Source organism: Lissotriton helveticus, chromosome 6, assembly GCF_964261635.1.
Source record: "Lissotriton helveticus chromosome 6, aLisHel1.1, whole genome shotgun sequence".
NCBI lineage: Eukaryota > Metazoa > Chordata > Amphibia > Caudata > Salamandridae > Lissotriton > Lissotriton helveticus.
The window spans coordinates 172,649,909-172,938,266 of record NC_136067.1 but is presented as its reverse complement, the minus strand read 5'-3'; the positions used below and the strand labels follow the sequence as shown (position 1 = coordinate 172,938,266).

Below are 288,358 nucleotides of genomic sequence, written 5' to 3'. Positions count from 1 at the left end.
TGTTTAGAGTTCTTCCACCTATATTGCTATGAAGTGTTTCCACTGTTTATTATCTTCATTATAATTCACTTACCTTAAGGTGTGAAGTTGTTCCACATGACATTGTATTTTTTTATATTTCCTTCATTTGTTTGTAATTTCTTGTATGTTTGGTATGGCCTGGGCATCTAACCTGTTTTGCCATCGGTTCTATTTTAATGTATAAAAAGGGAAGATGTGTCATGCTGGCATCCTCCCCGTCGTGCGAGGTTGCTAGTGAGGGCATGGGGGAGAATACCTAGGCTTGAACGACGTTGGAACCGTTGGAGCATTGACAGTTGCTCCAGTCATGCCTCTGCCGCTCTGCCTCAGGAAGAAATAAACCTTATTTTAATCACACCTGAAGTGTTGGAGTCGTACTTATCACACTCATACCTGACACCATGGACCAGAGCTTACAGCGATTGACAGTATCAAAAGCGATAGTCGGGTCCAATATTGCCAGATAGATGAGCATGCCTTTACCATTAGTGTAGTTAGCAGTTAAAAGATACAAATCTAGGAACTTTTCTACCGACCCTAAACCTCAACGGAACCATATTGCCCATCATTCAGGATAGCATTATGTTCAGCCCATGATTCAAGCCTAGCCAAAATGACCCTACCTAAGATCTTAATGGTAAAGTCCAACAAAGAAATTGGGCAATAATGGGATTGTTTCTATCTCCCTTCTAAAATATGGCCATTCAGAAGCAATGGCCGCTTAGGTTACCGGGACCCGGCAATATCGGCCCCCTACAACAAAATCAGCCGAAACCGGCCCTTGCAAACAGCTCGGGAACACCCCCAGGGGGACATCCGAGCAGTTTTCCAGGGCCAGTTACCGTTCCCAGTCCGCCCCTGGCTCCGTGATGTCACCTCCATTGTCTTGTGGGGGATGACATCTCCTCACAGTTTCTCCACAATCTGTGGTCATTGTAAGAGGAGCAGCTAACAAAAACTCCTTGTCGAGACTGGAAGGGTTCACTGTTCAGCCCCATTGCAACTTGACCACTCTGGAGAGATCAGAACCATGATGTTGTAGTCTTTTGATTCTGGATCCCAGTTGGTTAGAAGGTAATTCATGAGATGACATAGATGCAGACAAACCCAGGGAATTGGGGACAGAGGCTGCCAGGTTACCCTGAACTCCCAGCCAGTGTCATGCTAGATTCTCCTTGTGGCTGGGCAGCAGTATAAATTGATTCATCTGTTTCTTTTGTCTCACTGGAGGAAGAAATCCCCTTCCGACATCTGTCATGAAGAGGCTCCAATAAACTGCAATTTCTGAACCGGAAGAAGCTGAAATTGTCCTTGTTCAATAGTAAGCCATGGAATGACATAATCTTGCAAACCATTTGGACGGCCTCTAGAACCTTTGTGAAAGAAAAAGCAGAAATGAGTCAGTCAACACGGTTGTGAAAAACGAACAGACCCAAAACATGAAGATTAGCGATAAATGGAGCTGGAGTCTCCGGGCCCATTTCACAAAAGTAATCGGAGACAAAATCCTACCTTTACGACTTTCGGTATTCACAAAAGGCATTTAGGAGTAGTAAAGTTAGGATTCCTACGTGTTTAAATGGGAGTATTTACCATAAAAATAGAGGGCGGACTGTAGGATGTAACCGTGTCATACCCGTTGTAGCCTAAGTGTACATTTGTATGTTTTCTTAGCCCTGAAGAAGTCGTGGTATATTATCCTGAGATTTGCGACAAAACACGTGTTGGCTTAGGCTGTAAACAGTCCTATTGAAAAAATTATGGACTAAGCACAAAAAAGAAAAGAAGAAAAGCATTAAATCGAAGAGAAAGGTCAAGCAGTGGATTGTAGTTATTTCTTGTCATAATTCTGATTTTACACTGCAGGGGATTGTTGTGCAAATAATAATGGGTTTTAATCTTTTTATGTATACAGAAAACAATGTTTATGATCTGAATAGGGAAAAAAATTATGTTTATCACTCCTGTTTTAGACACACTTCCATAGTTCACTTTATTTATTTGTTTCCGCAATCGCTTGTGGTACATTTGCAGAATGTGGAACATTTGAGAAGAGCATATCGACGGACATGTTTTTGTAGCACAGGTTTTGCAAGTACAAGTATGTGTAAGTTCTGTGGGTAGAGACTTTAGACATTTTGTAGGTTTTAGCACCCCATCAATATCTTCCCAACCAAATTCATGCATCATATGCATGTTCCAAAACATTTACACATCCTCTGATCAAGTAGAAAGTTATTTTAATGTATCCACGAACAGAATAGGACGTTGGTGGAAGGTAACTTAATGGGACTAATCTCTTGAATGTACTGTACTGAAGATCGTCAAATGTGTGACAGTCAGAACTCGTTTTCGACACGCACACAAAGTACTTTTCTATGCCTTTAAGATGATGAGCGTGAGTACGCTTTAACCGTATCTCCACAGAATGGGGAATGAAAACAGTTAAAGGGAGACCCATCACAATTATTTCAGAACGCTCAATGCTGACACATAGCAACTACGGCCTTAAGGCATTCAGGCAGTGCTACAGCTACGGGATCAGGGTAGTAGAGAAATAGGTAATGGGTCTTCGACTACTGCCATATAACTGTGTAGGTACTGAGGAAGTGCAGTGCTCTGTCTCACTGCAAAAGAGCGAAAACGCTTTGTTTGTAATCAGGAATTTCCAGCGCCGGGGCACAATAGAGATTATCTCTCTGCTCTAAGAAGGCATGCAAACAGTAGTCATCTCAAGGTACCGGATGAGACATATATTTGAATGTAAGCCTCTGTAGAAGCTTGGCTACTTGGGAAAAGTTGGGGATCATGGACAACAGTAGCCCACCATTCCTAAAAGTATCCAGATTTCTTTCTGAATAGTTGGTGGATTTATTTTCATGATTTCCCTAATTCTTGCTTGTGACACCTTCCTTGCTCCCTCCTCAATGTGATGTTCATTATACAGGACATCTTCCTGACAATACTGCAACTTGTTTGGGGATACTTTATGCCCCTTATCAGCCAAATGGTTCAACAGTGCATCAGTGTCCTGTTTGCACGCTTCCTGTGTATCTGCCACAACTAACAGGTTGTCAATGTACTGGACTAGAACTGAATTACAGGGCATAACTAGGGATTCTCAATTCTTTTTAAAGATCTTGTTGAAGATTGAAGGACTCTCCGTGTACCCATGTGGGACTCGGCACTATGGTAAAACACGGTCCTGCAGCCAAAATGCAAATAGGGTCCGACAACCCTCCTGCAAAGGTATGGAGAAGAAAGCCTGTCACAAAATGGCAACGTTGAACAACTCAGCCTCACATGGAATTTGGAATAAAATCACAGCTGGTTTGGGTAACACTGAACAACAGGGAAAGACTATGCAGTTAGTCCTTCGCAGGTCTTGCACTATGCCATACTTGCTGCTAGGCTTCTGCAAGCCTACAATGGGTGAGTAACATGTCCTTCCCATTATCTCCTTCAAAATGCCTTGTTGCATCATGGTTTCAATCACTGGTGTAATTCCGGCAATAGTTTCAGTGGTCAAATTAAATTGCAGAGTTCTTGGGTACTCAGCATTTGGCTTTACATTAATGGAGACAGGTTCAACTCCTTTAATGAGTCCTATGTCCTTTCCTGAGAAGTCCCAGACTTCTGGTTTCATAGTATCTGTAAGGTCTGGGGCTAAATCATAATTTTTCACCATGGGGAACAATCCAATGTGTGGACCATGCTTTGCCAATTTAAAGGCAACATCCTCATCATGATTCTGGAACTCTGTACATTTTAGTGTGTAATTTATGGTACAATTCCATTTGCACAACAGGTCTCGTCCTAGCAGAGTTACGAGACACAAATCACACTCCACAAACTGGTGGTTTTCATCAAAGGACCCCATTTACCAGGTACCTCTTCTGTCACTGGGCTAGTCATTGTGTCATACTGGTGACAATTGCTATACTTTTGGAGAGTGCCGAGGTACACTGATTTTGTCAAGTATTGCACAGGAGCTCTTAGGAACCTCTGTGTGGTGACACCTGTGGTAGTGGGGTGTCTTTGTATTGTTACCTTGAGGGGCACCATTATTAGTAGTTCTATACAGATATTTAGAGACAATCTACTGTCTGAAATTGATGTGCAATCTTGAAAAACCATCACTACCTCTCATTTATATGTCTGGTCATTTGTTTGTTCACAACTCCTGCAGCTTAGACTCTTTTAGATCTGGAGCTTCTGCTGTTCTAACTGTGAAACAGGGAGCACCAGTATCAATCAGGAATGATATGAGGTGACCATTTACTTCACTTTCTATGAATGGACCACTTTGGTCTACCTTGAAGACTGCGCCAAGCACATAATCGTCCACCCCGCTCAGGCACCGTCACTGCGACAAGTCAGAGCCATAATCATCAGACATTTCTATTATACCAAACAGACAAATAATAATATAGTACAGCATGATCTATTATACCTGACATATATCGTGGAGAACAATATTTGCATGCACAGATGGGTAGAAGAGAGATAAGAAGACATAGTCTAACATAATTCCCAGTTTGAGCGTAGTCCAAAGGTTGAGGAACGTAGTGTAAATGAAGGAGTGCCATAGGAGAGTGAACACTGCAAGACTCAGGAGCCGTGAGGGGAAGCCGATCAAAAAGAGGGGGGTAATTCCTAAGTGGGTTGTGAATTTGTTGGATAATAGAATTTTTACTTCATTCTTGAAGAGGGATGTGCAAGTGTTGCATCTGATCTCCAGAGGGAGAGCTTTCCATATTTTGGTAGCAGTTCCAGCGAAGGACGATTTTTATGGGGGGGTTTTCTGTAATTTTTTCAGCTTAGGTACTAGGGAGTCTGACCTTCTGGAAGATCTGTTTTTCATCAGAGATGGTCAGTTTCTGGGCCAGGTAGGAAGGGAAATCGTGGTGCAACGCTTTATGAGTTATACACTCAATTTTGAATTGGATCCCAGCTTCATAGGGTAGCCAGTTCAGAGACTGAAAATCCGGGGTGATGTTATCTCTTTATTTTTTAATCCAGTGATGAGCCTAGCTGCTGCATTCAGTGTGCAAAATGATGTTTTCGGGAGGCCTGCAAGGGTAGAGTTACTGTAGTCTAGTTTCGGTAGTACAAAAGCTGGAATGCCCCGTTTTGAGGTCTGGCAGGTGGAGGAAAGGTTTTAGTTTCCTAAGAAGATGCAACGGATGGTTAGCCCCTCTGGTGGCGGCCCTGATGTGTTTTTGCATGGAGAGGGCTACATTATTAGCATCTTACCACATTTCCTAAGACCAATGGTGGTGAATAATTTATTAATTTAGAAACATTGGTGTTTTCTTCCATCTCGCCGTACCTGGGCGCTCCAATGACCTTGAGCACCTTATTTGTTGCAGCCTCAACATGTTAGCTTCTCCACACTTCTGCCAATTGGGACTGACTGCACCTACAGAGGAAAGAACCGGCAATGAAGCAGCAAAAGACATTTTGAAATTCAGGCCTACTATGGTCAAGTTAAACTAATCATCAAAGTGCACTTTGGTACATTGCTACAGGTGCACATACTACTTCAGAAACGACAGCGTTATAAATGAAACTTGAGCAAATGATGCAACGCGCTTTCAAATACATGCAACATAACTTGAATCATACGTGTAAATATGTTTGGAAACTTCATTTCTTCATGATTAGGCTACACATGCACACATTTGTGATTCTATAGTTTTTACAATGAATGGAGTTAAGCAATACATTTTAGTGCACCACTTTACCATAATAATGTTAGAACATACAGAGCATATGGTGCTAAGAGCACGTCTATATTGCATAGTTGTGATGTGTAAGGGTGAAGCTACACCTACGCTGCTCCAGTAGAGTCCTGGTTGTGTGGGTGAGAAATGTTTGAGCTTCATATTTTTAGGGTTAAACCTTTTATGATGGCTCTTGCTACTTTTATGGATGGAGAGCCTACAAGCACCTTGTGTTTTTCAAATTTTTTTTTTCCAAACAGATTTTATTTGTCAAAGTTGCACGTATAATGCAGACATCTGAATCCCAGAGACAACTGCCGCATAAAAGACACAAAAAAACAATGACTTTGACCGTTTTGCATAATGAAAAATAGGAGAATATGAAAGGCAATACAAATAAAATAAACTCCTTTAACAAACTAACCTCCCACCTCCCTCCCCACCCTCCAGTGCACCATCTCCATAGTCCGAAACAACATATATCTGACCCACGCTGCTATCACTCCACACAAGAGCTCCACAGTCACAATACCATTATCAATTGATGAATCGTGAGCCACACATAGGGAAATGCAAGGAACAGGAGAGGTCGACTGGCTACTCCGGGTCACGACCCCGGTCCCCCCTCGGCGGTTCCAGCTCCAAACCTCGATAATCCGCGCAGCGCCTCCAGATCTTATAGTGCTTCCTATGGCACCCTCTAGCCTCAAAGATAGGGAGCTCGAGGCCCATACTAAAGTCTAGGCCATTTTTCCAGGTCGAGACCGATGGGGCAACCACCGCCTTCCAGGCCCTAGCTATATCTCTCTTTGCTAATGTGAAGCCAAGGAGCAGGAGATGTCGCTTATAGATGTTGCCTCCGATCCCTTCCATCACATGGAGGCTTACTAGTTTCGGTGAGTGTGGAAGCTCCCACCCCAGAACCTCCGAGAGACAAGCTAGCACCCCCCTCCAGAGTATATTTTGTTTTTTAATGAACTATTTATTTACCTGTTCAGTAAATCCCTTATTTGATCTAAATAAAGGACTCACTGTACATTAATACGATTCAGAGATATTTACTCTCATACTAAATCTGAGTTTCCAAAACCTTTAACTTCTGCTCGTTTTCACTACCCTGTGAGAGCCAAGTGTCAAAACTACCCACTCTCCAGCTGGAATGTAACAGTGTTGAGTTCCTGGAACACCAGTCGTAAACAACAGTACCCTTTCAGAATACTGCCCTATGACTACTAACTGCTTCAAGATTACAGTAAAAGGCCTCACATGGTATGATTAGTCTACCAAACAGATGTATATATTGTAATACATTATGTGGCTTTGTATTCTATAGTTGTAACTGCATAAATTCACTTGAAATAATACAGAAATTATTTTCTCTATCTTCCTGCACTGCATGTTACAAGAATTGGGGCCTGATTTAGAGTTTGACAGACAGGTACTCCGTCACAACGGGATCTATAACTGGTTCACATGATTACAAGTGCCAAAGGATCTTTTGCACTTGTAATAAGGCAGATGGGATATCTGCCTTGTTTGTGACCAACCAACCTGTCATCCAAACTCTAAATTGGGCCCTTGTGTTTTTCCTCAGATAGATATGGAATCTGGACTTTTGGTGAATCTCTGTGATCAACTCACTTTTTAATTCTGGCTTAGCAGCACAGCTATTGTTGCCTCTTTTTTAAATATACACGGAGTGGCAATTGGCACCACCCAAAGGAGTATTATTCTCCCACTTCATGCCATTGACTACCTGGTTATCATTCCACACCATCGGAAGTGCTTGCATTGCAAAGCATGGTGGACTCATTAAATCTCAAAACTACACTGATCTATCACGCTTTAGATCATGTATTATACACAGAAAGAAACTGTTTTTGTTTTTCAGGGCAGCAGGCTTTTCTTTAATGTTTTAGTCAGGACACAAAAAGCTAGCCAGCATTTGACAAAATGACCCACCACCCCCTCCTGTATAGGGCCAGGTGTGATCCACTTTGAGCCAAGGTGGATGCTGGAGGGAAAGGTAACATCAGACACATCCATTCTGCTGGAAAATGGTACCTGTTCTGTGGGGGTGCTCTTGAGATGGACATAGGAGACAGCATCTTCCGAACTAGGGGCCATATTATCACGCTTGAACCTGGGCTTCTATGGGAATTCACAAGGGCATATTATCAAGCCCATTATCGCGGCTTTAGCGGCAGTTTCCTGCCGCCTAAGCGGCGATAATTTTAACGCCGTTCTTGATAATATGCCCCATGTTTTGAATAAGTCACAAAAACATGGATTGAATTTTGAATATTGCAATGTTTTATCAGCTGCCTTGTTATATTTTACATTGGTGGGTGTTATATATGGTGTAAAATGATTTGCATAAACTGTAACAATACATTATGGTATTGAATATACTGCTGTAGTAGGTATTCGGTTTAAAAGTATGGCTTGCGTTGCATACACTGGGGTGCAGACGGTATTCTCAAATTGTAATTATGGGTACTGGGATATTCAATGTCACACAGTTGCTCAATAAGGGGCCTCAGCAAACACTGGTCTTGCTTTTGCACTGAGGTGAGTATCTGCCATGTCTTTAAAACGCCACTTTCCTTTACAGCAGAACTGTTTCTTTGCACAGGTTTACATCCACAGATTGCCTGCTGCCATGGAAATCCTACCTCCTATATTCCTTAAAATCCAGCATGACCTTAAACTACTTGCCCCTTGCTTTATTTTAAATGTACCTCTTCTTACGGTATATGCCTCTTCTATATATTAACTATTCTTAACTCCCAAGCTTTAAACTTGTATTAATCAATTGCTCCTCACATAGCCCCCTATAATGATCACTCCCAATGTACCAGAAAAGAAACTTATGCATGGAATGGTTTCCTTTAGCGTGCAAAACTAATTCCAATAACCCATGAACAGACTAATAACTAATAACTTTGGGCTCCCGGGTTAGGTGCAACTCGCCCTGAAGCGCTTCAACGCCTCGTCGGGAGTAGTAAGCGTTATATAAATGCAATTTAAATTCAATTTCAAATACAAACGGAGGAGATGCCTTATAAAACTCGAAACTACTAATTCTAGAATTCATTTGGGCCCCCTGCAGCAAATCACACTGATGATTCTTCTTAAAAGTCAATAGTGTATTGTGGATAAATGGTACATAAACGAGGAAAGGGAAATTAAATTAATAGGTTCTCCAGGGTGTACATACTCCTGTCAATAAGGGAGCTATATTTCGATCTTATATTCAAAGTAAGATATTAACCGTCAGCATCAGTTTTTTTGGTTTCTTAAAATGAAGCTTATTTGTGCATTAAGGTCAATAATAGTAAAAGAATAGTGACAATGTACACATTTCAGAGGATGTGATATTATGAATGGTCTGTCATGTAAAAATGTATATAGGCAAGTAATATCAAAGTGTCAAATAAAAAGAAGAAGGAACAGAAGAAAATTATAGAGTGAGAAGGCCGAAATAGGGAGAGATGGAGTGAGGGAGGGGATGGGAATCCACTACTGTCCAACAATCGTACCCTCAAATTCGTAGGACAATGACTCAATGCAGGAACTTGGGACAAACTCACAGTGCTGACTCCAGTGTATGAATAGAAAGCATTCTCCCAGGAACTCTCCACCGTAATAAATCACCAGAGCCTAGACACATTTGTATCGCACTTGGGGGCATATTACCAAGCAATAGCAATAATTATCGCTTTTGCTTGGTTAGAGACAAAAATTTACCGCTGAGCTGCGGCGATTTTTATAGCAAATAAACCTTGGTATTACCAAGGTTTGTCGCAAATGCGATAAAAATCGGCCGCAATGCATGAATATCGCTGAAAAGTCACCGATATTCATGCATTACCGAACTAATGCTCTTAGCCATGTAATCCACCTCCCATTGGATAGCATGGCTAAGAACTGCTCAGGGCAGGTGTTAGCTTTTGGAGATATTCGCGCTTAGCGCGAATATCTCCATAAGTTGGTAATAGGAGATAGCGATGTTAGCGACTGTTTCCAGTCGCTAACATCTTGGCACGCCCACTTTGCATGTCATTAGTGATAAATATCACTGACATGCAAAGTGGGGCCCAAGATGGTCGCTATCTCCTACTAGCTGTCGCTAACTGGTGTTAGCGACAGCTAGGTAATAGGGAGATAGTTTTATCTCCGCTTTCTTGGCTTTTAAAGCCAAAAAAGCAGAGATAAACCCCCTTGATAATATGCCCCCTAGTTTTTATGGTTTGGCTTGACAGTGCAGCTGTCACCAGACAATTATGTGAGCATCATTAGAGAGGGGCTTTCGTTTCAGCCACATGTTGGAAACCAGAAGTTTGTTTTGATAGGCAGAAGTTGTGAGCTTCCACACAAAAAAGTGCTTGACTTCCATACACAGCAGTGATCATTTTGTTTATTTATCTAGCTGCCGTAGTTTAAACTTTCAGGGGCACACATGATATTGTAATACTATTTAAGGGGCATATTAACAAGGGCTTTGCCTCCGCTTTTTTGGCTTTAAAAGCCAAAGAAGCGGGGATAAAAATATCGCCCTATCAACAACAGGGTGCTAACATGCAAAATCGGATGTTAGCACCCTTTTTCACTACGCTTCCCTTTGCATCTCTAATGAGATGCAAAGTGGGCATTCCAAGAGCAAACTAATAGGAGAAATGTCGATTCTCAAGCTTCACGCTAACCCTGTTAGAGACAAAAAAAGCAGCGCTAACCATGCTTAACGCCGCTTTTTTACGTCTGCTAATTTTCAGACTTAGCCATGTAATCCAATGGTAGGTGGATTACATGGCTAAGTCCACCATGGGCTATCAACAAGGATATCCATATCCTTGTAGTTTTATCGCTGCATTACCAGCGATAACCTCCCAAAATGCCGCTATCGCTGGATTTTTTACCGCCTAGGCGGTTAGTGTTGTTAATAACGCGTCGGCAGAATGGGGAAAGCTGACACCAAACAGGAAAAAAACTGGTCTTAGAGCAGTGCAGGCCTGCCCGGGGCCCCCCTGCTGTGGAGGATGGCCAGCCGGACTCAGACCAAGGCGGTGCAGCCTCTACTGAACTGGATATCCAAGAAATGTTCCGCGACCTCAAACAATCTCTCACCACCATCGACAAAAAAATCGATTTACTTGTGGACAGATTTGACCATCTCAAAGAAAAAGTCACGAACCACGAAAAACGCCTTGAACAAGTTGAACAATGCACCTCGGCGCAGGAGGACGAGAGTGGGGCCACTCGGAAAAAACTTCTCAACATGGAAAAGGTATTAGAGGTGATAAGGAACAAAAACAAAGATTTGGAGGCCAGATCCCGCCGCAACAATTGGCGAATTTCAGGAGTGCTGGAGTCCACCGCAAAGACGCGAGTGGAGGACTATGTGGAGGAAATGCTGCAAGCTCTCTTTGGTGAACCACTGTCACCGGTATGTCTTGTGGAATGAACGCACTGATCGTTGGGCCCCCGACCCCCTCCAGGCGCACCAGCCAGGCCAATGATAGCGCACCTCTTGAATTACCAGGACAGGGACACTGTGCCACGGCTGGCAAGAATCCAACAGAACGTAGTGTACCAGGGCTTCCAGTGTCCTTCTACCCGGACTTCACCTTAGCAGTACTGGCGGCCAGAAGAGAATTTCAGCCAGTGAAACGCTCCCTGCAACAACTGGATGTTAGATATTCCTTGTTGTACGCTACATAACTGCGAGTGTTTCACGCCAGAAAAACTTCATTTCTTACTGATCCGAAAGGTGGAGACAGATTTGTGAAGGATCTTCGGATCACCAAAAAGACACCACGCTGGGGGGCATTGGGCAACTGCAGAGGGAAATGGAGCGCGAATAGCTCGGCTCCTTTGCACCACTCCCGTAATATCCGTAATTTGATATTTTGACCCAAGTGAAAAGCGCTGCAAAGGGGGCCAGTAGATCCTCATGAGGTGGTGTGCTACTGCACCAATCGCAGTCCCACTTCGACCACTGCCGGAGGTGATATTCATCCAGATCTGGGCCGCAGTCACTAAAGACATGAGGCGTACCCTGCGGGCCTCCTACTGCCTGGACACACTGTGCCGCGGCCGCAGCATGAACCCCTGATTACCATCTCTTTGTTGGGTCGCACACCACTGGCTGCCAAGCAGCATCACTCCGGGTGGTCCTCAACCCTTGAGACCCCTGAAGTACAACGATCGGGTGGGGAGTGCGCCCCACGGACCGCCGCTTGCCTGCCCAAGTACAACAGTAGTGCTGACAGAGACGGACCTACGAGCGCCAACCGAGGAAGCTGCACAGCATTGCCCTCATCTGTCCCAGTGGGATTTCGACTCCACAACCCCTGAGATCCACCCTCCACTGACTCCACGCGTCCGGCTGGTCATCAGCCACTTAAAACGACGACACCGCAGCTGTGGAATATTGAGCAGGCTGGTACTTTCTGAAGCGGCCGCACCTGGAACACAGTGAGTCCCGATTGCCCCTGAGAGTTTGTGACACCCACTGAAGCTGAGCTACGGAATACCCCCTGGGCCTCCCTGATAACATTCAGTGCAGCCAGCGTCTGTTACATGCTCTGGGCTCTCTTGCATAGGCGGAGTGCCCCGGGGAGGCCGACACGCGCTGTGGAGTGGCAGCAGCCCTTAGTGTGCCAGGAGACTTTTTTGGTGAGCGCCGACTGCGAGTACCCACTTGTGGCCCTGATCTTGTTGCAGTTCTGAAGTGGGAGAAAGCTTGAGATTAGTCCTGATGGTTCGCTGAGGGGCACCTGTACTGGGCAAAAGAAACACAGCCTGCTTGTTGTTGGAGGGCTGCACCATTCCAAAGTCCTTGAACTTTACCATTGCCATTATAGTGATCGCGCCTCATTGATAAGGGACGTCCACAGTGGTCAGCAGAGAAAGTTGCACTACGCCTTCGCCTCCTGTCCCCCTCCCGTCCCTCTGTCCCCCCCATTTTGCGGATCAGACGAGGCCTGGTGTGCGTTTACCTTGATACAGGCTTGGCTGGTAAAACCCGACAGGCCGGATTGGGCTCTGTCCCTCGCGCAGGCGGCAAGTAGCCAGTGGGGCCCAGCCTCTCTTCTGCTGCATCTAGCATACTGACATCATGCCGAGCGGCCGTAGCGGTCATAGTGCGCTCCAGGCGAAGCTGGATAAATATGATTGGCAAAAAGGGCAGGAGGAGCACAGGCCAACCCAAAATCGACGGGGGACCAGCCAGACCCCACATTGCAGGACATTTTAGCGGCCATAATGAAAGTACGCACTTCCCTGGAGGGCGGGATTGACACTGTTGCCTCCGAGGTCTCCCTGATTAGGGGGCACATGCGGAAAATGGCCGAGCGCATCACAGAGGTGGAATCCACCGCTAAAGGTTTGACAACGGATACTGATCTCCTTAAGCGCCAAGTCGCGGATCTTCACGTCAACCAGGACATGTTGGAATGCCAACTTGATGACTATGAAGGCTGAATACGCCACAATAATGTCCGTATTTTAGGAGTGCCGGAACGCACAGAGGGGCAAGCGGTGGACTTGTTCATGGAAAACTTAGTGTTGCAGCATCTCCAGCCCAAGGGTCTGTCCAAGTACTTCTCCACTGAAAGGGCACACAGGGTGCCAGGCGGAAGATCCAAACCTGGAGCACCACCTCGGCCTATCCTGGCAAGTGTGTTCAGTTTTTGGGACAGACACATAATACTTCACACAGCAAGAGCGGCCCCACAAGTCACCATTGGCAATAGTAAAATCACCTTCTTCCCAGATTTCACGTTGAGAGTGCAGAGGCAACACCATAGCTTCCTGGAGGTGAAACGCGCCCTACGTGACCAAGAGTTAAAATAAGCCATGCTGTTTCCGGCGAAATTGCATGTTGAATCCGAAGGGAAAACTTGTTTTTTCTCCAGTCCCGAAGACGATTGTGACTGGCTTGGCGGCTGGCGCATGGTTGGTAAATGAAACAACAATGCAAAACGTGGGAGTGGGAACAAAGCTCGGCTGGACTGCCAACATGGGTCCCCACCGGATGGCGATGCTGCAACGAATAGTGCTGCAGAGCAATAACAGGCGAACTAAAGTAGCAAATCAACATGGTCAACATTTTGGAGTCTCCGCAGACACAGAACTGCTTATCATGGAATTACTCCGTAGCAGAACTCTGTGGTTACCTGCCATCATGGTCGTTAGATCGAAGGACGTAACTGCCACCTGTTTTGTGGTATTGTTGCTCTTTTGTGAATGTAATTTGTCCTGGCCCAGTTTAACGCTTGAGGTACCATGTTCAGGCTATGCCTTAGTACGAATCGATGCTCCAGGGAGTGGGGTTGGATCACGTTCCCAACTATTTTAACGGTGAGCAATACGCACTCTGCAAGTTTGGGGTGGCGGGAGGTTCAGTGCCCGTCATGCATAGAGGCAGGGAGGGGGAGGCATTTTGGGGGTGGGGGGACCCGTTTATTTAGTTTTTCCTGTTGTTTATTTGTGAAAGCAGTGGGACAGAAATGCGATCCATGCACTTACACTCTGGGTTGGAGGAGTTCCTGTGTCTGTATTTGCTCTATACACTTGGGACATGGGACATTTTACATAGATATACCATGTCAGACCGTGATATGAAGAGATCATTCTGCATTATCACATTGAACGTCAAGGGGCTAGGGGACAAATTGAAGCGAGGGGTTGTACTCCAATATCTCAAGAGACATGCCCCTGACATTGCTCTGATGCAGGAGACACATCTAATTGGCAATACCTGCAAGGCACTCCATTGGTGGGGCTTCAAACTGGTGGTACACGCGGGCTTTACATCCAGTTCAAGAGGTACCGGCATTCTTATCCGCAAACAATGCCCATTCATGATACACAACACATGGATTGACAGCCAGGGCAGATTTACCGCAATTACATGGACATGGGAGGGTAAACACCTGAACATGCTCTTGATTTATGTGCCCCCGGTGCTAGAAAGCACCACGCTGGCTGACCTGGGCAAACTTCTCATTGACCTTCCAGATGGTAACCTGACTGTAGATGGCCGGGTTGACCGGTGTACCCCTTGGCAGGATTCACCTGACACCTCACCCCTGATGGACTTTCTCTTGGCCTTTGGCCTTGTTGACCTTTGGCGCCATTTTCATCCCCTGATGCAGAATTTGACCTTCCACTCTGGCGCCCATTGGTAGCAAGTCCCTGATCGATTACTTGTTCACACACGCTGATGATCTCTCGAATTTTACTGACGCTAAATCCCTAGCACGTGGTATTTCTGATCACGCTCCTGTCCTGGCTCAGTTAACTCGACCCCAGGATTCTGGCCGTGTCACTCTGTCCATAACTGAAAATTCCACATGTCCGAAAGGCCCTCCTGAAAGAAGTGGATCACTACTTCGCTGAAAACACAAACACGGTCCATTTCAATCGGGTTTTGTGGAGGGCCTTTTGGGCGGTCATCAAAGGTCAGGCCCTAGCACTGATGGCAGGGCATAAGAAGGAGTTGAGGGCACGTCTGGAGTCTCTGGAATGAGAGATTCGCAATCTAGAGGACGAGGTTGCGACCAGCGATGATGAACAGCTTACCCACACTTTGAGTGTCAAAAGACAGGACTACCAACAGTTAGCGATGGAGAAAGCTAAGTTAAAACAGAAAGCTAGTAGACATACAGTTTATGAGTTGGGGGACAATACGGGAAATTACTTACGTGGTTGGAGAGGCGAGAAACCACACAGAGATGTGTGCCCATTCTCGAGATGTATACAGGAACATTAGTGAATGATCCACAGCAAATTGCAGAGGCCTTTGCCTCCCATTTCGCTTCCATTTACTCCACCATCTGTACTACCCTACAGGACTCCTGAGACCTTTTGGCCACTATTCTGGTATTCACTCTTGCTCCGGAAGACCGCGAAGCCCTAGAGGGCGACCTAACCAAAGAGGAAATAGCGACTGCCATACGTGGTATTAAGTCTGGTAAAGCCATGGGCCCAAACGGGCTCCCAATTGAACTGTTTAAATCAGTGACCTCTAAGATAACACCCACTCTACGTGCCCTATATTTAGAGAGCTAACAAACCGGGGTCCTACCCCAAGATTTGATGTTGGCCTCAGTGGCCGTCATCCATAAACATCACAAACCAGTGACGAGTTGTGACTCGTATCGTCCAATTTTTCTCTTAACCGTCAAATGGTCGTTAACCAACGTACCTCCTGGCAATCCCGTCTAGACAGGGGGACCAGACAGGGTTGCTCCCCGTCGCCGCTCCTATTGGAGCCTCTGGCGACCTGGGTTAGGGAGGACCCCATGATCAGGGGGCTAAAATGGACGGATCAGCATGAAGATAGAATCTCCTTCTATGCTGATGATATCCTACTATATTTAGCAGCTCCATTAACATCGATTCACAGAATCCTCCACATTTTTGCTATATTCAGCGCCTACTCGGGATACACAATCATGACATGACCCGGCCCTATTTTATGACATCAACCTTAAGGCCCCATTGACTAAGACTTCGTAATGACTTGCTCCACTGGCGGTCACTACCCCTTACTCTGCTCGGTAGGGCGGCATTGTTTAAAATGCTGGTGCTGCCTCGATTCTTATATGTGCTGCAAAATACCCCCTACAAGGTCCCAGATGCCTATTTCGTTAGCGTGGAAAACGAGGTCAGAACTCTTCTATGGGACGAGAAGAATCCATGCATTGCAACACACAAATTGACATGGGAATGGTATGTCGACAGAATTGCATTGCACGATTTAAAATAATACTATTGGGCCTCCCAACTTGCGGTGGTCAATCAGTGGGTCTTTGCCCCTCCGTCTAAGCCGGCATACCGCACAGACAAGTGGATAACGTCTCAGGGGGGTATGTTTCGACGTGCCCTGTAATCCAATTCAAAACGCCAATGCCTTACTGGTCCCACGACCCAGACAGTGGCACTCTGGCATGGGGCGACAAAAAAGCTGGGGTGGCACAAGAAACTGACACTACTTACTCCTTTGTGGGAATCTGAACAACTCAGCATTTTGAGCAGATGTCCAGGTTTTGATAAATGGGACTTGATCGGCATATCTTCTGTTGGCGACATATGGAAGCGTAACAAGATGGTCCCATTCTGTGAGCTACAAGCAGAATACCAACTGGCAGGGTCAGAAATGTTCTGTTACTTACAAATCCGCCATGCACTGACCTCCGTTGTGGCTAGTGGAGAGGCTCTGCCCGAGGCATCCCCACTCGAGGACCGACTCCTAACAGACCCCCTGACATGCAAGGCGATATCACTTACATACTGCAAATTAATAAATAACAACCCCGACAGCTGTGGGAATCAGACCATGGGTATTTAGAAGACTACGATTGGCAGGAAGCCATTTCCTCCCCCAAAGAATTTGCAATTCCAATGCGACTCTGGCGGATTAAACTCAAGATCCTAGACAGAGTCTATTTAAAAGCACAAATACTGGTTAAGATGGGACGTTGGACGGATCCTGGGTGCCTTAGAGGGTGCACAATTGAGGGTAACTTTTTCTACACGGATTGGAAGTGTCCACTCCTTCAACCATACTGGGTGAAAATCGTCACCACACTTGCAAGGGTAAGCGGGAAGAATATTACTCACTCCACGTGACTTTGTTTATTGAATATGTGGGAGGCTACTGACTTGACACACACTGAGCGCACATGGGCTTCATTGGGATTTGTGTTAGCTAAGAGGAACATTGCTCAGGTGTGGGGGACCAGGGACCTGCCTAAATACCAAAAATGGGCTAACGATTTGACAATGCGATGATCGCAGAGAAGGATGTATTTAAACATAGGGGCTGTCTCTCAAAATGGGATCACAAATGGGCTAAATTGAATGTATCACATGGTGACATATGTGTGTCTCCATCAGTTGGACTGTGCAGGGCAGAATTGGACATTGATCTCCTTCCCCTCAATGCAATATATCGCAGCTGTTTATTTGAAGCATGGTTCTATGCCTTTTTGTCATTGGCATTGATTATTATGTGGCCCCGTGGCCATCCACTGTACTATCACAACTGTTTAGTAAAAAGAGAATAAAAAAAAAAAAAGACACCCCGCTTAGGAAAAGATGTGAAGGAAGGAGGCCGCGTCAGTGACAATGACTAACTAGGCCCAGGCTGCAGATCCATAACTGTCTGTATCTACACAATGAATGCCACGCGGCGGCTGGAGCAGCCCTAAAGAACAGTGACTTTTTCCCTCAAGATCCTTCTAGCAGTACAGTTGCTACTGGTGCTGGCAAGGGCTGCCCGGTATGGCTAGGACGGGACGCCCCACTTTGAAAACTTGCCATATCACCCAGCTGCTCTCAGCTGGATCCCCGGGCTCCTAGACAGCTCTCCCCTGGGGATGATTCCCAAGTCAAGTGAACCCAAGATCTATGTTGGGAGGTTGGGAGAGGGGATTAATGCTCAGTTTGTTTGGAGGGCTGGAGTGTGTGTGAGGTGGGTTGTTTGGTGGGTGTTGTCTTATGTTAACTGCTCAGCTTGTCATCTTCCCCCCTTTCCTTCCTTTTTCTTTCCCGGACCAGTCTGCGCTATACTTTCCGCACAGTTGGGTCACCCACGGGCACAGTGTTTGGGAAGGCATCATGACTAGAGTTAAGTGTATTACCTGGAATGTTCGAAGCCTGAATGACATGCGCAAGGCGAGAATGGTGGCGGCACAGTTGGATCACCATGGTGCGCACAATTGCTTTTTGCAAGAGCTGCACTTGCGAGCGACTGCGAGCAGGGTGGGTGGGCGAAAAACATGTTGCATGCTATTCCATCTATGCTCGGGGTGGCCATTTTAACACGAAAGGGCCTGCATTTGTGACAAATCAGGTAGATACATTGATGATGGCAGGGACATTGGGGGGCACGCAGTTAGAGTAATCTCAATATTCGGTCCTAATACAGACGACCCCGTTTTTAGGCTTCGCCTCGCGATCCGCTGCGCAGCAGCGTTCGCGCAGGTGAAATCTAATGTTAGAACAGTACTGGCTTTGGTCCCGCCTTCTCTTCCATTGGCTAGCTCCATAAATGGAGGCTAGCCATTGGAAGAGCGATCTGTCCGTCATTGCCGGAGCAGATTCGTGGGCGTTCCCGTGATTTTTACTCATCCCGCCCCTTTGCGATCGTCAGGCGGCGGTGGGCGGTTGTTTGTTTATTTTTTTTTTCTTGGCAATGCGGCCGCCATTTTTTCGTGGAGCTGGGGCGGGCGGGTCGATCTCCATGGAAGTTGACGCTCCAGGCAGCCTCTCTCTCCACATAAGCACGCTGCATGCGGCCTCTCTCTCTCCACATAAGCACACTCCAGGCAGTCCCCTCTCCTCGGTATTTGATAACATTTACTTTTCAGCAGCCTCTCTCTCTCCACATAAGCACGCTGTATGCGGCCTCTCTCTCTCCACATAAGCACACTCCAGGCAGTCCCCTCTCCTCGGTATTTGATAAAATTGAGTGCAGAGTGTGAGTGCGGAGTGCAAAGTGAGTGTTCAGAGTAGTGAGTGCAGAGTGAGTGAGCTGAGTAGTGAGCGAGCTGAGTAGAGAGTGCAGAGTAGAAAGTGCAGAGTAGAGAGTGCAGAGTAGAGAGTGCAGAGTAGAGAGTGCAGAGTGCAGCAGAGTGCAAGGGAGTGCAGAGTGCTAGGGAGTGCAGAGTGCTAGGGAGTGCAGAGTGCTAGGGAGTGCAGAGTGCTAGGGAGTGCAGAGTGCTAGGGAGTGCTAGGGAGTGCAGAGTGCTAGGGAGTGCAGAGTGCTAGGGAGTGCAGAGTGCTAGGGAGTGCAGAGTGCTAGGGAGTGCAGAGTGCTAGGGAGTGCAGAGTGCTAGGGAGTGATAGGGAGTGCAGAGTGCTAGGGAGTGCAGAGTGCTAGGGAGTGCAGAGTGCTAGGGAGTGCTAGGGGGTACGAGTGCAGAGTGCTAGGGAGTGCAGAGTGCTAGGGAGTGCTATGGAGTGCAGAGTGCTAGGGAGTGCAGAGTGCAAGGGAGTGCAGAGTGCTAGGGAGTGCAGAGTGCTAGGGAGTGCAGAGTGCTAGGGAGTGCTAGGGAGTGCAGAGTGCTAGGGAGTGCAAGGGAGTGCAGAGTGCTAGGGAGTGCAGAGTGCTGGGGAGTGCAGAGTGACTGCAGAGTGCTAGGGAGTGCAGAGTGCAGAGTGACTGCAGAGTGCTAGGGAGTGCAGAGTGCTAGGGAGTGCTAGGGAGTGTAGAGTGCTAGGGAGTGCAGAGTGCTAGGGAGTGCAGAGTGCTAGGGAGTGCAGAGTGCTAGGGAGTGCAGAGTGCTAGGGAGTGCTAGGGAGTGCAGAGTGCTAGGGAGTGCAGAGTGCTAGGGAGTGCAGAGTGCTAGGGGAGTGCAGAGTGCTAGGGAGTGCTAGGGAGTGCAGAGTGCTAGGGAGTGCAGAATGCTAGGGAGTGCAGAGTGCTAGGGAGTGCAGAGTGCTAGGGAGTGCTAGGGAGTGCAGAGTGCTAGGGAGTGCAGAGTGCTAGGGAGTGCAGCGTGCTAGGGAGTGCAGAGTGCTAGGGAGTGCAAGGGAGTACAGAGTGCTAGGGAGTGCAGAGTGCTAGGGAGTGCAGAGTGCTAGGGAGTGCTAGGGAGTGCAGAGTGCTAGGGAGTGCAGAGTGTTAGGGAGTGCAGAGTGTTAAGGAGTGCAGAGTGCTAGGGAGTGCAGAGTGCTAGGGAGTGCAGAGTGCTAGGGAGTGCAGAGTGCTAGGGAGTGCTAGGGAGTGCAGAGTGCTAGGGAGTGCTAGGGAGTGCAGAGTGCTAGGGAGTGCAGAGTGCTAGGGAGTGCAGAGTGCTAGGGAGTGCAGAGTGCTAGGGAGTGCTAGGGAGTGCTAGGGAGTGCAGGGTGCTAGGGAGTGCAGAGTGGTAGGGAGTGCAGAGTGCTAGGGAGTGCAGAGTGCTAGGGAGTGCAGAGTGCTAGGGAGTGCTAGGGAGTGCAGAGTGCTAGGGAGTGCAGAGTGCTAGGGAGTGCTAGGGAGTGCAGCGTGCTAGGGAGTGCCAGGGAGTGCAGAGTGCTAGGGAGTGCTAGGGAGTGCAGAGTGCTAGGGAGTGCAGAGTGCTAGGGAGTGAAGAGTGCTAGGCAGTGCAGTGTGCTAGGGAGTGCTAGGGAGTGCAGAGTGCTAGGGAGTGCAGAGTGCTAGGGTGTGCACAGTGCTCGGGAGTGCACAGTGCTAGGGAGTGCTAGGGAGTGCAGAGTGCTAGGGAGTGCTAGGGAGTGCAGAGTGCTAGGGAGTGCAGAGTGCTAGGGAGTGCATAGTGCTAGGGAGTGCTAGGGAGTGCAGAGTGCTAGGGAGTGCAGAGTGCTAGGGTGTGCTAGGGAGTGCAGAGTGCTAGGGAGTGCAGAGTTCTAGGGAGTGCTAGGGAGTGCAGAGTGCTAGGGAGTGCAGAGTGCTAGGGAGTGCTAGGGAGTGCAAAGTGCTAGGGAGTGCAGAGTGCTAGGGAGTGCTAGGGAGTGCAGAGTGCTAGGGAGTGCAGATTGCTAGGGAGTGCAGAGCGCTAGGGAGTGCAGAGTGCTAGGGAGTGCAGAGTGCTAGGGAGTGCAGAGTGCTAGGGAGTGCAGAGTGCTAGGGAGTGCAGAGTGCTAGGGAGTGCAGAGTGCTAGGGAGTGCTAGGGAGTGCAGAGTGTTAGGGAGTGCTAGGGAGTGCAGAGTGCTAGGGAGTGCAGAGTGCTAGGGAGTGCAGAGTGCTAGGGAGTGCTAGGGAGTGCAGAGTGCTAGGGAGTGCAGAGTGCTAGGAAGTGCTAGGGAGTGCAGAGTGCTAGGGAGTGCAGAGTGCTAGAGAGTGCAGAGTGCTAGGGAGTGTAGAGTGACTGCAGAGTGCTAGGGAGTGCAGAGTGACTGCAGAGTGCTAGGGAGTGCTAGGGAGGGCAAGGGAGTGCAGAGTGACTGCAGAGTGACTGCAGAGTGCTAGGGAGTGCAGAGTGACTAGGGAGTACTAGGGATTGCTAGGGAGTGCAGATTGACCGCAGAGTGACTGCAGAGTGCTAGGGAGTGCAGAGTGACTGCAGAGTGCTAGGGAGTGAAGAGTGACTAGGGAGTACTAGGGAGTGCTAGGGAGTGCAGAGTGCTAGGGACTGCAGAGTGCTAGGGAGTACAGAGTGCAAGGAGTGCAGAGTGACTAGGGAGTGCAGAGTGACTAGGGAGTGCTATGGAGTGCTAGGGACTGCAGAGTGACTGCAGAGATTAAGCTAATGGCAATGTAAATGACAATGCCATTTATTTATCTGTTTTCAAAACCAACACATAAATACAAATTTTGTCATTTACAATGCCAATAGGTCTAACTTTTCCAAAGGCGAAACCATTGTATTGTAAATGTTTGTTTTCTCAGAGATCTGGAGGCTAGTTGAATCTCTTGGGCTGGGCCAAATAATATGGGGTCGGGACTGTCATGTTGCATTGGAAGCTTGTCAAGACAGATCGGGTGACTCTCGCTTCCCCGACCCTAAAGCGGCAACACCATTGCAGACCATGATAACCGAAGGTGATCTGGTAGACGTATGTCGGCGTAGGTATCCTAGCAGAACGTAAGGCATATGTGTGTCAACTGCAGGGCCCTCCTGGTCAGGGATTGACTATTAGTTAGTGGTTAGTGTCCCTTGATGTAGTAGCTTGAGCTGCGGATGTGGTACTACTGCCCCACACCCTCTTGGACCACTCCCCAGTGATGCTCACGCTGGACATCCTGGAGTACCCTATTCAAGCGTTTAGTTGGAGGCTTCCTCCTGGGGCGCTATGGGATCATGTGTTTGGAGAAACCATTACACAGGCCATATCCGAATGCTTTGCACACAACGTGGGATCAGTTCTTCCTCAACTCTTTGGGAGTTTAAACTGTCATGAGGGGAGAATGCATTGCTAAACAAGGGGGGGTACTCCGATCGTTACGAGGGGACCTTAATCCTTTGGGAAAAGAGATACAAGCCCTAGAACAAGAGTTTTATGTCAGTAAAAACAGGTCGCTGTTGAGCCAGATTAGGGTTAAATTAGACGATTTTCAGGAAGCCGCCATGCGTGAATCTCAATTCCTCAGTAAGGAGATAAGAGCTCATTGATATGGGGAGGGTGATGGCGCTGGAAGGACACTGGAGGACTCCTCAGGAAACCGTGGGCCGGTGACTACATTCTGATAAACTGGCAGTCTGCCAATCAGCTGTACAGTCTGAAATGGTTTCCTTTTACTCATTCTACTCTACTATTGAGCGCAGCAGAAACAAGCTCCTCTTGAGCTGGTGGAGTTCTTTGACACTTTGCGACTGCTGTGGTTGGGGGAGGGACACGGAGCCTACTGAGATGAACCGTTCATCGAGGAAAAGGTACTATACGTTCATTACCCGGGTAAGACCCCGGTATTGATGGCCTAACTACAGCTTTTTACCAAGAATATGCTACATTGCTTGCCCCACATCTCATTGATATCTATGAAGACTCCCTGGATTGTGGCAGGCCTCTCCCATCATTATGGGAAGCCCTTATAATAACAATTCTTAAACCTCATAAAGACCCCCTAAAATGTGATTCACAACAAGATACTCGCTAAACTCATAGCAGTGCGACTCCTACCTCTGCTGTCTTTGGTGCTGCGACCGAACCAATGTGAATTTGTTCCGTGTAGAGCCACGGCCCATAACCTGCGAACACTATTTGCCACAATGGAGGAAGTGAACCCGCAGCTGCGATTTTCCGGGATGCCACAGAGGCATTCAATTTACTTGAGTGGCCTTACCTGTTCGCCCCCTTGTCCGTATTGGGCTCAGCCCTGAGTTTAAGCTCATTGCTCTCTTATACTCCCTCCATAATGTGCAGAGCAGGGTTAACGGCACACGCCAAGGGTGCCACCCTAACTTTTTGCAGTGGCCATGGAGCCACTTACGGCTTGATAAAGGCAATGGGTAATTCTTGTCTCACTGTATGCGGATGATGTCACGCTATATGTGAAAAATCCTGAGAACAACCTTGACCTCTGAGTCAGAGAGTTTCTTAGGTTTGGTGGGCTCTCTGGGATATTGATCTGGGCAAAATCAACGATTTTTCCACTGCCGGAGGCCACAAACCAAACCCGCTACAATGGTCCAGAATCCTGGGGATCTGGATCAGCCGCAACCCTGAGGAGCTGTGGCGATCCAATTATAGCCGCCCTATGGACTGGCTTGAGCAGCACATAAAGAGTTGGACTACCCTGACTCTATCCATCGCAAAATGTGTGGTTCTGCCCAAATTACTTTATCTCTTCACAATCCTCCCGCTCCCTCTCATAACTCACTTCAGGAGAAGACTGCGCTCCAATATGATCACTCTGGCATGCGCTGGCAAGCAGCCCAGAATCTCCTGGGGAAACTCTGGGGCATATTACCAAGGGTGGCGATATGCAATTATCGCCGGTTTAGCAGCCGTTTTCGGCCGCTAAGCGGCGATAATTTTATCGCTCTATTAGCAAGCTGTCGTTAGCTGATGTTAGCGACAGCTTTTAGGCGATAGCGAGCAGTTTGGGGCCCGCTTTGCATGTCAGCGATATTTATCGCTAATGACATGCAAAGTGGGCGTACCCAACCAGTTAGCGACTGAAAGCAGTCGCTAACGTCGCTATCGCCTATTAGCAAGGCAGGCGTAGCGATGGAAATATTCCCGCTATCGCCAAAAACCAACGCCTGCTCAGACCAGTTCTTAGCCATGTTATCCAATGGGAGGTGGATAACATGGCTAAGAGCATTTCGTCGCTAATGCGTGAATATCGCTGTATTCTCAGCGATATTCACGCATTTCGCCGCTATCGCTGGATATTTTAGCACAATGGAGAAAAACGTTGCTAATAGCATGTTTTCTACGCTAACATATCCAGCGATAGGCAGCGTTAAAAAAATCGTCGCTAAGCCTATTTAGAGATAAATATCGCTACTTGTTGGTAGTATGCCCCTCTCACTCTGCCTTTCAAACAGGGTGGACTTGGTGCACCTGACTTCAATTTATATTACTGTTGTGCCCAAGTGCAGTTCACCTTTCATTGGGTATACCCCACGCAATTCACGGCACACACTGCACCCAAAAACTATCAAGCGGCCCGCTCCCTCTGCATCTAGCTATGTACATGTAACATGACTCAGACTTGCCCTCGCATTGGTGCAGACACTGTGGGATGCACAGTGTGGGCGTGGCACAAGCTGCGTCACAGAGCGCGGCTGGAAGTAATGTATGCTCCCCTCTGTACACCTGGTTAGACTGCGCTGCGCTGTCACTCCCGGCAGATAAGGGCCCCTGCGCTCGTTTAAGAAAGTTCCAGCTCACCAAAATGGGAGATGCATTCCCAGAGGGTAACTTTATTGAGCTGCGACAAGTGCGAGAGGGGGATATTTTGATTATACTGGAATAGATTACTTACTACCAGCTGCAAGCTTCCATGTCTCCTTCCCATCCGTGCACTCACATTCCAGACTCTCGAGCGCTTCTTGGGAAACCCTTCACCGGGCAAGCTGATCATGAGTCTAAACACAGATATGCAGCGCACAGCACCTATATGCACCCCGCGAGCCAGACAGGAGTGGGAAGCCTCACTAGGCCTCACAATCACGCGAGAACAATTGACCTTCTGCTGCGCGCAGGCCCGGGCTCACTCCCCGAACTATTGGCTTTGTCTCATTCACTTCAAATTTCTCAATAGATTATATAGAACACCGATATGGTTCCACAAAGCGAGATTTATTGATGAGGTGAAGTGGTGAACTGCCAGCGATGCTGTTCCCCCACGGCCACCTTTCCAAATTTAGCCTGGGAATGCCTCATAATCCAGAACTTGTGGATGGATACTTTTGACGCAATAGAGCAGATGCTTGACACGGAATTTTAGAGAATCCCCCTTGATGGTACTGCTCGGCTACGTGAAAGACCTAAGAAACAACAAATAACTGTGGGTCTAATGATACGTTCAAGACATGCTATATGTAGCCGGCTATGTGTCTGCTGCTACTGTTCATGTAGAGGACAGACTGGACAATCAACCACTGTGAAAAATGTCCATCAGTTACTCATTTTCGGGCTCCCAGTACATCATTTGGTCTACTCCACAGTAGTATGACCACCACTCTATCCTCTATCAAGCTTGTATAGCCCTTACTAATGAAGGTGTTATTATTGTTTATATTTCATTACATGTTGACTTGCTGGCTTTATTTCAACCGGACTTTCATAGGAGGAAAATGGAAGTGTACAGGTGACACTTTTTTCTGTTCACAAATGTCCTGTTGTTGTTTTTTCACACATTATCACGTTATGCAGTAGCAATTAAGTTTATGGGTCCTGAGGAAGCGGTTGGTATAATATATGACCATTACCCGCAGAAACATGTCGACCAGATAGCCCAGTCAGAAGTTATTTGTTTGAACCACCTGACTTTTTTGCACTATTGTTGTTTTTAATATTGGAGGTGCATGACCTTAGAATAAATTAATGTTTGTATGCACTATCCAATCTTATACTTATACTTTTCCCTTTGCACTTATTTTTTTATGCACTGCTTTCCGTTACTCACTGAAAATTAAAAAAAACTTACCAGACATTCATCCACCACTATATTTCTCCGATATATATCTATGGGGATAGAGTGGTGGTCATACTACTGTGGAGTAGACCAAATGATGTACTGGGAGCCCGAAAATGAGTAACTGATGGACATTTTTCACAGTGGTTGATTGTCCAGTCTGTCCTCTACATGAACAGTAGCAGCAGACACATAGCCGGCTACATATAGCATGTCTTGAACGTATCATTAGACCCACAGTTATTTGTTGTTTCTTAGTACTTGTGTGGGGGGTCATAACTGTGCCCGGGTCTCTAAATACTTCCCTTGAACCCTTAAATAATTGTTTGTTGATTGTAGTACGTGAAAGACCTGCCAACGAAAGGCAAAACAACTTGCAGCCATGCTTCTCTTGCTTTCATAGCGGCGCATTGCGATGAATTGGGGGAGGGGGCAAACTCCACAGAGAGAGGAGTTGCTCCGGGATGCAGCGTTCTGTCAGGAGCAACTGGCAGCATATTGGGACCTCCTTACCCCCCCCCCCCCACCCCCACCCCAACCAGACCCAGAGACATAGGGGGCCCGCTGCAGCTCTACATGGGGTCCAGCGCAAAGACCGAGAAGCCTCCCCAATCCTCTACCCTGAGCGCTGGCGAACAGCACAGGAAACATTAATAGAATGAACCCATGAGACCCGTCTTCATTTGAATACCAAGAGATAATGGCCAATCACTCCTCCTCCCTGTATGTCTGTGCTTTTTAGGTCTCGCCTGTCGATGCGCATGCGCATCGAGCTTGCGAGCCTATTGCGGCCTAACCACGCTTTAACTAACAAGCAAGGAATCGTGGCGATTCCTTGCAGTGCCCGTGACTTTTAAGCTCAATGCGCATGTGCATTGAGCTTAAAAGCGCGTGCACAGCCGCCCGCATTCCTCCGACACCTTTGAAGTGAAGCTTAGCTTCACTTCAAAGGCCCGGCTTCTTCACGCCCGGCTTCTTCACACCCACATGCCGCTCTCGCTCTCCCCGCTCCGCCCCCTCCCCTGCCCACCGTGTGACCTCGGCTTACACTCACCCCTCCTTTCTCCCCTTTAGGCTGCTTTCGGATGCTTTGTTCGCAGCTTGTTCCTGCATTCTGCCCATGTTTTCCTCTCATCCTCTTCAGTCCCCTTCTGCCCTCTATCAAGCCGACTCCCGCATTCACTCCTCTCCGTTGACCCATGCTCCTCCTCTCTCGCCCTCAACTTACCCAGTATTCTCACCCCCTCCACTCCATGCTCCCCTCGGCCCACCTCACGCCTCTTCCTGGTGACTGCTCTCTGCTGCTTGCCCTCAGCTTCCAGAATCTCCCTCCTCTCTCGTGGTTCCTGGAAACGCTTCATAGACTGGACTGGCATCCCGGCAAATCCCGACAGCCAGATCACTTAGCCTCGGGCCTCCATGGCACACTTGTATATGTGTGCATCAGTAATGCAGGCGATGCTCTTGCAGAGGCTTCCCTGACAAATAGCCCCAGGCAAGGCAATTTTTTTTAACAAGGATGAAACCTGAAAGCCGCCGCTTGGCTTGCGCGTGCTACCAGCTCCCACCATCAGGCAGAAATGTATAGCAATTTAGAACGGAAGTATGAATGTATAATAGCTACAATATTAACAGTCATAACATTGACGTTCTTGCTATTGCGTCTACAGCTCATGTCAAGTTAATGATATGGAAAGCAACTCATGTTCGTCTATCTTTTTTCTCTCTCCGTCGATTGGCCTCTGCCCGCCTGCGCCCCTGTGCCTTTCAGCCTCGTGGGGGTTATCTAAGCAGCTGTCAGTTTCCACTGCTTCCACTTCGCTGCAGCTATCGGTGTGTATTTGTCAGGCACTCGGTTCCTGTTGCTTTCTGTTTGTGGTCCACCGCTGACTGACGGTCACTCTCTGCCCCTGTGCTGATATGCCTGCCAGTATCTTCTCGTGGTTCCTGGAAACGCTTCATAGACTGGACTGGCATCCCGGCAAATCCCGACAGCCAGATCACTTAGCCTCGGGCCTCCATGGCACACTTGTATATGTGTGCATCAGTAATGCAGGCGATGCTCTTGCAGAGGCTTCCCTGACAAATAGCCCCAGGCAAGGCATTTTTTTTTAACAAGGATGAAACCTGAAAGCCGCCGCTTGGCTTGCGCGTGCTACCAGCTCCCACCATCAGGCAGAAATGTATAGCAATTTAGAACGGAAGTATGAATGTATAATAGCTACAATATTAACAGTCATAACATTGACGTTCTTGCTATTGCGTCTACAGCTCATGTCAAGTTAATGATATGGAAAGCAACTCATGTCGGATGTGGGTGTGCATGTTTGTCGTGCTTACAGAACTCAGTGATACCATCCCTTTCAAACTTCATTGCTCTCACTCTCCATCTGACACACGCACTAACCAGGCAGCCCACCCCCTCCCTCTACCACATCAAAGGCAGCCCAGCCTCCTTTCCCCAGCGTGCGCTCTGCCTCAGGCCAGCATCTCTCCTCCCATAATTATTCACTGCAGGGCCTGCGTCTCATCACCCTTCCTCCCAGTCCCCACAAGCGGGCTTCTCCAGGGGCTGCATGCAAATCTGAGCCCCAACCTCTCTGACATCGCATCTCTCTTTCCATTTGTCTTCCCCAGCCTCTATCTTTCTTTCTGACTATTTTTTTTCCTTTCTAGTACCAGCTCTGCCTTTCTCCTTCTCTCTCTGACGTATTAGGTTCGCACCTATCCGCAAACCTTTACTGCTTGTTTTTTTTTTTCGTCTATCTTTTTTCTCTCTCCGTCGATTGGCCTCTGCCCGCCTGCGCCCCTGTGCCTTTCAGCCTCGTGGGGGTTATCTAAGCAGCTGTCAGTTTCCACTGCTTCCACTTCGCTGCAGCTATCGGTGTGTATTTGTCAGGCACTCGGTTCCTGTTGCTTTCTGTTTGTGGTCCACCGCTGACTGACGGTCACTCTCTGCCCCTGTGCTGATATGCCTGCCAGTATCTTCCTCAGTTTATTGGCGTCGGTCTTTACTCTACTCATCCACGCTACGCCACTCACACGCGCTACGCCACTCACACGCGCTACGCCACTCACACGCGCAACGCCACTCACACGCGCAACGCCACTCACACGCGCAACGCCACTCACACGCGCAACGCCACTCACACGCGCAACGCCACTCACACGCGCAACGCCACTCACACGCGCAACGCCACTCACACGCGCAACGCCACTCACACACGCAACGCCACTCACACACGCAACGCCACTCACACACGCAACGCCACTCACACACACAACGCCACTCACACACGCCACTCACACATGCCACTCATCCACGCAACGCCACTCATCCACGCAACGCCACTCATCCACGCAACACCACTCTTCCATTTGCAAAACGAAAAATTTCTAACTATTCTATTGCGAGACCTATTGCATTTTCAATGCTTGTTCCTTCTCTTTCCACCCATAGTCTGTTTTGACATGTAATTGGTTGGTTGTTTCTCATAATGTTACATTGCACCTTGCTATGCTGCTCTGCATTTGTCAATGGCAACGTTCGCCCTCTGAAAACCACACAAGTTGTAGTATAAAAATAAGTATTTTTATATAGACTTAACACAAGACTAAAAAAACAACAAAAATCCACAATACTGCACTTTAAAAGGGTAGACTTAGCTTAGTTCTCTTTAGATGGTAAATGTGACACTTTAAGTTCAATGTACCTTTGGATGCGTAACGCTATACAGCGAAAGTGTTGCAGGGAAGGTGATGCGTCGGTTCCTTACAAGCAAGAAGTGTGATGCGTCGGTTCCCTACTGCTGCGTAGGGGACAGTGATGCGTCTGTTCTTCTCTGCATAGGAAGGTGATGCATCGGTTTCTTACTGCGATCCGTGGCGATGCGGCCCGCAACGCCTTGATGCGATGAAGATCCAGTGCAATGAAACAAAATGGCGGCTTCTTCTTGATGCGACAAGGCGTGTACGCCTGACGGCCGTGCGGCAACTCAACGTATCTTCTGAGCTGCGACACTCTTCTCCAGTGATGCGACGGCGTTTGGTGAGATGGCGACACTCTTCTCCGGTGATGCGAGGCACTTTGGTGATGTGATGCGACAGCAGCGGTGGCGACACGCTTCTCCGGTGATGCGACGGCGTCTGCTGTGATGGCGACACTCTTCTCCGGCAAGGCGCTTCTGCAAGGCGATGCAACAGCGGCAGTACCCTTCTTCAGACTGCGGCGGCATTGCCCTTCTTCTTTTTGAATCACGCTTCCAGCTCCTTGCGACACGCAGTCCCTCAGAAGGCCCAGCACAACAGCAGGCACTTAAAGAACTCAGGGGAGCTGGTTGGTGAAGTCTGTTATCCTTGAGACTTCAGCAGGAGGCATGCTTTACAAGTTGATGAAAGTAGCACAAAGTTCCTTTCTTTGGCAGTCACCTCTAGGGGTCACAAGGGGTGCTGCATGGATCAAGAAACACCTAGAACACCTCTAGGGGCCACAAGGGGTGCTGCAAGGAACACCTTTAGGGGCCACAAGGGGTGCTGCAAGGATCAGGAAACACCTAGAACACTTCTAGGGGCCACAAGGGGTGCTGCATGGATCAAGAAACACCTAGAACACCTCTAGGGGCCACAAGGGATGCTACAATAATCAAGAAACACCCCGTATAGTTCTGTTAGCCACACATGGTGCCGCACACTGCCCAGGAGGGCGTTATTGAAATATTACTAGACAACAACAGACGCAGTAAGAATCAGAAGTGCACATCCACAAAGCCCTTATACAAGAGGCCCGCTGAGCCATTGTCCATTCGGCCTCTACAGTCACATGAAGGGTAAGCTGACAGCTAAAGGCCTCGAGAGATTGAGCAGGTCATATATTTTGCAGTTAAACTAGGACATAAATCTCTATTAAAGAGTTATTTTAAGTGCGAGAAACTCAATGGTGCTACAATCCCTCTGAAGTTTGCATGTGCAGGATTACGACTTGCACGGATGAAGATTTCCAATTGTTTGGGATTCTCAAATCTTTCCATGTTATGAGCTTTCCAGGCATAATCTTAGAAACGTTTGGTGAAATTAGGTTTTCTAACAAAAATAGGCACACATCTTTGCATTCAAAACCAAAAATTAGGGGGGGCGTGTCTAGGATGGCGGCGTGATCGGACGCAGGTCTCCGGAGCTCCCTGCCCGATCCCGCCACTTCGCCTAAAATAGCCACAATTCTCCGTTCATCGGCACCCGGAGGTCAGAGGAATCAACCGCCGGTGCATGACCAACCGAGAGACGGACGCCCATTGCGCCTGCTGCGAGGGAGCCGCCGGGGACCCGGACTTGGCGCCATCGTGCAACGGCTGCGCCGCCGGACCGGAGGGGGTCCCTTTGGCGGCCACCAGCGGCCCGCTGCCCCCCTGTGAGGTGGGGGCACTCCTGGACGCCCGGCGAGGCTTCGCTGAGCCCCGCTGCCGCCCGCTCGGGCCCTGGGGGCTTGCCGCTGCACCAACACTTCTGCCCGGGCCGCCCTGATCCGGCGGCGGAACACGCAAGACCCCGGCTTCTGGCCTACTCGCGTACCGCGAGAGGGCCTGTGCATCGGGCCGGCGGCGGTTCCCGCCCCTTCTGCAGCGGACCTCCTAGACTGCATTCCGGGCTGCCACGCATGTCACCTGAGGCGGAGGCTGCCGCCCAAGCAACCCGGCGAGCGGCCCGGCGGCCGTGCAAATCGAGGCCTCGGCTTCGGGCCTAGCTCCCTCCCCCACCTACCTCGGATTCCTGCCGAGAGCCGACCTGAGCCCCGACAGGCCCCGCAACCGGAGGGGCCCTGGACACTGCCCCCTGGATTTCCAGTTGGCCCCCAGCAACCCGTGGCAACACAGCTGACCTGGCCTGGCGAACGGAGTCCCTGAGCACACCGACCTACCACAGGTGAGGAGAGTGGAGAAGGGAGTGGGAGAGCTCGGGGGGCGCAACCGAGTCCCCGGCGTACGGACATCCCTGTGGGCCCCCACTGCAGAATCCTAACTGATACCTTTGGAGCACCTCTCCGGGGGGGTAAGCCGCACTCCACTCATTGCGGTCTCTCGCCGGTCGGGCGGAGGCTACCACCTTGCCCCCTCCCCCCCCCCTGGGCTTGCGGTCATCTGAAGACATCGGTCCCTGCCCGTGCGCAGACGTCTACAGCCGCCTGGACACTGCCATACCCCCCACTCCCCGTCTGCCTCCTCACTGGTCCCTCTTAGAACACGCGCTCCACTGTCCAACTGCCTGTCGGGGCCCTATCCCCTCACACGCCATGGCGGGACAAAGAGGCAAGAAGGGATCGCAAACTCTCCCTGAACTGTTGGCTAAATCGCAGCCCAAGCTTGGCAAAGACCCGCCGTCCCCTGGGACCGGGAAGGCCTCACCGGCGACCACGGATGACCAAGTGCCCATCACCAAAGCCTTTCTGGAGACGCTCTTCAACTCACTACGGGAAGATTTCAAATCCCTGCAACAGGAGGTGGCGGGGGAAGTGAAGGAACTCCGGCGGGATGTGGAGGACCTCGGCGAACGGGTGGTCGCAGTCGAGGAGGCTGATCAAGCCAGGAGCTCCGAGATCGAACTGCTCCAGCAAGAAGTCCTGCGACTCACGGACCAGCACCTTGACCTCCAGGCCCATACGGAGGACCTGGAAAACCGTTCCAGACGGAACAACATACGGGTCCGGGGGGTCCCTCAGAAAGACGAGGGGGCTGATGTCACCGCGTACCTGCAGACCCTCTTCAGGAGCATTCTGGGAGAGACAGACGACTTCCACATCCGCATTGACAGGGCACATCGCGTAGGACTGCCTCGCAGAGCCCCAGCCCCACCGCCGGACATATTGGCCTTCCTTCCGGACTTCCCGCTTAAAGAACGGATCCTCCGGGAAGCCCGGAGAGCTCAGCCCATCCAGTTTCAAGGCCATCCCATTGCCCTATACCAAGATCTTTCCGCCACGACTCTCCGGAAAAGGAAGGAATTCAAGCCGGTCACGGACTTCCTGCGGGGAAAAGAAATCTCATATTCTTGGGGGCATCCCTTTCGAATCATATTCAAATGGAACGGACGGCTACAGCAGCTACGATCTCTTAAAGACGCTTGTGATCTCCTGGGTCTTGACCAAGTGGATGCTGAACCGGTTTTCAGGAGCTCGCAGGGCTCCTCCAGAGGGGGTTGGCAGACTGTACACCGCAAACGATCCCCTCCTCAGCGCTTCAAGCCCGATGCCTCTGTCATTTCCCGGGAGCGTGAGACTGCAGTGGCAGAGGTGATCAAAGAGACCTCTTCCCCAGAGTGATACTAACTCTTGCTAAGGAGATTGTGTATCGCACCTGCTCAGCCCTGACGACTGGCGGTTCGGGCGGGGGGCCCGGAGGAGCCGCCATCGGAAATGACCCCTTCATTGTTCTTAACCACGATCCTGTGTGCCTTGACAGGATTGGGACTACAGGTTTCCATTTTGTTGGGTTTGGGTTGGGGGGAACTGGGTTTGGGGTTTTGTTATTACGCTGCGGCCTACTACTGTCCTTATTTGCATGTACTACGTTGCATACTTTGGTGGCTGCGGGCTGTTTCTGGGAGGGATGTTGGGTTAGGGAGGGATCCAGGGTGGGGACCAGTGTACCACGCTACTTTAGCTCTCGCGCGAAGAGACCCCTCACCAAGATGCATATGCCGACTTGGAGTATTCACTCACACAAATGGCTCACACCCAGACACAAATAGAGACCATACCATACACTATTCACCGAGAACCGCCACGTGCTCCCTTGACGTGCCTATGGCCCAACCAGCGCTGCATCACACACCCCTTGCGCGATGACAGACAACACCCTTAAGATTATAACGCTTAATGTGAAGGGGCTCAACAACCCGATCAAGAGGAGAGCTGTTCTCTCTTACTTGGAAAACTCTGAAGCCGCTATTTGCCTGCTACAGGAGACGCATCTCCTCCAGAAGGACTGGCACAGAATGCGCTCGCGAGCCTTCCCACAACAATTCTTTTCCTCCCTTCCGACAAAGAATGCCGGGGTTGCGATCCTAATCTCTAGCTCCTTTAGAGGGAGGGTGGGTAGCAAGGTGGGGGAAATCAAAGGCCGCCTCCTGGCATACACTCTCACCGTGGGTGACACAACGCTCACAATCGGCACCCTGTACGCTCCAAACACAGGTCAGGAGGCCTTCTTAAAAGGCGCCATTTCCGAAGCCCTCCAGACCCCACACACACCCCTACTCCTGGGCGGGGACTTTAACATTGTTATGGATACACATGCCGATCGGTCTGGCCACCGCTACGGAGACGCTGGGGCCTTGTCATCTGCCGGACATGATTGGCTATCCGAAAGGGGCTTGGTAGACCTCTGGAGGGCCCGTCATCCGACTGCCTCACAATTCACGTTTTACTCGCATGTGCACCACACCTACGCCAGGCTTGACCACTTCCTGGGTTCTTCAGACCTCCTTACAACCCTTGAGGACATTACCATCACACCCGCAGCCCTCACTGACCATGACGCGGTGGAACTCTCCCTCGCTCTCCGCGCACCCCGCCGCCCCCGAGGCCCATGGCGCCTCCGCGAACCCTTGCTACAGCGCCCTGATGTCACTAAACGTATTGGGGACTGCATAGACACTTACCTATCTACCAACGATACACCGGGCATCTCAGCGACGGCTCTTTGGGGGGCTCTGAAATCGGTCGTGCGGGGCGAACTCATAGCTATTTCGGCTGCGGAAGCTAAAGACCGCAAAAGCAAGAGAGAGGAACTTACGGCGCAGGTGGCGGAGCTGGAACGGGTACACAGTCGCACGTGTGCCCCTCGAGTGTGGAAACAGCTAAAAGCTGCTCGGGCCCAACTCGCCAGTCTGGATACAGACAGGGCGGAATTTGCAGCTCTCCGCCTACGGCATACTTACTATGTCGGAGGGAACAAAACGGGGCGTCTACTGGCCAGTGCTCTAAGGGCCAAGACCCAACGGGCCAAAATCACCACTTTAGTTGGCACCAACGGTGAAGTGCTCACAGACGATGCCCAAGTGGCCGAGGCGTTTCGTTCATACTACGCTTCCCTGTACGGGGGGGAGGAAGTCCCATCCGGGGATATTGAGGCATACCTAAATACTGTGGCTATCACCGCGATCCCTGAATCTACCGCAGAAGCTCTCGATGCCCCCATAAGCCAGGAAGAAGTCTTAGCTGCCATCTCTCGACTGCGCCCACTTAAATCCCCAGGACCAGACGGCTTCTCAGCGGGCTTCTATAAGCTCTTCAATCGGCGTTTGGCCCCGGTGCTTGCTCGCCTCTTCAACTCTTTCGAGGGGGCGGCAGCCATACCTCCGGACATGCTAGCCGCTGAAGTGGTGGTGCTTCCTAAACCCGGGAAAAAACCCACGCACTGCTCTGCGTTCCGCCCAATCTCGTTACTGAACCTAGACCTGAAGCTTTTTACAGGTATCCTTGCTGCCCGCCTTGGCCCGTGCCTTCCTGGTCTTTTGGAACCAGACCAATCTGGCTTTGTTCCAGGCCGCCAGTGTGCAGACAATACTAAACGGGTGCTCCACCTTATTGACAAGACACATTCTCGAGCTTCGGACTCTGCGCTTCTTGCCATCGACGCGGAGAAAGCGTTCGATCGCGTGAACTGGGATTATTTACAACACGTACTCCGCCGGTTCGGTCTCAGTGAACGTTTTTGCTCGCGCATAGCGGGCTGCTATCATCACCCACAGGCCACGGTTCGCCTGGGGAGCCTGCGCTCGCCCCCGTTTGAGATCCAACGAGGTACCAGGCAGGGGTGCCCCCTCTCCCCCCTCCTATTCGCGATGTATATCGAGCCTCTAGCACAGAGAGTCCGCGACAACCCGAGGATAGAGGGCATCGACTTCGGGCGCGAACCCCATCCTATCAGTTTATACGCGGACGATGTCATAGCCACTCTACACAGCCCTGATACTTCTATACCTGCCTTCATGGAGGAACTTGACTCGTTTGGGGCTGTTTCAGGCTTCCGCATTAATATCGCAAAATCCCTCATCTTACCTCTAGGCAAAAATGCGCGCCCGCAGGCCCCGGCAATGTGTCACCACAGCGGCCTACAGGTGGCCGACCGGATACCATACCTAGGTATCACCCTGACTCCCTCAACCGACCTCACGGTCTCCACTAATTACGCAACTCTCATCACCCGGATACGCTCAGACCTGGCGAGATGGTCCAAACAACCTCTTTCTCTGCTGGGGAGGGTGGCGGCTATAAAAATGTCAGTCCTGCCGCGGATTTTATATTTGTTTCAAACAATTCCCATTGTGCCCCCTGCGGGCACGTTGAAAACCTTACAAGACTTACTGTCTGGCTTTATTTGGGAGGGGAAGAGAGCCCGACTTCACAAACTGCTTGCATACAGGAGCATGGATGAGGGCGGTCTCGGAATCCCGGACTTGGCGCGGTACTTCCAGGCATCCCAACTCCGGTACCTGGTGGAGTGGTACAGACCCAAATCGGAGAAGAGATGGCTCTTCCAAGATAGAGCTATGGCTCAGACGCCGCTGTGGCGGGTTCCATTCCTGGCCAAACACCACAGGCCCAAATATATGTCACGGTCCCCAATCACTCGCACGACCCTACAGGTGTGGAATCGGGTGGCGCTCAAACGCGGACTGACTACTTTCCCTTCCCCTTTCACTCCCCTTCTGGACAACCCTGACTTCCCCCCAGGTGAGGGCCCAGGTGCATTTTCTCAATGGCGGGGCTCGGCGTGCCGAGCTGCGGGTCATCTTTTTGACCTGAACGGATTTCTTTCCTTCGACGACATTAAACAAGGATATGGGATAGAACACCCCCACTTCTTCCAATACCTCCAGCTCCGACACTGGCTCACTGACCCGAATGTCATTACCCTAGTGGGCCGCCCCATGACGGACTTCGAGAAGTGGCTGCTTACTAAGACCACAGACAAGCGCCTCATCTCCGAACTCTATAAAATGCTTGCCCCTTCACCCTCCCAGGCTAAATCACCCGGTCAACGGCGCTGGGAGGCTGAACTTGGGAGGACCTTGTCATCCAAAGAATGGGGATACATCTACCATAGAGCCTCACACACTACACGAAACACCAAAGCGAGAGAAACTGCAGTCAAACTCGCCATATATTGGCACCTTACCCCAGCCCGATTACACCAAGGAAACCCGAAGCGCAGCGACCTTTGCTGGAGAGGGTGCGGGGAACGTGGTACCTTGACTCACATCCTCTGGGAGTGCCCCGAGCTGGGAGACTTTTGGAAACAGGTCCTGGATGACATAGACTCCACTTTCGAAACTGAAGTCCCGAGATTCCCTGCGTACACCGTGTTGGGCCTGCCCAATGCCTTAATGTTTCCCCTCAAATCACTACGAGGCCGACAGATGGGCATCGCTATGCAGGCAGCCACACAACACATCTTGTCACTATGGGGCACTACGACTAAACCTACACACACGGGATGGCTCCACAAACTGTGGTTCACCCTTGGGATGGAGCATATCCATGCCACTCTCACCGGCTCCACAGACGCCTTTCGCAAGACATGGCTCCCCTTGCTGACCCTCTTATCCAAGGAGTTCAATGAAATCACCTGCCCCAAGTATCTTAGGGTTTTGCGTCTCGCTAGCGCCACCGATGACTCCCGGTGACTCTACTACTCATGGCCTCGTCACACTCCCGCGACACAATGCAGGTGTCACTGACCTTCCTGGGCACACTGGTCGGGGTGGAGGGAGGGGGGATTTTGTGGGGGAGGGGTGGGGGTTTTTGGTTCGTGTTGTTTTCCTTATGTCAATCTTTTGCCCTTCCAAGCATGACGTCGCATCGCTCATTGGGCATACCTTCATTGCTTCTTCTGCTGCACAAGGGAAGACATGCTTGTCTGTCCCGCCCGCAATGTATGCTCTGAGTTTACTTTTCTCACAGAGATGTCTTACTATATGCCTGTTAAGAACTTCAATAAAAAACACTTTTGAAACTAAAACCAAAAATTAGTGTAAATGCTCCTGCTATTTGTTTTCAGTCGGGGGTACCCCTTGTCTCCAATACCCCCACCAGTTTGGGGGTTGCCGTTCCAATTCCTCCCTGAAAAATAATTTATTCCTCCCCTAGTCAGGAGTAAAGCTGATAGTTTGCAAAGTGAGCCGGACTCGAACAGGAGTATGTGAATAACAGTTAATGTGTAGGTTTATAGGTGGAAACAACATTCTAAGGCATTCTCGCACTGGAATGCCCACTCCCCCCTATTGGGAGAAAAATGTCTCACATGGAAATCTGTGAGAGTAAAGAATATGTTACTTACCCCGTAAGCATATGTTCATGGTATGTAGTGATGTAGATTCACATGCTCCGCATACTTCAGCCATCTATTGTTGGGTCCGGATGCATGCAAGTTGTTTTTCGTTGAAGTCTTTTAGTCACAAGACAAAGTGACTCCTCCTCTTGGTAATAATGCGCATGGGCATCAACTCCATTGTTTTCCAACAGGCGGGTGAGAATGGAGTGAAAGTTTGAATCAGTAAAGGGATGTCCATGCAAATGAAATAGTGTAAAGGAACTGCAATGGCCACAGGTGTCCTGGGAGGATGGTGGGCGCATGTAAATGTACAGCACACATGCCATGAACAGATGCTTAAAGGATAAGCAAGATATTCCATTCAAGGCATGTGTGGCTGTAGATACACATGTTCTGCATAGACTGTACAGTAGTCCCTCTCTAAAACCAGTGGCTAGCCTGTGGGTGTTGCAGTAGTTTGAAATACAGTACACAGCACTGCCTGCTCAACATTGGCTTGTTGGTGTGTGTTGGACAGGCCCCATGAAGGGCTCGCTCCCTCCCCGCATGACAGGGCCCTGGTACCGGCCTTCCAGGCACTACCCGCAGAAGCAACCCCCAACCCGTCCCCCATGGGACGTCTACTCCTGGGAATCCCTGTGTCCCTGGCCTGGGCCACCGTCAGCACCCTTGCCCGGGCCAGCCGCCATCTTGGACACTGCGCCACGAGGCCGCGTGGCCTCAGCTCGACCCCAACCCCGGGCCTGGCCAGGTCCCGACATCCCGGCACCACCATCCACCCAGGAGGTGAACGGACCACTTGGCAGGTCAATGGGAGTAGGAGGGTCGATGGCTCTCTCCCGCCAGGTGCCGATCACCCCCAGCCTCCCCGGGCGCTGGCTCCACCCCCCTGCTGGGTGTCTGGACTCCCTCATCCCGGACCTCCCGACCTCCAAGAGCGAGGGTCCGGACATCAAAGAGCGCCAGACCTATAACTAAGGCAGCCCCAGAACAGGAAGGCAGTTGTATCCTGGAGTCGAGAGACACCGCGACGAACTCATCCTTGACGGACTGCTGGCGCTGCCGCAGCCCTGCCTTGTGAACTATTGTCCTGCCTGCTGGCGCTGCCGCGGCCTTCTGCAACCTTCATCTTCGTGGGACCTGCTGGCGCTGCCGCGGCCCGTTGTAACTTCCATCTTCGTGGGACCTGCTGGCGCTGCCGCGGCCCGTTGTAACTTCCATCTTCGTGGGACCTGCTGGCGCTGCCGCGGCCCGTTGTAACTTCCATCTTCGTGGGACCTGCTGGCGCTGCCGCGGCCCGTTGTAACATTCATCCTCGTTGGGACCTGCTGGCGCTGCCGCGGCCCGTTGCCACCTACGACCTCTTCGGGACCTGCTGGCGCTGCCGCGGTCCGACCCGTCCGAACACCGAGCTCGAGGATTGTGAGCTATCACCGTTCCACCGCCGTACCTACGGGTACCAAGACTGTCCCGCTACCCCCTTTTTCCTACTAGAGACTAGAGCTGAGAGGACCACCGTGTCCTGATCTCCTTGTATCATACTGCCTCATTTCAAGAACTGCCTATAAAAGGTATTAATCTGATCTTCGTGTGGTGTCCATCTGTGGGGGGGAAGTTACCTGTCTGTGCGATCGCTGGAGACGGTCCTCACTGGAGGCCTCTCCCCTTGTGCTTGGCCGACCCTCCAGGTCCCCGTCTAACATTGGTGGCCAGCGGCGCGATCCGAACCAACGCGTACCGTACAGACAGTAACTCACCCTACGACTAAAACCACAATGACGACCAAAGAGAACGGATCGGCAGAGAAGTTCCAGATGGAAAAGCTGGAAGAATACAACCACCGAGAGCTCAAACAATTTTGCATGGACTTAGGCATTGCTACCACCGGGCTAAGCACGAAAGAAGACTTCAAAAACGCCCTAGAGGCCTGGACAGAGACGAATACCGCCACCCCCCGGGACCCCAAAGCCCCGGAAGTCAACACCACCCTGACGGAAGAACGGAGAACAGGCCCCTCCCGAGAAGAGATCCAGGAGCGAAAAAAAAATAGACTACACGAGTTAGACTTGGCACGGCTCAAATTAGACGGAGAATTGAAGCTGGCGGAACAAAAAATAAACTTAGAACACTTACGGCTCAGAGAAGAGCGAGAGGAAAAACAGAGACAGAGGGATCTCGAAGAAAAAAGACTGGCGTACGAACACGAGTGCAAACTAGCAGAGATAGAAATACGCAAACTGAACAAAAACCTAGGGGTGCCCGAGTCACCGCGCTCCCCGGGTACTACCGAGCAGAAGGTCCACATCCCCAAGGATGTGGTCCGAGAATACCACCGAAATGACGACATACAGCAGTGGTTCAAGGCCTATGAGATCGCCATGACTGCCCACCGGGTCGCTCGAAGTGACTGGGGAGCCGGGTTATGGGGGAGATTCGTCAATGAGGGCCGTGATGCCCTGCTGCAGCTTCCGGACCATCAAATGACGTCCTATGACCACATGAAGGCCGCCCTCCTCAGTCGATATGGGCTTACGCCCGAAATGTACCGCCAGAGGTTCCGCAACTGCACCCGGATCCCAGGCACAACTTGGTTGGAATACGTGAACTATTTCAGCCGGGCCTTCGAGGGATGGATCAAGGGTAACAACGTAACCACTTACGAACAACTCTTCAATCTCATTGTGTGGGAGCACCTCTCCAACAACTGTTTCGTCGAGCTCAGGCAGCACCTCCTCGACAGTAAATTGACTGAACCACGGCAGCTCGCCACCGAGGCGGATCGGTGGGAGAGCACCCGAGTGGCCCGGAGTGGGCCGAACGAGCAGAACAGAACCAACCAAGGTCATCACCGTCCCCGGGGAGGAGGAGGAGGACAGGGCCGGGGCAGAGACGCTGTCCCAGTCGCTCCCGCTAACACCACCCCGCCCCCAGCAGGCCGGGGAAACCCCCCGATGTGCCCGGGGTTCCGAGCCAACGTTACGTGTCATCGATGCCAGCGAGTCGGCCACTATGCCAGTGACCCGACCTGCCCGAAGAACCAGGTTCCCGGGCCCCGCCAGGTGGCGGCCGCCGCCCTAGGAGAAGAACAGGTCTCCGAAGACTCTGAAGCATACGAGTCGGAGCAGTTCGAGTGGGAACCCGCCGCCATGACCCTGGCCTGCCTAGGAGGAAGAGACATGGTCCCGCGGACTCCCCTGCCCGCCAACACTCGGAAGTACAGCCAATGGGTGAGCATAAATGGGCGCAAGGCCGAGGCACTGCGTGACACCGGGGCCAGTGTGACGGCCGTCCGTTGTCACCTGGTGACCCCAGAACAAATCCTGCCAAACGTGCTTTGCCCCGTCCGATCGGCAGACAACTCGGAGAGCCTGTGTCGGATGGCCTGCGTCCCCTTCGAATGGGGAGGAGTGTCCGGCATGCTGAAAGTAACTGTCCGCGACGATGCCCCCGTGGACTGCCTCCTGGGGAACGATCTCGAGAGCTCCCCGTGGGCAGCTGTTGAAAGAAGAGAGCATCTGGGGATGTTGGGTCTCCCGGACTGGGCGTGCGTGACCACCCTGTCCATGGCCACCCGCACCATCCCGAGACCAGAAGAACCGGAATGGTCAGCACCTCCGCCCTCGATCGCTCCAGAAGAAGACTTCATCCATACCGACCACCCGGAACCCACCACAGAGGGGTCCGCACAGCCCCCCGAACTTCCCGAATTGGCTCAGTGGCGTCAAGAAGGGGGGCCCACCCAAGAACAATTCCGGCAGGAGCAAAAGACCTGTCCCTCCCTCGAGGGACTGCGACAGCAAGCGCTCGCCCAGGGCCAAGGCGACACCACCGGGGCCCACTGGGTTTATTGGGACAATGACCTCTTGTACAGCGAGCAGAGAATCGCAGAGCTGGGGGCCGGTCGAGTGCTGGTGGTGCCCCTCCACTTCAGAGACTTCCTGTTGAACTTGGCCCATGATGTCCCCCTGGCTGGGCACCTGGGGCAAGACAAGACCTACCACCGCCTGGTGACTCACTTTTTTTGGCCCAAAATGAGAAATGACGTCTCCAACCACTGCCGGTCCTGCCCGACCTGCCAGGCCAGCGGGAAGAGCGGCCGCAAACTCAAGGCACCCCTACAACCATTCCCCGTGGTGACCACCCCGTTCGAGAGGGTGGGAATAGACATTGTGGGGCCCCTGGACCCCCGAACAGCACAAGGGCATCGCTTCATCCTGGTCCTGGTGGACCACGTCACCCGCTATCCTGAGGCGGTCCCCCTGCGTACTATAACAGCCCCAGTAGTGGGTCGAGCCTTAATGGGGATCTTCTCTCGAGTGGGCTTCCCCCGGGAAGTCGTCAGCGACAGGGGTACGAACTTTATTTCAAAGTATATGAAATCCCTCTGGCAGCAGTGCGGGGTCACTTACCGATTCACAACGCCCTATCACCCCCAGGGAAACGGACTGGTCGAGCGGTTCAACCGCACTCTCAAGGGGATGATCTTGGGGCTAGAAGAACCCCTACGCCGCCAGTGGGACGTGCTACTACCGTGCCTCCTCTTCGCCTACCGAGAAGTCCCCCAGAAGTCCCTCGGCTTCAGCCCCTTCGAACTCCTGTACGGACACCCCGTTCGCGGGCCTCTCAGCCTAGTGAAGGAGGAATGGGAAATGGGCCCCCTAAAAACCCCTCCAGACGTCTACAAGTACCTCCTGACCCTCCGCAATCAGACCCGGAAATTCAGGGAGATCGCCAAAGCCAATCTCGAGGCCAGCCAAGAGGACATGAAGAAGTGGTACGATCAACATGCCTCCTCCATCGAGTTCGAACCGGGTCAGCAGGTATGGGTGATGTCCCCCATCGAACCGTGTGCCTTGCAGGACAAATGGACAGGGCCCTTCAAGGTGATCGAGCGCAAGAGTCCCGTCACCTATCTCATCGACCTGGAGTCCCCCCGGAACCCCCTCCGGGTTCTCCACGCCAACAGACTCAAACCCCACTTCGTGCGCTCAGAGCTCAGCCTGCTGATGGCTACCGACAGTGGCGCAGAAGGAGACTCCGAGCCCCTCCCTGACCTACTGAGGACCCGTGAAAGAGATGGTTCGGTGGACGGGGTCCGACTCTCCGAGGCCCTGACCCCAGAGCAGCGTCAAGATTGTCGGGCCCTCCTGCTGCCATTCGCAGACCTGTTCTCCCTCGCACCCGGAGTCACCTCCTGGTGCCTGCACGACGTGGACACTGGGGACAGTCCTCCTGTCCGACACCGGGCGTACCGAGTACCGGATCGGGTACATACATGCATCCAAGAAGAAGTCTCCAAGATGCTCGCCCTCGGGGTCATCGAACCTTCGGACAGTCCCTGGGCCAGCCCGGTCGTCCTGGTCCCCAAGGCCGCGGCCCCGGGCACCACACCGGAGCTCCGATTCTGCATCGACTATCGGGGTCTGAACGCGGTCACCCGGACCGACACTCACCCTATCCCCCGAGCAGATGAACTAGTCGACCGCATGGGGGCAGCCCGCTACCTAAGCATCTTCGACCTGACAGCGGGCTACTGGCAGATCGGCCCCACCCCCAGGGCCCAAGAACGTTCCGCTTTCTCCACCCCGGATGGGCACTACCATTTCAGAGTGATGCCCTTCGGCATGAAGAACGCTCCAGCCACTTTTCAAAGACTGGTGAACCAGGTATTGGCGGGCCTCGAGGAATTCAGCGCCGCCTACCTGGACGACATCGCGGTATACAGCCGCCACTGGACAGACCACCTCCACCACCTCTGAGAGGTCCTGCAGGCCCTCCAACAGGCCGGCCTCACCATAAAGGCCAGCAAGTGCCAAATCGGCCAGGGGTCCGTGACCTACCTCGGACACCAAGTGGGGAGCGGTCTGGTGGCCCCCCTCCAACTCAAGGTAGCTGCCATTCAGTCCTGGCAACCCCCCGAAACACAAACCGAGGTCCGAGCCTTCCTGGGGCTCACCGGATACTACCGGCGGTTCGTGAAGGGCTATGGCAGCATTGTGGGGCCCCTCACGGAACTCACGTCGAAGAACCACCCAAAAAGAGTCAACTGGACTCCCGACTGTCAAGAGGCCTTCGAGAAGCTGAAGGCCGCCATGTGCACCGCCCCTGTACTCCAGGCCCCCGACTACAGCCGCGAGTTCATCGTGCAGACCGATGCCTCCGACCATGGTATTGGGGCCGTCCTCTCCCAACTGAACCCCGAAGGAGTCGACCAACCAGTGGCCTTCATCAGCAGACGCCTACTGCCCCGAGAACAGCGCTGGAGCACCATTGAGCGAGAGGCCTTCGCAGTAGTATGGGCCCTCAAGAAGCTCCGGCCTTACCTCTTCGGAACCCACTTCCGGGTACAAACAGATCATCGGCCCCTGCAATGGCTCATGCAAATGCGGGGGGAGAAACCCAAACTATTGCGATGGTCCATCTCCCTGCAGGGGATGGACTTCACCGTAGAGCATCGCCCTGGTCAAGACCACGCCAACGCGGACGGCCTGTCCCGCTTTTTCCGCCTCGACGAGGAAAGTCCCCAAGAGGATGGGTGACTCTCCCCGCCTTCAGCTGGGGGGGACGCATGTTGGACAGGCCCCATGAAGGGCTCGCTCCCTCCCCGCATGACAGGGCCCTGGTACCGGCCTTCCAGGCACTACCCGCAGAAGCAACCCCCAACCCGTCCCCCATGGGACGTCTACTCCTGGGAATCCCTGTGTCCCTGACCTGAGCCACCGTCAGCACCCTTGCCCGGGCCAGCCGCCATCTTGGACACTGCGCCACGAGGCCGCGTGGCCTCAGCTCGACCCCAACCCCGGGCCTGGCCAGGTCCCGACATCCCGGCACCACCATCCACCCAGGAGGTGAACGGACCACTTGGCAGGTCAATGGGAGTAGGAGGGTCGATGGCTCTCTCCCGCCAGGTGCCGATCACCCCCAGCCTCCCCGGGCGCTGGCTCCACCCCCCTGCTGGGTGTCTGGACTCCCTCATCCCGGACCTCCCGACCTCCAAGAGCGAGGGTCCGGACATCAAAGAGCGCCAGACCTATAACTAAGGCAGCCCCAGAACAGGAAGGCAGTTGTATCCTGGAGTCGAGAGACACCGCGACGAACTCATCCTTGACGGACTGCTGGCGCTGCCGCAGCCCTGCCTTGTGAACTATTGTCCTGCCTGCTGGCGCTGCCGCGGCCTTCTGCAACCTTCATCTTCGTGGGACCTGCTGGCGCTGCCGCGGCCCGTTGTAACTTCCATCTTCGTGGGACCTGCTGGCGCTGCCGCGGCCCGTTGTAACTTCCATCTTCGTGGGACCTGCTGGCGCTGCCGCGGCCCATTGTAACATTCATCCTCGTTGGGACCTGCTGGCGCTGCCGCGGCCCGTTGCCACCTACGACCTCTTCGGGACCTGCTGGCGCTGCCGCGGTCCGACCCGTCCGAACACCGAGCTCGAGGATTGTGAGCTATCACCGTTCCACCGCCGTACCTACGGGTACCAAGACTGTCCCGCTACCCCCTTTTTCCTACTAGAGACTAGAGCTGAGAGGACCACCGTGTCCTGATCTCCTTGTATCATACTGCCTCATTTCAAGAACTGCCTATAAAAGGTATTAATCTGATCTTCGTGTGGTGTCCATCTGTGGGGGGGAAGTTACCTGTCTGTGCAATCGCTGGAGACGGTCCTCACTGGAGGCCTCTCCCCTTGTGCTTGGCCGACCCTCCAGGTCCCCGTCTAACAGTGTGCTAAAACGTCCACACAATAATGTTTGGTGAAAGTGTGTGGTGTAGACCATGAAGCTGTCTTACAAATATCAGCCATTGGGATAACATGTTCGAATGGATTAAAATATCCATCTATATATGATTTCCTGTGTGAGGGGGTAAAAAAGCAACAGAGGGGGATATTCTCAAGAACGTGCGATATTCATCGCCAAAATAGGCTAACGCAATTTTTCATATCGCTGTCTATTGCGGGAAAATAACTCTGTGTTAATGTCATATTCACAACATGGCGGTAACATGCGATAGTTTACCGATGACGTGTCAAATATCCGCAATAAAAATACCGGGACAGTGATAAAAATCTAAAGCTGAACGTGAAAAAAGTGGCGATGGGCCCAACCGCGATGAAAAAATATGCGATGAGCTGCGCTAGGCCCTCAAGTCACACACGTCAGGCGGAAAAAATCACTTTAAAAGCAGAAAACCCCCCACAAACAAAACCAAAACAACTGCGAAGCACAAAGAAGGTAGCCGGAGCAAGTACAGAGGTCAACCAGAACCCCACAAGCCCCACGAAGGACTAGCCTGGGACCTCAGGGAAGAGCCATCCTGGAGCGGAGACCAAGTACATAGTCCACTATGTCATGTTTAGGCTTTTTGAGAGGTAACTCCCATCCTTCCTTCACCAGACATAGGGGTCCCCTTACAGGATGCCCAAACAAAAGCTCAAAAGTGCTGTAGCCAACCCCCTTTTGTGGGACCTCTCTGTAAGCAAACAGAAGGCAGGGTAGAAGAATGTCCCATCTTCGCCTAAGCTTTTCAGGTAAACCCTTGATCATACCCTTGATGGTCTTGTTGAATCTTTCAACAAGCCCAGTGCACTGTGGATGGTAGGGTGTAGTGAATTTGTAATTAACACCACACTCCTTCCACATAGCAGTCCAGTACCCAGACATGAAGTTTGCACCTCTGTCTGAGACAACCTCCTTTGGAAAGCCCACTCTTGAGAAAACTCCCAGGAGGGCTCTTGACACAACAGGTGTTGTTTTGGTCCTTAGGGGAATAGCATCTGGATACCTGGTGGCATGATCCACTACCACCAGTATAAATCTGTGCCCAGAGGCTGTTTGGGGATCCATTGGTCCAACAATGTCAATCCCAACTCTTTCAAAAGGGTACCCCCACCACAGGTAGTGGTATAAGGGGGGCCTTTGTTGTGCCACCTGATTTGCCACTGGCTTGGCAGGTCACACAGGTGCAACAAAACTCCTTAGTATCTTCTGACATATGGGGCCAGTGAAAATGAGGGACAAGCCTGTCCCAAGTCTTGTTCTGGCCTAGATGTCCTGCTAGGGGAATATCATGGGCTAAGGTAAAAAGGAAACCCCTAAAGGCCTGAGGTATGACCAACCTCCTGGAAGCACCAGGCTTGGGGTCTCTACCCTCAGATTAAAGGAGTCCTTCATTCCAATAAACTATATGGGTACCTGTAGCATTCCCAGCAGCCTCAGAAGCAGCTTGCTGTCTGAGGGGTTCAAGAGAGGGGCAGTCTAACTGCGCCTGCCTCAAGTCTGCCCTTGAAGGTCCCCCTGTCCCAAGAAACTGAACCTGGTCAGGTTCAAGTTCTTCTAGGAAGTTCCTTCAGGGGTCTCAGAATCAGCTTCCTGAGAAGGCTGATCCCCACTTGTAGGTAGGGGGGAAGGCCCTGCCTTAACCCTACTGCTCTTTCTCTTGGATGGCACTTGGTCCATAGTTTCAGGATCTAAGGCCTGTTCAGTTTGGCACTTTTTGGCCTGTGACCTGGTCACAGCAAGGACATGTGCTGATATGCCTAACATCCCTGCATGAGTCCTATACTCCACTTCTGACCATACTGAGGATTCAAGATCATTGCCCAACAGACATTCAACTGGGAGGTCTGCACTTACCACAACTATTTTGAGGCCAGTTACCCCTCCCCAGGAGAAGTTAACAACTGCCACACTATGGGTAGTAGTGACATGGCTTGCATTGGTCACCAGGTAATTATCACCCAGTACAATCTGTCCAGGGTCCACAAAGTTAGGTGTCACCATAGTGACAATGGCACATGTGTCCGTGTAGGCCTGAGCCACTTTGTCATTGATTAAAGGCGTTTGCCTGTATGTGCCCAGAGTACTGGGACTCACAGTTGAGGACATAGCCATGTCCACATTACAGACAAGAACAGCCTGGGTTGGTATCCTGACTAAGCCAGAATCCACCTCAGTACCCACCTCCGTACCCATGGTTAACCCCACTATAGCCTTGGGTTGGGAACTACCACTGTTAACTGTACTAGGGGGTGCAGATGCCTTAGGGGCTACAGTGGTAGGGGCTGTACCTTTCTTGGTAGGCACTCACTAAACCAGTGAGAGGCAGATTTACAATAATTACACCAAGGTTTCTTTGGACCTTCTTTCTTCTTCTTCTTGGAAGTTTGGGACCCCCCTTCATTAGAATTTTGGGGGCCTGATGAAGACTTCTGGTCTTTTGGTTTCTGATCCCCATCTTTTTGGTCTGCCTTTTTCTGATCACCACCTTGGACCTGGTTTGTCTGCTTAACCCTGGTTCTGACCCATTTGTCTGCCTTCTTGCCCAATTCTTGGGGAGAGGTCAGATCTGAGTCAATCAGGTGTTGGTGCAACAACTGGTTCTGACAATTATTAAGGATTTGCTCTCTCATGATCAAATTATACAATCCTGTATAGTCCTTAACTTTACTTCCCAGCAACCAGCCTTCCAGAGCCTTAGTGGCACAATCAACAAAATCAGTCCGGTCCTGAGTCTGTGTCTTCTGGGTATCTCTGAACATCAACCTGTACTGTTCAGTGGTTAGGCCAAACCCATCAATCAGAGCACTCTTCAGGACAGTGTAATTGTTATCATCATCATCACTAACTGTGAGGAGCTTGTCTCTTCCTTTTTCTGAAAAGGAGAGCCACAAGATTGCTGCCCACTGACTTTGGGGTACCTGCTGTACTTTGCAGGCCCTCTCCAAAGCAGTTATCCATTTTTGGATGTCATCCCCAACTTTGTCGGGGGGCACAATCTTACTCAGGTGTCTTTATCCTTAGGGATATTGCTGCCACCAGTGGAATCTAATCCACTTAACTTTTGTTCCCTTGCTAAAGCAAGTTTTGCTTGGGCTAGGGCAAGTTCTTCCTTCTCTATTCTAATCTGGACTTCCCTCATCCTAGCCTCAAGTTCTCTCCTTTGAGAGGAAGTCATTCCTCTATGGGGTTCTCTAGAGGCATTGGAGCAGAGAGATTCACCTGAGTGAGATCTTTCCCTCCTATACCTCTGGTTAAACCCACTTGGAGGCCTGAATGGGGCTGTCCCATTCTCAGTCCCAAATTGGATTAAGTTAGCCTGGCTAAGTCTCCTGACTATAGTTTGGCTGTCTACCTCTCCCTCAGAATCTTCTTCAACCTCCTCTTCCTCCTCTTCTGGGACTGGGGTGTCATCTTCTGTGGAGGGTAGGCCCTCACCTGTTCTCCCTGTAGGCTCTGTGCCAGAGGCCTTGAGACTATCATTCTCATCAAGGAGTTCCATCAGGTATTGAAGGGTAGGGTTAGAACCCTGTTTCAACTTTCTTGAGGTACACAAGTGTCTCAATTCTCGAAAGCTGAGGATTTCATGGCTGGAGGGTGCCCTGGGAGGGTCACTCACCACAGGTAGAGATCCAGATGGTTCACCTGTGCCAGACATGATCTAGTGAGGTGTGGTGTATGCACCTACCTACACTAAGTGTTTTCCAACTAAACCTCCCTAGGAGTTGTAGTCAGGGTGTGCTAGGCCCTTTGGTCTACAACAACTAAGTTCAGTTGAACTTGAGTATTCTAAGTCCTGTTTTATATGTACCTATAGGTACCTGTATGATCTTTCAAATGATATTGCAAAGATTACAATTGGTAAAACAACAGCAAGCTCAAATCCCAACCGCTGCACACCAATGTGAGAAGTTGGCCTGGTATATGATGTTCACTATTCTAGTGAGCACTTTGCACCAGTCCAAACAACCCTTATGGTGATAGTTGTAAAGTCAACCTTATAGACCAGCTATCCTAGTGGTAGCATGGGCAAAGCAGTCTTAGGCTAAACTCGAAAGGGCATGTGAAGCCAGCTGTTTTACCATATGTAACCCCTTTAATACCAAGTGAAAGGACACCTCACAGGTTGTATATCAAAATATATATGTATTTATTTCTAACACAATCCTCTGAACTCTTTATGAGGTCAGAGGCACCAGCACATGACAAGATACTCAATTAAAATACAATAAGTTGCACAAAATACAGTAATGCCTTAGGGGCACTTCAAACCATATACTAAAATAGTGGTATAAGAACCACGTCATGAACAAAGGAAAGGCCTTGGGCCTGGAGAATCGCTGGGGCTACACTGTACTACCAAAGGATAGGGAGCAGGAGGCCCACGGGAAGCGCGTGCAGTGTCTTTACACGCATGCAAGTTACCATAGAGTTAGAATGGGAATGAAAGAAATGGAAACTAGTTCTTTTAGGGCACTTCCGGATGGACTAGGGAAAAGCTACTTGAAACTAGGACACTAGGATAGTCAATACCCACAGGAGTACCGAACAACTCGCGTTACCTCACCCACAGGAAGCGGGTGCATAGGTGTCAAAGTGTGTTGGGTTTCGTCGCTGATTCCTATGGAGCCTTGAAGAAAGATGCTGCAGGCGACCAGGAGAGAAGTGTCCGGTTGGATCCAAGGGCGAATCGAGGATGTAGAGTACCTGAAAGCAGAGGGGACAGAGTCTGGGTCACTAGCCAGTGACCAGGATGGAACCAGGAAGGAACCAGGCGATGTCGGGATGCGATCAGGTGATGTCGTGAAGCTTGTCTCTGCAGCCACGTGGACCAGGAGGTGTCGACGATGTCCAAGAGCTGGGCACGGACTGTCCCACGGAGGATCTCGCGGTTGGCGGTGTCGGCTTCCGGATTGGAGTCAACAAGCCTTGGCAAAGGCAACCCACGCAGAAAAGGAACATGGCTTCTTAATCAGACCAGCAAGGTCTGATGGGCTTCTCCTTTTCAGGGGAGCAAGGGCCAGTCTGGAGCAACCAGACCAGCATTGTAAATCAAAGGTTTCATCGTCACAGAGGCCACTAGCCAACGGGCAAGTGACCGGACAGACGCGTCGAGCAGGAAAATGCAGAAGGGCCCTACGCAGAACTCGTGGAGTGTGGAGGGCTGATCTTCAGTGCAGTCGGTGCTCGGGGCTGGGGCTTCTCAATCCCCAATGCACAACTTCAAGGGTGCCTCAGAAGTTGCACGGAAAACAATTCGCTGGCTTTCCAAGATGGCCGGTTCCACGTCTCTTGTCACCTCCACGGGTCTCAGCTCTGCTGTGACTGTGGATCGGGCTGTTGGAAGTCTGGAAGTCCGGGTCTTGTCAGGCTCTGTGCTCGGGCTCCGACAGGAGCGTCGACAAAGCAAACCGTTGATCGTTTGATGGTGCCTGCTTGTGCAGGGTGGTCACTCCTTGACCACAAGTGAGATTCTTCAGTCGTCTTCTTGCAAAGTAGATCGTCGAAGGTCCGGAGTTTCGTTTCAGAGTTTCAGTCAGGATCAATATAAAGTCTTGGGACTCAGCCAAATTTAGGGTCTGGATTACCTGCTAGGTCCCTCCTATGGGTGGGACCCAGGAAGGGGGTGGTTACACCCCTTTCCCTTTGTCCATTTTTGCGCCAGAGCTGGGGCTGGAGTGCCCCAGCACCGGTTTGCATTGGACTATGCATGGGACACCTTGTGTGCCTCAGGCAGTGTCTCATTTCATTCAGCCCTCCCTGCCCCAATACACTATGGCCGGTCTAGGGTGGTGCTAGCACCTCCCAAGACAGGAAACCTATTGTTCAAACCTCCCTCGCTGGAAGGACTCCCAGCAGCAGGAGGTCAGACTTGTGTCTGTGGCAGCAGCATCCATTTTGTGATGCTGAGGCTCTGGTTAACTTTAACCGGGATTAGTGGGAACATCATGTCTTCTCCCTCTAGAAGGGTGGAATGCTACCCCCGTTGCCAGAACTGGCGAGGGGGTAGTATTCCAAAGCGTATGACACCTTACACAACATGTTTTGATAAAGCCAAACCAAAGTTAGCATTTAACCGCGAGGTTCATAATGCACTTAAGAGTATATGGTATGGCTATATCATAGAACAGCTATAAGGACATGGTTCCGAAAGCTGCAGACAGGCTCAGCTCATGCTTAGAGAACCATCTCACATTAAACCAAGCACTCTGCCTTCAGGATTGTTAAGGCCTGCCATAGGAGTGACTTAAAGGTGCATATGTGTCTATATATAAGGTTAGATATAGGAAGACTATACCTAAGCATGGGGTGATTACACGACCTTGCCCCAGCTGAGTGATCAGCCAGTTGTGTCAGTTTGGATAGCCAGCCAGGGGTGGCAAAAGATATGCTGCAGCCCCTGGTAGGCCTTGGGTGCACCTATGCCCTGGCTACCTATAGTACACTGTACAGGGACTCACAAGAGTGACCCAAATCCCAATTGGTGATGTACCTAAAGTACATGTTGTGAATTTAGAGAGAGAACAGCAGAGCTGTGGGTCTGATTAGCAGGCCCACAGCCACATCTAAGTCGAAAACCAGTGAAGCAAAAAGCAAAAAATTGGGGTGACCATAGGAAAGCAGACCCTACTCTCCTACATAGAACATGGAGCAGACGCAGGGGGAAAGAATGGCTGCCACGGCCGCACACCAGCGAGAGGTGGCTGGGTTCTTCCAAATCCTGCAGACCCTCATCATGGCATTGCTGCCACAAAGCCTGGGGCTGATGAATGCTGCTGCTACTATTCCATCCACATCTCTGCCCCCTGAAGAGTCAGTGACACACAGTGCTGCAGACAATCCACCTCTGGCCACTAATGTGTCACTGCCACACAGTGATGCAGACAAAACAATACCACCCACATGTGAGGCACATGATACAACAGAGGGCGAAGATGCGGATGATTGTGCCTTAGTGGTAAGAAGGAAGCAGTAGCATTCAACTCCGCCATATGGCCTGTTTCTGCCCTCTGCATCATCACCTTCTACTGTCCCGCGATACACTCTGCGACACTCACCTTTGACCTCGACATGGACTGCCATACTCTGTTTGGTTACTAATGACACAGCATTCAGACTGCAAACTGAACTCTTCCTCTTCCGATGAACTTGTCATTCCCTAGAGGACTCTGGCTGGCCCTCCACGGGGCAAAAATGTAAAGTGGGGTTGTCATGGCGCTGTACTACTTCAGCTTCAACACTCCACTGAATGTGAATAAAACATTCAAACTCACTCAGATGTGTGATGTCTATGATCATTCAAGTATGAAAGTATGGATGTATGTAGGGTCAGTGATTCCCCCTTACGCCCATGTTGTGGGACATGAGTCACAGGGTGCAACATTGCCGATTGCGGTCTACAACTGAGACACACGCATTAGTTACTTTCTTGCCCAGCCCAGAACTGAACCACGCCCGAGCCCCGGGCTCATTGCTCACACCCCTACGCAGGACTGGCATAAGCCAGCCCACTCCACTTACGCTTACAGGGGGGGGGCAAAGCTACATGTCCCAGGTCTTCCCTGTAGTGATGTATGAGTTACTTACCTTCAGTAGCGATTTATCTGGTAGAGACGTTGTCTAGCCGCAGATTCCTTAACTTAGAATATCCCCAGGCGTGAGACTGGATCTTAAAATCTTTTGCAGCAGCACCGGTGCACGCGGGGGATGGTGCCACGCGACCCTGCCCTGATGTCGTCTTCGTACGTGACATCAGCGAGATCATATGTCCCTCCCGTGCGCTGACGTCTGTTTTCTTCCGCGGCACAACACTGAGCTACCAACTAAAAACTGTGAAAGTATGGAAACAGTGTGCGAGGAATGAAAATTCCGTGCATAAAGAAGGTGGGGAGGGGGTGGTGGAAGACACCATACTAAAGGCAGAATAGACACCACCTACACATATAAGTGGAGGCAGTGGGAAAGAGCCCCTCAGGCGAAGCAGAGGCCCCCTCCCGAGTGCAACAAGGGAAGAACATTACAACAGACAGAAATAGACTGACAGTGCCATGTGGAACTGTGCCTGTGAGAAGTTGGCCTGGCATATGATGTCCACTATTCTAGTGGGCACCTTGCACCAGTCTAAATGACCCTTATTGATGGTAGGTTTAAGACAACCTTTATAGAAAGCTATCCTAGTGGTAGCTGTGGAGAGCAGCCTTCAGGCTAAGTCTTGAAGGAATGTAAAGCAGCTTGTTTTACCAGTCTATAATCTCTGGAATGATCAAATGAAAGTACACCACACAAGGTATATATATAAAATATATGTATTTATTCTACACACAACCCCTCTAGTCTCTTTATGGGGCTAGAGGCAAAAGTACAATACAAGAACTTAAATAGCACACAGTAAACTAGCACAGTATACGTTTTGCCCTAGGGGCCTCACAAACCATATACTAAAAAAGTGGTATAAGAACCACGTGAGAGTTAGAAGTGAGTCCTAGGGCCTGTAGAACCGCTGGGGCAACCAGGAACCACCCAAGGTAGGGACGCAGGAGACACACGGGGGACGCGTGCAGTGTCTAAACACAGCCGAGAACCACCATTGACTTCTATGGAGGAAATTCAAGTTACAGTTTTAGAAGTTTAAGGACACTTAGGAGTGGACTGTGGTGAAACCCATTTAGAACTAGACACTTCGAGTGTCAAGACCCACGGGAGTGCCAAAGTACTCGTGTTACCTCACCCAGGTAACCCGGGTGCATAGGTGTCTTTTCGTGTCGGGTTTCGTCGACGATTCCAATGGAGAGCTGCGAAGAAGTTCTGCAGGCGACCAGAGGAAAAGTGTCCAGATGGATCCAAGGGTGGATCGGAGATCGGAAGAACCTGAAAGCAGAGGGGACAGAGTCTGGGCCACTAGCCAGTGACCAGGATGGTGACAGGAAGATGCCAGCCAATGTCGGGTGCTTTAAGGTGAAGTAGGTGAAGCTTGACTCTTCAGCCACGAGGTCCAGGAGGCGTAGACGACAACCAGTAGCTGTCCCACGTCCGATGTCGAGTGCTGCAGCATCGGTATTCGGATTGGACCCAACAAGCCTTGGCAACATTAACCCACACAAGATGACAAGATTGGCTTCGGTGCAGACCAGCAAGCTCTGAGGGACTCACCCTTTGGAGGAGAGTCAGAGCACATCTGGAGCAACCAGAAAATCCCTTGAAACAAAGGATTGTCCTTCGTGGGGACCCACTAGCCAACCGACTAGAAATCGCAAAGGAGCCTCGATCTGCGGTGCAAAAAGCAGGCCCACAGAACACTCGTGGAGTGTAGGCCTCTCAGCTGTGCTGCAAAAGGTGCTTGGGGTGAGGGCAACAAATAGCTCAATGCACAACTTCGGGAAGTAGGTGCACTTGCAAAATTGCAGGATGTCTAGGAGCTCCAGTCCCACGTCTCTCGTGATAGCTACAGGTCTCAGCTTTGCTGGGGACTCGTGTCAGCCTCGGAGATGTCTGAAAGTCCATGTCTTGTGTCGCAGATTCTTCAGGATCCGTCGGGAGCCTTGAAAATACAGACCGGAAAGATGCTTCTTTGGTGCCTGTTTGAGCAGGGGGAGTCACTCCTTGACCCCAAGGGAGATTTCTTCCGTCTTCCAGTTGATATGGAATGATGAAGGTCCAAGATTTCGTCTTCAGAGTTTCGTCCAGGGTAATCTAAAGTCCTAGTGACTGGGTTCCTATACTTATACCAAGTTTAGGGGCTGGACTAACTCTAGGGTCCCACCTATGGGAGGACCTGGGGAGGGGGTGGTTACACCCCTTCCCCTTTGTCCAGTTTCACACCAGAGCTGGGGCTGAGTGCCCCAGAAACCGGTTTGAACTGGGAAATGCATGGAGCACCTTGTGTGCCCCAGGCAGTGTCTGAAAAGCATTCACTGAATGCAACCCACCCTGCCCCAATACACTAAAGCTTTCTGGGGAGGTGCTGGCACCTCCCTGGACAGGAAACCTATTGTCCAGGCCTCCCCTGCCAGAGTTTCATCCAGCAGTAGGAGGTCAGACACATGTCTGTGGCAGCAACATCCATTTTGTGATGCTGAGGCTCTTTTAAACATTTACCGGGTAAGTAAGTGTGTACATGTCTTCTCCCTCTAGAAGGGTGGAATGCTACCCCCGCCGCCAGAAGTGGTGGGGGTGTAGTATTCCAAAGTGTTTGACACCAAACACAACATGTTTTGATGACGACAAACCAAAGTTAGCATTAACCGCGAGGATTATAAAATGCACTTAAGAGTATATGGTATGCCCATATCATAGAACAGCTATAAGGAAGGGATTCCGAAAGATGCAGAGGGGCTCTGCCCATGCTAGGGCACCCTCTCACACAAAACCAAGAACTCTGCCTTCAGGATTGTCAATGCATGCCATAGGAGCGACTTATAGGTTAATATGTGGCTATATATATATATATATATATATATATATATATATATATATATATATATATAACCTACTGGCGATAGTAGATATATATAGTTAGGATTGTTTTCCATAGGGAAATCGCAACATTCTATTGGGAATAACTTTGGCGCCGGTTGAGGAATCTTCCTGAAATTTTCCTTAACTTTGCCTCGCGGCGCTCCGCTCCTTCCCTTGGGGGGGATTCGTCAAGCGGGGGCCGAGATAAAAGGGGGGTCCCAAAACTTGTTTTCCCCATGTTAATTTCCATAGGGCGGTTGGACTCACTTTTAGCCCGAACGGCTAAATGGTTTTCCACCAAACTTGGCAAAATTGTAGGGACTGGTAGCCCGATGTGCCTTTGCTATGTCTCAAGATATGTGCTCCAGTGGTTTGTACGAAAATTAACTTTGAAAAAATATATATTGGGCTACATTGGGCTATATATATGTTAGAGTCCAAATGTAGCCCAATGTAGCCCAAAGATGGCCACCAGAGACAAAAAAAAACAAATGTAGCCCAAATATCAGCCAGATGTAGCCCAACTATAGCCCAATGACAGAATGTCCCAGAGTGTTCTAAAGAACAACTAGAGCGCTAACAGTCTTACTTATGACAAAAGTATGGCACACCTGAAGTCATCTTGATTGGAATAAAGTGTTAACACTTAAAACATTTAATTTGCAAAGGAACAAAATGAGGGGGTTCATTTTGCCATAGAAATTATGATTAGTGCTGAAGAAAGAAAAATTAGGGCACATTTTGAGTGACTTCTCAAATCCTCTTATATTTCATAAAAAAATTCTGATATGCAGTCTCCCAAGATAGCCACCAGAGACAAAAGAGCCCAAACGTAGCCCAAATATCAGCCAGATGTAGCCCAACTATAGCCCAATGACAGAATGTCCCAGAGTGTTCTAAAGAACAACTAGAACGCTAACAGTCTTACTTATGACAAAAGTATGGCACACCTGAAGTCATCTTGATTGGAATAAAGTGGTAACACTTAATACATTTAATTTGAAAAGGAACAAAATGAGGGGTTTCCTTTTGCCATAGAAATTGTATATATATATATATATATATATATATATATATATATTCACTGAAACAACAATAGGTTACACACCAGTTATAGTTAGGAATTAGCATTTAAAAAACCTTTGAAATTCACTGAAAAAACCATAGGTTTCACACCAGTTATAGTTAGCTGGAAATTTTACTCGCATAAAACCATTGAAATTCCCACGTTATAGTTAGTTGGACTCACTATAACTTGCACGTCTGCAATGCACTGCTGATGACGTCACATATTACATCACTCATGCATATATTTAAATATTTAAACATTATTCGCTAATATATGTATTCACTAAGATACACTTAATAAGCCAGTTAACCAATCAATTTTTTTTTTAAAACACTGAAAAAACCATAGGTTTCAGGCCTTATATAGTTAGGAATTAGCATTTAAAAAACCTTTGAAATTCACTGAAAAAACCATAGGTTTCAGGCCTTATATAGTTAGGAATTAGCATTTAAAAAACCTTTGAAATTCACTGAAAAAACCATAGGTTTCAGGCCTTATATAGTTAGGAATCAGCATTTAAAAAACCTTTGAAATTCACTGAAAAAACCATAGGTTTCAGGCCTTATATAGTTAGGAATTAGCATTTAAAAAAACCTTTGAAATTCACTGAAAAAACCATAGGTTTCAGGAGTTATATAGTTAGGAATTAGTTTTTAAAAAACCTTTGAAATTCACTCAAAAAACTATACGTTTTAGTGGTGTTATAGTTAGCTGGACATTAAACTCATACAAAACCAATGAAATTGCTCCTATATAGTTAGTTGTACTAACTATATTTCGCGCACCCGCAATCCACTGCTGATGATGTCACATATTAGATCATTCATGACATGGTCAGTGACATCACTGATGACATCTCAAATGACATCACTGATGACATCACTGATGACATCAACCACGTGACATTCACATACACCTTTTCATACATTATTACAATTTTTCATCACTGTTTGTAAAATACAGAGTATCATATTTAAATCCATTGTCACAGCAATACAAGTATCAAAAAATCCACTCAGTGATTCATAGATGTATACACACATCTAATCACTTACCTATGGATTCACTCATACATGCTGTCAATGAACAATAGAACACTATCAAAAATACTTATATATCTATATCGACATCAAACAACAGCACGCATCCTATTCACATATGAAGTCATCCTACTCACTTATGCAAACAATGGATCATACTTACATATTTACTCAGCAAAACACTTATACAAACACCACTTCTTCTATTCATTTAGATAGTAAGTCATACTTAGTGAATTATAAAATCATTATTACAAGCATACAGTTATCCATACAGTCACTCACACAATCATTGTGTCTTATGTATAATTATTTATATACAACAACTGACACATACACTGCCTTTTATTTTTCTAGTTTGTTGGACCTGTACCTTTGAGAAATATATTTGCTCATCACCACACCCATAAGGAGATTCCCTCACCCAAACGGTTAGAACATGTAGCTTTAACTTCATATATCTACTGAATCAACTATTCACACATCTTTGGACAGTCACACACACCCCACCGAACCACACACACTTTCACACTCCCATACAAATACTCAGTTAACTAATCAATAACTAATATAGACTTTCACATAGCTAGTAACCAACTGTAGAATCAGTTTACACAACAACTGACAAAGTGATACAGATATTCACACAGTTTAGTCACTATCCACTATATTTAGTGAGACATTATAAATTGGTCAAGTAAACAGTCAATTACACTGCTACTAAATCCTCCATCCAAATATTTATTTATATACATCCACTCATTCTTCAATGTAAATTGCTATATATATAATGCATATTTAAATAACGAAGCAAACCACATTCACGGGATGATGTCATCAGTGATGTCATCAGTGATGTCATTTGAGATGTCATCAGTGATGTCACTGACCATGTCATGAATGATCAAATTTTTTTTTTTTGGTAAGACGTTTATTAGTATTTAACAGAGCAGTACACATAGCGGAGCCTACAACCCTGAGGGCCTGCCGCAGCGTTACGATGTATTGTAAGAGCAGAAAGGTACAAAAGAGAGGTATACATTTCATACAACTATAGCTATAAAATATAAGTCACGTATTGCATCCTTCCTATCATGTGTGCTCATAATTCAATTGTACATCGAAAAGGACGTCTCGTTTTACTAGTTTATAAGAAACAATTTAACTCCGTAAACTGAACAGTTCTCATCGGTGTGTCCCAACTTTTCGGCTATGTCGTCAAGTAACATTCAGTGTCCAATGTATTGATACCCATAAAGGTCACGGATAAACCTCGGATGCGTGTCTATGGAATAAAGGTATCTAATACATGCGCTTGGTTTATCTTCGCCGCGGCTCACGCCATCCATTCAGGACGGCAGAGCCCCATGGACTATCGATGCATTGCGTGATGCGTCATATGGATAACTGATATAGCCTGACTGTAAGTTGAGGAGACACGACCTGCGCCAGACCTCGTGACCGGTCGGCGTCTAAGTGTGCCCCCCGGGTGGTGTGTTAGAGGAAAAAAGGGGGGCTATAAATGGGAGACAAGAATCCAAAACAGATAAACGGAGGGGAGGTGTGTGGGAGGGGGGGGCGGTGCAGGAGAGTGTATCTGAGGGAGCGATGCCTCGGAAGGGGGGCAGGAGGATATTGTGACATGACATAGGCTAACGCCTCTACATGTGAGTGGCCGTCCGGACCGCCGGCCAGCATGTCTGGTGCGTGGCATGGCCAATTGTCAGGGCGGCTGGGGAGGAGGTAAGCCCCCGCCGGTCTGCAATCACCACATCTCCTGCGCTCCAGGTGCGTGAATGTCGTGAGGGGGAAGCATTACCTGTGCCCTCGGCTTCTCCATATATACCCCATCTTTGTCACCTCGCTTGTGGCGATCCCTATATGAGTCCTCTGGTCGTGCTCTCCTTCTGGAGGGATCTCATGATTTCATCCCAGAGTTGTGCTATTGGGAATTGCCTTAAGCCCGCTATCTCCTCTTGATGTAGTGCCGCGCTTTCTGCCCTAGCCCAGTTAGTGAAGGAGGCATACCAGTACTTAGGGATCGGTGGTTCCCTCTTTTTCCAGTGTTTGGTGAGTAGTCGCTTGGCCGTGATGAGGCCTAGATCCCAGAACCTGGCTTGTGTCTTATTGAGCTTATTTCTTTTATATAACCCTAGAATGCAAGCCTCCCATGTGTATGGCAGCCCAGGGCCAGTGCTGCATGTCAGGAGAGACGTCACCTCCCCCCAATATGTGGCTAGAGTGGGGCAATGCCAAAGCATGTGTAGAATGTCCGCGCCTAGCAAGTCGCATCTGGGACAGGTAGCAGTGTTGATCATGAAGTATCTGTTGATCCTGTCTGGCGATAAATATGCCTGGTGAAGTATGTAAAATTGAATAGTCCGGAAGCGGGAGTTGCGTGGGATATTCACAGGGCAGGCTAGGATCATGGTCCACTCCTTGTCCGTCCAATCCCTCCCTCGGTGGGCTGCCTATTTGTCCCGTTTTGGTTGCGTGGACCGCTGTGTGTGTATGAGGAGGGCCTGCGCCAGCCAGCGGATGATGTGGGAACCGTTGCCCATGACATGCAGGTATTGCATTAGGTGGTGTATCGGCGGTTCTTCCCGAACATCTCCCCAGGGTTCCGCGTATGCCCGCAGTATAGACGCATGGAGCAAGAACTGCCCCGCCGGCAGACCCGTGCCCTCCGCCAGTTCCTCAAATGGGAGCATGGCCCCATCGGCATAGAGGTCGCCCATAGTCTCCACTCCAGCTGCAGTCCAGCTCTCTAGGATGCGTGACGTCACTACTCCGCTCCTCCTGGGGGTACCCAACAGGGGAAGCGCAGGGGCATAGGGCCTAACTTCCCGGGTCAATTTTAGGCTACGGAGGAAGCATTTGCGGGCCACAGCCACATGTAGAGTTAGTGGGCGGGGTCCCTTAGTCAAGGGATGGAACAATGTGCAAATTTGCGTATGCGTCCATGGGTAGGTGGCGGTGGCCGTGTCATCTAGATGTGTGCCGCTCAACCAGTGTGTCACCCATTGTAACTGTGCTGCCAGGTAATACAGCTCCATGTTAGGGACCGCCAGCCCTCCTTCAGCAGTTGGGGAGTAGAGTTTCGCCAGAGCCACACGGGGGCACCCAGTGTTCCAGATCAGGTTGCGGATCATGGATTCCAGGTCGCGGAATATTCTCGTGGGGACATATAGTGGGATGTTGGCGAAGTAATAGAGTAGCCTGGGCAATGCTATCATTTTGGATAGCGCAATCCTACTGGGCACATTCAGAGGCAGTGTCTTCCAGAAAGCCATCTGGGCACGTAAAGAGGATATGGCGCGCACCAGGTTACCCTCCAGTATGTTCTCCGCGTCTCTGTATATGTGCACTCCAAGGTATTTAAAGGTGGTAGGATACCATGTAAGTCTGACACCTCCGAGGCTCACGTCACATTCCTGCGTGTCCGGGCTGAATGAATACACTCCGGACTTCGCCCAGTTGACCTTAAGCCCCGATACCTCTTCGAATGTCTGGAAAATTTCCGACAGTACGCCCGGCACAGCAGTAAGGTCTCGCACATACAGAAGCAGGTCGTCCGCGTAGAGCGAAACTATATGTACACAATCAGCTAGCGGGATTCCCCAACCTGCTCCCCTCGCCCGCAACAATGCCGCCAAGGGCTCAATGGCCAGAGAGAAGAGGAGGGGCGACAGGGGGCAGCCCTGTTGGGTGCCTCTATGCACCCGTACTGCCTCTGAAAGTAACCTGCCCGTTCGCACTCTGACACTGGGCCGCTGATATAGCAGTCCGACCATGTCCGCGTACGCATCGCCCAGACCGAACCTGTCCAGCACCGCCCCCAGATAGGGCCACTCCACAGAGTCAAAGGCCTTCTCAAGGTCCAGGACCAGGCAACCCGATCTCGGCCAGTGCAGCGTGGCGGCTTCCTGTATTCGAAAGAGACGGCGAATATTGCGGGAGGTGCTTCTCGCCGGTACAAAACCATTTTGGTCAGCATGGACCAAGGTTGGGACCTCTATGGCTAAGCGTTGGGCTAGTAGAGAGGTGAAAATTTTGTAGTCAGTGTTCAACATGGCCAAGGGCCTGTAGGAGCCCATGCATGTTTCTTCCCTGCCGGGTTTCAAAAGTGAAACCAGGTTGGCCTCATTAAGCGTAGCCGGGAGTGCCGAGTCTTCTATCGCGGCGTTGTACACTTTAAGCAGCTCCGGGATCAGCGTGTCCGAACATGCTTTAAAAAACTCGACAGGCAGGCCATCTGGGCCGGGTGATTTGCCGTTTGAGAGGGCGAAAATAGCCTCGCGCATCTCCTCCTGTGTGAATGGTGCCCCTAGGCCCCCCTGCTGCGCGTCCGTGAGGGAAGGCAGTTGGACATTCGCGAGGTAATCTACTATGGTCGCCGATGAGGCCCTCAGCTGCGACCTGTATAGGGCCTGGTAGTGATGTACAAAGGCTTGGTGTATTTTACCCTGAGTGTACACTACCTCACTGTGAGAAGTTGGCCTGATGTGCAGTGTTCACTATTCTAGTGATCACTATATATCAGTCCAAACAACCCTTATTGATGATTGGTTGTAAGTCAACCTTATAGACCAGCTATCCTAGTAGCATGGATACGAGCAGTCTAAGGCTAAGACTCTAGAGGGCGTGTTAAGCCAGCTGTTTTACCATCACATTACCCCTTGAACACCCAGGGAAAGGACACCACACAAGTGTTATGAAAATAAACAATATATTTATTAGAATCACAACAACCCTGTACTCTTTATGAGGACAGGGTGCTAAGCACACAACAAAACTCTTACGAAAATACTTAAGTTAGCACGGTATACACAAATGCCCGAGGGGCACGAAAAACCATATACTTTAAAAGTGGAATGCGAAATTACTAGCAGGTAAGTACAGGACTAATAGGCTTTGGAATCGCTAGGACTTGACTAGGGAATCGTTAGATTACTTCTAGGAGACCTAGGGGACTCGGGTGCAGAGTGTGCACTCTCACGCGGGATGCGGGACAAAGTCTATGGAAGCTAGTAAAGTTAAAGTTAGTGTTTACGGGCGAACCCGACCTGGTAGGAAGAAAACGACAGTGGATCCTGACCCTTGGATAGTGAGGCTATGCTGGGGCACCGAAATGCCGAAGTTACCTAGCCCAGGGGCTGCAGCTGCATAGGTCTCAAAAGACGTCGGGAATCCCCGTTGCCGGACCAGGAGCCTGGAAGAAAGATGCTGGCAGGCGACCAGTGAAGATAGTTCGAGTTGATCCAAGCCTGGATCTGGAAGATGGATGACACCTGAAAGCAGAGGGGACCAAGTTCATGACTACTAGCCAGTAGTCAGTGGGCACCAGGAGGGCACCGGATGGTAGTCACCTCGACTAGGTGAGTGGGCGACGCTGGCTCTGCAGATCTCACGGACCAGGAGGCGTTGTCGGCGACCAGGATGGAGAGGCGAGCTGTCCCACGATGGATGAAGCTGTTGGCGTCGAAGTTACCCAGGATTGGGCAACAAGCCTTGGATAATTCAAGCCCACGCGGTGGACTCAAAATGGCGTCTTGAGTGGACCAGGAGGGTCCTGGGTGCTTCTCTTCGGGAAGGGAGCAAGGGCCAGTCTGGAGCAACCAGACCAGCAGCAGTGATGTCGTCGGGCGTCGTTCAGAAGGCCACAAGCCAGCGGGCTAGTAGCCAAACAACGCGGTGAGCCGCAAAAAGTAGAAGGGCCCCACGCAGATCGTGGAGATGCTGGGAGGCTGCACTTCGGTGCTGGAGCTGCTCAGGGTCGGGGCTTCTCGGACCCCAAAGCACTCACCAGGAAATTACTCGGCGGGCTTGCTGTGCAGAAGTCGTGCAGTCTTGCAGATGGCCGGTCCCTCGAGGTCTCGTCGCACCCACGGTTCTCAGCTGGGCTGTAGAGGTGGGTAGAGGTCAGAGGTGCCAGGGAAGCCGGTTCTCGTCGAGCTGGGCAGTCGGATTCCGGAGGAAGGACTTGCAGCAGACCGCAGTGTTCTTGCGATGGTGCCTGCGGATGCAGGGTGACTACTCCTTAGCCACAAGGGAGAAATCTTAGGAAGAAGTCTTGAGTTCCTTTCGTAGAAAGTAGTTTCAGGATTCAAAGATGATCTAATCTGGAAGGGGGCCTGCTCCTACCTTTATCTGGGAAAAGGGGGTTGGCACGCGACTAAGTCCTGCCCTAGGGGTGGGACCAGGAGGGGGGTGGTTACACCCACTTCCTTGGCGGGCTTTTCCCCAGCACAGGGTCTGGAGTGTCCCTGGAACTGGTTCAAGCCAGCCTATGCACAGTGAGCACCGGGGTGCCACGTGCAGTCACCTTCCTCTGAAGCCCTGCCTACCTACAATACACAAAATCCTGTCTGGGACGGTGCTGGCACCGCCCCTGGCAGGAAACCCTTTGTCCTTATCTCCTGCTCTGGGAGGACTCCCAGCAGCAGGAGGGCAGACTTGTGTCTCGGTGGCAACATCCATTTTGTGGATGCTAAGGCTCTGTCTGACTTTAACCGGGGTTAGGGGTTACATACATGTCGTGTCTCTCTAGAAGGGTGGAATGCTAACCCCGTCGCCAGAATTGGCGAGGGGTTAGTATTCCAATTCGTATGACACCTTACTCGACATGTTTTGATAAAGCGATACCAGAGTTGGCATATAACCGCGAGGATTATAATGCACTTAAGAGTATATGGTATGCGATATCATGGAAACGGCTAAGGGATGGATCCCGAAAGCCGCAGACAGGCTCAGCTCATGCCAGAGCACCATCTCACACGATTCCAAGCACTCTGCCTTCAGGATTGTTAAGGCCTGCCATAGGAGTGACTGATAGGAGATCTGTGTGTCCATTTTAGGGTTAGATATAGGTATACTATATCTAAAGCAAAGGGTGAGTACACCACCTTGCCCCGGCTGTCGTGCAGCCAGTTGTGTCAGTTTAGTTAGTCAGCCCAGGGGTGGCATAATACATGCTTCAGCCCCTTGGAGACTTCTGGGTACACCTCAGCCCTGGGTACAGGGACTTGGAGAGGGCCCAGTGCCAATTCAGTACCTGAGTACAATTTGGATAGAGAGAACAGCTAGGCTGTGGGTCTGATTAGCAGGCCCACAGCCAGGGAAAGTCGTAAACCAGTGCAGCAAAAAGCAAAAATCTGGGTGATCATAGGATTGCAGACCCTACTCTCCTACACTCACCTTCGGTCGTTCGGATGGAGGACACCGGCTCAGTACGGCTCTCTTGTCTGACTAGCCAGGCCAGCAGTCTCCCGGGTTTGTCGCTGTAGCGGTGTACGCGCGCCGAGTGAGCCGCATAGTTGATGCGGCGCAATCGTTCCAGCAACGCCATATGTTCCACACGGGCCTCACTAGCCGGTCATCCGTTCCCTCCACTGCTTCCCGCTCCAAGCGTCCTCCACCCGGAGCAGGTCAGCCCCCAGGTTTTTTTGCATGCTCCCTTGTGTCTTGTGTGCCCAGGCAGTGTTCCCGAATCACAACCTTGAAGGCGTCCCATTCGATCTGCGGGGAGGACGCCGTGCCCGAGTTGTCTGTGAAGTATTGTGCCATGCAGGCCTGCAGGGAGTCCCGGAAGGGGGCATCCAGCAGTAGGGCTGGTTGTAAACGCCATGTGGGGATGGGCGGGTGTGGGCGTTCCCAAGCTATGTGCAGCGTGTGTGGATTATGGTCTGAGTGCGTTCGGCCAAGGTATTGAGAGTCTGTGATGTGTGGTAACAGCTCCGATGACACCATGTATCTGTCTAGGCGGACATGTAGCGCGTGCGCCCCTGAGTAGTAAGAGTACACTGTGGTGTTGGGGTTATGGGCGCGCCAAGCATCCCTTAAGTCCCACTGCGCCGCCCATTGGGTGAGTGCCTTTATGGCTCCCAGAGATGTTGCATCAGGCCTGGGTGGGACCGTGCGGTCCAGGGTGGGGTCCAGCACTGTATTGTGATCCCCCCCTAGAACCCAGGGGACTCCATGCCAGGGCGCCAATTTCTCTGAGATGCATGCTAGGAAGCCCCCCTGCTCCGTGTTTGGAGAGTAGACGGATGCCATTACTACAGGTTGCCCATCAATGCGGCCTTTCACTAACACATACCTACCCTCTGGGTCAGTGTGTACATCAGTCATTATGAATGGAGTACCCGGTTTCACCCACAGTAGCGCCCCACGGGCAAACAAGGAGTACTCGGTGGCATACAGCTGCCCCCTCCACCTGCGGCGCAGTGCGACTACCTCCGCCCTGTTCCAGTGCGTTTCTTGCAGGAGTGCAATGTGTATCTGGTGTCGTTTCAGGTAGGAGTATATTTGATATCGGCCCGCTGGTGTGTGCATGCCTCTAATATTCCCAGGTGAGTCTTCTTGCTCTAAGTGGAAATACCTGGAGAGCCCATCAGCATTGCTGTGATCAGTACCAGGTCTATGCTCCACTGTAAAATCCATCCCCTGTAGGGAAATGGACCACCTAAGCAGTTTGGGGTTTTCACCCTTCATCTGATTTAGCCACAAGAGGGGCTTATGGTCTGTCTGAATGGTGAAGTGAGTGCCAAACAAGTAGGCCCTCAGCTTCTTCAGGGCCCAGACCACAGCAAAGGCCTCCCTCTCAATAGCTGACCAATTTTTCTCTCTGGGTGTCAACCTTCTACTAATGAAAGCAATAGGCTGATCATTACCATCAAAATTCAGTTGAGACAGAACAGCCCCCACACCCAACTCAGAAGCATCTGTTTGGACAATGAATGGCTTGGAGTAATCTGGACTCTTTAGGAAAGGTGCTGTGCACATGGCCTGCTTTAGGTCATTGAATGCTTTCTGACAGCTTGCTGTCCACTGAACTTTCTTTGGCATCTTTTTGCTTGTCAGGTCATTAAGAGGGGTCACTATGGACCCATAATTTCTGACAAACTTCCTATAGTACCCAGTCAGGCCCAAGAAAGCTCGAACCTGAGTCTGGGTGATTGGAGGAGTCCAGTCCTTGATGGCCTGTATCTTACTCTCCAGTGGCTGAACCTGGCCTCCACCTACAAGGTGGCCCAGGTATACAACCTGTGTCTGCCCTATCTGGCACTTTGTGGCCTTGATAGTGAGGCCTGCCTTTTGCAGAGCCTCTAACACTTTCCTCAGGTGGACCAGGTGATCCTCCCAGGTGGAGCTAAAGACAGCAATATCGTCTAGATATGCTGCACAGAAGTCATCCAGCCCAGTGAGGACTTGATTCACCAACCTTTGGAAGGTGGCAGGTGCATTTTTCAGTCCAAAGGGCATTACCACAAACTGATAATGCCCTCCAGGGGTAGAAAATGCTGTCTTGGGTTTGGCCTCCTCAGCTAACCTGATTTGCCAATACCCAGCTGTCAAATCAAATGTACTTAAGAAGTTGGCAGAAGCCAATTTATCTATAAGTTCATCTGCTCTTGGGATTGGGTGGGCATCAGTCTTAGTGACTGCATTGAGGCCTCTGTAGTCTACGCAAAACCTCATCTCTTTCTTACCACCCTGGGTGTGAGGCTTTGGCACTAGAACTACTGGGCTAGCCCAAGGGCTATCTGAGGGCTCAATGACTCCCAGCTCCAACATTTTCTGCACTTCAGTTTTGATGCAGTCTCTAACATGATCAGGTTGTCTGTAGATTTTACTCTTGACAGGCAGACTGTCTCCAGTGTCAACATCATGGGTACACCAATCAGTTTGGCTGGGTGTCAGAGAGAACATATGTCTGAAGGACTGCAGGACTTGCCTGCAATCCTGTTGCTGATGTTCAGTGAGGCTGCCACAAAAGACAACACCATCAACTGATCCATCATCAGGATTCTGAGTGAGCAGGTCTGGGAGAGGGTCACTCTCTTCCTCCTGTCCCTCATCTGTGGCCATGAGCAAGCTCATGTCCTTCCTGTCAACATATGCCTTGAGCCTGTTAACATGGAGCACTCTGAGAGGGCTCCTGGGAGTTCCAAGGTCCACCAAGTAGGTAACCTCTCCCTTTTGCTCAATGATGGTGTGGGGCCCAGACCATTTGTCTTTCAGAGATGCTGGGGCCACTGGCTCCAGCACCCACACCTTCTGTCCTGGCTGGTACACAGTCAGAACAGCCTTTTGGTCATGCCAAGCTTTTTGAAGTTCTTGGCTGGCCTCAAGGTTTTTAGATGCCTTTTCCATATACTCAGCCATCCTGGAGCGGAGACCAAGTACATAGTCCACTATGTTGGTTGCAGGCTTTTTGAGAGGTCTCTCCCATCCTTCCTTCACCAAACACAGGGGTCCTCTTACAGGATGCCCATACAGAAGCTCAAAAGGGCTGTAGCCAACCCCCTTCTGTGGGACCTCTCTGTAAGCAAACAAGAGGCAGGGGATCAGGACATCCCATCTTCTCCTAAGAGTTTCAGGTAGCCCATGAATCATCCCTTTGAGGGTCCTGTTGAATCTCTCAACAAGCCCATTGCATTGTGGGTGGTAGGGTGTGGTGAACTTGTAGTTCACACCACACTCCTTCCACATTGCAGTCAGATATCCTGACATGAAGTTTGTACCTCTGTCAGAAACAACCTCCTTAGGGAAGCCCACTCTGGAGAACACTCCAACTAGGGCCCTTGCCACTACAGGTGCTGTAGTGGTCCTAAGTGGAATAGCTTCAGGATACCTGGTGGCATGATCCACTACCACCAGTATAAACTTGTGCCCTGATGCTGTCTGGGGTTCCATTGGACCAACAATGTCAATCCCCACTCTTTCAAAGGGAACCCCCACCACAGGTAGTGGTATGAGGGGGGCCTTTGTTGTGCCACCTGACTTACCACTGGCTTGGCAAGTGACACAGGAGCGACAAAACTCCTTGGTATTCTCATTCATATGGGGCCAGTGAAAGTGTGAGACAAGCCTGTCCCAAGTCTTTGTCTGACCTAAATGACCTGCAAGGGGAATCTCATGGGCCAAGGTGAGAAGGAAACCTCTCAGAGACAAGGGGATGACCAGCCTCCTGGTTGCACCAGGCTTGGGGTCTCTTGACTCAGAGTACAGGAGTTCATCTTCCCAGTATACCCTGTGGGCACCTGTGGCATTCCCTGCAGCCTCAGCAGCAGCCTGCTGTCTGAGGGGTTCAAGGGAAGGGCAGTCTAACTGTGCCTTCCCCAGGTCTGCTCTGGAGGGTCCCCCTGAGCCCAGAAACTCAACTTGATCAAGTTCGAGCTCTTTAGGCTCAGTTTCCCTCAGTTCTCTCAGATCAGCCTCCTCAGAGACTTGATCCTCAACCTGGGGCAAGGGGGAAGGCAAAGCCTTACCCTTACTGCTCTTCTTCTTGGAAGGTGTCTGGTCCATAATTTCAGGATCCAGCACCTGTTCAGTGGGGCATTTTCTGGCCTGTGACCTAGTCACAGCAAGCACATGTGCTGGCAAGCCTAACATTTCCATGTGAGTCCTCTGCTCCACTTCTGACCATTGTGATGACTCCAAATCATTGCCCAACAAACAATCAACTGGGAGGTCTGAACTGACTACAACTTTCTTTTGTCCCTTCACTCCACCCCGGGAGAAAGCCACAATTGCCACACTATGACTAGTAGTGACATTGCTGGCATTGGTCACCAGGAAATCAGTACCTGGCATGATCTGTCCAGGGTCCACAAAGTTAGGTGTCACCATGGTGACACTGGCACAAGTGTCCCTATAGGCCTGAGCCATTTTGCCATTAATCAAAGGCGTCTGCCTGTATTTGCCCAAAGTATTGGGACTTATCTCAGGGGTTATATCCATATCCCCTGTACAGACAAGGACAGCCTGAGTGAGTGTGCCAACTAAGTTGTCAGACCCCTCAGTTCCCAAGGTTAACCCAACTAATGCCTTGGGAGGTACACTACCACTACTGACTGTACTAGGGGGTGCAGTTGCCTTAGGGGCTGTAGTGGCAGGAGTTTGTCCTCCTCTTTTGGTGCACTCACTAAACCAGTGAGATTTACTTTTGCAGTACTGGCACCACCTTTTTGACTGGCCTTCTTGAGTCTTCTTCTTCTGGGAAGCCTGACACCCACCCTCTTTGGTTTGTTGGGGACCTGGTGAAGACTTCTGGTCGTTTTGTTCACTCTTTGCATTACCCTTCTGGTCTGCTTTCTTCTGACCACCCTGGTTCTGGTTCTGGTTCTGCTTGATCCTTGTCCTGACCCATTTGTCTGCCTTCTTTCCCAATTCTTGGGGAGAGGTCAGATCTGAATCAACAAGGTGCTGGTGCAACAACTGGTTCTGACAATTGTTTAAAATTTGTTCTCTCATCATAAGATTATACAATCCTGTGTAATCTGTAACCTTGCTACCCAGCAACCAGCCCTCCAAAGCCTTAGTGGCACTATCCACAAAGTCAGACCAGTCCTGAGACTGAGTTTTCTGGGTGTCTCTGAACAGCAACCTGTACTGCTCAGTGGTTAAACCAAACCCATCAATCAGTGCATTTTTCAGGACCTGGTAATCATTAGCATCCTCCAACCTTGTAGTGAGGAGCTTATCTCTACCTTTACCATCAAAGGAGAGCCACAGTATAGCTGCCCACTGACTTCGGGGAATGCACTGCACAGTGCAGGCCCTCTCCAAAGCAGCCATCCATTTCTGGATATCATCCCCTTGCTTAAAGGGGGGCACTATCTTAGTCAGGTGTTTAGTATCTAAACCCTTCTCTCTATCTCTTGGGAGATTGCTGCCACCAGTGGGAGCTAGCCCACTCATCTGCTGCTCTCTAGCAAAGGCAAGCTTTTCTTTGGCCAGGGCAAGTTCTTCCCTTTCAATCCTCAGAGCAGCCTGTCTCATTCTAGCTTCATGCTCTATTCTCTGAGGGGAAGTCACTCTCCTCTGTGGAGAGTTTCTCCTCCTCTGGGAAGAGGCATTAGAGTGCAGAGATCTATTGGAGTCCCTAGAAAGAGATCTATCTCTCCTAACTCCAAGGTTAGGCCCACTTCGGGTTAGTACTGGGGGGCCCCCAGATCCTAGCCCAAGTAAGTCTAAGTTGGCCCTGGTTAGCCTTCTGACTACCTCAAGACCTTTGTCTACCTCATCCCCAGAGAGTTCCTCTTGATCCTCCTCCTCAACTGCAGTAGCAGTGTTGGGGAGGTCTGGATCCCCAGAGGTTCCCTCTAAGGCTGGCATATTCTCATGTAACTGAGAAATCTTTCTGGCATCATATGTCTCTAAGAGACCTATCAGAAAGGGAATGGTGGGGTTAGACCCCTGCTTCAGTTTCCTGGAGGTACAGACTTGTCTCATCTCCTGAAAACTGAGAGCTGCATATCTTGAAGTGACCTGTGGAGGGTCAACACTGACCAGGGGAGTCTCAGTAGATTCTCCCTGGGTAGACATGCTTTTCTAGTGAGGTGTAAGTGGTGCACTTACCTACACTATATGTTTGCCTACTGATCCCTTGCTAGAGTTGTAGTTTAGGGTGTGCTAGGCCCTAGGAGCTACAACAGCTGGTTCAGTAGAACTCAGAGTATTCTAAGCTAAGTTATATGTACCTTTAGTACTTATGTGATCTTTCACAAGATATTCTTAGGATATGTGTGGTAAAACAACAGCAAGCTCAAATCCCAACCGCTGCTCACCAATGTGAGAAGTTGGCCTGATGTGCAGTGTTCACTATTCTAGTGATCACTATATATCAGTCCAAACAACCCTTATTGATGATTGGTTGTAAGTCAACCTTATAGACCAGCTATCCTAGTAGCATGGATACGAGCAGTCTAAGGCTAAGACTCTAGAGGGAGTGTTAAGCCAGCTGTTTTACCATCACATTACCCCTTGAACACCCAGGGAAAGGACACCACACAAGTGTTATGAAAATAAACAATATATTTATTAGAATCACAACAACCCTGTACTCTTTATGAGGACAGGGTGCTAAGCACACAACAAAACTCTTACGAAAATACTTAAGTTAGCACGGTATACACAAATGCCTGAGGGGCACGAAAAACCATATACTTTAAAAGTGGAATGCGAAATTACTAGCAGGTAAGTACAGGACTAATAGGCTTTGGAATCGCTAGGACTTGACTAGGGAATCGTTAGATTACTTCTAGGAGACCTAGGGGACTCGGGTGCAGAGTGTGCACTCTCACGCGGGATGCGGGACAAAGTCTATGGAAGCTAGTAAAGTTAAAGTTAGTGTTTACGGGCGAACCCGACCTGGTAGGAAGAAAACGACAGTGGATCCTGACCCTTGGATAGTGAGGCTATGCTGGGGCACCGAAATGCCGAAGTTACCTAGCCCAGGGGCTGCAGCTGCATAGGTCTCAAAAGACGTCGGGAATCCTCGTTGCCGGACCAGGAGCCTGGAAGAAAGATGCTGGCAGGCGACCAGTGAAGATAGTTCGAGTTGATCCAAGCCTGGATCTGGAAGATGGATGACACCTGAAAGCAGAGGGGACCAAGTTCGTGACTACTAGCCAGTAGTCAGTGGGCACCAGGAGGGCACCGGATGGTAGTCACCTTGACTAGGTGAGTGGGCGACGCTGGCTCTGCAGATCTCACGGACCAGGAGGTGTTGTCGGCGACCAGGATGGAGAGGCGAGCTGTCCCACGATGGATGAAGCTGTCGGCGTCGAAGTTACCCAGGATTGGGCAACAAGCCTTGGCTAATTCAAGCCCACGCGGTGGACTCAAAATGGCGTCTTGAGTGGACCAGGAGGGTCCTGGGTGCTCCTCTTCGGGAAGGGAGCAAGGGCCAGTCTGGAGCAACCAGACCAGCAGCAGTGATGTCGTCGGGCGTCGTTCAGAAGGCCACAAGCCAGCGGGCTAGTAGCCAAACAACGCGGTGAGCAGCAAAAAGTAGAAGGGCCCCACGCAGATCGTGGAGATGCTGGGAGGCTGCACTTCGGTGCTGGAGCTGCTCAGGGTCGGGGCTTCTCGGACCCCAAAGCACTCACCAGGAAATTACTCGGCGGGCTTGCTGTGCAGAAGTCGTGCAGTCTTGCAGATGGCCGGTCCCTCGAGGTCTCATCGCACCCACGGTTCTCAGCTGGGCTGTAGAGGTGGGTAGAGGTCAGAGGTGCCAGGGAAGCCGGTTCTCGTCGAGCTGGGCAGTCGGATTCCGGAGGAAGGACTTGCAGCAGACCGCAGTGTTCTTGCGATGGTGCCTGCGGATGCAGGGTGACTACTCCTTAGCCACAAGGGAGAAATCTTAGGAAGAAGTCTTGAGTTCCTTTCGTAGAAAGTAGTTTCAGGATTCAAAGATGATCTAATCTGGAAGGGGGCCTGCTCCTACCTTTATCTGGGAAAAGGGGGTTGGCACGCGACTAAGTCCTGCCCTAGGGGTGGGACCAGGAGGGGGGTGGTTACACCCACTTCCTTGGCGGGCTTTTCCCCAGCACAGGGTCTGGAGTGTCCCTGGAACTGGTTCAAGCCAGCCTATGCACAGTGAGCACCGGGGTGCCACGTGCAGTCACCTTCCTCTGAAGCCCTGCCTACCTACAATACACAAAATCCTGTCTGGGACGGTGCTGGCACCGCCCCTGGCAGGAAACCCTTTGTCCTTATCTCCTGCTCTGGGAGGACTCCCAGCAGCAGGAGGGCAGACTTGTGTCTCGGTGGCAGCATCCATTTTGTGGATGCTAAGGCTCTGTCTGACTTTAACCGGGGTTAGGGGTTACATACATGTCGTGTCCCTCTAGAAGGGTGGAATGCTAACCCCGTCGCCAGAATTGGCGAGGGGTTAGTATTCCAATTCGTATGACACCTTACTCGACATGTTTTGATAAAGCGATACCAGAGTTGGCATATAACCGCGAGGATTATAATGCACTTAAGAGTATATGGTATGCGATATCATGGAAACGGCTAAGGGATGGATCCCGAAAGCCGCAGACAGGCTCAGCTCATGCCAGAGCACCATCTCACACGATTCCAAGCACTCTGCCTTCAGGATTGTTAAGGCCTGCCATAGGAGTGACTGATAGGAGATCTGTGTGTCCATTTTAGGGTTAGATATAGGTATACTATATCTAAAGCAAAGGGTGAGTACACCACCTTGCCCCGGCTGTCGTGCAGCCAGTTGTGTCAGTTTAGTTAGTCAGCCCAGGGGTGGCATAATACATGCTTCAGCCCCTGGGAGACTTCTGGGTACACCTCAGCCCTGGGTACAGGGACTTGGAGAGGGCCCAGTGCCAATTCAGTACCTGAGTACAATTTGGATAGAGAGAACAGCTAGGCTGTGGGTCTGATTAGCAGGCCCACAGCCAGGGAAAGTCGTAAACCAGTGCAGCAAAAAGCAAAAATCTGGGTGATCATAGGATTGCAGACCCTACTCTCCTACACTCACCTTCGGTCGTTCGGATGGAGGACACCGGCTCAGTACGGCTCTCTTGTCTGACTAGCCAGGCCAGCAGTCTCCCGGGTTTGTCGCTGTAGCGGTGTACGCGCGCCGAGTGAGCCGCATAGTTGATGCGGCGCAATCGTTCCAGCAACGCCATATGTTCCACACGGGCCTCACCTAGCCGGTCATCCGTCCCCTCCACTGCTTCCCGCTCCAAGCGTCCTCCACCCGGAGCAGGTCAGCCCCCAGGTTTTTTTGCATGCTCCCTTGTGTCTTGTGTGCCCAGGCAGTGTTCCCGAATCACAACCTTGAAGGCGTCCCATTCGATCTGCGGGGAGGACGCCGTGCCCGAGTTGTCTGTGAAGTATTGTGCCACGCAGGCCTGCAGGGAGTCCCGGAAGGGGGCATCCAGCAGTAGGGCTGGTTGTAAACGCCATGTGGGGATGGGCGGGTGTGGGCGTTCCCAAGCTATGTGCAGCGTGTGTGGATTATGGTCTGAGTGCGTTCGGCCAAGGTATTGAGAGTCTGTGATGTGTGGTAACAGCTCCGATGACACCATGTATCTGTCTAGGCGGACATGTAGCGCGTGCGCCCCTGAGTAGTAAGAGTACACTGTGGTGTTGGGGTTATGGGCGCGCCAAGCATCCCTTAAGTCCCACTGCGCCGCCCATTGGGTGAGTGCCTTTATGGCTCCCAGAGATGTTGCATCAGGCCCGGGTGGGACCGAGCGGTCCAGGGTGGGGTCCAGCACTGTATTGTGATCCCCCCCTAGAACCCAGGGGACTCCATGCCAGGGCGCCAATTTCTCTGAGATGCGTGCTAGGAAGCCCCCCTGCTCCGTGTTTGGAGAGTAGACGGATGCCATTACTACAGGTTGCCCATCAATGCGGCCTTTCACTAACACATACCTACCCTCTGGGTCAGTGTGTACATCAGTCATTATGAATGGAGTACCCGGTTTCACCCACAGTAGCGCCCCACGGGCAAACAAGGAGTACTCGGTGGCATACAGCTGCCCCCTCCACCTGCGGCGCAGTGCGACTACCTCCGCCCTGTTCCAGTGCGTTTCTTGCAGGAGTGCAATGTGTATCTGGTGTCGTTTCAGGTAGGAGTATATTTGATATCGGCCCGCTGGTGTGTGCATGCCTCTAATATTCCAGGTAAAAATTTTTATCGTGGTCATCCTAACAGTGTAGATGCCCCCCCTCCATGCCCATAAACATCAGCCCAACACAGGCCCATCGCATCCCCTCTCCCGGCCCTCCCCTGACCACCCCCCCCAATACACTCAGCAAAGTTCAGGAAGACAGTAAAGAGGGGGAAAACAAATAACAACAAGAACCAACCGTGGGTGTATCCCACTAGAATACCAAAGGGGCAGTAGCGAAACGTGCCACCGTCCATACTCTCAGTAAAGAGGGACAACCTTTCAAGTCTAGGGGGATCGTGTGCTAAACACAGTTCTGACGGTTCAGATAGGTAGTCGAGGAAGAAGATCAAAGCCCTTCCCCAGGCCATACGGGATAGTCGACTGGCAGCCAAAGTCAGTGCACCGGAACATGGCGCCATCAGCCCCTCAGGGGGGCCCATTCCAGCCAGCTACAGTAGAGGGTGGAGATGAGATGGGGCACAGTTCCCGAGCCCCCGGTATGGTTAGATCCCCATTCGATTGGGCCTGCGATCAGATGGGGGGAAGGAGGAACGTGGGCCACTGGACGACCCCACCCCCACCTTTTTCCGCTCGTGTCTGCACAATTGGGGCAATACTCACTGCGTCAGCAGTCCATCGTCCAGCCAGCAGGCAGGGGGGGGAGAAGAGGCACCCAGCAGTCCCGGGCATCAGCCGCGCCCCAGCGTCCAGCCAGCCCCCGCTGCTATCCCCCCCGCCGTGGCGGGCCTCACACAGATGGTTCGCATGCTGTCAATGAAGCAAATCAGCAGTTTGCGGTGTGACGTCCGGCAGGTCCACCGAGATCTGAGAATTCGGAATCCCATACACAGCTTCATCGTCGTCACTAGGAATCGTCTGAGGGCCATCTCCCGGGACAGCGTCCGATGATGGCGAATTGCTCAATTGGGAGACTCTCCGGAGCGCATCTCGCTGTTCTTGGAGCATTTGGTCTATTGGCGGAGAGTGTCGCGACGCTTCCTCCGGGTGTTGGATCTGCTGTACTCTGTTTCTGCGGCGGAGCCGCGGCCCACGTGATCGCGGCCTCGCCTCACAACCCTGTGTCTGCCTGGGCGCCGTGTCCGTACCGCCATCCAGCCACTCGCCGACCTCCTCTGGAGTGCTAAAGAAGTAGGTCTTGTCCCGTGCCACCACTCTCAGTTTTGCAGGAAAGAGCAGGGAATATTTAAGGCCTGCGGTGCGGAGTCGCCGCTTTAACTCCAAGAAGTTGTGCCTTTGACGTTGCACCTGGACAGTGTAGTCCGGGAAGAACATTATTGTAGCATTGTCTATTCGAATCTCGCCGAGTTTTCTAGTTTCCCTCAGCACCGTGTCTCGGTCCCTGAAATTCAGGATCCTGAAGAGTAGCGGCCTCGGATTAGCACCTGTGGTGTGGGGGCTCGTAGGCACACGGTGCGCCCGTTCCACTACGAAGTAGGGCTAGAGCGAGCCTTCGGGTAACAGGGTTCTGAGCCAGTCTTCCACTCGTTGGGCAGGTCGATTCCCCTCCCATTTTTCCAGGACTCCCACGAGCCTGATGTTGTTGTGTCTCGCCCTCCCTTCCGCATCCTCAGCGCGGTCCTCCAGGAACTCCACTCTATTCAGGAGATCCTGTACTTGCTTGTCTGTCTGGGTGACTTTGGGTTCAAGTTCCTTCACAGTACCCTCCAAAGTCTTGGTCCGGTCGGTCAGTTTCCTGTGGTCGTCCCTCAGGTAGGTAAGATCTATGGCAACACTGTCTATTTTGGACTCCAAGGAGGTTCTGGTCAGGTGAAGCGTCTGCTCCATGCGCTCCACGGCTGCCAGTACGCTGTCCAGCCTCGCAGCCACTTGGTCGGCGGCCAACTTTTTTAGGGGTTTGTCAGCGTTTCTCTTCAGTGGGGCACCTCCAGTCCCGGTGCGGGTCCGCACCCCTCCGGACATGTGCAGGGTCGCCCGACTAGCAGCTTTCCCGCCTGCGTGGCTCGCCAGCAGTACCTCCGGGAGCACGCCGCCGCCCGGTAAGGGGTCAGTCAGCCAGCAGCTGCAGCGCCATGCGGGACCGTCACCTGTGTGTGGGGCCCGTCGGGCGGGTCCTCGCCCCCCTCTGAAGCTGGGCCTCCGCACCGGTCTGTGTGCAACGGGGAGCCGGAGCCAGGACAGCGCGCGTGCTCTCAGGGTCCGAGTCCAATGGGCAGGAGGGCAAAGCAAGTCTGTCTGTTGACTGCACGTTGGGGCCCAGGCATCGGGTCCAGGCCTCGGCCCCCCGCGAGCCCCCTGCCGGTCGAGCAGCAACTATCCCCGCAGGAGGTCCGCAGGCGAGTCCGGTGCAAAGCGGGCTTATGCAGGCCTCCGACACAGTGAGAGAAGTTGGTAGGGTGCCGAGAACATGTGCGTGGCTGTTGATGTGCGGGATCGGGCAGCGTCTTCACCGGCAGAGAGCGTGGCCGACAAAGAGCGAGTAGCTCCAGCGGGTGCTCGGCGGCTCCCCTGCGTGGGTCCCCAAATCCTTCACAGGCTCTCCGCAGCAGTCGCCGCCCGCCGCAGCAACGCAGGTAGGGGAGGAGGGGTCTCACCGTGTGGCTCCGGTCTCTCGGCAAGGCTCGGGGGGAGGGCTCCGTACCTCGGTTCCGCCACTCTGCTAGTGCTACCCCTGTAGTGCCTTAGGAGCTGCGTCTCCACCGAGCGCGCCATCAAGCAGCCAGGCAGGCGCGCCACACGCCCAAATCATCAGGTGCGTGGCGGCCTCTGTAGCAGGGCCGGGCGTCCGCTCCCGCCTCAGGCCGGGTCCCCCGCAGGTGTCCAGCAACGAGGTGGAGTGAGGATCTGGGCTGCCAGAGGGTGCACACGGCTCAGTGGCGTCCGGCGGGGAGGCCGTGCATGTTTAAATGGGGGCCGCTGGTTAAGGCCTGGTCGCTAGGCCCGAGCCGCGACCTCTCGCAGTCTCTCTGCCGGCCGGGAAGCAGCAGGTCCCGCAGGAGGGCCGCAGGAAAGGCCGGTGTCGATCGCGTCGGGTCTCTGACATCAAAGTCGGCCAGAATGCCGAACACTGCCCCAGGAAGGTCCGCCTGCAACTTCAGGCGGCAGCGATCAAATTTGGCGGAGAATCGGCCCGGGGAAGGGGAGCTTAGCACGGAGCTCTACCCTATTGCGACCTCCGCCATTGCGTGCTTAGCCACGCCCCCGTGTCATGAATGATCTAATATGTGACATCATCAGCAGTGGATTGCGGGTGCGCGAAATATAGTTAGTACAACTAACTATATAGGAGTAATTTCATTGGTTTTGTACGAGTAAAATGTCCAGCTAACACCACTAAAACTTATAGTTTTTTGAGTGAATTTCAAAGGTTTTTTAAAAACGAATTCCTAACTATATAACTCCTGAAACCTATGGTTTTTTCAGTGAATATATATATATATATATATATATATATATATATATATATATAGGTAGATATAGGTATACTATATCTAAGTAAGGGGTGCTTATACCACCTTACCCAGGCTGCAAGCGCAGACCTGCGGTGTCATTTTGGAAGGCTTCCCATGGGTGGCATAATAAATGCTTCAGCCATATACCATATACTAGGGACTCATAAGGGTGACCCAGTAACCAATCTTGTATGTACCTAAAGTACATGCAATCAATTTAGAAAGAGAACAGCTAGGCTGTGGTCCTGATTAGCAGGGCCACAGCCAGACTAAAGTCGAAAAACCAGTGAAACACAGCAAAAAGTGGGGGTAACCATAGGAAGCAGATCCTACTCTCCTACAGTGCCGTCCAGTAAGAATGGAACAGAGAAAGAACAGTCCACTGTAGGAAAGAAAGAGAAGACTGGCGTTTCCCCTCTAAAAACAGAGGTAGGAAACAGAGCACAACCAACCCTCAAAGAGGATGACCACGAGGAGACCAGGACCCCGAGGAAGTAGAGCAGACTCCCGAGGAAGTAGAGCAGACTGAAGGGAAGGGAACTGGACAGGAAAACGAACCTTCCCGTGAATCAAAGGCACCATATAACAGAAAAGAAGTCCCTCAGCAGAGGTTAACTGAAAGCACCCAGGGGAGTGCAACAACCTGAACCCCCTGAAGATGAAACCCAAAGGCAACTGAAGAGGCCCGTGGAGAACACCACCAGAAAAAGGTCCTCGCAGAACGGGGAGGATGGGTGGGCGTTAAGGAATCTGCGGCTAGACTACGTCTCTACTAGATACATTGTTACCGAATGTAAGTAACTCATACATCTGATAGAGACATCTAGCCGCAGATTCCTTAACTTAGAATAGATACCATAGCCTTACCCCAAAGGGAGGCGGGTCTGCGACAGGACAACAGAAAGCGCCAGGCATGTGATCCGGCAACAGGGTGACAGATAAAGGGGAAGAACTGCAGCAGAAAGTCAACAGCAACCCCAGCAGCTCGAAGAGCAGAAGTCACAGGATAGAAGATATTCGGCAACATGCCAGAATGGCGCCACACCATACCAGTATAGAAATGACAGGTAGAAAGGTATGATCCTCAGAAGAGAGAGAGAGAAGGATCACTCTCCGCTAAAAGGCACCCAAAAGTGCATCAACCCAAGCGTGTAAAGAACTTGAAGAGATGCAACCAGCGCCTAACAGACAAGGCTATAAACGGAAGCCGAAAGTGCCGGTGGCAGAGCCAAAGGCAAGCCAGAACCTGAGCAATGCATTGGAAACAGCCAGCAGGACAAGAAAACACACCAAGCGCACACCCAACCCTAAAAGGGTAAAGAGGAGCAATAGCATCAACCCCAAACCCGCTGAAGCAGGTAGAATATGCCGCCAGCAAACGGCAATAGAAATCTTAAAGTGGCTTATACAGGAACAGAAGCCAAAGAGAGGAACAACCACAATATTGACTCGCAGACAGTAATCAATTACCACTGCCATCAGAAGAACTGTCCCACAGGTGTAGCTTTAACAAGAGTAGGCAAATCCAAACGGAGAGGCCAAAAAAACCAAGTCAACAAATGGTGAAAAGAGTCTTAGAATCCAATACCAACACTCCAAAAGACACGGACAGCGTCGAACACCAAAAAGGGAGCAAATGACAATTAGAAAATCACTCCAGGAAGTGGAAGCAAGAAGGAACCAATGGCAACTTGCAAACACCCAAAAAGGCTCCCCACACGTGAAGATATTGGTCCAAGCTTCGTAACCACGACAAGAGGTGGGGACGTAGGAAGAGGAACCCAAGGCAATCAGTATGTAGACATAATGAATATGCTGGACCATACCCAGCACATTAAAGGCAGGTAGGAGCCGTTTGCGAAGAGGAAACCATGAAACCTCTAAAGAGGTGGATAACCATGGAGAAAGCAGATGGTACCAAGGAAAAATACAGAACACCGTACAACGGACCTTCAATCGGTGCATGGAGTCCACATGATCTCCAGGCCCAGGTGAGATAAGCAAGGCTATATAATAGCGTACAAGTGCCCCACATGGAGTATGTATACCCCGGACAACTGGGGACACCTCTTAGGGCAATAAGCCTGGCCAAGAATGCAGCAACAAACTGAACCCATTGAGTTCCGGGTCATAATGACATTGCTGAGCCACCGGCTGAAAACCACAAGCAGAGGACACAGCAAACTGTGGAACACGGCCACAGAAGGACAACAGGCACTGAAAGAAAAACACATCCAAGAGATGTTAATAAAAGGGTAAACCCCCTTGACCACATAAAAAAGAAGACGTAAGGCTTACTACTTATGTTAAACACAGAGCGCATCTAAAGGCTCACTGCCTATGTTAAACACAGAGTGCATCTAAAGGATGCGAAATGAAAAAGTACCACAGAAGACAGGCTTAGCAAGACCTAAGTGGGAGGGCGAAAGCCCGCCAGCAGCCAGTGAACCGCCGACTCGGCGTGAGCATGAAAGAGCAAAATCCCATCAAATGGTAAATTAACCAGACCTTCCCTGATATTTTCAGGGAAGACACTATCTCACAACCAAGCGTGATGCCTTAAGGCCACAGAACTCGCCATGGCTCGACCCAAACAATCCGCAGTATCTAAGGTTGAATGGATTATGAATTCGGCCTGGTCGCGACCATCCCGAATGGAGTGAAGATCAGCGCGAGCACTTTCAGAGGTGGCAGTAAGCAAAGACAGACCGGATCATGTGGAGCTGGGCGGTGGTGGTGCAAAACTGAATGTGCCACCGGATCACCTGAAGCAGGTCGGACCCAGGTACCCAAGAGGGCATCATAAAGGGAAGCCTCAAAAGGCAAAACGGCTCCACATTGCCGGACCCACGGTGGAGGACCTCCAGCAAGGGGACCACTGACAAGGGGATAGAGGGGGTTTGCATATTCAAAATGCGGGTGGCCGCAGAGACCACCTCAAAAAAGCAACACCAGCCTCGGTAGCCCTCCGCCGATGGGAAAACAGCTCATCAGTGGGGCAAGGTTGCAGGCTGACCCTCCCAAGACACTGAGGGTGCGCCCAATGCCCCACGGAAGGGAGCCCCATGGAAGAATGAGGATCCTGACGGGGCTCCTGAGGAGGCTCGACAAATTCCAAGGGGAGCACTGGTAGCACTAGCTCCGGAAAACGCCGGGCGGGATCGAGGCACCGAACCCTCTCCAGAGGCCGCTATAGAAAAATCCAGAACTTGGTGTCGACACTGCGTCAAAACGACACGTGTCGGCGCCGATTGTGCCTCGTCAGACGCCGACTCGGCAGCCTCCGGCGTCAAGTCTGACCCGTCTGGTGCCGAAACTATGACCAGCTCCCCCTCTGAAGAAGAAGAGGTTGCCAGGGCTGGTGAGGCAATCTTCCGGTACCGCCCCGGGCGGGCTCCGATTCCGGAGAAAGGAGCAGAGGCGGAGCCGAGGAGGCGGAGCTGAGGAGGCGGAGTCGAGGAGGCGAGCCTCCGGTGCCGGGACGGCCCCAGCTCCGGACCGGCGGCCGTCTGCCCGGAAGCAACCACCTGCGGCGCCACAGGGAGCCCCACGGGGCTATGCAGCGCGGCAGAGGCGCAGTGGGTCGAAGAGGGGGATCCTGGTGGGCCGTGCCCTAACGACCCCACGTGGAGCATAGAGGGGGACCCAACTGGGCCGCGCGACGTTCCTAGGAGGCAAGGGGCTCAATTGGCGCTGGGGCGAGTCCGTCGGAGACCCCACAAGAAACGGAGGTCCCGAGGACGCACCAGGAACGGGAGAGGACCCAAGGGAGGTCTGCAAGGCCTTAATATAGGTCTCCATTTGGGACCGAGTTGCCCCCAGAACCGGAAAGGAGGTATCGAGGGGGGTGACCGTCGGGAGTACACGTCTGGAAAGGTCCGGGAACCAGAGCCCCTGACAACAGAAGAAGGTGAGGTCAAAGACCTCGGCGACAAGCGCCTCGACTTACCAAGTGGAGAACGATGGCCCCAGACCCCAGAGGGCGATCGACAGCGGAACCGGACAGTAGAGGGACCTGCAGTCAACGACGTGGCTGGGGGGGCAAGACGACTCCGACCGGGACAGCCATGCAGAGAGAAGCTTCATACGGCGCTCCCGCCGAGACTTCAGTTTCAGACGGCGGCAGGCTTCACAGTCAGTGGTGTCATGGTGCTCGCCCAGACACCACATACAAATAAGATGCAGGTCTGTCGCGGACATCTGCTGCGAACAAGAATTACAAGATTTAAAAGTCCGAAGGCATCACACACTGTTCCCGACGCGAATCATCGAAAATGGGGCCTAAAAGGCCAGAGGAGCTCACTCCGGATCCGTGTTGCACGTGGAAAAGAATGACACTGACGTCAGCGCGCCGGGAGGTACTTATATGACTTCGCTGACGTCATGTCAGGGCGGGGTCGCGTGGCTGCAAAAAATTCCTGGATCCAGTCTCACGCCTGGGGATATTCTAAGTTAAGGAATCTGTGGCCAGATGTCTCTATCAGATCTGCTGATCACTGGTCTAGTTGTCAGCATGCCACAGCCACTCCGAGGGCTGGTTTACACCTACACCACACCCATCCAGCACAGGCGTCACAAGACATGTGACCCTGCCATAAAAGGGGCCTACTGCCGGGGGTGGCATGATGGCGTCCGCACCACGAGACTCAATCATAAAGGGTCTATGACCTGTGGCGTACTGGGTTGGTGGCACCCGATGCACTGTGGCTAGCACGGGCCTACCGCCACGGGACGATAACTTGTGGTGGACAGAGTTGGTGGAACACGATGTACTGTGGCCGGCACGGGCCTACCGCCACGGGACAGTAACTTGCAGTGCACAGAGTTGGTGGCACCTGATGAACTGCGGCCGGCACAGGCATACCGACATGGGAAAGCATCCTAGATGCCAGGGATTCTTTTTTTTATAGGCCTGTGGTGGGGGCTGCCAAGAATGGGCATGCAAATGTCCACATCCTACACCCCCAAAGAAAACAAAAGGCTTTCTGCCCCTGATCAGCACCCGGGGGGTGGGGAAGAAAACCCCCCGCATCTCCCAAAAAATGCTATTGTTTATCTGCCCCCTGGGAGGCAGATCAGGAAATAGCACCTTATCTGCCCCGAAAGCCCACTAGCCATTAGGGATTTTTATTTTCCAAAGTTCCGGGTAGGGTCTGCCCAGAAAGGGCATGCCAATGCCCTCACCCATCCCAAAAAAGATGTCAAAGTCTTACTGCCCCACCCAGGAGGCAGATGGGGCAGAAGCCCCTAATCTGCCCTCCCCCCCCCGAGGGGGGGGGGGGGAGAGCCCACTAGACACTGACTTTTTTTTCGGAATGTGCCTACCTGTGGATTTTGGGTCCTAGCCCAGCTGGCACCTAGGGAAACATAGCAAACCTGTATATTTTTGAAAACTAGAAACTAAGGGAAATCCAGGATGGGGTGACTTCTGTAGCTCTAACTAGGTTCCATTACCCAGAATCCCTTGCAAACCTCAAACTAAGTTTTTGAAAAAACTAATTTTCCTCACATTTCTGTGATAGAAAGTTCTGGGATCTGCGTGGATACACAAAATTCCACCCACCACACATTCCCCAAAGGAATCAGAGAACAATGGTACCTCACTTGTCTGGGGAGGCCTAGTGCCCGCGACAGGAAAGGGCCCAAAACGCAATGTGGACACACTACATTTTCACTGTGAAAACTGACACTTTTTTTGCAAAGTGCCTAGCTGTGGACTTTGAACCCTAGCTCTCCAGGCACCTAGGGACACCTAGCAGACCTATACATTTTTAAAAACAAGACACCCAGGGGAATCTACGTAGATCCATAAATTACTGTTCTTTCGACTTTAGTGTGGCTGTGGGCCTGCTAATCAGACCCACAGCCCAGCTGTTCTCTCTCTAAATTGATACCATGCACTTTAGGTAAATACCTGATTGGGTATTGGGTCACCTCTGTGAGCCCCTGTATAGTGTACTATAGGTACCCAGGGCATAGGTGCATCCAATGCCTACCAGGGGCTGCAGCATGTATTATGCCACCCCTGGCTGGCCATCCAAACTGACACCACAGGCTGATCACTCAGCTTGGGTAAGGTGGAGTAATCACCCCTTACTTAGATATAGTATTCTTATATCTAACCTTATAGGCATATGTGTCTATATATAAGTCACTCCTATGACAGGCCTCGACAATCCTGGAGGCAGAGTGCTTGGTTTTATGTGAGAGGGTGCTCTGGCATGAGCTGAGCCCCTCTGCAGCTTTCGGAACCATGTCCTTATAGCTGTTCTGTGATATAGCCATACCATATACTCTTAAGTGCATTATAATCCTCGCGGTTAAATGCTAATGCTAACTTTGGTTTGGCTTTATCAAAACATGTCGTGTAAGGTGTCAAAAGCTTTGGAATACTACCCCCCCTACCGATTCTGGCAGCGGGGGTAGCATTCCAGCCTTCTAGAGGGAAAAGACATGTATGTTACTGCTTTACCTGGTTAAAGTTAAAAAGAGCCTCAGCATCACAAAATGGATGCTGCTGCCACAGAGACGAGGCTGACCTCCTGCTGCTGGGGGAAACTTCAGGAAGGGAGGCCTGGACAATAGGTTTCCTGTCGAGGGAGGTGCCAGCACCTCCCCAGACAGCCAGTAGTGTATTGGGGCAGGGTGGGTTGAATGGAAAGATGCTTTTCCAGACACTGCTTGGGGCATACAAGGTGCTCCATGCATAGCCCGGTTCAAACCAGTTGCTGGGGCACTCCAGCCCCAGCTCTTGCGCGAAACTGGACAAAGAGAAAGGGGTGTAACGACCGCCTTCTCAGGGTCCACCCATAGGAGGGACCTAGCAGGTAATCCAGCCCCTTAGTTTGGTATAAAGTTAGGAGCTGTGTCTAGAGACATTAGATTACCCTGGAAAGAAACTACGATACAGAACTCTTGGACTTCGACATTCTATGCTGACTAGAAGACTGAAGAAGATCTCCCTTGTGGTCAAGGAGTGACCACCCTGTTTAAACAGGCACCACCAGTAACTTGCCGGTTTGCTTTGTCGCGCTCCAGCTGGAACCAGACGACTCAGCGACTCAGAAACTGGACTTCCAGACTTCTACGACTTCGATCCACATCCAAGCGGAGACCCGTGGCAGACACGAGAGACGTGGGACCGGTTATCCAGGACTACCTGCACTTTCCTATTTGAGCAACGACCGAGGCACCCTCACAGTTGTGCATTGGGGTAAGAGAAGCCCCAGACCCGAGCAACATCTGCACCAGAGCTCAGCCCTCCACACTCCACGAGTACCGCGTGGGGCCCACTCCTGCATTTCAGCTCGATGCGTCTTCCCGGTTGCTAGCCCGTTGGCTAGTGGGCCCTCTGAAGACGATCCTTTGATTTTCCAACACTTGACTGGTTGCTCTGGGCTTGCTCCAGCTTCCCTCCAAAAGAGAAGTGCCTCAGACCTTGCGGGTCTGACCTGAAGCTAATCTTCACTTCTTGCGTGGGTTGCGGTTGCCAAGGCTTGTTGGGTCCAATCCGAATACCGACACCGCAGTCAACTAGATCCTTCGTGGGACAGCTCGACTCCAGCTCCTGGTAGTCGTCGACGTCTCCTGGTCCTCGTGGCTGCAGAGACAAGCTTCACCTCTTCACCTGTTTGCATCGCGACATCACCTGGTTCCATCCTGGTCACTGGCTAGTGACCCAGACTCTGTCCCCTCTGCTTTCAGGTTCTTAACTGCTCCGATCCACCCTTGGATCCACCCGGACACTCTTCCTTTGGCCGCCTGCAGCACTTCTTTTGCAGTTCTCCATTGAAAGCATCGACGAAACCAGACACGAAAAGACACCTATGCACCCGGCTTCCCTGGGTGAGGTAACTCAAGTACTCCGGTGCTCCTGTGCGTATTGACTATCCAAGTGTCCTAGTTTAAAGGGGTTTTATCGTAGTCCACTCGGAAGTGCCCTTAATCAGTAACTTTGTGACTCCTTCGTTCCCCATTGTAAGTCAATGGTAACTTGCGTCTGTATTCCTACACTGCACGCGTCTACCGTGGGTCTCCTACCACCCAGCGTTCACCCAGGTCTCCCGATATAAATGGTACCTCACTTGCGTGGGTGGGTCAAGTACCCGCAACAGGCAAGCGCCCAAAACTTATTGAGGAGACATCAAAATTACCTATTACAAAACAAATTGGTTTTGCAAGGAGGGGGGTCACCTGAGTTTTTGGCCCCGGGCTCGGTAGCTATCTTGGGAAACTACCAAATCCACACATTTCTAAAAACTAGACACCCAGGGGAGTCCAGCGAGGTATGGCTTGAGTGGATCCCCAAAGTTTTCCTACCCAGAATCCCCTGCAAACCTAAAATTTTGCTGACAAAACCACATTTTCCACATATTTATGTGTGGAATCACCGAGCCGGCACAAATGTCCCCCACACGCACCGTTCCCCTCCGTGTCCCTAGTAAAATTATATCTTACTTGTGTGGGTGGGGCAAGGGCCTGTGACTGGGAAGAGCCAAAAACCTAGGGATTAAGGGTATAGCACCGACAATTCTAAGAGCTATATTTTTAAATAAATTAGTTTTTAGCCAATTCTGCATAGAACACCCACACAAGTGAGGTATCATTTTACTCTAGAGACTGAGGGGGACGCTGTGGGATAGGACATTTGTGCCGGCACAGGGTTTCCACGCAACAATATTGGGAACATGTGGTCTTTTCAGCTAAATTTGAGATTTGCAGGGGATTCTGGGTAGGAAAACTTTGGGGGATCCACGCAAGCCATACTTCGCTCGACTACCTCGGGTGTCAGAAATGTGTGAGTTTTGTAGTTTCCCAAGGTGGCCGCCGAGGCCGGGGCCAAAAACTCGGGTGACCCCCCTTGCAAATCTAGTTTGCTTTGTGATAGGTAATTTTGATGTCTCCTCTATACGTTTTGGGCCCTTGTCTATCGTAGGTACTTGACCCACCCACGCGAGTGAGGTACCATTTTTATCGGGAGACTGGGGGGAACGCTGGGTGGATCCATGGAGATTCCAGTACTTTCCCACACAGAAATTTAAGGAAAATTTATTTTTTCAGCTAAATTTGAGGTTTGCAGGGGATTCTGCATAGGAAAACGTTGTAAGCCATACCTCCCTGGACTCCCCCGGGTGTCTAGTTTTCAGAAATGTGTGGGTTTGGTAGGTTTCCCAAGATGGCCGCTGAACCCGGGGCCAACAACCCAGGTGACCCCCCCTTGCAAAACCAGGTTATTTTGGGACAGGTCATTTTGATGCTCGTAGCCGTTGTTGTGGGACCTTTATGAACTTGCTGACTTGTGTACCCAGGAACTGCTCTGACCTGAGCCTGAGGGTAGAAGCGCTGATTTGGGCTGAACCTTGCTGCTACCATGAGGGAGCGGGACTGCGAGGACCAGGATTCCAAGCGGGCTGGGATCTGCCGCACCTGTGACCTCTTCCCGCCCCCTTCTCTGCACAGTACTTCACGGCTCGGGGCCCCCGCTCCGCGGGAGCCGCTCGTAGCCGTTGTTGTGGGACCTTTGCGAACTTGCTGACTTGTGTACCCAGGAACTGCTCTGACCTGAGCCTGTGGGTAGAAACACCGATTTGGGCTGAACCTTGCTGCTACCGTGAGGGAGCGGGACTGCGAGGACCAGGATTCCAAGCGATTCAAAAGGGGGTGGTGATGGACAGAGTATCTGAATTAAGCAGAACACTCCTACCCAGTCAAAAGATCAGGGCTTGATCCATCACCGTTTTTTAGCTCACTGCACCATCCCAGTTCAGAACCTGGCTACATGCAAATTAGTCTGACCCTGGCCCAGTGCATCATGGGAACAGGGCAGAACTACCAAGCCAATTCTTTACTGGAAAAGAAACAAACTTCCGGGGACCGGTTTCTGGCATTACAGCCGTCTTCGGCCCGGCTTGCTTGAATCCTGATGGTGCAGTGAGCAAGGAACTCACATCTGAGCATACCCTTCCACACTTGTGGTGGCCAAAACGATTCAAAAGGGGGTGGTGATGGACAGAGTATCTGAATTAAGCAGAACACTCCTACCCAGTCAAAAGATCAGGGCTTGATCCATCACCGTTTTTTAGCTCACTGCACCATCCCAGTTCAGAACCTGGCTACATGCAAATTAGTCTGACCCTGGCCCAGTGCATCATGGGAACAGGGCAGACCAAACTACCAAGCCAATTCTTTACTGGAAAGGAAACAAGCTTCCGGGGACCGGTTTCTGGCATTACAGCCGTCTTCGGCCCGGCTTGCTTGAATCCTGATGGTGCAGTGAGCAAGGGACTCCCATCTGAGCATACCCTTCCACACTTGTGGTGGCCAAAACGATTCAAAAGGGGGTGGTGATGGACAGAGTATCTGAATTAAGCAGAACACTCCTACCCAGTCAAAAGATCAGGGCTTGATCCATCACCGTTTTTTAGCTCACTGCACCATCCCAGTTCAGAACCTGGCTACATGCAAATTAGTCTGACCTTGGCCCAGTGCATCATGGGAACAGGGCAGACCAAACTACCAAGCGGGCTGGGATCTGCCGCACCTGTGACCTCTTCCCGCCCCCTTCTCTCCCTGTATACCCACGCCTGTAGCCACGAACCGTGGGGCGCGCGCCGGGCAAAGCCCGGGCCAAGGGCGGGCCCGTCTACGCCCGTCCACACCCGTCCATGCCCGATCAAGGCTGGGCTGGGCCACCTCCCTTGGTCTCTACCGGCCGGGATCTAAAGGCATCAAGAGGTACTGTTGTTTGACCCCAGAAATTGAATAAGACTTCTTGGGGGGGACAGTGTCAATATACTTTAGCCAACACGCGTGTTGTCATTGTCGGGACCTTGAAAATGACTTCTAAACCTGGTAATGGTAGGAAAACACACCTGGGGGGGAGTGTAAGAGGTACTTTGGATGCATTCTTAACAAAGACAGTCTCGAATTTGGATCACAAACTTTTTGTCGCCGAGAGCCGCTTGTCATTCGAGTTGCAACAAAATAAGCGTTCTTCTCTGGGCTCAATATTATTGATACCTTCCCCACCCATACATAGCTCACAGAGAAAAGGGAATCCTTCAATTACAGACACTAGTATTTCCTTGCTTTTTCAGGATAATTCCCTACCATTATCTCAAGCGTCAGCCAGGAGGGTGCACTATGATGTTGAAAACCTGGACCCCTCTTTAGATCTCTCACTAGAGGAGCCCTCTTTGCTACAGTTGGCTAATCCCACTCCTGTGAACAAAAAGAGAAAAGCCCCACAAAAAGCATCACGGCAAGGAACACTATTGAAAAGGAAGAGAGGGGGAAATTTACACTGGGGTAGGCAAACTAAAGCAGCCAGAATAGGTTTAAATCCCCCCACTGATCACCTTAAGCCAGTAAAACAGAAAGATTTGCCCCCACTAGAGTCAAAGTCCCGGGGAATTCAGAACCTGCCCAAAATCCAACCCGCTGAATCTGCCCCAAAAAATTGCACAGTTAAGGATATAGAACACCTAGTTAGATCCTTACTTCTTTATTTTTATTTATTTATTTTAGAGGTTTTATATAGCGCTGGCTGGACCCGGGGGCATCAGAGCGCTTTACATATTGTGAGCCAGGAGGTAAAAACACCAGGACCCAAAAAACATAGCAGTATTATATATACACAACAAATACGACAACTTCTCCCGGTATTAGAGAGGGTAAAAAGTCTCGGTGATCAATTGAACACCCTAGTGGTAGAAACTACTTTAAACACACATCTTTTAAAAGGTTTGGTAGCCCATAGTTTGAATAATATGATCAGTGGGCAGAAATTGACAAACAATTCCATTACAAGGGACACCTCATCCTGTTCTAAAAGTCTACTGGGATGACTGAGAAAGCAGTAACAGGCATTAAGGCGACGGGGCGTAGAGAGTCAGCCAGCCTTATACCTAACACTCAACCATCGGCCGACCTACAACAAGCTTTCAAGGTTGCTAACACAGACAAGGCACAGCCCCTAGACAAAGCCACTAAAAGAAAAGGATGCCACATTGACTTGCCACCAGAGGCGGCACCATATGTCATAGCGCTCACGGGGGTCCCAGAACTTACAGAAGGGAAGAGTGAAGGCTACACTGAGTTAAAAAATAAAGCAACACACTGGCTCAGACAAAATAGGCCATTGCCCCCCCACATAGACGGAGAAATAGCGCATGTGAGAAGATTAGCTTGGGTAGGATCGAGACCCAAAGACATTATTGGGGATGTAATTATTATCAATTTTAGAGATCGAAGGGTGGTAACGCACATTGCTGATTGGTATCAGGAGCGTGGAGGCAGTGGCATAGCGTCTCGAACTCTGAGCTACTTTTATCCTGAGGCATTGTTTACTCCCCGTGGCCCGTGTGGCTTCCCTACTTATTTCAAACATATCGCCCATGCCCCTTATCCCACGAATAGGAATCAACAGAGATCCACCTACCCGGCCTTTAGGCATGTAGAAAGGCCCACTATCTATCGGGGTGACAGGTCAGCAAGGCTTTTATACACCATACTGTCCAATTCCCCTGGCAAACCGTTATGATGCTTTCTCTGGTCTAGATGATTTAGATTGACACCAGAGAACTACTGTGGTGGAAAATCCGCTAAGATCTATTACTCCGCCGACAATAGTGACTAACCAGCGGAGGAGGGACATATCCCTGGCGATGGCAGGGGATTCGAAGGATTCAACTGCCCTTATTGGGAAAGAGGTAGAAGCTGATGAACAACCAGTCAGCCCGATCTCAGCGAATGATTTATTCTTGGTTCCCCATACTGCACCAGTACCCCAGACTCCATCTACACTTAAGGGAAATCAAGAAAACCTTGTCTTACTTTAACATCCCCCAAATGGAGAGATTCTATTTATAGCTTCCTTTCTTGGAACGTTGCTGGTTTGGCAAGTAAAGTGTCTCAGCAACACTGGCTAGATGTTGTTGCTGAACACAGCGTTATTTGCCTACAGGAAACATGGTCCATGGAGGAACAACACATAATCGGGTACCAAACTTTCCATACCCCAGCGGTGGCCAGTGCACAGGGCCATAATAAAGGGGGCCTGTGCACATTCGTTTCCACCACCGGGGGCATTGAAGTACGTAAGTTTCTGTCCACTGAGTTCTTCCAGATATTGAGGTTAAAACTGGGCCATTTGAATAACATGATTGTAGTAAATTTTTACAACAACGTGCCACCTGACATGAGGGAGTCTATAATCAACAAGCTTTTGTCGACCCTAATCACTCTATCTGACCATTCAGTTCGAGAAAAGGTTATGATCTGGGTGGGGGACTTCAACTGTACGATCTGTCCTTATAACTCGATGGGCATGTGCGGCCTATCTGAGCGTAGGGAAGAATGCCCCACTCATTTCAACCATACGAAACTCGGTAGCATTCTCAATAACATCCTCTTTTATTTTAATCTGTCTTTTATAAACGAGACATGCAGACCGAGTATACCGTTTCAACCTACCTTTAATGGGAGGGAGAGCAACACCACAATTGACTTTACACTAATTTCCGCACCTCACGCTGCACTGGTAGCAACTTGGGAAACGGGCCAGGCTCTGTTTTCTGATCACTATCCTATATCTTTTAGTATAAAAGTGAAAACAGCGACACGAAGGGCAGTGGTTAACACACCATATACACCAGAGATTAGATTGGCCTCAAAAAATGGCTACACTATCAAATGGGAGAAGGTAGAACCCATAGGCTTTTTGAAAAAACTAGTTTCAACAAACGCTGAAGATATACACACTTGTCTGGTACAAGACGAGGACCCAGAAAGAGTAATGAACTCCTTTGCTAAGATACAAGCCGCCGTAAAAACTTTATTGACTAGAGAACATCGGGTGGAGGTAACAAATGCCCACAGGTGGTTTGACAGCAAGTGTACTAAAGCACTAATAACTCTTAAAAAGGCCTTGCAGACAACACCAAAAAACCCTGACTTAATTCGGCAAGCTAGAAAGTCATATAAAAAGATAATTAAACTGAGAAAAGCCACGCTAAAGAAAGAGGCATGGGTAGCCTTAAAAGAGGCGTCGCAAAAAAGAGACAACATGCCTTTTGGAAGGCGGTAAATGCCCCCATTTTGCAAACCAAAGAGGCTGACTCTATTGATATTGCAATAACGGGGGATCATTTGGTGGCTCATTTTAAACATCTTTATGGTAGATCCACCCCTGGATTGCCTCCAGTGAGGGGTTTATTAATCCTCCTGACTGTAATCACCCTAGCCCATTCCCATTAGCCATAACTTTTAGCTGCCAGGAAGTTATTAAAGGGATAAAAGATAGTTCATCAGGTAAGGCACCGGGCCCGGATGGCGTGCCGATCGATGTCTACAAGGCTGAGTTAGATCTGTGGGCCCCCATGATAACGAATGTTTTAAATAAGGCGAACCAACATGGCTTTATATCCTCCTGGACTGACGCCATAGTTGTACCTATTTATAAAAAAGGCAACCGGAACGACCCAACTTGCTACCGGCCAATCTCGTTGCTGGATGCGTTGGCGAAGGTGGCGGGTCGTATTATCTTAAATAGGATACAAACCTGGGGGGAGGAAAATCAAGTTATTTCAAATCTGCAGTACGGCTTCAGATCAGGAAAGGGGACTTTGGAACAATGTCTAAATCTGGCTCTACTCATCTCGAAATACACCCAGGCAAAGAGCGGAAACCTTTTTATCTCCTTTATCGACTTAAGTTCCGCTTTTGACTGCGTAGATCACGAATTCCTATGGTTAACACTTAGCGACATGGGGATTGATAGTCAAATTCTCTTATTTATCAAGGAACTTTATAGAGACGCAGGTGCAAGGGTGAGGTATGGTCGTAGGGGGGAGTGTTCAGACAAATTCCCTATAAAGAGGGGGGTTAGGCAGGGGTGCATTCTAGCACCCCTGTTATTCACCTTATACATTAGCTCAATCGGACAACATCTTAGGGACTCACAGCACGATTACCCTACCATCAAAGGGACCCCTATACCAATATTATTATTATACGCAGACGACGCGGCCTTAATGTCGCTGACTAGACTAGGGCTACAGAGGACTGGGGATAAATTTACCACCTTTATGAGGGCTAGAGGTCTAAGAGTTAATATATCAAAAACCTATACAATGGCCTGCGGGGAAAGGTACAAAGAGGGCGCCCTGCCCAATTTTCCTCGACGGTAAGAGAATTGAAACCACGGATAGATTCTCTTACTTAGGTGTTAATTTTGATAGGAGGAGCTCTTGGCAAACAGCAGTGAATACGAGGCAATTAGCTTTTACACGCACTATTGGAGCTTTGAGAAACTTTGCAACCAATTAAGGGGGGAAACCAGCGAAAGAATTAATTTACATCTATAAAGCTAAGTGCGTTTCAACCGCTACATACGGTGCTGGCTTGTGGGGGATTGAAAATGCCCAGGTGATACAACGCAGTGAAAACCAGTTCATCTGCCACTTACTGGGTGTTCCTAAAACTTCATCCTCGTACATGTTGCACATTGAAGCAGGCCTCCCCTACATATCAGCTACCATAAGGATCTCTCCCATACTCCTCTGGCACAAGGTTTGGGTTACCCGCGAGACCTCACTAAATAGAGACCTAATAAATGACTGTCTCTCTCTTGACGGAGTGGCCAAAATTAAATGGCTATTCTATGTGAGAAACATGTTCAATGAGATAGGACACCCGGAATTCTTTGATAGGCCAACTAGTATGGAGAAGGTACCAAGAGGCTCGCTCAAAAAGATGGCTCTCGAGCACTTAGCGAGCTCTAGGTGGAATGCTGAAAAAGGAAAAAATACTATCATCAGATATCAGCAAATTACCTCTCATGAAGGGCAACAAAAGTATCTCATATTTGTCTCAAGCCCCTATGCTCGTATGCTGCTCACTCGCTTCAGGCTAGGCACCTTTTTTCATTTGGTTACTTTTCCTCTTTGTAATAATTGGTCCATGGATAACCTTGTATGCCCCTGTGATGACATTTCTCATCAATCGAACATACATTGTGTGCTGTTCTGTAAATTTTATCAGGCACCACGAAGGGCGTATCTATTACCTATCCTCAAGGCATGGGGGATTTGAACCTGTACATTAGCCTTTGTTAAATTGCAACAGTTAGAAGAAGATAATGTTATCCATGCAGTAAAAAGTTTTTTTAAACTTGTCGTAAAATTCCGGAACACAAATGTGAAGATTACAATTTGTTTTTGATGTGTAATACCTAACTATGTATTTGTGAAATCAATTAGCTTTGATCTAGCTTTGTTTTATACGATTGTGTACTTCGTAAAATGTGCTTTTATTATGTGCGTTTATGATTTTAACTTCTGAATCGAATAAAGCCTGTTTTTGATTTTTGATTTTTTGATGTCTCCTCAATATGTTTTGGGCCCTTGTCTGTCGTCGGTACTTGACCCACCCATGCGAGTGAGGTACCATTTTTCTCTGAAGACTTTGGGGAATGCGGGGTGGGTGGTAATTTGTGGATTCACGCAAATTACAGAACTTTCACCACAGAAATCTGAGGAAAATTAGTTTTTTTGACAAAGTTTGAAGTTTGCAAGGGATTCTGGGTAACAGAACCTGGGGAGAGTCAGACAAGTCACCCCACCCAGGATTCCCCTGTGCGTCTAGTTTTAAATTTTTTTTATAGGTTTGCTAAGTTTGCCTGGGAGCAGGCAGAGCTAGGGTTCAAAATCTACAGCTAGGCACTTTGCAAAAATGGTCAGTTTTCACGGTGAAAATGTTTTGGGCCGTTTCCGGTCGCGGGCACTAGGCCTACCCACACAAGTGAGGTACCATTTTTCTTGGACGACTTTGGGGAATGCAGGGTGGGTGGAATTTTGTGGATCCATGCAGATTCCAGAACTTTCCACCACAGAAATATGAGGAAAATGTGTTTAATTTTTTTTTTTACAAAGTTTGAGGTTTGCAAGCTATTCTAGGTAACAGAACCTGGTGAAAGCCAGAAAAGTCACCCATCCTGTATTCCCCTGGGTGTCTAGTTTTCAAAAATGAATAGATTTGATAGGTTTACCTAGGTGCCGGCAGAGCTAGGGTTCAAAATCTACAGCTAGGCGCTTTGCAAAAAAAGGGTCCGTTTTCAGTGTGAAAATGTGGTGTCTCCACGTTGCGATTTGGGCTGTTTCCTGTCACGGGCACTAGGCCTACCCACACAAGTGAGGTACCATTTTTCTCAGAAGACTTTGGGGAATGCGGGGTGGGTGAAATTCTGTGGATCCATGCAGATTCCAGAGCGTTCCACCACAGAAATGTGAGGAAAATGCGTTTTTTTTTTTACAAAGTTTGAGGTTTGCAAGGGATTCTGGGTAACAGAACCTGGTGAGAGCCAGACAAGCCACCCCATCCTAGACTCTCCTGGGTGTCTAGAGTTTAAAAATGTATAGGTTTGCTAGGTTTCTCTAGGTGCCGTCAGAGCTAGGGTTCAAAATCTACAGTTAGGCAAGTTACAAAAAAAAGGGTCCGTTTTCACTGTAAAAATGAAGTGCTTCCACATTGCGTTTTGAGCTGTTTCCTATCGCGGGCACTAGGCCTACCCACACAAGTGAGGTACCATTTTTATCGGGAGACTTAGGGTAACACAGAAATGTAGAGCAACTGTCATTACCTATTGACTTTAGATGCATTTCTGCCTTCCAAATGAAAGACCATGTGTAAAAAAGTAGTCACTTAGAAAAATGTCCTATCATTTTCATGCTAGTACGGGTACTCACAGTTTTGGAAATGTGCAAATAGCTATTGTTTCTAAACTCTATATTTTGTTACAATTTTAGAAATACATAGGTGTCTTTCATCACGATTTTTCACTGTAAATATTTTCCCAAATGAATTGCAGGTCTTTTAGATATCTGGCTGCTAAGCAGTGGAATGCCCTGCCATTAGAGCTACGCTTGGAGCCTTCAGAGCCCACTTTCAGAAGGAAACTTAAGACTCACCTATACGGGAGGTAGGCGGGCTGTGATGGCTGCTGGGACAGTTTACCCTACTTACCATAGCGCGGGGAGACGCCGGTGTGCGTAACCAGGCGCTTTACAAATTTCCCTAATAATAATAATAAAAAAACATTGCAAGACACAGCTCAGTTATTGGCTCTGGTTTCGTAGCGTCCTTGGTGAACCTACAAGTCCTATATATCCCCACAACCAGAAAGGTCCACCGGCTGTAACGGTATATTGCTTTCAATCAATCAATCATAGCATTTGTATAGCGCACTACTCACCCGGAAGGGTCTCAAGGCGCTTGAAGGGGTCTGCTATTGCTCGAACAGCCAGGTCTTGAGTTGTCTCCTGAAGGCGAGATGGTCCTGGGTCAGCCGAAGGTGGGTAGAGAGGGAGTTCCATGTCTTGGCTGCCAGGTAGGAGAAGGATCTTCCTCCGGCGGTGGCTCTGCGGATGCGTGGTACGGCGGCGAGGGCGAGGCTTGTCGAACGTAGCTGGCGGGTGGGCGTGTAGAAGGTCATGCGGTCGTTGAGGTAGTTGGGGCCCAGGTCGTGGAGGGACTTGTGTGCGTGGGTGAGGAGTCTGAACGTGATTCTCTTGCTGACGGGGAGCCAGTGCAGGTCCCTCAGGTGGCCGGAGATGTGGCTGCGTCGGGGGATGTCCAGGATGAGTCGGGCGGAGGCGTTCTGGATGCGTTGGAGTCTTTTCTGTAGCTTGGCTGTGGTTCCGGCATAGAGGGTGTTTCCGTAGTCCAGTCGGCTAGTGACGAGTGCCTGGGTGACCGTCTTCCTGGTTTCGGTCGGGATCCATCGGAAGATCTTGCGGAGCATGCGTAGGGTGTTGAAGCATGATGAGGAGACGGCGTTGACTTGTCTGGTCATCGAGAGGGAGGAGTCCAGGATGAAGCCCAGGTTGCGTGCGTGGTCTGTTGGCTTGGGAGTGATGCCCAGGGCGGGGGGCCACCAGGAGTCATCCCAGGCGGAGGGCGATGGTCCCAGGATGAGGACTTCCGTCTTGTCTGAGTTCAGTTTCAGGCGGCTGTTATTCATCCACTCGGCGACGTCTTTCATCCCTTCGTGTAGGCTAGTTCTGGCGGTGGCGGGGTCTCTGGTGAGGGAGAGGATCAGTTGGGTGTCGTCGGCGTAGGAGATGATGTTGAGGTTGTGTTGGCGTGCGATGCCTGCAAGGGGTCTCATGTAGACGTTGAAGAGGGTGGGGCTGAGTGATGATCCTTGCGGTACGCCGCAGATGACTTCGGTGGCCTCGGATAGAAACGGGGTGAGGCGGACTCTCTGTGTTCTTCCGGCGAGGAACGAGATGATCCATTCCAGTGCCTTCTCTTGGACACCTGTGTTGCTGAGGCGTTGGACTAGGGTACGGTGGCAGACAGTGTCGAACGCTGCGGAGAGGTCCAGGAGGATGAGGGCCGCTGTTTCTCCGTTGTCGAGCAGAGTTCTGATGTCGTCGGTGGCTGCGATGAGGGCGGTCTCGGTGCTGTGGTTGGCTCGGAAACCGGACTGCGAGGGGTCAAGGGATCCGTTCGTCTCGAGAAAGGCGGCAAGCTGTCTGTTGACGGTCTTCTCGATGACTTTGGCAGGGAAAGGGAGGAGCGAGATGGGGCGGAAGTTCTTGAGGTCGGTGGGGTCCGCTGTTGGTTTCTTCAGTAGGGCGCTGAGCTCGGCATGCTTCCAGCTCTCCGGGAAGGTGGCGGTGTTGAAGGAGATGTTGATGATGTCCGGGAGTTGGGGTGCGATGATGGAGTCGGCCTTGTTGAAGACGTGGTGGGGGCAGGGGTCGGTTGGAGATCCGGAGTGGATGGTGTTCATCGTGCGGGCTGTGTCTTCGGTGGTCACCGTGATCCATGTGCGGAGGGTGGCGGTGGGGGGCGTTGGTTCGACGGTAGGGTGCGTGGATGGTGCGCCGAAGCTGTTGTGGATGTCGGCGATCTTGCGGTGGAAGAACGAGGCGAGAGAGTCGCAGAGGTCTTGTGAAGGAGTGATGTCGTTGTTGCCGGTGCTGGGGTTGGGGTTGGAGAACTCCTTGACGATGCTGAAGAGTTCCTTGTTGTCGTGGGCGTTGTTGTCCAGTCGTTCCTTCAGTGATTTCTTCTTGGTGGTGCGGATGAGCTGGTGGTGCTTGCGGGTGGCTTGTTTGAGGGTGGTCATGTTGCCTGTGGTCTAGTCGAGGAGCCAGGCTTTCTCGAGGGTGCGGCAGTTCTTCTTGGAGTCCTTGAGTTCGTCGGTGAACCAGGTGGCTTTCTTGTTCTGGGTCTGCTGGGAGGGTTCTTCAGTGGCGCGAGGTCATCTGCGCAGGCGGTCAGCCACTGTGTAAAGTTGCGGGCTGCTTCGTTGGGGTCCGTTGCGCTGGCGGGCGTGTTCTGGCTGAGGGAGGTGGTGAGCTGCTCGGCGGTGATCTTGCTCCAGCTCCTGTGAGGAACCTGTTGCGGGTGGTGGTGGGTCGTTGTTCTTCTGAAGCTGAAGTGGACGCAGCTGTGGTCGGTCCAGTGAAGTCCGGTGGAGTGGCTGAAGGTGATGTGCTTGCTGGATGAGAAGACGGGATCAAGCGTGTGGCCGGCGTAGTGGGTGGGGGTGTTGACCAGTTGCTTGAGTCTGAGGTTTGCGAGGTTGTCCAGCAGGTCAGCGGTGTTGCGGTCCTTGTTGTTCTCCAGGTGGAAGTTGAGGTCCCCTAGGAGGCTGTAGTCAGCAGAGGGGAGGGCGTGCGGGCTGATTAAGTCCGTGATGTCTTCGCTGAATTGTGTGCGTGGTCCCGGGCGTCTGTAGACGAGGGTGCCTCTGAGGGTCGTCTTTGGGTCGGTGTGTATCTGGAAGTGGAGGTGCTCGGCGGCGGAGAAGGTGTCGTTGGAGTCGGTCGTGATGAGGATGGTGTTCTTGTGTACGATGGCGATGCCTCCTCCAGTCTGGTTGACGCGGTCCCTCCGGGTGATCTTGTATACCTCCGGGATGGCGATGGCGGGCGCTGTGGAGGCGTTCATCCAGGTTTCCGTGAGGAAGGCGACGTCTGGTGATGTGGTGTCGAGCAGGTTCCAGAGTTAGACGGCGTGTCTGTGGACAGAGCGGGTGTTGAGCAGGATGCACTTCAGGTGGTTGCTGCGGGTGCTTGGCTTGGCGGGTGCGGTGCAGGTCCGGAGGCAGGTGAATTTGCAGGCTTGGCAGGTGAAGGGTCCGTGGGTGCGTTTCGGGGTGGCTTGGTAGCAGGCGGGGGTTCGGCCGGCGTTGAGTGCGTTGAGGGTGGCGGCGTCGTAGGTCCGTCGTGTGGGCAGGCATCTTCGGGGGCCAGGGGTCCTGGCGCTGGGCGCGGTTCAGGCGCGGACGGGCTTACCTTTGGCGCACCTTTGGCGCACAATCGGCACGCCCGCTGCGCGTCAATGCTGCGCGTACGCATACCCTCTGCCATAAATGGAGAGTTGGGGGGGTGGGGCGAGGGAGGAGCAGCTGGGAGGCGGGAGCGGGGTGGCGAGTGAGGGGGGGAGCGGTGTGGTGATGCTGGAGGGAGCGGGGGGGCCGCGGGGGAGCAGCGGCAGGGAGCGGGGTGGGGCAGCGGCAAGGTACCAAACTGGCGCACAGGGGGCAGAAAGCGACGAAACACAAAAATTTACAAAATACGGCAAAAGTCAGGCGAAAACAGGCGGAGGGGCAGGGGAGCAATATCAGGGCAGCACAGGCGGCAGGGACTTAGACAACAGCGAGGAAGCAACAGAAGAAGCAACAGAATACTTAGCCCACGTAGCGGGCGGCAGGCACAGAGGAACGGGCAAGGGCAGGGGTCCAACCCACACAGGGGCAGGGACACAGGCGGCGGCAGCAGCAGGAGAGGACCGGGCACACTCGGTGTGGGCCACGCGGCGGGAGGAGCGACCGAGTCCGACCAGGTCAGATCAGGTCACAGCTCCTAGCCCCGTGAGCCTCCCCTAAGTACTCTTGTGGGAGGGAGGAGCAGCTGGGAGGCGGGAGCGGGGTGGCGAGTAAGGGGGGGAGCGGTGTGGTGATGCTGGAGGGAGCGTGGGGGCCGCGGGGAGCAGCGTCAGGGAGCGGGGTGGGGCAGCGGCAAGGGAACAACTGGCGCACAGGGGGCAGAAAGCTACGAAACACAAAAATTTACAAAATACGGCAAAAGTCAGGCGAAAACAGGCAGAGGGGCAGGGGCGCAATATCAGGGCAGCACAGGCGGCAGGGACTTAGACAACAGCGAGGAAGCAACAGAAGAAGCAACAGAATACTTAGCCCACGTAGCGGGCGGCAGGCACAGAGGAACGGGCAAGGGCAGGGTTCCAACCCACACAGGGGCAGGGACACAGGCGGCGGCGGCAGCAGCAGCAGGAAAGGACCGGGCACACTCAGGGTGGCCCACGCGGCGGGAGGAGCGACCGGGTCCGACCAGGTCAGATCACGTCACAGCTCCTAGCCCCGTGAGCCTCCCCTAAGTACTCTTGTGGGAGGGAGGAGCAGCTGGGAGGCGGGAGCGGGGTGGCGAGTGAGGGGGGGAGCGGTGTGGTGATGCTGGAGGGAGCGGGGGGGCCGCGGGGGAGCAGCGGCGGGGTGGGGCAGCGGCAAGGGAACAACTGGCGCACAGGGGGCAGAAAGCGACGAAACACAAAAATTTACAAAATACGGCAAAAGTCAGGCGAAAACAGGCGGAGGGGCAGGGGAGCAATATCAGGGCAGCACAGGCGGCAGGGACTTAGACAACAGCGAGGAAGCAACAGAAGAAGCAACAGAATACTTAGCCCACGTAGCGGGCGGCAGGCACAGAGGAACGGGCAAGGGCAGGGGTCCAACCCACACAGGGGCAGGGACACAGGCGGCGGCAGCAGCAGGAGAGGACCGGGCACACTCGGGGTGGACCACGCAGCGGGAGGAGCGACCGGGTCCGACCAAGTCAGATCAGGTCACCATCTGTCATAGTTAGAAGTTACAGGTGAAAATGTTGGCACAAATGGCTGTTTTTTACCAACTCATTTGCAATTTTTCCTATTTCCAACTATTATATTCTATAAAGAAATCTTGAAGGATGTACACAAATGGCCCCTTGCTGAATTCAGAATTTTGTCTACTTTTCAAAAATGTATGGTTTTCCAGGATCCGTTTTTGCTTTCATACCCATTTTTACCATTAACTGGAAGAAGGTTGGAAGAAGGATGAAGCACAAAAATAGGCTATGTCCCAGTAAAATGCCAAAACTGTGTAAAAAAATGTTGGTTCTCCGACAAAAGTCCGTCAGTCCCTGAAATCTCGAAAAATGGTGATTTCAGCCCCACAAACCCTTTGTTGATATCATTTGCAGGGAAAAAAACAGACGCTTTCATTTGCAGCACTTATTTCCCATTTTACCCCCAAAAAAACAAAATGTTGCTGTATTTAGGCTAATTTCTGGGTCCCCTCCAGGGGAATCCACAAACGCTGGGGAGCATTAGAATCCTGTGATATTGGAAGAAAAGGGCGCAAATTTGGCGTGGATACCTTATGTGGTCAAACAGTTACAGGGGCTTAAGCGCGAACTACCCCGGCTTAGCACAGGGGGGAAAGGCCTAGCAGCGAAGAGGCTAAAGCATTTGGCATAAGGTAAACTAGGGAGAAGTGTCAAAAACGATAATCAGAGTGCCTTGCAACTGACAGAATATGGCATTTTACCTATTTTATATGTCCTAGCTAAGTAGTCGTAAGGCGGCCTAGGAGGCAATCCAGCGGAAGTCACCTATTTTCAATAGTCAGCATGCTAGGAAAGGTGAATATTTATTGTATAACCCTAGATAACTCCAAAGACGCTGTTTTTGTGAAAAAGCTATCCTGAATGGGGGTTGTTGGCACCTCAACCTAATTTCTTAGTCTAAAGGGTTTTCTCAGTGCTACTGTTTCTTTTTTTTTTAACACCTTTGGTATCTGAAAGGAGTGAGAGGTCTTCCTGAATAAAGATTTTGAACTTGAATGAGATGTGTTAGTCACTTGGACCACTGAGCATAACACAGATGGTACGCTTTTTCCGCAGGGCGTGACACATACAGTACTCTTGGCCCCTAGGTTTAATTCGGACTTTATGGAAAATAATTGGACCTAGGAAACTAGGTTTGACGTGTGTGTGTGGCCAAGAAGGGCCTGTGGTTCCTGAGTTATTCTTTATTCTACATCTATCACTATTACCTTTGTCCCGGAAACGATACTGGCAGACTATCAGTCTACTGTGTGCTTCCCCTGTTTACAGGATAACATGCGCTAGGAGCGGGCTACGACATTTTTGACAAAGCAATCACTTTTTTTTGTCACCCTTTGTTGAGCTGGTGTAGCGTACATGTCATGTTAAGGTGCGGTTATTTATTGCAAACTATTTTGTACAAGAGTTGATATGCAGATACGGTCCTAATGCATTTTATTTGCCTGAGGGAACTTATTTATTGCAAACTGTAATTGGCGCAAAAGTTCATATCTTGCAAATACTGTTTTTAATATTTCATTTTTCACCTATGTTGCAAACCTTCATATGCACGGTTATCTGTGTTGATTGAATTGTTCAAGATGAATTATTTGATGCATCTGTGAATATCGCTGTGCTCATAGTACGTAAAAATGGAAGAGTGCATCACGAACGGTTGTCCCCACGATTAGAGCAAGTAACGCTCCCAAAAGATTTGAGTCTTATTCCCCACACAGGTGAAGAAACATATTACGTTTTGCCAAGAATGCACACACACCGGAAGACACACTTTTTCCTGGCCTAAGGAGGGAACAATTGGCACTAACATAACTGAACATCCTAAAATACACATAAAAACTAAATATACAGGTTAAAAGAGAGAGGCATTACTAGAACTGGAGCGTCTTTGTAGAGGCCCAGTGCTACAGCCCTACAATGCCAATAGCAAGCAAGGCGTCAGCGCCGTCCCCCCCATCATATGCAGGAATGGAGGTGCTCACACCAGCTCCCCCCCACTTTAGGATATTCCAATCCACCAAAAGTAGGAGCCAACTGGCTCCCCACCGAAAGACAGTTAGGCCCCAGACAAGGAACTAAAAAGGCCAGCAAGCCCAGACGCTTCCAGCACAGCCAAAGCCCCTTGCACAGGTCCCCAAAAGCTCGACCCCACCCCACGTCTACCGCAGCCAACACATAGGACCTCAACCACAAACAGACCACACACTCCCACTGGTTCAGGCTAACATACATGAGTGACAGGGAGGTTTGTGGTGGTTCTGGATAGCGATTTAGCGAGTGGGGGTGAGGAAGGAAAATCCACTCCCACTAGAACTAATGATGAGGGCGGGGCTACAGCGGTTGCCCAATTAGCTGAGGGGGAAAAGCGAGAACTGAAAGAAAAAGAGCACAACCACACGCCTCGTACTGTCAACCATGCACCAACCAGAAGAGAAACCCATAGTTGCGGTGCTCGTAAACAATGCACCATACAACTTCCTAATAGACACAGGCCACACAGTCATGCCTAAGGAAGGGGTTAGTCCCTTTATCAAAAGACACTAAGGATAACGTGACTTCACGAAACCCCTAGAACTGGACATTGGAGGTAGTCGCGTAAGAGGGCAGCTACTATATTCTTCCTCATCTCCAACTAATCTATTGGGACAAGATTTGCTGGCCAAGCTAAACAAGACCATCCCGTTTTGCGGCAATGGGGCTATGAACTGCTCCTCCCCTGAGATTGCTTCCCCAAAACCCATGTCATTAAAAAGCACCCAGAACACAGGCAGACCATTGAGGAGGTCATACCGACTGGATTGCCTTAATTTAGGCAGTCTTAAAGAGCACACAAAACTCTTGGATCTTTGCAAATTCACTAGACAGTGGATCACTCGCATCATTCCTCACATGAGGCTTTTAAAAAGGCAGAAGACTTCATAGCCAATGAAATAGTGGAGGGGAAGAGTTGTGACTGTGCTACACACGCTTCAGGTGGGTCCCCGGTGATAAATTAGGAAACAGAGGTAAGACATACAGGGGCAGGGGCAGTGGCAGTAACTGCTAGAACCCATTCGCCCTTGGCAACGTTGCAGATCATGAGTTACTGGAACACAGCCTACACCACCACCACTGTGCCCCAGAGCCTTGGAAGGTGGTAAAGACGTGGCTATCCGAAGACATGTGGTACACCTGCCATGCCTAAAGACCTCTTTGAGCTGCTTATTACTTTACCTAAACAAGTAGCTGTAGTAAAGTATGCTGCGCATACTGGGGGTAAAAACCTTTCACAAGGAAATGCCCTCACCAACCGTAGGGGGAAGAAGGCTGCTTGCGGAACACATACTCCCCATACAGCGACCCACAAGGACGATGCCAAGGCAGGAGCAAGCCCAGAGAGAGAGACCGCCAAATTGGTCCAACAAGAATTGAAAAACACCACCATCAACAGGGCTGCGTTGGCTGTAACCGGGCAAATGGCACCTGTTTCAAGGGGAGCTCCAACGCAAAACCCCAGAGGGTCCCAACCCAGCTATGGTGGTAGAGGCCAGGGAGGTTGGCAGCAACCAGACCCTACGGAGTGCTACTATTGCTACAGATGGGCCACATGGCAGACAAATGCCGGTTAAAGGTATACCAGGATTAGAGATCAAGGAGCAGGGCCAGCCACCACAAATCCCCCTCACGAATGTCCATCCACAAAACAAAGCACAGGGGATTCAGAATGCACCCTACACTCAGCCGCACAGAGGTCCGCCATCCACCGCACTCCAAGAGCAGTGATCAGGTAATTGGACAAACGTGGTAGCAGCAACCACGGTCATGGAAATGAGCCCAACAGGGGCGGGGTCACAACCCCAGCAAGGAGGGTCAACTGTATGGGGAGGTAGCATCTTCATGCAAACACAGATCAAAAATGTGCAGTAAGATAAACCCCCAGCATAAGAATAACTAGCTCCCACTTCCCCATAAAACTGTACCAAACAAAAAAAAAGACAAATGAGACAATGGGAATTCAAATTTTTACTTGCGTCCAGAGATTCAAAGCGACTGAGAGCCGTGTCGACTGGGTATCCCCGCTAAAGTTCGACATCAATGGCAACTCCACTTAAGCGTGGAATAGCCAGGTTATCTAGGTTGCCTCTGGGAGCCAAGGACCCACTCTGCTGCTGATTCTACATGGCGGAAATGGCTGGTTATACACCAGGGGGAGGGCAGTCTGAGGCAACTGCTAATAATGTAATTAAAAATGAGCCAACCAGGTCCCTCGGTCCAAAACCAATAGGACGGGTTCCTATGACCAAGTCACCAGGTCCCCATTCTTGGGCATCCAGCCTAGGACCATTGTTTCCTTCACGGCGTGTAGTCCCAACAGCACCTCCAAAGACCTAGAAGCCTCTGCCCAATGGAGGCCCCCTTTCAGTTCTAAAATGAAACTGTCCTTGGTGGCGGGAGCCAGGATTCCCGTGCAGTGGGAATGGTGGAACCCCCAAAAGCTCCAGAGGGCATGCACGAAGTGTCAACAAGCTGGAAGCCATCAGCATGATGTCAAGTCGAAACCTACAGTTGGGGGTAGGTCACCAGGGTGACCAGGCATCCCGGCATTCCTGAGGCAGTCCCGGTTCTTCATTGTCACCCAGCAGACTTTGGCAAACGTTTTTGGTCAAGGCCACAGGTTTTGCAAATTGTTTTGTATTTCCAAAACCTGTTTTTCCAGTTTTATGATTTCCGAAGTCTGGCCACTGTGCTATATACCCTTGCAAAAAAGTGACAAAACCATACCAGTTAATTAATAGATCTTAGCCAAGTGCGTGAGAGGAAGGAGGGTGTGGTCCGAGGAAGGTGGTGGGCGGTGTCTGGAAAGGAGAACACCTGCAGCACCATAGCAAGCATAGCGACTAACAAACACTCCAAATCTTGCATGCACCATCTAGGGAAAACAGCCAGCCCGACCTTAGATACCATAAGACAGCAGAGGTAGGGGTAAAATGGGGCCATGGATTCGTCTCTGACCCCCACATGACAAATGAGGCAGTAGGTCATGCGAGACTTAGAGGAAAAGCCCTAAGGTGTCGAGATACCTGATGTCACAAGGAAGGGTCACGCCACATCCTGGGAACAGAGATACATACACACGTGATCTTGTAGCACGTTGCAACCACCACCAACACTCATTAGCGACACGCCCCCTCATCACATATTCCCGCACACATGTAGGCTGAAAGATGCAACTCACACCATCGGCATCTCCATGCGCACACCAGGCGAGATACATTCCTACAAACCTAGTGATGCCAATTGAGCATGATGCTATCCATCCCTAAGCTTATGGGACCAACCCATGAATATATTTTGCACTAATCTAAGCATCCAGGTAAGAATGGAGGGGGGCTTAACGGTGCATAAAATGGCTTAATCAATCTGAAAAAGAATCACCCTTATTCACCCAAAAGATACCCGACAGAGGCCACCTTTTGGTGCCTCTATAAAAAAAATCACGACAAGTGCAGTGTGGAGAACACACTTCTAGGGGAAAATACAGGAACTCTGAAAACCATTGATTACGGCGCATATGTAATGTTTCTGAGTTAAAAAATTAACAAAGTTCTTATCCAAACAGGTAACCACAGAATCTTCTAGTGCACCATCATCCAGCTGCCATATAAAACACCCCAACCTGGACAAGAAGTATACAGTCGAAAATTTGAACTAACATCGCAAACTTTTTCTTTGAACTCAAAAGGGAAACCACAGCCACCGGAGGACTACAGGCGCCTCCTTGTGGATTTATACCAAGATCTGAAATGTCAAATTAAAAATTAAGTATGATTGCATTGTTATGAAATGAAAAGTAAATTTATAAAAGCGTGGTTGCTGCCCGGGGGCGTCCAAGCGCTAGGAACCAGAATAAAAATAACGTGACAGCGGTAGCTAGCTAAAAATTTACTGAGGGGGGTTAAACAGGAATGTCTTTAGCTGTTTACGGAATAGGGAAAGGTTGGGGTTGGATCTAAGATGAAGAGGAAGTGAATTCCAGGTCTTGGCGGCATTGTAGGTGAACGTCCTGCCGCCAGACCTTGCTTTTTTTATTCTCGGAACTATAGCCATGAAGGCCTGGCTGGATCGGAGGTTTCTACTAGGTTGGTACTGTTTTACTAGGTCACGGATGATCCTAGGACCTGGGTCCCAAAAAGCCTGATGGGCAATACACATGGCCTTAAAGATAATTCTCTGACGCACTGGTAGCCAATGCAGGATAATCAGTCCAGCTTTGGCTGATAGTCTGCGTGGAAGCTGTAGCAGTGTGTGGGCCGCACAGTTCTGCACTATCTGCAGTCTACGCAAGGTGTACTCCGGGGCGCCAAGGTAGAGGACATTGTTGAAGTCTAAGCGGGACTGTATCAAACCCTGAATGGCCACCTGCTTTGCCTCCATAGGTAGAAGAGGGAGTACTTTTTTTTAACATCCTAAGAAAGCCGAAGCAGGTAGCCGAAAGCTTTGTAGCCTGGATGTTAAATGGGAGGGTCTTATCCAGCCACACCCCAAGGCTCTTAATGTTGTCCTTAGGTACTGGAGGGGTGCCTAGACAAGGGGGCCACAATGAGTTGTAAAAAAAGGGGTTTGAGGGGCCCAGGAGCATCAGCTCCGTTTTATCTCCATTAAGCTTGAGGGATGACGAAGTCATCCACCCCTTTACCTCCTCTAAGCACTTTGTTAGCCCACCTGACAACGGCCGGTCGGCCTCCTGCGCCAATGAGACCACCAGCTGGGTGTCATCCGCGTAAGAAATAATCTTAACCCCAAATGGACAAACAACCTCAGCAAGTGGTCTCATATAGATGTTGAAAAGCGCAGGGCTTAAGGCGGAGCCTTGTGGGACTCCACACCTCAATGGCCTACTCACTGACACTGTCTCTCCGTCAAATACTTGAAATGATCTATCACTCAAGAAGGATTTTAGCCAAAGCCAAGCTCCATCCACTATTCCGACACTCGAAAGGCGGGTCAGCAGGGTGTCATGGCTGACCGTATCGAATGCCGCGCTGAGGTCAAGGAGGATCACTGCCACTGATCCTCCCTGATCTAGGATTTTTCTGGATTCCTCGGTGACTACTAAGAGGGCGGACTCTGTTCCATGTCTGGGTCTAAAACCCGTCTGGGTGGCATCCAACAGCTGGTTGTTTTCAAGAAAATTCACCAGCTGGAGGTTGATGTACCTCTCAAGGATTTTGCTCACCCAGGGGAGCAAGGAAATAGGCCGGTAGTTGCTAAAATCCGAGGGCTCCAGATTAGATTTTTTTAGCAGGGCTCGGACCATGGCCCGCTTCCAAGCGGGAGGGATGGTGCCAGAGGTGATGGATGCGTTCAAGAGGTCCATAATGGTAGGTAAAGTGACCTGGGATGCTAACATCATGACATCTGGAGGTGCCGGGTCGCCTGGAGACCCAGATTTTACCTTGCGGGCCAGGGACTCCAAGGTTTCAAGATCTAGAAGGGGGAAGTGGTCCAATGTAGGTAAGGGTTCTGATAGAGTGGCTACCAGATTAGTTTGGTCCTGAGCTAAAGGGGCAATGGCTGTAGAGGAGAAGGATGAGTAGATTTTATTGACTTTTTGGTGGAAAAATTCTGCCAAGTCATTGCAGTGGGCTGTAGTTTTTGCCTCATGCAGGCTGGAAGATGGGAGTTTTTGCCTCATGCAGGCTGGAAGATGGGAGTTTTGTAAGTTTTTTCAGTATTTGAAAAATTTCTTTCGGTTTGGATTTAGCTAGTATAATTCTATCAGAGAAGTATACAGATTGGGCAGCTTTGACTTCGGCTTTGTAGGTATTAATTGCCTCTTGATATCGAATTTTTTCCTCCAAGGAGTAGTCTAGACGCCATTGTCTGTCTATTTTCCTGCATTGTCGTTTCTTTTCCCTGAGAGCTTCTGAGTACCAGGGGGCAGATTTGTGGGAACGTTTCAGTGTTATTTTAGTCAGGGGGAGGGTGGCTTCAAGGGATTGTGTGATCCAGTCTTCCTAAGCCTGATTGGCCAGACAAGGATCCTCGTTGTAGAAGGGTTGATCACTAGCGAGCTTACTTGTCCATTTATCAACTGGTAGCCGCGCCCAGGATCTGGCGTGTCTTATCGTGAGTCTTACGGGGGGTGGCTTAAAAGTGGTCCAGGTAAAAGGCACCAGTAAATGGTCAGTCCACGGGAGGGAGATAGGTGGTCCAACCACAAGGTCTGCACAGTTGCTGAACACAGGGTCCAGTAAGTGGCCTTTAACGTGAGTCAGGGTCTTCACTCGTTGGATTAATTGTAAAGCGGCTAGATCGTCTGCAAGTGTCATGGCTGTATGATCCAGAGCAGTATCAAAATGAAAATTGAGATCTCCTAGCAAAGTATAATTAGAGGCAGTGCTAACGCGTTCAGCCACAATCGAAGGAAGATGGTTGTGAAACTGTTTAGGGGGGCCCGGGGGGGCGATATATTACATGGTCCAGAGAAGCAGTTGTTAGGAGAGAGTTCCAGAGTAAAAGCTAAGCTCTCGCAATCTGGGATTGTTTCCGGGATGACTCGACAGTGGAACTGCTCTTTATATAAGATTGCTAGGCCTCCTCCTCTCCCCTCAGGACGATCTTGCCGGATAATTTGGAAGCCTGGAGGGAGGGCTGTCACTAAGACAGAGTCGGAGTCTGTCGCGAGCCACGTTTCCGTGAGAAACACTACATCTGGCATTCGTTCCTCTAACAAAAGGGCAATTTCCACCCTATGTTTTGGCAGGGATCTGCAATTTAACATAAACATACAGTACTCCGGTTTCGTTTCTTGGACCTGCTTAGGTTTAAGAGATAGTTTACATTTTGGACAGGTATCTGGAAGTTCTGTTGCATGATAACAATGCAAGCCGCAGTCTGTTCCTAAGGGCCTTATGCTGCGGAGAGTTACCGCGCTATATTGTCTGGTCTTTTGAGGCTGAGATGTAAGGGGTATGGCCCTGGGCCCGGACTCGGCGCGGACGAGCGCAGACGAGCTTGCCTTAAGCGCGCCTTTGGCGCGCAAACGTCACGCCCGCTGCACTCGTCCGCTGCACTTCCGGTAGATACACATGCTATATAGGAGTGAAGAGAGAGTTGGAAGAGGGCGTGGCCAACCCAGGTGGGCGTGTCTTGAGACTTCAGGAATGGCGGCAAGAAGGACAAAAACACTCGCCCGCACCAGCGATAAATCCGCTGTGCTGGGATGCCTGCGCCAAGGGGGATGAGGTGCCCAAGGGATCGGTAAGTTTAGTTAAAAACAAGGTATCACACAGTAAAAATCAAAGCTAACGCTACTCCCGGCTGCGCCTCAGGAGGTTCCAATTAATAATGCAGCGCTTGCACTCATCTATCTACTATGAACGATACTACGATTATTAACTGCAGAGTAAAATGGAGTCTATTCAAAAGTTATCACATCGCTTGCGTAGGGATCTCTCCCATGTCACCTACAATTACACTAATCCAAACACTAGCATCCCAAACGCAGTATACAGCGCCCTTTTGCACAACACATGGTACCAACACATGACTGCAATGGGGTCCCAAACATCAGCCAGATCATGTTAAATCGGTTTGTTGATTCCGCATGCATAAGCGAAAACAAACTTTATTTATCCCAAGAGGTAGCCCCCGAGAAAGCAAAATACCTCCTTCACCTAGATCTATGCAGAATAAGGGACAAGATTCAACCCAAGTTAGAACCACACACGGTAGTAGTAGGTTTGACCGAACCTGTAAGCTAAGTCTGGGCATTTTGCAGTGTCTGCAGTTGGGAACAAGTCTATCGGTCAAAAAACCCTCTTCTGAAAGTATGAGAGAAGGACTTGTGTGTGGAGTTCCAACTCGTGGGCTTGTTGCTGCATCCTGCTGAGGAGGTCGGCAAAGTGATTGTCCATCACTGGGAGGTGTTCCGCCAGCAGAAGGATGTTGTGACGTATTCCCAAAACGCCAAAATGCCTGACATAGGTGTGACAACTGTAAAGAGTGTCCCCCATCTCTGTTTTTGTTGTTGTTGATCCAGATGTGGACCGGCCTTGAAGAACCAGTAGTCCAGATATGGGAAGACATGAATGTTGTCTGTGCAGATGTGCAGATGTGCTGCTGCTACTGCTAGACTTTTGTTGAACACCCGGGGTGTGGTAGTGACTCCGAATGAACGGATTATGCTTTTCAGGTGTAACAAATATGAGGTATTTTAGATGTGTGGATTGGAACGTGGAAGTAAGCTTCCTTTAAGTCTAGTGCTGACAAAGTCGCCTTGCTAAAGCAGTGGGACCATGTCGTGAAGTGTGACTATATGGAAGTGTTCTGATAGGATGTAATGATTTAAGGGCCTGAGATCTAAGATAGGCCATAGTGAGCAGTCTTTTTTTGGGAATGAAAGTATAGGAAGTACACTCCTGTACCATGATGTTGAAGAGGGACTGGGTCTATGGCTCATTTGAGTAAAAGAGCCTCCACTTCCCATTTGAGTAGGTTTTAATGTTCTATGGAGAGACTGTGTCTGCGAGGTGGAATGTTTGGAGGTGTAGTTATGAGCTCCAGACAATAACCATGTTGGAGAATGCCTAATACCCACTGATCTGACGTTATGATTTGCCATGAGGAGAAGAAATGTAGTTGTCAGGGGGAATAAGCAGAGTCTTACTGCTTGGAGGTGGAAGGGGCATAGGGTGTTGAGGCACCCCTACCTCTACCTTCAGAATTAGTCCCTCTATATGTGCTCCTGTAGTACACCCTTGAGGGGAGGTTCGTTGTTGCCTATAGGAGGAGGTAGAGGCATCACGTGGTGTGTTTTGGTGCCCTGTTTGTAGAAGGAACGCCGAAAGGAGCCACGCAAAGCAGGGGTTTGTAGTGCCACCATTCATTTAGTTACTTTAGTGTCCGTCATTTTTCTAATGCTTGATCCACCTGGGGACCAAATAAATAATCTTTATCAAAAGGTAAATTTAATTATGTCTGTTTAACCTCTGGCTTGAAAGCTAGATAAACGTAGCTAAGCATATTTACTCAACAAAACACTTGTGTTGACTCCCCAGGCTGCTGTGTCTAAGACACATTTGATGGAATTATTAGGGATCAATTTTCCCTCATTTACAATCTCATGACCCCTTTTTAGGTCTCGGCAGGCGTTGGAGCGCGCATGCGCTCCTCGCCTGGAGACTTATAGTAATCAGCTACATTTGGAGAAGGGGACTCGAGGCGCGCCCCTCATTTTCATTGGGTAGCGTCAGCGTTTATGTTAAACACTGGCTTCCCATTGAAAATTAGGGTTTTAGGTTGCCTCCCTTTGGCTTTTTGTGCCAGCCCATTTGGACTGGCTCGCCTGCTTTCCTTCTGGTGTAAACGGTTTCTTATCTTTATGGGGCCATGTGTCTAAACACATGGCCCCATAAAGACAAGAGATCCTCTTTCACTTTGAAGCAGGCACTGAGCGCATGGGGAGGACAGGCAGCTCTTGCTGCCCACCCCCACCTCAGTGTTCCTTCTTCCCTCATGCTGCCTCTGCCCCCTCTCCCCAGAGCCTCGCTGCCTCACTTCACCCCTCCTGCTGGACAGGGGAAGACGCAGGGTAGAAGGTGCAACGTGATGGAACACAAAGTGTGTGTGGGGCTAGGGAGTCCCCTGACTCCCCAATGCCACCACCCCTTCCCCCGTCCGGCTGGTCCAGGGTAGCAGGCGTCTACTTGATAGTTATATAACCCCCGCTCCACCTCTGATGCTACCAAGTTGCAGCTCACATCCTCGCAGATCTCCTTCCAGTCATGGCTCCAGTGCACCTCCAGAGCACCAGTGAGGCGGCGACCTGTGGCCCGGTGCACATGCTGAACCCCGGGAAGCTGCATTGAGCGGTGAGAAGCCACAGTGAGCCTCAAGGAGCTATATGACGCTGAAAGGAGCAGAAGAGAGTCTCCGGTACGTGGTGGGTCACTGCTGCTGGATGGCACTGACCAGTGCGGGTCTGTTATCTCTGGGCCAGCCGACTGATCGGTACCGCTGGCTGCCCACAAACTTCTGTCTGTGCAGAGTGGGTAGTCTTTTACCATAACTCCCCATTCCCTTGGCAAGCAGGGAAGGAGCGCGTATCGCCCGACAAAGCTATGTTTTGGGAATCTCCCCAGAGGCATCTGGTGCACATTGGTGTCTGCAGCGTACCCCAAGCAGCGGTGCCATGTCTGGTCCCAAGGTCAGCAGGATGGCGGCAGGCTAGTGCCCAGCTCCCCTCGCCACTGCGGGCACACCTGCCTGGAGTGCAGCGACCGCCACAGAGAAAGCTCTGTCATCATCTCAGCTTCCCAAAGACGAGTCAAGTCTATCACCACTCTAGCACTGCCAACTCTCCCCTCCCTCCAGCACCAGACACCTCTGAAGTAACTCCTCTCCCAAAGCCATGCAGTCACCACTACACACAGGAGGGGTGGGTTAACTTGGGGTGCAGCGGGCCCCTCATTCACCCCTCGCACAGTATGGGTATACACGGCTGCTTTTACCATGGCAGGGAGAGCAGGGTGCCCTCTCCTAACTCTGGGATGAGGAGAGCCGGATGGCCTCTCCTAGTATTTCCTTGGTGAGAGAGGCACAGATAGTTTTATTGCAAATTTGGCAACTCGGTTGAGGCAGGAGGCAACCCCATCTTCTACAGCAACTGCCAGAAAATCGAATCCCTAGTGATACTAACTAAATGTGAAGTAGCGTTCTGCGACTCTTCAGAGGCACCACAGCATTCAGGATTATAGATCCCATTAATGCACGGACATGTCATGCACACTTCTCACACTAACACTCAAACCCACACACCCCTTCATCACTAACAAATAATACAATTGATGCATAGTTCACAGCGCGGCACCTAGACCATCAGATCCTTGTATTGTTCACAGTCTTGAATTCTCAAGTGCTTCTTTCCATTCAGCTCAACTCATTTCATCCAAGGAACCTATTCACTCACCTTTAACTTCACAGCAACCTTCTCCTTCCTTCATAACAGCTTTTAGATTTCACTTGACTCTCCCGAGTTCTTCCACACACCTTCTCCAATTTTTCACTCTTCTCTGTGACACATCAATGCAATCCACAGCTTAGTACCTTATGATCCTCCTCTCACCAAGGTAAAAGGTGTACACTCTGTACCACTTGAAAATGCAATAGGTCTCGCCTTTGATTAATTTAAAGCCATTTGCTTTGCTAATGGTATTGTATAACAAAGCAAATGGCTTTAACTTAATCAAAGGTGAGACCTATTGCATTTTTAATGCTTGTTTTATATTCCTCAGGGAGATGTTGAAGGAGTTCTCTATTTCATCCCAATGTGCCCTGTTGTATCTTTCTAACAAGGCTTGAGTGTTAGCAATCTGCCAATCATCCTTCCGATCCGAAGCCACCGACATCATCTGCGGCGTCCCCAGGGCTCATCCCTCAGCTGTTCAACGTCTACATGGCCCACCTCGCACAAGTGGCCCGCCATCACAACCTCAACATCATCTCCTACGCCGACTACACCCAGCTCATCCTCTCCCTCACCAAGGACCCACACACTGCCAAAACAAACCTCCACGAGGAAATGAAGGCCCTCACCGACTGGATGAGGAGCAGCCATCTGAAACTGAACTCTGACAAGACGGAGGTCCTCATGCTCGGACCCACCCCCTCAGCCTGGGACGACTCCTGGTGGCCGACCACACTGGGAACAATACCGACACCCACCGACCATGCACACAACCTAGGATTCATCCTCGACTCTTTCCTCTCCATGTCTAAGTAGGTCAACGCCGTCTCCTCCTACTGCTACAACACGCTCCGCAGGATCTACAAGTGGATCCCGACAGAAACAACAAGAACTGTGACAGGCCCTCGTCAGCAGCAGACTGGACCACGGCAACGCACTCTACGCAGGAATCCCAGCCAAACACCTACGACGACTATAACGCATCCAAAACGCCTCCGCCCGACTGATCGTCAACGTCCCCCGCCGCAGCCACATCACCCCCCACCTGAGAGACCTACACTGGCTCCCCGTCAAGAGGATCACCTTCAAGCTCCTCACCCACGCACACAAAGCACTTCACAACGCCGGACCAGCCTACCTGAACAGCAGACTCAGCTTCTACACCCCCACCCGCCAGCTCCGCTTAGCCAGCCTCGCCCTCGCCGCTGTCTCCCGCATCGAACGAACAACCTCCGGCGGCAGATCCTTCTCCTACCTCGCCGCCAAGACCTGGAACACCCTCCCTACCCACCTACGGCAGACCCAAGACCTACTCGCCTTCAGAAGACTTCTCAAGACCTGGCTCTTCGAGCAGTAGCGGCACCTCCCTCCCCTCAGTGCCTTGAGACCCTCACGGGTAAGTAGGGCGCTTTACAAGTACTCTGATTGATTGGAGGATTGAGCTGCTACCGGATTCCCTGAAGCATCAATACGTTTGGATTCCGGTGGAGGAGCTTCTGCAGAGGATGGAGAATTGGACCTTTTACAGCCATTAGATACAACTAATGAGTCTGGGGAGAGATAACCCTTGATGTAAATAAGGTCTAAGGGTGCAGGTTAATACTTTAAGAACCCTGGGTGTGGTATTGCGAGCGCACACTGGGTCCTTGAAAAGATCGACAGCATGTCGAAGCACATCTTTAAGCATTGGCAGGTACTGACATGCTCTATGTGCATTGGATACAGCTTTAAAAAGGAAATCATCCTCAATAGGGTCTTTGTGTAGGGTAACCTGGTGATAGGCTGCTGTCCCAGTGATGAGGTCTTGGAAGATGAAGAATTATCAGGGGTGATGTTCTCGCCGGGTAGAGATCTAGGTCTGTATTGCCCTGGGGATCAACATTATAATTATCCCAAGAATCTGTGGATATGAATCCTCTCCTCCCCCGATAATCGGTAGTACACTGTGGAGACCCTTTTGGGGAGAAGGCTTCTGGTTCACCCTGTGAATGATGTGGCGAAGGTGGTGGAGAAAGAGGAGGATGCAGAGGGCTCGTTGCAATGTCCTTTTTAGCAGGAACTGGCACATATAGGGCCTCCGGAAAGGAAAGCAGACGCTTAGATAATTTGGACACTGCGTGCACAGGCTGAGCAAAAATACATCCATTTCGAGGTTTCAAGGGTAGCTTTCTCTGCTTTGGATCGAGCTGCTACATCATTATCTGGAGGATTGGTTCTAAAAGCAACCTGGATGCTGAAGGTTTCGGTGCCGAAACAGTTTTCTTTTTCGGATCTGAGGGGTTCGGTGATGAAGGTGGTGGAAGGGAGTGCTTCAAGCCGAAGAAGCGGTTGGTCGACTCGGTGAAGAGTGCAATCGGGTCAGTGCAGGAGCCATCTGTTTTGGTTTGGTTTTTAGTGCGGAACCGGATGGTGGGACGTCCGTAGCAGACGAGTGCCTACCAAGACCTGCTGGCACTGGTGGTTCAGTAGCTGGAAAAACAGTCAAAACCAAATATTTTTAGGGAGGTGGAACAGGAGCTGTGGTACTCACTGTACACTGGCCCAGAGGAAGATCGTTTATCTGAAGTCTTGAGTAAAGATCGGAATCGGGGACTGATTTGGAGTCACGGATGGAAAAGGCCTCTTTCTCTACTGCAGAGGCTCATGAAGCTCTTCCTGTTCGACATCTTGACCGGAGATGTCTGGTGTCTCTTTGATCTCTTAGCGCTGCATTTGTATGAGACGTGCCCAACGGTCCTGTAATGTCTTTTTTGAATGAAAGGACTAACACGCTTCACAGTCTGCCTCCCGATGGTCCAGAGACAGACATCAGTTGCAAACCTGATGAAGGTCGGTTCTCGGGTACTTTTTGGGCAGCTGGGGCAGAATCAAAATGGTATTAGTTCCATTAGCATCACATTCTCTGACGAAGCAGACTAAAATAAAGTATAGGCCTGAAAACCGCGTGGGAGCACGTCAAATTGACGAGTGAAAGTTCTCTGAATTTCAAAACGCAAGGATGGAAAACGCAAACGAAACAATACAGACGAGGGAGGAAATGAACAGCAGACCGAAAAAAAACGGAGAAAGTGTCAAACTGGAGCGCCAAAAACTAATCTGTACCCGAGGCAGGAAAAAGAACAATCTAACAATAGAGTCAATGCCCATGCTCATTATCAATAGGAAGAGGAGCCACTTTGTTTCATGACTCAAAAGACTTCTTCAAAGAAGAAAATAGACTTGCACACATCTGGACCCAACACTAGATTGCGGAAGTATGCAGCGTATGGGTATCTACAGCCACACGTTTTGAACAATCATTTACACACAGGAAAAATACATTTTAGTTAGTTCACTCAGCAGCAGATCGCCAGCCAGGGGCAATGAATTGCATAGTAGAAGAGTCAGCATGGGAGGATTATTTACAGGATCTGTATAGCCCAGGGAAAGACTGGGAAGAAAATCTGTACAGACTGGAGCGGTCTGGTAGCAGATATAAAACCCGTTTTTTCTGCCCAAGAGGTTAAAAAGACGATAAAGGGTTTCAACCTCACAAGAGCGGCAGGCCCAGGTAACCTCCCGGCTCAGATAATTAAAACTCATGTAGTCTGGTGGGAGGAATGTTTTGCAAACATGTTTGAACTCATCCTAGACACTGGGAAACTCCCCGATAACTGGAATGGGGCTATAATAAGGCACATACATAAGAAAGGGGAGATGAACAACCCGAAAAATTATAGATTAATTAATCTACTGGACATTGGGGAGAAGATATTTGCTAAAATAGTGCTAGGCAAACTAAAGGACTGGGTAGAAGAGAACTCAATTATCCCGGTGGAACAGGGGGGTTTTAAAGAAGGGCACTCGACTGTGGATCACTGTTATGCTCTCTGGGCCCTTGCCCGGAAGTCGATAGAACAAAAGGGGAACTTGTTTTGTTGTTTCGTCGACTTACGGGCAGCCTTCGATTCGGTGGATCGGGGGAAATTATGGGAGTGACTGATTAAATATGAAATCCCGGTTTGCTTACTTGACATCCTGAAAGAATTGCATAGAGGGAACTGGGCCCAAGTCATTAAAGACACACAAGGGGCATTGACGAGGAAAATAGAAATAGGGAATGGGCAGAGACAGGGCTGCGTCTTAGCCCCCCTCCTCTTTTCAATATTTTTAGCTGACCTGCCTGCAGCACTAGAGGTTGAAATGAGTGCTAGCCCTAGAATGAATGGTAGAAAGGTCTCATGCTTGCTGTACGCAGATGACTTTGTGATTACTGACCTGACAGAGCTTGGAATACAGAGAAAATTAATCGCATTCAACGATTACTGTAAGGATAAATTGTTGATAGTAAATATGGAAAAAACAAAGATCATGCGCTCTGGACGTTGACGATCAGAGTTTTAGCTGGTACCTAGATAAAATAAAATTAGAAACGGTAATAGAATATAAATACCTTGGTCTTTGGTTTGAATCCTCTTTAAAATGGGACATACACTTGGAACACCAAAACGCTAAAGCATCTTCCTCTATTTGTGGTTTGAAAAAATTCAATAAAAATTATGGGGATATGTCACACAAACCCATGCTAAAAGCGTATGAGGCCATGATTCCGCCCCAAGTACTGTATGGTGCAGAGGTGCTCCTCTTAAGCGGTAAGGGAGGTTGGGATCGGGAGGAAGGTAAGGTCCTAAAAATGCTACTGTCATTGCCAAAGTCATCAATGATACAGGCAATTAGACTGGAAACAGGTATGATAGGATGGAATACCCAGGCCAAAATGGCAGTGGTAAGATTCTGGAAACGCCAATCCCAAGGGGATGCCGAAAAGGTCTCACATTGGTGTAGTGTGGAAATCCGTCACAGTAACCTAGAGGCAAAAAGAAAAAAAAAGTAAATAATTTGGAGTCTAAATGTGGGAGTAAATCAAAATTCATTAGACGTGGAGTTCATGAAGAGTGCACTCAGAGCACAAGGAAGGGAGTACTTTAGAAGGCAGGATATAGGATACCTGAGAAATAAAAAAATCAGTCCAAAATATGATAGAAACCCTGCCAAACTACGGATTTAGGTGGGAGATTCTGAAAATCCGAATTGGTACTATTCCTTGGCTAATGGAGGGGAGAGTTAAGGCAGAAATGTTATACGGGGATGGTACATGGAAATGTGGCCTGGGGGTCAAGTGTGAAATGTTGCACATACTTCTTGATTGCTTGACATGTCTTGAAGTGAGAAAACGGTTCTTACGACCTTTATTTACAAAATATGGCATAAGACAACGCGTTCAAGCAATGAACTTACTGATAGGAATGGAACATCTGGATGAAAACAAGTTACTTACCTGTAACTTTAGTTCTCAAGTATTGGAATCTTTCATAGATTCACATGCATAAATCATTCCCCGTCGTCGAGACGGGAGTCTCCGGTATATAAAAAAAAGCAGTGCTTAGTAGTATAGCAAACTGAAAAGAGGCCTAGGCCCATTTCCCTTTTGCAACCCATAGCCTTTGTTATGTAAAAAAGGCCCAAACTTTTCCCTGAACCAATCAGAGCTCCTCACCCTCTAGAACACTCCTGAGAGAACCTTCTGCCCCTCAGATTTTTCGCGCACTTGTGCATCTAACACACTTCTTGTGCTAAATCCGAGGTGAGCCTCTCAGGGGAGGAGGGTGGGTGCATGTGAATCTATGAAATATTCCAATACTGGAGAACTAAAGTTACAGGTAAGTAACTTGTTTTCTTACTCCAGTATTGGAACTTTCATAGATTCACATGCCTGAATCAGAATAGCGAGCAGTGAAAAAACAAAGCACATTTTCCTGATACATTACATAATCATGCAATATCATTAGAAAATGAAGCATAATCTCATATACATATATACATACTTATATAAAATGTGACTTTGTAAACAAAAGAAATTATGGATGGAGGGATGCAAGAAAGGCTCGCAGTTACTGGATGATATTCCGCAGTACCGCCTCTCCCACCGCCGCATCCGATTCTGCGGCTGCCTCCAAGCAGTAGTGCCTGGTGAAGGTGTGCGTAGATGCCCAGGTTGCTGCTCTGCAGATATCCTGGATTGGCACTCCTCCAAACAACGCAGTGGATGTGGCCACTGCCCTCGTGGAATGGGCACGGACTCGTGCATTCAAAGGCTTTCCAGCAGCTTGATGACAGTAGACAATTGCACTGGAAATCCATCTGGCAATTCCCCTCTTTGACAGCGGGAAACCTTTCCTGGGTGCGCTGAAGGCGACGAATAACTGGGAAGACTTGCGAAACGCCTTAGTTTCTTTCAAGTAAAATTTCATACATCTCTGAACGTCCAGCGAGTGTAATACTCTTTCTGCCGCTGTTGATGGATGAGGAAAGAAACGCTTCAGTACCAATGGTTCGTTCAAATGAAAATCAGTTGGCACCTTCGGAATGAACTTCGGGTTTGTCCTGAGAATCATCTTATCCTCTTGAAATTGCAAGAAAGGCTCCTGAATCGTGAGCGCTTGTAGTTCACCTACTCTTCTCGCTGAAGTCAATGCAATGAGAAGAGCCACTTTCCAGGACAAGAACTTCAGGTCTGCCCTGTGTATCGGTTCAAATGGTGGCTTCATCAATTGAGAGAGTACAATATTCAGATTCTATAAAGGTGGTGGAGGCTTTACTAGTGGAAAGACTCTGAATATCCCTTTCATGAATTGCTTGATAATCCTTGAGGACCATAAAGATGGGCCTGACGATGATCTCCTGTAGCGGGATAACGCAGCCAAATGCACCTTGATGGAGGCGTGTGCTAATCCTGACTTTGCTAACAGCAGAATGTAAGGTATAATTTGATGAGGTTCAGAAGTAAGAGGGTGAACATCATGCCTCTTACACCACAGACAAAACCTTTTCCATTTCATTCTGTAGGTTTTGTTGGTACTCTCCGCTCTGGCCTTGGACAGGATCTCCCTACATTCATGTGAGATGTTCAGATGGCTAAACTCACAGTGTTCAGGAGAAAGGCTGCTAATCGCAAGGATTTCGGGTCCGGATGGCGCACCTGCCCCTTGGACATTGTCAGAAGCGATGGAATCAGGCGCAACCGAATTGGACAGTCCTCCGCCAGTAGCAGCAGTTCCGTGAACCAGTGTTGTCTGGGCCACCACGGGGCTACTAGGATCAGCCTGCACGGCTCTTTCTTGATCTTCACCAGTACGCGGGGGAGAAGAGGAATTGGAGGAAAACCATAGGCAAAGATGCCGGACCATGCCATGGAAAACGCATTCCCCCAAGATCCCCTCTGGGGAAGCCACCACTTTGCTGCCTGCAGTATGACTGGTGTCACCTTTATTGTATCGTCGAAGGATCCCTCCGCCTGACGCCATTGGAGATCGATCTGTTCTTGTCATGGTCTCATCCTTAGCCTGCAGCAAGGTACCAGTGAAATACAAGAGGACATTGTGCCCAGCAAGGATTTGTACCTGCGGACTGAAAGAGACTTTCTTTTTCCCAAGTCTTGGAAGAGGGACACAATCCTCAGCTGTCTTTCCTCGGAGGGAAACGCTTTGTTGCATTCCGTGTCCAATATTGCTCCCAGAAATGTGATAACTCTTGCTGGGTGGAGGTTTGACTTTCACTCGTTTAGAGTCAATCCTAAATTGGCGAATAAGTCTATGCAAGCTTGCGTCGACGCTCTGGCCTGTGTCTTTGATGGTGCCTTGACTAACCAGTCGTCGAGGTAAGGAAATTATTGAGGTTTTTGCTTCCTCAACACAGCCGCCACTGGAGCCAGGCATTTCGTGAATACTCTTGGCGCTGACTTCAAGCCGAATGGCAGCACCCTGAATTGGTAATGTCTTCCGGCTACCCAGAACTGAAGGTACTGCCTGTGTGCAGGATGTATTGGCACCTGGAAATACGCGTCTTGTAGGTCCAATATGGTCATATGATCTCCTGGGTTTAATAACGGAAGGATGTCCTGTAGGGATACCATCCTGAAAGATTGTTTCTTGAGATAGGTGTTTAAGGATCGGAGATCCAGAATGGGGCGCCACTGGAGCTTGTTTTTCTTGATAAGAAAAAAACGTGAGTAAAACCCCTTGTTTTCCTGGGATTTCGGTACCGGTTCTATTGCTCCCTTTCGGAGCATTGCCCGAATCTCCTGCCGGAGTTGATGCAGATGATTGGCTCTTTGGTGCATCGGTGGCGTACAAGGGGGCGGCTGAAGAAATTCTAGGGTGTGACCGAATTGAACTATTTTGAGGACCCACTGGTCCGTTGTAATTTTCCGCCAATTGTGAAGATAATGAGCAATCTTTCCACCCAGGGGAGCATCTGACAGAGCCGGAAGATGGAGGTCGTCATTGGCGACGGGTGTTGCCCTTTCCTCGGCCACCACGTCCTCTTGGAGTGGATTTTGTGTATCCTCCTGACTGACGCTGGTTATATTGTTGACGGTACGGCTGCGATGAGGACTGATAAGATGAATATCTCCCTTGTTGGTATCCCCCCCTATACGAGGATTGCCCTCTACCCCTGGAGCCACGAAAAGGGGTTTTCCTGTAGTGCAGTGTTCCCAGAGCCTTTGCAGTATCAGTATCCTTCTGGATACTTTCCAGCGTATCATCTATATGTTTTCCAAATAATTCTTCTCCATTGAAGGGGAGATCCAGGATTTTGTTTTGCACCTCCGGCCTAAATGCTGTTGCTCGCAGCCAACCTTGCCAGCGCAGGACCGCAGCTCCTCCCAGGGATCTAAATGCCGTGGTCGCTATATCCATAGCGCAGTCTATGACTTCAGGTGAAGTCCTCTCTCCTTCCATAAGAAGTTTCTTCGCCTCCTGCTTTTCTGGATCTGGCACCAGGTTAACGTATGGAGACAGGTCGCACCACATCTGCCTGTCATAACTCCCCAATATAGCAAGGGCATTAGCGGCTCTCACAAGTAGAGCAGACATTAATGAAAAACGCTTCCCTGCGTTATCCAACCTTCTGCCTTCTTTGTCTGGAGGTGTTGCAATCGGAGCAGATGGGTTCCTGGATTTCTGTTGTGCCGCCTGCGTGATAACAGAATCCGGTTTAGGATGACCCAAAAGGCAAGATGGAGCATCGACCGGTGCTTTATACTTTTTATCCAGTCTGGCCAGAACCAGTATTACCGTCGCTGGCGTCTCCATGACCTTCAATCCTTCTTTCCAGATATGAGACACTATAGGTAGAGATCGTACAGATCTCCGATACGAGTCTTTAAAGTCATATAGAAAACATTCAGTTTTCTCCTCTGTCATGGTCAGTGCAAACCTCTTAGTGGCTCTCTCCATCAGATTATGAAATCCACCAATGTCCTCCGGTGGAGAGTCCACTGGCCTCTGCGGAGGAGTTGCAGGTGATGGGGCGATATAATCATGCCATTCTGCACTTATGTCCGCAATCTCACCCTCCTCCTGATCCTCATCCGAGGTATCGTGGTGTGTTGTCGGTGGTGGGGACCTAACAGTAGGTTCCGGCACAATCTCTCTCCTACGAATCGGAGTTCCTGGAACCGATCGTGGACGTGGAGTAGCCTCTATGGCCTGTTGAGCGACTGGAGTCGCTGGGTATCTCTTCCTATACTCCAACATTCCTTGGAGATCCTTCAACAAAGAGGATGGTACACTGGTCATCTCCTCTCGTTGCTGTTGTCTATATCGGTGTTGTTCCTGGGGTTGTTCTTGATAACCCCCATATTCTTCCTCAGAATCGTATTCCTGGCACTTGACCTGTAATTGCGAAGGGCTACTGGCAATACCATACTCATCATCTTCCTCCGAATCTTCCTCCTCCAGTAAGTGAGACGGTAGCAATGGGGAGACCTTGCTTGGAGATGTAACCTTAGGTGTTATAGGTTTTTTCCAAGGCACCAACCTTTTTTCTGGTGTTTTTCCCTCGTCATTGTCGCCCACGCTACCGTCGACGTTGTAGTGACCGTCGACGCTGTCCTGGTCGACGTAGTCGTCCTCGTCGACGCTGCCGTCGACACTGCCGTCATCGACACAGTCCTCGTCGACGACGCTGCAGTCGTCGACGCTGTCGTAGACACAGTCTTCGACACCTTCGTTGACGGTGAAACTGTCGACGAAGTCGTCGACGGTGAAATCGTCGCCGCTGTTTTCTCACCAGCCTTCTCCGTCGACGACGGAGGTGTTTTCGTCGTCGTCGATGGCCCCTTTTTAGTCGATGGTCCCGTCGACTGAGTTGATTTCTCCTCAGAAGGCGCAGAAGAAGATCGTTTGATGGTAATCTTGATCTTCTGAGGTGACTGTGGTGGATCTGAGGTGGATTTTGCTCCTTTCACCTCACCAGCAGGTCCCTTCTTCCCCCTAGATGAGACTGAAGGGGATTTTGAGGGACTGCGCCCTGAAGACCCTGGAGTGGTCTTTTTTGGGGCCTTCTCAGGTCTTTTCCCTGAGGAATGTGTCTGAGGAGATCTACTTCTCTTCTGAGATCTCTTAGACGCCACAGATTCCTCCTCACTCTCACTTGAGAGGATTTCCTTCCTGGCTTTGACTTTCTGAATCCAGATCAGTAGCCTTCCCTCACGATCTCTCACGGTCTTATTAGAAAAGGTACGACATACCTTACAATCTGCTGCCTTATGGTCTGGGTAGAGACAGTAGATGCAGTCCTTGTGAGTGTCATCTGTATAAAGCCTCTTCTTGGAGCAGGTTGAACAAGCTCTAAATAATCCTTTTTTCTCTTTCTCAGACATGGTTGATGTAAAAACCTCAAATCCGAGTCAAACTACTGTAGAAGGAAAGAGTTTGAGCAGAGCTCAAAGGAGAGTCCCTAGCACAACGTGCGGTAGAAAAATCTGAGGGGCAGAAGGTTCTCTCAGGAGTGTTCTAGAGGGTTAGGAGCTCTGATTGGTTCAGGGAAAAGTTTGGGCCTTTTTTACATAACAAAGGCTATGGGTTGCAAAAGGGAAATGGGCCTAGGCCTCTTTTCAGTTTGCTATACTACTAAGCACTGCTTTTTTTATATACCGGAGACTCCCGTCTCGACGACGGGGAATGATTCAGGCATGTGAATCTATGAAAGTTCCAATACTGGAGTAAATAGCAATTACACTCGGAAACTATCTGAAAGGGGCGAATCGCTTAGCACAGGAACAGTTAAAGAAACTAAACTGAGGAACCTACTTGTATTCCATTACCAGAAATAAGTAAATGTTAAAATTCGAGGGGACGCTAGCCCATAAGATACTAGAATAGTACTGTAAGTGAATAATGAGAAATGTAATGAACTTGCCTCGTTTTAAAATGTAATAATCTCCAGTTTTATTATGTATAGCTTGTTTTTAAAATTCTTTTTAAACTATTTTATATATGTGCTACCCATGGAATGTTTTTTTTTTAAATTAGTATAATATTTAGGAAGCGGCATAGAGAGTAACTGCCTGATTTTATAAATTATGTATGGCTTTGATACTGATTAATTTTGTATAATGAGCAGCATTTTTATTCGATCTCAAGGTTTAAATACTACGGTCTAAATAAACAGAGTTTCTCTCTCTCTCTCAATGCCCATGCTCATTATCAATAGGAAGAGGAGACACTTTGTTTCATGACTCAAAAGACTTCTTCAAAGAAAAAAATAGACTTGCACACATCTGGACCCAACACTAGATTGCGAAAGTATGCAGCGTATGGGTATCTACAGCCACACGTTTTGAACACTCATTTACACACAGGAAAAATACATTTTTGAATTGGAATAGTTGGCTCATACGCCTAAAGAAGTTGCTTATGCATTGACTGAAACTTACATGCACCAATACCTTTGTGACTGAGACTGTTCATGACAGCTACTGTGTCCTGAGGTACGAGGTGGTGGCAGGGTCAAGAAAGGCACAGGCATTTGCAACACCAATTAGCATATGAATGATTCCCCTCGTAGGGGTTCTAACGAATCCATGGGGACAACGCCAGTAATTCTACACTCATTACAAGTGCAATGAAAAAGAACTCCCCAACCCACAAATAAGAAATTATGGAATCAGTAGTCCCTTAATATTCATTACAGTTTTATTCAATAAAACTTTTAAACATTGTATAACAATGCCAAAATACTGAGCAATCAGACCACTCAAATACAAATGAGATGTACAAATTGCTTACTGGGGCGCGGTTTGGAGTTTGATATCTAAAGCCATCTAAAAATGCAACATTTCTGTACATGACATACAAGTACAAAGGAAATCTAAAATCACTTCCTTATATAAATGTAGATTTTTTTCACCTTACTTCTTTTTTTTATCAAACTCTCAAACCAGTTACAACACACATTTATTAACTTTATCACAGCTTTTTTCCGTCAACTTAAACAACGCAAGAATTCGGAAAATAAAATAACGAGCTCTACAGACCATGAATCCATTTCCATTAAATTACCTTAAAAAGATATTTCCTGTATTCGAACAAATTAAACTATACATATTAAAATGGAACACAGCTCCGTCACAAGAGGCTGATGAAAAATCAACACTGTACATACATTATACTGGTGACTCAAAATGGCAGGTCTCTGCGCGTGAACTCCTTAGACACATATGGCTATGCAGAACAAGGATGAAACAGCAAACAAACTATCTCCGTCAAAGAGTAAACGCAACTTTTGAAGCTAATTACTGAACACAAGCCCTAAATGAAGCATGCATGCCAAACATAAGAACAGTAGGGTTTATGTTCATCAGGATGAATACAGCAGTCTCAATGGAAACAATTACTCGATGTGAAAGTCTCGATGTGAACAATTACAGTAAAGCAACAATCATGACGTGGGATCACAGGTGCAAAGAAGACGACCTTTGGGGATGTACACGGACTGATCAGCTCATTAACTATAAACACAGGTGAGCCAAATATCATGTACTTGGGAGTTGTGAGTTTGCTTAAAGAACCAGGTCGAACCAGTTGCACATGCAATATCCTAGACATAAAACCTGGCTGGATCTGAGCGGAGATTCAATTATAACCCATAGTGCCTTGAAAAGAACTAAATGTGCTACTAGTGTATGGACTCGTAGAATTAAAACTTGTGATGACAAACATGCGGCAGGCATGACAAACCCAATGCCCACTTCTAACAAGGTTAGTGACTTGTACAGAGATATGGCAACCTCCATACAGTTTAATTCTACATATTTAAATAATGGTTTAAAAAAGTGTTGTTCAAGGCCCCTTAAATAGCCTCCAGACCGACTATTTTGGTTACAGTGTATATTTGAGTTGATTAGCATGTTATAACAGGGCACTTAATGTGCTGTCAACCCCATAAAGGATTGCAGATATTGTTACTATTGTTGCACAGAGACTTCAGCGCTTTAAGAAAAAGCCGACACTTTAAGAGCATGATCCACAAATTTCACATACAACTATCTAAAGCAGAACGTATGTTACTCCCAAAACAATTCAAGACTGCATCAATAGATACAAAAGCAATTGTCATTCCATAGCACAGAAACAGAGCATAATGGAAACAGAATAAAAAAAGACCTATACCAAATACCCCTGCATGGTAAATTGCCCTTCCTTTAATTAGCATCTGTGGCTCGAAATTGCAAATTACTTGGACTTACCCTTCCATGGCAGTGGCACAGTTGCATGCCATTTCATTTAACAATTTTATTAAATGTTTTCAAACAAGGCAAACTGTAAGACAAGTGTTTATAAGTAATTGGGCCTTATAAATATGGGCACAATGATGACCTACAAGGATCTTGGGTTATTGTCATGCACAAGCACAGTACTCTGAACTCCCAAGATGCAAATATAAATAAGGACGAGTGCTTGAAACGCTTGTACCGCTCACCTCCCAGGGGGAAGACCCCCCAGAAAATGTCATCAGTAAAGCCTGTGAATCTGAGGGTGCTCACCGACTTCTCAGGAGGACCCAAGCTAGAACACCCACAAAGTCACAGCTCTGTGGATTCTATTCTGGCACAAGCTTTGGTGCGTTAAACTGCACTTATGAGTGAAATGTGTTCACCATGAACGATTCGGCCCATCACAAATCAAAATTTACACTCGTAAATGAAGGCATTTTCCTACCTAAATAAAACCCAGGCGTACAAATAGCTTTGTAAATTGGGCTGACATGTTTTAAGACTTTCTTTGATGATTTCTAGAGAGAGGGTCAGTTTCTGTGATTTAACAGGGCTCCCATTATTTAAATGCATAAAGTTGTCGAATGAATAGGGTGCAGATGCAAGTCGCCTACCCTCTCAGAGTTAAACGCCAACAACTGTGCACAGTCTTGTTGTAAAATTAACAGTGAACAGTGGCACTTGCGAACCAGCCGTTTCTGTGGACACAGGAATTGAGTAGTGGAATCTTACAACATGGGAGGCGAAGTACATTGGAGTTATTCCATTCCATCCTCACTGGATGTAGTTAATGGGCATTTACAGTGTTAACCATAATGTAATGCCGTGCCTACGTATTCGAAATGGAAGGAACTAGATGGAACAGTCAATATTTATAAAACATGCTTAGGTTCTCCACTTTGTTCTGCTAACAGTTTCAATACTGGCAATCTTTTGAAAGTTACAATAGAACCCTTTTGAACTTAAATCAGGTCTTGCAAAATGTATCCATTGCTTTCGGAAACTAATGTGCGCACTTATTTACAAGCAACATCACATACAGCTACAGAAATAGGATCTTCAAAACTTAAAACCCTGGAAAGTGGCTGCAGTTTTCATTGTCATGTATAGAACTCAAATGTATTGCAGATAATGGAGCTATAAGCTGGATATTACAGATACCATACAGCTGACAGAATACAAATTGCGAGCCATCTTCTTAAGACATGAATGAAAATGTGTTCAACATCAGTAGTAAAAAAATATCTACGCTCCGACTGCATTTTTTCAAAAGAAACAATTCCCCTTAGACTGCTTTCTTTCAACCATTTTCTTTAACATTCCAGATTTTTCATCATACTGGAGGAAGATTGTTGTAAAGTGTCAAACTTGTTTTGGTTCAGTTCTAATTTCAAAGGGAATGATGATGAAGTCACATCCAACTGGCACCAAGCAAACTGTATGACTACTCCATAAACTTTTTCTGGTTGCCATATTATCTGCGGAAGAGCACCAGTAGTCGTAATAATAAAGTGTTTCCATGCACGAGTCCTTGTCTGGTCTCAGTTCTCAGTTGCCTGTACAAACTCGTCAGATGCTTGAGACACCTTAGTGAGATACTGCCAGCTCAGCGCTGCCAAGAGCATTGCACACGACAGGTAAATAGGGGAGTAGTGATTCCGAGACACAAGTGTTCCATTAGGCAAACTCTGAGTCCTGATAGAGATTATAATCCGCCGAGTCTTGCTGCAAGAAGGATCTGTAGTGGGAATTTTTTGATGGATCTGTTGGGGTAATAAAAGAAAAATGTAATTAAACAGGGGTAATTTTCAAAGAACCGAACGAGAATGGTTGTGTTTGCAAAGAACAATTTTCTATTACAAGTTGCTAGTAAATCTTGAGTGACAAGGTAAGGTTTCCCAAAGGGATTTTGCCCTGCAGATATGAAAACAAGTTACTTACCTGTAACTGTAGTTCTCTAGTATTGGAAACTTTCATAGATTCACATACCTGAATCATTCCCCGTCGTCAAGACGGGAATCTCCGGTATATAAAAAAGCAATGTTGTAACAATATAAAAAAGCAATGCTTAGCAGTAGTGCAAACTGAAAGAGGCTTAGGCCCATTTTCTTTTTGCAACCCATTACCCTTGTTATGTAAAAAGGACCAAACCTTTCCCTGAACCAATCAGAGCTCCTCACCCTCTAGAACCCTCCTGAGAGAACCTTTTGCCCCATAGATTTTCGCGCACTTGTGCATATAACACTATCCGTGCTAAATCCAAGGTGAGCCTCTCAGGGGAGGAGGGTGGGTTGCATGTGAATCTATGAAAGCTTCCAATACTGGAGAACTACAGTTACAGGTAAGTAACTTGTTTTCTTACTCCAGTATTGGAGCTTTCATAGATTCACATGCCTGAATCAGAATAGTGAGCAGTGATATAACAAAGCACATTTGCCTTCTGTATTCCAACATCATGCAAGACAGTATGAATAATCTTATACACAGCAAGTAATAAAAATGTGCATTTGTGATCCATAAAAAAGGAAGGAGGGATGTAAAGAGGGCTCAAAGTCATTGGATGATATTTCTCAGAACCGCTTCTCCCACTGCCACATCGGTCTCAGCAGCCGCTTATAAGCAGTAGTGCCTAGTGAAGGTATGCGTTGATGTCCAGGTTGCTGCCCTACAGATGTCCTGGATCGGCACTCCTGCAAATAACGCAGTGGATGTAGACACTGCTCTTGTCGAATGAGCACGCACCCGTGCATTCAGAGGTTTACCAGCAGCTTGGTGACAGTAGACAATTGCACTGGAAATCCACCTGGCAATCCCACGTTTTGATAAAGGAAAACCTTTCCTGGGTGTGCTATAAGCGACAAAGGGCTGTGAGGCCTTGCGAAAGCTCCTAGTTTCTTGCAAATAGAATTTGAGACATCGCTGTACATCCTGAGAATGCAGAACTCTCTCTGCCGCGGTCACTGGTCGAGGAAAGAAGCGTTTCAACACTAACGGTTCATTTAAATGAAAGTCAGTTGGCACTTTAGGAATAAACTTTGGGTTGGTTCTAAGAATCATCCCGTTTTCCTGAAATTGCAAAAAAGGGTCTTGAATCGTGAGAGCCTGTAGTTCTCCTACTCGTCTCGCTGATGTCAAGGCAATGAGAAGCGCCACCTTCCATGATAGGAATTTCAAATCCGCTCTGTGTATAGGTTCGAAAGGCTGTTTCATTAACTGTGATATTACTATGTTTAGACGCCAAAGTGGTGGTGGTGGTTTTATTGGAAGAAAAACCCAGAATAATCCCGTCAAAAATTGTTTGATGATCCTTGCCAACCATAGGGATGGGCCTGAGGCAGACCTCCTGTAGCGGGATAATGCAGCTAAATGCACCTTAATAGAAGCGTGAGCCAGTCCGGATTTGGCTAAAAGTAAGATATATGGGATAATTTCATGAGGAGCCGCAGTTAGAGGATGAATTTTATTTCTCTGACACCATAGACAAAACCTCTTCTATTTCATTCTGTAGGTTTTGTTGGTACTATCCGCTCTAGCCTTCGACAGTATTCTTTTACATTCCTCTGAGATTTTTAGATGCTGAAATTCACAGTGCTCAGGAGAAAGGCCGCTAAGCACCAGGATTTCGGGTCCGGATGGAGCACTTATCCCTGGGACATTGTCAGAAGTGATGGAATTGGTCGGAGACAAACTGGACGGTCCTCCGACAGTAGCAGGAGTTCTGTGAACCAGTGCTGTTTGGGCCACCACGGCTATCAGGATCAGCCTGCACGGTTCCTTCTTGATCTTCACAAGCACACGGGCAGGAGAGGAATTGGAGCAAAAACGTAAGCAAAGACACCGGACCATGCCATCGAAAACGCATTCCCCAAAGACCCCCTCTGGGGAAGCCAGCTTGCGAAGAACCGGCATTTCTTGTCTACTGTTGGATTTCCCCATCTTCGAAAAATGTTGTTCAGGATCCCCTGGTCCAGCTCCCACTCGTGGCAGGACGACCTGAGCCTGCTCAGAGTATCCGCCTTGATGTTCTGATCTCCTGGGAGATGTTCTGCTGTCAAGGATACCCCTTGCTGTAGCGCCCATTCCCATATTCACTGGGCTTCCTGAGACAGGGAGAGAGATCTTGTTTGTTCAAGTTGTGCATCGCAGTCGTGTTGTCCGTACTCATCAACACCGACGAGCCTCTTATCCTTGGCAGGAAAGCTTGTAATGCGAAGCGGATTGCCCTGAGTTCCAGCAGGTTTATGTGTAATTGCTGCTCGTGCAACTTCCAACGACCGCTGACTTGAAGGTCTTGAAGAAATGCTCCCCATCCTTCTAGGGACGCATCGGTAGTCACTACCAATGGAGCTGATATTGTTAGAAATGAAAGACCTTGAGACATTTTCTTCTTGCTTGACGCCATTGAAGATCGAGCTGTTCTTGCAACACGCGCATCCTTAACCTGCAGTGAGGCATGAGGGACATCATGCCCAGCAATGACTTGTTTCTGCATACTAAAAGATACTTTCTTTTTATAAAGTCTTGGAAGAGAAACACGATCTTCAGTTGTCTTTCTTTGGAGGGAAACGCCTTGTTCCTTTCCGTATCTAGTATTACTCCCAGAAATGTGATCAGTTTTGTTGGTTGAAGGGTTGACTTTTCCTCGTGTAGAGTCAAACCTAGTTTGGCAAACAAGTCTATGCAAGCCTTCGTTGACGCTCGGGCTAGTGCTTCCGATGGTGCCTTGACTAACTAGTCGTTGAGGTAAGGAAATATTTGATGTTTCGGTTTCCTTAAAACAGCCGCCACTGGAGCCAGGCATTTTGTGAACATTCTCGGCGCTGACTTTAGGCCGAATGGCAGTACCTTGAATTGGTAATGTTCTCCTGCTACCACGAACCAAAGGTACCGTCTGTGTGAAGGATGGATAGGGACTTGAAAATGCGCATCCTGTATGTCTAAAGTGGTCATATGATCTCCTGTGTTCAATAGTAGAAGGATATCCTGAAGAGACACCATCCTGAAAGACTGTTTATTGAGATAGGTGTTTAGGGATCTGAGATCCAGAATAGGACGCCATTGGAGGATGTTTTTCTTGACCAGAAAAAAAAAACGGGAGCAAAACCCCTTTTCTTTTTGGGAGTTCGGCACCGGTTCTATTTCTCCCTTTCGGAGCATTTTCCGAATCTCCTTCCAGATTTGATCAAATGATTGACTTTTTGATGCATCGGTGGTGTACAAGGAGGCGTCTGCAGAAATTCTAGAGTATGGCCGAATTGAATAATGTTGAGGACCCATTGGTCCGTTGTTATTTCTTGCCAAGAAAATAATGAGCAATCTTTCAACCCAGGGGAGCATTTAATCTCAGAAGAGTTGGTGTAGCCGGAGTTTGAAGGTTGTCATTGTCGTCAGGTGTTGTCTTTCCCCAGACGACCTCATTTGCCTCTCGGAGTTTCTTTTTTATAACCTCCTGATTGTCGCTGTGTATACTGCTGGCGGTAGGGCTGAGATGAGGCGGAGTAGGAGGAATATCTCCCTTGCTGATATCCTCCTCTGTAAGATGATTGCCCTCTACCCTTAGAGCCTCGAAAAGGAACCTTTCTGTATTGCAGAGTTCCTAATGCTTTAGCAGTATCAGTATCCTTCTTGATACTCTGTAGTGCGTCATCAATATGTTTGCCAAATAAATCTTCACCGTAGAAGGGAAGGTCTAAGATTTTATTCTGAACCTCCGGTCTAAAAGCCGTCGCCCTTAACCATCCTTGTCTGCGCAGAACTGCTGCTCCTCCAAGAGACCTAAATGCCGTGGTCGCTATATCCATAGCGCAATCTAGGACTTCTGCCGAAGTCCTCTCACCCTCCAGAAGAATTTTTCTGGCTTCTTGCCTCTCTGGTTCTGGTACACGGTCAATATATGGCGAAAGGTCTCACCACATTTGCATGTCGTATCTTCCCAGAATAGCGAGGGCATTCGCAGCTTTTACCAGTGGAGCCGACATTGAGAAAAACCTCTTTCCTGCGTTGGCCAGTCTCCTACCCTCTGTGTCTGGTGGTGCCGTAATTGGAGCAGACGGATTTCTCGATTTCTGTTGCGCTGCCGGTGAAATAACGGAGTACGGTTTGGGATGACCCAAAAGACACGCTGGAGCATCTGCAGGCGCTTTATATTTTTTGACCAGTCTGGCGAGCACCGGAGTCACTGGAGCTGGCGTTTCCATAACCTTTAGGCCTTCTTCCCAAATATTACTTACAATAGGTAAGGACCGAACAGATCTTCGATAGAGTTCCTTAAAGTCATATAAGAAACATTCCGCTTGATCTTCCACCATGGTAAGAGCGAATCATTTAGTGGCCCTTTCCATCAGGTTATGAAAACCACCAATGTCCTCTGGTGGAGAATCCACTGGTTTCGGTGTAGGAATCAAAGGTGAAGGAATGAGATAATCGTCCCACTCTCTGCTAGGGTCCGTAATCTCTCCATCCTCATGGTCATCATCCATGGTATCTGGATCCTGCTGAGATCTTGGTGGTGGAGACCTAGGAATGGCCCCGGCAAGATCTCCCTCCTTCACACTGGTGTACCCGGGACCGAGCGAGGTCGAGGTGTAACCTCAGGAATTTCCTTAGAGGCCTTAGGCACCGGATACCTTCTTCTATAATCCTCTAACATGCCTTGTAGATCCTTCAGGAAAGAAGATGGCACACTTGTCATCTCCTCATGATGCTCCTGGTGGTATTGTTGCTGTTGTTGGGGATGATCCTGAAATCCCCCATACTATCCCTCTGAATCTTCCTCTTGGTATTTAACCCTTAACTGCGAAGGGTTACTCACATATCCAAAAGGACCACCTACGTTTTCGTCCTCAAAGTCCTCTTCTTCTAGAAGGTGAGAAGGGACTAATGGAGACACCTTGCTTGGAGATGTAATCTTTGGTTTTATTGTTCTTTTCCATGTTAAAACCTCTTTTCTGTTTTTTTTCCCCCTGGTCGACTAGATCCCCATCGCTGACATCATCATCGTCGACGCTCCCGTGGTCGTTGCGGTCGTCGACGATCCCTTCGACGATGTAGATGTAGCCATGGTAGTCTACGCCCTCGTCGACAAACTCGTCGTCGATACCGCCGTCGAAAGTGTCAACGGCGTCTTAGCAACAGCTTTTACCTCATGCTTCGTCGACGATGATGCTGCTTTCGTCGATATCATTTTCCTCATCGAGGCTCCCTTCGACGGTGTAGATACTTTCTCTTTCTCCTCAGAAGGTGTAGAGGAAGACTTTTTGATGGTAATCTTGATCCTGGGAGGAGATTTTGAAGGCTCAGAGGTAGTTTTCTTCACCTGTTTCACCTCTGAAGCAGAACCCTTTTTCTCCTTAGCTTTGCCTGAAGGAGATTTTGAGGGACTGCGCCCTGAAGACCCTGGAGTGGTCTTTTTTGGGGCCTTCTCAGGTTTCTCACCTGAGGTATGAGCCGGAGGAGATCTGCTCCTTTTTTGAGATCTCCTAGACTAAGATGACTCCTCCTCACTCTCCCATGAGAGGATCTCCTTCCTGGATTTAACCTTCTGAAGCCAAAGTAGTAGTCTTCCCTCACGATCCCTCAAGGTTTTATTTGAAAAGGTTCGACATACCTTACAATCCTTTGCTTGATGGTCTGGATAGAGGCAGTATATGCAGTCTTTATGAGGGTCATCTGTATAAAGTCTTTTTTTAGAGCGGGTGGCACAAGCTCTAAATAATCCTTTTTTCTCCTCGTCAGCCATGTTATTAGAATAAGGAATTTCAAATAAGAAAAAAACTGGAAAATGAGAGAACCTCAAATCCCAGTCAAAGTGAGAAGAAAATCAACGTGCGGTAGAAAATCTGAGGGGCAAAAGGTTCTCTCAGGAGGGTTCTAGAGGGTGAGGAGATCGGATTGGTTCAGGGAAAAGTTTGGTCCTTTTTACATAACAAGGGTAATGGGTTGCAAAAGGAAAATGGGACTAGACCTCTTTCAGTTTGCTTTACTGCAAAGCATTGCTTTTTTATATACCGGAGACTCCCGTCTCTACGACGGGGAATGATTCAGGCACGTGAATCTATGAAAGCTCCAATACTGGAGTAAAGTGTCGATACTAACTCCTAGGAAGAGGATCACTTGTTCCCTCATACAAACAAGATTTGGCAAAGCAACAAGGTCTGGACTTGGCAAGTTGGGTCAATAGTTATTTTTTATGCAAGCATATGCCACAAAAACGAAAAAAATAAACATGCCACCTCATGAGTGAGGCTTACAAAAAAGACAAAATAAAACAAGCACTTGCAATGTAAATTGGTCTCGCATTTGTGAGAGTTAGAGGTATTGTAAATATGAAATGCCTTTTACCCATGTGTTTTGGATTGTAGCGAATGTATGTGGTGTGGAGTGGATTTATGTTCCTTTGGACTTATTAGTTGTGGAATGGTGTGTGGTGGAATTGTGTGGAGTGGATTTGCGCTGTAAAATTATGTGGCATGGTGTGTAATGGAAATATGTGGATAGTAATTATGTGGTATTGAGTGTACTGTAATTATGTGGAGAGGGATTGTGTATCAGAGTGCAATTATGTGGAATTTCATTTTGTGTGGTGGAGTGGTATTTTGTGGAGTTTAATTATGCTGTGTGCTGTTGAATTATGTGGAATGATGCGGAATTCTGTTGTGTGGATTGGATGTATGTGGTGTGTTGTGTAATTGTTTTGTTGAGTTGAAAAAAGTGGTGTGGAATGTGCAGTGCCAGCAGCTCAAAATCTCGCAATTGCGAGACCTATTGCATTGCAAATGCATGTTTAACATTTCTTTGCTGTCATTGTTTACTTTTAGCAGCAGTCTGGGATCTTTAAGACAGCTGTAGAACATATTTTAAAGTAATTTCTTTTTATATTTACAACGTACCGATTAGGGGAAAAACGTTTTTAGCAATTTTACAAACGTTTGTACCAACAAGGAACTTAAAATACTGGTCAAGCTAATAATAAACAAGCGACTGCCCTTAGAAGCTGCTGTTATTTTTGCTCCACAAAAGTAATTCATATTCTTTACTGCGCCATTTCCATTGGAAATCATCTGGCCACCACCAGCCCCTCAGCAGTCAGTGCGCTACCGACCAGACTACCACACACAGTCTCATCAAAATAGAGTTGCCACGTGCACCATCACTTGTACTATGGGAACAGGCTCACCCGGGGTCGGTGCGAGGCGAAGTGACATAGTGACGCCTCACGAGCAATTCCAAAAAGTTGTAGCCCTGACTTTGAGAACACTCCCTGCCTTTGCCTTCAGGAGCACACCAAGCCACGCGCTTCCTTCCTCGGCACACTATAAACACATGTGCCTGCCCGACGTTGCTGCACAGGCTCTCGAACTACATCAAAAGCCATGTAGAATACGTGGTTTTGCAGAATCCTGAACCCAAAACCACACCGCCGCCTGACATTCCTTCTCAATCCACACTTTAGCATAACATTTTAATGTTTTAAAAGAGCTACCCATCTCGGTTGTATCAAAGTGCATGCAGTGACTTTCATTACATTTAGAAGTAGAGACTACGGAAAGGAGAAACCTTGAGACAACAGTGTGTGGAGGTGGAGTGAGGACAAAGTAAGAGACAGAGATGGATGAATGGATGGACGAGGATGTAGGGTGAGGTAGTCGGAGGGATGCATGGATGGAAAGCTTGGTGTGGTGGGTGTGGGAGATAAATGGCATTGATGGATGTTACCGCAGGAGATGGCAGTTGGGGTCGGGGTCGAGAGGAATGAAGAGGCAGAGGCGTCGCGGGTGGGAGGGGGAGAGAAAGGGGAACGGAAACATGGGTTGTTGGGAGACAGCAGGGTGGGAGATGGAGCTGTAGGGGAGGGGCGAGGAGAGTGGGGGGGACAAATGAGTGGTGAGAGGAAATGGGGAAAGGTTACACGGAGGGAGCAGGAGAGGAAGGGGATGAGGAAAGTGTGGAGGAGATCAGAGGCGAGAAACGCAGGGAAGAGAGCGCCATGGATGGGAACGGAAGAGAGAAGGGAACGAGGATGGGAATGGGTGGGGCGGGAGGGGTGAAAGAAAGGAGAAGGGAGAATTTCATTGTAGAGGTAGGAAATGAATGGGCGAGAGAGAGTGGGTGTGGGGAAGAAAGAGTGGACGGGGATTGGAACTAGGAAGGAGAGGTGCAGTAGAGCTGAAGGTGGAGCACGCTGGGAAGTGAGAAGCAGGAAGACATGGAATGTTGAAGGGGAGAATAAAGTTGTTGGAAGAGGGGATGTGGCAGACGAGAATAGGGAAGAGTAAGAGAGGGGCTGAAGAATTGGCCAGTAGGGGAGTAAGGGAAAGGTTCTACTTGCGGCACTATAACCGCCGTGTACCCAGTGCACACTACAGACAAAGCCCCGCCGCCCCTGGGGGATTTATTGCCACAGAGCACCAATTTCAGTAGAAAGAAGACTACAACTGCACGATCACCCGAGCACGTGCCACATTCCAGGGGCTAGGGAAACTGGACCTGTTGAAACCCTGCCTCCCTCTCCACACCCTCTTGATTCAATTGAGAAGGCCTCTCAAAACAAGCCCGCGAGTGGTGCGCGCGCGCCAAAGCGAGCAATTTGTTTTCAATTATCGTGCACGCATCTGTGCACAATAATTGAAAACACGGCCTTAATTACACCGGCCACGCCCCTTTGAGACCTCCCTAGTTTCTTCATCCAACTTAAAGCCCTGGTCCTACATAGTCAGACATGCCAATATACATTAAATGTTCACAGAAACCTGGATGTTATTTGGATGCCAAGTTAACATAACATGAGCGCTGTCAGCTCTTAACACATCTTTATTTTTATTTTTTTAAATCAGGCTCACACCAAATTTATCTTATTTTCTGGTCAGCCACTCGTGACCGTGACCTCCCTCGCCGGTGACTGGCCTACTTTGACCCGCTCGGCACGAGGGCTGGGCTGCGAGCCCACTGTAGCCACCTTGTCCATGTGATAAAGGCTCCGCAAAGCAACATTGAGGCAGCGCAGGTGAGAGCGCACAACCAGCAGCATATTTTGAAGTAGCTGCAAGAGTTACAAACGGAACTTTATTTCTCCTGTCCAGGACCTGACCTGTAGAGACAGAAAGAGGCAGGAAACCAAGCAGATGGCGCTTCCTTGTGTTGCTGTAAATGGGGCGGCCACCTTGGAACTAGAGTAGTGCTTATTTTTTGTATTTCCACGGAGGTGAAAAGAGATCAAAGTGCGTTAATTTCATAAAAATGAATGAATGTTTAAATTGCATTTTATGTAATGTCCTTACATTATAGAATGATCATTAACGTGTGTTTAAAATGTGAATGATCTGGTAAAATAGTAATGCGAATAAATTGAATTCCATTTATCACCTAATATAGGAAATGGATTAATTGTTATATCATTTTTGCATGTCGTATAGTAACAATCCTCTTTCTAGTGCACCCGTAAGCCTAGAGATTTGCATTGCCCTGTTAGTCCTTTTTTTCCACCCCACTCGCTCACAGATCCTCAAAGAAGGCCCCAGGGCGAGGCAGGTCCTTCCCGCCCAGTTCCCTGGATGCCTCCACCCACAGCCAATACCGATGCTGCAGGTCGGGGTCGGCGGCGAGGCTCTGCCTCCTCCACGCCATACCCACCTCTTTACCTATATCTTATGCTGGTGCTGAGAGTAGACCAGGAATGCTTTACCTGTGAATGTCATTTATGTTTTTTCGCCCTCTGGCAGACGTTTCGAAGCAACGTGAATAAACTACTTTGGAAACTAGCAAGGACTAGAAAGGGTAGGAGTGGTGGACACGGGGACGAAACGAGATACGGGAGCTGCTGGTGTGCACGTGCGGACGCCCGAACCGAGACATGCGTTTTCAATTATCGTGCACGATAATTCAAAACACATGGTGGCCGTGTGGGTAACCAAAACCAATAGGCCATGGGCGGAGCAATGTGCCCACCTTTGGCCAATTGCGTGCTGTCTTTGTTAAAAAGACGCACGGAAAAGCCAATAGCGTGGGCCAAAACAAAAAGATTCTTAGATTAGTTTTCAAAAGCCCCTACATGAAGTCTTCGCCAGAACAGCGCATGCGCACTGTTATAGGCTTGACCTAAATATATATATATTAAAAACAATCACTGATGCAGCAGTTTTTCAAGTGGCAATTTTCTCAGTTGGGATGTGCATTTTATTATTATTTGGGAGAAATATCAGAATAGCCACTTAAACAATTATTCAAATCACAAGCAGCTACAATGTCACTTTACGACTAAATACCAGATAATTATTTCTCCTGCACTATATAGTGTTAAAAAAAAAAGCACATCAGCAAACACCTTTGTCATTGCAGAGAAAAGAACCTATCTTCAGACAAACGTGAGTAATGCACACAGGCTTTGTGCAGTCATTCAAAGTGAAGGGAGCCTATGAAAATAGGGGGCTGACCTATTGCCACATGCATTTTGCTGTGGTATGCTGAAACAAAACTTGAATGACAATTTAACAGACCAATGGATGAAGCACACGGACTAGAAACCCCTCTGTTGATGCATATTATGTATGATTTAAAAAACTGTGTTGGTGCTACATCTAACGTAGACTCAAATGCCAGACCTATAAAAGGCGGCTTTTGCTCAAGGAGATGAACAATTGTTACTTACCTGTAAACAGGTGGTTCTCCAGTATTGGTGTCTTTCATAGATTCACATGCTTGAATATCCCCCGTCGTCGGAGTGGGAGTACCACGGTAAATAAAATAGTAATAATATAATATAATATAATATAATATAATATATATATATATGTAACATAAAACCTGAAATATGTCATAGAAAAAAGGCATAACAAGCCTACACATATTTCTACATAGGATTGCATGAAAAAGGAAAAAACCATTTGCAGTCTATCATTGTCATTATGTTGGTCCAAACTACAGCCAATCAGGCGCCAGCAACCCTCTAGAACCTTCTCTTCAGAGCTCAGCACCTCAGATTTTCGTAGCACAAGAGTGACCACAGAGTATGAGGAGAAGAGAGCTTCTGAGGGGAGGAGGGTGGGTCGCATGTGAGTCTATGAAAGACACCAATACTGGAGAACCACCTGTTTACAGGTAAGTAACAATTGTTCTTCTCCAGTATTAGGGTGTCTTTCATAGATTCACATGCTTGAATATAGAATAGAAAGCAGTAATATCCAAAACTTCCCAGCATGATACACCTGCATAGACTTATAAAACCAAATAGGTCTATAGTCATGCAAGACATACAGTAATAAGGTAAACCATAATGGAGGAGGGAAGACAGAGGCTCACCGTATTGAAAAAGATAGCGAAGCATAGCCTGTCCCACTGCAGGTCTGCTTTGTTAATGGTACCCAGGTAGTAGTGTTTCGTAAACATGTGCCTGCTTGACCACATGGCTGCTCTGCAGATCTGATGCGGCGGCACACCGGCAAACAGGGCAGTTGAAGACGACATCGCCCTGGTAGAATGAATCCTCACTGAAGACTGTAGAGGCTTGCCTGCCTGTTGATGGCAGAAAGCAATGGCCAAGGAAACCCCACGAGCAATTGTAGGTTTGGGAACTGGACGCCCTTAGTGGAAACGTCCATAAGCTATGAAGATGGCAAATGTCAGCAGCAGCATAAATCCATCTAGCTATGGTGTGTTTCGACACTGCTTGTCCTTGCCGTATATTTCCATAGGCAATAAACAGTTGATCGGATTTGAGAATGACAAGAGGGCCTTTGCAAATAGAATTTTAAAACATCTTCTGATGTAAAGGGTATGTAATGCGGATTAGGAAAAAACTTCTTTAAGATAACTGGTTCATTCAGGTGAAAATCCGAAGGCACCTTAGGCATAAACCTTGGGTTGTACGTAGCACCACAGAATTGGGCGTGAATTGTAAGAAAGGTGAATTGACAGTGAGAGCTTGAACATCACAGACTCTTCTAGATGAAGTTAATGCTAACAAAGAGAAAAAAAAACAAAAAAAAAACGTTGCATGTTAGGAATTTGAAATACATCCTGAAAATTGGCTCAAATGGGTGGCGCATGAGCTGCGCTAATACTACATTAAAATCCCATGATGGAGGCGGACAACGTACAGGAAGAAACATTCTGAGTAGTCCCTTAAAGAACTGTTGTATTCTTGAAGAATAAAGAGAGATGCACCCATCCTGACGTTACCTTGAAATGGCTGCCAAAAAGACCTTCAACGTTGTATGAGATAAGCCTGATCTTGCCATGTGCAAGAAAAAGGTAATATCTGGTCCGGCATTGCAAGAAATGGGTGAACCCCAGCAGATTAACACCAAATGCAGATTTTTTTTTTATTATTATTTTTTTTTTTAAAGACTGTATGTCTTTAGTAGGTCCTCTCGCGTAAGCCAGTACCTCCTTACAATCCGCCGAGATAGTCAGATGAGCTAATTCAAGGTGCTCAGACGCCAAACTGCTAATTTTAGAGAAGCCGGATCGGATGGCAAATTTGACCATTCTGAATGGAGAGGAGATTTGGAATTGGTCGAAACTGTATTGGATCGTACTCTGGAGAGGAGAAGAAGTTCGGTGAACCAGTATTGGCGAGGCCACCTGTGGGCGATGAGAATCAAACGACACGGCTCTTTCTTCATCTTACGGAGAATTCTGGAAACCAACGGTATCGGAGGAAAGGCGTAGCATATATTTGAGGCCAGTTTATCGAAAACGCCTTCCCCTGCGAGTCCCTGTGGGGATGCCAGCTTGCAAAGAAACAGGCATAAGCTGTTCTTTTTTGTCGCAAAGAGGTCCAGATCGGGATGACCCCACTTCTGGAAGATTCGATCCGCCGTTGGCTGATGCAGTTCCTATTCATGGTTGAACACCGGTTGACCTGCTGAGGGTGTCCGCCAGCACATTTGCAACTCCCGGCACATGAACAGCCAAGAGTTTGATCCTGTGCCATATTGCCCAAGCCCATATCTCTTGGGCTGTCTGAGATAGAAGAACCGACCTCGTTCTTCCCTGTTTGTTTAAGTAAGGTATACTTAAGTATTGTCTGTGCAAACCAATACTGTGGCCCCTTGAATGATAACACGAAAGGATTTGAGGGCGAAGAAGATGGCACCTAGCTCTAGCCGATTGATGTGCCAAGCCTTTTGTTGAGGGTTCCATTCCCCGCTGACCTTCAGCCCTTGAAGATATGCTCCCCAACCCTCGAAGGGATCCGTCTGTGGTGATGGTGTAATTTGGCACTTCTTGAAGGAATAACGCACACCCCTTCTACAATTTTCTTTCTTGGACCCACCAACAAAAAGGGGCCTCTTGCATCCGAGGATTGATTTGAATGAGATCTTCGAAGGAACTGGAGACCTGCAACCAACGTAGAAGAACCACCAAGTGGGAGATGCAGGCCCGTCGTTCGTGTGAGACAAACACCTTTGCTAGGTTTGTATTGATTGATGCTCCGAGACACGTTGATATCGGAGCTAGTACTAGTTGGGACTTGTCATGATTTATTGAAAATCAGGTTTTGACTGACAAGTCTGAGTGTGCTGGACTGCTTGTAAATAAGAGCGAGCCCTTATTATACAGTTGTCTCAGGAATGAGAAATTTGTATGCCTTGCAGACGTAGATAGGCTGCCACTGGTTCCATGATGTATGTAAAGACACGAAAAACGGACCTAAATCCAAGAGGTAGGACTTTAATTGAATAAGTTCTGTACCTATTGTAAAGCGTAGCCACTTCCTATGCTTAGGAAGGATTGGCACATGAAAATAGACATCCTGGAGGTTGAGAGTAGTTATAAAGTCGTCTGGCATAAGAACTTTAGGATTTTGTTGAGGGACAACATTTGTAAAGTTTGCGCAAAGATTTAAAATCATGCGCTACTTTCCTCATTTGCTTGTTGATGAGGAACTGAGAGTAAACCCTAACGCTGTTGGAGATTCGGAACCACTTTGACGGTCCCCGTTTGTATCCATATAGACACTTGTGCAAACGAAACCCGTAGATGAGAAGGAGGAAGTGCAAATGACACCCGTAGATGAGAAGGAGGAAGTGCCTTTGGAGGTGTAGAAAGAGGGAAATTAGACAAATTCTAAAGTGTGCCCTTGGGCATGACGTTTAAAAACCCAACGGTCCTCTGTCACCTTTCACCAATTGGAGTAAAAGTGAGATATTAGATCTCTGACGTTTTTGGAGGGAAGAAAGGTGTGTTCCCAGTAATCCATTGTGTCTTAGAAGAGTTGCCTCGGCTGTACGATGATTGTCTATGTAGGACCTGTTGGTACTGTGCCTATGTGACTGCGTTTGATTTGAGTAACGCAGTTGGTTCTGATTGTAGGAGCCAATACTGGATGGAACTCCCTTGAAACAAAAAACGTGGAGCTACGTCCTCGGCACCACGAAAAAGCTGCGATTCTATATCCCGAAGGTGCGGGCAGTATCTGTGTCCTTTAAGATGGTCTGCAGTGCCTCATCAACATGCTGGCCAGAAGGGATCCTCAATCAAAAGAACAAGTGAAGTATAGAAGTCTGAACCTCCTTGCGAAAGACGTAGCATTGAAGCAAAATTGTCTTTCCCAGACTGCCCCTATAGCGAGCTGTGGAAAACCTGTACACGCAATGTCCGCTTCACATTCATTTCTGATGCACTTTTCTCTCTCTCTCTCTCTCACTCCTGCAGGATCTTCAAAGTGTGAGGCTGGGAGGATTCTGGAATAAGTGCTACTGGCGCCAACATGTCAGAGCACATCTGGCGGCATACCTGCCCAACTGGCTTGCAAGATAATCGCTGTGCCGTCTGAGTAATGACTGAGTCAGGGTAGGCTGAATAGTGGGGAGCTTCACATTTCTTGTCGAGGCGTGGAAATCAAACCGCCGGCACAGAGTTTGGCCTCTGCATGAGTCTAACACCTTCTTGCTAAATAAAGTCTATGATAGGAACTGAACAAACTTGTTTCTGTGGTTTCCCCCGGACGAGGGGAAAAGGGAAAAACGATTCGCCGCTCTCTTCATAAGGAGGGGAAAATCTCCAATATTCACCGGAGGTGAATGCAATAGAGCTCCAGTTTTTAGAAGAAGATAGAAAGGCAGGAGTAAAAAGCCATCACGGGGATGTAGCAGAAAGCTGCAGTCGACGAGATAAATCGTCTACCAAAACACATTGTGCATAAAAGTCAACAGTGTGTGAAACCAACTGTCGACGGGCTGAACCGTCGACGAATCCAACAGTTAACAGCGTTATCCGTCAACTAAGCCAATTGGCGTTGAGGCTGAATGTTGGTAGAGCTCACCGTCTACAGAGCTCACCGTCTACAGAGCTCACCGTCTACAGAGCTCACCGTCTACAGAGCTCACCGTCCACAGAGCTCACCGTCCACAGAGCTCACCGTCCACAGAGCTCACCGTCCACAGAGCTCACCGTCCACAGAGCTCACCGTCCACAGAGCTCAGCGTCCACAGAGCTCAGTGTCTACAGAGCTCAGCGTCTACGGGGCTCACCATCGACGAGCCTGCCGTCGACGAGCCTACCGTCGACGAGCCTACCGTCGACGAGGCCACCGTCGACGAGGCCACCGTCGACGAAGGCCACCGTCGACGAGCCTACCGTCGACGAGCCTACCGTCGACGAGCCTACCGTCGACGAGCCTACCGTCGACGAGGCCTACCGTCGACGAGCCCTACCGTCGACGAGCCTACCGTCGACGAGCCTACCGTCGACGAGCCTACCGTCGACGAGGCCACCGTCGACGAGCCTACCGTCGACGAGGCCACCGTCGACGAGGCCACCGTCGACGGGACCTATGGTCGACGAGCCTACCGTCGACGGGCCTATCGTCGAAGAGCCTACCGTCGACGAGGCCAACTGTCGAAGAAATTACCATCGACAAAAACTCCCAGTGGTCTACGAGCCTGTAGTTGACAAGAGGGCACTGTCCTCACTGTCGTCGAAGCATGTCTGGAGGCGTTGTCGTTGCAGAGCAACAGTGACGGCAAAGATTGTCGTCAGAGGATACACAGACCGTATCGTCGACAAGCTGGCACATTTTCACGTAGAAAAGTGCGCAGAGTGAGTCTAGACGCCTGAGAGTAAATCTCGTGGGCGTAGATGTGGGAGGCAGACTCAAAGAAGGCCAGAGACCCCTTAATTGTGATGTTACTTCAGCTGGTGTAGTAGAGGAGAAGCATCACTTCAAAGCTTAATGTGTAGGACAAACAACAAAAATTCCTCCCACATCAGAAGGGGGGTACAGTCTAAGCACAAGAACAACCCCTTCTCCTCTTACCATGTCAGAGACAAGCAGAGTGTTTCCATATACTCTCCATGAGGGTTCACAGGAAAAGGTCACAGCTTCCTACAAGTGACACAGGGTCTGAACGTAGACTTCATGTAAGAAGACATTACAAAACTGTGATATTAAGAAGAAAAAATTTAAGAAAACTGAGCAGAGCTCAGGGAGACTCCCTTCACACGACGTGTGGTAGAAAATCTGAGGTGCTGAGCTCTGAGGAGAAGGTTCTAGAGGGTTGCTGGCGTCTGATTGGCTGTAATTTGGACCAACATAATGACAATGATAGACTGCAAATGTTTTTTTCCTTTTCAATGCATTCCTATGTAGAAATATGTGTAGGCTTGTTATGCCTTTTTTCTATTACATATTTCAGGTTTCATGGTGTTACATATATATATATATATATATATATATATATATATATATATATATATATATATATATATGTATATATATATATATATATATATATATATATATATATATAGTATATTATTGCTATTTTATTTACCGTGGGACTCCCACTCCTGACGACGGGGGATATTCAAGCATGTGAATCTATGAAAGACACCCTAATACTGGAGAACAACGTTTCTGGAAACAGGAGCTCCCTGGCCATATGGAATATGCTACTTACCAGTATGCATCTGTTCTTGGCATAGAGGGCTGCAGAGTGGTACATTTATGAATAGATCGCCATCTGGTGTTGGGCTCGGATGATTGCACTTGTTTTTCTTCTGGAGAAGTCTTTGTCGTCATAGATGACTCCTCCTCTTGGTGTTAGTGCGCATGGGCATCAGCTCCATCCTTAGATTGTTTTGCCATAGTAGGGTTAGATGGAGTAGTGTAGTATAATACATAAAGATATGCCCATGTAAATGTATCTAAATAAGATAATGTTGGGACAGACACAGGTTTCCGGGGAGGCAGGGAGGGCATGTACCACTCTGCAGCCCTCTATGCCAAGAACAGATGCATACTGGTAAGTAGCATATTCCGTTCGAGGCATATGGGCTGCAGATGGTACATTTATGAATAGATTGTACAGCAGTTACCTCCCTAGCGGTGGTCACCAGTGTCTGTCGCAACTGTTTGAAATAGAGTTTTTAATACAGCTTGGCCCACTCTGGCTTGTTGTGTAGCCTGTACATCAACACAGTAGTGCTTTGTGAATGTATGTGGTGTAGACCAAGTTGCTGCTCTACATATGTCATCTAGGGGAATGTTCCCTAAGAATGCCATAGATGCTCCTAGCTTTCGTGTAGAATGAGCTCTAGGAGGAACAGTTAATGTTCTCTTTGCTTTAATGTAACATATCTGTATACATCTTACAATCCATCTAGCGATGCCTGCTTTAGAGATAGGATTGCCCTTATGTGTTGGGTAAAATGCTACAAATAGTTGTTTAGTTTTCCTGAAGTTTTGTGTCCTTTCTATGTAGTACAAAATGGCTCTTTTGACATCTAGTGTATGTAGAGCCCTTTCTGCTACCGTCTGTGGCTTTGGAAAAAAGACTGGTATCTCCACTGGCTGGTTGATGTGAAATGCTGAAATTACTTTAGGCAAGAACTTTGGGTTTGTTCTAAGAACCACTTTATTCTGGTGTAACTGTAGGAATGGTTCTTGTATTGTCAATGCCTGTAATTCACTTACTCTCCTGAGTGAGGTAATGGCTATAAGGAACGCCACCTTCCATGTAAGGAATTGTATCTCGCACCTATGCATAGGTTCGAAAGGTGGTCCCATTAGTCTGGTGAGTACTACGTTGAGGTTCCAGACCGGGGAAGGTGGTAATCTTGGTGGAATGACTCTTTTAAGGCCTTCCATGAAGGCTTTTATCGCTGGCACTCTGAACAGTGATATATGCTGCCTGTTTTGTAGGTACGCTGCTATAGCTGCTAAATGTACTCTGATAGATGTGTACGCGAGATTACATTGCTGTAAGTGTAGTAAGTAGCAAATAATCTCCCTTGTTGATACGTCCAGAGGGTTGATATTATTAGTAGTACAGTGTATAGCAAACCTCTTCCACTTAGCTGCATAGCATGCTCTGGTGGTGGGACGTCTCGCTTGTTTAATTATCTCCATGCAATTTGGGGGTAGATCTAAGTACCCAAATTCTAGGATTTCAGGAGCCAGATCGCTAGGTTCAGTTGTGTGGGATCTGGGTGCATTATTTCTCCATGGTTCTGTGTAAGGTGCATGGGTAGAATTCTTAGCTTTTGATGTGGCACTTGTGAGAGTTGCAGGAGCGTGGTGAACCACGGTTGTCTTGCCCACGTGGGTGCTACTAGTATCATGGTCATTGAGTGTTGTTGCAGCTTCCTGACCACTAATGGGATTAGTGGGAGAGGGGGAAAAGCGTATGCAAATTTGTTGGACCAATTTATCCATAACGCATTGCCCTGCGACAGGTGGTGTGGGTACCTGGACGCGAAGCTTTGGCATTTTGCGTTCTGATGAGTGGCAAAGAGGTCTATCTCTGGCTGTCCCCATCTTTGGAAGAATGGCTGCAGTATTTGTTGGTACAGTTCCCATTCGTGTATTTGTTCCGACTGTCTGCTTAAGATGTCTGCTATCTGGTTTTGGACTCCTGGTAGGTGTTCGGCTAACAGATAGATGTTTTGAGGAATGGCCCATCTCCAGATTTCCTGTGCTAGTCCGGATAGTTGGAGAGAGTGCGTCCCCCCCTGTTTTTGAATATAATACATTGCTGTCATGTTGTCTGTTCTGATCAGGACTGCTTTGTTGGCAACATGTATTTGGAAGGCTTTCAATGCTAGAAACACTGCTAGTAGTTCTAGATGATTGATATGCAGTCTTTTTTCCTGCACACTCCACCTTCCTTGTACTGTGTATTTCTCCATATGTGCTCCCCATCCTGTGAGCGATGCGTCCGCTGTTATTGTCACCTGTGGAATCTGTTCTAGGAACGACCGCCCCTTGGCAATGTTTGTTGTGTTCCACCACTTCAGAGAGCGGTGTGTGCGGTCGTCTACCAACACCAGATCTGTAATCTGTCCTTGAGCCTGATTCCACTGTGTCGCTAAGCATTCTTGTAGCGGACGCATTTGTAGTTTGGCATATGGTATTAGCAGTATGCAGGATGACATCATCCCTAATAGCTGCATGAACACTCTTGCTGGTAGTGAGTGTTGTGGCTGGAATCTTTGAATGATTGTAAGCATTGTTTGGATTCTGACTGGATTGGGGTATACTTTGGCTTTTTCTGTGTCTATAGTAGCCCCCAGATATTGTTGAACCTTGCTTGGTTGTAGGTGTGACTTTGTGTAGTTCACTGTGAACCCTAGCTGGTGTAGTAGCTGAATTGTCTTTTGTGTGTTTTGAAGACATTCCTCTTGTGACTTGGCCTTTATTAGCCAGTCGTCCAAGTATGGGAAGACATGTATTTGTTGTCTTCTTAGGTGAGCTGCCAACACTGCCAGGCATTTTGTGAACACCCTTGGTGCCGTTGTGACACCAAACGGAAGGACTTTGAACTGATAATGTTGTCCTTCTACCACAAACCTGAGGTATTTCCTGTGGGCTTTGTGAATTGGGATATGAAAGTAAGCGTCTTTTAGATCCAGTGTAGAAAGAAAGTCCCCTTTCTTCAGTAAAGGAAGTACTTGTTGGAGCGTGACCATGTGGAAATGTTCCGAATTTATGTATGCGTTGAGAGGTCTCAGGTCCAGTATTGGCCTTAGAGACCCGTCCTTTTTGGGAATTAGGAAGTATAGGGAGTATACTCCTGTTCCTTGTTGGTGCTGTGGAACCTTCTCTATGGCATGCTTTTCTAGTAGGGATAGTACTTCTTGTTTTAACAGTGTCAGGTGATCTTGTTTCATTGGACGCTGTTTGGGGGGGATGTTTGGTGGGGTAGATGTGAGTTCCAGGCAATAACCATGTTGGATAATTTGTCTCACCCACCTGTCTGATGTGATGTTTTCCCAGACAGGTAGGAACCGTGATAGGCGTCCCCCGACCGGTGTTATATGGTCTGGGGGGAGCTGTATGAAGTCACTGCTTTGGGGTTGGAGAGTTGCGGTTGTTGTTGTTTCCGCGACCTCTACCCTTGTTGTTGTTACCTCTGTAACTACCTCTAGAATTACCTCTGGGTGAAGTAGGTGTAAAAGAGGTTTGTTGCTGGCTTTTACCTGTATTTTTGGATCCTCCTCTATAGGTGGACCTACGAAAGGAACCTCTTTGTGTCGGCTGTTGCAATGCTCCCATTGATTTAGCCGTTTCCGTATCCTTTTTCATCTTTTCTAAGGCCTCATCTGTCCCTGTGCCGAAAAGTGTTTTCTCATCAAAGGTTGGTTCAGTAATGATGTTTGTACCTCTTGTTTGAACCCTGAAACCCTGAGCCATGCATGTCTCCTTAACATGATGCTTGTGTTTATAGATCTTGCTGCAGTGTCTGCCGCCTCTAGGGCGCACTTGATTGAAGTGTTAGTAATTAACTTCCCTTCCTGTATGAGTTGATCTGCTCTCTTTTGATGTTCGTTAGGGAGATGTGTGATGAGTTTTTCTAACTCATCATAATGCGCTCTGTCATACCTTGCAAGTAGTGCTTGTGTATTAGCTATGCGCCAGCTGTTTGCCGCTTGAGATGCTACTCTCTTACCAGAGGCATCTATTAGCTTAGACTCTTTGTCAGGAGGTGGAGCTTCTCCTGTAGATAAAGAGTTTGCTCTCTTACGAGCGTTTGTGACTACTAGTGAGTCTAGAGGAATTTGCCCTTTAATGAATATTGGGTCTTTTGGAGCTGCTCTATATTTCTTATCAATCCTTGGGTTCAGTACCCTAGCCCTCACCGGGTCTTTGAATATTTCTGATGTGTGAGTGAGAAGGCCCTTAAGCATTGGTAGTGTTCCTGATGTTCTTTGTGTAGTAGGTAGTGTTTCTAATAAGAAATCCTCTATTTGAGGTTCTGCATGTAGTTCTACCTTGTGGTATTTTGCTGCTCTATTAATGAGTTGCGCAAAACCAGTATTATCATCAGGAGGTGAAGGTTTTGAAGGATACAGTTCAGGGTCGTTATCGTTATCTGACCCTACATTGTACTCTTCCCATGGGTCTGCCTCCTCTGGGATTGTGTCTTCATCATCCCCAGGATGTTCTCCCTCCCCTGTGTCACTTTCTACATCTGTTGTAGGTGTAGATGGTCGTGTGGGAGGAATATTTGGCCTATTGTGAGGAAGAGGAGAAGAGGGTGTGTCTCTAGGTTTTGGAGAATGGGGAGGAGTTGTATTTGTCCCCATTGTTCTCTTCTTCGGATGAGTCCTGTCGTCCGACTGTTCATTCTTCCTCTTTTTAGGTAGTTCTGTGACTACCTTGCCAGTTTGTGGATCAATAAACAGAGTCTTTTGTTTAGGATCTGTTTTATATTCCTGTGTCGGTACCGCAGTTTTCGGGTCCGAAAGGTGTTTTTTCTTCTGACTGTCCATTTGTGTTTTCGGCACCGAGATTTTATTCGGATCCGATGTTTTCGGTGTCGACGATGTCCCCGGTGTCGAGGGTGTTTTCGGCGTCGAAACGTGTTTCGGTGTCGACATGGACTGTTTCGACTTCGAGCTTTCTTTGACATGTAGCTTCGGTGTCGATGTGGGTCGTCTATCGGAACCACCATGATGGGAGACCGAGGGTTTCGGTTTCGTTGCCGGGCCCGAAGGCGGGGCGTCGGAAACTTTTTTCGGTTGTCTGACCAGGCTCGAGGGCGGGGTCGACACCGTGCGGGGTCTGTTCTTTGGTAAAGGGACGTCGTCACTCACGGTTTGCTGGACGTCGATTTCCTCGACGTCGGACTCGTCCACTTCTGACCCCGCTTCGTCGACCTCCTCTTCCTCCTGTTCTGGGTGCTGGTCCTCGAACAGCTCCGGGATTGCTTGTGACTGCATTCTCGATACCTCGTGTCTTCGGGCTCGACGGTTTCTAATCGTCGATTTTGAAGAAAATGCTGCACAGGCCTCACAGTCCCTGGATTCGTGTTCAGGGGACAAGCAGAGGTTGCACACTTCGTGTAGGTCCTTGTGTGGGAACTTAGCACCACACGTTGGACATTTTTTGAATGGAGTCCTTTCCATGGACTCCGGGCTGGACTACGTCGAGCTGGTCTTCTCGTAGTCGTCGTTCTTCGAAATGCGTCGAGATGGAATTGAAGTCGCGTTCGATAACAATACCGTCGAATTGGAAAGGGTTACGCGCCGAATATAACCGTCTTTATTGAAGTCGGTCCGGAGCGCTTCGATCCTCATCCGAACCCGATGGCGGAAAAAAACAATCTAAGGATGGAGCCGATGCCCATGCGCACTAACACCAAGAGGAGGAGTCATCTATGACGACAAAGACTTCTCCAGAAGAAAAACAAGTGCAATCATCCGAGCCCAACACCAGATGGCGATCTATTCATAAATGTACCATCTGCAGCCCATATGCCTCGAACATTAATTTTAACTGGTATGCTGAACAGACGTGTGTAGAACTGCCTTCCGACTACAGTCAGCTGCCTAGAAGAGACATGCAACATTTAATTCACTCACACCTGGGAGTATTTAAAACAGGCCACCCTGGTGGCCCGCTACATCATTGGGTTCCTTCCCTTTCTGCTGCGCTATGGGGCGTGCTGCAACCAATGCGCTATATGGGAGCATTGAATAATATCAATTATGTGTAAGAAAAAAGGAATTGGGGAGGAGAGGGTGGTTCCGTTAAAAATACCTGGCTGGTAGAAATGGTTACTCCTAATAAATGTCTCAGCAGGTATGGTTAAAACCTGGGAAAGAAAAGTGCGAAGTTCAGAGGGGTACTGTGGCCCCAACTTCCTCCTTTGATCTGGTCTAAATGTTTCTTCCTTCCACCTTTCCCTGTGGCTCTTGTTAAGACAGAAATAACACTCTCCTGAGTCCACTCCTTAAATGGTTTCAAAGCTATCACTTAAGCGAACCACTGAATTCTCGGTTAGGTTTGAAACAGGAGTATATAAAATGAGCACCTTTCTAAGAGGAGAATTCTAGCAGCATCACAGAATTATGTGGAGCCCTTTGGATTATTTAGCAGCATCACAAAGTACCCAGGTATATGCTGGAATCAATGCTTGATGCATTTTATTTTCTAGCACAGTGTAAAAGGCTATTATCTAGACCAGAAGGTGTGGGGCATAGCTCCTGCCATCGTAAATATGTCTTACAGTCTATCTCTTTTATAGGACAAACAGAGAGAGTAGCAAACATTTTCAATACCTGGGACCCAGTACTTTGCCCTGGCCTTTGTGATGCTCCTCTCCGTATGCCCCTTTGGGTTTATTCAGCAATCCTATCCCATAGCTTGTGGAGGGTTGGGGAGACTGGTATTATTTTGTCGCCTTTTACCAACTTCAGTGTCTCCCACTCGCTCCTCTGATGAAATACCCAGAATGGTGACCAATAACATAGGCTCTTTAGAATTGCTCTTCCCCCTTCCATGGGAGCCTGGATAGGGAGTCAGCAGCCACAATTTGGTTACGTGGCACGTATTCCATTTTGAAATTATATCCCTCTAAGCCCAAGGCCCATTTGGCTATGCGAGGGGAAGTGTGAACCTTCCCTTTTGAGGAGAAGATGAATGTGAGGGGTTTGTGGTCAGTGCGTAATGTGCAACGCAGCCCCCATAATAAGAAATTAAAATGTAATATGGCACAATACCACGCCATTGTCTCTCTTTCTATAGTGGAATAATTGCACTCGGAATCTTTCAGTGCCCTGAATGCGAAGGCTACGATCTTTCCCTTTCCATCCACTTTTTGCACTAGAGTGGTCCCAATTCCTTTACTACTAGTGTCATTAGTGAGGATAGGTTTACGCTTTGCAACAAAGCTTCCCAAAGAGGATGACCTGCTTAACAAGTGAAAGTATTTTTGACAGTTTGATCCTAATCAAACTCCTTTTTGAGTAAACTTCTCAGAGGTGAAATATGGTCTGCAAAGCTTTCTACAAACTTCGCCATGTGTTCAACTAAGCACAGGAAGGACTCCAATTCCTCCAGGGATATGGGCGGTGGTGCTTCTCGACTGCTACTATAAGATCAATCTGGGGTTTAATGACATCCTTGGAGATGGTGTAACCTAAATAAACCACTTTTTCGAATTTGATTGCTAAGCATACTTCTTTAACAGCATTAAACACTTTTCTCAAGGAATCCTTTTTCTCCCTCTGATGCCCCATACACCAGGATGTCATCCTGGAAGCATAAAATGTTCCCTATGCTTTCTAGGATCTGTAACATTATTCTTTGACATACTGCGGGTGCAGATACTAGGCCAAACGGCTTCCTAAAAAATCTGAAAGCACAGCAAGGGGTAATGAAGAAAGTGAGGGATTTAGAATCCGGATGGAGTACTAAACGGTGGTAGATGGATAGGAGGTTGAGGACACTAAAACAGCTAGCTGTCCAAATCAAACTGATCACTTCATTTATTCTGGGTAGGGGGAAATCGGTCAACCCATAAGTTGGCAATTAGATATCAAGTCACACATAACCAAATTTCTCTTGCCACCGACTTATTAGTTACAACTATTGGGGCAAGCGATAATTAATTCTCAATGGGCTCTATAATCCTTTAAAATACCAGTTTATTGATTTTTTCCTTCGAGGGCTCATGTATTGAGTGAGGAACGGGTCTTGCCCTTATGCACCACATATTTATTCATTAGTATTCTCTTGTGCTGGAAACAATTCAGGGAATTCCCTGCACACTTCTTAGCCTTGCTACCGCCAGAACTTGCAAATCATTATTAAGATCTAGTTTAGTTTCAAGTTCCCTTTAATGCCTCTATCACAACAAATGTGGAGCCCTAGTTAGCAATGTAATCTTTCCCTTCCTTTGTACCCATCTGCAAAAAAATGTTGTGTTGTCATCCACACTTTCTACAACATGTACTTGCTTAGACTCCAATTTAGAATTTATACGAACCCTAGCAAAATGTTCCCTTATGTTACACTTTCTACACAAACTGGAGTGAGCTGGACAATTTAGCTTGTTTGCTAGGTGATTGTTGGTGCCCCATCAGTTACACTTGCTCTTAGAATTCTCCATGTCAGCGTCTGGTTTTCTTCTTGTTGGTACCTTGAATATCATTTGTTTTTACTAGTTTCCTCCTGCATCTGATGTTCCTTAACCACGTTAACCAAATCGAATGTCATATACAGCTTTATTTCTTTAAAGCAATCTACTGTACGGTTTATGCTTTTTTCAACAATAGCCTCTTTCAAATCAAGAGTTGCCAGCCAATAATTTCTCTGGCATCTTAGGGTTGTTGGTGCCTCTTATCAATTGATCCCTATTCAATGAGTCACACAAAGTTCCAAACTTGCATGTGTTGGACATACCCACGCAATAGAACTTGTCACTTTTTCCATTCTTGCTTTGCACCCTACTGAAAAATGTGTGCCTTTCCAGGACCACATTAACTTCATGTCCAACGTGCCCTTCTAATTTGTGATAGGTCAATTGGTATATTTACTTGTGCTTCTTCATCGTCCTCTCAATTCAATTCAGGATCTGTTAAGTTCTCAAAAACATTTCTACCTTGAATTCCTAAATTGTGCAATAGGATATCTTGTTTACTTAGCGTGGCAAATGTTTCTCGAATATTGCTATCAAATAGGATTCAAACAACTTCACCCACTCCTTCCAAGGTAAAACCGGGTATTCTACACCATTCTAGAATTGTGGGGTTGGGGCATGCTTTCTGCAGCCATATCAGAGACTATAAATCAATATAAAACTTCTGACTATGTTAGTCTATGTAATACGGCTGATACACAATCCTGACTGAGGAGATCTCCAGTGTTAGATTTTTCACACTTAAGGTGACCAGATCGAAATAATTTGTGTTTACTCGTTAACAATCATAACCTTTGTAGGAAAGTGCCCCTTTTTGCATGGTTACCACCTACATTTTTGTCAGATGCCAACTTGACTGTGTGTGTGCTGGAATCCTGCTAATCAGGCCCAGCACCCGTTTTATTTCCTAAAACTGTACACTTTGTACCCACAATTGGCACACCTTGAGCCACCTGTAAGTCCCTCAAAAAAGGTACCTTTGGTGTCAAGGGCCTAGAGAGCAGAGAAGGTCTTGGAGGGCTGCAGAATGTATTATGCCACCCTCAAAGACCTCTCACCTTAACACCTCCAACCTTCCAATGCAGAGTGGGTGTTTTGGTGCTGCCCGCTCTAGCTGGAACCAGACTGCCTGCAACCATCCTTAACCTTTCTCAGCTGTTTTTCTCCTTAATGTTTCCCTGTTGTGCCACTGTTATTGCCACTGTTATTGTGCCCATCTGTGTCTTGCTCTAATTCCACCACTGTTTTTATTTTCTCGTGCCTGCCTGTTCCTTTCGCCGCTGCCGCCCGACATCGCCTTCTTCACAGAGACCTCTACCAATGCATCCTCCACCCTCGACATCAGCACCACCATCCCAGATGGATCCAAGATCCAGAGGAAAGACCGCTCCAACCACCCAGGAGGGGGCCTCGCCATCGCCCACAAAACCACCCTCCGCCTCACCACCTCCAGCAAAACCTTCCCCTCTGCCGAACACCTGCACTTCCAGATCCAGACCACCCGCCAAAGCCACACTCAGAGGAACCCTCGTCTTCAGATCCTCCGGCCCCCAAACACCCTTCGTCACCACCATCACAGATTTCATCGCACCCCACGCCATTGCCTCAACAAACTACATACTCATTAGAGACCTGAACTTCCACCTCGACAACCCCAGCGACCCCAACTCCACTATGCTTCGTGACAACCTCACCAGTATCGGACTTAAACAACTTGTCAACACACCGACCCACAGAGCAGGACACTCCCTCGACCCCATCTTTGTGGAAGGAAACAGAGTCCAATTCAGCCATACAACTCAGCCGCCATGGACCGACTACCACTGTGTACACTTTGCCATCAACAAACCCAAGGCACCCAAACCAGCCCCACGCCCCCCACAAAGGAACTGGAGCAAGGTTACCGACGAGCAACTTAACTCCACCCTCACCCTTGAAAACCACACCTGGGCACCCGACGCAAACGACGCAGTCAGAGAACTCAACACTTGGATCTCAGACTGCGCAGACGAGCTCACCCAGCTGCGCAACGCCGACAGACAACACCCCAGGAAAGCCGCCTGATTCACCACCACTCTCCAAGAAGCCAGACGCACCTGCAGACGCCTGGAGAAGAACTTGCGAAACACTAAGACAACCGAAAACCACACCACCTACAAGGACGCCATGACGGACTACCACAACCAGATCAGAGCCACCAAGAGGAACTTCATCCACAACAAAATCCTGACCAACTCCACCAACGCCAAGGAACTTTTCAGTGTCACTCAAGAATTCACCAACTCCCGCAGCGAATCCACAGACATCACCCCATCCCAAGACCTCTGCAACAAGCTTGGAACCCATTTCCACCTCTAGATCAAAAACCTCTACGACAACTTCATCGACCATCCATCAGGCGCCACAGACTGCCCCCACCGCCCCCCAGAAACACCAGCCAGTCCACCATCTCCAACTGGAAACTGATCAAGGAACAGCCCTGGACTGGATCCGATCATTCACGCCGAGAAGACAGAAGTCCTCGTCCTCGGTACCACCCCTTCTGCATGGGACAGCACCTGGTGGCCGACCGCCCTCGGAAGCCCACCTACCCCCTCAGACCACGGCAAGAACCTCAGCATCGTACTGGACTCATCACTCACCATGAACCAAAAGGTCAATGCCGTCACCTCCTGCTGCTTCAACACCCTCCGCCAAGACCTTCAAGTGGAGTCAAGGAAGAGTCTCCCACGCACTCATCACCAGCAGACTGGACTATGGAAATGCACTCTACGCCGGCATCAACAAGTCCCTACTCCGCAAACTCCAGACAATACAGTACACCGCCGCCACACTCGTCCTCGGCATCCCCCGACACAAACATATCAGTCAACACCTACGAAGTCTCCACTGGCTCCCCATGGAGAAAAGAGTCCCTTTCAAAATCCTCACTCACGCCTACAAATTCCTACACAACAACAGACCCAAATACATCAACGATCGAATCAACTTCCACGTACCCAAAAGAAACCTCCGATCTTCCAACATAGCACTAGCCGAAACCCCAGGCATCCACCGAGCCAGAGCCGGCGCAAGATCCTTCTCTCACATTGCAGCCAAGACCTGGAACGAGCTACCGGCAGACATCAGATGTGCCTCCTCCCTGAACAACTTCGGGAAAATCCTCAAGACCTGGCTCTGGTTCCAGCTGGAGCGGACAGATCTAGTGACCCCCCCCCCCCCCGCCTTGAGACCCTCAAGGGTGAGTAGCGCGCATACAATTCCCTGACTGATTGATTGCTTGACCAAACCAAAGAGTCGACATGGCACACATGGCTGTGTGTGATGCCCAACAAACCCTGCCTGTGGCATGAGTAGGCCACCCTTCTAGCATGCCTTGCAGCACTAAAGGCAGGATGCACCATGTTTAGGTGAGGGCATGGCTGCAAGAGCACTCTGCCCCTACAATGCCTGTGCCATTCACAGAAACTAAGTGCTGTGAAGCCATTTTGAGTACATGGGTTGGGGGTTTGTCAAAACGAACTCCACAGCTCCATGACGATTTTTCTGAAGTCTGGGAAGTTTACATTAAACCCATACTGATGCCAGTGTTGAAGTTAATGAAAAATGCACATGGAGGGCATCTTACAGATGCTCCCTCAAAAACGACCAACACGGTGTGTTTTCTGACTGGCTCCCAGCCATCTGCCACCACCAGACAGGTTTCTGGGAACAAAGCACATCCTGGGCAGAGGTGTCATGCCTCCTCCCCAAAGATGGGCAAATACCTCGAAGCAGGAGCTGCAAACGCCTGCCGCCTTCGTTAGCTACCGCCCATCCTTTTGCTGCTATCAGCAACTGGATCACAATGGCTCTGACCCCTATTTTGGGTGCGAGAACCAGTGCGAAATCCTAGCCAGGAAGAGAGGTGTGCCTACCTTTGCTAACCCACCCCTCAGGTGAGGGGAGATGGAGTCTACATCTCAGTTCCAGCCATCTTGTGAATGGGCGGCATCCTCCAATCAGAAAAAGGGTTATGCCCCCGTTCCACTGGAGGGTGGCATACTACAGGGAGTAGACACCCTAGGGAAGGGACCCATTGGTCCCAACCTGCACACCTCGGTAACGCCCCTAAATCTAGAATTTTGGGGCACCCTGAACCTTGCCTCTTCATTTTCGACGTGACAAGGACCGAAGAGCTGTGCTGCAGAAGAGGAGGAGGAGGAGGAGGAGGAGGAGGAGGAGGAGGACGACGAAGTCGACAACTGCTTTGGCCCCAGCCCTACTGGCCTGTCTCTTGCTTTGAACACCTGCGAACTGAACCCGGCTTGTCCTGCAGCCAGCAGCCTTCAAGAACCCCCAGAGACCTTCCCAGCCTTCACAAAGAACTCCTATCAAACGTGGACACCAGGTTTGCCCGACACCAAACAAAGTCAGGACTCCAGATCCGACCGGATCCAGGAGTCTTTACCGTTACAGTGACCCAACGCCCCAGAGACGCCACCCTGGCGATCCTGACCTGCGATGCAGCGTTAGACGACCTCCACCAACTTTCACCTCGACACCTCCAGCTTCCATCCGAAGGGTCCCCCACAACCGCAACAGGTGAGAATAACACAACACGAAAGGACACCCCTGCATCCGAAGCTCCTGTGACCGGAGGTGCCCTACCAACAGGGTCCTGGTGTCCAGTATCTCTTCAACTTCATACTCCAGTCGCTGGTTCCCTTTCGTCCAGCCTTTCGGCTCCAGCTTGCAGTCCTTTTTGGCAACCAACTTTCTACAGTGAATTGCAATGGGCTCCCGACACCTAAGCACCCTGCACCTGGCTGCCCCTACGCCACCGGTGGTGTGAAATTGGTGCTAACCTGGGACCCCCTTTACCCTGATCCCAACCCTAAGAGCTTGGCTCCTGAGACAGAGTGGCCTGCCCGTGAGCAGTCCCCAACCAAGGTGCCCCCCTAGCCCTATCAGCTAACATTGGCATCCTGCCACCCTAGTGCAGCTGGTGGTGCCCCTTGAGTGCCAACCTGAACCATGGGGAACCTTAGTTCTACCCACAAAAACTCCGAACCCAAAACAGATTTATTCAACTGTAACTTAACATTTTTCCCACAGCACTGAATGGAGGATTTTTCTCTAAAAATTCTTCAAAGTGTTGAACTGTCCTGTACTGCACACACAGTAATCTATTGCTTGCATAAAAATTAACCGGTTTACAAGGGTTCTGGGTTTTATAAACTTTGATGGGAGTATGTACAATACCAAACCAGAACTGTAATAGAAAAGTACTAACCTGCATTTTTGAACTGTTTTCTCAACTGTAAAAAGTAACCTGACTGTTCCTGCAAACCCAGTTTTCACTGTCTTGCTGAAAGTAACATTTTATGAAGAGAGTAAATTACATGCTACCAAATGAATCTTGGTTCTAGAAATAAAAGAACTTTTTATACAAACCACTGGTCTGAATTCAGTCCTAGAGTGTGTGACATCATTTCTTGCTTGAGTGTGTACAACAAATGCTTAACACTACCCTCCTGATAAGCCGGACAGCTCAATCACACTACAACAAAAGAGTGAGGAAATATCTACTTTAACCTCAGCTATACCTCTGGTGATCCACTGATCTCAGTAAACACTTTACTTTGGTATAGTATATATAGAGCCAGCTTCCTGCAATCTTTTTTTCCACGGTTGATACAAGTTGCAGACTGGAAGGACCTCTGGTATAAAAGACTGTTTCCACTGTACAACACTACTCAAGGGGACCAGATTACATATTGAAGATATCCCGTTCCAAATACATATATGGTTTATGCAGGGGATACTGAGAGAACAAGTCTTGTTTAATTTCTCCTCCAAAAGCTGAAGGCGGAGCTAAAGCCAGCTATAGAGATGACTTATTTAGCCATATGCTGATCCTGTCGTCAAACGACCCCGAAACCTGCAACCATTGGAGATTGAGTTCCTCTTGTAAAGGCCTCATTTGGAGACGACAGTTGGGTATCAGAGGGATGCAGGATGAGATCATCCCTAGGAATGATCTGAACATCCGAACTGAAACACACTCTTTTTGTTGCAGTAGGAGAGTCATCTTGCCGGGCTTGAGCTGTCTTTCTTATGAGACGAAAGCCTGAGTGAGTTGAGTGTCTAGTGTGGCTCCCAAGAATGACTGTCTTTGAGACGGAGTTAGATGAGATTTTTCGAGATTGATTGAGAGACCCAGAGACTGGAATAGTGACAGGCATCTTTGAACATGCGCTCTTGCTGTTCCTAAAGAACTGGCCTTGATAAGGCAATTGTCCTAGTATGGAAAAATTTGAATGCCTTCCAAGCGAAGATGTGCTGCCACTGGAACTAACATATTCGTGAAATACGGGGTGCTGAACGAAGTCCTAATGGGAGAACTTTGAATTGAAAATCCCTGCCAGCCACTCTGAATCTTAAGAACTTTCTGTGCCTGGGAAGGATCGGTACATGAAAATAAGCATCCTGAAGGAAGGTCGAGGGTGGCCATGTGATCCCCTTCCGAGAGAAACTGGAGGATTTCCTGAAGCGTTAACATCCGGAAGAATAATTTTTTGAGGTATTTATTGAGGCCACGCAGGTCTAGGATGGGGCGCCATTCTCCTGACTTCTTGCATATGAGGAAGAACCTCGAATAGAACCCTGTTCCCCTTATGCAATTGAGCAACCTTTTCGATTGCTCCTTTCCGAATCATTACATTTATTTGGGAGAACAGCTTCTTGAGATGAGCTGGTGGTGGACGTTTGGGAGGAGAATTTGGAGGGGTTTTGACGAATTCTAAAGCGTGGCCCCTGGCCACTACATCCAGGACCCACCTGTCCGTAGTAATTTTGGACCAATTCGAGAAGAAACTGGATATTTTTCCTCCAACTTTCGACCTGGGAATGGGCAGAGATGGTGGCAGGTGGTACGTCTCATTGTTTCCTGGAGGAATCTCGTCCCCGGTAATAAGACTTCCTTTTTGCTTGTGAGTAATTGTTACCTCGCTGTCCGTATGTTTTCTGTTTGTACGGTTGATACATCTGGTTACCTTGCGAGGATTGACACGAACGTTGCTGAGAGTAGCCCCCTCTATTGGAAAAGTTTCCACGTCCTTTGGCACCACGTAAGTACGACTTACGAAACTGCAGGCTTACCAGTGACCTTGCCGTTTGTGTCCTTCCTTATGGCCTGCAGGGCCTCATCAATATGCTGGCCAAAGAGAAGCTCCCCATCATATGGCATATCGATGATCTTAGCCTGGACCTCCTGGCGAAAGGATGTTGACTTCAGCCAACCCTGCTTTCTCAGCACTGCTGCCCCCGCCAACTGCCTGAAGCCTGTAGATGCTGCATCTATTGCTGCATCGATCATTTCTGCAGAAGTACACTCCCCTTCATGTAATATTTTTATGGCTTCTGATCTTTCAGGCTCTGGAAGCTTTTCAACATATGGGGAGATATCCAACCACATTTGTATATCGTATGTCCCAAATATTGCTACGGAATTTGCAGCACGAACAGTAGATGCAGCTATAGTTGAGACTTTTTTGCCAATGGAGTCCAGACGTCTGCCATCCCTGTTTAGTGGAGCGGTTACTTGTGAAGAGGGGTTTCTGGCCTGTCTCTGAGCCACTTGGGTGACGACTGAATCCGTTTGATTGCCCTACAAGGCATGCAGGGGAGGTTAGAGGTGCCTTATACTTCTTGTCTACGCGAGGCAAGACTGCAGGGAGAGAAGAAATGCGTTACTTACCTGTAACAGCAGTTATCCAGTATTGGTATCTTTCATAGATTCACATGCCTGAATCATTCCCCGTCGTCGGGGTGGGAGTCCCCGGTAAATAATTATAGTAATGTCACATGGACATATACTTAGTACTAGGCCAGAGGCCTCACATTAGTAGCCTATCTAGGTCCTTATGTAAAAAGGACCAAACTTTGGCCAGTAGCCAATCAGCTCTTATCACCCTCCTGACCTTCCTGGAAGGAGCCCTTGTCCCTCAGATTTTCGTAAGCACCGTGCCAAGTAGTACCTACTGAGAAGACTTAGGTGAGCCCTTCCAGGGGAGGTGGGTGGGTTGCATGTGAATCTATGAAAGATACCAATACTGGATAACTGCTGTTACAGGTAAGTAACGCATTTCTTATCCAGTATTATGGGTATCTTTCATAGATTCACATGCCTGAATCAGAATAGCAAGCAATAATGAGCACATTTCTAACATACATCTTGAAAGACATAATAAACTTATCATAAGTTGTTACACAGATTACATGATACTCACAACCTGATAAGAAATGTGCGACAAATTACCTGGAAGGTGGGATGAGAGGAAGAAGGCTCACCTCTAATGAAATAGATGACGTAGGACAGCCTGTCCTACTGCTGCATCCTTCATAAGTTCCGAATCCAAGCAGTAGTGCTTGGTGAACGTATGCGGCGTCTTCCATGTCGCCGCTCTGCAGATGTCGACAATAGGTACCCCAGCAAAGAGCGCCATGGAGGTGGCTACCGCTCTAGTGGAGTGTGCTCGAACCTTTGAAGGCAGAGGATGGCCCGCCTGTTGGTGACAGAATGCGATGGCCGATGAAATCCATCTGGAAATGCTCTGTTTTGTCAATGCTAAGCCTTTCCTGGGCCTGCTAAATGCAACAAACAATTGGTTAGACTTCCGAAATTGCTCAGTCCTGTGTATGTAGAATTTGAGACATCGCTTGAGGTCCAATGAGTGCAGAGATCTTTCAGCCGCAGATGATGGATTTGGGAAGAAAGATCTCAGGACAATAGGTTCATTGAGATGGAAAGAGGACGGAACCTTTGGTATACATTTTGGATTAGTCCTTAAGATGACTCTGTCATTCTTAAACTGGATAAAAGGGTCTTGCACAGAAAAAGCCTGCAGGTCACTCACTCTCCTTGCTGACGTGAGCGCCAGTAGTAGAGCCGTTTTCCATGATAAATATTTAAGATCTGTTTTATGAATTGGCTCGAACGGGTGTTTCATTAGTTGAGCTAGTACCACATTTAGTTGCCATGTAGGTGGTGACGCTCTTACTGGAGGGAAAGTCCTGAATAAACCCTTCAGAAACTGTTTGACCAGTCTGTTGGTCCATAGGGAAGCGCCACAGGAAGAACGTCTAAACCTGGAGATGGCCGCCAGATGGACTTTTATTGAAGCGTGTGCCAGCCCTGAATTGGCTAGGTGGAGCAAATAGGGCAGAATTTGTGCTGGAGTAGAATTGAACGGATGCAATTTCTGAGCCTTACACCACAAACAGAACCTTTTCCACTTAAGGGAATATGTCTTATTAGTACTTTCAGCCCGGGCCCGGGCTAGAACGACTCTGCATTCTTGTGGAAGATCTAGATTGTGGAACTCTCTGAACTCAGGAGCCAAGCCGATAATTTGAGAGATGTTGGATCCGGATGTTGGACTTGTCCCTGGTTCATTGTAAGGAGATGAGGGCATGTCCTGAATAGAATTGGAGGTTCCAGCGATAGAAGGTGTAGTTCCGTATACCAGTGTTGGCGTGGCCACGCTGGGGCTATCAGGATCTGCTTTCAATTTCCGGAGAACCCTTGGGATCAGGGGAAACGGTGGAAAGGCGTAAGCAAAGGTCTTGCACCATGTCATCGAAAAAGCATTCCCTAGGGATCCTCTCTGGGGAAGCCAGCTTGCGTAACGTTGGTATTTCGCATTCACTTCCGTCGCAAAGAGATCCAGGTGAGGCTTGCCCCAACGGGAGAACACTGAGTCGAGCATCTTCTGGTCGAGCTCCCACTCGTGGCAAATTGAGCGCTGTCTGCTTAGCGAGTCTGCCAGGATGTTGTCTACTCCTGGGACATACTCTGCCCGCAGAGAAATGTTGTGCTGGAGTAGCCACCTCCAAATTTGCTGAGATTCGCGTGACAACGTCTTGGATCGAGTACCTCCCTGTTTGTTTAAGTAGTGCATTGTGGTGGTGTTGTCCGTCCTCACAAGCACTGGGAAGCTCCTGATTCGGGGAAGAAATGCCCGAAGAGCTAAGCGTACTGCACGTAACTCTAGCAAATTGATGTGGAGTCGTTTTTCCGCCACTGACCACTGACCTTGTACTTGCAATTCCTGAAGGAACGCTCCCCATCCTTCCAGTGATGCGTCCGTGGTTATGACATAAGGAGAGACTGGGAGTAAAAAAGGAAGGCCTTTGTTCAGGTTGTCGCCCAGAATCCACCATCTCAGAGCCTTTTTCATGACCTGAGTGATCTTGATCCAGTCGTCGAAGGATCCTGTACTTTGGATCCACTGATTTGTTAAAGCTTCCTGTAGAGGTCGCATGTGGAGACGACAATGTGGAATGAGAAATATGTTGGAAGACATCATTCCTAGCAACGACTTGAATAGTCGAACCCGGACTCTCTTTTTGGTCTGAATTTGTACGGCCAGGTTGCTCAGCTTGACCTGACGTTCCTTGGAAGGGAAGGCTTTCTCCTGTTGTGTATCCAATGTCGCTCCTAGGAAATTGATACGTTGTGATGGACGTAGATTTGACTTTTCCTGGTTGAGCGTTAGACCTAAGTTCTCGAAGAGACGAAGGCAGGCGGTAGAGGATTTGGCCACTCCTGTCCGAGTAGGAGCCTTGACAAGCCAGTCGTCCAGGTAGGGAAAGACTTGATGATGATGCTGGCGAAGGTATGCCGCTACCGAAGACAGACACTTTGTAAAGATGCGTGGAGCTGACTTTAGGCCGAATGGTAAGACTCTGAACTGGTAGTGCCTGCCTGCCACTGTAAACCTCAAGAATTGTCGATGACTCTTGTGAATGAGGATATGAAAATAGGCATCCTGGAGGTCCAAGGATACCATATAGTCTTTTGAATTGAGCAGGTGTAATACCTCCTGAAGGGTAACCATACGAAAAGACTGCTTTTTGAGGTATTTGTTTAGGTTTCTCAAATCCAGTATCGGTCTCCACTGCTTCTTCTCCTTTTTTCTGATCAGGAAGAATCGGGAGTAGAATCCTCTCCCCTTTTGTTCTCGAGGAACTCTTTCTACTGCCTTTTTCTGAAGCATTAGCAAGAGTTCCTGTTGAAGTATGTTTAGATTTTTGTGTTGCGCCGGACATGGTGGATTTGGAGGAGGATGTTCCAGAAACTCCAGAGTGTGTCCGAAGCGGACTAACTGCAACACCCAACGATCTGTAGTAATTTTCTTCCAATTGTGAAGGAAGTTGGTAATTTTTCCTCCAACTACGAATTGTGGAGAAGAGGTGGAGGCCAGCTGGAGAAAGCAGTCATTGACGTCTGTTAGTGTCTTTCTTTCCTCCTCTTCCTCGAAAGGACGACTTGTTATATGAGGATTGTCCTTGGTGTTGTTGCCTCTGCTGATATTGAGGTTTGTACTGCTGGGAAGAATTATAAGAGGACTTGTAACCTTGATAGTTGCCACGAGACTGTTGTCCTCGACCTCTGGAGCCTCGAAAGGAATTCTGCTTGAATTGTAGAGAGCCTAGGGCTTTCGCCGTTTCGGTATCCTTCTTAATGCCTTGCAGCATGTCATCAATATGTTCACCGAAAAGGCGCTCCCCATCAAAAGGCATGTCGAGGACTTTGGCTTGCACTTCAGGCCGGAATGCTGTGGCTTTAAGCCAGCCCTGGCGTCTTAAAACTGCTGCTCCCGCCAATTGACGGAACCCTGTGGAAGCAATATCCAGGGCCACCTCTATCATCTCTGAAGCAGAGCGTTCACCCTCCAGCAAAATCTTTTTAACCTCGTCTTTCTGGTCTTCTGGAATCGCCCCCAGATATGGGGCTATATCTGCCCATATCTGTCGATTATAGCGACCTAGTAAAGCCAGAGAATTTGCAGCCCTGATTGATAGGGCGGACATGGAGGAAAATCTCTTGCCAATGGCGTCAAGCTTTCTTCCTTCTTTATCAGGAGGAGCGGTCATTGTCGCTGACGGATTGCTGGACTTCCGCTGAGCGGCTTGAGATATAACTGAATCAGGTTTAGTTTGACCAGTCAAACATGCGGGTGCAGTGTCTGGGGCTTTGTATTTCTTTTCAAGTCTAGCTGGCACTGGAATGAGAGAGAGAGGAGTTTATTATTTTTTGTCCTTGCTCCCATATGTAATCGATTACTGGAATGGAGCGAGCTGATCTCTTGAATGGTTCTTTGAAATCATGAAGAAAACAGTCCTTCGTTTCCGATGCTATTTGGATGTTGAATCTTGCAGCCGCTCTTCCTACGATATTATGGAATCCCCCTAAGTCCTCAGGGGTTGAATCGTCCTGTACTTGGTCTGGGGATATTGGATCTGGGTTAGCATTATCATCAGAATCCATATCATCGTCATCATGTATTTCGCCTTCTTCATCCTGGGCCTCATCAATTCCCATTTCTTCCTCATATTCTTCCTCATCCGTTGAATTTTGAGGAGGAAATGTCTCTTGTTCCTGATGCACATCCCGCGGGAGAGGCCGCTGTCGATGTTTAGGAGTTTGGGCTTCCTGTGGTACCTGTACACCAGAGGCAGGAGCAGATGATGGAAATCTTTGTTTATAATCTGAAATTAGAAATTGTAGGTCAGAAACAATTGAAGCTGGAAGGCACACCATAGGTTGAACCGTGGTATGCTCTTGAACGGATTCCTGAATTGTAATTTCCTCAAAATCTTCGCAGTCCGAACTCTCCTGAATTTTGATGTTTAGATGAGAGGGACTGGATGCTATGGGAAACATGGACTGATCTTCTGGATCTTCCGTTTCTAGAAAATGCGTTGGCAACAACTGTTGGACCTTGCTGGGTGAGGTCATCTCTGGTGTGACCAAACGTGACGACATTTTAAAATGTGTATATATACACTTCAATGAGGGAGAGCCTTTGGAGTGTAAATCCCTTGACGCGGTGTCTGTAGATGGAGTAGCGTCTACTATTTTTGATGTTTCAGGCGATTTAATTATCATTGATGTCTTCGTCGACGACGACGATGACCTCGTCGACGGCGGCGTCAACACTGTAGCATTCGACGACGACGAAGTCACCGTCGACGGCGCCGTCGACGGTCTCGTCGTCGACGGTCCCGTCGACGGTGTCCTCGCCGACGAGGAACTCGTCGGCGGTTGTATCTTCGTCGACGGTTGTGTCTTCGTCGACGATGGGATCTTCGTCGACGATGGGATCTTCGTCGACGGGGAAGTCCTCGTCGACTGTGGGATTTTCGTCGACGCTGGAAGCTTTTCTTTCGCCGACGATGAAGCAGACGTCGACGGGAGCGCTTTCAAAGGCGACGACGACAACTTTTTGACAGGAATGACAGAAGATATTGACCTACCCATCGTCGACGTGGTAGTAGTCGATGCCATGGAGAAAGTAGACTCCGTGGATGTCGAAATGGAGACTGTCGACAACGTCACAGGCAGGCTAGACGACATTACAGCAGGCTTTTTGAATTCTGTCATCTGAAGAGAAGGCTTGACCTTAGGATGACCCTCAATAGACTTTGGCTTCTTGAGAGGAGGCGCCACAGACTTATCTGGAGATGACTGCCCAGGCCTTTTTGAAGCAGAGTGGAAGCTCCTGAATGAACACTCGCTCTCAACTGAGGAGACTACCTGCTCTTTGTTTTTAAGTCTCTGGAGCCACAGAAGCAGTCGCCCTTCCCTGTCCTTCAATGTCTTGACCGGGAGAGTGCGACAAATCTTACATTCCTTGACAGAATGCTGAGGATAGAGGCAATACAGGCAATCTTCATGTTTGTCCTCTATATGTAACCTCATTTTACTACAAGAGGCACAGGGTCTAAAAAGCCCTTTTTTAGGAGTAGTAGCCATATTGACTACCAAAACTTGAAGAATAAAGGGATAAAAGGATAATATCCAAAGATATATGAAGAAACCTGAGCAGAGCTCAGTGGAGACTCCCTTCAGCACGACGTGCGGTAGAAAATCTGAGGGACAAGGGCTCCTTCCAGGAAGGTCAGGAGGGTGATAAGAGCTGATTGGCTACTGGCCAAAGTTTGGTCCTTTTTACATAAGGACCTAGATAGGCTACTAATGTGAGGCCTCTGGCCTAGTACTAAGTATATGTCCATGTGACATTACTATAATTATTTACCGGGGACTCCCACCCCGACGACGGGGAATGATTCAGGCATGTGAATCTATGAAAGATACCCATAATACTGGATAATTTGGTGTGAACATGATTTTTAGTCCCGCTTTCCAGATGAAGTCTATTATTGGAATGGTTTTCATTTGCCTCTGCGGTTGGTCTTAAAAATCATACAGGAAACAGTCATCCTGTTTTGTTTCCATGGAAATTAGAAACCTCTTTGTTCCTCTTTCCCAGGGGTGGGGAATTCCTATCTCCTGACACCCGAGACATCTAGATTTCTTAGGAGGGCAAGAGGTTTTCATTTGCATTTTGTCCAAAGGACAAGTAGACAGATTTTTGGTAATAGGATACACACCTGTTAAACCCTGTAGGTCACAGCCAGTAAATAAGTTGCTCTGAGCAGTTTATTGGCAGTGAAAGGGTCAATGCAAACGCTGGGGCCTGCACTTTAATTTCCCCAGAGCAGAACAACAAAATGATAAAGCAGAGTTCAAAGTTGGAGCCAGCTTGATAAGGTTGTGTGGCTCTAGGCCCTCCCCTGGTCCTTTTATTTTCTTTAAGCATGAGACACACATCCAGCTTCTGCAGCTCCAGTACACTCGGCAGCAATGGCATGTAAGAGTCTGCTTTTTCTGCCTCTTGGCCCCTTGCTCTGACTTGAACTGTATGACCCCTCCCTGCCTTGTATTTTCTGCTCCACTCCTGGGCCTCATAGGGCTCCAATATCCCTGCTCATCTTCAACTCACTTTGATTTCCCTTCTCATGCACCCCCCTCCTTGGCACTTAGTGTTTCCTGTACACCTTATGTTACACCTGGTGCCTGAACATGCTAACCCCACCACTTTACCCTCCACTGCACTCTCGGACATCGCTGACCCGCTCCCCTTGGCCTCTCATATCTTACTTCATCGAGGGCTTGCATTAAAGTTCATTAGTTTCCCCATGGGCTTTCATGCAGGCCGAAGGCCACCCCCAATTCTGTCCTTGCACTAGGCCTCTCATCTCACTTTGTGCCTGCACCAGGGGCATTGTGAACACACCACTGTAGCAACTACAGCAGCTGCAGAGTTTTTGATGGGCCTGTTCAGTCTGCAGGTCCGCAGACAAAGGCCCATAATGGACTTGAAAGGGTGGGTGGGAGAGTGAGTGAAAGGGTGGATGAATAGATGCATGGATGAATAGTGAAAGAGTGGATGGATAGATGCATGTATGCATAAGTGAAAGGGTGGATGTACAGATGCATGGATGAATAGATGCATGTATGAATAAGTGAAAGGGTGGATGTACAGATGCATGGATTAATACGTGCAAGAGTGGATGATGCATAAATGAATGAGTGAAAGGGTGAATGGATAGATGCATGGATGAATGAGTGAAATGCTGGATGTATAGTTGGATGAATGAGTGGAGTGAAAGGGTGGATGTTTAGATGCATAAATGAATGAATGAGCGAAAGGGTGGATGGATAGGTACATGGATGAATGAGTGGATGGATAGAAGCATATATTAATAAGTGAAAGGGTGGATGTATAGAATGCATGAATGAATACGTGCAAGAGTGGATTATAGATGCATAAATTAATGAGTGAAAGGGTGAATGGATAGATGCATGGATGAATGAGTGAAAGGATGGATAGATGGATGAATGAGTTGAGTGAAAGAGTAGATGCATGGACGAATGAGTGGATGAATGTAAGGATGGATGTGTGAAAGAATGGTAGGATAAGTGCAAGGGTGAATGAAGGGATGGGTGAGTGGATGGCTAGGTTGAAAGTGGATTGATGAGTGAAAGGATGGACGGCTTATTGAAAGGGTGGATTAATGGGCAAGAGAGTAGATGGATGGATGGATGGACAGTTGAGTGTAAAGGTGGATGGAGGGATTAGTGAAAGGGTGGATGGATATATGATCGAAACGAAAGATGGACGGGTTAAAGGGTGGATGGACGAGCAAAAGTATAAATAGAGGAAGTGAAAGGGTAGGTGGATAGGTGAGTGAAAAGGAGGATGGATGGATGAGTGAAAGGATGAATGGAGGGGTGAGTGAAAGGGTGGATGAATAGGAGTGAAAGGAGGATGTTTGGGGTGAAAGGATGGATGAGCAAAAGGATGGATGAGTGAAAGGAAGGCGGGATGGATCAGTTAGATCGATAGGTTTGGAGATGGCAGGATAGGTTTGAACAGGGGCTTCCTGAACGCCCCGCTTTAGAAGCTACAGTAGAGCTCTTCATGGGCCGCTTCTGTCTGCAGCTCGGCAGACAAAGATTCGTAATTAATGTGAAAAGATGAATGGATGTGTGGGTGAAAGGATGAGTGAGTGGAAGTGTGGCTGGCTAGATGGATTTGAATTTACAGAGATTTATATAGCGCACGTATACCACGCGGTTTCTTGGCGCTTGGAGGATGCTTAACCCGTGGCTAGGGGGGCGGAATTACTGAGGTGGGAAGGCGTGAGAAAATAAGAAGGTCTTAAGTGCCCTGCGAAATTCAAGATAAGAGGAAATAGATCTAATGTGAAGAGGGAGAGAGTTCCAAAAAGTAGGGGCAAGGACAGTGAATTTCAGGCCCCCAGATTTCTTTTTCTTGAACCGGGGGACAGAAAGAAAACATTTAGTGGAGGAGCGAAGTTCTCTGTTGGGGCAGTAAGTACTAATGGCGGAGGAGATGAAATCAGGGGCAGTTCCCGCCAAAGCCTGGAATGTAGTGCAGCCCAATTTAAAAAGAGCCCGTTCCTTGATAGGCAGCCAATGTAGGGATTGGAGTAGGGGGGTGACGTGATGGAATCTGGGCAGGCCATAAATCAGGCGGGCGGAAATTAAGTATACTGGTTGGGGAGTGTAACAGATGGAAGATGAGTTGGAGGTCATCTGCATAATTATACACGGTGACCTCCATTTGCTGAAGTGCAAAGATAAGTGGGAAAATATAAAGATTGAATAAAAGAGGAGAGAGAGAGGAACCCTGGGGAACACCACACCGAACCAAGTGAGGGGGGGGGGGCAGTGAATTCAGCAAGATGGATGGATGATTGAGTGACCGGGATGGTTGAGTGACTGGGTTGGTGGATGGACAAAGGACAGAGGTTATAATGAAGGAAAGGGTGAATGAGTGGATGGGTTACAGGGTGTAAGGATTAGAGAGCGAAAGGATGGATGAGTGTAAAGGATAAATGGATGGATGAGTGGAAGGCTGGATTGATGGATGGGTCGAAGGGTGGGTGGAAGGATGAGTGAAAGGGAGGGTGGAAGGATGAGTGAAAGGGAGGGTGGATAGATGAGTTAAAGGGAGGGTCTATGGATGAGCAAAAGGATGAATGGATGGTTGAAATGGATAGGTTTGGAGATGGATGGGTAGGTTTGGATATGGATGAGCAGATGGACTGACGGATGAACAGATCGCTTGCTTGGTGTCATAAGAACTTTGGATCAACGTGGGGTGTATTTTAATTTTCTGGTTACTCACTTGGCCTACACCATGCTCCTTTCTCTACCTTGGGATTATCAGGTAGGCGTGGTGCTGTATGCCTGGGCGTTCATACTAGACTGCTATTATTTGGTCTCATAAAGGCCACATTGCCATAGAAACTCCTGGCACTGACAAAACTACTTTGTAAAAGAGCAGAATGATGTGACACACAATGAAGCCAACTCACAGTTAGGAAGAAATAGCATTTTAATAAGAAAAAAAGTCTTGGTTAACTCAGATTTAATTAGGGGCTCAAATGTGAAAGTCACAAAAGTGCCCCCATGATATATGTCCTTGTATTAATGCAGATTTACGTTTTTCATGTATTCACATGAATTTCCTTAAGTAGGCCAGGAAACCGTAGTCCTAGAAAATATTTGTGAATTGCATCTTAGCATGAGCAAATATGAATATGCCCCAGCGGAAATCTGTTGAGTGTTTACAAGTTCACTTTTTCTCCAACCACATTTTTCCCAGCCCTGGAAGAAACTTTACTTCTGCCATTGTCTGGGGTAAATTGCCAACCTTTCTCAGTATGGGAAAAGATTAGAGAAGAGCTGGTGAAAAATTCCAAAATTCAAATCCTTCTATAGTATTAGCCCGACACAACCAGAGAGGCTACTATCAGAGCTCTTCTATAAAGAGATTGCAGCCATTATTTGACGGCGCACTACATGGCACCAAAGGGACAAGTACATATTTTATTCAATTCCACACCCCTGTTTCCATTATGAGATGGAATCCTCCAATATCTACAGGCAGAGAGTCCACAGCAGGTGGAGCATAAGGTGATGGGGTTTGTGTTTGATAGTCATCCCACTCCGACAGTACAGACTTATCATTCACTTCTCCTTCTTCCCTGTCTTCATCAGTGGTGACAGCCTCCTGAGTATGGTGGGATGGCGCCGGAGAAGGTGGAATTGTAGCTCGTATTTCGTGTGCTGGTATTGGAGAAGATTGGCTTGGAGGTCTGAACGCCGTTACAGAGGCTTGAGGCATGGGAGTCTAAGGGAACGACTCTGCTGATTCAGATGGAGGGAACCGGCGATAGTAGTCGTCCAACATATACTGCAATTGTTGAGGAGAGCTAACGGTGTCGTCGACGGAGATGGTGTATGGACAGTGGCCGCCAACGAGACAGTGAACTTCGTAGACGGGGCAATCATCGTTGACTATGTTTGACGACGAGGCAATCTTCGTCGACGATGATTTCAACGACGAGGCAGTCTTCGTCGACGATGGGGCCGTCAACGACGATGTAATTCTTGTCGACGGTGAGGTAGTCGACGGCAAGGTGACCTTCGTCGCGAGGAATCCATCGACAAGGTGGCTTTCGTCGAAGGGGTAGGCGCCGTCGAGGTGTTCGTCGACTAAGCGCTTGTCGATGGGACCTTCTTACTCTTCGTCGATGATGGAGCGTCGATGATCGATGGCATTACCTTCGTCGACGAGATGGGTCTAACTGAAACTGAGACCAGCGTCGACGGGGAAGAGGCCAAAGACATTATAATTTTAGGCCTCGGCGATGAAAAGGTTACCGTCGACAAAGCGTCAATGATGATGATTGTCGACGAAGGAGTCATTTTCTGATAGCACAAGAAAGGTACAAAGTTCCCCAGAGCAGGTGACAAAGGAAGAGCGAGAGTGTGGAGCGTGGAAGATGAAGAAAAAGAAGGGGAAATTCCCTTTTTGGAACTAAAACCCTCACACACCTAGCAAGCTAGATGTCATGCTTCATCATATGGGTTCTGCTCCTCGTCAGACTGGCGCTGCAATGTCTGACGGGCACCCGTAAAGGGGCTCTTTATCGGAGACCCTTTGTTCCAGCCATATGGTGCATGCGAGTAAGAGGGTCAGAGAAAGTGTAGTCGTGGGAAAGCGGTGAATTAAAAAAGGTGGGTCAGTCCACAATAAGCTTTATTGGCGTGGCTGACGCCCTGGATTAAAATGGTGGGAGGGGAGATATATGCTAAGGGAGTACAAAGCAAGATACCTACAACCCCCTGATCAGGTCAAAATGTTTCTTGCCAGAATGGCAATTCGTCAGGACCTACGTGTTTCGTACTACACAGTGAAAAACTAAAAAGGGGTGTTTATATAACCTTAATCCATGAGGTCGTACAGCTGCTCTGTCCTGACCAGACGGTGAGGGTAGGCGTTAGCGGCGCTGACCGCACGCTATTCGGGTAACTGACCTATACGTGCAGGTCCCACTGGAGCAGACTGCGGGGCACCTTAGGATCCCACTTAGGGTCGCCTCAGTTCAGCAGGACCTATTGGCCTGCCCTTGTACGACCTCATGGATTAAGGTGGAAGAACATTTCATTAGGCAAGTTGAGCATTTCATTAGGCCAGAACAAATAATTCATCAGGCGAGGATGAGCATGTAAACTTCCTAACAGCCTAGGGCAAGTGGGAGTAGTCAGTCCCCCCAACACGGGGTTCTCTGCTAAACTCAGGCCCCAAATACGTCTTTCAGGGCTCTGGCCCAGTTCCGGTACTTTCATGGGCCAATTAGGGCCAACGGGGCCCAACTTCAGCTTCCCATGGGGAGGGGCGAACTCAGGGCCTCCTCCGGCCTTCGGCCCTCCTCCCCGGGGGTTTACCTTTTCCTTCGGGCCTCCTTGGCCCCTTGCGGCAGGTCGGTAAGCTGGGGGAGGGCTTGTGCTCTTCCCAGAGCCCTCCAGGGTGAGGTGAGCCGGTCAGGGAAGGCCCGCGCTGCTCCGGCGCTCTTCCCGGGCCTCCCTCCGGCCCCAGAGTAGCTCCGGTTCTCCTCCCGGCCCTCGCCCGGGGCCAATCCGGTCGCGTCCTATGGAGGCGGGGGAGCCGCCCACCAATCGGAGCCGGTCGCCAATTGCAGCACGGCCGCAGGGACCAATAGCGGCACAGGAGAGGCGGGGGTGCGGCCAGTGACACGGCCGGGCTCCTCCGTCACATGGAGCGAGTGCCTCACTGGGCCTAGTGCGGCCTACCTCCGCGATGTGGCGGCCCTCTCCTGGCTCCGAGGGCCGCCGTCAATGGGAGCGGACATCTGCACAGTCCAGTGCCGGGCCGCGGCGGTGATGAGGGCCTCAGCGGGGCTTCGCGGCGGCGCGAGGCAACGCCAGTCGTCTCCCAGGACAGGGAGTGGATCTGCCACACTCTCAGGGCTCTCAGAGGACGCGGGCTGCAACGGTGAGTGGGGCGTGCAGCGCCACGTGGTCCCTCGCTTGGGGTGGAGAATGGCGCTAGCGCTTATAGCGCCTCGGGGATCTCAGCGCTTGAATGGCAGTAGCGCTTCAGCAGGCAACAGGGCGCAGGGATCCAGCGCTTCCCAGGGGCACAGGGGGAGCGCTGGCGGGGCAGCACAATTCGTTTGGCCAGGACAGGCAGTCCCAGTAGTTAGGCAGTTCAGGATGCTAGCGCTGGAGGTAATGAGAGCGCTTAGCAAGCAGATCAGGACCACACAACAGTGGCAGCCCAGTAGAGGGGCCCAGGTGGATCCAAGGAGCGCAGGGGGTGACACAGCGCCAATACCTGGTTGATCCCTAGTGATCCTGGTGGGCACAAGTAAGTAGTCTTCTCGGCGCTTGGTGGTTCCTGCACCCTTTGGAAGCAGTTTCTTGGGGGGGGGGGGGTGAGGGGGGAAGGGGGGTTGAGTTGAAAGCTGGAGGCAGGATAGTCTCAGCAGGTCACTGTAGGTGGTCCCTGGGTTCCCATCCCGCCGGGCCAGATCAGTGGGCTAGACCAGAGTCCCTTACACAGCTTGGAAGGCAGCACCTAAGCCCTGTCACTCCCAGTGGTATAGGTCCCCCTCTAGGCCCAACCGCCTAAGTCTCCTGCGTAGGTTCCCCCAGGTCAGTGATGTCCCAACTGTCTAAAAAGTTTCCCTCCTTTCCTTATATGTGCCCAGGTCAGGTGACCACTCTCTAAGGTGGCAAAAGCAGACCCTTCCCCTGTTCTGGAAGGTTCCAGGAGCTTCCCTAGTCTAGCTATGGGAGAAAAAGGCAGGCTGGTGTTGCAACAGTATCTAGGGTCTCAGCCAGCTCTTGGCAGCTAGGGTGCTACTAAAAAGACCACTCTGCAGTAGCAGGGGCCTGTGGCAGCCATGTTGGAAGAAGAGAGCACCTGCACCTTAGCATTGATCAGCAATGGGAAGGCACTCGGAGACCTAAGGCCAACGAAAAAGAGGGTGGGAAAAATAAGGCAAGGGTGAAAAAAACAGGGACAGACCACCCTAGGGCTGACAGGTCTAACAAGGAGGTTGAACGATGGGAGAAAGGCCAGACTACTACATGCCTATCTAACAAGACGGATTAGTTACTTACCTGTAATCCTAGTTCTCTTCCAGGGGTATCCTCATCAAAGTCCTAAGCATTAGAATATTCCCGCCCATGCGCGGGACCCCGGAAACACTATATTATATACACACACACATATATATATATATGTGTGTATATAATATAGTGTTTATATATATATATGTGTGTGTGTATATAATATAGTGTTTCCGGGGTCCCGCGCATGGGCGCGAATATTCTAATGCTTAGGACTTTGATATATATATATATATATATATAATATATAATATATATAAAATATATATATATATATATATAAAATATATATATATATATATATATAAAATATATATATATATATATATATAAAATATATATATATAATATATATATATATATATATATATATATATATATATATATATATATATATATATATATATATATATATATATATATATATATATATATATATATATATATATATATATATATATATATATATATATATATATATATATATATATATATATATATATATATTTTTTCCGCCTCCAGGCTCGCTCACTTCAAGCGCCCTCCCAAGCAGCACAGACACGGACCTTGGATTCAGTGCTTTTCTTTATTCCAAAAGTTGCGTGCTAGTCGCCATAACGTTTCGGATCAACCCGGAGCCTTGTTCACATGACAACCTGAAGAACAAGTTACTTACCTTCGGTAACGATATATCTGTAAGAAACAGTAGTTAGTATTAGATTCCTTACCTTAGAATATCCCCAGGCGTCAGTCTGGATCCGGAAACTTTTGCGTAGCAGTACCCCTGCGCGTCGGTAGGCGTCGTCTGCAGGCGTCCCCTGCGGCTCCGCGTCCGTCGTCGGCGTCGTGATGACGTCGCTGGAGTATATAGACGCCGCCTCCGCGCGCTGTCAGTTCTTTGTACATAGCTTTTCCGCGGCAGAACACGCAGAGCCATGTGAGAACCAACACTGGTGCCATTGAAACTAGGGCCCTGAAAGGGATGTCCTTAACCCTAGGTATCAGTTCGCAGAACGGGGAGGATGGGCGGGGCGGTAAGGAATCTAATACTAACTACTGTTTCTTACAGATATATCGTTACCGAAGGTAAGTAACTTGTTCATCTGAAAGAAACAGGTTAGTATTAGATTCCTTACCTTAGAATAGATACCCCAGCAATACCAACCCCGGTGGTGGGTCTGCGAACCAATACAATCCTACACCAGAAAGTCCTGGAGGACCGAACGGCCAAAGAAGCCATCCCTCCGGACTTGACTGTCCAGGCAGTAGTGCCTCGCAAAGGTGTGCAGCGAGGCCCACGTAGCCGCCTGGCAAATGTCCTGCAAAGGGACTCCCCGGCCCAGGGCAGTAGTAGCCGCCGTGGCCCGAGTGGAATGGGCCCTCAGCCCAACAGGAGGCTCTTTCCGAGCCAAAGAGTAGAACGCTTTGATGCACAGAACGACCCAACGAGAGATGGTCCGTTTATGTACCGCCCGTCCTTTCTTCGCACCCACGTAGCCAACAAACAGTTGGTCATCCACCCGGAACTGGCGTGTGCGATCCATATAAAATGAAAGCGCACGTTTTGGGTCCAGACGATGGAGCCGCTCTTCATCCTTTGAAGGATGCGGAGGCGGGAAGAAGGAGGGTAAGGTGATGGACTGCCCGATGTGAAAAGCAGAGACTACTTTGGGCAGGAAAGAAGGTCTAGTTCTCAGAACCACCTTGTCTGGATGAATTGACATGAAAGGAGGTTTGACAGAAAGAGCCTGGAGCTCACTCACCCTCCTGGCAGAGGTGATGGCAACCAGGAAGGCCGTCTTTAAAGTCAGGAGACGGAGAGGACAGGAATGAAGCGGCTCAAAGGGAGCGCACATCAAGAAAGTCAGAACCAGGTTCAAGTCCCACTGAGGCATCACGAACGGAACAGGTGGATACATGTGCGTGATGCCCTTCAAGAATCTTGTTACAATAGGGGACCTGAACAAAGAAGGTTGATCAGGTAGCCTTAGAAAGGCCGAAAGGGCAGAAAGGTAGCCCTTGATAGTGCCCAGAGCAGAGCCCTGCTGGGCAAGAGAAAGAAGGAAGAGAAGAACCTCAGAAAGAGGGGCAGAGAGAGGGTCCACAGCCTTTGCTGTGCACCATGCCACAAATCTGTTCCACCGGCAGGTGTATACCGACTTTGTGGAGGGACGCCTGGCTGCCAGAATCACATCACAAACTTCAGGAGGCAAGTCAAATGGCCTCAACTGTCGCCGCTCAATCTCCACGCATGGAGGTGGAGACTGGACAGGTTCGGGTGGAGGACCGTCCCCTGCTGCTGCGACAGAAGGTCCTCCTGAAGGGGCAGGCGGATCGAGGGACCGACTGACATGCTGAGTAGCTCGGGATACCAGTACCTTCGAGCCCAGTCCGGAGCCACAAGGATAACTTGGGCCCGGTCGCGCCTGATCTTCTTCAGCACTCTGGGCAGAAGTGGTATAGGCGGAAAGGCGTACAATAGACCGCAACTCCACTCGCGCCGAAAGGCGTCGCCGAGCGAGTGCCGTCTTGGAAACTCCAACGCGCAGAACTGATGACATTGCGCGTTCTCTTCTGTGGCGAATAGATCTAACCAAGGCTCTCCCCATTGCAGAAAGAGGCCTTTCGCCACGTCCGAGTTCAGACGCCATTCGTGATCCACCGAGCACCGACGGCTGAGTTCGTCCGCCCTGGCGTTCAGAGAGCCTGCCAGGTGTTGAACCGTCAGAGTCACGCTCTGACGTTCCAGCCATTGCCAGAGACGCACAGCCTCCTGGCAAAGGGTCCACGACCCCACTCCGCCCTGCTTGTTGCAGTACCACATGGCGGTGGTGTTGTCCGTGAACACCTGCACTACACTCCCGTTGACAAAGGGGAGGAATGCCTTCAGTGCTAGGCGAATCGCCCGCAGCTCCAACATGTTGATATGGAGCCGGGACTCCGCCGGAGACCAGATGCCTCTGATCTCCGCCTCTCCCAAGTGGCCTCCCCAGCCCTGGAGGGACGCGTCCGTCACAACTACGTGCTCCGGTTGGGGAAGGGAGAGGGATCTGCCTCTGACCCAATCGCGGTCCGTAAGCCACCACTGCAACTGTCTCGCAGTGCCCTCCGAGATCAGGACATGGTCGGATAGGTTGCCTTGATGCTGGGCCCACTGAAACTTCAGGTCCCACTGCAGAGCCCGCATCCGCCACCGGGCGTGATGCACCAGAAGGATGCAGGAAGCCATCAGCCCCAGCAGCCGCAGCGTCAACCTGACCGAAACCCGGGATAACGGCTGAAAGATTGGAATCAGAGCCTGAATATCCCGGACCCGCCGTTCCGGAGGATAAACCCGAAACTGCGCCGAGTCGAGAACCGCTCCGATGAAAAGGAGCTTTTGAGAGGGACACAGGTGTGATTTCGGCACATTGATGGAAAACCCCAGCTCGTGCGGGAGGTCTGCCGTCATCTGAAGGTGGTGGACGACTGTCTGGGGCGAGCCCGCCTTCAACAACCAGTCGTCGAGGTAAGGGAAGACCGAAACCCCTAGCCGGCGCAGATGAGCTGCGACCACCGCCATCACTTTCGCGAACACCCGTGGGGCGCTGGTAAGGCCGAATGGGAGCACGATAAACTGAAAGTGCTCGTGGCCTACCGTGAACCGCAGGTAACGTCGGTGGGCCGGCAGGACGGGGATGTGAAAATACGCGTCCTGCAAGTCCAACGCCACCATCCAGTCTTGTGGGTCCAGAGCAGCCAAGACCTGAGCCAAAGTCAACATCTTGAACTTCTCCTTTCGGAGGAAGCCGTTGACGTTCCGTAGATCCAAGATAGGACGCAGGCCCCCCTTGTCGTTCTTGGGTACCAGAAAGTAGTGGGAGTAGCAACCACACCCTACTTCTGGCCCAGGAACGCGCTCGATGGCTCCCTTGGCCAAGAGGGCCGTAACTTCCTCCTGCAGAAGTGTCAAGTGGTCCCCCGACACACGGTGGTTCTGCGGTGGCATGGCTGGAGGAGTGCTCTCGAAGGGGAGGGAGTAGCCCCTTCGGACGAGCTGCAGCACCCACCCGTCCGATGTGATGGTGCGCCAGCGGGAGTGGTGATGGCGAACCCTGCCACCCACTGGCGTCACATGGGCCTGAAAGCTCGGACTAGGAGGATTTGGAGGCTGATGCTGCGGGGGGAGGTGTGGTCTGACCTCGCCGTTGTCCCCGACCGCCTCCACGGCGGAAGCCACGGCCGCCACCGCGTTGAGAAGTGTTCTGCGGTGCGTGGCTGGCAGCACGTGTGGGACCGCCCCTTCCGTGGCCACGAAAGGAGCGAAACGAACCCGTTTGCTGGCGCTGGGTCGAGAGACCCAAGGACTTGGCCGTGACCCTGGAGTCCTTGAAGCGCTCCAGCGCGTGGTCCGCTTTGTCGCCAAACAGGCGGCTGCCATCGAACGGCATGTCCATCAAAGTATTTTGGACATCCGGCGAAAAGTTGGCGGATCTCAGCCAGGCGTGGCGACGAATCGCCACCGTCATGGACATCGCTCTGCCTAGCGAGTCGGTCGTATCGAGACCACACCTGATGGAATATCGTGCTGCGTCTCGGCCTTCAATCATAGCCTGACCGAGCTTTGCCCGTACCTCCTGCGGGCATTGTGGCAGACACTCCGCGACCGTATCCCACAGAGAGTGGGTGTAGCGGCCCAAGAGGCATGCGGTGTTGCAAGACCGCAGTCCCAGACTCAGGGACGAGAAGACCTTCTTTCCATATTGGTCGTACCTCTTGGATTCCCGATCGGGCGGGGCCGACGGGAATGCGGTCTGAGAGGTCGAGGCCTGGATCACCAGACTCTCAGGGGTGGGATGGATGGACAGGAACTTGGGGTCGTCCGGACACGGACGGTGGCGTCTGGCCACGTTCCTATCAACAGGCGAACCTGAAGCGGGCCTGGACCACGTGCCCAAAAGAACGTCTGTCAAGGCTTCGTTGAACGGCAGCAGAGGCTCCTGTGGGCATGACTGCGGTTTGAAGACCTCAGTGAGGATGTTAGGCCTCACGACCGCGACGGGGAGCTCAAGGTGTAAGGCCTTGGCAGCCCTCATCAACACCACTGAATAAGCAGCCCCAGCCTCCGAGGCCACAGTAGGAGGCGAGACAAAACCAGGGTTAGGAGAATCGTCCAGACCACTGGCATCACCCAAGTCACCTGTCCAGTCCACGTCGTACTGACACTCGCGTGACAGAGGGTCCTCAGACCTCTCCCAACCCTCTCCATAATCTGCATCCTCACCATATTCGGAGTCAATGATGTAGACCGGCTCCTCGGGGTCAATGGGCTCCATCGGCGCCGGACTCGGCATCGGACGACGCCGGTCCGACTCCGCGTCCGGAGTAGGAGAGGGAATGGGGGTGGCACCGCCCGGAGCCGGCGCCGGAGCCCCGACGCCGGCCGGCGTCGGAGTCCCGGCGCCGCGAGGAGGCGGCACCATGGGTTGCCCCGATGGAATCGGCGCCGGAGAGGCCGGAGGACCAGCCGGCGTCGACCCTGAAGGGCCCAGCGGCGCCGGAGCCGCCGGCGGCGTCGGGGCCGGAGCACCCGACGGCGTCGGGGCAGGAGCACCCGAACCGCTCGGGCCCCCGGACGGGACCACCGGGCCCGCAGGCGCCGTAGGCCCCGTCGGAGGAGACAGCGCCCTCATGGCCATGAGGAACTCCTCTATCTCCTCTCGCGACGCGCCTTGCCCAGGGACGGTCGGGTATGGAGCAGGCAGCGTCGGCGACCCACGCGGAGCCGCGGGGGTGGGGCCACCCGAACCCCCGGCCGCATCGCGCGAGCGTCGGGGGGAGTCGGGGGTACGATGACGACGCCCCGACTTCTTGTGCCTCTTACCTGAGGAACCAGAGGAATGGTGACGACTTCCGGAGCGCTCGTGGTGGCTCCGCGACCGCTCCCTCGACCGCTCCCTCGACCTCCGGCCGGACCGGGACCGCTCCTGACACGGGGCCGACACCCGGAGCTCGAGTAGCTTGCGGGACCGCTCCCGTCTAGCCTTACTCGTCAAGGCCCGGCAGTCGACGCAGGACTCCACGTCGTGGTCCGCGCCCAGGCACCGGAGGCAGAGTCGGTGGTGGTCCGTGACCGACATCGTGCGGTCACACCCGTCACAAGTTTTAAATCCGGGCATCCTATCGGCACCTTAGAGTTAGAAAGTTAATCAAAAAACGTAGGTCAAAAGACCGGAGTACTGCTCTTCGGATCTGCGCTAACTGGCGCGGAAAAAAGAAGAACTGACGTCAGCGCGCGGAGGCGGCGTCTATATACTCCAGCGACGTCATCACGACGCCGACGACGCCTACCGACGCGCAGGGGTACTGCTACGCAAAAGTTTCCGGATCCAGACTGACGCCTGGGGATATTCTAAGGTAAGGAATCTAATACTAACCTGTTTCTTTCAGATAGTGCAAATTACATCCTTATGTACGTCACGATTCCCCTTGCACGTGACAGGGAACCCCATAGGCATAGAAAGCAGACAAAGCAGCACCGGCACTACATCGATGAATTTTGAAACATTTGATTATCGATGTAGGCTCTAAACATATTTATGCAAACAATAACATTTTGATTACATTTAAAAGCCAAACTATGTAAAATGAGTTTTTCATGTCTAATTATTGCAGAGCTTTGGTTCATCAAGAAATCCATCGAGCCCGAGTGAGGTCTAGGTGCTCATAGATGGCTAATTGCGTAAGTTAAATTCATACTGTTTTATGTATACAAGACGTCAATGCATTAAAACCAGTGTAACATACATGTTTACCATTGAGTAAACATGTCCAGTGCTGACTATATATAAAATTCATAAGGAATGTCTGCTGAGTTGTGATATAAGCAATTGCAGCCTAATAAACAGTAGAGCTGAATTATGCTGTAAAGAATTTCCACCATACATGAATAACATGCATTAGAAACATGAGAAACAACAAAGTTTGTTTTGGAACTGTTTTAATGCTCAGAAAACAGTAGAAATTCTTCTAAAACACTGAAAGCATAGGAAGCTCCCAGGCTGCATTGCAAACACACAGTCTAAAAAGACTGAAAAGCTAACCTGTAGCTGCATGCAATAAACTGACACCGTGCCTTTAAGGCACTCCTGACCCCCAGCTTCCCATCATGCCTCAGGGGTGACAGTTAGGTCAGTTGTTCTTTGCGGAGACTGAAAAAAGCGTGAAACTAAGAGGTTAACAATATCTCCAACTTAAAATAGTCCTTTGCCTCGGGGAGGCGGGAGGGTTGCTTATGACTTTGATGAGGATACCCTTGGAAGAGAACCAGGATTACAGGTAAGTAACTAATCCTTCTCTTCCAGGGGATCCTCATCAATAGTCATAAGCATTAGAATAGAATAGCGAGCCTCACCTCATCTCCCTGCGGGCAAAGGAAAAATACAGTAAATATATTTAGTAAGCTTAGTAAAAACACCAAGCTAGGATAGAGTAAAAAACCACTATCCAAACATATTCCTCAAGGAGGCCTGGCCTACTTGAGCATCAGCCCTGGAATCAGACTCTAGGCAATAGTGCCTCGTAAAAGTATGAACTGATTTCCAGGTTGCGGCCTTGCAAATTTCTGACATAGGGACATCATGCAAGAGTGCATCAGTGGCCGCTTTCCCCCTGGTGGAATGAGCCTTGGGAGGTAAAGTTAAGGGCCTTTTCGCCAGCTGATAAGCTAAGGTAATGCATGAAACAATCCATCTTGAAATGGATCTCTTAGCGGCTGGGAAGCCATTTCTCATGGCGCCATAATTAACAATTGATCTGTCTTCCTCATCTCTTTTGTACTCTGTAAGTAGAACTTGAGTACTCTTAAGATCTAAGGAATGAAGTGACCGCTCCGCTGGGGTCGCCGGATCAGGGAAGAAAGATGGCAGGGAAATGGACTGATTGATGTGAAAATCAGACACCACCTTAGGGAGAAAAGAAGGACGCGCCCTCAAAACTACTCTGTTATGGTGGAAAACAGTGTAAGGCTCATTGGAACATAGCGCTTGTATCTCACTTACTCTGAGCGCTGATGTAATCGCTACTAGAAAAGCGGCCTTCCAAGATAGGTACTGCAAGGAAGCTCTGTGGATGGGCTCAAAGGGAGGGCCCATCAACTTAGATAACACCAGGTTCAACTCCCACGGAGGCAAAGGGTTTCTAACAGGGGGATACACTTTCTTTAGCACCTGTAATAAGTCCTTAACCACCTGCATTTGGAAAAAGGAGGGCTGACTAGGTGACTTCCTGTGAGCTGTAATGGCAGACAAATGCACTCTGATCGAAGCATACTTAAGACCAGAACTTTCTAGGTACAGAAGGTAAGGGAGAATAACATCCTCCTGTCCCTTCGTGGGATCAAAGTGATGCTCTCTACACCAAAGAAAAAACCTCTTCCATTTAAACGCATATGACGTTCTTGTGGATGGTCTTTTCGCTTCCTTTAAAATATGCATACAATCAGGAGGCAGATTTAAATGTCCGTATTGTAGGACTTCAGGAGCCATGCTGTCAAGCTCAGTGAGGGAAGGTTGGGATGAAGAATCCTCCCTCCCATCTTGGACAGCAGGTCCGGCCTGCAAGGTAGTCTCCTGTGCGGGAGCACTGACAGATGTAGAAGGTCCGGGTACCACCACTGCCGTGGCCAGTCTGGAGCTATCAGAATCATGGTCATGCTGGATCTGAGTAGCTTGGACACCACCTTCGGGATCAGGGGTAGCGGAGGAAAGGCGTAGGCAAATGTGCCTGACCAGTCCATCAAAAGAGCATTCCCTCTTGTCCCTGAACGGTGGAATCTGGACGCAAAGGCGTGGCATTTTGTGTTTTATTCGTCCGCTAAGAGATCTATTTCCGGACTACCCCAACGATGGAAAAGGTCTGCCACCACCTCGTCGTGCAGCACCCAGTCTGGCTGATCTTCGAAGTGCCTGCTGAGAGCGTCTGCCTTGACGTTTAGCTCTCCTAGAAGATGCACCGCCACCACCGAGAGGTTCCGGGCGAGCAGCCAGTGCCAGATGGTCTGAGACTCCAGGGAGAGGGGACGTGACAGAGTTCCACCTTGCTTGTTCAGGTAGAACATGGTCGTCGTTTTGTCTGTCTGGACCAGGACTGAATCAGACTCTTATCGCAGGCAGGAAAGCTTTCAGAGCTAGATGGACTGCCCGGAGTTCCAGTATGTTGATGTGGTAGGTCTGTTTTGCCGACCACCGTCCTTGAATCTGGAGGCATCCCATGTGCGCGCCCCAGCCTTGCAGAGATGCGTCTGTCACCACTGATTGCACTGGTAGCGGTTGGTGAAAAGGGACTCCCACCATCAGATTCCGCTGCTGGGTCCACCATGAGAGTGGGGATCTGGCCGCCTGAGAGAGAGAGAGAGATCTGATCCTCCCAGCGACCTGTCGACTGATCCCACTGGTCCTCCAGAGTCTGCTGCAGAGGACGCATCCTCAGCCTGGCGTTGGGAATTAGGAAGATGCAGGACGCCATGGATCCTAGCAGGCATGCCACCTGCCTGACTGTCGGATTCTGCGCTTGGAGCAGAAGCCTGCATCTGTGCTTCATGGAAGACAGTCTCTCCTCCGAAGGATACGCTCTTCCCACGCCTGTGTCCAGAACGGAGCTGAGATAGTGAATGGTCTGGGTGGGCTGCTGCACCGACTTGTCCCTGTTGACATGCAGCCCGAGGTCGTGCAACTGCTGCAGGCAGAACTGGAGGTCGTGACTCACTTGCAGTGGTGAAGGACCTTTTAGCAGCCAGTCGTCCAAGTATGGATATACGAAAGGCCTTTTCTGTGAAGAAAAGCTGCCACCACTGCCATGCATTTGGTTAAGACTCGCGGAGCGGACTTCAGACCAAAGGGCAGAACCTTGTACTGGTAATGTTCGTGACTGACCACAAACCGCAGGTACTTCCAATGTCGTTTTGCGATGGAGATGTGGAAGTACGCATCTTGGAGGTCCACCGAACACATCCAATCCCCTACTTGCAAATGTGGACATATTTGGTGAAGGGCCAACATGCGAAACTTTTCCTTCACTATGACTTTGCTCAGTAGTCGAAGGTCCAGAATTGGTTGAAATTGCCCTCCTGATCTTTTTTGGGGACAAGAAAGTATCTGGAGTAAACTCCTTCTCTTTGGGAGGGCGGAACCTCCTCTATCGCGTGCTTTTGGAGAAGAGCTCTCACCTCTTTTCGAAGCAGCTGTAATTGATGGGGACGAGACTTTTTTGGTGGAATGTCCTTCGGAAGCACTCGGAAACGTAGCGCATATCCATTGCTCAGTATATTTAGCACCCAGCGATCTTTTGTGATGCTGGCCCACTCTGCTAGATGTTGAGAAGCACTTCCTCCCACTGGAGTGGGCAACAGAGGCGGAGGAAGCCACTGCTCAGGACTTCCCTCCTCTCGTCGTGGTAGAGGACTGCTGTTGGTGACCACCTCTACCTCTGTTGGACTTTCCTCTACGAAACTGGGTCTTCCCCTGGTTCTTATTTTGTGACCACTGAGGGGTTTGAACCCTCTGTTGAGGCCATTTGCCATGGTTGGATTTGTAGCGGCGCTTAAATTCTTTTTTCTTCTCCAGCCCAACTGCCTTGACCATGTCCAACTCGGTCTTCATCCTAGTCATCTCTTCGTCAGCGTGGGAGCCGAAGAGAGAAGAGCCGGAGAACGGGAGATTCATGATCCTTAAGTCCTGTTAGCCGCAACCAGGAGGATCTTCTGGCGCATACTCCATGCGCGTAAAAGTGCGCTGACCGCACCATCTGCCGCTGTGTTTATTGCTTGGTTAGCCACCAGAGATCCCTCTGTGACTATCTCTGCGAAATATTTCTGGTCTTCTTTTGGGAGCTTGGCTTGGAAACGCTCCATAGAGTCCCAAAGAGACCTGTCATACCTGCCAAGCAACGCAGCCGCGCTGGAGACCTTAAGAGAAGCTGCAGCAGAAGTGCAGACCTTGCGACCCCACGAGTCCTGGGTCCTGCTGCATTTGTCTGGTGGAACAGAAGAAGTGGCCGAAACAGCATGTGTCTTTTTCACTGCTGCCACAATGACAGAGTCTGCAAGAGGGTCTGTCTTGACGAAGACTGGATCTGAGGTAGCCGGCTTGTATTTTTTCCAGAGACGAGCCGGAACCGCCTTAATGGTTGCCAGTGTTAAAAACGTGTCCATGACTGGGTCAAGGATCCCAGGAACCAGTGGCAGCAGAGGTCGAGATTCTGACTTCTTATGAAGAGTTTCGAAAATCACTGTTGTCGTGACTTGCGGGACAGACATCTCAATATTAAGCTTTTGTGCACCTCTTTGCAAAACCTCATGGTAGGTGGCAATATCTTCTATGGGAGAGACCCTGGTAGATGGGCTGTCCGATAGCGTGGGAGAGTAATCCCTCTTGGAGGATCGGGTGGAGGAAGACGAGGACGTAGATGGTGTTCTCCTACGCCGTCGATGCTTAGAAATCCTCACTTCTCTTGATCTCCCAGTGCGGTCCTCGTGTCTCGGAGAGCGAGACCTGTGGCGCCTTGCCTCCGGAGACCTCTCCTGTCTTTGTCTAGGAGGGCTCACTCTGTCTGCTTCGTCCACTAGTCTCTGCAAAGGAGACCTATGCACAGAGCTGGCATAGTCCTGCATTTGCCTTGTTGCCCCAGAGTCCTTCCAGTGACTTGCAGGGGGGTTCCACCTTGGAGACAACTGAGTCGCAGCAGGGGCTCCCTTGGATCGTGAAGGAGACTTGCGAACGCGGGAAGCAGGTTCCGGAGTGGGCGACTTTGAAGAAGCCCTCCTGGAAGATTGAGGAGACGAATGTCGTGAAGCAGACTGTCACCAGGACCACTGAGCCTCCAGATCTCACTGAGGCCTGTCCCGACGTCGAACGCCTTCTGGACGCCGAACTAGGCTCCTGCCGTCCTCTTGACGTCGAACGCACCCTTGACGTCGAACGGTGACGATGAGACGCAGGCAAGTGCTCTCTCGACGTCGAACGGTGATGAGACGCCGACGACGGAGGATGTCTCTCACTCGACGCCGAATGTCTTCTAGACGACGGCGGAGATGGATTCAGTCTCGACGTCGAAGGTCTTCGAGACGACGGCGGAGGGGTTTGTCTCACCCTCGACGCCGAACGTATCGACGGAGACTTCAACCTCGACGCCGATCGCGCCCAGTTGACGACGGCGGAGGTGACCTCGTTCTCAACGTCGATCGCTGGTGGTGCGATGACAGAAGAGAACCTGCCTGCGACGTCGAACGTTTTACCGGCGTCGACGGATGGCCTTGGTACCTCGACGCCGAACGTCGTCGAGATGACGACGGCGAAGGGTCTCTGCTCCTCGACGCCGCCGGGTTGACGCAGATCAATGAAAAGAGCTTGGTATTGCCCACGGGAAGCCCTTCTAGAGCCCAAGCAAAAAACTGAACAGGACAAGCTTATATGTGTCACTACGTTCTCACCTGTTTCCAATGATATAAGAAAAAGTGTTTTGAAACATTGGCCAGTATTGAATGCCGGAAATTTATCACTAGACAAACCCATGTTTGCTTTCAAACGTGCAAAAAATATCAAAGACCATTTAGTAAGGGCAGCACTTCCGTCACCTACATTGAAAACGACCATAAATGATGCTTGGGGCTTCCCGCCAGTTGTGGGTCACAATAAATGCGGAGGTTGTATTTACTGTGACACCACAATTGAAGGTAAAACGTTCACATATGCTAACATCAAATATGAACGTAAATCTTTCTCCAACTGTAACTCTGTAAATCTAGTTTATGCCATCTTTTGCCCGTGTGGGCTTATCTACATTGGACAGACGAGCCAGAAGATCAAACTCCGCATTGGACAACATCGGAGTAGGATCAAATGTAAGACTGCAAATGCGCCCCTCGTAGAACATTATTCTGCCAAAGGACATAGCGAAAATTATCTACAATGGACATTAATCACATTGATCAAACCGCCCCCTCGGGGAGCAGACATGGCTCAACTGCTGAATAAAGAGGAACTGCAATGGATCTTGCGCTGCAACAGCATCCATGATGGGTTAAACCGGATTGAGGATTGGACTTCCCTGCTTTAAATTGTAATGGACTTCACTGTTGCAAAATTGTAATGTTTTTATATTTCTGCAATACACTGATGTAAAATCACTTTTGCCCACAACACTTTGCATGTTCACATCACTTTATTTTTGACCGCTTTGAAATGGCCGCCGTTTTCACCTCAGTAACTGGTACATCCTCAGTTAGTCCCTTTTCGCTGTTCACCGCGTCCAGGTCCCATTAAAAGCCCGGGAACCTGAGAGTACTGACCACCAGATCACCACTCCCGCCATAGTGCCGCCGCACTCCTCAAGTAAGTGAGCAGCCACCTCCCGCCTCTCATTGGTCTTAATATTTATATCAGAGATGTCCTTTTGTAACCCACACCTCCGTTCTGTAGTTTCCAGGTAGCTATTACGCTACGCCGCCATTGCAGCGCGAGAGTCCCGGCAATACTTTCATACCCACGAATACTGCATTGCCCGACCGGGTAATCAGGTAAATAGCCGCCTATTTTCTCTCATTGCCGATCACATGCCTCTATGCTTTTAACTGGCCGCACTTTACGTTTTCAGACCCGCCGACCAAACCCTTGAGCACCGCCAGATCCATTGATCTGAATTTACGGAGAGCGGTTTCATTTGAATAAAGTAGGTATTAGAACACCTCCTCGCCACTCACGCCAGCATGCCCCAGCCCACCATGCGTTATCATGCACTCCCTTGCCGTTTTGAACGCATCACTTCTAATTCCGAAAATATCGCGGTGCATGTAGTTTGGCAACCCACTTTTCACAACCGGTTTCACTGTGATTTTCGCCCGTTTTAAATTTCCATACTGCCATTTTTCGCTCGCCCTGAATGAGCAATTGATTCCTCAACTAGTCCAGGGTCACTACGACGATCAAATCAGCACGACGGCAATATTTTAATATTTTACCTTTTTTCACCTTCTTCACTTTTTATGCTTGCCTTATTCACAAGCACTTTCTTGGTTCACTACCAAAGGATCACTGAGACATGCCTTCATTTTCATGTAATGAACCTAACTCTTGGTCTCTCTGTTTTTCCCCCCCCTTTTTCTCCATTGTAACCATTAATGTATAAGTAAATGTAATTGAAAGGCATTTTATATTGCTTTTGTTCAAGACAACAATAGTGCCAATTCTTGTCCTGATGATGATGCCTCAATTTATATAGGCATCGAAACGTCGTCGACTTTTAAACCCCATATGCATATTATCTGTGTCAAAATTTCCAAAATGCAATGGAGTGTTTTTCTGTAACTTATGCCTGCCTTACTGAAGTACAAGTACGCAGACTTATTCCCTTGCCTTGTTTACATTGCTTTTCTGTTGTTTTGTCTTGTATGTTGAGGGTCACGGCTGTGCCCACTTGACATTCTTTTTCGTAAAATACTTCATCTTTGGATTTGGAATTTATTAAATCCTGTCCGGACGGACAGAAGACATATTACTGATTGAGTATATGATTATTTTGTACTGTATATTTAATGCACATAGGGACCACTGTTCTTTGTAATAAGCCGGGTTGACGACGGCGGAGGGTCTCTGCTCCTCGACGCCGATCGTCGCCGGGTTGACGGCGGAGGGTCCCTGCTCCTCGACGCCGATCGTCGCCGGGTTGACGACGGCGGAGGAGTCCTGTCTCTCGATGCCGATCGTCGCCGGGTTGATGATGGCGGAGTCTCGTCTCTCGACGCCGATCGCTGCCGGGTTGACAACGGCGGAGGATGAATCTTCGACGTCGACGACATACCTTTTCTCGACGGCGAGCCCGCTGTCGAGGGTCTCTTCTTTGATACATGACCCATTTGAAGATCTTTTTTCAGCGCCGAGCCCGACGCTGAAGCTGAAGGACGCGAGGACTTACTTCTAAAAGATGTTCTAGCCCTCTTGGAGCCCTTCTTGACTGGAGATCTTCCTCTTGACAGGCCATAGATACGAATTCGCTCTCTGTCTTTCAAAGTTCTGCTGGTCAGGAGCCGACAGTGAGAGCAGGCCTTTGGGTCATGGTCTTCAGGGAGACAAAGGATACAGACCTCATGAGAGTCTGTTTTGGCCTTCTTATGACCACAAGAAGGACAAGAGTCAAAAAGAGAAGGCATTTTAAGGTGTTAAAAATGCCCTAATTTGTCAAAAAAAGACAGTCTCTTACTTTTACAGCTGTAAAACGTCGAAGTAAAGAGAAAAAGTTGTTAAAAGTGAAAAGATTTTTCTGAAGAAATCAGAAAAGAGTGGAGCTGTGTTGCTAGGATACTTCCAGAAGGAGCCGGAAAGAACAACTGACCTAACTGTCACCCCTGAGGCATGATGGGAAGCTGGGGGTCAGGAGTGCCTTAAAGGCACGCTGTCAGTTTATTGCATGCAGCTACAGGTTAGCTTTTCAGTCTTTTTAGACTGTGTGTTTGCAATGCAGCCTGGGAGCTTCCTATGCTTTCAGTGTTTTAGAAGAATTTCTACTTTTTTCTGAGGATTAAAACAGTTCCAAAACAAACTTTATTGTTGTTTCTCATGTTTCTAATGCATGTTATTCATGTATGGTGGAACTCCTTTACAGCATAATTCAGCTCTACTGTTTATTAGGCTGCAATATATATATATATATATATATATATATATATATATATATATATATATATATATATATATATATATATATATCTATATCTATATCCAAATCTAAGCGCAGGAACCCTCTTGGGAGCAACCACACACAAACTCCATTGCGAACTCCTTTATTTCAAAATACTTGCCAGCAGGCTTTCAAAGGTGAGGTTTCTTCAAAAATAAAGTGCCAAATGCATTTCAAGAGCAGAGGCTCTCTTCGTCAGTGGCAGTAGTTCATTCAGCTGCTGACTCTCTCCCTTTAGTAAAAAGTCCCCGCCTACTGGGCGTTGGCAGAACAGTAGCGTTTATGGGATCTGAAGTCCTTTGGTGAGGTAGGGATGCTTTTCAGCGAAATGGATGCAAATTCTTCAACAGTGGGTATGAAGTCACAGCTCCGTTGTCAGCCTGCCTTGCTTCTTAGTAATTGATGGAGTGTTCAAGGGGCTACCCCTGCAGAGCCCCAAGACGTTCGTGTCCAAATGCTCCTCTGGCATGAAGAGCTGGCTCTGCGTCAGCAGCAGGTTGCTCCCACGGCTGGGCAGCTATATATATATATATATATATATGGGGCACATATAATATAGTGTTTCCGGGGTCCCGCACATGGGCGGGAATATTCTAATGCTTATGACTATTAATGAGGATCCCCTGGAAGAAAAACAACATTGACATCTGCTTTATGCAGGAAACACACCTTAATGTAAAGCCGTCACATCGGCTGCGCCACAGCAGATGGGGAGAAACACATTCAGCTATTTATTCCAACTACGCACGGGGAGTGGCAATACTCATTTGAAAAGGGGTAGACTGGCGGGGAGACACTGCATATATTGACCCTGAGGGGAGAGGTGTGATTTTTAAGTGGACCGACTGGGCGGTAGATCTATAATACTAGCAGCTGTGTATGGCCCGAATGTCAACTCCCCCCGACTTTTTCCGCAACATTTGGTCACGGATTAGGGCACTTGGCTGCCATACAATAATATGGGACGGTGACTTCAATGCCATACTGAATGATGATTCCGATAGACCAGGCTCAGCTCGTCCCCTACATCCTCAGGCTAGTACGGCATTACAGGATATCATTTCGGACGGTGATTTACTCGACATCTGGAGGGTCTGCAATCCAGGGCTTAAGGAGAGGACATGTGTTTCTAGCCAGCATGCAGCCTGGTACCGTTTAGACTTTTGGTTGGTATTATGGGATGATGCCACCTGGACACTTGAAGTGGCCCACCTGGCGCGCTCGCGATCAGATTATGCCCCATGTATGCTTAAATTATGCTTGCAAGACATACCCCCACACACTTTCACTTGGCATTTACCCCCACATGCACTACTAAACGAGGCCTTTAAAGAGGAGATCAGATCTGATGTTTCTGAATATTTTACTCTTAATTCTGGATCGCTGGACACTGTAGCCTCGCTATGGGTGGCCTTTAAGGTTGTGATTAGGGGGCAATGTATAGCAAGGCAGGCAGGTGTGCTTAAAGCCATCAGGGGCACTATAGCGGACTTAGAGGGGCAGATAAGGGAACTTGAAAGACAATTCTATTCTATGACTGACTCCGCTACAGCTGCACTTCTAAAGGCAAAACTGTTGGAGTTTGCTGAGGAATCGCAGAGGAAGGTCAAATTTTTAGGCAAATATGCAGAGGCAAGACGATATGGCGAAGGTGACAGACTAGGCCGCATGCTTGCGGGTATGGTTCGTCAATCCAGGTCCACTGCCTTTGTGCACGAGATAAACAGTGCTAGTGGAGACACTATTAGGGGCCAATCAGAGATTCTCGACGAGTTCTTCAAATTTTATTCTTCTCTATATACAGCCACCCAGACATCGAACCCAGAGGGTCTGCAGGATATTTTAGACTATTGCCCTGTTATGGTTTAACAATACACACAGAGTCTACATGGACCTACCCATCACGGTGGAGGATGTGAAACGGGTCATAAAAAGTTTGCCGCTAAATAAAGCCCACGGACCCGATGGACTGACTACCGCCTTCTACAAAGCATATGCAGAGGAACTGGCCCCCAGACTGCTCGCAGTATATGAAGAAGCACTGGAGGCGGGGATTCTTCCACCATCCATGAGGGAAGCAGTAATCATGACACTGTTGAAGCCTGACAAGGCGGAAACGGAGGTTGACTCTTACAGGCCACTATCCTTGATAAATGTAGACATAAAGATCTATGCTAAACTGCTGGCTAATAGACTCCAACCGCTCCTTCCGATGATTGCCCTCCCGGATCAGTCGGGGGTTTATCCCTGGACGGTCAACTTCAGACAACTTGCGTGCATTATTCTCAGTGTTGCACTATCTCCTCCCGGCTGACACGCTCGAGTGGCAATATTTGTTTACAATATTAACACGTATGGGATTGAGCCCTCAGTTTATAAATCGCATCAGGCTGCTGTATACAAAGCCGCTAGCCCGGATCAGAGTCAATGGTTTACTATCCGACCCATTCCATATATCGCGGGGCACGAGGCAGGTTTGCCCCCTTTCGCCCTTACTCTTTGCTATTGCCATGGAGCCCTTGGCTGCCAGAATCCGGCAACCTCATACTGCACGGGGAATAGGTTTCAGTACACGTAGCCTTCTGATCTCACTTTATGCGGACGATGTAACCCTGTACATTCTAAACCCCGAAGAAAATCTAGATCAGATTCTTCGAGAGTTCATCAGATTTGGAGGGCTGGCAGGTGTCTCTAATAACTGGACGAAGTCAGTAATTTTTCCACTGACTGATGGTACCCAGGTGGTGACATCTGAGTTCCCACTGAGGTGGGAGGCTGAGGCAGTCAAATACTTGGGGGTATGGCTGAGCCGTAGTCTACAAGAGATCTGGAACTTGAACTTCGGTAAGGCATACACATGGTTGGAAGGTAAGGTTGCAATTTGGTCTAAACAGCCCTTATCCATTGCTGGGAAGGTGGCACTGACAAAAATGGTAATTTTCCCGAAATTTCTATACCTGTTTGTCAACGTGCCGATCCCCCCTACACAACACTTTTTCTCACGCTTACAATCTCAATTACTATCCCTCGTGTGGGCGGGAGGACAGGCCAGGGTTTTGTGGGACCTATTGACACTTCCATTACGACAGGGTGGTTGGGCGCCCCGGACATGCAGCTCTATGCCCTATGTGCCCAGGCTCAATTTCTCCATTTTTGGGTACACCAGACGCCATATAAGCCTCATGTGGCGGTGGAGATTGACGCGGTGTCCCTGGTGCCGCTTGAGGTGGCACTGTATCATAAGTCACAACGTCCTAGGGGAGATGTAGATACGGCAGGTACTCTGCCCTGGGCATGGAACGCGCTCCAGAAGAGAGGCAACATCCCGGTGCAGTATGCGCCATCTATACCACTGGCGCGAAACCCCATGCTACCCTGCATTGAAGGTGGGGTGAGTAAGACCCTGGTTAAGGACATGCCGCTACACACCTTTGCTGACTTGTACCCAGATGGTGAGTTTAGGCCTCCCCCTATCAAGACTGAAAATCGCGATGTGTCATTTGCAGAGCTGTTTTTATATCACAAATTGAAAACTGCATATCGCGCACTCTGGGTGGGTTTTCCCGAAGCTCCCCCAATACTGCCAGCTTTAGAGAATATCCTGAAAACACCTTCCCCATGCAAAGTCACGCGCTTATATACCAGTATGCAAAATACTGCTCCGGTAGTTCAGCCAAAGTCCCTACATCAGTGGATTAGTGAACTTGACCCTCCATTGACAGAAGAACAGTGGGACTTCTGCTGCAGGCAGCTGACTGAGCTCTCCCCAAATTATAGACTTCGCCTAATACATTTAAAATGTTTGCAAAGATATTACAGGACACCAATCAGCCTCTGCCGCATGCGGCTAAGGGAAGATGAAAGATGTTGGCGTTGTGGGTACGCCCCAGCATCTTTCTTGCACATAGCCTGGGACTGCCCACGGATAACTGTTTTGGCAGGAGATATTTACTGCAGTAAATCAGATAGTGGGCAGAACAGATGCCCCCTCCCAGATGTTGGGACTCCTGGGCTGCGTGAAAGAAACACCACCCAAACAGCGCAAACTACATGCACTTCTTTTACTATACTCGAGACAACAGGTTGCTATTCGTTGGGGGGAGAAAGAGGGTACCAAAGTTCAAGAACTGGCTGTCCGATGTGACATTGGGTCACACACAACTTGAAATATTCTGGGACCTGATGCCCCAGACTTCAAGACCGCGGGACATATGTGATCCCTTCTTAAGTTAGGCGCGCGCCAGAGCGGTGTCCAGTCCTGGTGTAGATACTGAATGATGCGTTTCCTTGATATACTGGATTAGTTTGCAATGAGGTTGTATAATTGGCACCAGGCATGCCTTTGAACAGATGAGTATAGCTACATTATGCTTTTAGTTCGACTCCGACGTTTCATGTAATTTTTGTTTTCACATACGAGATGGTTTACACTACAATTGAGATATATGTGGTTATACTGCTACCTGACCTGCACGTGATGCTTACTTGATATATCATTCCTTCTGAGTAACTGTAATGACTTGTACTATGGAGCTTTGTATATTGCTGTAACGACATGCTGGCTGGTTTCTGGGTTGGAACTTCTGTTACTATTGTTTGCACCTGAACTTTGTATAAAACTTAATAAAAACAAACACATTTAAAAAAAAAAAAAAATAAGAACGTCCTCCAGAGGCAAGAGCACACGAAGGTGAGGATTGTGCGACCACGGATTCCATTTCGTGCGGATGTTGCCGTACAATCACATTAGCACTCCACGCTCGCAGAGGAAGCTTCCAGAGCCCACTTTGGGCCTAAAATTCAGTCACGGGGAGGCAGCAGCCCGCGATATTGATAGAGACTACAGTGGAGCCGTCTACACTCATTTCTTCTATATCTCGCCCCCAGGTGAGTGGCTTATAGTTCTCAACTGTGCTGGATGTGTCTGTAGGCTAGGAAGCCCAATCGAGGCCTAGAGCCCGCAACAAGGTCAGTGCTTACTCTTCATGTACCTCACATCAGGTAAGAGGTTTGCAGCTTCCCACAGTGTCTGTATGCTTTATTCACCAAGCAGCACTTCACCGCCACCCACAGGGAAAGTCAACCACTTGATAGCCTTCATTCTGTAGCGTATGTTTTTCTTCCCCTTGACATTCCCCTTGACATATTAGAGTGGGTAAGTACATAACAGGGGTAGAGGTGTTGTTGGCTACCCCCCAGCAGAGTCTTTTCCCATCCTCATTGCTTGTATTATAAACTAGCCAACACAGTAAGCAGGAAAAGAATTTGTATTATAGAATAGTCCTTTTCAATAACGGCCCGCTCAGCCACTCCAGAACGCTCCAGTTACTTCAAAATCCAGTTTTCAAAACCCAAACTGAATGTACTAACTACCCAGTAAAGGTGAAGAGGGAAAACAGGAAGGGGGACATCGGGTGGGGTAAGGGACAATGCACAGTGAATGAGATTATAATATATTGATAAAAAAGATTAGAACACACAACCACTTAAAAAAGTGCAAAGTACAGAGCTGGTGGGCCTCTATACTTTCCCAGTCCTTTTTCCATTGTCATTTATTTCCATTTTTTTATCATCTAGTATTTATTTTGTCGTTATGTTGCAGTAATTCAAAGCTAATATTACCCTTTCTTTGCGCCCAACAAGAATCTTTTTTCCTGTGTGCATTATACCTAAAATTGGTGAATACATCTGTACACCTGTTCCAAGTACGCCTGTCTGACCGAAAGCACTCATACGGTTCAAATAAATATTCTATTTTTTTACATTTAAAATGTTATTGCAATCATATGGTTGCCACATTTAGAAGATGGCATGTTCTCTTTTCTTCTTTTTAAATTTTTGCTTTATAAGCTTGCAATAAAAATATAGTTCATAACACCACCATGCCCAGGCCAGATGAACTTGCTTTGCAAATCCTTGATAAAGATATGATATTGTAATACACACTAATTTTGTGCTTTCATGCAGGCCTTAAACTGTTTTTAAAGGTTTTGCACAAATAACGCATTTAGGTAAAATGCCTGTTGCAGAAACATCAGCTGCAGAAAAAATAGTTTTTCGTTAAAGACTACTAAAAGAACTTGTCGTAGTGCGTTTCAAACAATTGCTTGTGCAGGTTCATTGTGACCGCTAAAGAATATCAAAATTCCGTTTCTAAGCTTCACAAAAAGATCAAAGAATAATGGCTCTGGGAGAAGTAAGTAAAAACAAAAAAATATTAATTGGAATTTGCAGAATGTATACTACCCGGTTATATATCTTTGCCCCACAATCGAGGCCATGTTCATATGATAGAATAAAGGCATAATACAAAGCACACACATGCTCTTTAGAAATGGCTATAACGTGAGATAAAGGGCTGTGCACTCAATAAGAAATTAACATTTTTTAGGTCCAATCATTCGTGCAACAGCGAAAAAAACTGACAGTTCTGTTCTACAGAGAGTGACATTTCTTGAGATTTCAGGTTTAGGCCCAGATGCATGAAGCTAAAAACCGCTCGCAAAGGTTTGCGACCGGTATTTTTTCATTTGGGATGCATCATCCCAAATGCAAAAATCGCAATTTAAGAATTCGCTAAATTGCGATTACTTGCATTTAAGAAATCTCAAATTGAGATTCCTTAAATGCAATGCATGAAAATGTAAAAGATAGCGATTTCGCTAATAGGGCTCGCGAATTACCATGAAGTTCAACTTCATGGTAATTTGCAAAAACTTTGAAAAATGCACTAAAGTGCATTTTTCAAAGTTTCATGTTACGCACACACATGCCCTAAGGGCATGTGTGTGCGCAACATATGTGAACAGATCAATTTCAGGGGGTGCACAGGGTGTCCTTTGGACACCCCTGCACCCTTGAAATCGCATTCTCATTTTGCGATTCGGTAATTGCGAATCGCAAATTGAGAATGTCTTCCCATTCCTTAATTGCGACTCGCAATTTGCGAGTCGGAATTAAGGAATTTTAAGAAATCGCTATTTTTAAAGTGATTTCTTCTTACATAGCATTTTGCTATTCCTTATTAGCGATTCCTTATTTTTCGCTAATAAGGATTTGCAAAATGGATGGTTGATGGATCTAGGGGTTTGTTCCATGGCACACAAGTTTACACTTAAATGTACATGATAAACAAAGTTTCCATTGTCTCCAACAGGGTTTTTGGTCAGGAAATTCTTTTCAAATTTAAACAGAAAATACTGCATTGTACCATTTATTTTAATTTTATTTTGTCTGTAATTAAAACAACCGCCGTCCTCACCTCTTCCACATACTGATACATTAAAGCTTTCACAGCTTGTATGTTTGTGGCATCCATCATCATGGTCACAGCTTGTCCCTTTCGAATCTTCACCACACCTCTGAACACCTGCTGGTTATTGTAACATGCAGCCAAAGTGGCGATAGCCATTACCTGTGCACGAATGAGAAAGCATACGTTATTCAGCTACTAATGGGAAGAGACAGTAGGAGATGCAAACCAGTGTGTTAAAAAAACATACCAAGTCCACTACTTGAGAAGTAAAGAGCTGTCATTTCCAGCTGTAGAAAGAGGTCAGAAAAGATAGTTGTTGCATGTCAAACTAGATTTAATGAGCAAACACCCCATTATGGGAGAGGTAAGTTACTTACTAATGCTTATGGGTAAAACATACATTACTTACCTCCGGTGTTAGACCTGTCTGGCTTTTTGCGTAGTCCCTCCAATTTATTATTTATTTTGTCCCCTTTTTGCCCCCCATACTTTTACTAATTTTTGTGTCCACTAGCCTTTCTAGGTGTTGGTGAAGGGGATAGGTGTTCTTTTCCCCCCTCATAGTTTTTCACCTCAGGCCTAGAGGCCTTTTCTGACAGGAATAAAGTTGGAGTCACAAAATGGTGGCTACCAACTGTCCCAACTGCCAAACCCAGAACCTGTCCCATAGAATAGAATAGGGCGTTCCAGAACCTTCTGGTCCCTTCTGGACTCCTGAGGGTCAGCCTATAAAAGGCGGAATGCTGGACAGCCATTTTGTCTACCAGAGAGAGTCAGCTAGAGGACAGGCTGTAGCTTAAGGTGGGGGTAGGATAGTCAGAGGTTTGGCCTATTGATTCACCACCCTTCCTCCCTTGGGTTATTTGTCCTATCCCTGCTGCGTTGGATGATTGGAGACCCTGGGCGCCTAGTTGCCCCTAGTCTAGCAACAGGGGGTGTTAAAAGGAGAAGGAGACTGCAGCGCTGCGGAGCGCAGTCCTCTGCCCAGTAAAGGAACTTAAGGGAAGTGACCCCAGGATACTATTTCAGTGGCTATAAGGGCTGTGAGCTGGTGAGGAGTCAATCGCCATAAGTCACAAGCTTATTTTCCCCTTTTCCCTGTTACCTGGGGCTGCCCTTGCTGAAGTGATCTCCTAGTGACTGTAGTGGGGCTGGTAGCGCGTTTTTCACGAGGCGCCACATAGTGCCCTGGTCGCTTGTTCGGGCCGCCTGTGTGCTCTGTGGTGGCTGCGGCGGTCGCTGCTGGAGAGGATCGTCTTTTCCTGCACTGTCTCCTGTCAGCGCTAACCCGGCACAAGGAGCGAGTAAGCCGGTGCTTGTGGGCGGGGCCGGAGAAGGTAGAACCGAGCAGTCTCCAAGTGAAGCCGCCGCTCGCGCATGCCCGGTCGCGCCGCTTCCCTTCAGGAAGGCGGAGGCGGGACCAGGCGGGAAGGCGCCGAGAGCTCAACAGCGCCTGAAGCGAATTGCATCGTCTTTCCCCCACTCGAGCGCCTCACGAAGGAGCTGGCGCGAGCGGGAGGGGAGAGTTGAGGAGCCCAGCAGCGGCTCAGAGGAATCGCGGAAAACTCCCTTTCCTTGCTCAGAAGCCACACGGAGGAGCTGGCTCGAGTAGGAGGGGGAAGCTGAGGGGCCCTGGAGGTTGGTGAGCCTCTTCAACGTTCAGCTCCTTTGCCCTGCCGTTGGTGACTCAAGATTGCAACTCACAAATGTACCACAAGTAAGGAGGATTAAACAGGGGAAGTGAGACATAGTCAGCACTATAGCTGAGAATTTAAACTAAAGGGTACAGCATCCATGAGGAATCTCTGCAAGGGGCTACACTGACAGTTGGTTACCTGGAATCCCCAGACTGGCTCATTGCTTATAGCAGGTCATTACTCCAGAGGAGCCAGTCTAGGCTGGGAAGTGGATACTGAGGGATTAAACAGTGGCCAGTGAGGCTGTTCTAAGAGTACCTGCTAGTTAAGTAGGAAAGTAGGTGTCTAAAAGGGACTGCTGCTGCTCAGTACTGTACAACTGAAACCTTTCTGTAGCAGTGTCCCATGGTGGTAGTTAGAGTGGCAGAGAGGGAGAGTTAAAGAGCACTTCATAGAAGTTGAGTGTCATCAAAGTTTGGAGTCTAATGTGATGAAATGTACTATTGATGTGGATTACTGATACAAGTTAACCCTGTTGAAAATAATACTACTGATTTCATGTCAACTGCATATACTGAGCTGTAGCTTTCCAAAGACTTAAGACTAATGCTATTTCTCCTGATGGAATGTATATTACTAAACCGGGAATACTAAGAATAAGAGAACAAATTCTATTTTTATAAACAAGTACTTATTTTTCCAACATTGGTGTAGCGTCATTTTTGTGTGCTATTGCGTGAATTTACTGCTGGGTGGTTTGCAACCTTCACACTTGTGCCTCTAGTATTTATGTCTTACCCTAGGCCAGGCTACCCTAGGTGACCTGTCATCCCAGGTTCCAACATCCGGTAATTCCTTTTCTGATAGAAACTCCAGCTAACTTAACTGCATATTCCTCACCTTCTGAATATCCCCAGACGCTAGCCTGCATCAAAAACTTTTGCATACAAATCCCTTCAGCGTCAGCATGGGGCGCTGTGTGGCATTTTACTACTTCTTCCCTCTCAGTCTTGTGTGGACGTGAAATATGAGAGAGATGCCACCTGCATGCGCCAGCGTCACTTTCTTTCTGGACTGTCATACCAACAGACAGGGGTCCTCTGATCTCCACCTCTCCCAGACGACCTCCCCAATCCAGTAACAACGCATCCATCCCGATCTTTAACTCTGGGGTATGGAGAGTGATTTGCCTTCAGTCCTATTGCATCTGAACCACCAACACTGCAGATTGTTTGCAGTCTCCACCAACACCTGGATGGAATCTGATAGATTTCCTTGGCGCGGGACCCACTGAGACATCAGAACTCACGGCAGCTCCAGCCTTTGCCACCTGATGTGGCCCACAAGCAGGAAGAGCCCCGGAAGCCTCAGAGCCGCTTTCACTGAGACCCAGGTCAAAGGTTGGGTCTTAGCCCAAATGTCCTTGACTCATTGAGGCGAAGGAATAGCTTGGAAAAGCACTGTATCCAAGAAGGCTCTGATTAAGGCGACCGCATGCAGTAAGCGGTCCTCCGCGTTGCACCAAATAAAAGACAGTGAACGCCTATTAGGTGCTCTGTCGGTCTGCCTGTCTATCTAACACACACAACCACACACACAACCACACACACACACAACCTTGAAATATTTCGACCTTTAGAAAAGTAGGTATATAATATTCTCCATTCCTCATTTCTCCCTTTTTTACCCATAATAATAATAAATAAATAGGATACACCTACTTTAGTATTTTTAGATTACACTCCAGCACAAAAGCTAGGGCTGGCTCCAAGGCAGTCATTACCTTCTTGCTTTAAAGGTCGTCGTAGAGCTGAGGGCAATGTCTGGGGTAGCCACTTATATACTAAATTTAGGAGACTTTTAGGGGATTAGCAAGTAGAGCCAGTGGGCATCTTACGGGGGGGGGGGGGGGGGAGATTTGGGAACTACACCCTCTATTAAGCCACCCTGTTTAATTTCAGGTTAAGTATCTAATACATTTGTGTCCTGATAACTCGGAGTGTAAGGATGATATTCCATCAGACAATTTCCCCCCAAAAAATCAGGCTCAGGAGGAGCTTGGCGGGCATCCGAGATGGCCGCTTGAGCACAGCGCTCTCCGGACCCTCGCCGCTCCCGACATTTTATCCTGGCTGAATCCTGATTTCTTGCAAGAATTCGTGTAGGGGACGCTTGGCTGATTACCCTGGCACTTTTCAGGAATCGATTTGGATCTCGTATTCCTGAGTTATGGTGCTCTGAACTTTTGGGCTCCGCCCTTGAGGTGCGCCCGGGACGGGGTGCGGTACTGTAGCCGTCCTGCAATTGAACAACAACGCAGGAGATCTGGCCTTGTGGGTCCCCCCTTCCTAGGTTTCGGTTTCGATTCTGTTCCGACTTGGGCCACGGCTGTGGATGTCGTGTTGCGACTGAGACTTGGAGGCGGATCGGCTGTTGGGCTTTCATGTGACCTATCTGCTGGTTTGGCGACCTCCACCCGAGTTGTGCCCCCTTTTTATGTACTTTTGATCCTGTACTTTGGGTGTCGGGCCCGTCGAACCTGGTGGCTCGTCCTGTGACGCATCTTCAAAATGGCGGGCAGAGGGGACAGAGAGACGCGCAAGACGAAAACACCTCTGCGCGGAGCTCCAGTTCAATCGAATGTCATGGACCGTTATACCCATTCTAAGGGGTCCCCCGGAGCTGCCCTGCCTGGTTCTAGTATTGCGTCCGAACGAATTTTGGAAGAATCGGCGGAGCCCTCCTTACAGGATATCATGGGCGCCATCTCGGGTGTGAGGGAATCCATCGGCCTACAGTACGAGGCCTTGGCCCATAAACTTGACACCGTGGCTATTGAGGTGAATCTGATTCGTGCTGATCTCGGCAAGACGAATGAGAGGGTACAATCACTGGATATTAAATCCTCTAGCCTTACGAATGACGTCTCGGAGCTCCAAACTGAGATTGGAAATCTCCGTCGGGGGAATGACTTCATGACCCGTCGCCTGGAGGACTTTGAAAATAGGGCGCGTCGCTGCAATGTTCGCCTGGTTGGTGTACCGGAAAACCCTGAACCCCACTCGGTGGATCTCCTGGTTGAGGATCTGGTCTTGAACCATTTGGCCCCTTCTGGTCTCACAAAATTTTTCACGGTGGAACGTGCACATCGTGTTCCGGGGGGCAAAGTCAAGCCGGGAGCCCCGCCGAGACCCATTGTAGCGAAGCTTTTTCATTATAGAGACCGGGACGCTATCCTGCAGGCCTCGCGGGTGAAGGGCCCGGTGGCCTTTGAGAACGCTACGGTGAACTTTTACCCGGACTTTTCCCAACAGGTTCAGAGACAACGTACGGAGTTTCGTGGTGCCAAGAAACGTCTCCGGGATCGGGGCCTACGTTACGCCATGCTCTTTCCCACTAGACTCCGGGTTGAATACAATGACCGTACCCTTTTCTTTGATCGGCCAGATGCTGTTAATGACTGGCTGGACTCATTGCCTGACCGTCCTCCTGAGACAGACTCCGCCGCTCACCCTGGCGGTGCCGAAGGTGGTGTGGAGATCTAACTGTTCGGCTCTTATGTCTTATTTTGAATACATTCTCAGGGGTGTTGGCCGGCGTCCCTCTACATTGCGATCATTCTGTCTTTTCGTTTGTTATTTTTGTTCTTGCTGAGGTCGGGGGGTGGATGGAACGGAGACCTTTCCTCCTCCGGGGTCTTTGTGTAGAATAGGGGTTCTTGGGCGACAGGCACACTGCAGGTTGGGGTGGCTCTTTAGCTTTTTGCAGGGGTGCAGGGTGGGGGGTGTTTCTCTTCAGTTTGGGGGAGGGGGGTTGGGAAGTTTTTTCTTTTCTGTGTGTTGTTTTCAAGGCGATTTGCTCCTGTGTTTGCTGCTGTTTCTGATGTCTAGCTCATGGACGAGGGGTCTTGGCTCGGGTGGTTGGGATGGGGGGTAGAGGGTTGAAATTTCTTTCCTGGAACGTTAATGGCCTGGGTGATCGTATTAAGCGCAGTGTGGTCTTAAAATGTATTCGACGTTTGTCACCGGACATTGTTTTCATGCAAGAAACCCATTTGATTGGTAATGTTTGTTATGCGATGAATAGATGGGGCTACCGCCTTGTGGCGCACTCAGGGTTTACCTCCGGATCTAGGGGTGTGGGTATTCTTGTTCGAACCTCCCTCCCCTTGGCTATTGATGAGGTGATTCATGATGACCGTGGGAGATATACTGTCCTGGTGGGTAGATATGAAGGCCGCACCCTATCTCTCTTCAATGTTTATGTTCCCCCGGGTTTGCAGGCCTCTACTTTTACTGACTTGGGCCGTGTTCTGTTGGATCTCCCTGATAGCACTCTCTTTCTTGCCGGTGATTTTAATTCGGTGCTTTCCGGCCTTCACGATCGCCATCCCCCTAGAGATACCCCGCAGGCTCAGCAGTGGTTGGGTGGGTTTTTAGATACCTTTGGCCTTGTGGACTGCTGGCGACTGTTGCATCCTACTCAACTCCAGTACACCTTCCATTCTGGGGCCCATGGCAGTCTGTCCCGGCTGGATTATTTCCTGATGCCCGCAGCCCAATCATCGGCGGTTCGTGAGATTTTACACTTGCCGAGGGGTATTTCTGATCACTCGCCGCTCTGGCTTCGTTTTGAGGTTGGGGTAGAGGCGGCGGGCCGAGTGGCTCCCATTAACCCTTGGTATCTTTCCTCCCCTGAGACTCGTACCCTCTTGCTCAAGTCCATGGATTCATATTTCCTGGAAAATGAGGGGTCGGTCTCTTCGGCTGTGTCCCTGTGGGAGGCTTTTAAAACCGTGATTCGTGGACAGGCCCTTTCCTTGATTGTTGAAGCTAAGAGGGCAGGGAGGAAGGAGGTGGTGGAACTTGAGGGGGAGATCTCTGCTTTGGAGGACGAGTTGGAATCTGGTGTCACGCCTGACAAACTCCATGCCCTGGGTCTCAAACAGTTTGCGTATAAATCTCTGGTCACTGACGCTGCAAAGGTGATGTTTCGTGAGCAGCAGGGCAGATTGTATGATGTGGGTGACAAAGCGGGAAAACTCCTAGCGTGGTTGGACAAGAAAGAAAGGGTTAATCGTGTGGTGCCCGTGATTCAGTCTGCGAGTGGTGAGAAAGTGATAGATCCGACCGCCATTGTTGATCGTTTTGCGGAATATTTCCGTGTGGTATATGCTCCCGTGTCTGTGAGGGATGTTGACGACTCCCGCCTTCTTCTGCGTGATATCGCTTTGCCCTGTGTCACCGACTTGGACCGTATTGCTTTGGACTCCCCTTTTACGAGTGATGAGATAGCCAATGCAGTTCGATCGCTCCGTTCGGGCAAAGCACTGGGCCCGAACGGTTTGCCTATTGAGTTGTACAAATTATGCCCCGATAAGGTGGCGCCGTATCTCCGCGCCATGTTTCTAGAGTCTCGTGAGCGGAACATGCTTCCCTATGATCAGCGTCTGGCGACAATCGTCGTCATTCCCAAAGAGGGTAAACCACGTGACCTCTGCTCCTCGTATAGGCCCATATCCCTATTAAACGTTGAACCTAAGGTGTTGGCTAAACTTTTGGCGACCCGTCTCCTTTCGGTTCTTGGAGAGTTGGTCCATCCGGATCAGTCTGGCTTTATCCCGCATCGCAACACTGCTCTGAATTTACGTCGCCTTCACGGCGCGCTGGCGAGGGCGGGGCTTTTGACTGAACCGGCCATTTTGGCGTCCCTAGATGCCTCCATGGCCTTTGATACTGTGGAGTGGCCCTATTTATGGGCGACGCTTGAGAAATTCGGATTCGGGTGCGAGTTTATTAGCTGGATTAGGCTGTTGTACGCGGAACCTCTGGCGCAAGTTGTAGTGAACGGTAGAGTGTCGGCCCCCTTTTCCTTGGGCAGGGGTACCCGTCAGGGCTGCCCCTTGTCCCCTCTGTTGTTCGCGCTCGCTCTTGAACCGTTGGCGGCCTGGCTCCGTTGGGAACCGTCCCTTAAAGGTATTCGTTGGGCCCCGGACTTCGAAGACCGCGTCTCGCTTTATGCGGACGACATCCTCTTGTATCTTACTTCCCCTCGCAAGTCTCTATCTGTTTTATTTGACGTTCTTGCGTCCTTTGGCGCTAACTCAGGCCTCGTCATCAACTGGTCTAAATCCTGTGTATACGTTTTGTCTGGTATCTTGCCTCCGTTGCCGAGTAGACTTCCTCTTCAGGTGGTCCGGGATGGTTTCAAATACTTGGGGGTGTTCGTTACCTTGGATCCGTCCCTTCGTTTTGATCGTAATCTCCTTCCCCCGTTGCTTAGGCTCCGTTTGGACGTTGCCCGCTGGCGCAAACTTCCCCTGTCTCCACTGGGTCGGGCGGCCCTGTTTAAGATGATGTCACTACCGCGGTTTCTCTACGCTCTCCAGAATTATTATGATCCTATCCCCAAGACCTATTTTCGGGAGATTGAGAGCCTTCAGAGGCAACTTATTTGGGATGGGCGACCGCGCATTGCTCTCGCTAAACTTTCCATCCCGTGGTACGATGGGGGCATGGCGCTCCCCGACATTAAGAGATACTACTGGGCTTCCCATCTGTCCGCTATTAATCACGCTATGTTCTCTCCGGGTCGTAATCCGGCGTTTGAGATGGATAAACTTCAGCTTCCGGGAGGTGACTTTAATAGAGTGCTCTATTCTCGCTCCGCTGGGCGCCATCTTGTGGGACCTACTTTGACTGCTTTGACTGTGTGGCGTGCTGCGAATGTGAGCCTGGGCTGGGAGGATCGCTTGACGTTGGCGACGCCGCTTTATGCTTCAGAACGTCTGGGCGGTCTTTGGTCTTCCAAGGGTTTCGACCGTTGGGACTTGATTGGGATCTCTAAAGTGGGGGATGTATATTCAAAGGGTTCGGTGCGCCCGTTTCAGGCCCTCCAGGCTGACTACGGCCTGAGTGGTCGGGAATTCTTTCGTTATTTACAGATCAGGCACGCTTTGGTTTCGGTGTTTGCTCCTGGTGAGATTCCGCCTGACTCTTCCCCACTTGAAGACCGTATCCTTGACGAACATCTTCCTGATAGCACTATCTCCCTGATTTATAAAAAGTTGATTAACAAATCGGACTGACTTATTGGCCCGGCTTCGGGAACAGTGGATGGGAGATGGGTTGGAACTTGATGATGAGGATTGGCAATCGGCCCTCTCCTCTCCGAAGGAGGTGGCTATACCGGCTCGACTCCGTTTGGTCCAATTGAAGATCCTTCATCGGGTGTACGTGACGGGGCCGCGACTGATGGTGATGGGCTTTTCCTCCGATGGACTGTGTAAGCGTGGATGTGGTTTGCGTGCTACTTTCCTGCATATTCTTTGGGAGTGCCCGATGGTGGCTGCTTATTGGGTGGCCGTGCTTGATCTGATGACTGTGGTGACGGGGATGTCCTTGCGACCGGAACCTCGTCTCTGTCTTTTGAATGTTTGGGAGCCCACGGACTATTCGGTGGCACAGACTAGATGGGCCACCCTGGGCTATATGATCGCGAAGCGAGATATTGCGCAACTCTGGGGGGCCTCCAGGCCCCCTGCCCTCTCGCAATGGGAGGATAATATGGATTGGTCCATGTTCCGTGAGAAAACTGTTTATGTGGCCAGGGGTAGACCCAGGGCATGGGTGAAGGTGTGGGGTCAATGGAACGAATACCGTGGCGACATTTGTACTCCTCCCCTTGTGGACACTGTCGAGATTACTCTATCTCCCTAGGCTGGCGTTCCCGGAATCTTCATATAGGGACTGAGCTGGTGTCTCCGGCTCTTCCCCCCTTCTTCTTCCTGGTCTCTGCCCCCCTCCCCCCTCCCCCCCCCCGCTCCATACTCCTTAGTGCTTAGGATATTATTATTGCACCTCCGTTGCTGTCCCCCCCTTGCGTCCCTTGGGCTGACCTTCAGTGATACACTCTCGCCTTTTTGTATGTTTGTTCTTTCATTTATATAAAACCTGTTTTGGTCCTGTATATAATGTGGAGTATTGCATTGTTGATTGACGGTTACCTCTGCGGGCTTATGTGATATGTCTCTCCTCCTTTTTAGCGGCTGGCCCGTGTGGTTGTAGGCCCATCCTTGTACATTTCTGCTTGCTCAAATAAAGGTTTTTAAAAAAAAAAAAAAAAAAAAAAAAAAAAAAATCAGGCTCAGACTGAGCAAAAACCCTAGCGTTAGGAGAAGCATAGGCCTCAAAATCCGATAATATAATTGGATCATCGAATCAGCGTTGGCGACGGAGCCGGATGAGGCAACCGCAGTGTGGAACAAGGTGTCAAAGATGGTGCCAAAGGCGGTGTTGGGTAGTGAGTCGATGGAATGAGGTGAAGAGACAGCGGACATCAAGGATGAATCTGCTGACGGTAACTCAGCAGTACGTGCCTTCGGATCCATGGGGCAAAAAGGCACACCGGAGGGACAAGGTGTGGTACCAAAAATTGTCTCTTACCTTGCTGAAGTTGTTGGAGCTAATGTGCAGTCATAACCTGATCCAGAGAAACTCTGAACAGGAATGTCGTTGGAGCTGGTCCTGCAAGAGGGGGATGACTTTGTGGCTTTGCAATACCTGGTGTAATTCATGACTCCTAGTGGTGTAAGTGATGCGAACCAGAACAGCCATGATAGGGCTTTGTGTGCTTCTTATGGTTCCACTGGGAGTTAGTTGATTTAGAGGAGGTACAGTCACATGAATGATCTCAGAAATGAAAGAGAAAGTCCCAGCTCTTGACTTTGACTGGAACTTCTGCACCTTAAAATCCGATCCGGATCAGGTCTTCAAATTCCACAACTCCTTGACTGCCAGTTTAGCCATGTGTCAACCGATGACATTCCTGTTCTTCTTGGCACACAACAAACACAACTTTGAGTCGTGCCCAAAGCCAAGAAACGAGAGGCAATAGTCGTGTGGATCCGTAATAGGCATCTGTCAAGTACAGGTAACACACAGTTCAAATCCTTCTGGTTAGGTGACATTTCTGCGCCCTGTTATAGGAAAAACCTAAGAAAATTGCAAACCTGTCAAATGACAGTTGACGTTTCGGGTCTGCATCTGTTGGAACAGAAAAAAGGATCCGTCACCAGCGTGAGCAGGTGATGTGTATATATACTGATCCAGATGTTAAGTTTGCACAAGGTACCAAAATGTCGCATGGGGCCACCTGCTGACGCAGGAGGGAATTGCTATGCAAACATTTCGGATCCAATCTAACACCGTGGGATTTTAAAAAGGGGAGGAACCAGCAGGTAAGTCTCTATTAGAAAGTGCAATCTTAGTAATTTAGAGTGGAAATACTGGATAGCCATGTTAAATCTGCTACTAGGATACTGGAATGGTCACACACTTTACTTGATCCACAGTGGTGGTTTGAAGCGTACTTTATAGTCTTATTTTAAAATATTTGTTCTAGTTTTACACATAGACCTCTGCTAGAAGGATTAGTTACTTACCTGTAATCCTAGTTCTCTTCCAGGGGTATCCTCATCAAAGTCATAAGCATTAGAATATTCCCGCCCATGTGCGGGACCCCGGAAACACTATATTATATGTGCCCCACATATATATACTCATATATATATATAAATACATATATATATATATAACATGCAATAGCAGCCAATAAAAACAGAGCTGAAATATGCTGTGTAGAATTTCCACCATACATGTAATAATAATAAGCATTAGAAACATGAGAAACAACACAAAGTTTGTTTTAGAAACTGTTTTAATGCTCAGAAAGCAGTAGAAATTCTTATAACTCACTGGAAGCATAGAAAGCTCCCAGGCTGCATTGCAAACACACAGTCTAAAAAGACTGAAAAGCTAACCTGTAGCTACATAGCAATAAACTGACACCGTGCCTTTAAGGCACTCATGACCCCCAGTATCCCATCATGCCTCAGGGGTGACAGTTAGGTCAGTTGTTCTTTTCGGAGACTGAAAATAAACCCAATAACAAATAGGTTAACCATATCTCCTTATTAAAGAATGTCCTTTGCCCGGGGAGGCGGGAGGGTTGCTTATGACTTTGATGAGGATACCCCTGGAAGAGAACTAGGATTACAGGTAAGTAACTAATCCTTCTCTTCCAGGGGATCCTCATCAATAGTCATAAGCATTAGAATAGAATAGCGAGCCTCACCTCATCTCCCTGCGGGCAAAGGAGTAACAATACAGTAATAAACCATATTAAGCCTAGTATTCACTAAGCTTGTACAGGCCGTAGGCTACCCAAATAGATTCCTCAAAGAGGCTTGTCCTACTTGAGTATCGGCCCTGGAATCAGACTCGAGACAGTAATGTCTCGTAAAGGTATGAACTGATTTCCAAGTCGCAGCCTTGCATATCTCCGACATTGGAATGTCGTGCAAGAAGGCTACTGTAGCGGCCTTCCCTCTAGTGGAATGCGCTTTGGGTGACTGCAACAAAGGCTTGCCTGCAAGCTGATAAGCCAATTTAATGCAAGAGACAATCCATCTCGCGATGGACCTCTTGGCCGCTGGAAAACCTGTTCGCATTGAACCATAGTTCACAAACAGTTGATCCGTTTTCCTAATCCCTTTGGTCATTTCCAAATAGAACTTAAGCACTCTTTTAAGATCTAAGGAGTGAAGTGACCGCTCGGCTGGGGTCGTAGGATTTGGAAAAAATGAAGGGAGGGAAATGGACTGATTTATATGAAAATCAGAGATGACTTTAGGTAGGAAAGCTGGATGAGCCCTTAGGACTACCCTATTGTGATGAAAGATAGTGTATGGTTCTTTCGCACAGAGAGCTTGAATCTCGCTGACTCTGCGAGCAGAGGAGATGTTGCAAAGAGGCCTTGTGGATGGGCTCAAAAGGTGGTGACATTAACCTGGATAGCACCAGGTTTAATTCCCATGGAGGAGAAGGATTTCGCACAGGGGGATACACTTTCTTCAACCCCTGGAGGAAGTCCTTAACCACTGGAACCTGAAAGAAAGAAACCTGATCTGGAGATTTTCTGTATGCTACTATGGCTGACAAATGCACCCTAATAGAAGCGTATTTCAAACCAGCAGTAGCTAGGGAAAGGAGGTATGGCAAGATGACGTCCTCCTGTCCTGTAGTCGGATCAAGGTGATGATCCCTACACCATAGGAAAAACCGCTTCCACTTAAACGCATAGGACGTTCTCGTGGAAGGTCTCTTAGCCTCCTTTAAAATGTTCATGCACTCAGGAGGCAAGTTCAAATGTCCATATTGCAGGACCTCAGGAGCCATGCTGTTAGGTTCAATGATGGGAGGGTGGGATGCATTATCCTCCCGTTCATTTTGCTCAACAGGTCCGGCCTGCAAGGGAGTCGTCTGTGTGGACACACAGACAGATGTAGAAGGTCCGGGTACCACCACTGCCGCGGCCAATCCGGAGCTATCAGGATCATTTCCATGCTCGACCTGCAGAGCTTGGAAACTACTCTCAGAATAAGAGCCAGGGGAGGAAACGCGTAAGCGAACGTCCCTAACCAATCCATCAGCAGAGCATTCCCCTGAGTCCCTGGCCGGTGGAACCTGGACGCGAAGGCGTGGCATTTGGAGTTTTCGTCGTCTGCAAACAAATCTATGGCTGGACGACCCCAGCAACGAAAAAGCTCTTCCACCACATCATCGTTTAGCACCCAGTCTGGCTGATCTTCGAAGTGCCTGCTGAGTGCGTCTGCTTTTACGTTCAACTCGCCTGGCAGATGCACCGCCACTATCGTGAGGCCTCGAGAGAGAAGCCAATGCCAGATTGCCTGAGCCTCTCGAGACAGAGGGCGAGATCTTGTGCCTCCTTGCTTGTTCAGATAGAACATGGTGGTCGTGTTGTCCGTCTGAACTAGGACTGAGTTGGACTCTATCGCTGGTAAAAACGCTTTGAGAGCCAGGAATACCGCTCTGAGTTCCAGCATATTGATGTGGTATGTCTGCTCCTGCGCAGACCACAGGCCTTGAATCTGAAGCGGACCCATATGCGCTCCCCAACCTTGTAGAGAGGCATCCGTCACTATCGACTGGTTTGGAAGGGGCTGGTGAAACCGAACCCCCACCAGCAGATTCTTTCTCCGTGTCCACCATTTGATGGCGTCTTTCGTCGCTTGGGAGAGCTTGATGCGATCCTCCCAAAGTCCTGTCGCCTGGTCCCATTGATCCTCCAGGGCCTTCTGTAGAGGCCGCATTCTCAGCCTTGCGTTTGGGATGAGAAAGATGCAGGATGCCATGGAACCCAGCAGGGATGCGACTTGTCGGGCTGTTGGAAGCCGAGAGTCTATCAGAATTCCACATTTCAGGTTCAGGGAAAAAAGTCTCTCCTCCGAAGGAAACGCTTTTCCCACTTTTGTGTCCAGAACGGAGCCTAGGTAGTGAATTGACTGTGTAGGCCGCTGGACTGACTTCTCCAGATTCACATGGAGACCGAGCCTGTGCAATTGGAGAAGAGACAGATGTAGATCGTGCTTTACCCGCACTGGAGACGGACCTTTTAGGAGCCAGTCGTCCAAGTATGGGTATAGGAAGAGTCCCTTCTTGTGCAGAAAAGCCGCCACCACCGCCATGCATTTGGTGAAGACTCGTGGTGCGGACTTGAGACCGAAGGGTAGCACCGTGTACTGAAAGTGTTTGTTCCCTACGACAAACCTCAAGTACTTGCGATGTTGTTGAGCAATTGGGATGTGAAAGTACGCATCTTGCAAGTCCACCGAACACATCCAATCTCCGACTTGAAGATGTGGGCATATTTGGTGAAGAGCCAGCATGCGGAACTTTTCTCTGATGATGATCTTGTTTAGAAGTCGTAGATCGAGTATTGGTCTGAACTTGTCCTCCTGATCTTTTTTGGGGACAAGAAAGTACCTGGAGTAAACTCCCTTTCCTCTTTGAGTGAGAGGAACCTCCTCTATCGCTCGCTTTTGTAGTAGGACTGTTACCTCTCTTCGGAGCAAGCTTAGTTGGTGAGGGGAAGCGCTCTTTGGAGGTATGTTCTTTGGAGGAGCAAGGAAACGTAGTTTGTATCCATTGCGCAGTATATTCAGCACCCACTGATCCTTGGTGATGCTGACCCACTCTGCCAGGTGTTGTGAAGCACTTCCTCCCACTGGAGTGGGCAACGGCGCCAGAGGAAGCCACTGATCAGGCTTTTCCTCCTCTTTTAGTGGTAGAGGATTGTTGATGACCTCCTCTACCTCTGCCAGGTTTACCTCGAAACTGGGGTTTTCCTTGGGCTTTACTTTGGGACCATTGAGGGGTTTGAACCCTCTGTTGAGCCCCTCTCCCCCTGTTGGGCTTGAAACGACGCTTGAACTCTTTCTTCTTTTCCAAGCCCACCGCTTTCCCTGTGTCCAGTTCCGTCTTCATTCGGGTCATTTCTTCGTCCGCATGCTCACCGAAAAGAGCGGAACCCGAAAAGGGGAGATTAAGGATGCGATGTTGAGCATCCGGCTTCAGGCCTGTCAAGCGCAACCATGCCGATCTCCTGGCACAAACCCCATGAGAATAGGAATGCGCCGACAGGACAGCCCCATCCGCAGCCGTGCTTATCATCTGATTCGCCACCAGACATCCTTCAGTCACGGTCTCTTCAAAGTCCTGCTGGTCTTCTTTTGGCAGCTTGGCTTTGAACCTTTCCATAGAGTCCCATAAGGCTCTGTCGTACCGACCCAGAAGTGCAGCCGCACTAGAAACCTTAAGAGTCGACGCAGCTGAGTTGCAAACTTTGCGACCCCAGGAGTCTTGCGTCTTGCTGTCCTTGTCTGGGGGGACGGAAGAAGAACCTGCCACTGCGTGTGTCTTCCTCGCCGCCGCCACAATAACAGAGTCTGCTGGCGGGTCCGATCTTACAAAAACCGGGTCAGAAGAGGCCGGTTTGTATTTCTTTTGGATGCGGGCTGGCACCGCTCATAGCCGCCGGAGTTAGGAATACCTCCTTGACAGGATCTATAATCCCCGGAACTAATGGCAGTAGAGGACGGGTGATCGCCTTTTTGTGTAAAGTCTCAAAAATGACTGTCGTGGTAACCTGAGGGACAGACATTTCAATGTTCAGCTTCTGAGCTCCTCTTTGCAAGACGTCCAGATACGTGCCAATGTCATCCACTGGGGAGGATCGGGACGTAGGACTGTCCGTCAAAGTAGGGGAGTAGTCCCTCTTGGAAGACCTGGTAGAAGAGGTAGAGGAAGTAGACGGAGTTCGTCGACGTCTACGGTGGACACTGTGCCTCCTCTCTTCGGATCGTTTCGGACGCACTTCTCGTCTAGGAGAGCGAGAGCTGACCCGCTCCTCTGGGTCTTTTCTGGGAGATCGGGTCCTTCTGGGAGATCTAGTTGGTGTTCTCACCGGAGATTTGCGCCTGGGAGGGCTATGCTTGTCCATCTCCTCCACTAGATCCTGAAGAGGAGACCTGTGCTGCGAGCTGGCGTAGTCCTGCATACGTTTTGCAGCCCCAGAATCTCTCCAATGATCCAAAGACCTATACCATCTAGGTGAAAGTCTGACTTTATCCGCCCAAGGGTCCGTCCGACGCTCAGGTGACTTGCGTACTGGACTTCTGGACTTAGAAGAAGTAGTTGAGGAGCCAGAGGACCTTGAGGTGGAATGACGGGAAGCTGACTCCGTTACCATCACCACATCTGAACATCTCGACGCCGAGCGATCTTCCCTCGTGGTCGAGTGCTTTCGGGGAGTCGGCGGATCAAACAATCTTGTTTGCGAGGATGTATGGTCTCTCGACGTCGGATGAGCAGCCGCCGACGGAGTTCCACGTCTCGACGTCGAACGGTGAGTACCGGCCGTCGACGGAGCCCTCTCCCTCGACGTCGAACGACGATGCCCAGTCGTCGACGGGAGTCTCGACGTCGAACGACGATGTCCTGTCGTCGACAAAGCACCCTGCCTCGACGTCGAGTGACGATGTCTAATCGTCGACGGAGGTCTTTCTCTCGACGTCGAACGGTGATGATCAGCCGTCGACGGAGATTTCTGCCTCGACGTCGAATGTCTGTGCGACGACGGTGGAGGGGTATTGGACACCCTCGACGCCGAGAGCTGACGAGACACCGACGGAGACTGCATCCTCGACGCCGATCGACTCTTCCCTGTCGACGGCGGAGGGGTCTTGGTCCTCGACGCCGAACGTCGCTTCTTCGACGACGGCGGAGGAGTCACACTTCTCGACGCCGGTCGACGTCTGGATGACGACGGCGGAGGGGTGACCTCCCTCGACGCCGGTCGTCGCCTGGTTGACGACGGCGGAGGGGTCCTGGATCTCGACGCCGACCGTCGCCCGGTTGACGGCGGCGGAGTTCCCTTCCTCGACGTCGGACGTCGCCCGGTTGACGCCGACGGAGGGGATTTCGACGATGGAACTGGATCCTTCGACGTCGTCGACGTACCTGGTCTTCTCTTTGACGGCGAGCCCGCCGTCGACGGTAGTTTAGACGATGAATGATCCACCGGTGGTTCTTTTCTCAGCGCCGAGCCCGACGCTGAGGGTGAGGGGTATGAAGACTTCTTTCTGGAAGATGAATGAGTCTTCTTGGAGCCCTTCCTCACCGGAGATCTTCCTCTTGATGACCTATGAGCTAGGCCATAAATGCGAATCCTCTCCCTGTCTTTTAAAGTTCTTCCTGACAGGTGTTAACAATGAGGACAGGTGCCTGGATCATGTTCCTCAGGCAGACACAGGATACAGACGTCGTGGTTGTCTGACTTGGCCTTCTTGTTGCCACAAGAAGGGCATTTGTCAAAGGGTGAAGGCATTTTCAGGAGAAAATGCTCACCAAATTGACTGAAAAAGACAGTATCTTACTTGACTAGATGTTAAATGTCGAGTAAGAACAAAAAATTGTCAAAAGTGAAGAGTTTTTCTGTCAAAAAACAGGAAAATTAGTGGAGCTGTGTAACCAGGTTCCTTCTCTGAAGGAGCCGGAAAGAACAACTGACCTAACTGTCACCCCTGAGGCATGATGGGATACTGGGGGTCATGAGTGCCTTATAGGCACGGTGTCAGTTTATTGCTATGTAGCTACAGGTTAGCTTTTCAGTCTTTTTAGACTGTGTGTTTGCAATGCAGCCTGGGAGCTTTCTATGCTTCCAGTGAGTTATAAGAATTTCTACTGCTTTCTGAGCATTAAAACAGTTTCTAAAACAAACTTTGTGTTGTTTCTCATGTTTCTAATGCTTATTATTATTACATGTATGGTGGAAATTCTACACAGCATATTTCAGCTCTGTTTTTATTGGCTGCTATTGCATGTTATATATATATATATATGTATTTATATATATATATATGAGTATATATATGTGGGGCACATATAATATAGTGTTTCCGGGGTCCCGCACATGGGCGGGAATATTCTAATGCTTATGACTATTGATGAGGATCCCCTGGAAGAGAACTATATTTCTTTTGATACATGTTCACTGTTTTTTTTTACGAAGCACTCGCATAATATAGAACCATCCTGTATCATTCCTCAGCCTATTTAGTTCAAAGCTAAAAACATAAAGGTCCTAGAACTTCTTCATATAATCATGTCTTTTTAGTGGTCTGTCCCATCTCTCTATTTGATCAGGTTTTTTTTTTTTACTCTGCCACCTGGGAAAAAACATACAGCAGCCGAAATAGAAAAGCCATATATGCAATGAAATGATGAATAGCGATTAACTGCCCCTAAATAGAATTCTTAAGCTTACCTAGGTAGGTAAGTATATGGGTAAATCAGGAGGGCTTTGTGTGATATTGGTTTTTACTCACTAGAGATGTGGGCATGTAAGGATCCACTAAAGGCAATAAGCCACTCAGTTTGTGGTCTACAGACCAAGTAGATGCCATTTGTCTAAAAGAAAAACAGTGGCGAGATAAGTACCATATGAAAACAGTACAATATCCTTACAAAATAATAAAATAATCGCTGTGGGTCTTCATTCTCAAGACTTTTCTTTCTCTCTCCACAAACAAATTTTCATGGACTTTGGTTTCGATATACGGTTATCAGCTCTAGTCAATTTTTGGGAGTACACAAGTTTGAAGTAACCAGGAAATGGGGTTCAACGCAAGAAAGTAGGCATCCATCTACCAGTTGACTCAGACGTAACAAAGTTTACCAATCCTTTAAAAGTGGCTGCCAATCCCCAACTTTTAAGATTCCTAATGCACAAGAACTTTTCACTGCTCTTTTGTTTGCTTATTCCTGTCCACTGTTCCCATATTACATAAAAGTCTTAACAAATGACAGCGCAATGGATCTTGGAGATCATATTTTACAAAGCCATCAATAAACGTTGCTGCATGCTTTACGAGTTCCTTTTATGGTGCCTATACCACTGTGAATCATACCAGAAAAGTGCAATACCTATTAAAACAAAGTTTCATCTTTTTGCAGCTTCTTACCTTAACTGTTTATGACTTTTGCTACCGTTTATCCACAATCCTCCTTCCTACTCGTACTACTCAACCTCAGCCTTGCTTGCAATTCCAGCCCCTTTCATACCTGTTCCCTCTAGCAGACTGCTTTTATCATCTTTTTTAGGTCAGTTTACACATCTCAAAAGCACATCTTACTACTACGAGCATCGTTCCTCCCGCCACAGCATAAACTTGTTGTCCATCTCTTTCCCAAGTCCATCTTTCACGTTCTACATCTTTCATTGCTAAGTCACCCCTTGGGAAAACACTGGACGCACATCAGAAATCAAATGGAAGAAATATCTCAAATGCTACTGAATCAATTTTCTACTCTTCATTTGCTATGCCACAATCTGGTTTATGAACAATTGCCACTTCGCCTGCTCTTATGGGATTCTACATTTTGGTTTAACTTACTGCCTCACGCCAAAATGTTTTTTTTTCTTTTAAAGTTATTCACATTCTCTCACCGTCAAGTCCCTCCCTGTAATTAGTCAATCATGCAAAGACCTGCTACTTTACATAAAAAATTAATTCCAACTCATCACATCACATCTTTCTGGACATCAGTTCTGTAGACATCGAAGCAGCCCCCAAATAACTTCCTGCAATCTTTGAACCAGACGTCTTTGTATAATCTACCACCCCCCTTTACTCCTAACACAAATAATTGTCTCTCTTTACTGCAGTACCATCGTCTACCCTTACACAACCTCTCTTTTCCTTTTCATAAGATTTAGTTAAAAAAGCGATTGCTTCTTCTCTCCTAAATACTGCCATAAATGGCAATGACATTTGAAGTAATTTGATAAATCCAATCTAAAGAATTATGATTTTGAATTTGATCTGCCCCACCTCTTCACTTCTACAGATCTCCATCAAGAACTGGGAGTGCTTTTCAACATGTCAAAGTGTGCAAAACAAATAAATGCTGTACCGGTTTCAGATGTTAATTTTTAATTAAGATAAACCATCTTTCCTTTGAGTATTAATTCGACTTTTGCCCCATGCCCTCGACTTTGTTCTTTCAGCTCTGTGTTTTATAAATGGCAGCACCCACCCTCTTTCAAAACCTCCTTCATCACTCACACAGTGTTTTTTTCTACCACTTCTCTAAACGAATCCCTTTCACTTCAATTTTCATAGGCTTTGTCCCCTTTTATTTATTTTTGAAAGGCAGTGTGCTCGTTTGGAACTGGAAAGAACGGGTATTTTTTTTTTGGCTGTGATGAAACAATATTTATAGGAAGACCAAGATTAAAACTCACCAGCCGATGTCAAGTGTTAGTTTCATGAGAAACAAATGTATGGAAGTAGGAAATAACATGTACAAATGATAAAAACAGAAGTTAATCCCAGTGTAGGAAGCTGGCTCTGTATATGGTATTGCCACTAGGTGGTTATACTGTGCACAGAGTCCAGGGGTTCTCCAAAAGTGTACAGGGCTCCACGTAACACTCCTTTGTGTTAGGCCTAAGGCTGCTGCCCACCCTACCACTAATGGACCACTTTGGGTTTAAGACATTTATTGAAATCATTCATAATGGACACACAACTCAAGAAGGAGATCCAGAACAATTTTAGAAAAACATACTTCGTATTTTATTTTAAGACCAAGATCTTAGCAATATGGTAAGTAAATGTTTCAATAAAAATACTATTCACTTTGAAAAATCGACACTTAGAAACTTTTCAGCACAGTTTAAGGCTATCCTATGGGGAAAACAATATCGCGGTTAAACAAGTAAGTAATACACTTACAATCCCAATCTTCAGGACCAAAGGTCAGCAAGGGTCAAGGGAGTAACAAAACTGCACCACCAGCGGCACAGGGACAGCCGATTGCAGAGGTCTAAGTCAGAGTTCAGCCGAATGCTTTTAAATGAAGACTGGGGTGACTCTAGCCACACTGCTTACAGGTAGGAAAATTGGTTGCCAGGGCCAAGCTTTGGGGGTTAGGACCAGCGTGTGGCCACAAAGCATTAACAAACATACACAACCAGCGCCACAGACGTAGTCAGGTGCCGGGGGCAATTTCAGCAGCGGGTGGCCAATGGTTTTCAATGGAGATTCTTCTTTTGGCAAACTGGCTGCAGGCGTGGCACTGGAGGTTGCAGGGGTGAGATCAACGACAGAAGAAGTAAGTAGAGATATAGTGTGTCGCACGGGCACCGTCAGTTCAGCTCACCAAGGCCCAGGGGCTACGGGTGTAGGGGTGCCTTTGGACGTCAGAGTCTTCTTACCCTAGCCGGTCGCAGTCAGGAGGAGCTGCTGGATTCCCACTGGAGATCAGCTAAAACTGGACACAAGGTCAGGATCGCTGGAGAGACTTTACTGCACAGGTAAGCCACTCAGGTCCTGGGCATCCGGTGCAGAGGGGGCAGAGATTGTAATTTCAGCCTAATCCGGAGCCCTTGAAGTAAGTTTTCTCTGGACAGGTCAGCTGGGCATCCGGTGCAGAGATTGCAGTTTCACCTTGATCCGGAGCCCTTGAAGTCAGTTTCCTCTGGACAGGTCCACTACCCACGGAGTCTTTTTCGAAGGCAGCAGTCCTCCCAGGGATTCAGAGGTCACTGGCTGCAAGACAGGTCGCAGGTTCGCAGAAGCTGGAGACAGGCCGGTAAGGCTGGGGTCAAGGCAGCAGTTGTCGTCTTAAGTCTTCTCTACAGGGATGTCTTCTTAGGTCGTTGCAGATCTAGTTTATAGATCTGGGGGAGCTACCTAAACACAAAATTTAGGAGCATTTTAGGAGTAGTAGTAGGTAGGGTCAATTGGCCCCTTACCTGGGATGACAACTCCCTCTCTCATGCCACCCTCCTTTGGGTGGGGGCATAGACCTAGCCCTGATTGGAAGGTCCCCCACCCCATCTTCAACATGGCAGGGACTAAATGATGTGCTTCACTTTGCCTTCCCCAGCTAAAGGGTGGAGTTAGCAGAGGTGGGCACACCTTCTATTCTTTTAAATGTTCCCGCCCAAAGTGGGGTGTAAACCGGGGGCTGCCATCTTCTGCAAACATTACAAAGGCGGCTAGCCTTTGAAGCTTCCCCCATCCTGAGGGAGGAGGTGTGACACCTCCTACCAAGGACGTGTATTGATCTGTTCCTGAAACATGTCTGGTGATGACTGGCTGCCTACATCCGGTCAGTGACCACACCACGGTTGGTATGTTTTCAGGGGGCACCTCTGAGGTGCCCTCCCAGTACATTGTACAATAAATCTCACACTGGCATCAGTGTGGATTTATTCAGAGGAGTGAATTGGTACCAAACACTCCTTTGTTCAGTGATGCCATCATGGTGCTGTGTAGCCTGAGTTGTCAAGTTTCCAGCCCTTGTACTCTCTATGGCTTCACTGGCACTTACAATATTAGGGTCCATTCCTTAATATTGTAAGGCATATCTGCTCATGCAGCTCTGCCCTCACCTGTGGTATACTGTACCCTGCCTTAGGGTTGAGAGTCCTACTAGAGGGGTGCTTGCTGGCATGGCACCCAGGCAAGCTGCCATGTCAACTTTGTTGTTTTTTGTTTCACATTGGCATGCAAGCTGCAAGGGCAGTGGCAAGGTCCCAGTGAGTGGGGGTCTCAGGGAACCCTCTTCAGCTCCCAGGCCCTACGTACCAATTGGGGATATGTTTTTAGGGATGAAGCACTGGCACAGGGGACCTGGATGGCAGGTACCCCGTACTCTACAATTGAAACCACATCAAAACCATGTAAAATGTGGGGGCTTACCATGCAAAAAGAGGCACGTTCTTACAACCAGTATCCACAATAAAGCACTACATAACTAATATGAAACAGAACCAACATTGAAGTTAATGAGTTGACCAGTGGTGGTAAAAAGGTCACAGAATTTCTAACCCACTCCATCTCCTTCAGCAAGCTTTTGTTACTTGCCTTTGCTACGCCGAGAGACTCAATTTCCTAAAGGGAAGTACCTTAATATCCAATGTCGAGTGCACCAGCATCGTGGCCCTAGATATTATGGTTCCAATGTGGTAGTTTCCGATTCTCGCGTTCCTGCTGTCTTTGGCGGCCTCACATGGACTGAGAGCCTTTCAGACAGTAGCATGCTGTGGCACGGGGAAGGCTCAGGATGCAAGAGGGGAAGGGGGGGAATATCTTTGACCTTGCTGCTGCTTCTTTAGCTTTGCACTCCTCTGTAAGCCAGCCTTCTGGAACATTCTACACATCGACCAGAATCATGGTTGTACGCCAACAGGTATTTGAAACCTCCAGTATATTGCAATATACGTTTTCTTACTTTCCAGCTAAACTAATCCAAGATGGTGCTCCAGACATTTGTTGTAATTCATCCCCAAAACAACAAGGAGTCTAACCTTTGTCTGTATATCCTTTTAGGCTACAGAACAGTTAAAGCTTTGTGTCTCAACACAGGTCAGAATTTTGTAATTAGTTCATGCCATGTTGTAGCTCTAGCGGATCCTGTGCTGGTCTTTCTTGCCCCAGTAATCTTTGGTTCTGCAGTCTTCAATCAACAATCTACAGGGGAGGTTTTTTTATGCCTTGCAGTTTTTTTCTTCTATTTCGTTGCCAGATCCTTTTAATGTTGCTTCCATGAAAAAGCAAGGTGACTACCAGGTGGATCATCACCCTTACAATGGATTTAGCCAAACTAGGCTATCACAGAAGTTTAAGCGTCCAACCCTTGCACTAGGTCACCAGTAGCAAATGGCAGCACACATACAAGACATACATGACCTCCGACTGAATCAGGACCCAAATGAGAGGCCTCACAAGAGTGCATTGTTGCAGGTTTTACAATATACCTACATGTTTTGCTGTATATCACACGGTTTTTTACTTGTAGACTAACATTTCTTCTTGCTAAATACATTCTTCTGTAGCCTCCATTCTGAGCAAATGAAGTCCTTTTCACTGCTCAATTTACCCACTGTTCTTAAACTATGCTCTAATTTATGGAGCTTTTCTAAAATACCAGAATGTACACTAAAAAGGTTTTTTAAAGAATTCCAGGGAGCATGCCAGTACATTTTTTTCTGTACTTAGTGCTACAGAGTGCAAAGTAGTAAAATATACCAAGGGAATAGACACAAAGTGAAATCTGGACACAAGTGCAAACCTTAAAACAAGCATTTGCAATGCAATAGGTCTCGCATTTTCGAGAGTTTGAGCTATTCGCATTGTAAATGACAGAGCCTTTTATTTATTATTTTAATAATTAGCACATAAATGAAAGGCATTGCTATTTACAATGCCAATAGCTCAAACTCTTGTAAATGCGAGACATTTTATTTTAAAAAAAGTGGCCGCCATTCTCCTGAGCTGCTTGGAAAGTGAAAGCGCGCATGGCGCATTGAATGTTGCAGGAAAGCACGTCGTGCCTGCAGTAGGAGAAACGTATTACTTACAGACTGAATAAGACGTACCGTGTAACAACAGAAGTAAACGGACCAGTCCTCATGGGAGTTTACAAATGAAGACAAGGTGGTACTAAGGAGGGACTAACAAACCTATTAATGAATCAGAAGCCAGCGTTTACAAAGGATAATGACGCACGCCAATGAAAAATATGGGCGGAGAGTGGGCAGAGCTTCAACTCCATACTCGAACATAGCATACCTCGCAGCAGCGCATTCGCAGCCCAGGCTGGACCTAAAAAAACAGATACTGCAGTAGCTACCTCTGGGTACATGAAAAAATGCAATAGCAGTGGCTCCATCTAAGGCCTATATAAGAGTAGTTTAGGGTCAAAGTTCACACCAAGCGCCATCATAGATTACACCATCAGTAAATCTTGACCGTGGAGGCAGACGGTTGTTAAGTAGAAACAGTCTCTGCCATAACATGACTGAGTGGCCATTGCAGTGCACTTCAAACACTTTTAATCAAGCAAATATTCACTTTGATCCTTTTTGTCGGGATTCAACAGCAAGACAAAGCGTGGAGAGTGCTCTGAATTGGTAATGGATGGGTCTGTCTAGGAATTCGGAGAAGGCGGTGTGAACGTGTACAAACAGATCAATGAAAAATGTATTTTTGAAAATGTAAGAGACGACGTAACTGTGTTTATTGTAGTAACTCTGTCAATCTGCAGGGACTCTTTGTTCATTATCAACTTTGTACCGCCAGCACCCGGTCAAGTGTGTCCTTCTTCAGTTTCTGATGACACCATATGCTACACTAATCCATTTCCTGACTGCGACATACATTGCATGCAGTCATTGAAACCTAAATAGACATGGCGCGAGCTACCTTTGACCCCGAGGAAGGCCTTTACTTTTTTTTACGTAGCACACGGACTGAAAACATTTAACTCTTCCACATACTATTAACCCGTTCGATGCTGATGACGGAACCGCTCTGTCATCAGCTGCGGTGGCGCTGTGCTGATGACGGAGCGGTTCAGTCATGGCCCGCTCGCCGCACCTGCGCGGATTCCGCGCCTGCGCTGGGCGTTCCATTGAGCGGGTGGGGCCATGGCGGAACCGCTCACTCATGAGCACAGCCCAACCGCGGCTGGTGACGGAGCGGTTCCGTCACCAGCATGCGGCCGCCCCGCCCTCTTAGCGCTGCGGCGGAATAGCCGCCGCAGCGATGCGGTTAATAACAAGTTTAACCTATTAGCATTGTAAATGACAATGCGTTTTATTTACGTTTCAAAAACATAAATAAAAGGCATTGTTATTTACAATGCCAATAGCTCAAACTCGGGTAAATGCGAGACCTGTTGCAATGCAATAGGTCTCGCATTTATGAGAGTTTAAGCTATTGGCATTGTAAATAACAATGCTTTTTATTTAGGTTTTTAATGCCAATAGCTCAAACTCGTCTAATTGCGAGACCTATTGCATTGCAAATCCTTGTTTTATTTGTTATGTTGGCAGTTCTGGGGCCTATACGTTTGAGTGCCGTTAAAAAGTTGGCAACGCTCCAGAGTTGGATGAGTTATCATCATGAAACCAAATTGTGAGTTTGTGTAGAACAGCAGTAACATTGACCTGTTGTGACCTGTACACCGTTGCTCAAGTGTGTCTTGGCACTTCCTGATGTTATTGTTTCCACCATATGAGGTTTAGAGATTTCAGAAGGTGGAAGGCCACGAATCTGCTTTAACATTTCTCAAGAATTCTCTGTCCAGTATTATCACCCGAGTCATTCCCCCAGTATTTTAAACCTGTACAAAGAATGTGAGCAATAACCGGCAGAAATAATTACGCACTATTGAAAAAAGTCCAGCTGGAGACGTGATTGTCATTTCTTTGAAGTCAGAGCGATTCATTCGTGCAGTATTACAGTCACAGCGCCTGTTAATTTTTAGAAACATTTGTAATGCGCAGAAAGGTTAAACTTCGCCTGTAAAGGTTTTGCCATTACCCCCACCCTCTCCCGACCCCCCTCTTGAACATTACTGGGAGTGTTAAAATAAACTCCAGATTGGCCTGTTGGGAGTCAAACCTGTAACCAGCGAATTACACAAGATCGCTGGCACAGTGGGTTCCTTTCACGCTGAGCTGTCACCGGCAGGCGCACAGAAATTGGAATAATTTTAGGATTGACTTTTGTCTAACAACATGACATTCTGTTTTTTTAGCACGTAATGCGTTTGCAGCCTCAAATTTAAAAACACCCTAAATTCTGTATTTACTCTAGTACTAGCATCTGAAGATTTTACCCTCTATGACTTTTAGACTGGAAATATGTAAACATGTATGTAAATGCTTGTAGCAAAATGGATTTAGTCGTGCACGATGCCCAAAGAACACGTGACAAGTTGTATGATGGAAATCCATAAAGGCAGTCGATGCAAGAGAATAGACAAAGATCTGCGAGTTTTAAAGGCGCTTTGAACAACTTTATTATGCGATAATGTTTGTTTTTGTTACCAGCTGTCATGCTGATACAAAAAAAGTGTTTACTTAGGCTTAGTGATCCCAGAAACGATTAGCCATTGCTTCAGGCAATAAAACAAGCAACGTTCTTCCCTGTAACGCATTTCCACCCTCCAGCTTGTCGGACGCCAACAATAATAAGCTCAACCGGACTAATATCATTTTTTTAGTAGATGTGGAGACCGAGAACAAAAAAAACACTAAAGTCAGCTACATCACCTAACTAAAAAAAGCACTTAATCTTCCCACATATACAAAATAAATAAAACCTTGTATAAACATGTAAAGCGCTCCGACAACTACTTTGCATTTTACCAATGCGCATTAAACAAGCTATAGCATATCACATAACACAGCATGTTATAAATGCATAACTTACTATGACAACTCACGGCAAACATACAGACGCGATGCAAAAATATAACACAGCACAGCGTTAAAGCGACATAAGTAACATGCTGCTTCTCTTTCATCTTCTGTTAAAAAGGTTGTCAGCGTCTTGTAAAGCTGGGAGAGGCACTGTAAAATGATCCTCATACTAGATAAAATGACAGATTGATATTATTTCCTCCATTCAGAAACATAAAAACCCAAACAAGTGACGTCATGTAATATGAAAAGGGAAAGTGGGAAACAAGTTACAGCAATTCCACCACTCTGACGTTACAAAACCCTCGACCAGGCCCGAGCCCCCAACATGAGATTATGTATGTATGTAATAGACGGATCCAACGTGCACGTCCCATGCTGTGTTTCACAAGCACTTGCTGTGTTCTGCACCCGTGTACCACAAACCTGTGCATAGAGATGTGTTTAAAGGGGCTTCAGACTAGTGTGCGCGGATGCAGCTAGTGCACGCCCCCCTGGCAGACTGGCTGTCTGGCCACGTGGGCCGCCTCTGTGCTGTAAATCAGGGTCTTGCACGGACAGGGGGAGGATGCACTGAGACGTCCCGATTGCCTTCTCAAACCAGTACGAGTAATGTAAACATACCGGTCAGCGACATCAGTTGCAGCATGGCTTCGGCTGATCGTAACGCATTCTCAGGTGCTCATATTTCAGGCACACATATTCTACGCATTCCGACGCCTATTTGCAGCGCATTCTTGATCAATATGTGGGATGCGCCCTCTTCATAGTAAATGAATGCGAGTCGCCGCAGCCTTTTGCTGGCCCGCCCCATTGATTCAGCCGCCTTTTGAACTCAATGTAGGACAAGCTAATATATACGTTAAAAGGAGATTTATACAAGTCGGCCTGGAGCGCGCCTTGCAAGAGACGCGGGAGGTTAGGAGCGTGATGCCGTGAGCGTGCGCGTTGGCGTTCCCTGCGGCTCCCGCATTCACAGACCTGAGTCGGCTCGTGCCCAGGTCTGTCTCCCTTGGGAGGGAGCAAGGCGACTATAAGTCTCGTTGGCGGCAGCGCTTGGCGCTGCAACGCCAGCGAGACCTAAAAATGGCTTTAACAGAGATGCAAATAGCTAATCAACTCCATCTGTGCGTTATAGTGAACGTTTTAAACTAAGAACAGAGGACACACAACCACCCATCATATCTAACTATATAGTGAGCCAAATCTTCAATCTGTTAAATTTGTTTTAGTCAATCGTGGTGTGCCTAGTGTTAGGAGCAATCCATCTACGTCAGGCATCATTCTAGCTCATCCATTAACTTCCCCTATCAATCGCCTTTGTTACAATACATGTACTACAAACAACTATGTTATTTGTGCCACTGCCATGCTTCAGCGCTTACAGACAAAGACACACTAAAGCAAGCTTAAATATCAGTAGAACATCAAGCAGAAAGCATACATAAATCATTAAGACTATATCTGTCATAAAAGAAAAAGAGCGGGGAGAGCAGTTGGCCTAGCGGCTAGAGCGGTCGACCTCGAATTTGGGGAAACCAGGTTTGAGTCTCAGCAATGACGCTGAACATCCTGTGATTCTGGGCAAATAATTTAATCTCCCTGTGCCTAACAAAAATGAATGGGTCCCCATGTAATGCAATTGGTGCTATGTAAGGCGATCCGATACCAGATTCCGGGTCAAGTTCGCGCTATATAAAACTCTGTGAAAAAGAAAAAAAAGCCACTAAGGGCAGATCTACCTACGCTAGCAAAAATCTTTAGACCGCATCTTAATGCTACATGGCCACTAAGGCAGAGGGTATGAAACTAAAAAAATACAGCGCTAATGGTGATCCATTGCTTAAATACAACCACTATACAAAACACAGTCCCAGCAGTGAGACCTGCTGATTTATAGTTTCCTTTTCCAGATGCATGGAATTAGTAATGCCCAGCGTTGGACGGCCTAGAAGGCAATCTGGTTGTGCCTGAAGGGCTGGCCTACCAGGTCACTGTGTAGGCCAGTTTTTTTAAATGTTTGTGGGCCTCTTTTACGGTCTGGTGGGCCGGTTTTTACTGTGTATTTCCCCGGCATTACACAAACATTGCCTCCAGTCTCCCACACCTTGCAAACCCATTTATACAGCGCGATGTTATAAGTTTTATAAGCCTCCCTGCGTGACCCACACGCGAGTTATGCGAGCCGCGACTGAGGAAGTGTACAACTTTATTAGACAGGTTTTGGGGACCTGACTGATAGAAGGCTCTATGGGACAGCACCAGTCCCTCAAAATGAACTCGCTCACAGATTGGCAACCAATGCAATTCTTTAAGGTGCAGACGAATGTGATTCCATTTACCGAGTCCTAAAAGAAGTCGGGCTGCACCAACTGGAGTCTCTTAAATTGATACACTAGGAGACCCCAGTATAGAGCGTTGGCATAATCCAAGTGTGAGGTTATAAGAGCATAAATTACCGCCTTCTGGCAACGTGAGGGGAGTAGAAATAAAAACTTTTTTTAAAGATCTGAGAAGGCCAAAGCACACTCCTACCACACTATCCACTTGGGTCAGCTATTTGTCAAACTTTACTCCCAGGTTGCATACGACGGTGTCAGATGATCTATTAGTGTTGAATAAAACACACCAAACTAACACACATAAATCACAAAGTCAGTCATTTGTAATAAATGCTTGCACTAATCAATGTCACCTGCAATTTATCGAATGCACCTCAGCCTGCTTCTAGTGAGGCACACTGCCACGGTAATGATGCAGCTGGGAAAGATTGTACATACTCTTTATCAAGGTCGACCACTTTTTCTGTTACTTTAGGTGGAGTGAAGGTATAAAAAAAAATTTAAAAGCCAAAGTAAAAAAAAAAAAACTCCTTTGACAGTTTAAAAATAAAACTCCCGGCAGGGAATTGGAAAATGTTAAACTTGCTAGTTAAAAAATGTGCGTGTGTGGAGGAGCCAAGATGGCAATCGGGATGGCTGCATAAACGCTTGCCTCCGCGAGCCCTCCCGCCCTGCACATATATCCTGGTGATAAACTTGAGCATTATTTGCTGATTTAAGTAGGTGAAGGAAAGCATTTACTTACCATCTGCTTTTGAGACTCCACCGTGCAGTAGACCCGAAGAAAAGTCCCCGTCTGTTTGGCGGCCTTTGAGGTGCTGAGACCGGGATCTCGAGTGAGGAGAGTGTCCGGCCGTGATTGCACCACCTGCGGGCTTTGGTTGCGATGGGAAGCCGGTCGGAGAGAACCTGAGATCTGCGAGCCGGAAGAGGTGATACCAACCCACTCCCAATAGTGGGTTGCCCTGCGGGAGGTGCGATATAGCTGGGCCGGAGAGAGTCCTTGATGCCCAGTTCCCCTTCGGTGTGAGACCCGGTCATGTTAACAGCCCCCCCCCCCCCCCCCGGAGCCGGTGGGTGACTCCCGAGAGGCAGCAGGAAGTTTGTTTAGCCTTTTGGTGACTCTCCTTTTTGTTGCCTGCCCCGACTATTGAGATCCCGCTGTGAATCCTGCTGCTCCCGGGGGTCGGACCCGATCCTGAGGTGAGGTGGAGGGGAACGAGAACGTGACGGCTGAAATGGCGGATGATACTTTCTCGCGCACCCCTCTTCCGGGCAGAGAAACCGGTGCACAAGAGAATCCCGGGGTTTGGCTACGCGAGAAAACGTCCACGCCCAAACACATACTGGCTGCACTAACAACCCTGCAAACTGCCCTGATCCGGGAGGCCCGAGAATTGGGACGCAGAATGGCCGCCATTGTTGTCCCGCCACCTTGTAACGGCACGGATTGCTCTGAAGGAGGCGCCGATGTGTCTGCCTCTGCCTCATTGACGTATTCCCCGGATGAGTCTACATTCTCGGAGACGTGGATGGATTTGGTTCATGAGCTTACTGTGGATACACCTGTGGCGCATGTGATTGTCTCATCGGGGCCTTTCTCTGATCGGCGAGTGGATGAACAGCGTCGATACACGGTTTGGGCGGCCCAGTCGGGGTTTCGGCGCTTCCCGCATTGTGTGTTTCCCTTTCCATGTCTGGCGGGACTGTGTTCGGACTCGCGACTGTTGGCGGTGTTGACATTGTCACAATCAGACTTCCGCCATGCATCATCGGCGAAATTTCGGTGGCTGGGATCCTATGGAGCGGCGACACTGCCTGATCCTCCCGGTGCAATCGGACCCTTTGTGCTACTTTGTATCCCGTCTGAGGGATGGTTCAACGTTGGTACTATTGACAGACGAGGCGAGGGGTGAATTCGCTTGGGACATGGAGGGAATCATAGATGGTTGATGGTGATTTAAGGGGCGCTCAGCGGGGATGTAATTGTTTGCGTTATACGTGCTTGTTGCTACTTGTACTTCTTCTACCGTTACTGTTTATACGATCCTTGCACGCGGAGGTGGGAGGGGCCGGATGACCAGATCGAGGGCCCTACTCCTGTATTTTTTTTTCTCTTTCTCTTTTTCTTCTCTCTATTTCGGGTCTCTTATTTAGGGCGACAGGCACGCTGCTGGGGGGGTAGGCCATAGCCTTCTGCAGGGGTGCAGGGTTGGGGGATGGGTTTGTTATTTTGTTCTCTCTTTGTTTCTATGGCCCTTTGCCCTTTTCCTATTTCGATGTTGTCGTCTTCCATGTCTCCCATATTGTGTTTCGCCTTGAGGGGTGGGGCTAGTTCGCCATGATTGCTTTGTGTTTATTGCATCTATCCTGACTCATATACCCCTTCCCCCGTCTTTTTCAATTTATGTACATCGCTGGCGTAAAACCTTTTGCTTCTAGTTAGCTGTATTAGGGGTATGTGTGATTATGCAACATTGATTTTCACTTTATTTTTTGTTATTGCAAAATGAACCGTCTCAGATCCTTATTATCGCATGGTATTTTAATTATATGTCATATCCTGGATGCTATTCTGCCTTTGAACTCCGGACCGCTGTATGTTTTTACACTACGTTACTTTTTAATCGATTTGACTAGCGGCCGGCCGGATTGGTTGTAGGCCCATGTTTGTATCTCCGTACTACAACAATAAAGGTTCTTTAAAAAAATAAAAATAATGTGCGTGTATGGTAGCAAAATCTTTTATGCATTCCTGAAGTACAAAATTATTTTGTTCCCACATAAGAGACAACACACACATGACAATATTCATACACATTCTCCTAAAGACCAAGTTATTTATATGCAGTGGATGAGGTGTCCTTTTAAAAGGAAGAAAAGTTACTCACAATACTGTTAATATACAGAATAATCAAAGAAATATGTGAATTTCGAAAATGTTGACTTACTTGTGGAATAGCGCAAAAGTTGAAAACACTTTGATTTTTCAATCGAGAAAGGTATGTGAGGACGTCCGGCACATGGTGGAGGGCGTTGGTAATCAGGTCATTCATGCAGTGCACTGCGGAGTCTAGGTTTTCTGGTTTTGCCAGGTCTGACAGTTTTTTAGCATATCTGCTCCACACCTAGAGTCAAACAAAAAAGTCGGCAGGAAATATTAACTACAGAATTGGCGAGGATGGGAAGATGGCCCTATAAACCATGACTTGGGATAGTCTTGTTGAAACAGAAAACATGACCACTATTTCTTTCTAAAATACAAGAAGACTAAAAGGCAAGTTCTTGAAAAACTTCGGAAATCTCAATTATTTATTTGATCACCAAGCCTAATTTTTAGGTCTCGCGACCTATCGATGCGCATCGAGCGGAGCGAGAATTCAAGTAGCGAAAATCCTCATGAAACCACCAGCTTTTTGCTGGCGGTTTTCATCAAGTTCACGTGAACCACGTGATCAAACACGAACGCGCATCAGCCTCCCTCCCTCCTATCGGCCATACTTTCAGCTCCAGCACCTCCCCTCTCTCCTCCCCTCTCTCCTCCCCTCTCTCCCCGCACACAGCCTTCCTTGGATTTCTCCTCCCCCTCCCCAGCCAGCTTCCCCCAGGCCGTGTTCCCTCCCCTGCTACCCCATCCTCACTCATCCCTCGCACCCCCTCCTCCTTCAGGCCCCCACCATTTGCTTTTGCTTAAGGGAATCGCTTGTATCCCATCAATCACCCTCCCACGCCAGCAGCTCTTCCCGCTCCGCCCCCTGCTCTCCGCCCCCTGCTGCATCAAAGGCTTTTTTTTTTGCTACCGCCTCCGTCAGGCTTCATTCGCATAAAACATATGTCCAGGAGGTTTTGCGTGTGTTTACCATTGAATCCCAGCACTACACTCGCCAGGCACTGTCCTCGTATAATCAAACAACATTCGCACTGATACCCTGTCCTAAAACAGAAACAAAAGACTTCTGAAGCTACGATTCTGTGCCCCAGGGAAGATGCAAAATCTGTAATGGGTGTCAATTGTGCATTGTTTCTACACGCAAGCTGGAAAACCTCGTGTGGGGCTTTCAGCTCGTCCGTGGTAATTGTGTAATATCGGCTCTTCGTCTGGAGACTGCTGGTATCGCGTCAATGCTGGGCTCACGTCAAAGGCGCTCAGAGCTCATTATGCTTGCAGAAGCGAATGGGTTAATTTTCTGAATATCGGCATTACGTCTATTTTCTCTTATGTGCACTCAATGCCGAAGTGCTTAAGTGTCCGAAAGGTTATAAGCAGCACATTCCTAAATACATATGAAAATATTTAAATAGCATCACCTGTACGATAATTTATTAATTTTATTTTAAAAGTTTTTATATAGCGCTAGCTTGACCCGTAGGTATCAGAGCGCTTTACATACACATAATAAAAAAACGGAAGTCCTTTTTTTCCCGTCTATTGTACCTGCACCCATTGTGTACTGAAACTTCTATCCCAAAATCTCTCCTACTCTGAAGGGGGTAAACCATGAGGTCAGAGCACACATTGTCATTTATTTTATTTTGTTTCTATCGTGCCTTCCTAGCTTCTATTTATGTCATCCCCCACTCTTTGTTGTTCCCCCTTAACGTTGTTGCCTTTAGTTGTTTTGTAGTTACCTGTAAAAATAAACAAGCATTGCCATTGCCAATAGGTCTCGCTTGTGGGACCTTATAAGTATTTAGTTTTGCAGCACAATGTCCTTGTTGCAGCAAGGATATTGTGCTGCAAAACTAAATACTTATAAGGTCCCACAAGCGAGACCTATTGGCAATGCCAATGCTTGTTAAAGTAATCTTTCCTTAGAAAGAGCAGCTCACAGTTCTTACATTCCTACCTTGAAGGAAGAAACATTTCAGGGGGAGTGCAGGCAGTAAAAAGACAGTAGTAGCAATGGACTGTTAACAAGATATAAAATAAAAAAGGAACTAACACGCTGCTACGTGTTTTATAAAACACACTCCTTGTTGCTCAAAGCTCATTATGAGCAAGACGTAGCACTTGGAATACAAAACAAATATGAATTAATTGAATACGTTTTAATAAAATGGGTGCGGTTATTTTGATATGGGAGTCAGGTTTTATTTCCAAATTCAACGTACATGTAACAGCCTAATATTGCTTGTCTTTGTGTAGAACTCAAATTATATCTCAGTGTACAGAATTGTAACATATTCTAAGTGCACACTAAGGAGATTGTAATCTGAACAATGCAACTGTTTAATCACTTTATTTGAAGATTAAAGCAACATTTCAAAAATACTTAAATCTATCTAAATTATATAATGCACGAACTCAACATTAACTAATTTGTTTTACCACTTTCCCTTAATCTATGAAGTTGCAGCCAATAACAATAAATCGGAGAGCCAAAGCTTCACACATCTTTTAGCACAGGTAGGTTGTCCAAGGACTTGTGTACACTGCAAGAAACAATATCTAAATCTACACCAGAAAGTAGCAAGCTAATCTGCCAAAATCAATTTTAAGCGACAAAATACGCTCCGGGCGAGTTGTGTGCTATACATTTACATATAACATAACTGTAGCAAGTCTAGGTTTCTAAGAAAAAAAGGGCAATTGGAGCAAATTACAAGGATGCTTTCAAAAAACCTCTTTCCTCTTGACCTGCAGGGCCCCATCCACTGATTAGTGACCTTGCTCACTTTGAACACTACCACCAGGCTATATCTGAAACTTATATAATGGACTGAGACTCTACACTTATGGTTTCTTTTACCTCTCTGGGCCAGAACTCTCGACCATCAAGTTCGTCCTCCAGGTAATCCCGAATGATGTTGGTTTTTTGCAGGAAAAGGCCCATGGAATTGGAGAGCTCTGTGTCCTGACCAACAATGAGGTCTTCCAGTTCTGAAGCAGAAAACAGACGGGAAAGGCCAATTCCTACAAGTCCAGCCACATAGTGACAATACTGCAAGGAAAACGTGGTGGTTAATATGATTAGGTTTATGTTGGAAAAGTCTTAAATCTCCTTTTCAGGAAAAACTGCACTAGAGAAATATGGTAATTTCGGCTTGATAAAACCTGCTTGTGTGTGCCTATAGCACTAAGCTCGCCATTGGCATTACAAGAAAGTAGAGGCATCACACAATCGCCCTTACCAAGATGAGCAGCCTACTCTGTGATCCTCTCTGCACAGAAACAAGCAAAACCAGATTAAGTTCTGTTTGAGCGTGCTTTATCTGTAAGTGTAGTTCGAGCATATAAGCACAATAAGAAACGTGGGTTTACTGCCACTGACTTAGGGACATTCTGAGAAAAACTAGCACTTTTCTTTCAATGGCGTTACTTGATATTTTTGCTTTGCCAACGCCTTTCGCAACAAATTTTTCACATTGCTAAAAATAACGTTTTTGACTCATCACGTTAACATATACAAGTGCGTGTGTTACAACACACGAGCATGTCGCTGTCATATAGAGGCAGCCATTTTCTTTTTTAACTAATTTGCTTTCTAAAACGGTGGATGATAATCCTGAAGTCATAACTTTAAAAAACATATATGCAAAAGAGCATTAATGAAACAAGGAGTTGGGCTGAAGCAAACTGGGGACGTTGATGCTTTAAAAAATAAAAAATGAAATATATATATATTTTTTTTAAATCGACAGAGAAGTGAGTTCAAAGGCAACCCTAGAGGTAAGAGTCAGGAAGCAAAGGTAAGAGTCAGGAAGCCAAGGTAAGTGGGGGAGCAATGAAGGAGCTTGAGGGAGGCTGCGCTGAAGAAAAGAAAAAACAGTAAAGGGGAGGTAACATGTAAAGGACGGGGGTATTTGGAGGGGAGATCGCACACAAGGGCAAGAAAATACATGCACCCTCAAAGAGTTCTGGAAAAGAAAAACGAAAAAAATAGTTGCCTTAAAGTAAGCAGTGGAAGAATACAAGTCACCTATCAAAATGATTGAAGGGGGAGGCACACAAGCACAGAGGAAGAAAGAAAGACACTGAATAAGAAGCAAGCAAATGAGATTGCTCGATAGGAACGCCAACTAAAGGTATACAATGGGCTGACCAAGAGCCCACTGGAAGTATTGGTATTGATCATAATAGGTTTCAACAAACAACAATATCCACATTTGTAAAGCGCACAATCACCCGTTAGGTTGGTCCCTATCTGTAGTCAAATCATAGCATTGCTGCTCAGAAAGCATTAAAAGTAATTACCACGTGTTAATCGGGATACATGTAATAACGTGTATCCTTTTATGATGCGCATTGTATACAATTCACCCATTCTCACAAACAACCGTTCAGGCACTTTGCTGTAGTTTAACAAATATACAACTGGCTACAGAGCCAAAGCAGTGATACAAGGTGTAAATAACCATTGCTTAGGTGCCAAACTTTCCATTACTTATCTAGAAACACGTCTGATTAGAATAAGCAGAGCATACCTTCAGCCTCATATTACATTCTCTCTAAATAAGTTGCACGTTTTCTTACCTTATCCCACTCTTGTAGAGATTCCACTTTTTTTTCCAAAAACTCAGCCATTCCAACGCCCATCTTGTGACAGATGTCTGCAATCACAACTTGGAATTCCTTATCCAGATTACGAAACTCCAAAGAGATCTGAAACAGGGAGCCCAACACACATCATGAAGCAAGGAGGAATTTAATATACATCACAAAATACAAAAACTGGAGTGCACTGGCAGATGAAAATATCCTCCCAGTGAGGTTTCTATATTCAGGATAACCTTCAGTGTGTCATTCCAAGATTAATGAAAACATAAACCCAAACCAAGTTCTGAATGAACATGTTGGGTACACATGTGAATTGAAGCTCAGACAGATGCAGAAAGTATCAGTTGTGCACACGTCTGCATCCACTTTGACATAAAGGGAATAAATAACCTTGCATGCCCAATTGAGGTAATCCCTGAATGGATTATTCAGTCTTGATGAATCTCAAGATTGTTTTCGCTTCCTTGCCCTGGGAAGAGAGCCAACACTTTCTTGGAATGGAGAGGAGAAGATAAAACTTTGGGGTAAAGGAAAACATCTACATGCTTCTGAGACAATAGAGCCTGTAGTTCTTGGCAGGAACTGGCAGGGATTTGAAAAGTAGCGGGTGCACTTTCAAAGCCTTACAAGTTTGTTAGAATCCCCAACCCTCAACATACCCTGACCCCAGCCCAGTCACATTTGAGGGGAGATTACTCCCTACTCTATTGTGAGTCCTCCCAGGTGGCTAATGATCTTTCCCAAAGGCTCTGAAAGACCAGCTATCCCCACCCCATCTTTACAAAGTCTCCTTGGTGGTCAGAACGGTTTCTGGGAGCAGATTAGCGCCAGCAACAGATAACAATTGGGAAGTTGAGATATTTCCTTATGAAGAAGAATATTTCTTGTCAGAAGACTCTGAGAAGGGGACTGACTGGGTAAAACAAACATCTTGCAAGAAATTTGAAAGAAAGCAGTGGACACTACGACACTGCAGGTAGAATGTAGATCAATCTGGGGTTAGCTAATTAAAAGTCAGAACTTCATACCATGCTCGATTCAAAGATGATCTAGGATTGAGTTTCTTGAACAATTAGGTCAATCCTTCTACTGAACTCCTATGACATTTGGGCAATATTTGGAGTTTTATAATGGAATATTAGTACTCTTAGTTAAGGTGCAGGACAACACCCTTAAAGAAGCAATGGCCAGCGCTGCCAAGCAGTGTTCTCCTAAAAGGTATCCCACTTAAGGAGAAAGCTGACCTTCCGCCAGTAATGGCAGGTCATTGAGACAGCCTCTGAGGTAAACACAGGCTCAACAGCTTTCCAAGTAACATTTCATGTTCCCCTAGAGGACGCAGTCGGTTACACGCAAGCTGGTTCAACTCAATAAAATATACACAAAAACATAAAAATACATGAATTCTGAAACAGAAAAATATAAGGCGATTGTTTTCCTACCGTAGGAAAGTCTTCCAGTACTTGTCTATCTTTTTCCTTGCTTTCCGTGTATCTCCATTCAGGCTCATACAGATAAGTGTGGAAGTCATGCAACAATGGGATCTTGGCTTCCAAGCTAATAGTCATGTCATCTTCTACGGTGTCCAGTGCTCGAAGCACCAGGTAGAATATGCACACAGCATGGCTGTGGGTAAAAGAGTAATAGTTAGAGCAGACAATAAAAATGTGTTTGCCTGATGCATATGCCTAAAACAGTTTTAAGAAGAACATTACATGGAGCAACCAATAGACTAAACACATTTGCTTGACTGCAGAGCAACGTAAATTCTCATTTACAGTGATCAAGGAGGCTAGGAAGCTCCAACACCTGGGACAATGGCTTGGAGATAACTGCTTGAAATTAAATGCAATTATTTCTCTATAGTGGATTTGAGCTAAAGAGCTCAATGTTACAGCACCGGCGGTGCCTAGAGGTATAATACCGCACACTGTAATGCATTTCAAAGCAGAAGGTTCAGTGCCATTCCGGATTGCTTTGTTACTTTTTGTACTGCCTCATTACTATATACCATGGGTACTCACAAACATTTTCCCAGACACCAAAAAGTATTGTTTGTAACATGACCGAGGGCCCCATTGATGCCAGAAGGGTGGAAGGGGGTGGGGGGTGTATGTAAGGTGGGTGTAGGGGAAGCAAAGAATGTGCATGGTGTGTAGACAGTGAGTCGAGGTCAAAACATCTTTTTTTTACCTTTGTCCCCTTAATTACTATTATGTCATACAGGCAGGTGAGCCACAGATGGCTCGAGTTCAATGCCTGGTTCAACTTTAGGGTTTTTTGAATCCTTGAGCCCAAAACTAACCAAGCATTCATGTGGCCTCTGTTTTTCGCTCACGCTCTGACATCATGCACCAAGAATTAAAGACAAAGCATTAACATTTGATGTGAAACATGAAAGGGAAAGATCTAGTGGCTGAACTGCACAATGTGAAATTAGAAAAGCTGGATCAATCCCAAGTAACAACCACATTCCTCGCCAAGATGAACTACAAAAAGTCATTAAATTAACTTGTGCTTAACCCTCTGGCAGCTTGGCCCAAAGCTGTCAGGCTTAACTTAGAGGCCATGTGTAAAGTATTTATGCAGCACACAGTAATAAAGTGAAAATACAAAAAAAAATTAAAATCAATTTGGAAAAATAGAGCACATTTTAATAAATAAAATGAAACTAGAACAAAAATCCAAGCAGTCGAACTGTAGATATTGAATTTCAAGGTTTTAGGGGAACATAGCACTTAGAATTCACAAAGAGCCACTCACAGTTATCTGGTGGCACTTGACAAGAGGTAAGTCACAAGTTCAGGCCAAAAGCAATGGAGCGCAGGCCAGATACAAGGACCAGGTTAATCCAACTGAAAAGTACCTTTTCAAGTACAGTGTGAAGGGCATTGGCCATGCTGGTGGAGACCAAAAGGAGGAGGTTTTTGCAGCGAAGAGTAGGTTGAGCATCCTGAAGGGCCGTTGCTGTAGCACACCGAGCCAGTCTTCGCTGTAACTACGTGTTGGTTGATCGCAGAGGACAGTTGCAAGTGTCACAAAGAGCAGGTCGCACTGGAACTTTTCGTTGGTGGTCATTGTGGCATGAGAGTACTGGCACGAATGGGCCTATTTGCAGTTGCAAAAGCCCAAGCTTCAGTTTCTTTACCTTTTCTTCAGGAGGAGCTCTCCCCGATGAAGGTTTCAGGAACTGGGGTGCTCCTTTTGGGGATTGGGACTCACTCCATCAGAGGCCAGAAGCAGGGCTCAGGTAGGTCCAATTAGTGCTGGGCAGTTCCAAGGAGACTTCTGGGATCTTTCTGTATCCTGGTAGCTTCCTCATGTCAGCCAACTACCCTTGGAGTCACTCTGGGTAACTGGAATTCAAGGCAAGCAGGCCAAATCTTCGTTCTTCAGATAGCAAGGCAGATCCTTCCACAAATCCAGGAGTATCCTGATGGTAGGTTCATAAGGTCCCATTTTTATGGCTGTGCTAACCTTGTGTGGGGAAATTTCCTTGCGCGACCTGCAAAACTAGTTCTTGTCAGTTTTCTCATTCCCTTAGTCCTGGCTCAAAATGGTCAAGGGTGACAAAAGGCAGGGCAGCTCTGGTGTAAGGTCCTTTTGTGGGTGCTATTAAGTAGAGCCCTTTGAAATATAGTCAGGGCAGGGGGCAGCTCCTCCCCAGCCATCCTGTCAGGAAGACCATCTCTCCTCACACCTAGGGTTGTCTCAATGATTTGAAGAGATACGCAACCCAGAATAGCAAAGCCACTCACAGTCATGTGACCCAGGACACTGGAAGAAAGGTACAGCTGGTTGGAACAACAGAATGCTAACTTTCTAAATTGTAACCTGAAATCTGACATTAAAGAGGATTTTAATTTATAATAAATTTGAGTGTAACCAGCATATCTCTATTTGCTCCCAATCTGAAATTAGCATGTATTAACTGAAATAAGGTAACTCAGCATTAAATATATAGGAGAGAGACTTACAGCAGTGAAAAACTACTTTAGGAGTATTTCACTGCCAGGACATGTAAAACTTAAACTTACATGTCCTACCTTTTAAATATATGCAACCTGCCCCATGACCCCTTATGGCCTACCACAGGGGTAACATATGCATTAAAAAGGAAGGCTTAAACCTGGAAAACATTATATTTTGCTGGTACAAAATGGCAGCATTAAAACTGCACACACAGGCTACAATAGCAGGCCTGAGACATGTTTTACAAAGCTACTGTAGTGGGTGGCACAATGAGTGCTGTTGCCTGCTAGCAGCATTTAATTTACAGGCTCTGGGTAGAGGTAGTACCTTTCCAGTGAGGGAAGCCAGATTAGCATTTCAAAGACAACAACATTTTGAAGGTTGCCACCCTATGAAGACTAATCAGCATGTCTTGCTGTAGGAGGGGCTGTGACACCCTCTTCCCGGACAGGCTTTTATTCTGGGTCCTCCGCGAGCAAAAGGCTCTCACTCTAGGAAGTCAGAACAGCGTCTCTGTGGCAGGCTGGCAGAAATCAGTCAGCGAGCACACCAGAGGCTGGTAGGTTTTCAGGGGGCATCTCTAAGGTGCCCTCTGTGTGCATGTATTAGTAAATCCACCACTGGAATCAGTGTGCGTTTACCAATACGAGATGTTTGATACCAAACATTCCTATCTTCAATGACGCCATCATGTAGCTAGGGAACTCGTTTCCACCAGTGTCCAGCACACGTCTTAAAATGGCGTCCCTGGTCACTTGTATAGGAAGTAATAGGACTGACCAGCACAGGGGCCTATCTGCTCATGCAGGTATGCCCTCACAGGTAATATTCAACCCCCTGCCTTATGGCTGCCAAGCCTACTGTAGGGGTGACTTACAAATATTACATGAAGTGTTAAGGGACACAGTACACAGGGATGTGAAACATGTCATTGTTTCACTTTTGTCTGCACCAAGACACGCAGCCTGCGATAGCAGCCCTGCATGAGCTTGGTGAGAGGTCTCTTAGGGTGGCACAAGTTGTGCTGCTGCCTTTAGGGATCCTCTTTAGTACCTCAGGCCCAAGGTACCAGGGACAAGGTTTTGCCTATTGGACTAAACAATTGTACAGTTTTAGGAAAGAGCTCTGACACTGGGGATCTGGTTAGCAGGAACCCAGTGCACTTCCAGTCAAAATCACATCAGTTACCAGGCAAAAAGTGGGGGTATCCATGTCAAAAGAGCTACTTTCCTACACACACACACACACTATATATATATATATATATATATATATATATATATATATATATATATATATATATATATATATATATATATATATATATATATATATATATATACTGATCTACTAAGGTGAAACACTTCTGCATGTTAATAAAATAAGCTCTTAAAACTTCAAAAAAAGTGCATCATATGTTTACATGTTTGAAGCACAATGTACGAATGTTCTTATAGAGAAGTGGATCAGGACACCTTCTGTGCTTCTTTTCCTTTCCTTAAGCGAACTTGGAAATAAAGGCGTACTTATTGAACAGCTATCACAATGCTAGCGCTCGGTCATGTAAACAGCAACAAATTGCTGCTGTTCACGGGGTGGGCTTGTAAAGGTCAGGAGGGTTGCAAGCAGCTCTTGGTCTGTATCCATGCTCTATGCAATAAATAAAGACCTACGCATCGCCCCGGCTTGACATTGACTTTTGAGTGTTATTTCATTGTGCCATAGTGTAAATTGATTTTCATCCCTATAATCAAACTTGGACTACGCCTGGTCTGCTTGACCTTAAAACCAAAACAGAAAGGCGACCCAAGTAGGAACTACTGCCACTTTTCTCAGTTCAAAATTGCACAAATTCGTAAATGCAATTGGTAAAACAATATTACTCATTTCAGAATCACTCAGCTACCAGATACCCCCACTCAATTTTAGAACTCTTCCATTATTGTAATTGTTTGGGGCTCAATGCACCAGGGGGTTCAACATTTTCTTCACTATTGGTGTGGATTATTATGTCCTCTACCTCTCTAAAGCAGTCTTCCTATAAGAAACCCATTCAGGACTGGACAAATGCAATTTCAATACCAAACGCACAGTGCTAATTGGTGGTCTTAATGTCTGGGATAAAGACCTAATGTATCTACCAAAATTAGCACGAATCAATTGAAAAAGCTTAATTTCTTAAACTGAGTACATCTCTAACAAAGATGTTTAACACATGGACTTGAGAACACAAAGACCTCCATCTTCCTGTCACTGTTGTCTGTACATTCTTCCACATGTATTTCCCACCTTCTTCAAGACTCTGACTGTGCCACTGGTCAAGGCACTCAATCGTTCACAAATTCAAGAGAACATATCAAAGAGATTTTTATTTTTTTTGCAGTTTTATATAGCACAAACTCGAACCGAAGGTATCACGGCCGCTTTACAGGAGCACCAGTGCTATTACAGACAGACACGTTCATTTTTTATAAGCACGGGAGATTAAGTGATTTGCCCAGAACAACAGGATGTTTGAGCCTGCCGCCAGACTCGAACCGGTACCTCAGCTTCAAGATTGGCAGCTCTACAGTTAGGCCACATCATCTCCCTTTATGTAACTTACTCAGGAACCCCAATGGTAGCCACTTATCCAACAATTTTTGACTAGGTGCCTTGTGGGTTTTAGCCTCTTTCAAGATTAAGAAGAAAACCTGGGGCACAGGAGAAGAAAGTGACATCTCTAACGCAACATTGGAGAACTTAGGCGAGAAAAATAACAAGCATTTACAATGCAATGGTTTCGCCTTTGGAAAAGTTAGAGCTATTGGCATTGTAAATGACAAAATTTGTGTTTATGTATTTGTTTTGAAAACAGATAAATAAATGGCATTGTCATTTACATTGCCATTAGCTTAATCTCTCGCAAATGTGAGACCTATTGTACCCTACGGACGAGCTCAGCAGACAGCAATTACTACCACAGCCACACACACGCACCCAGAGCCACACACACACACACACACCCAGAGCCACACACACACCCAGAGCCACACACACACCCAGAGCCACACACACCCAGAGCCACACACACACACACACACCCAGAGCCACACACACAGAGCCACACACACCCCCCCGAGCCACACACACCCCCCCCAGAGCCACACACACACCCCCCCAGAGCCACACACACACACACACACACACACACCCAGAGCCACACACACACACACACACCCAGAGCCACACACACACACCCACCCACAAATAATGTGTTTTCGTCATGAAAGCAATGTATAGCACAAACAATACAATAAAATTACTAGTAAGTGGAAGACTGTGTGCAGCTTGTTACATATAGTGCTGGGCAGGAGGTTTCCTGCTAGTTGGAGAGGGACATTTTTGGGGAGGCATAGTTTTGTAAATGTAATTTTCTGTTTAAAAAGACTGAAATATATCTTTTTTACAACACAAATAAGTGTATTGCGCAGCAAAATAAACATAAAAATAAAAATGTTAAGAGGAAAAAAGCGGAGAACCTGGTGTGGGGGGGCTTGTGGAGAGATACTTTATAGGGAAGTAAAGTTTGGGAGATTTTTTAGCAATTTACAAGGCATTGTATGAAAACATGGATGTATAGCAGAACATTAATTAAGGAACTGCTTACACCTGTTCAAAAGATGCGCCTCAGCTCTTAAACAGAAATAAATGCTGCTTTGTGTTTATGAGGAAGTTTGAGAGGAATTGTTTTAAGTAAAGCCAGATGCGATATCGTGTTTTAGAGGAATATTTAGGTTATTGGAAGAAGGTATAATGGGAACTATGACGCTTACCAGGTAACAGTAATTGGGGATTTAGGGAAGCAGCAAACTATAACATACATACTGTGATTCCGATGAGCTGTGTGCATTAAAATCACTACAAGTCCTGGTACAGAGAAAAATGTGACAGTGTGTGGTCCGATTCCAGTACACACACTATACAATGCGGAAGCGATGGATTGCAAGGGATCCCACCCTTTCGCATCAGCAACTCAGGGACGTGATAGCCAGAAGTGCTTCTGTACCGGGGGATCTGAACCCCTAACACGCCTTCTGTGGAAAAACATTAGCAAGGGGTATAAGCTAGTATGGAAGGTGGCATCGAGAACCACTACTTCGGCAGCTACGAGGGCGGTGGGTGGGGGCGGTCGTCCAGGCCCGGTGGCCAAGGATGGGTTAGGCTAAAACTCTCGTTTTAGGGCCACCCTTAGTCTGCACGCAGTAGCTTGTAAATATAATTTCATAGGAATGCCATGTTCAAGCTAAAAGGTTGGTGTCAGGGGCAGGCAAAGGAACTGAGTACGGTGATGTTGACAGGGAAAGAAAAAAACTATTGCAATTGGAAAAAGAGGAGAGAAAGAGTGAGGGAGAGACAGAAATAAAATAAAAAGTAAGAAGGGGAGGAAAAGATCGGAGAAAACAGGAAAAGATCGAAGGGGAAGGAAGAAATGGAGCTGGTGGAGAAGAAAGAAGGAAAAACAATTAACCAAGGGAAACAAAACTAGGAGTGTAGGGGAAATGAGAAGACCCACCCAATATTCTAGGAAGGGGCGCCCTTGGCAGCAGGCAGTACTTTCCGTTTATTTATTTTCTTGAGTGCCCCCTCAGAAAGGCCTAAAAAACATTTTGCTGGTTTTTGAGCATTACTATAATTTTCATTGCAAAGCGAGCTCTTTCCCCCCCTAATTTCGAACCCAACTGAGGTGAAATCCATGCATCTTTTTGCTGCGAGATTTTTCACTAGTTTCTTTATAGAAGAATACAAACTGTTCGGTATGCAGAAATAATTTAGCAATGTTAAATACGGATATGTGCAAACCACATCGGAAAAGTCACAACTTTCACTCAAATGTGGCAAAAAGAAAACACTTTTCCATAGAGTTTTCCAAATGGCGATGAACAAAAAAATAAGAAGCCCCTCTGACTAGTTACGGCTTAGAAAAGAAATACAGTTCTAAGAAGAGACCTTCAGTAACGAAGCAAGTTTTAGAGATGGCGAAAAGAGGAGCGATAGAAGCTAATTTGGAAGAGTCGGACGAATAAATTATTAAAGATTCATTAAAAGTTTTGAAAATAAAACCTAGAGGACTGTTGGCTTGGTCAGGGCTTGTTTGGCCAGCGGGGATGTTGCTGCTAAACCTCCTCCCTCCCCAGGCACGGACAGCGGGAGGGAGGGCAGGAAAGGCACGGACAGCGGGAGGGGGGCGGGAAAGGCACGGACAGCGGGAGGGGGGCGGGAAAGGCACGGACAGCGGCAGGGGGGTGCTCACCTGGACTTCCTCCGGCGGCGGTCGGCCGCGGAATGACCAAAAGAAACATGGACGACCAAAAAAATAAACCCCGCCCACCGCTGCACTGATGTCCTAAAAGGGGTTGGATGAGTAAAAATCGCGGGAACGCCCACGAATCTGCTCCGGCAATGACGGACAGATCGCTCTTCCAATGGCTAGCCTCCATTTATGGAGCTAGCCAATGGAAGAGAAGGCGGGACCAAAGCAGTACTGTTCTAACATTAGATTTCGCCTGCGCGAACGCTGCTGCGCAGCGGACGCCAGGCAAAACCTAAAAACAGCAAAGGAAATTAAGAAAGTGGATAACACAGCTACACTATACCTCAAATTCTGAGTAGCTTGCTAATAAGAGGTCATATTTTTCCACTAAGAGTGAAATCTCACATGACCCTTATTTAGATGAGCTACAGTTAGGGAAACCAGCAGGAGAATCACTGTGAGAGAAACCTGGATGCCCACAGGGATTTCTAAAAAATAATGGCCTGGTGTGCTCAATCTTTCCCAGACTTGGTCTGGGAGAGGGGAACAGAGTGGGTGCTTGGTCCTGCCTTGATAACCATCAAGTTCAGCTATATAGTGGCAACATAAGGTGCTGTTGCTTTCTTCGCACCATTTAATACTGCCGATCGCTGGCCATCTTGTTTTTTTTTTTTTTTTCGGACAGTGGACTAAAATAACTGCATTTTTTGTTTACGTGGTTGCAGCAAATGAGATTTCCACTTTAGATCGGTTGGATCCACTGTGGCGTGATATATACACAATAAATTGAATCTGTATTTCTCAAAAACTACTGAATACATGTATCCCAAATCACAAAAGGCATGCTTTTTGGGCCATAGCTTTACACCAAATTCAGTTAAGCCATTTTGATTGTAGCAGTGTCCAATTTTCCAATGGAAAATTACATGGGGGAAAACACTTTTTGGGACCCCTCCTTTTTCTCAAGCCCCACTTAATAGGGCACCTCGAAACTTTCTGGGCAGGAGATGAGGTGTGTGAACTTTTTCTTTGGAAAGTTTAGTGACCATTCATCAAGCGGCTCTAAAGTTATTAGTCAAACAAAAAATATTTTTCCTATGGAAAAGTGGTCTTAACTATAACTACCTAGGGGCAACCTATATCCTACAACAAGCACTAGTAATGCAAAAAGGTCTGGCGTTGGGTACGAGCCTTTTGGCTTAGCCAATGATTGATTTCTCCGGTTTTCTTAAACACTTTATTGTTGAGGGAACTGCATGGCCCTGCCAATACTTCTATAAAAAATATTTCTCCCCAAAAAATTGTCACACCAGTTTGTGACACCGAAGAGAACTATTTTGTGTGCAGGTGTGCTCCCTGTGCTAGAACAGGATGTAGTCATTTACAATGACGTTGGATAGTGGCTGAAATGGGCTGATCATTGCCCCATGCTGAAGTGGGCAGAGGAAATATGTAAATGACAAATGAACAATGGGTGAAGAGGGCTTGATAAGAGCACCTCCCTATATAAACCTCCCTATATAATAATAATAATAATAATAATAATAATAATAATACTGAGCTTATCGCCTGGTTACACTAGCCAGTGTATCCCCGCGCTGTGCCGCTGAGGAACCCGTCCTGGCCTGTTCCTGTGAGGTGCCCACTCCTGGGTGAAGCCAGGCATCCTAGCGGTAGGGCCGGTGTGGAGATTAAGCAAGCTATTGCCCAGAGTTGCAGAGTGGGACCCATCCCCAGAGCCACACACACCCACCCACAAATCGCTGTATCGCTTTGAACCCCATGATTAGAGTAGGCACCGAGGCGAGAGAATTATCGGGTCCGAGGACATTGCGCCCAAGACCCTGCCGTGACGGGAATTGAACCCTGGTCCGGGCCACACCTCTGCATCAGAGTCTGCCGCTCCAACCAGTGAGCCACACTTCTCCATATACTATGTATATATTTTTTATTTTTTTTAAAAAGTCTTACACAACGCCAGACCTAATTATGGCACATGTCAGAGTAACTGACAGTTTGGCCCTGCAACTGGATAGCTTTGCAGGTGAGATAAACACTATACTGCACAACCGCTTATCAACATATGATGCTCAAGCCAACTACAATTTGCAAAAATCATTTGCTAAGCCTGCTGACCCATAAGGTCTAGCTTTGGCTGCCAGCCCATTGGCATTGTCCATTATGGTGTTACCTTTTTCAATGTTCTTGCAAAACATTTTTTATACACACATACAGGTGCCTTTGTGTGTGTTGGGGTGCTCATGTGGAAACAACGGTCTTTAATTTTTTTCAAGCTTTACAAAAACACTAAAAAGGTGGCTACCCGTGCCTGTATATGCAAGGGCAGCCATTTTGGAATGGGGTAAAACCTATTTTGCAACATAGCCGCTTCTGCAAAGAGTGAATGAGGTTTGTGACACACTAAGCGGGGGCGAAAAGCAGTGTATGGGAAACTACTTAAGTTAAAAAAACAAAAACCACACACACAGAATATTTCCAGAAGTACTCAGAAAAGTCATACATACGCCCTTTACTAAAGAAAACAAACTTGGACCGGCTGAACTCTGACAACTACAGGCCCATTACAAATGGACCTTTCCTGGGCAAACTGACAGAAAGAGCAGCATTTGCCCAGATGTCACAATTCATTGAAGAGAATGCCATACTTTCAGACATACAAACGGGATTCCGTTCCGGGAAGAGGCACAGAATCTGCCTTCCTGGCCATCTGGGATGACCTGAAGAACACAGTTGACAGCAACGGGGTTGCTGCGCTACTCCTGTTGAACCTATCGGCTGCCTTTGACACGGTTGACCATGACACTCGGATACAAACACAGACTCTATGAAGCCGGCATAGAAGGGACTGCCCTAGACTGGATCGCTTCCTACCTTCGAAATAGAAGAACAATTGTTACTTACCTGTAAACAGGTGGTTCTCCAGTATTGGTGTCTTTCATAGATTCACATGCTTGAATATTCCCCGTCGTCGAAGTGGGAGTCCCACGGTAAAATAAAATAGCAATAACATATGTATGTAAATACATAACACATAAAATATACACTAGAAAAAGTAGTAAATACCCAAACACAATTCCTACATAGGAATACATGGTAGAGAGAGAAAACACTAGTAACATATTCCTGTCATTATGTTAGTCCAAACTACAGCCAATCAGGGGCCAGCACTCCTCCAGAACCTTCTCCTCAGAGCTCAATCCCTCAGATTTTCGTAGTACAAGAGTGACAAAAGAGTCTATGAGGAGAAGCGAGCCTCTGAGGGGAGGTGGGTGGGTCGCATGTGAATCTATGAAAGACACCAATACTGGAGAACCACCTGTTTACAGGTAAGTAACAATTGTTCTTCTCCAGTATTAGGGTGTCTTTCATAGATTCACTTGCTTGAATAGAATAGAGAGCAGTAATAGCCGATAAATGCTCGAATTGCCATGCAACAGCATGGAAGAAAGTCAATGAGACAATAATACAGTCATGCAAGTAATGATAGCAATCATAAAACCATAATGGAGGAGGGAAGACAGAGGCTCACCTTAATTTATGTATTTATTTATTTATTTTGAAAGTTTTATATAGCGCGAACAAGATCCTTGCGGATATCAGAGCGCTTTACAAATACAGGGAAAAGAAAAACGAGCGAATGTTTAACAATCTTTAATTAAAAAGATTGCGAAGCACTGCCTGTCCCACTGCTGTATCTACCTCGTTGATGGCATCCAGGCAGTAGTGTTTCGTGAACGTGTGCCTGTTGGACCACGTGGCTGCTCTGCAGATCTGATGAAGCGGCACACTAGCAAACAGGGCAGTAGAGGATGACATCGCCCTGGTGGAATTAGCCCTCACTGTAGATTGTAGAGGCTTGCCGGCTTTCCGATGGCAGAAGATAACGGCTGAAGTAATTCAACGTGCAATAGTTGGCTTGGTAACAGGACACCCTTTACGCATGCGTCCATAGGCAATGAACAGTTGATCGGACCTGCGCACACGCACTGCGACGCCGCTGTTCTTACTTGCGCTCTATGTTGGCTTACTCCGTTCACTCCACAGTCCTTATGCTTATTTTACAAGGGGTGAGGCTGCATCAAATAGCAGGACCATATGTTTTTTGAGAGACTTGCAGTTTGTGTGCATCTTCTTCATAGAGCAGTGTCTGTCCGTGAGGGGGTTGTAGCCCGGATTTCCGTTCGGTACTGGCAGTTTTATTGCAGCCCTCTCACCCTCATGGTCTCTCGTGCATAACCTCCTCTGCATGTGATGGCGCTGATACTCAATGACAACCACGTATCTCCCTCCCCGGTCTCCATGTTGGGTGCGTAGACTTTATAAACTGAGCCGGTGCCCACAGCCTAATCAGCGGCTGAGACTCCGGTATCTTTCGTTTGCACAAGGAGTTCTTCTTTATGCATGATATTTTATGTGAGTGCTCTGCAATAGAATTTTTACGAGACGAACTTTCAAGCATTTTGAGTAACAATCGAAATGCAGGGAATTGTGTGGGATTTCGCTAGCATACGTGAAATTCTCCTGTGCCTAATTAAGCCTCCGCTGCATAAGTTAGCAGGCGGTTGGCGCATTTTCTGCTGCCTTAGGTCGACTTTCAGCTCAAAAATGATTTACTCTCTACAGTTGGTGCACCCGTTTGAGCTGTTTTGTGTCACACGAACACCTGCACAAACCAGCATCATCATTGATTTGGATTCCACTTGGTTAGGGTGGAGAAGTTGTTGTGGAAAAGTAACTGGGGAGACAAACTCCTTAGGAGTAGGGTCTTCTTTTCAGTTACCTCGCACTGCAGGAAGGCTCCTTCAGCCTATCAGGTACGTTACAGATTTGCGGTACCGTCTTGAAAGTGGACGCCATCTTAATGGCATAGCTCATATTTACTTGCCAGTAATAAACAATATGGTGATAGTACTAGGCAAATGGCGGACCCGTCAGGCATATATGCGAATGGAAACTCCTCTTTTAGTAACGTTGGTTCAATTATAAATATCTATTCTGTGCTATACTAAGAATGGTATAAAAACAGAAAAAGTTTTGTGATACGCCTTCGTAGCTTTAATGAATATACAAAATAAGGTTTACAAAACTGTCTCACAGTGTGAGGAAAAACACCATTTGGTAATTGTTTTTGAGCATGCTTTCGCGCATGCGTACATGGTACTGTTAGCAGGCGCGAGCCTGTGTTCCGTTTAGAACGCCTGGGGAGGAGGGCGAACCATTGGTGTTTGTGTGTGGACTTGGGAGACTTCACCTCCTGCATTGCTCCGTTTCAGTGGATTTTGAAAATAGATACACCTTTGAGTGACCTGTGATACTTTTTGGGCAGGAAGAATTGGAGATGATTTTGTGACTTTGCGTTGGTATCATTGGCACTTTATATCTGCAATACCCCAGCCGTCACTGTTTTTTTTTTTTTTAACAGTTCTGTGTTTTAAAAAAATCATCATCAACTTTCATTGCGTCCGGTTTAAACAAGCATTAAAAATCCAATAGGTCCTTTCATTAAGTTAAGGCCATTTGCTTTGCTATACAATACCGAATATATGATTATACCACGATTTCAAATACCACGCATGGCTTTACCACGCGAATTTTACATCGCAAGTGGCTTTACCACGCTGGTATTTACAACGTAGGATTTTACTACGCCTAGAAACGTCTTACCTGCACGTCTTTCTCTACGAGCCCTTACTTCCATCCTCCATTGAAACAAGCGTCAAAACACGTATACCAAAATAAAAAAAGGACTGCTTTTTTGACGTACACGGCACGTCTTTGGGGGAGGCTCTTTCCTTTTTCTTTTAAATTTATGTTCGTTTTTTTTTTTAAAGTAACCTGCTTGTTATTTTTGGGGGGGGAGACCCCCCCCAGCCCCCCTCCGAGCCCCCCCCCTCTGCCCCCCAAGCCCACGCAGAACGACATGAAGGAATACCACGTCTCCCCCCCAGCCCGTGGTAAAGACGTCGTGGAAGGCACCCTGCGTGGAAGGCACCCTGCGTGGTAAGTGTCACGTGGTAAAAGTTAGTAGTGGTAATGCCTTCGTGGTAAATGATGTTTCCCTACAATACCATTAACAAAACAAATGGCTTTAACTTAATCAAAGGCGAGACCTATTGCATTTTCAATGCTTGTTCTGGTTGGAATCAAGAAAGAGGAGTTGCCACAGGAAGCACACAACCTCAGGGATATCAGAGGATACTGATTGGTGGACTGTGTAAAGCACCATAGGAGTGCTAGTTTTTTGTTAAAAAAGTTAAAGTTGAACACTGCTGGCTGTAAGGAATAAAGAAAGTTACAGCATAATCCTCACCTCTGCGTCTTTAACCCCTTCAGCGCTAATGACAAAGCCAGCTCGTCATGGGCGTTACCTGCGCTACGCGGATGACGAGCTGGCTTGGTCATAAACAAGCCATTTTTTAAATTTCAGCGCACAGCGGGAAAACGCGGTAGCGCGGTAGGGGTTAATAGAATTGAAACTTTCCATCATGCTTACTAGGAATTTTTTTATTCCATAGGGTTAAAGAACACACATCCGCATGGAAGATGGTAGGTCTACACCAGAGAAAGGATCCTACACAAAGACTGAACTATCTCGGGTCTGTCCTTTAGTCACAGGCTGGCGAGACGGTACATTAGCACTACATGGCTCACCCCGTCTAATGACGTCAGCATGCTCGTCTTCAAGAGTAGAGATCAATAACTCAGTCAATGATGGCACGCCTCTGGTGCCCCATCTACATTTACAATCCTCCTATTACCGTCATTAACCTCCATCTAACGCGGTGCTCTGATCATTTGAGTTACTTGATCTGATGTCCTGAAACACGCCCAACAACCAGCTCCCCTTATCTTACCGATTTTAAAAGTTTCACTACCTGACCACCCTCCCTCGAAACTTTGTCCGCTTCATATAGTAGCTTAACTCACTCCCTTATTCCCTGGTAGCATTTGTTTAGGGTACCTGAGCTCTACTACTTTGCAACCATTATTTCACCCCATGTTTACATCCATTATTTCACGTTTAACCTGTATTTTAAACGTACATACATACACACTTGTTGTCATGTACAACCGAAGAGCTTATACATTTCAATAATTTACAAACAGAAATATTGTTCTCATACCAGTTCAGTTATGACATGCATTACGTTTATTCCTTTTCAGATAAAGCTGCGTCGCAGATCCACAGATTACTTGTGCAAAAGCTAAGGTTATCACTATCGGAACTCGGGGCCAAATGGGAGGGAGATATGGGCAGAATATTGGAGATCACAGGGGAAAGAATCCTTACAAGAGCTTGCTAAATATCTAGAAATGCTAGGGTCCAATTAATTCACTTCACTCCTGAACGTATCAATAATACTAGGGATGAATGTCCCTGATGTGGATTGGCGAACTCAAATTGCTACCAAATACTTTAGGATTGCAATAAATAAATGCAGATTAGACACAAATTACCTTGCTGGTTAGTCAGGAACATAGATTGCACAACTTCCCGCCACCATCCTTTCCCAAAGGAACCTATGCTACTTCAACATTCGTGCATCTATCTACATCCCGCATATGGGATCACGGGGGTTGAATATCTTCTCCCAGATGCTGATTTCTTACGTAGATAATTTTGGAACGCATTCACTTGCAAAACCCGATATTTAATGTCTGTACATGTTTATGTACTGCGTTCTGAAACCCATGGGTCATGTTCACGCTTTATAAAAATTTAAAATAAGAATAACGAAATAACTTGCGCTTAAAGTCCTAAACAGTTACATACAGATGTATGTATTTAGCTATAAAAATATATACATATTGCAACAAAACAAACGTACTTTTCAACACAAACATATACTTTTGTTTCTAGTCATGCCTGGATATGAGTAACTTGCTACTTAGTGTGATTCAATGTTCCACAACAATGCCACGTTCTTAAAAGTACTGCAGCAACTGTTAAACAAGGGCTGCACCTCACAAACCCAAACAAGTACGAATAACTCGCACAGACACCCGCATTTTAAATGAAATCTCTTGGACAGAGAAGGCAGCAGTACAGTACTCACCGCAGCTCGCCGTCTAGCGCCTGGATCACCGCTGCAAAGCTCCTGCTCGTCTCGTTCAGGTACTTGTAACAAACTTTCAGGCTGTCGCTCATGGAGTCCTGGGAGAGGAAAGTCACAGGGTGAATGCGGGTGGCGGCGGCTGCCTGCATAGGCACGTATTTCTGCACGACCCTGCTCTCCCTCAGGCCCCGCTCCTGCAGCCGGGGCAGGCCCAGCAGGGACCGCTGGCTGCTGGGCTTCTGGGCCGGGGACAGGGCGAGGGAGCGCTTGAAAAGCGACGCTGCCACTTTACAGTTGGCGCTGGCCATGAGCCCAGCAATGGCAGCCTTCTTCAGGCCTCAAGCACACAGACTGAGGGGGGGACTGGCCCTCCGGCGGGGGCTCTCCATGGCCTCGCGGGGGGTGAGGTCGCGCACACTGCCGGGACCCCCTCTGCACAGCCGGGGGTAATCCACAGGCAATCCACATGCACACACAATCACACGACGCACGCCCTCCTGCAAGCCAACAACAAGCACCTTCCCCGCCCCTAAAGCTGGCAGTAGACAGCGGACTATCGCCTGGAGGCAGCCGAGGGAACTCCTTAACCCCCGGTGTACCGGAACGCTATCAGAACACGCCAAAGGCAGCGGCAACAAAACACTTGACAGCGAAAATCGAATCTGCTGAGACAAGGCAGTTCGGTATTAAGTGCTTAAATTACTACAACTCCCAGAACGCCCGAGTTTTTTTATAGCAGCTCAAGACTGAAAAAAAGTGCCTCCTGGTGATATAGAGTTACCTGGTAACCTCCCAGCACTGTCCATATCATTTGAAGATAGCTAGTCACAATTCCAGACACCCTTATCCCAGTTTTGCCCACTGTTGCTCTGGACATGCCCGGCTTCCAAAACGTTAAAATCCAGTGTAGAATATATAACCATAGGACTTGAAACCTCCTCCCTTTACTGACGTGTGCAAGCATTTATAGAGGAATCAAGAAAGTTTACAGGGCACCAGGGGCTTGTTTAGAGACGTTCATTGGAGAAGCATGGGACAGGAGGTGACGTTAAGGTCAGAGTTGGACACTGAAACTGGGAAACCAGTTCCAGCGTCGGCTCAACAGCCTGGCACACCGCTTAATCTCCCCATCCCTAAAAAATGAATGCGACCGTAGTGTAATGTAATTAGTGCTGCGATACCTTCGGGCCCTATTCGCGCTATATGGAGCTGCAAAAAAACAAACACGCCTTTCTCCCACTAGCAACAACCCCTAATACCCCCCCCCCCCACCCCCCCACCCCAAAAGCCTATTTAGGTGCTAACAAAAGAGCGGGGGGAGAGAGTCACGTAGAATATGACAGACACCTGGCAGGAGGCAAAGAGGGTGGGTGTTACACCTTCTGTACTTAGATGTAGAGCAGCTTGTGAGAACATAGGAGGCAGGGCACACACCACTCTGTAAAATAGAGACCAATACATCTCCTATAGAAACGACTCGAGTATATTTCAGTATCAGATGTCACAGCATGCTACAGGGGAATAGTTTCCCAAAAAAGAATAATGGAACGTGGTGGGTAGGTGAGACCCAGTTGCATACAACGGTCACCGGTTCCAAGGTATAGGGACAATCCCAAATTAACCAACTGCAGTTCAGCTCACCAGCTCAATCAATAGTGCTTATGATTATTTTTGGGTGTCTCCTACAGCAAACACCGAGTGCCCATTGGTTCGGAGTTCTTTCTGCCAGCACACGCAACACAAAGAGTAAACATTAGGCTGTACATACGGCCAGGTTATTGGGTTACTTTTATCTTGGTTAAGTTGGTCTTCCCTTTACACGTAAGCCAATCACAATAGCTTTCTCTCACGGGAGAGCTGGTTTCAGCAGAAATGTCTCCATTTGTTGCCAGTTGAGACAGAAACCTACACAAAATAATTGAATCTTGCTAAAAACGAACAGATTTTCAAGCAGGCAGCCTCCCTTGAATAACAAGCACAAGGCCAGTACTTCGAGAGAATTAGGTGTCCCACGTGACAAAAAAAATACATTATCTCCTTATAATTGGAATCAGAGATGATATCAGGAGCGCCATGAACCCCTCATTTTAGATGCTTGAGTGGATATGTGGTAACCATAAAACCATTAAAATGTAGTTTGCCACTCCTTTAACTTTGATTAGAGACAATAGTCGTCAAACAGAAAGCCGGTCCAAGACAATAGTATGATAGAGCTGGGGGAAAGAAACAAATAAAAGAAGGGAGCATGAAAGAACAAAGAGATGGATAGATGATAGACTGCGGATAAAAGGAAAGAGATGGATAGACGGATGACCACTGAGGTGCAACCATAATCCCGCTGACAACTCTTGCCTCTTTAGGACTGTCTCGCATGCTCGAACCATTTACTGATTTCAGAGTAAAAAGTTGAAAGAAATCTTTCAGAATGCGGGTGCACAATTTAATATCTAGGTGTCCTTCATTTGGCAGTTTGAGACTGAATATTTACAATTTATAGAGGGAACGAGACAGTGCGCGGGATGCAGGATTTACTTTGAATTGTGATTCACAAATCACAAGACAGCAGCATAAACTAATAAAGATCATAAAGAATACATCGTGGAATCGCCAAGACTTAGTGGCTAGCTAGAAGCACACAAACCCAAATGCAGTGAAGGCGCCTGGGACGAGGACTGGAAATGGCAGGGACAGAAATGTTACCATCAGCCATAATGCTAGCAACCCAGTGTATGCTGCCGTAGGAATGAGGATGCCCAAACTGATGTCACATTTAGAAAGGCCGGTACCAAATTATTTACACAGTTTCTGCAGTAAAAAGAACAAGCAAAAACCTGAAATCAGTTGCCAAGCATACAACAGTGGTTAGCGAAAAGCTGAACAAAGAACTTAGTCTGGGCTAGATCGAAGTTTCAACGCTGGGGCTAGACGCTAAGAAAGATCAGTCACAGTCTAGACTAGTCCATCATCTATCTCATCCCTGAAAGGGATACGTCAACGACTGGATCAACTGGGAACAGAACTAGGTGGCTTCTGATGAGGCGAATTAACGTGTATGAGCAGCTGTAAAGGGTGCTCTTACAGCTAACATAGGCATCCTTCTGACTGTTCCCTGTTCGCCCAGGTAGCCTCCACCTTTTTCATTTTATTTTAAAAAGATTTTATTGAAAGAAGGCAAACAAAGAAATCAACCAAAAGAAAAGGGAATATAATAATACACTGCCGCACAACATTATCCTACAAATCAGCCCCCCCCGCCTCAGATGAGCTCCAATGTTCAACACTTTACATCAAAATCAGTACTTTCAATAGGGTGACAAAGCACCCCTCCCCGTGGTCGTTCCACTTCCCCAAAAAATGTAATAATTACTTTGGGCATCCCCTTCCCCTCATAGATTACTCTTTCAGATAACATGCACCAGTCCATGTATTTTTTTCCCAATCAGCTGATTGTGGTGGCAGGTCCGCCCTCCATTGTTGTGCGATATTACATTTAGCCACCATAAAATCCAGTGTCGTCCATATCTGATCCATTAGGGGAAGGTCAGTCTCATTCCAAAGATTTAATAAGCATCACTTCGCAGTTGCCCCCATGTCACTCCCGCATGCAGTATTCATACATACAGTCACGGATAGCCAGTATTACTGAATTATCAAGCTGCTCCAGATCATATGGAGAAATATACCTAGTTGGCCACAGTTTCTATAACATGATGTGGTTGATAATCTCCCCAACTGCATCATAGTTGTGCTTGCATAGTAGCATCTGTGTAGGAATTTTAGTTGGATCAGATGGTACCTAGACCTTTAGCCACCTCACTGGTGAATCCAAGGCTTCAGGCCATTCATAGTCCTCCAGCCCAACCCCAGGTCTCCCTCCCAGTGCTTTTGCAGTCTTGTCAGGGTATAAGGAGAATTATTTATTAGCTTACGGTAAGTGAGGGATTTTGCTTGTCTGGGCATATGATCAGTCAATAGTCTGCCCTTCAGTGGGTGCGATTTGGGGAGAGCCCTTCCATTCGCCAGTGCTGTCTGTTGTGCATGCCGGTCCTGCAAATAGCGGTAGGTCTTGTTGGGGAACAGTTGGAATTCAGTCAGTAAGTCCGCAAATAGAATCACCCGAACCCGTGGCCAAAGGTCTCCCACCTTAGACAGGCCAATTAGATCCCATTCAAAGAGTCTTTGAGTCCCCAGTATCTAGTTGGGCTATGTCCCATACAGGTTCAAGTTCAAGTTAGAAATTTGTATAGCGCGCTACTCACCCAGAGGGTCTCAAGGCGCTTAAGGGAGAGGGGTTCGCTACTGATCGAACAGCCAGGTTTTGAGTTGCTTTCTGAAGGAGAGGTGGTTCTGTGTAAGGCGGAGGTGGGTGGGCAGGGAGTTCCAGGTCTTGGCCGCTAAGTAGGAGAAGGATTTTCCTCCCATGGTGGCTCTTCAGATGCGTGGAATCGCGGTGAGGGATTGGTTGGACGATCGTAGTTGGCGGGTCGGGGTGTAGAAGGTCAGGCGAGTGTTGAGGTATTTGGGTCCTAGGTCGTGGAGGGCTTTGTGTGCGTGGGTGAGGAGACGGAACGTGATTCTTTTGTTGACGGGAGCCAGTGCAGGTCTCTTAGGTGACCGGATATGTGGTTGTGGCGAGGTATATCTAGGATGAGCCGAGCGGAGGCGTTCTGAATGCGTTGAAGTCTTTTCTGCAGTTTGGCTTTGGTTCCGGCATAGAGGGTGTTTCCGTAGTCTAGTCGGCTGGTGACGAGTGCTTGGGTGACCGACTTCCTTGTTTCGGTGGGGATCCATCGGAAGATCTTACGGAGCATGCGCAGGATGTTGAAACATGATGAAGAGACGGCATTGACCTGTCTGGTCATTGAGAGGAAGGAGTCTAGGATGAAACCCAGGTTGCGAGCATGGTCCGTTGGTTTGGGTGCGTTGCCTAGGGCCGGGGGCCACCATGAGTCGTCCCAGGTAGAGGGGGATGATCCTAGGATGAGGACTTCCGTCTTGTCAGAGTTCAGTTTTAGGCGACTGTTCTTCATCCACTCGGCTACGTCTTTCATCCCTTCGTGTAGGTTGGATTTGGCGGTGGTTGTGTCTTTGGTGAGGGAGAGGATCAGCTGGGTGTCGTCTGCGTAGGAGATGATGTTGAGGTTGTGTTGGCGTGCGAGGGGACTCATGTAGACGTTGAAGAGGTTGGGGCTGAGCGATGATCCTTGTGGCACGCCGCATATGACTTCGGTGGCCTCTGAACTGAAAGGGGGGAGACGGACTCTCTGAGTTCTTCTGGCGAGGAACGAGATGATCCAATCCAATGCTTTGTCTTATATCCCGACGTCCCTGAGGCGTTGTAACAGTGTGCGGTGGCAGACCGTGTCGAACGCTGCGGAGAGGTCCAGGAGGATGAGGGCCGCTGTTTCCCCATTGTCGAGCAGTGTTCGGATGTCGTCTGTGGCTGCGATGAGGGCGGTCTCGGTGCTGTGGTTGGCTCGGAAGCCGGACTGTGAGGGGTCGAGGGAACTGTTAGACTCAAGGAAGGCGGCGAGTTGGCTGTTGACGGTCTTTTCGATGACTTTGGCGGGGAATGGGAGGAGCGAGATGGGGCGGTAGTTCTTAAGTTCGGTGGGGTCAGCTGTAGGTTTTTTCAGGAGGGCGCTGAGCTCCGCATGTTTCCAGCTTTCTGGGAAGGCAGCGGTGTTGAAGGAGCAAGTGATGATGTCCCGGAGTTGGGGTGCTATGACGGAGTCGGCCTTGTTGAAGATGTGATGGGGGCATGGGTCAGTTGGCGACCCGGAGTGGATGGAGTTCATCAAGCGGATGGTGTCTTCGGTGCTGATCGGGGTCCAGGCGCGGAGGGTGGTGGTGGGGGGCTTCGGTTCAGTGGTGAGGGGAGTGGGCTGGTCGCCGAAGCTGTTGTGTATGTCTGCGATCTTGCTGTGGAAGAACGAGGCTAGAGAGTCGCAGAGGTCTTGAGAGGGAGTGATGTTGTTGTTGCCGGCGTTGGGATTGGTGAGTTCTTTGACGATGTTGAAGAGTTCCTTGCTGTTGTGTGCGTTGTTGTCAAGTCGATCCTTGAATGCTGATTTCTTGGTTGTGCGGATTAGCTGGTGGTGTTTGCGGGTGGCGTTCTTGAGGGCGGTCATGTCGTCTGTGGTTGGGTTTCTTCGCGGGTGCGGCAATTCTTGTTGGAGTTTTTGAGGTCGTCGTTGAACCAGGAGGCTTTTTTGCTTCCAGTCTTGTTGGGATGGTTTTTCAAGGGTGCTAGTTCGTTAGCACAGTGGGTGATCCACTGTGTGAGGTTGATGGCTGCTTGATTTTGGTCTTTTGATGTGCCGAGAGGGTTTTGGTTCAGAGATGTGGTGAGCTGGTCGGTGGTAATTTTGTTCCAGCTTCTGCGGGGAACTTCTTGTGGGTGGTGGGTCGTGGTCTTTCTGAAGCTAAAGTGGACGCAGCTGTGGTCTGTCCAGTGGAGTCTCGTGACGTGATTGAAGGAGATGTGCTTGCTGGAGGAGAAGATTGGGTCGAGCGTGTGTCCGGCGTAGTGGGTGGGGGTGTTCACCAGTTGTTTGAGTCTGAGATTGGCGAGGTTATCCAGCAGGGTGGTGGTGTTGTTGTCGTTGTTATTTTCCAGGTGGAAGTTGAGGTCCCCTAGGAGAATGTAGTTATCGGAAGGGAGGGCGTGTGGGCTGAAAGTCAGCAATGTCTTCGCTGAATTGTGTGCGGGGTCCCGGGGGTCTGTACATGAGGGTGCCTCTGAGTGTGGTCTTGGGGTCGGTGTGTATCTGGAAGTGAAGGTTTTTGGCGGCAGCGAGGGTGTCGTCGGAGCTGGTCGTGATGCGGATGGTGTTCTTGTGGACGATGGCGATGCCCCCTCCTGCTTGGTTGATACGGTCCCTTCGGATGATTTTGTAACCGTCCGGGATGGCTATGGCGATGTCGGGCGCTGATGAGGTGTTCATCCAGGTTTCCGTGAGAAAGGCGATGTCCGGCGAAGTGGTGTCGAGTAGGTTCCATAGTTCAATGGCGTGTCTGTGGACCGAGCGGGTGTTGAGCAGGATGCACTGCAGGTGGTTGATGTTGGAGCTCAGTTTGGCGTTTGTGGTTGTGGAGTGAGACTTGATGCTGCAGAACTTGCAAGATTGACAGGTGAAGGGTTCATGGGTACGTCCTGGGGCGGCTCGGTGGCATTCGTGGAGGTGGCGGGTGTTGAGTGCAGTGAGGGTTGCGGCGTCGTAGGTTCGGCGGGGGTGGGGGGGGAGACACCTGCGGGAGCCAGGGGTTCTGGCGCTGGGCGTGGACCAGGCGCGGACGGGCGTAGACGGGCTTACCTTTGGCGCGCCTTCGGCGCTTCCGCTGCGCGTATGCGTCTTTGCCTTAAGTGGAGAGCGGAGGGGGGGCGGAGCGAGGGAGGAGCAGCTGGGAGGCGGGAGCGGGGTGGCGAGTGGGGAGGGGATCGGTCGGCGATGCTGTAGGGAGCGGGGGTGGGGCCGCGGGGGAGCAGGGGCAGGGAGCGGCACAAATACGATGCAGGCGAGATCGGGGGCACAGATACGATACCACAGGAAGCGGGCAGAGTCAAGAGTTAACCCAGGTGAGGCTGGGTTAATTTTCCTCACTGTCTCACACTCACAGCACATAGCGCAATATGACATATGATATAGAACAAGTGTAGTCGCAGTTGGGCTCAGTAATGACACGTCCCGTGACCTCGCCATAGATGGCCCAGAGGTATCCTCCTGGCCGCATGAACTGCCTATCCATGCGATATACTGGCTCTTCTAGCGAGTAGTAGACCCACTGATTAATGACAGTGAGCTGCGCCACCCAGTAGTATTGCTGTATATCAGGCAGGGCTATCCCACTGTCGTACGGGTTTCAAGTTCGTTTCTTGGTGGCTATAAGCGGGAGCCCACCATCCCAGAGCATTGTACCGGTTGTACAATTGATATCTTGAATGTAGAACGCTGGGACTGGGTAAGGTGTATTTTGGAGGGCATAGAGAAAGTGAGGTAATGCCATTATTTTAAATAGAACGGCTCTTCCAAGCAGTGACAAGGGCAGGGCTCTCCAGTGTACGACAACCCGCCTCAGGTACGCCAGTGGGGACCTAAGTTGCATGCCTAGAAGACGCCTGGATCTGTGGTGACTTAAATCCCCAGGTAACGAAACCAGTCTTCAACAAACTGAGCCTCTAAGTCCTAGGAGGAGTGGGGCTTGACCAGGGAGGAGGTAAATTAAATATTTGTTCCAGCTGATGGTGTAGCCAGAATACAGACAAAACGATATATGGAGGTTCCTATGGAGTATGTGAACAGGGTGTGAAATGAATAGAAGGATCTCACATGCATACAAGGATATGCTGTCCTTCCAGTTCTCCGACCCCTGATCAAGGGAATCATACTTAGCCCCTTCGAGCTCGATGCTACGATGCTCATGACGAGCTCAGCTCGTCATGACCACACCCATTTCCATTATGGCCCAGCACAGCAGAGGATCTTCTGAAGCACCCAAGGTGTTAATACAGACGGCTAGGGGGTCCAGGACTAAGGCGAATGTCAATGGGGAAAGTGGGCAGCCCGGTCAGGGTCCGTGCTGGAGTTGGAACACTGGAGATGTGCCACCATTACAGTCACCTGGGCCAGAGGATGTTTAGAGCAGCCACAAGCACGGCAAGAAGCGTGGGACGGGGCCCATCCTAGTCCGTACTTCAAATATGTATGGCCACTAAATTGTATCAAATGCCTCAAGTGCGTCTTCACCCAATTCAGGCACACAGCCAAGGACCCCGTGCAGAAGACATAGATTGAGAAAGGTACTTGTCCCTGGTACGAATCCAGATTGATCTGGATAAACCAACGTTTGGTCCACTTGGACCAATCGAGATATCAGTATTTTTGCCAGAATCTGAACTTCTGCCTTTAGCAAGGAGATTGGTCTACAAGAAGCTCAGTCTTCAGGTTTGCCTTCTTGATGTATGGCAACTATAATCACCAGTCACTGATCCACCGGCGAGAGCCCAATTCACAGCTTTCCATAAACATTCGCAAGGGGAAGGCTTTAGAGCCTGTGAGTTTGTATAGTTCAGGTCGCGCATTGCCTGGGCTATCTCACTTTCAATGATTTATTGTTATAGTAGCTCTCTATCAGTCAGTGAGAGACTTGGAAGCAGGATTTCAAAAAGCAGCTCAAGGTACTTCCACTGATGCGGTGTGCGCCAGGGAGTACAACTGTGTATACCATATTGCCAAGGTTTGTGCTATTTCCAGTCTACCTTTCATGAGCTCCTCCTTCCGATAGTCTGGAGTTTCAGCACCCATCTGTTAGCTCTCTCCTTTGTGTCAAGCTAGGCGAGGAGTTTCTCCACTCTATCACCTAGCTCATTGAGGCGGTGTTGGATTGCCCAGTGAGCAGATTTAGCGGCCTATGCAGCAGTACCGCAGTACTCCTGTTGTTTTAAAATAAATTGGTGGTGTAAGCCTCCTTGGTTCGTATCTGTAAGTCCAGCCTACAGTCCCAGAATTTCGTACTCCAATGTCTCCAGGCAGACTTGTTTTTCTTTCTTATGCCCCACTATCAGTGAGAGGCCCTGACCCTTTATGCCTCCCAGAGAGTCCGCGGATGTACTACAGAGACATTGTTTTCATCAAAGTATCATTCCATGGCTTCACGGAGTCCAGTGTGTATGTGCGATACTGTTAGGTCCCAAATGTTGTTACTTCGGTTAGGCTGCCCATAGGCCGTTCAAACAGGAAAATGGTCGGAGATCCCCCTAGCCAGGTGACGGACCTCTCAAAAGTGTGGGAATTGGAATAACAGGGCGAGGAAATAGTTGAATCGAGAAGTTTCCATGGGCTCCTGAAAGGAACGCGTATTGGCGTTCAGTCAGATTATGGATGTGCATACATCCTCGAGTCCCAGGTCTGCCAAAAAGTCAGCCAACAGGACTGTCCAGTCAGCTGTTCATGATATCGCAGAGGGCAGCATTGTAGTCTCCAACCATCAGCAGCTTGCCCTCTAGGAGGCGAAGCAAGAGGGCCCATAATTCTTAAGATGCCTTCTTGTGTAGTCTGTGTGTGGGGGGAGAGGGGGGATATAATTGGAGATAATGTTGAGTGTCTCGCCCTCCCATTTCCCTGATAGTGCTGCATATCTCCCATGTGTATCAGACCATGTGTTTAATACAGTAAGTAGGATAGATTTATGCACTAGGATGCCCACCCCTCTAGAACCTCTAGCGTAGACCAAGTGGGATATCACTTTTTGGTCTTGCAGTTTTTTAGGTTAGCACTAGTATATGTGCTTTCCCATGGGTTTCTACATGTCATGCTCATACTCTGAGACATTTAGCACTGTCTTGGATGGGCACAACGCAGGTAACACATTGGGGGAGGTAGATTACACTACTTGAAGAACTATGTTTGTTGTGGCAGCAGGCACAGGGTGAGGAAGAGAGTTACTAGCATCTTTCTGCAGCTGGCAGAGATACTGGGTGTTGAGTGGCAAAAGACAAGACAGTGGAGCCGGTGACCAGCTAGACATCCCTAGGGTTTGAACTACACACTCTGTGCAGGTTGCCAAAGGACAAGCTGAGGGAGCACAAGGGTACAGTTTAAAATATAGCTGGAAACACCCCACCTCTTTTGAATATGTTTTCTATTCTGCTCCCCTTGGGGTGAGGACTTGGCTTGACTATTGGCTCAACTCGGTGAATGCAACCGATGTTGCCCACCTTCCACTCATGCTATTGAGCGATGCGCCGGTATGGCTGGTCCAGGAAATGTCTTATGGGAATGGGCGGGAGTGCAGTTGGTGCTTCCCTTGTAATGCTCTGCATGATGAGGTCTTCCGCTCTGAACTCCAGGACTGTATTTACCCTTAATACCAGTTCGATGACCACACAGGCTACGATATGGTAAGCCTTCAAGCCATATATACGTGGAATCTGTATTTCGAAACATGTAGGAGTTCTATGAGATATTCGCACACGCCTTACCTGTATTGAGTGAGTTACAGGCCTTAGATCATGTAGACTGTCAATCACACTGAAGACCTCAAATTCATCACCCCCCTGTCTTGTTAAAAGAGTTCCAAGATCTGGCCAAATCGGGATACAGCCTACTTAGGTGAATACGCAACGGCCCAGCACTATGGCGAGGAGAAGCTCTGCGGTCGCACACTAGCATGTCTAATGCACCCTAATAGGCCGAGCTAGTATATTCCTACTCTACAGACAGCTCAGGTCGGACAGATCTCTGACAATGAACGTATCATGTGTGGGTTACTGCGGTATAATAAACACCTCTACTCCTCTCACACACCAGGCGATACAACAGCGATTGCGGGTTAACTTGCTGAATTGGTGTGGCTTAGTGAGGTTTCAGGTCTAAAGTGCGCCTATTTCCTGTAAGGAAATCCTGCAGGCCATAGATGCTCTTAATGGCTCAAAGGCCTCAGACCTCTATGGACTCTCAGGCGCATTTTACAAAGCGTATAAACATCTGCTTGTACTGTATCTGCACTAATTATATGCGGAAGCCCTCAAGAGGGGTATTTTCCACCACCCCCACACTGCGGGAAGCCATCATCACCTTATTATTAAGACCAGGTAAAGACCCTCACTTATGCCCTCTTACCACATGTTCTCTTTAGTCAACATGGATAATAAAATCATGGCCAAAGTAATTGCAACCAGGCTATTCCTTTTCATGGAACAGATCATCTCATCAATACAAATAGGCTTAATTCTTCACAGATCTATCTCCCGAAATCTGCGGACCATTTTTGCAGTATTGAACAGAATCTCCCTGGAAGTCCCTGCAGCCGTTGCACTCTAGACACCGAAAAGGCATTTTATTCTCTAGAATGTCCATTCCTTAGGGCGACACTCGATAAATTAGGTGTCCTGCCACAATTATGCCACTCTATTCGAACCCTGGGCCTCATCTCCAGGTCAATGGCTCGATTACTGGCCCCTTCCCCATGTCCAGGGGGACCCACCGAGGAGGCCCTAGTTCACTTCTTCTCTTTATCATAGTCTTGGACCAGTTAGTGTGCCACCTGCAGGAGTGCACCTTCATCTGGGTCTGCAGTTCTGTCCAGGCCGATTATTATTGTCGCTCCATGTGAATGACATAATGCTTATTGTTCGTCACCCCACAGTCAATCTCACACTGCTTATTAGAGAGATCATCCAAATCTGCTGTATCTCTGGCCTTAACATAATTTTTGCCAAATCAGAACCCCCCCTCCCCTCAATCGCCATCACAAAGCTTGTACTTCCTTTGGGACCTTATAAGTGTTTAGCCATGCAACAGTTGATGGTGTTGCAATAAGGATAGTGTGCTGCATAACTAAATACTTATAAGGTCCCAGAAGCGAGACCTATTGGCTATGCCAATGCTTGTTTCACTTGTTCCCCAAAGGCTCCCACTCAGACCTTTTAAAAATGTACAAACGTTTCTACCCCCAAGCTCCCAGCTACGGTTTTGAATTATCCCACCCACACCGCACAGTCTTGCACTGCATCCTTTAAAAATAATATTACAACATATTTATCTTTTGGAGGGTCCTGCATCTCTAATTTGAAATCAGACCACTTTGTTTTAAGCCATTTTAATTAGCTGATCCTTCATGGTGTTTGTTTCAATACCACATGAGTAGTTAATTTAAATTCAATGTCAAGTGTTTAGCTTTCGTTCTAGTTACCATAAGCATGCCTATGTTTGTCTGGGTATGTTCAGGGCCACTGGAACTATGCGGGAGGGGAGGGCTAAATTATGAGTCAGGGTTAAGTAGATTATGCTGCAAGAAAAGGCAACTATGCGGCATAATGTGGCATATTTATCATAGTATTACGTTACTACCTAATCATTTATACACGTTAACACTGCTTGGGCATTGGATGCACCTTATTAGTACCGGTTTAACACCCAAATATAAAAATAAGCAACAGAAAGGAGCCAAGCCAACCTTTGCAAACGGCCGTCCACTGTGCTGCAGCTAATGTTACTGCGCTTTTAGTAGTTTATAACAAGTTAACAGACTTGGATGCGCTGCGCACTATTCACATTAAAAAAATGAAAATTTTCTTAACTTATAATTGAATATTCTCTACTATTTATTCCACTTGAATACTTGCTATTCATTCATATTCTTGATAATATTTCAGAATATTCACATTTTATGTATCAATTCTCTACCAATTCACTCAAAATGATAAGTCCTATGCAAACACAGTTTAGCATAAATAGAACTTCAAAACATTACATTATATACATTGTTGTGATCATGTTCAATTTCATGCCCAAAGCATTTCGGGACGTCAGTGTCCTTTCCTCAGGGGGAGATCTGGATGGATGGATGGATGGGTTTTTATATAGCGCAATATCACCGCCAGGTCTCAAAGCGCTTTGCATTGGGAACCCGTCCTGGTTTTTCCCTGTGAGATAGCCCCTACTGGGTATCCCCAAGGTGAAAGCCAGGCTTCCCGCCGCGGGGGGGCGTAGTGGAGATTAAGCAAGCTATTGCCCAGAGTTGCAGAGTGTGAACCTGTGATTCGAGTAGGCACCGAAGCGAGAATTACCGAGTCCGTGGACATTTTGGGCTCAAGACCCTGCCGCGTCGGGAATTGAACCCTGGTCCTGGGCCTGATCTCAGCGTCCAGGTCTGCCTCCTCTAACCACTGAGCCACACTTCTCCACATAGATCTGAAAACCTAAAAGAAATGCTACTACTTATAAACTACTAATTTGAGAATACGTGTGTTGACAGTACATGCTGCACCATTATTACAAGATATGTTAACTAAGCAGTACATACAAGAAGGAGGAGAATTCAAGAGTGAACCCCCAAAACCCTGAGGTGCGCTTTTAGTAACATTTGAACCATTTGAGCTAGAAAAATTTTTTTGTCAAAATCTGCAGATTATGCAGCATATGATGTGGCACATCAACAATTATGAAAACAAAACGCGGTGGCCGCAAAGTCACATATTTCTAGTGGCCCTGGGTATATCCCTTGCTGCATGCAGCGCTTAATTTGAGCCGGTAGTTTCCAGTGCTCGGCACCAGCACTTATGACAGTCTGCCACATGGTGGTGCTGTTTGTTTCATTTCAGGCAAGCATAAGAGCAGCTGTTTATTAATTCAATGCAAATTAAAAATGACTAATAGAAGCAGCCAAAGCCAGACTTACAGCTTTGGGATCTGAAATTATCCCATTTGTAGGAGTGTGACAGTTAGTAGCGGTGTTATTATTGTAACTGGCAGTGGCAATGAGGGGTGCAAGTTAAAGTGGCCTCCTAAAGAGGGCACTAGTACTTACATTTTTACAAATTAAGCAATGTTTGCATGTTATCTGGAACGTGCAGACACAGAAGTCTGTAAATGCTAAAGCCCTGATTACAAGTTGGTACGTTATTTATCGCACATGATAAATAGAGATACCACGGGGAACATTATATATTGCATGAAATAAATAACACCCATCACAAGTTTGTGGGAATAACATGCAGATTTTGTGTTTAATGCACCAAAATCTGCATGGTACTGTAAGTATAGGATGTGTTAAATGCAGCCAAATTTTTCATTTCACCCCATGTGAAAAACAGGGGTTTACGCAAGGCTCGGAATTTACCAACCTACTCGTAATCAGGGCCTAAGTGTCTTTTTCTGTACTCATTTCTTTGTTGGCCATCTAACAGACAGTATGATTAGTGTCCTGTGGGTTGGGTTGAAACAAATCAAAAGCAGGAGAGTGAAGCATTACATATTGGGCTGGTTGCCGCTTGAAGTAGAGCAGTACTACCAGTGCTGAGGGTTAAAATGTATTTGTACTAATGCTGGGGGAGAGTGAAGAGGAACCCGTACTGAGGATACCGGCGGATCGAGGTTGAACTTTCAGATCTTGCTGGTCGGTCCCTGTGGGCATGTACTGTTGCTGCCAAGGTTTCAAAGGGGGCCATGCAATGGTTTGAAGGCTTATTTATATTAGAGTCAAGGTAGATTCGAGCAATTGTCTGGAAGTATTCTGCCAATGTGTCAGTATTACAGGGCAGTTTTAGTGAACCAGATTAAAGCTCTTCGACTAAGGGTTTGCACTGCGTTTTCACAACAGCTTATGTTAAAAGTGGTCCAAAAGGAGGTAGGCAGCGGTGAGTTTTTATCGTCCGGGGTAAATTCTGTCCCTAATTTGTTTACGCCTTCGTGGAGGTCTTCAGGTCTGGAATGTTACTGTAAACTGTCTCATAACTAAAGGCTATGATCTGTATTATTTGGGGGAGGTGTGTTGTAATCGCGTGAACATTTTCTGTGTGCCTCGGTTAATACTTGATGGAGTTTCCATAGCTGCTTGCCGTGATAATATGTGCTAGGTTGTGTATTGTTCCCAATATTTGTGATCCTTTAGTTACTCTGATATTAGAATTGGGCTGGAAACTGAAAGAAAAATCTGGCCCCATGTAGAGCGCTACCAGTCCTTGACCGAAAACCTTGAAGTAAACATGCTGGAGAAACAATCTGGGTCCTGCGCATCTTCATATTATGTAACAACACATGCAGTGGGCCCAAATTATGTGTGCGCATTTTGCCCATTCTGATTTTAGAGAAATGTAAACCCATATGTATAATGTGTGAAATTGAGCTAAATGTCGCAGAAAGCAAAGAATGCCTGTAAAAAAGACAAGAGGTGGCTAAAAAATGTGACACCTGGCTTCACCTTATGAACGTGTGACCTGCCCTGTGGTAAACGACATGGAAGCATCCTGTCAGCGAGGGGTGAGTAAGACGCAGGTGTATATACAGCTGTGACAAGAGCAGAAGTGTATGAGTGTACTTACATAGTCCAGCCTGGGCATTATAGTGGAGCATCCCCCCATCTTGAACTTAAGCAACTTGTATATCTCGTCCGGATGCCCTAGCGACTTAAGGATGTCCATCGCGACAGCTGCCACTCCTCCCTTTCCGCGGCGCTGTTGCTGTTTCGACCGGCGGAGGCTTCGGCGATGTCCCCCTCCCCGACCCAAAGCCTCCCGATCACCCAACTCCCGGAGCGACATCTTAAAAAGCAGCGCAAACGTTCCTCCGCGTCGACCAATGGCGCACCTGGCCTCAGGGTGGGCTGACACGAACTATTGGTTACCCGCCCCTCGGATCAGGCCGCCAACCAATCGCATGACTCGGCTGATGTGACGGCACCATCGTTGTACAGGCTGATTGGATAGCGTTATAATCAACCGAAAGTGGAGCTGCTCACATCGGACTCGAAGCCGGTTTATCATTCACAACAACGCAGGTTAATCAGTGCGTGTTCACGCTGCTGGGAACCGACCAGTGAAACGGGACCGGTGTTGTGTAATACTTGATATTCAGAGAAAAGGTGTATCCACTGCACGACGGCTGTTGTCCTAAGGGACTGTTTATGGTTATCCGTTGCCCCGCCTACTCAAGGATATGGGCACCTCAGCGCTGCCTGTGCAGGGCCCGACAGAAGCAGCCGCACCGAGTCTGAGGAGAGCTACTGTTAGAAATTCACCTCACCATTTGGTTGGCTAGCGCACCTCAGTAAGCGTCTCTGTGCCATCAGCACTGATAACGAGTGATGACAGCCTTACGGGAGAGTAATGAATGCAAATAAATGTTAAGTAAACGAGGAAAATAAACGATGACCTTAATAGGAAACAAAAAAAAATGATCGTAACTACGGAAAGAAATTAACACGAAGGTGTAAAAGAACGGGAACTCCGGTAACGGTTTGAGGGCTTTATTGAAGAAAATAAGTACAGCAGTACATATACAGCTCACCAGTATGAGAGGACAGCGCTGGAAGCATAACGCGTCGGCTTTCCAACTGGCAATAACTGACACTAGAATCAGCTGGCATTCTAGAACACGAGGGAGTGGGGGATTGGTGCCAGAAGGTCACAAACCCATGGAAAGAGCAAAGTGTAATTTCCTACATAACACATCACCTTCCCAATAATGGAAAGGATGGAACTATACATTAATGTTTTTAATAGCTGAGGGAGGCCCGGCATGGGCGTCCGCAGAAATTTTTCCGGGGGGCAAAATGTTAACGTCATCACCATCCTCCGACATGATGTGTGTCAAGTGGGGCACAAGAAACACTGGGGCGCAGGAAGCAGGCCGCATATGATCTCATACACCATAGGGTCGTTGTGCCACAACTATCTCTTTCTTTTGCGGCACCCCAAAATCCATACCTGCCCTGGTCCCTAAAATTACCCCATAGCACCTCAAACCCATACCCACCCTGAACCCTAAAATTACCCCACCCCATCAAAACTCATACCCTCCCTGAATCCTAAAATTATGCCCCTGGCACCCCAAAACCCATACCCACCCTGAACCCTAAATTTATCCCCTAACACCCCAAAATCCATACCCACCCTGAACCTTAAAATTACCCCTACCCCCCAAAACTCATAACTGCCCTGAACCCTAAAATTTCCCCCCTGGGACCCATAACCTATACCCACCCTGACCCCTAAAATTGTCCCCCTGGTACCCCAAAACTCATACCTACTGAACCCTACAATTACCCCCCTGGCACCCGATAACCCATACTGCCCTGACCCCTAAAATTGTCCCCCTGGCACCCCAAAACCCATACCCGCCCTGAACCCAAAAATGTCCTCCCTTGCACCCCAAAACCCGTACCCGCCCTGAACCCTAAAATGACCCCCCCTGGTACCTCAAAACCCATACCCACCCTGAACCCTAAAATTATCCCCGTGGCACCCCAATCCCTAACCCACCGTGAACCTTAAAATTACTCCCTGGCACCTTAAAACCCACACTCACCCTGAACTCTCAAGTTACCACCTGGCACCACAAAAGCTGTACACTACATTCTGATTGCGTATCCCGCCGTCTCCCTGCTCAGGGGGGAGCTGCTGGTCCAGGTCGTCTCTCCTGGTCCGGTTCGGCTCACCCTTCTCTGGAGCTGTTCTGCTTGCCCTGTCCCTCTTGCGGACCCACTGAGCCTGCCCCCGTGCACACTGCCTGTACCTACTCTGTCTGGCCTGGTTCTTTCTCCTTTGGACCCGCTGTCTTCACTGGCGGAGTTAGAACACAGGTCTCACTTCTCTGAAACTGCTCTCCCTCACCCAGATCTCCCACTCCCCCTCCACTTGCTCTCTCATCTTCCTTCCTCCCTACTTCTCAGTCTCTTTCCCCACTGCTTCTCTCCCTCTTCTTTCAGTCTCACCCCCACCGTATCTGTCTCCCCGACCCCACCAAGTCTTCCTTTGTCCCCCCTCTCTCTTCCTCCTCCTCATGTCGGTGATAGGGAGCCCGGGGCCCTCTCTGAAAATGCGAGCTGGAGGTGACGTTAAGTGTGAAAGCACCAAGGTGTGAACCGGGAAAAGAGGCGCGGAAGGGGTGGGCGGCAGGTAGAGGGTCAAAGGGGGCACTGGCTCTCAGAGAGGTGAGACGGGGCGGGGAGCAACCCGAGGACAAAAACAACACCAGAGCAAGAGGCAGACGCTACTCTTTTATTCAAATGTGACTATTATTTCTGCTTAGTAATTTACTTAACAGCAACTGTTCTAGGCAGTCCATCACTATAATCCAATAATTATTTGAAAAGACTTTGCCTCAATCTTTTTATGGTGTCAGAGGGCGCTATAATGTCCGAGGTCTCCTCGCGCTTCTGACTAAAATATAAGATGGAAGGGGGAGGGGGGGCCGAGGGTACTCAGAAGGATCTAGAAAAGAGCAGAGTCTCCAGGTGTTGTCTAGATGTCACGTGCGATGAGATGCACAGAAGTTCACATAGAAGAGAGTGCCAAAGGGACGGTGCAGGAAAATGAAGCCCGCGTCTTGTCCTACTGAGCCCTGGGACGCAGAGGAGCTTCAGAATAGAACAGAGAGTGCGAGCTGGAGAGGAACCGTGGCTGGAGCACCATGTGTAATGCATAGTGGCATGGGCGTCCGCAGGCGTCAGGGCCAGCTTTAGTGCTGGTGGCACCCAGTGCGACAATGATAGCTGGTGCCCCCAATGACCAACTCCACCACAGATTCTCTCACTAGCACCCTTTAACAGTGACCAAGACTCCATTGCCACTCTCTCTCAGATGCATTGAATTTGTTATATAGCGCTACTCATACCATTAAAGTATGTCAGAGCACTTTGCATCACACACACATTACACAGACAATCAATCATGCTTGTGTAAATCAGTGTATAGGAAATGTTACATAAGTCAAAGGACAAAAGGGCGTATAATATAAAGGCCTAGCGATATTTTTATCGCCAAGTTTGTGTCCGTTTTCGGACGAAATGCGACGATAAAAATATTGCTTTATTTACAAGAGCACGGTTTCAACATCGCATCGCCTTGCACCGCTAATGAGATGCAAGGGAGGAGTGTCCCGTGAAACAACATGGGATATCATCACTAACCCTGATTCTCTCTATTTTCAAGTGTATTGCTAACACACATAGCGATATTATAATCAGCGTTAACCGGGTTTTTCGCCGCTTTGTAACGCCTGCTATTTTCCTTACAAAGCTATATCTATAATGGGAGATGGATTGTAATGCTGAGTCCACGTCTCCCATTATAGATCAGGATTTCCCTAACACGGTTTTCTATTGCTGGAATTCTGGCGATTTCGACTCTTTCCGCCGCGTTTGCCTGGATTTCTATCGCCTGGGCGATGCGCCTTGCTGCTAGTGCGCTCACCAGGCGATAGAATCTGGCGATATGCGGCGTTAATTTTTTTGAACGCTAGAAACAGCCAGCGATAATTATCGCTGGCCGTTGATGATATGCCCCTAAAAGTGTAGGAGTCACATGTCATCCATATTTGTAGGCAGTATAGTTTAGGAGTGCTTGGTGTGGAGAAGCACAAACTCAGAGTCAAAAAAGAAACAGCATAGTTGGGAGTTTTCTTTAATAATAAGACTCCATTTCTACCCAAATTAACCCTTTTTGCAACATTAATCAATGTTCTATACTTAGCAGAGTGTATGCACTTCTATGATGAAAGTTAATACCTCACTATTCTATATTAGGACTTTAAGTTATAAATTGCAAGTAAGAAAATTATGGCTCTTTTAAAAGCAGTAACCTGCTGATCTATTTACATTAAATGCACTCTTTAATCTACTTGGTACACGTTCTTTGCAGCAGGCATATTAACCCTCTGTACTACCTTCACATACGTCAAAAACCTCAACTACACAAAACTCTGATCTCTGGCCAGGAAGAACATTAATCACAGGAGTTATCTTGACATTTTTGTGAGGCCCAGTAATTGCAGGAGGAAAGGAACATGCAGCAGGTGCTTTTAAAATCATAATTAAGTTGTAAACATGGCGCCCCCCAGGAAGCCAGCACCCGGTGCGATGGCACCGGTCACACCACCCTAGAGCCGGCACTGGCAGCAGCAAGGCGAGTGGTCGTGTCTTGTGGGCTCTGCGCTGCATGCCTCATCACTAGCACGTAGGCCAACACCACAAGCACTAAAGGGAAAAGAGAAAAAAAAACGTAGAACTGGATATGCACAATCCAATGGAATATTACACAGTCACAATATAATACAAGGAAAAACTCAACTCAGGAATATAAAATGTAATGAAATAGCAAAAGTGAGGACCCATAATCACATACAAAGTCTTTTAACTTGCAGGGTTTAACAATGATTCGTCCAAATCTGTTTGTACTGCCTCCATCAGTGACGTTGTCACCTGTGTAGTCCTCCTCTTCCACTGGTAGACTCGAGCTACAAGTAATTGGCACATCATCAGAATCACTCATTGCATGAGTAAGGTCTTCTTCATGAGCTTCACCTTGTCCCTGGGTTGAGTCAAAGCTGATTATTCCGGGCTGTAAATGTATTGGTGTATTCATACCCTCTGTCTGATACTAACTCTTCATCATGCATCCAGTCGAAACCATGTTTCATGCACACAGTGTCTTGTGCTGCACGCTGAACCTGAGCTGGGTGAGTGGGAAACAGTCATTACTTTGCATGCGTACCAACGCATGCGATTACAACGCGGTTGTTACAACAACTGCGTTGTTACATCGCAGTACCATTACAATGCAAGTCGTTACAACAACTTGCTGTAGGGGTGCTCTAAACTAAGGAATAGTATAACTTACTACTCCAACACCTTCCCTACTGTTGCACACACTGGAGTTGGAATAGTAAATTATACTATTCCAACATCCAGCGCCCCCTACAGCAAGTCGTTGTAACAACTTGCGTTGTAATGGTGCTGCGATATAACAACACGGTCGTTCTAAAGACCATGTTGTAATCACATGCGTTGTAAACGCATGCGATGTACAGGTATATATTCTTGGTGAGTGCGAGGTCCACCTCTCTCACAAGTGTTATCCACCATCCTCTAGTACACAGAGCACAGACAAGTGCCAGACCTTGCAGTCACTAAGTAAAGCTAAATTGCAAAACATCTTTTCAACAACAAGGGGTTGGGAATAACGATTTTGGCCTCTTCTTGACTCTCAAGTGATCACCCACCTTGAGACTTAGTGGTTTTGTTTTTATGTTTGGAGTCATACCGCTTCTTGCAATCACTCTGTGCTTTTAATCCATTCTTCCTCACAGTTTCGGGAGATCACCCTACTCTCCTAGTTGTTTTAATCCAACCAACATTGTCCTTGGACATGGGAGTTCTTCCTCTCATCAATTCGAATGGACTGGAGTGATCCTGTATGCCCATATCATTTTGTTAAATTCTTTTCTCCAGATTAATCCATTGTTGTTTGCTAACTGTACAATACCTTTAACAACACGGTTAAACTGTTCCACAGTTCCATTCCCAGCTGGGTGATACACAGAGGTTGTCTTATGTGTAATGCCATTCCTTTCCAGGTATTTTTGAAAAGCTTCAGAGGTGAACTGTGTACCTTTGTCACTTAAGATGTAATTAGGTAATCCCTCCCTAGTGAAAACTCTGTCTAGGAATTTGACAATACTGCCTGTGTCTGTCTTGGGAAGTATGTCTACCTCTGGCCACTTAAAAAAGTGATCGACCAGAACCACCATGTACACCTGTTCTCCTTGATCCCATATGGGTCACATTATATCAATGACAACTTTTTCCCAGGACATAACTGGGCATGACAATGGCTGCAAGGGAGGCCTCAGGGTGGCTTGTCAGAATTTTCACATTGCACACAATTCCTCACAATCTCCAAATCACAACCTGGCAAATAGTATCGATATTTAACTCTGTGCTTGGTTTTATGAATACCAAGATGTCCCTCATGGCAAATTTCCATAATTTTGTTTCTCAACACTTCAGGAGGAACAACCTTCCCTTGTCTCAAAATAAGTCCGCCCTCTAATGACAACACGTCTAAGTGCCCAGAATGTTCTTGTTGGAACCTAATGATGTCAGGTCACCTAGGGTAGCCTGGCCTAGGGTAAGACATTATCCATAGAGGCACATGTGTAAAGGTTGCAAACCATCCAGCAGTAACCCAATGCAATATCACTCCAAAAATGACGCTACACCAATGTTTGGAAAAATACGAACTTGTTTATAAAAATATTCTCTGCTCTCTTGTCTTCAGAAATCACAATTCAGTACATCACATTTACTCATGAAATTATTAAGATTTTCAAAGTTGCCAAATTATGTCACTTTACAGTAGTTCCCTGCGAGCAGTGACGACACTCCTCAAAAAAAGGTTTCACACGTTTATTCAGGATCCAACATCAACCTCACCCCTCCTTTAACCAAAAAGAAATGTACACAACCAGTGGAGAATGGCAGTAGATACATTAGATTTACATATGCGGCTGTAACCCCAAAAAGGACTTTACATTTCCTAGTCAAGAATTACTTTTCACACTACTGTAACGGTTAGCTCTAGCCCCCCAGATTCAGGTTCAGTGGCTGTTCTTTCCTGGATCTTAACTTCACGAGGATTACCTCATTGTGTCAATACTCAGTTACTGGATCCTAGACAGGGGGGGGAAAACGGACAGTAGGACTGGAATACGTGCTCATGTAAAAGGATTAACTTTTCCCCACACAGGAAGACTTCCTATGGAATACCACTTCTCAGTCCCTTGGGGCGATTATTCTTCCCCCCATCCCACACTCTCCTTACTTTCCAGTAGAGACTATAAGGCCAAAGTCTCAAGGGGGCTGAGCGGTCAGGAGGGCTCCACCTGAGTTCCAACCGGCAGCGATTTGATCCGCTACCTCCCGCCCAGCCAGCTACTCGATCCCAGTGCTGGCGCGGGAAGGAACGGCAATGACTTTTCCCCTCTTTCGAGGAACAACTGTGTGCTTCCCGCCTACCCAGCCACTCGATCTCCGGGCTGGTGCAGACAGGGCTCGCCTCCGCTGACAGGAGCCGCTCCGAACCGCGTCCTCTGTTCCGGCCGACTCCGCCTCTCAGAATCAATCAGCTCCACCGGGCATGCGCGGGGGTGCAGTGTCTCCCCGCTGGAGGCCGCGCTCTTCCGACGGCGCCTCCCCTTCCGCTCCACCCACTCCGGGACCGGTGGAAATCCCACCAGGGCTGCGCAACCCAGGGGAACGATTACCTCACTATTCCTCCGCTCCTCTCCTTTCAGAACCGGCGGCCACGCCACCAGGCTTGCGCCGGTCACCTCACGCTGGCTCAGAAATAGGCAAGATCGCTTTCTTTCCGCTTCTGCTCCCTCAGTTCCCGCTGCTCCAATCACCCGGACCCCGTCCTCCCCACTTAGTCAGCTGCTCGTCACAGTCAGCAGTCTGCCACTACAGGTAGGAGAAGGGATTCCGGTTAACTATGTCGCCAGGGGAAATCACGGGCAACCACGGGCAGAATTCAGTTGAGGAGCTACACGAGGGGGCCACAAAGATTAACCCTTCTTCTTTTTAGCAACACTCAGCAAGAGTCTTTCTAAAGTCTTTCCAACTAGGCAGAGGACTGCGCTCCACAGCGCCGCAGTCTCCTTCTCCTTCTCACACCCCCGTACTTCAAGGCTAGGGGTTGGTCAGGCACCCAGGGTCTCCAGTAATCCTACGCAGCGGGGACAAGTCAAGTAACCCAAGGGAGGAAGGGTGGTGAATCAATAAGGCAGCGTCCTTAGACTAGGAGGTCAACCCTTTGAATATCCTACCCCCACCTTCTGCTACAGCCTGTCCTCCAGCTGACTCTCTCTGGTAAGACAAAATGGCTGACCAGCATTCCGCCTTATATAGGCTAACCCTCAGAGGTCCAGAAGGGACCAGAAGGTTCTGGAATGCCCTACTCTATCCTATGGGACAGGTTCCAGGTATGTCAGTTATGACAGTTGGTAGCCACCATTTTGTGACTCCAAAGAAATTCCTGTCAGGAAAGGCCTCTAGGCCTGAGGTGAAAAACTAAGAGGGCGAAAGAGCACCTATCCCCTAGACCAACACCTTGAAAAATCTAGTGGACACAAAAATGAATAAGGGTATGGGAGGCAAAAAGGGAACAAAATAAATAATAAATTGGAGGGACTACGCAAAGGGCCAGACAGGTCTAACACGCGTCCCCCCCAGCTGAAAGTGGGGAGAGCTACCCAACCCCTTGGGAGTCCTCATCACTAAGGCGGAAATACCTGGAGAGACCGTCTGCATTGGCGTGGTCCACTCTAGGCCATTGTTCCACCCGGAAGTCCATTCCCTGTAGGGAGATGGACCATCTCAGCAACTTGGGATTCTCCCCCTTCATCTGCATTAGCCAACGAAGGGGTCGGTGGTCAGTCTGAACCAGGAAGTGTGAGCCAAACCGGTATGGCTGCAGCTTCTTCAGAGCCCACACCACCGCAAAAGCTTCCCTCTCAATTGCACTCCACTTCTGTTCCCGGGGAAGCAGTCTCCTAGATAGGAAAACCACAGGCTGATCCAGGCCCTCTTCATTCAGTTGCGATAACACTGCCCCAATGCTATGTTCTGATGCATCTGTCTGGACAATGAACTCCTTGGAGAAGTCTGGGGCCCTCAGGAAAGGTGCTGCACACATTGCCTGCTTCAACTTCTCAAAGGCTTGCTGACAAGCCTCCGTCCAAACTACCCGTCGAGGTTGTTTCTTTGAGGTGAGCTCTGTGAGGGGCGCTACAATAGTGCCATACCCCTTCACAAAGCGACGGTAGTAGCCTGTGAGACCCAGGAAAGCTCGGACCTCAGTCTGTGTCTTGGGGGGTTCCCAGGCCATGATTGCCTCAATCTTTGCCTGCAGGGGCTGCACTGTCCCCCTGTCCACCAAGTGTCCAAGGTACACAACCGACCCCTGCCCAATCTGACATTTGCTGGCCTTGATTGTCAATCCAGCTTGTTTCAGGGCCTGGAGAACTGCTTGCAAATGTTGCAAATGGTCCTCCCAACTGCTACTGAAGACAGCAATGTCATCCAGATAGGCAGCGGAGAAACCCTCCATTCCGGAGAGGACCTGATTCACCAGCCGCTGAAAAGTGGCAGGGGCATTTTTGAGCCCAAAGGGCATCACACAAAATTGGAAGTGTCCCTCAGGCGTGGAGAAGGCTGACCTTTCCTTTGCTCCATCTGTCAAGGAGATCTGCCAGTACCCTGAAGTGAGGTCAAAGGTACTTAGGTATTGGGCAGCTCCTAGCCGGTCAATTAACTCATCCGCCCTAGGGATCGGATGGGCATCAGTTTTTGTAACTGAGTTCAGTCCCCGGTAATCCACACAGAACCTCAGTTCTGGCGTGGTGCCTGGTGGAGCGGCTTTTGGCACTAGCACCACCGGGCTGGACCAGGGGCTGTTGGAAGGTTCTATAACTCCTAGCTCTAGCATCTTGGCAACCTCTCCATGGATGCTAGCCTTCACCTTGTCGGACAGCCGGTAGGTCTTTAACTTCACTGGTGGGCTGTCCCCTGTGTCCACATCATGGGTACACAGGTGAGTCCTTCCCGGGACAAGGGAGAACAACGTAGAGTACTGCTCCAGTATCTGGCGACAGTCTTCCCGCTGTTCAGGAGTTAGGGTGGTAGAGAGAATCACTCCCTCCACTGACCCATCCTTTTCTTGAGACGAGAACAAGTCTGGGAGAGGTTCACTTTCCGCTTCCTCTCCCCCATCAGTCACCATCATTAAGATGACCTCGGGCCTCTCATGGTGGGGTTTGAGTCGGTTGGCATGAAGCACCCGTAGGGGCTGTCGTGGGGTCTTAAGGTCCACCAGGTATGTGGCCTTACCCTTCTTCTCCAACACCTCAAAGGGGCCTGTCCAGCGATCCTGGAGGGCACTAAGCTCTCCAGGCTCCATCACCCACACTTGTTGGCCAGGCTCCAATTCCACCTGGTGAGCATTATGGTCATACCACTCTTTCATGACTGCCTGGCTGGCCTCCAAGTTGTCAGAAGCTTGCTTCCACAACTTCGCCATTTGGCTCCTGAAGGCCAGCATGTAGCTCACCACATCCTGGGGGGGTTTCCTGGGAGACTTTTCCCAACCAGCCTTCACCAGGCTGAGAGGACCGCGTACAGGGTGCCCATACAGAAGTTTGAAGGGGCGGAAGCCCACTCCCTTCTGTGGCACTTCCCTGTAGGAGAATAGCAAACAGGGTAGGAGGACGTCCCATTTCCTCCGCAGGCTTTCAGGCAGACTTCTGATCATGCCCTTCAAGGTCTTGTTGAACCTCTCGACCAGTCCATTGGACTGGGGGTGATAGGGAGTGGTGAACCGGTAGGTCACTCCACACTCCTTCCACATTGCCCGCATGTATGCTGACATAAAGTTGGTCCCCCTGTCGGACACAACTTCCTTGGGGAATCCCACTCGGGTAAAGATCCCCATCAGGGCCCTAGCCACCACAGGTGCAGTGACAGTCCTCAGAGGAATTGCCTCTGGGTACAGTGTGGCATGATCCACCAGAACCAGGATAAACCTGTGACCAGCTGTTGTTGGTGGATCCAATGGCCCTACAATGTCGATGCCCACCCTTTCAAAGGGGGTGCTAACGACTGGAAGTGGTTCCAGGGGAGCTTTCAGCTTCACCCCTGTTTTCCCACTGGCCTGGCAGGATACACATGTCCGACAGTAAGTGTTGGACGCCACTTTCATTTGAGGCCAGTAAAAGTGGGGGACAAGCCGAGCAAAGGTCTTGTCCTGACCTAAGTGTCCTGCCAAGGGTATTGCATGAGCCAATTCCAGCAGAAAGGCTCGGTATTGTTGGGGGACTACCAAGGCCCTTGATGAACCAGGTAAGGGTACCTTGGGTTCACTGTAGAGGAGTCCATCCTCCCAGTAAATATGGTAGTGTCCCGTAACATCACCTGCTGCCTGGGCTTCAGCCTGTCGCCTCAGTCCCTCCAGGGTAGGGCACTCCCTCTGCCCCTTACAAAATTCCTCTCTAGTAGGCCCCCCCTCCACATGCCACTCAGCAGGGATGGGTAGGTCCTCCAGAGAGACTACTTCCCCCTCCACGGACTCCTGGTCCACCACCGCAGGTGGCCGATCTGTCTCATGGGGTGTGGAAGCCGAAGCAGGCTCTTCCTGTCTTCGGGTCTGTCCCTTTTTGGCAGCGGGTTGGGCCTTTGTTCCAGGCTCCAACCCAAGCGAACTCCCTTTCCGGGCAGTCGCAGACCTTGTGCTCACACAGGCCCAGTCAGGTGTACCCAGCATCGCAGAGTGCGTCCGGTATTCCACCTCTCTCCAAGCGTTGTGCTCCATATCATTCCCCAGCAGACAATCAACTGGCACGGCAGGGCTTACGGCAACTCGAAGTGAACCTGCAACCCCTTCCCACTCAAAGGGAACCTCAGCCACGGGATAGTGGCCCATTCTGCCGTCAGCCATCGCGGCGGGGTGGAGTACATTGGGAATCACCTGCTCCGGAGATACCAGTTGACTTCTCACCATAGTCATACTGGCTCCTGTATCTCTCAGAGCCTCCCCTCTCTGGCCATTGATGGTGATCCATTGCCCATACTTAACAGTATTTGGGGGCACCTGGATCTTAGGAACCATCTCCCGTTCTCCCAGGGACACTAAGGTGACACCCGCCCACTCACCCCCCTTAACTAAGGGCAACTCCTCCCCGAGCGCTACACTAGCTACTCCCGGTGGTTTTCCTCCGGTGGGAGGGGGTGGTCTCTTTGGGCATCTGACATCTCCCTTATAATGTCCAACACCACCACACTCGAAGCAGTGGAGAACCCTTGGCTGTTGGCTTTGGCCAGGATTAGGGTTCCTGGGCGGGTTTGCCTTAGGGGTGAACCCTGTTCCCTTTCCCTGGAAATTGTTTTGGGGACCTTTAGAGAACTCCCGCTTTTTATCTCCCCCCTCCTTCTTCTGAGGGGCGCCCTGACCGGCCTTTTGGGAATCCCCTCCAGTCCCCTTTGAGGTCACCCGGGTACTCGCCCAGATGTCCGCCTCCTCTGCAAGCTTCCGGGGATTGGTCAGCTTGCTGTCCACCAGGTGTTGGCGCAGCTCGGGATAGCATTTCTCGAGGAGGTGCTCTTTCAAAAATAGATCATACAACCCCTCATAATCCTTCACCTCACTGCCCTTTATCCAGCCCTCTAATGCCTTTCTTGCATAATCAAGGAAGTCCACCCAGTTCTGAGTGCTTAACTTGTGGCTCCCCCTGAACTTCTGGCGATACCTTCCTGGGGTAAGCCCAAACTTCCTTACCAATGCTAGCTTCATGGTGGGGTAGTTGGTTTGCTCCTCTGGTTCCAGGGCCAGCAAGGTGTCCCGACCAGTAGGAGGCATGTACTTATACAAACCACCCCCCCAGTGCTTCTCCTGCACCCCATGGGCTCTTAGGGAGACCTCATAGGCAGCCAACCATTTGGCTATGTCATCCCCCTGACTATAGCTAGCGATGAGGTCTTTAGGCAAATAGGGTCTGGACTCCCTGGCTGTTTCTCTGGATTCGCTGCCACCATTCATAACAGGAGAGGACCCCCGTTGCAGGGTCTGGAGTTCTAACTCTTTCAACCTGAACTCATGAGCCATCCTCCTCTCTTCCTTCTCCTGCTCCAGCTTAGCCAACTCCCATCTTAATTGCCTCTTTTCCCTCCTGTCAGTGAGTTCCGCTTCGGTCAAGCTTCCCCCGGAGACACTACTGCCCCTCCTGGAGTAGGACACTGGTCCTGGGAGTAGGTTTTCCCCTTCTGAGGGGAATAATCCAGCTATCTCCACAACCGTGTCCCGGTCTGTCCCTTCATCCTCCTCCTTCCCTTCTTTGTGTGCTTCCACCCAAGCCCTTAAACTGGTCTGGAGTTCCCCTTTCCTGGCACCATGCTTAAAAAACACCCCCATTTGTTGGCAGTAATCTTTTAGCTGGGCCACAGAATAAGTGTCCATTTTTTCCAGCGCAAATTCCATTTTGCAAAAAGCAATACAAAGTTACACACACAAGGAAATTGGAGGTGCAAGGGCAACCTGAAGCTACCTCCACCCCACCACCAGGAACAAATTTGGAAAAACAAAAGTAAAAATTAGGAGGGCCGCTAGGAGAAAACTCCAGATGTAGGCTAGTGGATTACACTAAATTACTACAGGGTAGTTGCAACCACAGTCAAGATCCCACCGCTAGACACCAACTTGTTGGAACCTAATGATGTCAGGTCACCTAGGGTAGCCTGGCCTAGGGTAAGACATTATCCATAGAGGCACATGTGTAAAGGTTGCAAACCATCCAGCAGTAACCCAATGCAATATCACTCCAAAAATGACGCTACACCAATGTTTGGAAAAATACGAACTTGTTTATAAAAATATTCTCTGCTCTCTTGTCTTCAGAAATCACAATTCAGTACATCACATTTACTCATGAAATTATTAAGATTTTCAAAGTTGCCAAATTATGTCACTTTACAGTAGTTCCCTGCGAGCAGTGACGACACTCCTCAAAAAAAGGTTTCACACGTTTACTCAGGATCCAACATCAACCTCACCCCTCCTTTAACCAAAAAGAAATGTACACAACCAGTGGAGAATGGCAGTAGATACATTAGATTTACATATGCGGCTGTAACCCCAAAAAGGACTTTACATTTCCTAGTCAAGAATTACTTTTCACACTACTTTAACGGTTAGCTCTAGCCCCCCAGATTCGGGTTCAGTTGCTGTTCTTTCCTGGATCTTAACTTCACGAGGATTACCTCATTGTGTCAATACTCAGTTACTGGATCCTAGACGGGGGGGAAAAACGGACAGTAGGACTGGAATACGTGCTCATGTACAAGGATTAACTTTTCCCCACACAGGAAGACTTCCTATGGAATACCACTTCTCAGTCCCTTGGGGCGATTATTCTTCCCCCATCCCACACTCTCCTTACTTTCCAGTAGAGACTATAAGGCCAAAGTCTCAAGGGGGCTGAGCGGTCAGGAGGGCTCCACCTGAGTTCCAACCGGCAGCGATTTGATCCGCTACCTCCCGCCCAGCCAGCTACTCGATCCCAGTGCTGGCGCGGGAAGGAACAGCAATGACTTTTCCCCTCTTTCGAGGAACAACTGTGTGCTTCCCGCCTACCCAGCCACTCGATCTCCGGGCTGGTGCAGACAGGGCTCGCCTCCGCTGACAGGAGCCGCTCCGAACCACGTCCTCTGTTCCGGCCGACTCCGCCTCTCAGAATCAATCAGCTCCACCGGGCATGCGCGGGGGTGCAGTGTCTCCCCGCTGGAGGCCGCGCTCTTCCGACGGCGCCTCCCCTTCCGCTCCACCCACTCCGGGACCGGTGGAAATCCCACCAGGGCTGCGCAACCCAGGGGAACGATTACCTCACTATTCCTCCGCTCCTCTCCTTTCAGAACCGGCGGCCACGCCACCAGGCTTGCGCCGGTCACCTCACGCTGGCTCAGAAATAGGCAAGATCGCTTTCTTTCCGCTTCTGCTCCCTCAGTTCCCGCTGCTCCAATCACCCGGACCCCGTCCTCCCCACTTAGTCAGCTGCTCGTCACAGTCAGCAGTCTGCCACTACAGGTAGGAGAAGGGATTCCGGTTAACAATGTCGCCAGGGGAAATCACGGGCAACCACGGGCAGAATTCAGTTGAGGAGCTAAACGAGGGGGCCACAAAGATTAACCCTTCTACTTCTTAGCAACACTCAGCAAGAGTCTTTCTAAAGTCTTTCCAACTAGGCAGAGGACTGCGCTCCACAGCGCCGCAGTCTCCTTCTCCTTCTCACACCCCCGTACTTCAAGGCTAGGGGTTGGTCAGGCACCCAGGGTCTCCAGTAATCCTACGCAGCGGGGACAAGTCAAGTAACCCAAGGGAGGAAGGGTGGTGAATCAATAAGGCAGCGTCCTTAGACTAGGAGGTCAACCCTTTGAATATCCTACCCCCACCTTCTGCTACAGCCTGTCCTCCAGCTGACTCTCTCTGGTAAGACAAAATGGCTGACCAGCATTCCGCCTTATATAGGCTAACCCTCAGAGGTCCAGAAGGGACCAGAAGGTTCTGGAATGCCCTACTCTATCCTATGGGACAGGTTCCAGGTATGTCAGTTATGACAGTTGGTAGCCACCATTTTGTGACTCCAAAGAAATTCCTGTCAGGAAAGGCCTCTAGGCCTGAGGTGAAAAACTAAGAGGGCGAAAGAGCACCTATCCCCTAGACCAACACCTTGAAAAATCTAGTGGACACAAAAATGAATAAGGGTATGGGAGGCAAAAAGGGAACAAAATAAATAATAAATTGGAGGGACTACGCAAAGGGCCAGACAGGTCTAACAGTTCTTAATTCTTTTCAAATGGTTTGGCCAACCACCAAGAAACATTCTGCTTATATCTTGTAAAATCCCATCCTGTTCTGATGCTTTCACTCACTCCTCACTAGAAATGCTAGGGAATTCTTCAGTGATATTAGCTACACAGAATTCTTCTTCCGTACCTTCAACGTTACCACAATTAGGGAGGGGCAAATGACTGAGGAAATCCGCGACCACATTCTTCGCACCAGGAACATACTACACTTTGTAATTAAAATCCAACAGTCTTACCATCATTCTTGCTAGTCTAGGTGATGCGGCGTACAACCCTTTTGTGGTAAGTACTCTGGTAAGGGGTTTGTGGTCCATGCGTGGAATTTCCTTTTGACCCCAAATGTACATTGGAAGGGCTCCAGGCCTCATACACATGCTAGCACTTCATGCACTATTACTGAGTATCTTTCCTCAGTAGGGGTTAATGAGCTTGAAGCAAAAGCAATGGCGACCTTTCTGCCCTGTTTGTTTTTCTGCGTAAGGACAGCTCCAATACCTCTCCAGCTAGCATCAGAAGTGGCCACACTTGCTAGTTTAGGATCGAAACCTTGCAATGGGGGAGTACTGCAGATTTCCCCCTTAAGTGAGTCGAATGTTTTTTGACAGCAAGGGGACTATTCAAACTTGCTTATCAACTTCAACAGTTGTCTAATGTCAAACGTTTTGGAAGAAAAGTTTGTTATGAACTTGGAATAAAATTCCACTACCCCAGGAACGCTCTCAACTCTT

At 48.5% G+C, this 288,358-nt stretch overlaps 1 protein-coding gene across 3 annotated transcripts; it reads right to left on the bottom strand.

Moving 5' to 3' along the window:
- Positions 1 to 127,679: 127,679 nt before the first annotated feature.
- FDFT1 (farnesyl-diphosphate farnesyltransferase 1) lies at positions 127,680 to 272,760 on the bottom strand. 3 transcript variants are annotated; one of them, XM_078647581.1, is made up of 8 exons: positions 272,729 to 272,760; positions 255,942 to 256,039; positions 240,041 to 240,224; positions 238,575 to 238,703; positions 236,851 to 237,042; positions 234,052 to 234,228; positions 201,484 to 201,636; positions 127,680 to 131,044 (listed from the first exon to the last, which is right to left on the bottom strand). In XM_078647581.1, the coding sequence occupies exons 2-8, from the start codon at positions 256,031 to 256,033 to the stop codon at positions 130,823 to 130,825; spliced, it is 1,149 nt and encodes a 382-aa protein (XP_078503707.1). In that variant the 5' UTR covers positions 256,034 to 256,039; positions 272,729 to 272,760; the 3' UTR covers positions 127,680 to 130,822. The 3 variants fall into 3 exon arrangements, with proteins under 3 accessions (XP_078503707.1, XP_078503706.1, XP_078503705.1); XM_078647580.1 differs by lacking the exon at positions 272,729 to 272,760 and adding an exon at positions 271,765 to 272,068; XM_078647579.1 differs by lacking the exon at positions 272,729 to 272,760 and having other exon boundaries at positions 255,942 to 256,360.
- Positions 272,761 to 288,358: the final 15,598 nt, after the last annotated feature.

What these genes read in the sequence shown, in the direction of transcription:
- FDFT1 (XM_078647580.1), bottom strand. Translation starts at nt 271,983, where the DNA reads ATGTCGCTCCGGGAGTTGGGTGATCGGGAGGCTTTGGGTCGGGGAGGG. An exon ending in GCGCTAGACGGCGAGCTGCG is followed by an intron (nt 240,225 to 255,941) that starts GTGAGTACTGTA and finishes TTTTACCCACAG; the next exon opens with CCATGCTGTGTGCATATTCT. An exon ending in GAGAGTTCTGGCCCAGAGAG is followed by an intron (nt 234,229 to 236,850) that starts GTAAAAGAAACC and finishes GTTTGACTCTAG; the next exon opens with GTGTGGAGCAGATATGCTAA.